Below are 288,358 nucleotides of genomic sequence, written 5' to 3' on the forward strand. Positions count from 1 at the left end.
AAATTGATTTAGCTGGTCATGAACTTTAAACTGAACCTACTTTCAAATGACATACAGCCATAATCTGTGGTTAATTACATTTGTAAGTTGTAGAAATATGGATAATGATGTCATATCTTCGTAAGTGAAGTGTTCTTGAGAGCAGGCTAATGGTCAAGTGGGAAAAATATAAACATAATTTACTAGAAGTTCAAAGTTATTCATGCCGATGGATGATAAGCAGGACCCAGTGCTGTAAACTTTCTTTAATTGCACTCTTATGTTGTTAAATTGTTTTTATTATATATTTATGTTCTACAGCACTTTGCCCCTGATTCAAATCTCACTATTGATTTATGTTGAAGGACTCTCTAAACAGCTCTGACCCTGGTGTAATGGTTTCTAATTCAGTGTTTTCTTAATAATTATTGTTGACCTAAGAAATCAAATGTCCAAACTTTAATTTATTTTATTCTTTTGTAATAACAGTTCAGTTTCACTACACTCTTATCCAAACTATGCATGGCAAATAAAAGAGAGACACTGATTCAATTGTGAATGTGTGTTTTATTCAAATAGTTTATAAAGAGTTTGAGATTCTACTTTGAGAACTTTCAAGAGCAGTGACTCACACAAGGAATTTTGCTCCCAAACAGTATTTTTAATTGGTGAAAGAAGAACACCGAGACACTCCGATATGCGTAGTTATTTTTTATTCTTTATTTCATCGCCAACGCGTTTCTACTTGCGTTGTCATCATCTTTCACCTTGTAAGTTTATTTACCCACTCGGGGTATCTGAAGAGCACCTGATTGTTACTTCACTTAGCAGTGATCTAGCGAGTGCCCCAACTATATATTCTCAATACTACTATTTTTAATTGATTTAAGTGTGACTGGGCCTGTATCAGTAGACTACAAAACCGGTTATAAACGGCAAAATGGACATAACCACTACAGTACACATTAAACCAGCATGGAATAATAATCAGCTGCAACAACCAGAACTTAGACTTTTTCAGTTCCCCCTGGTCATCTCCATAGAGATGCTACAGCTTTGGCTGGAGTCTCCCACTCAGTATGGCATTAAACTTATGTATAAGCTGTCGTAACCAGCAAGACGGAGGGACCAAAACTGCGCGACTCACGAAGGTTTAACAGAGTTTTATTCACAGAAATGTGCAAATAGAAATCAAAGTTCATTAATCCACAAGGCCGGGGAACGAGGATGCTTCACAGAATGGTGCAACAGGTTAGTCATAGTTCATAGATCCAGAGGTGCTGGGGAGCGTGGGTGGGGGTCCGTGACCAGGGAGATACACGAGTGCAAGACGAGGACAACATGGGATCATACCAGGGTAGATGTGCAGGTGCAGGCGCGGGGGCTCCGGAACGGGTTCTCAGGTGGAGGTCTGGGGAAGAGCAAAAATTCCAATGAGCCAAAAGGGTTACAAAAATACCAAGATACTAAGCCAAGCAGTTGTATTCACGTGTAACACGCGGACGTTCCGGCGCCGAGTGTCTGGTCCTGACTCCTTTTATCCACAGCAGGTGATGTTGATTGCGTAGATGGGCTGCAGGTGAGCGCAGGAGGAGCCAGGACTCCGCCCAGCTCCGGAGACAGGCAAGTGAGGGAGGAGGGAGCACAGCACAGGAGGACAACAAACAGGGATCATGACAACAGCATTTATTATTTATTTAGTTAATGTTTGTATTGGCAGAATAACAGTACCTGATATGTGTCTGATGTGTTACATGTGTCTCATTGGCCCTGTCTGTCCTCTCCCTCTCTGTCAAACCCAGTAATTATTGGCTCATGTTTAGGTAAATCTCATTCACAATTCACTTTGCATGGTCCTTTTATGGTGATTTGAAGGTGTGGAGAGGGTGTGACGTAACATGTGTTCACAAGTGCAGATTCCAGCTTTAAATGAGGTCTAATGCACAGATTTCATAAAAGAGTTTGCATGGCGCACGCTTCCCATGACCACTAGGAGTACGCGCTTGTTTAGGAAAATCCTTTATAAATGAAGCCCCTGGCCTGTAATTTAGCCTGGTGATGTTAACTTTGTCTTAATGAAGATACTTTTATGCCATATGGAAGATTTCAGATTAAGGAGTAACATGTCTATGGAGACAAACATGTGGGGGACCGTCCACTAGAAAATGTACATATACTGTGCCCTAGTCAAACAACCTGAAAGTGACAGTACTCGAGAACACTAGACATAGCAACATACCACCAGTCACACCTTTACCACAATTTAAGACCCATTTTCTGAAGCATTCCTTTGATTACTCAGGTTTATGATGCCGACTTGAAGCAAGGCCTTGAGTGAGTCATCATCCATTTCCAGTAAAGTTCTAATACATGAGAAGTAAAAGGCTTTCTGTGCTCCAAGGCTGCTCTAATCAAAGGCAAAGTGCTCCCTTCACACAGCTACAAGCACTCACCAATGTCGCATGCTTTAACTCTTATTCACAAGCCATTTAAATTAACCTTGATTTTTCAAAATGCAATGAAATTGTGGCTCCGGCGCTATGGCTGACATCTCACACCCTCCTTCCATTCTGTGTGCTAGCAGCGCCTTTGAGACAGGCCTACGCAGTTAGCCCTAGTCATCAGGGAAATCTTGTCTTCACCAATGTCCATAGAGAAATGTATGTCCAGACAGTATGTTGATGAAATGAGAAATCTGTCCACACAAGCAAATGAAACAAGGGTTTTGTTTGGCCTTAGCTGTACTGTCTTATTCATCTGCCTCCTTCCAAGCCTGTTCTATTATCTTTGCACCTGTCCGAGACATCTGACAATGTCAGGATGTGCTCCATTCTGCGTAAAAGTTACAAAAGTATACATAAGGCATAATCGCAGACCCGCTGGAGTGTTGCTTACTTCAGAGAAAAAGACCTCCTCCTGAGTCCAACACACAAATGTATGTTTTGTCTGTATCACAATGCTGTCTGTGTTTAGTCTACAGCTACTGTGGAAAAGTCAAATGGATGTGAGACTTTAACACATAATCCATCTAGATCCACAATATCAATCTGCAACTGTTAATTCTGTAGTTCGTCTGAGGCCATGCCATTTTACTACAAATTTAAAAGAAGAATTATATTTTGTACTCTAGTATTTTAAATGCACCTAACAATGAATGAATGTAATGTTTTAGTTGGAGCCCCTGAACTTAACTGAGACTGGTGGTTGATCTCCAACTGCTGTAAAATGGCCTATAGTCATCATATGTCAAACATATGAAGTTTAGAGCCAAATATTGTGACTACATGTCTCTATAAAACTAATAGTATGTGCTTTGTTTATTATATACATGTGCACAAATGTACTGTACACACAAACCAAGTGACATGATAAGAGGGGCTTAAAATATGGTATTATAAATTCTCATCTCAGCACTTCTTACATATTTGGCAGATATTTACATACAGTATAAGGTCAGCCAATTAGAACTTGGCTGCTGCTAGAGAGCTTAGAGTGATTAGCCATTCTCTGAGCAATGAGTGCTTCTATGTAATCTCTGCAACAAATTGCATAACAATCCAATGAGCCATATATGGCCCAAAGTTGCCTTAACAATGCAAACTGTATAAACAAAGTGAATAAAGAATTTGCATTTGTTCTGAGTTTTTACATTTGTTAAGTCATCCCACTGTCACCACAAAAGGAAACAGGCAGGAGGATTAGTGTACTTGCTTTTTTAAAATGCTTGTGTGCAGCAACAGATTATAAACCCCTGTAATGTTAAAGTCTTTCAACTTCAGAGGGACAAAAACATTGAACTTTCCTCCCTCTCCACCTCCATTAGTTTGTGACGTTTGATTGTTCTCTTGAAAATGTCCCTCTTGTCAAAGCTCTGACTGTTATGACTTTGTTCACACAGACACTTTACTTAGTCTGGGCTGCAGGCTATTAAAGACGGTTAAGGTGAAATTATTGTTACAAAAAAGGAATAGCTGCAAAAAGACCATGCCGTGGGCCATTTTACAAGTGTAGCAAGTTTACTTAAATGTCCTATATTACACAAAGTGGATTCTTGTCAGCCATGTCTTGTTACCTCCTCAAAAACCTGGAGTTGTGTTTTGTTTCATTCACACATGTTTGGAGATGTAGACAGACTAATAATATAGGATTACTCAAAATTCAGATTGTTCTGTTCTACCTTGTGATGTCAGGAAGCAGCAGTTTTTAAGTTCAACAGTTAACAAGTTGACTTTTACAGTTTTTTAGTAGAGAGAGGTAATTTCAGGGCTGAAATGATCCAAATAAGCACTTCTTGTATTAACACATGACATCACAAGGTGGAACCGAGTGTTGTCTGTTTGAGAGAAAACTCAGCCTAAATATGAAGAGTTTGTGTGTAAAACATGTGTGAATGAAACAAAACACAACTCCAGATATGTTTGTGATGAGGAAACAACATTATAACATAGATCATAAAATGGCGTAAGATGGGCCCTTTAAAGTTGCACTATGTAACTTTTCTGGTTGAGGGTTCGCCACTTTTTTATCTCCATGGAAATGTTATGTTTAGTTAAAATATTCTATAGTACAGTATTAAACTTATCTATTTTTGGATTTATTCAATATCTGATGGTTTTATTGTTCCATAATAGTCCAAAAAGATGTATCCTTTCTGTGAATGGGCTTGCCTCTCCACAAATCTAACCTGTAACTTTACTGTGAAACATTCCAAGCAACGCAATTGTATGTCAAGGAGATAAACAAGTGGCAAACCCTCCATCAGAGAAGTTACACAGTGTACCTTTAAAGTGTAGAAAGTTATCTCACTGAACTTCTGTAATTATTCAAAGTAGACCTGACTCATAAACAAGGACGTTTATGTGCTGTGTCTAATGCTCCTTGATCAAATATTAGGCAGTGAAAAGTTTTGGATAATGAGCAGATGGCCTTGCTTCTTTAAAAAGTTCAATCTTAATTCAAAAGAGGAACTGAATGTTGTGAATGAAACTTTGCAGAGCCCTCTTTTATTTTATGTTTTTATATTATCAAATCAAACAATGCAACATACAGGGCAAGTGAGTCACCGGTGAAACTTAAAAAAAAAAAAAAATCCTTTTCAAAACCACTTTGTAAGTTAACTTTATCATTTCTTTTGCCTAAACTTGAAGGATCATATGAAGTTTTATGCAAATACAGATTTTGGCCGATTGTGAAAGGGCGAGCAGTGGAGACAATAATAGATATGACCAGCAGCTGAATGAAAATCTTAAAATCACATTTATTCTTGACCATGGGCTGAAACTTTTTACACATTTTATTCCGCACACTTCCTCCGGAGATGAAATTAATCAGGAAACAATCAGAGCAACTGTCTGCTCTCACAACTCCCTCTGCACGCACGAGGCCGACTTGTCCTGAAGCTGCCTCCCAGTGCAGGGGTAATCAGGGACCACCAGTATGTAAGCAGTAAAGGTGTATAACAAGCAGTGTTGGGAATAATCTACAAGCCTCTGAGGACTTTCTAAAATGAACTTTTCATGTTTTTTGTGCAGGAAAAAAAAACTTTGCTCTGGACATTAGTCTCCATTGAGCCTATAGTGGCTTTAGTGGATTGAGCTCATCATGATTATTTACACTGTTGTCTTTGAACAGATTTCAGAGTTTTGTCAGATTTGTGGATTAAGGCACAGTTGTGGTACTGCTTGGCTTCAGAAAGGAGTAAGTGTTTTGAACATAGTTACTTTTTTTTTCTGCACACACCCATGGATCATTACGTTATAATTTGGACATTTTAAATGAAATATTGACCAAGAACAACTTAACCGAAGATACAAAATAGAACAATCTGTGGTGAGAAGAGTTTCTTTTAAATATTTTGCATTTATTCATATTTTCGTCATGTCATGTTTCGTCATCAGATCAAGGAAATCCGGTGCTGACCCTGGCTCACGTCCTTGTGCTGTCCGTTGGATATATTCTGGGACAGTCTCTCATAGAAACTGTCCTCCTCCTGGATGTCTGCAGACAGTTGGACCAACTTCTCTAAAGGGACACCACTGTGTCCACATCAACCCTGACTTTGTTCTCTCTGGCGATTTGGAACAGGCATTTTCTAAAGTAGGTCTTAGCGTAACACAGGGTTAGGAAAGACTGGATCCTGTGTAAAACTCCATATAAACAGGATTTTGGGAAAAGGCACCAGTAGGACTGGAGTGAGAGCCCTCAGCTCCATTAGAGCCCTGGGAGCCATGAGAGGATCCCCTCTCATCACAGATGATGGACAGAATGGATTTGGCAGCCTCTTCACTGTTGGCGCTCACACTGTCCAACAGCCTTCAGTGCTGCCTGCTCCAGGATCTCCTTCACCTGTTCAGCTGGAGATGTGGTGTTGGATGTGGGCAAGACCTGTCTCGCGTCCTGGTCTGAGACAGTGGATGTTGAGTCCTCCCCCTGATTCTCCTCTGCTTGCGCACTGTGGCGTGGGTAACACCAGCAGAGCCTGCGCAGAATGCTCTCTGAAGGTCTCTGCTCCATCTCAAATAGCTCTTTAGGCTGACGTTGGCAAAAAGGTGCACACCACTGAGCCAGTTTCTGCCTGACTACCTGAAACTTGGTCGTTGGGGCACTTGCCTGTTCCTGTGCAGATAGGGTAGAATTTGGGGCCCATGAGGCACAGCGCTGATCCTGGTTTTCAGAGCTCTTTTCAGCTGGTGCTGAGACCTCATCCTGTTCCTCCTCTATGGACATGATGGTCCCAGGTAGGACATTAAGGAAGGGTCTTATCCTAGCGGGTGCAGAGTTGGGCCTCACATTAGGCTGCAGGGGGGATACGATGGAATTTGGGGCCCATGAGGCACAGCACTGATCCTGGTTTTCAGATCTCTTTTCGGCTGGTGATAAGTCCTCGTCCTGTTCCTCCTGTATGGGCGTGAGGTTCTCAAATGGGACAATGCGGAAAGGTCTTCTCACCACCAGTCCATTCCGTCTTCGTTCTTTTCCAATTCTAAAATGCCCCTTCTTTACCACTGGTTTGTTGTCCTCGACACTGAAGCGGGATAAGTCAGAGTTGACTTCGTTGGTCACCTCACCGCTCAACATCTCTAGGACCATCTCGACGGCCTGAGGCTCTTCTGAGTTCCTGTGAAAGCGGGGGTCAGTGCAGCTATCACTGCTTCATGTGACACAAGGTTATCACTACAAAGTTGGTCAATGGAAATGCGGTCCACTAAAACCCTGACTATTTCCCTGGAGGCGACCATGATCATCTTCAACAGCAAATCCAACGTCTTGTCCTCCTTCTCCTGCTTCGACAGCTTTTGGCTCCGCACTATCTCCCAGAAGGAAGTGAACAGAGTTACGATTCTCGCCACTGAGACGATGGGTACAAAGTCATCCAGGGGGCAGCTGGTAGTGCCTTTTTCTTCTCCGGACTGGGGCGATAAGCATCTCATCTTGGGTGATATCCTATCAGGGAGCTGGAGTTGTCTGATCTCTTCACTCATCAGTTTCATCTCCTCCGGGGCAAATCCTTCAATGTCTATGTAATAAATGTGAGGTAATAGATCAAACCTGCTGAGCGCCTCTTAAATTCTCTGCTGTTGTACAGCTCTGCTAAATGTGTGTTGTCTGTTAAGCAACTTGTAAGTGATAAACTGAACGTGGTGTTGGACACTTACTACACAAAGAGTTTTGAATCAAACCTCTGGAGTTGCCATGGTAACAAGATTGTATGGATTTCTAAAGCAGTCAGATGTCACATGATCAACAGGTTGTGGTCATGTGACATCTGAACATTCTAGACTCTATAGTTTAAACTGAAACTGGAGAAAGGTCAGAATTGTATGGTAGAATTTGATGTGAAACTGTCTGATTCCAGATGTTTAGTCCTGGTTTATGGTTAATGTTTCTATAATTACTTATCCAAATAATCCAAATCCAAATAAAACAATTTAGTGATCGTTTTAATAATGCTTGGAGCATTGATGTTCGGTCTGTATCACAATATAATGTGATGTTATTGAAGTTATAGTGGTGGAAATACTTCATTTGCTGTAAAAGTTACTATCAATGATTAATTATGCCACATTTGGCCCTGTGCCCCAATTTGGAAACCTGCTCTAAACCTCACCTGTATAAATCTAATGGGGTGAATCATCGTCTCGTGTTTGCTGCTGTGGCAAATGGAAATGAAACCGTGCTGATAAGAGATATTAAAAACATTCTATTTCATATGTAAACTCATTACACTCATTACATTTAGGTTTTCATTGTTTTAATCCCATTAATTTAGAGGTTAAATCTAACAAAATGCATTAATGGAAATGTCAGGAAAGTAGTGTTCTGAGTTTTTAAGAGGGCGCCACAGAGACATGTTTCATCTGTTTTAGTCGTGCCTTTTTACTCCTTCTATTGGCAAACTTGACTTGGATTAGACGTTAAAGTATAGCATTAAAGGTGCAGGTGTGTACCTTTTCTGGTGGAGTGCTAGCCTGCATGGTGATGTTGAGCTATGCCTGGAATGTTCCACCATATGACAACTTATCCATATAGCATTTATTCTACAATAGCATTGAAAAACATGCTATCAGCGGGTGAGTGGGCTCACCTCTCAGATCAGGGGCCTCGTTTATAAGAGTGCGTCAAAATCTATTTGAAAGAGTCTATAAGGACAAAAATAAAAATATTGGAGTTTATTAAACCCATTATACCGCAATTTTCTCTCAAAGTTTGCGGTCTGCCGCAGAAACCTGCGCAGATGATCCCACCTCTGTAACGCCCCTTTCACGCCTCGATTTCACCATAAAGGACAATAAGTGAGATCTGAATGAGATTTACCAAAGCATGAGCCGAGAGTGAGCTGGTTTGTTGACCGATGGGGGCAAAGAGGAAGAAACTCACGGGGAGACTCTGCAGCGCAGGACACGTGGAACTTCAGTGAAAAGGGACCCGCTTCTCTGAAACAACATTCTCACACACTGACCAATCCCATTGTCTATACGTTTAGATATCTCGTGCACGCGGATGTTTTAGTACGTGAAGGACGTGCCCGTGGCCCCGCCCGCAAGTGCATGTGTGAAGGAACCACATGTTTCAGCTACGCTGTAGCCACACGCACGTGGAGGCGCGTGGGAAGAGGGACGAACACGAGCCACGGTGTGTGTGTGCGTGTGTGTGGGGGTGGGTGTGTGTGTGTGAGAGAGTGTGGGTGTGTGTGTCTGCAATGTGGTCTAGTGCTGTCACCGACCTGTCTCAGGTACGAGAACATAATTTAACCACCTTTTACAGACAGACATTTTGAGAGCGTGCAGGACAAATTCCAAAGTTTCATTCAGTAAAATATGTGCTATAGAACGTTTCAAAGAAATGCTGCAGTGGCCTATGGGAGTTGATGAAAAATTGCTTGTCATGTGAGGTGACAGAGAGAGAAACAGAGACAGAGAGAGAACCAGAGACAGAGAGTGAGAGAAAGAGAGACGGAGTGACAGAGAGAGGGAGAGACAGAGAGAGAGAGACGGAGTGACAGAGAGAGAGAGTCGGAGAGACACAGAGAAAGAGAGCGAGAGAGACAGAGAGAGAGAGACGGAGTGACAGAGAGAGAAACAGAGACAGAGAGACAGGAGAGAAACAGAGACAGAGAGAGAACTAGAGACAGAGAGAGAACCAGAGACAGAGAGAGAGAGAAAGAGAGACAGAGTGACAGAGAGACAGAGAGAAACAGAGAGAGAGGGAGACGGAGAGACAGAGAGAGAGAAAGAGATGGAGTGGCAGAGAGAGAGAGAGAGAGAAAGAGAGACGGAGTGAGAGAGAGAGATGGAGTGACAGAGAGAGAGAGAGACAGAGAGAGAGAGAGACAGAGAGAGAAATAGAGACGGAGAGACAGAGAGAGAAACAGAGAGATTGAGAGAAAGAGAGACGGAGTGACAGAGAGAGGGAGAGAGAGAGAGACGGAGAGACAGAGAGAGAGAGAAAGAGACGGAGTGACAGAGAGACAGAGGGAGAGAGACAGAGTGACAGAGAGGGAAACAGACAGAGAGAGTGAGAGAAAGAGAGACGGAGTGACAGAGAGAGGGAGAGAGAGAGAGACGGAGAGACAGAGAGAGAGAGAAAGAGACGGAGTGACAGAGAGACAGAGGGAGAGAGACAGAGTGACAGAGAGGGAAACAGACAGAGAGAGTGAGAGAAAGAGAGACGGAGTGACAGAGAGAGGGAGAGAGACAGAGAGAGAGATGGAGTGACAGAGAGAGAGAGAGACAGAGGGAGAGAGATGGAGTGACAGAGAGAGAGACGGAGAGAGAGAGAGACAGAGAGCAAGAGAGAGACACACACACACACAGAGAGAGTGCACCCTGGAGAGGTGGCACTACGCTGCTAAATGACTTGTTACCACTGCTGCAGAGGCTACAAAATACAGCTCGTCTGACAGGGAACCCTCTGCGGACAACTGATTTGATCTTTGCACTTTTGTAGAAACATGTCATGGGATTTTTTGTATAGTTCTTACCCAGCCTTTTTGTATGCATCTTTTGAATCAACTCCATCTGAAGGTTTACTGTTTGAATTGTTATTTTGGTCATTTTTGTGTGTCTTGGATTGAAAATGCATGGGGACAAGCTGTCTACCACTCTCACACAGTCCGTCTGGCATGGGTCACTTGATCTGGCTCTTGTCCAATCACAGCCTGGAGCTCGTAGTCAGTTAGTATTGACATGTTTTGCCTACTTCAACCACTCATCCGCAACTAGCAGCCCAACATACTCATGCTGCTGCCTATTGATTTCATCTTATATTGCTCTTGTTAGGTACTCTCAACCAAGGTCCTATAGCTGAAGAATGGAGATAGGTCCCTGAACACTGCATTGTAGTCACCCACAGACTCAAATGCAAAAGAAAAAGGTCCCTGTGTGTAAAATAAAGTGTGCAAATACAAAAAAAGAAAAGTATACCAGTTGGTGGCAGGGGCATTGGAGAGCCTATTGCAAACAAGCTAATTTTTACACTTAATCTTAAAGTAATGACATAAAAGCAGTACTGTATATTAAAAATGCACAAATGTGTCTTACGTGTTAAACAGCTTGCATTAATAACCTCAGCACATCTTCACTGCCACTGTCTAGGGTAAAATACTGGCATCAAAAGGCTCTGACCAATAACTGCAAAAAACACAATTTGCACAAACATTTTGTCAACAGTCTGAGAAATGATAGATAATTTATATTTATTTAGGCTTGGGATGAATGGTTGTACATAGCATATTCGTATTTATGCCTATAATGAAGAATTTTGTTCACCAATGCACACAAATAATGGTTAATCAGGCAGTAATACCTTTGGTACTTAGAGGAAATGGTTTGAATAAGTAGGCCGGTGACAGACAGACAGAGAGAGTCGTGGGGGGCGTATGAATGCAGTGTTAATATGTGCCTGTCTAAATCAGTGTGTGAATGTGCAAACATGAAAGGCTGCATGGGTATAATGTCACTGTGGCCCTGCAGCTCTTGGAGGACCACTTCACTGCCATCTTGCTTATAAAAATTCTATGACTTTTGAGTGGTTTTATCCATGCTTATTTGACTATGGTCTGGTTTGTCGAGGCCATTATACCTCTCTAAATGTCTTGCCCTTGTCTTTATCAGTCTCCAGCTAGGACACTATTTCCTAATATCTAACTTTGATGCTAGCAGCTACTGTTTTCAGTCAAGAGCACAGTATCCAAAGTATCAGTCCCAGACCTAGAGAAAATATACAGAAGTGTCAGACTCATTTTGACACAGGACCAAATGCTGCTTTGGGGCTGAAACAGTGACAGACTTAAAACACTGGATACTACATATTCCTGGGAAATAAATATTACAGATGATATGTATTTGTTATATATTTTTCTATTTGTTATATTTTTAAAGAATTCCAAAATGTGATGTTATGCTGTGTTCATGTCGTCCTTAGGAACTTGAGGTTCCAAGATGAAATGTTGGGATTCATTTGCTTTTATCTCAGAAAGTCTGGATTTTGATGTAACCAATAATAAAATCAGGTAGCCCACTCATTAACAGCGTTTAATAGAGCTAAACAGTAAGTAATTGTTTACTTTAGCTAGCTAACATCGGTCATCAACTGTAGTGTCTGTCTTGCACAAATCTGTTGCTCTTGTGATAAGGATAAATGACAGTAAACCTCTAAATGTAACGTCTAGTAAAAGAGTTCAAATGCTTAGTATAAACTGAGAAATCAGTTGATTTTGGTCTGTCTCCACACATCAGGTGACATCAGTTGGAGAAGTCGGGCTGAGTGTTGCAAGTGTTCGTGTGCATTTTTCAACTCGAAAAAACATTTTCCCGAGTTACCAAGCTTACAAAATTCTTTTACTATTCCATACACTTTTTTCCCCTTTCCTTTACTGTTCATGTTGAGTGGATTTAGTGGCTATTATTGTGATGCGTTCATGAATAAGTAATGACAAAAGTTCTTGAATACAAAACGTGAGCTGAAGCAGTGGCAGTTTGGCCAGGCTTTTATCATGGACACTTGAGGTCTTGTGAACATTTTCTTTTATCTCCACATTTATCGCACTGTCAACAAGAACAAGCTGAAAGGCAAGTTAAAATCGGCTCCAAAATTACAAGAATCCAACAATGACAGCAGTGAGAGGGTCAGATGAGGAGATGGAACTGACTTTATATAAGAGAAAAAAAACTTACCTCACCCATAGGGAATAAAAATTACTCAAATGGATTGAAAATCACATCATCAACTTTTTTTTTTTTTTCTGCCAAACAGAACATTCAATATCCCAGAAATTGCATGTTCTCCTGTATTCGATTTTCTCCAAGTGCTCTGTTTTCTTCTACGACTCAAAGCATGTGCAATAGGGTCCAGGACTCCAAATCTCAGCAGGACTGTCCTGGTTAAAGTGCATTGTGTCACTTTTCTGGAGGAGGGACCATCACCATGGTGATGCCACCAGGCCAAGTTAGAGATCAGATCTGTGGAGAGGCGACCACACTCACAGTAAAAAATACATCTTTTCAATGATTTTTTTAGCAACTAACATGAGTAACTAGGTACATTTTATTCTTTATTCTTTTATCAAGTAAACCTTTAAGAATGAAATAAAAAATAAAATAAATAACAATTTTATATACGGACACTACAAGATGCCTTTTGACTATGGAAAAGACAATTGTCAACTGTACCACACAACAAAAAATAATGGATTTTCACAATCTTGAATACACAAAAAAAAAGTTTCACTAGTTTGTTTTTGTCATGTCAATTCAATTCACTCTTTAATCTCTAAACAACAAAACAGACCAAGCACTGTTATGAAAGCACTTTATTGTAGTAAATGAACTATGACAGAGAGGAAGAAGGCTGTGACTAAAAGATTTTAGTGAGACATAATTACGTCTTCCTCGCTGAACGCAAATGCCTGATTGAGCTGCTTTAATTGAGCTAAAAATAAGTACTGTCCTGGCCAGTATCCTCAACATTACTCATCATGCCCCCCAGCAAGACATTGAAAAAATATGATACTATGAGGTCCAAATGGGGCCGATTTGAGTAACTTTGACTTCCCACATTTGACAAAAAATATTGCCTTTATATATGAACGCCCATGGATCTACCGCAGACGTTTTATTATGTTTGTCAAACTCTGGGGTGTAGGAGGGGTTGAAAGAGTTTTAATGTCACAAATCATTCAAATGTGAAGAACTAATTTGCTTGTTGTATGAAACCATTGTACAATTGGCCTATCCTATCAGACTTGTGATTGGTCTAAAAAATAAAGTAAAGTTCTATCTCTGTTGAAATTACTTATTTTGACCTCAAGAGCAGCTTCTACAATATATCAATTTTTGCTCAAATATGTAGGACCTTTAAGGAAATGTGAATGGAGCTTTTGAAATCGTCTTACAGTCTTTATAGATTTGCTCTCTGATTTTTTGGCCCAATGTCACATCTTTAGTTCTTGCTGTGCTCATGTTTGACCTGTCCATAAATAACTCCCTCTCCTGCGCCGCTGTTGTTGCCATGGTGAATGTTAACGAGTTAGAGTTAAAGTCCTTGCCTTCTTGTCCTTGTCTCATGTACCTATATGTATGATTCAGCTCTCTTCAAGATATTATATTCACATTGCCCCCCCACACACACACATACACACCCACAGTCTTCTCTCCTCCCCCCTGAGCTTTGAACCCCTGGTGCGAGATGTTCTTGTTACTGCATGTGCATTCACAATCACTGGCTTTTCTATATGTCAGCCATGACCGCCCACTCTGCAGGTATTCACTTTAAATGCACTGAGCTGTGCTAGTTAGGTCATTAAACTTTGCATTCAAGTAAGGTTCACACAGCATTTAAGCCACAACATGCTATTATTCTCTGGTCTTCAATTGTCATTCTAACTGTACTGCTATTAAAACTTGCATTATACTCTGTAACTTTGTAGATTGGCTCATAATGTGAATGAAGACTAAGATATTTATATTTCCATAAAAGTTTGCACTGAAAACTTGTCATTTTGTATTGAGTTAGTTTGCACACCAATTGGAGTTGTTGATCAAACCTTGCATGCTGTCACTTATGTAACTGTTTTTTGTTTGTTTTGTTTGTTTGTTTTTATTAGTTGGTGGATTAATTACTAAATCCCCTACTGTGTTCCAGATTCTGTTGAGCTTTATAGTATAGTGCCAAGACTTGGTATGGGGTTCATGTTTCTGGACACATTTTATGATAGAAGCAAATATTATTACACTATATGTTCACATTGCTGAAGTCCTCTGGAATGCTATTTGACATTTAATGCCATTGTGTGAAAATACCAACCATGCTAAAGCACTTATGGGTTGCAGTAAAATCAATAGTGTTCTGTGCAGCTCTCAGTGGGGCAGTGAGGACAGATGAGGCTGGCCTTGGTGAGACCTGCAAACATGTCCTTAATGTATATTTTCCCTTTCACAAACGAAGCTGGAAAGAGATGTAATTTAAATGGAAAAATGGACAACTACTATAGTACAATGTGAAAAAAACTCTAGCTATTTACCAGCACTGCATGGTGGCATTCAAATCATTCAAATGGATGTTATTCAGTAGGACATGCTTCCTTTTGCCCGCTGCCACCTGCTGCTATAGAGAACATGTTTGTCTCCTCCACTCATTATATTGTGCACTCAAATGAACTGATTTACAGATCTTTTATCATGAAAAGTGGATGTAGTACTGCTTGCTGCTGTATTTACCCGTGGCAAAAAGGCTAAAATTGAATAGTTACAATTTTACTGAGTAAGACAGTGCCAGTTTTGTTCCATACAGTCCTTATATGAACTTTTGCAAATGTTCAAAGTTTTTTATGCAAGATCCAGAAAATGAGATGAAGGGGATAGTATTACATGGTGAGTGGCATGGCTCTCAGTCATGGGGACAACCTGCTCAATGCTCTGTTCATTCATAATGCAGAGATGTCAGAGTGATGTCATGGGAATTGAGTTGTGGTTGGCAGGGAAAGTCACTATTTACACCACAGTACATACTACATATTTATTACACTTTCATAGTAAATTGACAAAGGTTCTGTGTTTTTTGGTGTCAGGTAATGTACATTTTGGTGTGAGTTTGTGTACATTTTTTAGGAGTGTATTCAAGCAATGTGCCCTGTACAGGTTATTAACTATATAATCCCCAAAACAAACCAATTTTGCTAAAAATAATAATGCCTTACACTTGTAATGCGCTTTACAGGCTTGTCAAAGCCTCTCAAAGCGCTACACTATAGTCATTATTCATTCATTTCCACACTTGGTGATGGTAAGCTACTATTGTAGCCACAGCTGCCCTGGGGAGACTGACGGAAGCGAGGCTGCCAATCTGCACCATCGGCCCCTCCGACCACCACCTATCATTCACGCACACACCACTTTCATACTAGGCAATGTGGGTGAAGTGTCTTGCCTAAGGACACAACGACAGAACTTGGTCCAAGCGGGACTCGATCATCCGGCCTTCGGGTTGGGGGACCAACACTCTAACCACTGAGCCACTGTCACCCCAAAAAATATACTTAAATGATTAAGTACATTTGTAGCAAATTAATCAATTAAATTATTTGCCTGGGATCCAGAATACACACTTCAATACTTTACAAAGATGTGAGTCTGGTCACTGATGAATTTCCCCATTTACAAAAGGCCATGATTGACAGGTGGATTAGCAGATCAGGGACAGGCATGGTCCATCCGTGTCGGAAAAAAATAAGGAAAAAAAATATCATTGTGGGCTGAAAAACGTTGCAGGTTTTTGCAGAATCAATGGGAAAAGCACTAAACTCTGGGGTGAGATAAATTTGATTTGATTTGCAAATCACAGATGACCAATGAGCTCCTTTGTTTCACATGTGACACCTGACAAAAAACTAATATTATTTGTGGTTTTCAGATGACATCACAACATTCTACAGGCCAATAATATTTAATACCAATGGGGACAGCTAAAATTAATATTGTTCAAATGCAGATTTTTGTTGTAATGTTGTAGCGAGTTCCTGAGTCTAGTCACTAATGGAAACGATCTGGTTAAATATTTATGCATTTACCTTTTGGATATTTCAACAGAAAGTACAAGTAGGGAAAATCTCTTGCCTCCTTTTGGTAGAATTACATCATCACAGTCTAGAAATTAAAAACCACCAACTGCACGATCACTTTTGACTGGTCTTGAGATGCAGCGGAGAACACGGGGACCAGACTAATATCAATTTGCATGAAAAATACAGAGAGCTATCATTCTGGATTTGCACAGGCAAGGACATTGTATATAGCTACAGCCCAACAAGTATAAGACTCAGTAATATAATGTGCTATGCTCATTGATAGTGTCATAGCTGCAGAATTTGTAATTACAATTATCTCTGCTCACTATAATTAGGTTTCCCTGATTTTATTACTGTGTGCAAACAATAGGATTTCCTTGATTGAAGCCATTCCATTAAGATATCACTTTGCACCACACAGATTATCCATTAATGAATTCACTGTATTTTTTTTTTTTTTTTTCTCAGTGCGCGATATGTTCCTAATCGTTTATTTTCTTTCATGGATTAGAGGTGAACAAGAAGCACAGTAAAGTCTACAGCAGATAACAGGATCCTGGATTAACACCGTCTAGGCAAATAAACACATGTGATGAGCATTAGATTGTCATTGGTAGAGTTTTCCAATTGTAGAAGAACACACATAATGATAAACAACTCATTTCAAAGCAGTATCTGGGCTTCAAACAGAAAATAACTGATGATGGCTGAATATATGCAAAAATTATAGCCCAAATAAGGAGAAACAGCTAACGTTGTGGCTCACTGATATGGAGTCTAAAGCATAAAGATACTCATTAAGATATTGACGTGTGCAGATTCATTCATATTTAATAGAAAGCCCATATAGTTCCTTTAATATACTCCCATGCTGCTTTTGATGAATAAACAATAGACTGGAGAGTAATGATCTTTTCCATTCATACTTAATACTTCATAACATTTCAACAACGCACATTTTGTATCCCAGTGTGCCATAGACAATACTTTCATAGGTCGTTAAGCAGCAGATTATAGTAACTCTCATACGGAGGCTTCATTATGGCTGTCACACAGTAGAATGCCGCCTCATAGATAATTGTGCTTGTACTAAAAGTAGTTGCGACTTCAAAGTGGGTGTATGTAGGACCATTAAACACCATTATAACAGCACATAGATACCCAGCTATTCTGGTCTCAGGCTGGTTAGAAACATGCCTTCATATTGCTTCACTGGTGACCGCTCTGTTATGTGTGAAAGTCGCACATTTGCTAGCATGTGATTAGTCATTAAACAGGCATCAAATGTGTGTGTGTGATTTTCATCTAAATCAAACCATCATTCCTGTTTGCCTTGAGTGTGGATGGATACGGCAGAAGTTAAATGAGGCATGTCCATGAGCGTGATAGAGCCATAGAATGAGGTCTCTCACGATAACACACGTTTGTTAATGCAATGCTATAATTAGCCATAGAAGTTACTTATTTAAACCTCTACAGCTCAAATCTTACACAAAGAAATAACAAAAATCTCCTCACTGTTGCAAAGAAAATGTATATTAAGTACCAAAATATATTGTTTCCACTATAAGTTATTGTCACTGGCAGCTTAGTCCTTGCTATCTCGGCCTATGTCATCAGAGTGACACGATCTCTGACACGATCTCTGTCTGTCCTGCCTTTTTTTTGGTCTTTTCCCCTTCCTTCTGTGTCTGAGCCTGGAGCTGAGGCGGAGATCTTGGCTCCTCCCGTGCACACCTGGGGCTAATCCGCAATCAGCTGCACCTGGGGAGGATAAGAGGAGCCAGGACCTGACAATCAGCGCCAGATCATCCGTGTATCTCTGTGGTACTCCCTGCTTGGCTCAGTTCATGTTTTTTTGCTTGTTGACTTTGCTAAACTGGATACTTTTGCTCCTCACCAGATCCCGCTCCCTGGACCTGCTCAGCTCTCCCGCCTCCGACCCTGCTCTTCTCTACAGGTACCGTTTGTCCAGTCTCCATCTCTGCTACTCACACTCTATCCCTGGACCACGACAAACACCCCACTCCTGACTCACCATTTGATCTACCATCATTTTTGCACTTTGTTAACACTGTCACACTGTTAAACCTTCCCTGAGTTGTGTCTTTTTGGTCCCTCCTGTCAGACGTTATGACACAGAGGTATAATACTCCCTACAGCAGAAGCATAGCCAGACAGTATTGGACTGGACTAGACTGGAATGGACAACACTATCACAATGTCGTGAGGGTTCATTTCTCGAGCTCTGGGTCCTGTACTGATGGTAAATGAATCTCTCCTCCATTAGAACTCCAGCCTTATACCTCTTCTCTTCAACAGTCAGGCTACTACAGTTTATTCTACAACACTCAGTATAGTACACAGTCTACTTCATTTCACATCATTAATTGATTTACAATCATTAATTAGCTCATTGTGTTACTTACTTGTCTTAACTAATGTGGTATTCCTGTAGGAAGTCCATCCATGTTAATTGCAAGTGAATTCAGATTCCTTGTGAGTAATGATGAAAATTACAATGAAATAATGCATTTATCGGTACTAATTATCCCCAAATGTTACCAGAACGGTGCATTTGGAGACACAGGAATCACTGTTGTTTTCATGGCTTGCAGTTTAAGGTCAATAAAACATGTGGTGAATGTTGTTATAATTGCTCTGCTCTTGCTCTACAGTTATTCCTAAAAAGTGTGAATAGCGTAAAGTGAATGGAATGGCATGGTATTTGAATGTCAGACTTAATTTCTGACCAATCTTTGCTAAATTAATGTAATTTTCTTTTGACCCTAACAATTTTAAAATTTTTCCAAAGTGAAACCTGAATGAAAGCAGCAATTATAAAATCTCTTTGGCATGTTAAATATATATTGCAGTGGTACTCAGTTGGCGCATTTTCTGAAGCACATTTTTATAATCATGCAGTATATTTACTTCGGTGACACAAATGAACAATAGTAATTCATTTGTAATTACTTCCAGAGGCAGGTTTACTGTTTAGTACAGATTAGTTGCATTGCGTTTTTGTGAATTTATTTTACAGGGACAGTACAAATGTGGTATGGATACAGACCCAGATGAAGAAGAATTTAAGTATCTGGGAGTTACTCTGGACCCACAACATGTCAAAAGAACATTGAATAAACTGACTACAACTTATCATATTTTCGTCATATGAAAAACAATCTAACCACAAACTCTGTAATTATGTATTTAAATTCAATGATTTTACCCCACCTAAATTATTTCATTACAAGTTGTACCCTAACAAGCAAAAGTACTACTGAAACTACTTAAACAAGGATTTGAGGTAACAGTCAAAAAGTTCACCTATAATAATTACTGCAGAAAACTTTACAAATGCAAATTTCTTACTTGGGACAACACATTCAAATATGACAATTTAATTTTTATATACAAATATTTTAACGATCTCGCTCCACCTCCACTAAAGGAGTTTGTGAAAAGAAACTCAAACCAGACAGCAAGAGCAGATCCTACACGTGACTGCTCTGTGCCGTCTGTGCCACAGTGCTTTTAGACCACTCTCCTTCGCTTATGGAGCGTGTCAAACATGGAACACATGGCTGCTCATATACGAGAGCTCTCAACGCTGCCAGGATTTTCTAAAGCTTTAAAACAGTGGTTGTTGGAGGATCAAATTTGTCACCATGTTTAACAAAATGATTTTAATATTGAGAGGTTGCTGGTTTAACTTCTAACTTCAAATGAACTCATCTTATAATTGTATGTATAGTGAGTGTGCTGGTGTGTTACATTTGCTTTTGTACAATTGTTGCTGTTCTTTTGTCTGTCCTGTAGAGTGTTTGACATCAACCTGCCGAGGGACTGAAGATGGAAATTAGCAGCCGTTGGCTATAATCTTTACATATTTACATTTTAATTGTTTATGGATATGTGCTGTCCCTTTAGAAATAAGAAAAACAAGAAACATTGCCACCAAATAGGTAATCGATGTATTTACATAAGGCTTATAATTTGCATTCCCTAGTAAGGATTTTTTAAAAGTGTTATTAAAAACACACCTCAGTTAGTAAAAGGCATAGCTAAGAATATACACATAAAAAGAATAGGTCAATCTACATCCCAGGGCAGTTTACTGTTCACACTGTTTTTCACTTGTGTGGAAAAGTCTTATGTCAAACTGTGACATTAGCTCCAGCGGCAAAGTGGCAAGTGTGAAACTTTCACATAGATTGACCCAGAGCTGTCCGGCACCTTTTGACTCTGCAGTTTCCACTTATTCCAACTCTTGTCCAAGCACCTTTGTTACTATATTTTTGTATCAATTTACGTATTACACCAGGAGTTAGAAGCAATGGATGAAATCATCAAAAGTCATGTTATATTTTTAAGTAATATTGATGTGATGCCACATCATTGTTTTTTTGTCTGTTCATGCAATAACACTCTATACACTACACTATGTTATTCTCGTAGTGTGTATAGGTGGCAGAAGGGTGTCACAACGGTTAGGACTCTACTATAAAGAGGTCCCAGGTTTGATACCTGAACCTGGTGGGGACTTTCTGTGTGGACCCCTCTAGGACCTCTAAAGTAAAGGTCCATCCTTGGTACAAAAGTACAACTGTGTGTGAGGTCAGGTACCACTCAGAGAATGAGCTAAATGAGAAAGGCTCATGTCTGTTGTTACTGTTGTGTCTATAGTATTATAATTGCATTATTGTGGTCCACCCAATTGAAAAATCCCATAAAAATAAGAATAACACGTACCTGGATATTGGAGGTTGGAAGCGTCTGTCCCTCTTCAGTCCTCTCAGTGTACTGGTGCTAAAATACTAAAAGTTGGGCTTTATTTAAGAATCCTATTTATTTCCCAGAACAAAATTTTTTCATATGTTCTTGCACGTAATTGTGAAATCATCTAAATTTAGTGAAAAGGTCAAAGAATTCACCATGGCAACAGGTAATAAAAAGGGAATTAAATGATTGATAATAACATCATGAAAGCATCTGCCACGGCTGAAGTTTAACACATGGAGGTGGATAAACAACAAATCACATCTTTTACCTTGTGTTCTATTGGTGTGTACTATTTTCACTACATGTAATGAATGAATACAAGAATGATCAAAATGTCCTGCATTGTGAAGCTCAGGCAGTAATTGTGTTCCTACAGGCTATGGTATGTTGAAAAGCCCTCCTCATGATATATGAAGATGAGTCATTGTAAAAACTGAAATCTGCATATAACAAGGGTGACTCACAGACGAATAAATATGCAATGAACACCATGAAATATAACATATCCAGTCATTAAAACTGAACTGAGCCAAAAGTGATACTATAATAATTACTGCCCCATAAAAAAATTAGGTCACTCAAATAAAACTAACCAATTGTCCTTTTCTTTTCTTTATCGTTCATTATCTTTATTTATACAGGGAGACACAATGAGACCACTTAAACTCTCTTTTTCATGGGTGCCCTGTTCAAAACACAATACAAAAAAAAAAAAAAAAAATTACTTTTCAGTCATGGTGCGGCTAGTCCTTAACCTTAAACTGTCTGACATGATAGTTCCAGTTAGTTTGACTATATGTTACAATTTTACAGAATTATATCAGGAAAAATATATAAATAAAAGATGATGGATTTATTGGAGCACATGTTTGTATGAGTCACACACTAAAACTGCCAAAGGTTTAAGATGAATTTCTGTATTTAAAAAAACATTTCCTTTCAAATAAAACCATAACTGTCTTTGCTGTCATCTCTGCAGGGTAACTGACAGTAGCCTCCTCCCAGTTTGGGCTGCCTTGTTACATCCACTTGACTGTGTAGAAGCTGACGAGAGCCCCCGCACTTGTAGTATTTATTTAGCACTGTCTTTGGCTGGCCTGCTGGGAGTAATCGTACTCTGGGGAAACATTTTAGAGGCACACAGAAATGGCTATAATCAATCTGAGCTCTGACAAACCGTCTCTTGGATTCACACTGACTCCATAGCAGCAGAGGGCACTTAAACGTAATCACACTTAAATGGCAAATGTGGAACTAGAGTCTACATTAGCTGCTCTGGTACTTAGTTGGTGTGATGAAGGACACGAACAGTAAGTGAATTTATTTATTTTTTATTAGATTTTTGAGGAAATTTAACAAACAACAAGAACAAGAGTGGGAATGTGGTCGTATGCTTTTAGATTAGAAACACGCTTTACAAGAATCAATACTGGATTGTGAGTCATACCAAATGCACCTCAGAAAATATGTACATTTTAAGTGTTATTTGTGATGTAATAAAATGAACAAGCATGGCATCATTCAGACTGGTCTCAATAAGACAAGTCAAGTGACACACTGGACATATGAAGGTTTGGGTTGGGCCAATATTTCAAAAGAAAAACAAAAGAACTATGATTTAATCCATTTGAATTTGTGATTCTGCGATACCACGCTTGTCTGTTTAGTGTAGATGTAATCTCAAACACTTTTCTATAGGGTTCACAGTGCAGTATGAACTCTCAAATGACACTGACTGTAATTATCTTCTGAAAGGCAATGTAAAGAGATGCATGAAACTTCATACATTCAAAATTGTCATTGTTCTAAGAAAATCTGTGGGCGGAGGGGCACAGGGATGTCAACTTGAGGCAGTCCAGAGAGAAACTGCTTTTGTGCTAGTGCTACTTTCTATTACCCTTACAATAATTATACTTTCATTAGCCTTAATTAATATTAACAAAGACATAAATCATAATGAACAAAAAGTTTAATAAGAATGATTCAGGCTTAGTACTTGATTAATGCATTAATTAGCACTTTACTGAATGAATAGGCCTATGGTTACATATCTGAATCCTTATCACAAGTGTAATTGATGTGAAAGTTCAAAATGATTACTCATTTACTACTACTCTACTTAATATAACAGATCTTCACTACTGGACCTGAATCAATAGGTAATATGCCAAATTAAGTTTTTGGGGTGTTAACCATGTTATAATGTTCCTTCATCAACATTATCTTGTGATCTCTCCGACGCACTATATGAACTCTCCTTGAGGTTAGCAGTACATTCCTGTCCAAAGCTCAAAAGCAAATTTTTTCATAAATATAGAAAAGCTGGACACAGAACAATTCAATGGATACAACTTCCCAAACTTAATGTGATGTGCAATAGTTTCATTAGTGGGATGCATGCTGTTTGTGTTTTGATATCGCTCTGAAGAGGGAGTGACTTGGGGGAGTGGGGAGCAAGAAGAGCGTCAAAAACAAAACTGAAACTAATTAAATGTTTTATGTTTTCAGTGAATCTAGCCCTTTCAAAACAGTAAAAGGTAACATGGTGCTCTAAATATGGTACGTGTTAACAATTAATAAATACCCCATAGAAGTGTAATATACCTCCTCTTTAATAAGCAATGCTATCTTTGTTCAAGCTTTATTAGGGATAATAATAATGGTGCAGTCTATTAAAAAGGGTTAGTGTTAGGGTAACAATAACAATTTCACTTCACATAAGGAAAGGCAAAGGAAAGACAGTTGAAGACCCACTCTTGTATCTCAAGGTGAGTGTGTCTCAAAGGCACTGTGCTATTTAACAGGTTGAGTGAACCAACATGTGTGCGGTGCTGGGCTTTGGGTTTAGACACACCTGCATCAGAGGCAGAGGAAGTCACTCGCTTACATAGGCTGGGCTAATAACAGAGGACAGGTACAGTATACACGATTTCTTATGGTCCATTAAATCATAGCACATCGTTCTTTCTATAATAAAGATTTACTGATAGAGTTATGTAGCAATAATGTTATTAAAACAGAACTTTATAGTCAATTATAAATGTGAATATTTGAAAAATATGCTTTTCTTTTCCAGGTATTTAAAATAAAACTAGACCATTATTCTACATTTTGTTAAAAGGTCATGTGGCATTTTTGAATCCAATATGTAGGCCTATGACCCGGAGTCAGAAGTTTTTGAATAATTGTAAGGAGGTAGGTGAAAATGGACATTTTTAGAGTACTCAAGCCTTCAATGCAGGATGATACAGGATCACATACTCAAAATACTACTTTGAGTATAAGTTTATTGTGAGGGAACAATGTTAACATGGTCAAAATCTTTTTTTTTCCTGTATCCAGAGAGACCACAAAAGAAGCTACAGATGCTGCACACTTTTTACACCAAATGTGTCAGGAGACCTCCCAGAGGAAACACCTTCAAGAGGAAATATTTCTTTGAGATCTGCAAGAGGAATTGCGAGTGAATGGCCCGTCTCATCACTGACTGAAACAACAGCTAATAGCTGGCTATGGAGCTTGCGTTGGACCTCTGAGATGCTACAGACTTTTTACACCAAATGTGGCAAAAGACCTTCCAAAGGAGATCCCAAACAAAACAATCAAGCGGAATCAAACAAGAATAAGACCAACGTTTGCGGCAGCCCCAACCAAGACGTTTTTTTAGTGCAACTCCTTGATTGTTTTCATGTCCATGGCCAAAGTTGGTCTAGAAAGTACAGGTACTAATGCGCAACAGTTTACTGCCCACAGCAGTAAGGCTGTTAAATCAAACTGTGATTGGATTCACTACATTATTCTTACTACATCTACTGTTGCACTAAATTGTAGTGGCTGTGTGAAACACAATTTGTTTTTTATGCAACATAAAAATGACAAATTAATCAATCTAATCTCATAAAAGTTGATTTAGCATAGTATGTCTCTTTTAAATTCCACAGGTGGGCCGTGTCCATAGCCCCACAGCGGGAGCTTCAGACTCTCAGTGGGAGGACTTATGAGTGGATGCACTGGATCAAACAGGCCCCAGTGTTTCAGAAAAGCGCAACGCCATCACTGCCATTGATCGGATTAAATTTGGGCAAATAGAGCAAAGATACAAAAGGGGCTGCAGTTTTCTCTAGGCTTGTCTAATGCAGTATGCTGGTTTGCTCTTTACCACATGTGCACTGCTATTTTCAAATGTTTGAATGGAACTGGTTTGGGCATTGTATTATTATTATTAATCATAATATTAACACTAATAATAATCATATTAATACATCAATAATAACCATGTTGCAGTATTGCTGTAGGGTGCTTTGATATATATATATATATATATATATATATATATATATATATATATATATATATATATATATATATATATATATATATATATATATATATATATATATATATATATATATATATATATATATATATATATATATATATATATATATATATATATATATATATATATATATATATATATATATATATATATATATACAGATCTGATTTAACACTTTGATGCTGCCTCTGTCTGCTTCACAAACACATATGCGCACACACACTTCCCACCTCCCTGTGGCAGTGTACGTTGTGAGGAGCGGTAGGGCAATCATATACAATGGCTCAATGTACAGCTGATGGAGGGGGGCACAGCTGTAGTCACATCCAGCTCTGCCCCATGTGTTACTCTTGCTGTGGTGTGGCACTGTCGCCATGACAGCCACCCCCTCCCATCTTTGTGTGTCATGGAAACTAGCATATTGCTTTGTTGACTTTTACACAAAAACATTTATTGTAAATGTATTGAAAATAAACTGAGATTTTTTGCTCAAACTGCAGTAGTTTGGGCTATAAAATTTACACCACAGGCCTTAAATTGGTACATTCTGTGTTTTGTTAAACATCATAAAGGAACTGCTTCCTCAACGCCCACTTGAACAGAAAGCAAAATAGCAAACAAGAACTCTTCGTGTTCTAGCTGTAACGAATTCGACTACACAGAGTCTCCTCAGACCAGGCTTTCATTTGCAAAGTATTTGACAAAGTTTCATTCTTCCACATTAAAACAAAGCACCAGTCTGCAGAAGATCATTTCCCTGCTGCTGTGGCTCACTGCAGTCTAGAGATCCAAGCTAAAGTAGGTTTGAATGAGTGGATGGTCCCAAAAGTAAACCACATGACAACATAATATGCCTCAAATAACATATCCTGTTTTATTTCCCTATCCATCAGTTTGTCACCACATGATTAAGTGTAAGCCATTATTATTATTATTATTATTATTATTATATGAGGGTGCTGTACACTATAGGGCGGGATGAACATGTTACCATGGTTGCTGCAGCAGTTTATAGTTAGTTACATGTCAAAGTACATACTGCGCTATACGTTTTGAAAGGGTTAAAGGTACTAAGTAACGATTGTGGTGGAAGGTCCAACTCCTGCTTGTCCCCATGATGAAGTATTTGCTGTGCCAGGAATATTGTACAATATTGCCTCAAACATATCTTTTATTTATTCAATTGCAGACATTGTTGTGCTCAAGAATCACCTCAAAACATATAATTAGCTACTCTTTTTGTCAGACAGGAATATTTGTTTATCTGCTTTACATGTTTCACCTACTTTCTATATCCTTCCGGAGATGCATCATAAGATGGTATAGCGACATGTCTTGTAGGCTACTTTACTTGGTTTTGCCAGACAGTACGCTTAGACTTCTCTAGGGCTGCTTCTCCAGGTCTGCAACACGTGTGGGATAAAGTGTACGCTCTCTTGTCACGATTTATGCTCCTTGGACCCTGTTTGCGGATCTTGATGGCCTCTCTGATCAAGCAGCAAAGCCATAACGCCTCCCTAGAGAAAAGCAGGTGGCAAATTCTTCACTTCATCAGTCACATACTATGGTGCACAGTGCAAACTCAGTTGGAATACAACATGGGCAAGTACCAAATGTTGGCACACTGAAACCTGGACATTTACATAAAATCATCTGTTAAGTAAAATGTCAGCATCTGTTGGCAGCAGAGGTCCTGATAGGCTGATTAAACATGCCTGAGTTTCATGTGGAAAAACAAGCTCACAAAAATATTTGGAAATCACAGCCACATCAAGTGACATTTAAGTGGAGGGCTCTTGTGCCAATGGCAGCATCTGTTTACACTGACAGCAGCAGAGACCAACACACCTCAGTATCATGAAAAGATGCTATGTGACAACAGGCAGGTTATCTGTTCCAGCACTGCAATGAAAAGCACTGGAGGGGCACTGAAGGATTCAGTCAATTAGTATTAGTTCTTCTAATGCCCAAGCAATTCACTTTACTCCAAAGACAAAACCTTAAAGGTGAAGAGTCTCCATAAAGATGTTATAATTTTGCCAACAATGTCAGTATGGCATTAATCAGTGATCTTGCTGTGGTGTTTAATTGCTCCAATATAAACTTGCATTCTAATTGTAACTGTGGTAACTGCTCGACAGATCTGACCTTTACCTTTACCTGCTTGTGTCCATGGAGATAGATAAGTTTAATGCCATACTGTGGGACATTTCAAGCAACAACAAGAAGGTGGCAAACTTTCCACCAGAAAAGTTACATAGTGTCCCTTTAAATAAAAAATAAATAAATAAATAATTGAATATGTATGTTTGAGGAATGAGAATGCATAAATGTAGCCAATATGAATTTAAATGTACATCTTTCTGACTGCCATTTCTTTTCTATATACCGTCTCTTATCATTTAAAATGGAATGCATTAAACCCAGGAGATGTGGGTTTTATTCAGTACTCTATCAAATATATTGAACGTCTAATCCACGCCTATAAAACAGCACATGCCTACAGGCCAGAGCTGTGTGTTTTGTCTTGATGTAAAAAGGCATAAAGAGGACATGTTTTGCCGGCTAAACCACAGCCTTATGTAGAGATAATAAATGAGATCTGCCTCTGTCTAAGTGTCCATGCATTTCTTAGATGTGTGACATATTGCTTTAGGGGAATTCAGGGTGAAATATTGACTATAATAAACACAGAGTTATACCTGCAGAGAGAAAACAAACCAACATGGCTAACCACATGTAACAGGCCTGGAAAGTAAATAGGGTGATTTGAGAAATAAAGGCCAGTAGTTACAGATGGACTTAGTGGACCTCAGAAACACACAAAAATGAGGGTAATCATTTATATTTGTGAATAATTTGACATGACAATTTGGGACATTCAGTGCAACATGATTCTACTGGTGGCAGTGTTTGGTAATATTAAAAAAAGAAGGGCAGGTAATGCTCAATAAGAGTCCATAGAGCTGGAGCCAATGAAACATGCCGTGGTGAAGATGACCAACATTTTTAAACCAGAAAACAGTGTTTTCTTGGTGTGTTTGGTGTGTACGTTGAAAAGAGTACTGCTATGTCATGTAGTAGTTTAACTGGTTATCAAAATTTTCCTAATCAAATAATAATTCAAGTAATTGGTAATTTTTTACCCAAAACAGATGCAGAATAAGTTATTTTGGTTTAAATGTGCAAGCAATTTTGAACTACTTTTGCCATAGATTTGTATGACTATAACACAAAGTCAAGGTAAGCGCGGTAAGGAAGGTAAGCACTTTGCACATTTGTGAACAGGGAAGATGTCTATACTTTTCTCTCAGCTGGATGTAACAAAAGTTTGATTTTTTCGGCTTGTTCCACTTTTATGACACTTTGACCAATCAGATGCAAATAATCATCATGACGTTCCACATTGTCTGATTGCTTTCAGTGGGAGCCATCCCAGAGTGCTACACATACCAATTCAGAGTGCTACACATACCAATCTGGTGTGAGCCAGGTTACCATCCAGTGCAGAGAAATAAATCAGATGAGCCGCTCCTGAACACGTCAGATTCCACACAGCCAAACATAATCAATTTTCCGCTTCCTCTTTCCATCTTTCTTATTACTGCCTCAACAACAATCTGAATATTTGACATAGAATCCAGGATGTGTCTGCTGTACCATTTGCACTGCCAATCAAAACAGAAGTCTCTGAAATTAAGGATTAAATTAAATACATTCAAGCAGAATGCTGAGAGCGTATACTTCTGAATTACAAGGGGTGAATACTAACGAATACTAACTAAAACATTATTTTCTGTACTGTTTAAAGGTGAATTGATGGCGTGCTTTTCTGGTGGCAGATCTATCACCTGCTTGTCTCCATGGAAAGGTTGTTGGCTGCTTATAATGTTCTACAGTATGGCATTAACTTTAACTATCTTGCATTAAATAATTTACAGGTGTTTTTATTGCCTGACAAACATGCAGTCTTACAGTGAACGGGGTCTCCTCTCCACAAATCTGACCTATCACTTGGCATGGGACCACTTGCTTGTCGCCATGGTAAGTAATTACATCTCCATGAAGACAAGCAGGTGGCAGACCCTCCACGTGCAAACTTATTTAGTTCACTGTTATCCAACTGAGTCCAACTGAGATTTTGAATCTTTTCTTCCACTTGAAGGGAAGGACATCCACCCAACGTGGTCCACAAATCCAATTAAAGGGCAAAACAAAGGTTCAGTTAACAAGTATTTGTGCTAAAGGTTTTTGAAACTTTAAACTTTCATTTTGGAAAAGCTCTGGCAAGAGTGTGAGAGAGAAAAAGAGAGAGAGGATGTTTTTTATAGCATGTCAGACTTTGCCATTAATAGCTTTGTGTGCCAAACAGATTAACTTGTTAATGAGGTGAATGTGGTCAGTGCTTCTCTGTTAGTATTTGTCATTTTGTCATCATCAATATTTTCACTAATTATTACTCCAATGTAGTTAACATGAAACTGATGCTATTGTACAATCACAAGTTCAAGTGGCTGCATGGATGCATGTCACCTCTCAGTTTTTGTTTTTTTTAAATTTCCAAATAAACCTCTTTTTTTTTTTACATGTGGCTCCTTGTATGGATCAAATCCAGTTGACAAATGTCTTGTTCGTGCCTGTTGGAAAGCACCATTGGTATTCCAAAACACCAGTTAATGCAACATTCAGTCTATATGTATATGTTTTTATACTGGAATAGAGTACGTGCACAGATAAACATGTAAAGTAGTGGTGTTTTTGTACGCTGTGGATTTGTAAATATGCAGGCACCATAACAACAGCATAAAAAGGCCTTCAGACAAAGCTCGTTGGAGCCCTCATGTGTTGTTGTTCCTCCCATGAGTGCGGTCATTACCATATTCAAACACTATTATGTCTCCTCAGCCCAACGCATGGAACATCTAGAGCTTCTATTTACGTGACAGTCGCCTGGACAAGCCTGGAGAAGGGTTCACATGGCAAACCTCATGCAATATTGTTCTTAGGCATAAATGGTCTGTGCATGTGGAGAACTGCTCTCAAATAAGGATTCTGGCCTCATTTTGGCCTCACTTAAGCACTTAAGTGAGGTCACAACCGACAAACTACTGTAAAAAAGCAGTGTTCATGGCAGGTAAATACAGTATTGTGAGATGCAGGCAGCAAAACTCTAACACTGTGCAGTTGTACAAAACCACTGTTCAATCATCGACGCCATGACATTACCAGTGTGACACCTGTTCAGTGGATAATTGTGATTATTAGTTTTTACTGATGAGTGGCCATCTGGGTTATGTAGCCTTTTGGTTACCTGCAAATCTTATTCCCTCTAGATATTTTGATTTGACTCCTCAACCATGGCACTTCTATGAAATGAGCTGTAGACACTGCATCATCTCGTCCATAACCAAGATCAGTAGATAACCCAGATGGCCTAATTTGACAGAAAATGGGTAGAACAGTATTGAGGCAAACTTGACAGCATGACTGAAGTTATCTTCCCATTACAATATTTAAGTGATGCTGTATGTTGTGTGAAACAGTCTTACTACTGCTAAATCATACTTTTTCAGTGTAGTCACTCTCTTTAAAACCACATTTATTTCCTCCAGACTGCAGACTTCTTGACATGTTTGCACACACACAGCTGGATGTCTCAGGATTATCTCTCCTTTTGAAAACTGTTCCAGACCTCTTTCTTTTCAGAAATGTGCTACATTCCTTTATATGTTTGACATGTGAGCCACTTTAAGGGTGAATAGATAATAGTTGCCCTGCAAGCAGCTAAAAACAGCATGCTATGCTAATTCCTCTAACTGTTTTACTAATTCTGTATATTCTTTACAGATAATTCCAATCTGGAAACTTTGCCCTCTCCTGCACCACAATGTTGAACATGCTGAACCTAACCCCTAGGCCATCTTGTTCAAAAGCTTTATCTCTACAATGTTTGTCTGTCTTCTCCCTCCCAAAGAAAACCATTGCCAAGTACAGACTACTGCCTCCAGATTTGTCTCCTGTTTTGTTCTATGACAAAGCTTGGCCAACTTTTATTGACTGTAAGTTGTGTAACTATATTTGACCAGTGTAGTTAAGTATAATGGACTGGGTCTGCATCACGCTGTATAATGAATCACAATTGTGAAGAATTACAGTTGTCCTTTATGGCTTGACTTGCACAGTATTATTGGCACATGGGTCGACCGATTCAAAGAACAAATAAACAGCTATTTTGTGGGGGGAGAACTGATGAAGGTGTATTTTTCTGTCATCTGTTGCCATTTTCTCTATTGTTACCCTTGCTTCAGTAAACACCCTTAAAAACTGCATTTAGATTACAGCTATTTGTATGAAGACATGCTGAAAGGTTTTAATCCAGATGCCCTTCCTGGAGCAGTTTTTCAGTGTATTATTTGTAATATCTGATCATCTCTACCCAAACATTTTTGCTGGCCATGCGGTTTCTAAACAGTGTTACACTTGCTGCAGTGTTGTCACAATTTATTTAAGATTCTTCACATGACTTTGAGAGCATGCTGCATGAAGTGATAGGATGTGACAACAATATTCTTGGCCTATACTTGTTTGAATGTAATAAAATTTGCCATATGAAATGTCATTATTGATGTGACCCAACCAAAGAGAGACACACTTGAGGGCCGACTCAGACACCTTCACTGTGCCAATGCCACTTACTTTCACTGACCCTCTCTTTACAGTCGTGTCTGTGCCATCTGCTAAATAAATGCTTATATTTCACACATCATATCTCACTGGTGAACTGACACCTTCACTCATGGGGTTAGTCAAGTCAAATTCTCCAGAGGCAATTGATTAACCACACCATGCAGAAAGAATACACTTTTTTGGGTTTGGATCGCCAAGAGAGTTACAGATATCTTGCTGTAAAATGTTAATAGATGCTTCCTCTAAGTCTGTTTCAGCACAATGTCAAGTTGTCAAAACAAATCCAAACAAAGCAGGGCCTATATTGTGTTTTCTGTCAGAGCCGAGTTGAGAGTCTAGGGGATAAATATGTAATTCCACAGCATACATCTCTATAAGACACCATGGTGGCATGGTGAGAACATTTTCAAAATGGTAAGAACATGATTTAGAAAAATAACACAAGATGTCAGATTCTGAGCTTGAAAATAAAGTTACAAGTTGGTTTTCTTATCTTGAACACTATTAACTTAACACAATAGAAAGAAAAACACCTGTAAAATGGCAAGTGCCAGTCTAACTGTAACTTAAATTTCTTAAAACACTGAATGAATCACATTTAGTCATCAAGAATAAGTCAGCAGTGGCTAGTTTTCACTGACTAACTCTAAGGTTGAAGGTTTGATTCTTGCTCCCAGTGGTAACATTTCACGCACCTTTCTTTTAATGTGGTGTGTGAGAATAAAATTTGTAACAGTCGGAGTCATAGACATATTCATCAGTCTGCCCTAGGACAGTTGTGGCTACAAAAGTAGCTTAGTGCCACCGAGTGTAGAGAGTGAATGAATAATGCACGACATGAAAAGCCACCTTCATCACCTGGAAGCGATGCATCCTGTAGTTAATAGACTAATGGAATTCTTCTTGGCAAAGCATGCTGTTATTCAAAAATAAGGCATTATCAGTGAAACATTTATTCATAAAATAACAATGTTAAATATACATATAAAGCTCACATATCTTTTTTTCAAAAGAGACACACAGTCATTGTAAACTCTAGTGATCACAAGTGAGAAGACTGGCAGCTCTCCAGGGCTAAACCATGACACACTCACACTTCCACAACACTACAGCAAGAACCATCCACATACACGACTAACTCACATACTATACAGCAAGTTTGTATTCAAGTTTGCACCAGCAAGCTCATGGTGAGTCATTGCTGGACTAATGAAAAATCATCGTGTTAGTCCACTGTAGCCGCCAGGGACAGCAAAACAAATGGGCTGTTTTCTGCCCAGTCTTTGTATTAAACCAAGGCAGGCAATGTTTTTTGAATGAATGACCGCAAGCATCCTACATACATGGAAATCATTTAGATTGTGTTAATAATGAGACAAGCAGCAGACAGAAACACCATCTCTTACTGCCACAGTAATCAAGATTTAAAATATTCACATAGCTTTGAAAAATACACATACTGAATATTCCATACAACAAAAAGTACTAAATATACTGCATACAACTTATTAACACTTGATACTATATTTAATCATTTTAAGTCATAATAATCATTTATATAAAGTAACTTCTGTCTGATCACATTTTATATTGAATTATTTGATTCACTCTGAAGTCTTCTCTGCATAACATAAAAAAACAACAACTGCAAATATAGAAAATTAGCTGTTAAAGCCTCTTTTTACAAACACAAAACCACATTCAATGATAAATCCATACACTTTATGTGTTGTTCTTGGGACGTTAGAGTTTAAAGGGTCAGCTGACTTACAGGACAGGGTCCTTACACCTGCACAATTCCTTCAAATTACTCAATATACACTAGTATGCACACAAAACAAAAACAAACAAACAAACAAACCAACAGCACTCCACTTGTACTAAAATATATATGTAATACTGTATGTTTTTCTACCCAAGATTCTCTCACTAGAGCACAGGTTAAAAGCACAGTTGTCAAGGTGCATGCATCAAGAAGAATCTGTGAACATGAAACTGCTAATTAGTATTTCACAGTAAAGATAGAACTCACTACGTACATGATGTACACTGTACACAGATCAATAAACAAAGTGAGTTATAACTGTGGCTCTACAGAGGATACTCCACAATTCCGGCCTCTGTGCCCCAGACTGTGGTCCATGTCCATGTGGACTGTCCCACAGGATCTACTGAAACAGTACACCTCTGCAGGACTTCATTGGGATTGGCCAAATATAATTTGTGACTTATAAAAGCTATAGTGCATGTGCTTTTCTAAAAGTAATTAATAAAGCTATTTACATAAAACCACCATCCTCCTCAAAGATGTTTCATATTTACAGAAGACATAGCCATCCTATAACTAAATTAATTATTTGTAAATTACATTTCAATCAATCCGTAACTATAACTGACCATAGAATTGTCTTCCTTTGTCCAAGTTAAACATCAGAGTATTGGCAGTGATTAGCATAGACGATGTGTTAATTATGGGTGGCAGTGACATGCCTATGAAAGACATCTAGTTATAGAATTCTTGAGATCATTGCTCGAACTTTAAGCTATATACCACAAAGCAACACTATGTCAGTTATGTTACTTACTTACACTGGGCAATGTAAAACAATGTGCAAGACCCTCTTTAAAACATGTTATGAATGCTTCATATTTTTGTCATTTTGTGCTGTTCACTTGTTATGACTGTGCTTGGAACTGTCACTGTGTTGTCCCCTGCCAAATGTGTCTTCTCCTCATTCACCACTGGGGGCAGAGTGTCAAATGTAAAAGCCATTGGGGGCCCATCATGTGCTTTTGTTCCATTAACTACAATCTGAGCGCGACCACTGCCATTGTGCTGTGGACTGATCTCCAGGTGCTTTTTGACTTTTTCTTTATCTCCATCTTTGGGTTGGGAACTTCGTGTGTCTCTAACTGTGCCACACCCGCTCTGTAACATTGACATGGTCCGGTGAGCGCCATCTGGCCTCTGGCAGCGGTACAGCCCCCGGAAAGCCGAGCGAAACTTCTGCGACATGGCGTTGTAGATGACTGGGTTGATGGCACTGTTGGCGTAGATGCAGGTTCGGCAGAAGAGCAGGAACCAGGCATCCAAATAAGGAGTGGACACAAAGGAGTTGATCAGAACTAAAGTCCGGTAGGGCATCCACAGCAGTGCAAACAGGATCACAACCACAGCGAGCATTTTAGTCACCTGGGAGATAAAAAAACAAAGGAAATGTTCAACTTTATTTTACAGATGTATTCACCTATGTAAATATTAGGCCTAAGAAAGTGGGCACTGAGCACACATGGTAACATTTGAAGCATATGTTTTTTCTGTTAGTCCAAAAAACAATGTTTGAATCAAAAAAGAACATCCACCATAAAAACCTACACCAAAATGAAAACTATGCAAAAATGTATACCCCAACAAATCAGTTGTTCTATAATTTGGCAGATTTTTTATCTAGGTCCCTTATCCTGCTACAATGAGTCACTGGAATTTATTTTACTTCACCGATTAAATTATAATGTTTTTTTCTGTTTTTATTTAACTTGATAAAAAAAAAAAAAAACTTAAGATTTTTAAACTGATCTATTTAAAATATACATATATACTTATATATGTATATTTTATTAATATATACTTATAGTCAAGGCAAGGCAAGTGTATTTGTATAGCACAATTCGTACACAGAGTAATTCAAAGAGCTTTACAGAATAAGAAAGAGATTAAAATCACACAAATCAAAACATAAATAATTACAAATAATCATCATAAAATTAACATTAAAACAAAAGAGTGCAGGATAAACACCTTTTTGTCGCATGCACAGCTAAACAGAACTGTTTTGAGCCTGGATTTAAACATTATGAAAGTAGAGGCCTGTCTCACATCTTCAGGAAGATTGTTCCAGGTTTTAGCTGCATAAAACTGAAACACTGATTCCCCATGTTTAGTCCTGACTCTGGGCACCAGCAGGAGGCAGGTCCCTGAAGTCCTCAGAGTGTGAGATGGTTCATCACTAACATGTCGGAGATGTACTTTGGTACTAGGCCACGGAGAGACTTGTTCACAAGCTGAGCTGCTTTAAAGCTTGTTCTTTGAGTAACACGAAGCTAATGCAGAGACCTGAGCACAGGACTTATGTGCTTGTATCTCCTGGTTCTGGTCAGGACCCGAGCAGCAGTGTTCTGGATGTACTGCAGGTGTCTTAATGCTTGTTTGGAGAGGCCAGTGAACAGGCCGTTACATTGGTCTAACCTACTGGAGACAACTGCATGGATAAGTCTCTCTAAGTCTGGTTTTGACAGTATACCTTTGATTTTTGCAATGTTTTTAGGTGGTAAAAAGCTGCAGATGTTATTGATTTGATGTGGCTGTTAAAGTTCAAGTCTGAGTCCATTATTACCTCTAGATTTCTAGCCTGATTTGAAGGTTTTAGAGAAAGAGACTGGAGGTGACTGCTGACACTTTCTCTTAGTTTCTGTGGGCCAAAGATGATGACTTCAGTCTCGTCTGAGTTTAGCTGGAGAAAGTTGTTTTGCATCCTCACACTGATCTGTTGGATGCAGCGGCAGAGTGAATCCACTGGTATATAATATAATAGCTTGACCAAAGTAATGAGTACATTTACATAACCAGAATATATCAACTAGAATAATCATATTACCCAATAATTAGATCTGATTATTGCTATGTTTACAGGGGAAATCTAATTATGACATAGTGGACATGGGTCAGTTCATTATAACTGACTGTACTTGTACATTAGTACTGTACTAGTACTCTTGTATTTTGAATACACAAGTGCAACGAAAAAAAAAAAAAAACTCTTTCCAAACTTTTACATTTTTTTCATTCATATTTAACTTTGCCACATTTTTTTGCATAATATTCCTTGTCAACACCTGCACAATCAGAAAGAAATGAGATTACTCAGATGGAACTGTTAACATGACATTTCAATAATCTGATAACTCAGATTAAAATCAGATAATGATCCAATTTTAGGTGTGCATGTAAACATAGCCAGTGATACAGGGAAGTTGATGAGGTGTATGGGATTACAAAATTAGAGCTTTTTGTAGGTTGCTTGTGTGTTTATCTAATGCTGAGGTGGCTGTCCCTGGCTTAGGCTCACCTCTTTATCTTAAACAGCATTTGGCAGTGCATTATACCTGCTATCTTCTCCTGGCCCAACACTTAGTTTATACCTGAGTCTTTCTGTTGTGGTATGGACTATGGCACAGGTATAGGAGCACACAAGATGTCACTAAGCTGGAGGAGCAGGGCTGGTGTGTGCTATTACTGGGACTGATAAGACTAATCACTCAAGTCTTATAGGTCCACAACCTCTATCGCTCAGCACCATGGCCACCAGCAGGGGATAAAAACACACATTTACAGAACTTCTTCACGTCAAATGGGCCAGTACAGGTCAGGTGGCCAACGTACAGTTTGGTTGTCCTTCCATTTTTTTCCCTATCCTGCATAGGCATAGGTAAAAAAATATATATATATATTAACAGTATCAAAATCACAACTGAACCTGGGTTGCCAGTGAAAGTTCAGAACCTCTAGAATTCACTCACTCAGCTGCAGAGGCTGCACTAGCACTGATTAATGATTGGCTGTAGGTGCTGGGGTTTAGGTAGTGAAGTTTCAGATCAGACAGAGTCATTTGGGTTTAAACTAAGTCCGGCACTAAGTCCTGAGGGGATCATTCTGTTTTATGATTGGATAATCATCTTCAGAATCAAAACACCAACAATTATAACATAGACAACTTGTCCATCAAGTCCAATGTTTCTGTAAGAATAAATTTGCATTATAATTGTTACCGGTAAGAACTATATTTACTCTGAACATGTCATATCTGGGGACACAGATAGGTCATGTTTGTGGAATTTAAAATCAAAATCTTACATACAGTTCTTTTATATTATAACCTGGAAGTAGTGGCAGACATTTGACAGATACTGTAAGAATGTCTCAAAGGTGTTTCCTGGTGTAAAAAAAAATGTTTTCAACCCTATACCTTTTCTTACCTCTCCTAAATTTAACACATTTTTCTACATTCTTTTAGCGTGTGAGTCATTTCTCTACACTTAACTTCATATTGAACAGTTGCTGCTATCAGACTGAGCAACCACCCCACTCATGCATAGCTCTCGACTATTTTTAGCGCATATACAAGGCTGCTGTAATCATCTGATGGAGATGTCCTGTCAAGTGAGAAGTGACAGGAGCCAAGTGAGAACATCTGTGACACTTTGAGTAGCACTAACTCATTATGCAAATCCCCTGCTCTTTGAGGAACCCAATGCGCACAACAGATTATAGGAGAGAATCTGACGGAGTGTGGACCAGAGGATGAGGGGAGGGTCAATGGTTTCACAAATAAACAGCTGATAGGAAATCCCCATTAAACATGGACAGTACACTTGTGACGTGAGAGGAAACATGTATATGGTTATTGTTGTTTTGTTTTTTGCTATTTAAATTAATATAATTTTATTGTGGTTATTACATGCTTAAGTTAGAATGTTGAAGTTCAGAGACAGGCTACAGAAAATGAATAAAAGAAAAACTGAACAAATCTTGAAATTATTGCATCTCCACAGATATGACCAGGTGGTGAAATCTTGTCTCCATGGATATAGAAAGTTTAATGCCAAGCTGTGGAAGATTCCAGGCAAACAGCTCCAAAGGCTCAAACAGGTGGCTGACACTCCACCAGAAAAGATATGCAATCTTCCTTTAAATTAGAAAGCATATTTTTGAGTTCTTGTCTAAGTTGGAACCAGTGTGTTGGCAAATATCTATGCTACAAATGCTTTTGTTCATAAAATGGGTTAAACAATTTAACCGGGTTAATCACATTTTAGATACATGAATATCTGGCAAAGATTCTTTATCTGTAACTGATGCCCCAGCTGACCCACCTGCTGCTTATACATAGAACGATTATTCACAGTGAAATGAAATTGTGAGCTGTGTTGAAATTCAAGGTGTGAATGTTCTGAATATGTCCTTATGATCACACATTTGAATGATATGTAAAATGGCTGATGATGACAAATACATTGGCATATTTTTCTCGATTTTTAACATTTATATAATTTACTACTTATTTGAGAAAACAGTTTAGACATTTTAATTACCTTTCAAGCCTTAGTGAAAAACATTACTTTAACAGTTGCAATAGATGGATGGTGACTAAACACATTGAAATTCCTTTGACTCCTCTCATCTTTTTTTACAATCAGAAGCTCTCTGGCCTGGCACTATTGCAGTGAATGGCAATCCATTAATCCTAATACAATCTGCCCTGAGGTCCATCCATCTTGACTACAGTGGCGTGTCTCTTGCCAGTTACTCAGAGGGGTAGAGAGCAACAAGCCCTGTAGCTCAGAGCAACATCACTTATACGCAAAATACTGGTGAACTTGAAGGTGATCTCAAAGCATTTCATTGGTTTAATGGCAAAACACTTACAGTCAGCTTCAATTATACAGATTTTGTTTGCGAATAAGACAAAAACCCTGGTTGGCCACTGGCAATGTTTTTTGTGTGACTTACCATAGCCTACTGGATTTGTAATGCGACAAAAACAAGGAGCAGGAGGTTAGTTTGTAAAATGATTTGATTTGGTGAAGACTTCGCAGGTGCATTCTTTGTAAACTAGCCAGACGGTGAAGACACACACTGGACACACACACATACTCCAACAAAATGGAACAATGCCAGTGAGTTAGTGTCAGCGCAAATTGATTCTTAAAGGGGGTGCTCCAAAGGTTTTCATTTAATAAAGTAAGATCAAGATAATTCTTGCCCCAGTTCATATATTATAATAGCTCTTAGCGTCGAAAAGAGACTGCTGTGTTCAATATAATTATAAAGTGATATATCATCCACGAACCAGGAAGTGACACTAGTGGGCTGTGCATGCTAGTTGTTGTTAGCAGTGGCATAAGTGCAAAATACCGCTCATAAATTCATCACAGTGCATTTTAGAATATAAGGATAAGTTTAGACTGCTGCAAACTAATTAAAATGGACAAGATTTAATAAATGTTCTATTTTTTCATCTGACTGAAACTTTTGTATACATTTAGACATTTGAGTTACTAAATTGACTTGATCAACCAAGTAAACTAAACTATAATTAATGTAAATAATACAGATTCATTGTTGGGGCACCCTTTAAGTTTATATACCTGTGCTAATTTTGGATAAAAACCTGTCCTAGCTGTAATGCAGAAAGATAATGTCGAAAAATGAAAAATGAACTATGGAGGTCACATAAAAACAACATCAACTATTACTGTGCTGTATATAGATCGATACTGGAGCTTTGGGTGGAATGGGCAGGAGTGTATTCCTTTCTTCTGCTCTCCTTCACATCACACCTTATTAGACGTCCACCGTGCTTTATGCTTTGGTGGTCACAGCTTGAGCTTGAGCTTCAGACAAAATCAAATGGTTGATTGGCACGTTTGATGGTCCAAGCAGAGAAGACCACCGCTGTGCTAACAGTCCTGCCTTTCCAATACAACTATGCTTTTTGTAATTCTCTCAAAGCCCTTTGTCATATGTGCTGGATCACGAAGTGGATGGGGGGAAGGGGGGGGGGGGGGGGGGGGGGGGGATTCTTTATGAGAATCTCTGTTGTATATGAAGGGAATACAAAACTTTATCAACCTGAGCAATATCACAGCAGTGAATAGTGCTAGAGGGCCATTATGTACCTCTAGTATCACTGCATTATCACCTGTATCTGCCTGGACTCCTATCTCTAAAACAAAGAGCACACAGATGTAATAAAATCTACAAGAGCATTTTTTCTGAAGTTTGTCATGAAGCCTTAACATCAACACTAACCCAGAGGTTTTTATAATCACTCAGTGCTATTGTATGTGAGCACTTATTGTTCAAAGTAATTGTGTCCCAAAGAAAGAGAAGAATAGATAACATTTGGAGATTTAGTCTGGTGTGTATTGTGCATGCAAAGTTTTTGTTTGACAGTGGTGCCTCTTGGCTGCAAGCATCAAGTATTGATATATTATATATAATACTTGATTATATATAATAATTATATTATATGTTGAACATGACACATGTATTTATAGGCGCATTGCACAGTACAGAGAAAGCATACAGTACGGATTATGGATTGTGTGTATTTCTCATAAGATTCTTAAACACATAGAGTATAAGAAGTGGCGAAGAGTTCAATAAAGTGGAGAGGCTGAATGCTCCATAAGTGGACCTCAAGTTAATCCTTGGTAGGAGTCATTAGTCTGATGATTCTACTACAGATGGATGCATGAGTCAGTTTCTCAGAATCAGAGACAGGAGAGTTCTGTATTTATGTCTATGTCTGAGAAAGCTAGACCTATCTAACTGTGCAGATTTTTTGCTAAAAGTTGTGTTGGTATGGAGTAGTTGATAAAGCATTTGGGGTTTGTTGTTATAAAAATAATTAACTTTTCGCTGTTGTGCACAGTAGGTTATTATCGTCATTGAAGTTCTGAAAAGGAAACAGCAAATGCATGGTTGGGCAACAGCAAAGGTGACTGTGGTTTCTGTTTTTCTTTTGGTTCATTTATCGTTTTCTGTCAATTACGCAGTTATCTTGTCCTTTGAAATGGTGTAATTTTGGGCCTTGATGCACACAAGTTGATTGATTTTTCAAAATTGAAGTCTAAATTGAAAAATACAGCAGCAAAATAAGAGACTGAAACTACTAGACTATTTTGTGAGCAGAAGTTTGTTTCCATCTTGGTTTCCTCCACAAAAAAAACAACCTTTCCTGATACAAAGCTTTCAAATGCACTCAAGAGTGGGGGCAGTATCTGACAACAAAATAATGAAAACATCAACTTCACTGAGGAACAGCTATTGCCATCTCGTGTCAGGTTTGAAATATAGTGATAACATATTTGAGCAGTTAAACGCTTATGAAAATAAACAAAGAGCAAAGTGCCCCGAGAGTGTATTGCAGACTCAAGAGTCTGGAGCAATCTCAACAGTGCTTTTCAAAAAAGGCCCTTTTTTACTCCGTTCAAAGAACCCATTACCAATCCAATTACCTCCAGGACTCGTAACGGGGGACGGACTGCCACCAAGAGGGCACTTTGCTGAGGCTTTGGATAGCAGGGCATCATCAGGGCTACACACATATATAACACCTGAGTCAAGAGTGCTGATGTGAGGTGGGTATTGGAGCGATAAGAGCAGGTTGGGTACACACAGGGTAAATGTGGCCAGGAACACTAACCTGTTTCCTGGAAGAGTGCCCAGAGCGAATGGGACGGCTTCCGCTGCTGTCGGGACCCTCTCTACAGCTGCGGCGTAGGGTGGTGGCACTGGCCTCAGGGTGGTTGGGCAGGGAGCTGGAACATAACGCAAATGTCACCTCTGTCTGAATATTATTAGCAACACCACAGTGTTCAACTCTCATCACTGCGACTTTTGGGGATTTAGGGGTTTAGCCAAATAACCTGAAGGGTAACCAAACATGACAAAGCTTCTTTTCTTGGCGCTTCAGTTAATTTAATCTCAGTTAAATAAACTTTGACTATATGAGGGAAGTCTTATCAGGATTACTGCTTGTGCTGTGAAGCATAAATGCACATGACAGAAGTATCAAACACCCACTGCGTAAATCCACTGTTAATTCTTCCATAACTCACTCACAATTGCACTCTTCATTAATATATGGACTTGTTTGATGAAATAATAATAATAATGATAATATTAATGCATTAGATTTATAGTGCCTTGAAGACACCCAAAATGCTTTACACTGTCTTATTCATCATTGATCGGGGAGAACAATCTCAATCATCGCTGCTGCTTCTTGTTGTTATCAACACCTCACTTGTGCACTGCCAATGTGCAATCCTGTTCTGTAGCACGTTTTTGGGACAAAAACCTGCTACAGAGCAGATCTGTTCTAGACAGTTGCTCTAGCCTTGTGCGGACGCAGTGGTGGGACGTTTTTCTTTTGGCCTAGTGTCAAGTATGACATTACTTGCTGGCTTGACGCACTGTGACAGCTATCTACTCTTGGAAGTTAGGATGAGAGAACTAAAGAATGGCATCTCCTTACTGACTCAACCCCAGAATCAGTCTCATGAGCAGCTCCTTGACTCGGTGGTGACAGTGGAAAAATGTAAGTCTATATCCATTGCCATGACGAATGAATTAGATGCAACCACAGCTGTTCCCAGTGTAAACTCTTTTACTGCTGACATAGGATGCAGTCAGCCAACCTCTACCTGTGTTCAGTATGATACATGGGATTGTCATGGTGCTGCTAAACCAAAGGGTCCAACTTCCTCTACCCCCTTGCACAAATGTTCCCTTGTTACAAATATTAAACCAAAGAGAAAATACTACAAAAAGTGGAAAAGAGGGCAAAAGGCCTTAATGTGATTAATCATCAATCAGCTTGGCGTCATTTGGTAAGGAAATGGCGTTCTTCACTAAATAAGACCTGCCACTAGTTTCTCATCAGTTTGTCTATGGTAGGTAGCCATCCCATGGGCTGAAACTGAGTGCTAACTTAGAGCTGAGGTATCAAACATAAACATGGTGCTCACAGACACACTGTTAAGTTGTGTGGACATATTCACTGTGATAGTGCCCATCAGCTCCAATGACATTAAACTACAAAGGACTGAGGTGTTGGAAAGTGACTTCAAATTGCTTATAGACACAGTGTAAAAGTCGGAAAAATAATATGGAATGCCAATTCTAGTCCCCAATTTCAGTGACACAAAGTTTAATTGGATCCACCAATTTCACTTTATAGCAGAATAGAGTTATAGCAGTTCTCTAGGAATTTTTTTGTGGATAATTTTTGGAGAAATAATCTATTTTACTATTTTACAATGTCATTCATTTAAAGAGGGTGAGGAAAAACTGTTGAGTGACAATATCAAATTAATGCTAGAGTCTGCACCTATCAGGCTTACTGAATGAATCCTTACGTATAAGATAAACAGCATGTCATGTTACTCTTTGACAAAATCAACACCAGCCATAGAAATTTAAATAAAGACACACTCATTTATGTAATCTTAACAAACAAACTCCATAATTATATGGCAAATAGCATTTTCCCAATGGATTTTAGTGACCCATAACTGGGTGTATTCAAAATAGAAAAGTTAAAAAACTAATCTGTGTCTAAAGGGTGTGTAAAGGTGAGTGTTAGGAAAAATAAGTGTTGTCCTAACGAGCCTTGGAGTTGCAAAGAGAGGCAGGAAACTCTGGATGTCTGAGGCAAGAGAAGTTTATTTACCATCAATTTGGGACCCGTGACTTAAATACTCAACACTGCACGTTAGTATTGGATGTTCAAGCCTGACTATGCTTCCACACAAGGACGTTTAAATAGGAGTGAAGAAGGACATTTACATTTAGTACATTTACATACATTTAATAAAACTGCAGACCAACATACACCTAAAAGAAAAATTTTAATGAAAAACTCTTAAAAGAAAGAAATGCTGCCTTGAAAACTGCGCACGCAACTAGAGGTTTGGATTGGGCATTTTTTAGAGAGTCACAGAAATCCAATGTTCTGGAAGACAGTAAGACCCCTCTCAGAACCTTGTATTTACACATTACTGTTACGTACTGGCATTCCATTATCTTGTGAGTATTTCCTATTTATGCTTGTTTTGGGGCGTGGTTGGTCACAGTATAAATAGGCGCATTCTTGCTCTTGCTTGCACTTACTGCGCACCACCTCACCCTGCACACCTGGGGGATTCTCGTGGTTAGTGTGCGCTCCACAGCTCTGACTGCTGCTCAGTGCAGGCCGCACCATACCTGTTAACTGCAGCTAGCTTTTTTGTGTTTGGCCTGGTGGGAACGGCTGTCTTGCTTTCGCCATTTGTTTGATGAGATTAGTTTGGGGATGTTTCCGGTTTTAGGTTAGTGATGTCGGCACCAGCTTCTACGGCCCTGTGCGGGGTTGGCCCAGTGCTGCATCCTTTTGTTCTGTTTGGCTGGCTCATCAGGTCCACCTTTCTGTTGTTACACGGGAGGTGGTTTTGGCCTTTTTAAAGTAAATTACAATTAACTTAAAATAAACTATTTAACTTTTCGTAACCAGTCTGACTCCTGCGTCCTCTTTAATATGTTTGATCCACCCAGGTTGTAACATATACTGTGGGCTCGTCTGGGATAGTGAATATCATAATATTCAACAATAATAATTAAATCTTTCTTTCTCCATTTGTCAATTTTGTAGATAGAGACATTATTCGGAGATTCCTGCAAATCAAATAATGCCATCTTTAGATGTCCAAATACAATCAAACTTACCCTGCACTTACCTATTAATTAATTTGGCCACTTATTAAGCCAGGAATGGATAGAGATATCGCTTGACTCCTGTGTCCTCTTTAATATGTTTGATCCACCTGGGTCGTAACAACTATCAACTGATATTTTATTAGATTCAACTTTATTATGTTGAATCTGAAGCTCTGGCAGATAACATTCAGATTTTCTCTTTAAGACTTTTCACTTAGCTCTTAAATGCTCTCCGCTCCATAGACCCACACAAGTCCACAGGAGCTCATGACCTTGATCCTATTATTAGCTGCACCATATTAATTCAATCTCTATTACATATTTTTAATTTATTCAATATTAATTCAAATGGCAGTTAAGAATTAAGAATCAGAATTATGGAAAACAACACGTTTTGCCTTTGCTCAATGTGAGACAACTAGAAATAATTTTCTGCCGATATCTAAATGACCTTGTGTTGCAAAAGGTTTTTAGACGAGTTGGTTGCAAATCAAGTTACAATTTATCTAAATAAATACTCAATTTTGAAGTCTTATCAATCGGGTTTCAGAAAAGAGCATAATACTGTCACTGCTTTTAAAAGACATTTTCACAGCCCTTGATAACATACAAGATTGTGTGACAGTTTATTGACTTAACTAAGGCTTTTGACTCAGTGGCTCAGTCCTCCTGAAGCACCTGAAGCACATTGGATTTGACAATGCTACATGTAATTGGTTCCAAAATTATCTTTCAAACTGAACCCAGGCAGTAGTAGCCGGCAGCTTTAAATCAAGTTTTTTATCTTCAAGCAGAGAAATGACCCAAGGCTCAGTTTTTGGCCAGTTACTTTTCACTATATTTATCAATTAGATTGATTGCCATTTAAGAGAAAGCCTCATACATTTATATGCAGATGATGCTGTGTTGTATCAAATGCTCTCTCTGCTAATCAGACGATTTTAAAACTGCAACAAGATTTTAATGAAATCCAGAATTCACTAAAAATTCTTAAATTATCATTGAATGGAACCAAAACACCTTTTTTTTTTTTTCTAAAAAACATTTAAGTGATGTGCAAAGTATAAATCTGTACTAAATGGTTTATTGATTGAAAGAGTCACCAACCATAAATAGGGTTTTGGCTTGACGAAAATGTATTGTTTAAAATACTTATCTCAGAATTATCTAACAGTTTAAAATAAAAATGACAATTTTATTATGGAAACAAACTTTGTATCCCACTGAATCACAGAAAAGACTACTAGAGTATGAAGATGTAATATACATGTAGACTTCACTCTCTACTTTGAAACCTTTAGATACACTCTGTAGCGACCATATGCCTGTGTCGCTTCGAGAGGAGTCCGGGTCCAGTACCTCGTTCTGACGCGCTGTTATTTGGAAGAATTGAATGACTCACGAAGTGCGTTTTATGGTGTTTTAATCAGTTGGTTCCACAATGTCTAAGCAGGTTACACATACAAAGATGGTAAGTTGTAGGCCTACAGAAACTGGTATGGTAACAAGCATAAAAATAAAGCGGTCAACGAAAAATACGGCTACCCGGCGTCTCCCCTCTCCACCTGTCAGACAGCAGGAAACCCGGTGCCTTTGTACCTCCCAGTACGTCACCCTTGCCCACGTGAACCCCGCCCCTTACGCATTGCCACAGCAACTAACACATCATATGGCTCCTACACACTCTTTCACTCAACCCTTCATTTCATAACAGGTGATCAATTTAAAAGCCATCACTGTACAATAGTAGGTTGGCCATCACTATCTGTCAAAAGAGAACAACATTATATAAAATATATTTATAAGGGATTACTTGTTAGACTGCCTGAATGTTTCACTTGCTTGTTGAACTTTGATACGGGAACTTTTATTTTAAGATTTCATGATTGTCTATGTCTAAAAACTGGCCTCACTAGAACTGAATTGGTTATTTTGCTTCCCAAAAATGGAATACATTTCAAGGGCATGCAAAACTGGATACATTGGTGCCACAAATGCAGTTTAATAATCTAGCGATAAACATTTATAATCACACCTGCACCTGTTTTTAATCTTTTAAATGGACTTTTGTAGTTATTTGGGGTTTTTTGGGGGGGGTTTTCTTGCATTGTTCTCTAAATAAAAAATAATAATCTGACAAGATCATGGTCACAAGTGTTATAAAATACCATTTTAACTTTAACACTATATTGCTCATGAGATGTAGAGCATGCACGCTGCCAAACGTCTGTGAAAGCTCTCCCAGAACATGACAAAGTATATGAGACTGGCCAGTAAGGATAAGGTAGAGTATTGTTTGAAAATGGGCAGCCACATATATTTACATACACATTTGTCACTGTTCTTATGTACATTATGGTTCATTCTTCTATTAGAAAAACAAACTATAAATAAAATAGTATAAAGTTCAGAAAAATCCAGCAGAAAAATTCAATTTCTTCAATTTGGCTTCTGAAATAAATTAAAGCTAGCTCATGTGAAAAGGTCCTGTGAGTCCTCTCTAGCATGTGCCAGTGTCCAGATGCACTTACCTGAGGTAGAGGATGTGTGCTATCAGACCGTAAAGCACAATGGCCAGGAGCAAAGGGATGACGTAGAAAATGGCAAAGTCAATGAGGTAGATGGGCAAATAGAGGTCACGCTTCACCCTGTAGCCACACTGCACCTGTCCGTCCTGCCCCACCTGCATGTCAAAACAGAAGCTTTGTTTGAAACCAGATTACCATAATTATATATTTGGCATTCTACTCTGCAACACTGACTTGAATGTCCACCAGGAAGAACCACAGCATGCAGTAGATACAGGTGAAAATCCAAACGCCCGCTATGATCCTCTTGGCCCGCGACACGGTGCACACTGTCTGAGCTTTTATGGGGTGGCATATGGCAATGTATCTGTTGGTGAGGAGTCAAATAACAAATCAATTCTAACTTCACTTCTAAAAATAAACATATTGGTGAATTACTTGATTTAGGTAGACATTTCAGAGACTTGCCCTATCTGTGTCCCTGGTACTAGATAAACCGTTGTTTATCTAGTAACTGTTTGTTATAATTTGGTGTTTTGGTTCTCAAGACAATTATTAAATTAAAAAACAGCCTTACATGAGTCTCTCATGTGTGTTTGTCTCAAACTACTACAAAGAGGAAATAATCATAAGATAAACCCTCGGAATAAGACAAAAATTAGAAATACTTAGAATACTACGAATAAGCTAAGACTGGAGTAAGTACATATATGAGTATAAAACTAATATCCTAATTGTTACAGTAATAATTCAAGTCACTTTATCTAATGTAGATAATCCTATGGCAGTGTTCATCCTACTTCATATATTGAAAGATGGCTCATGATAAAAGAATGTCTTTCATAAATTTTGTCATCAAGCTTTTCATGGCCACTCTATTATTTCAGTTTGAATAGAGTTTTGCTAATGCACCAAATAAGCACTTAAACTATCTGCTCAGGGACAAATAATGTCATAATCAGCCTCAACAAGGTAAAATATCACAACAATTGGTTCACAATACAAGTGGTCTAAAGGTCCCCTATTATTCTTTTAGTCATAGACGAAGGAGTAAATCCTATTGTTACTCTATGAAAATGCAAAATGTATTCACTGTTAAATGAAAACAATGTACTTTTAATAATAAACACTGCATTGGAAAGAACCAGCATAACTGTGATCCAACATATAGAACTCAAAAAAAAAAAAAAAAAGCAAAACAAAATATTGCATCTTTTGAATGGTGACAAATGTCAGGAAAATAACAGGAAACTGAAACCCATGTTCAACTATTTGAGATGGCAAATGCCCAGTTCTCCACCTGCATCACCTGCAGTCAATTCAGTACTATTTCTGTATTTGGGTTAATTTTGACTAATTCTGACCAATGGCAACAGTACCAGGAGGAGTTTTGAGGCTGTCCCCTATTCAGTTGTCTACCAAACAGAATTGAATTAATTTGAGACTTTCAAAATTGCAGCCTTATAACAATGCATTTCTGAAATAAAATGAAGCAAATCTGAGATAGCTCTGGTCTTACTGATATTTCTAAAACAGTGTTTTAAAAGAAAGGGCTGCAGTTTTGTCTGTCTGAAGCTCCTCTGGGCTGTGGAAAGCTCACATTAACTAAAGTGGTCACTGTTAACTGCAAAAGGTCAAAGTGCTAATTTAACTTGACTCTGGAGAATTCCATGTAATGACCGGGCTCAGAGCAACAAATTAGTAGCCTTGGAATATGGACAAAATGAACAGATAAATCTGCAATCACTTTAAGTATGTAGACCTAAAATTGTACAAATTAAAGATGCACTACTGTATAAGTAACTTTTCTGGTTGTCACCACATGTTTGTCTCCATGGAGAATGCATTGTTTTACCTGGAATGTTCAACATTATGGCATTAAATGTATTGCATTTATTCAATTAAGTTTATTGCTCAAAAAAACCTTGAAAAACATGTATTCTTACTGTGTGCAGGTCACGTCTTCACAGACCTGACCTGGCTAGGGAGCTTGTGTCCATGTAGATATAGGTTTAATACCATACCGTGGAACATTCCAGGCAAAGCAATAAGATTTTTATAGGGGCAAGCTGGTGGTGGATCCTCCCCCCGAAAAGTTACATAGTGCACCTTTAAAGCTCTTCAAGTCTTCTGATCATTTATTCTCGTTCATGTAAATGTTCAGCTGTTTTCATTACTCTGTCATATAGTCAGGACTGTTATTCCAATGAATGAACATGTACTTGTTTTATACATGAAATATCTTTACACTTGAAAGTTGATTGATGTGTAATTGGAATATATATATGTGTGCATGTGTGTGTGTAGCCTTTTAGCCTAATGTCCCTTTTAAATAGAAAATACACTCAATGAAACACAATGAAAATACACACACTGACACTAACCTCTCCACAGTGAATGCCGTGATGGAGCATGACGACACGTTGATGCCCAGATATTGCAGGTAAGTGATGCCCAGGCAGCCAGCCTGTCCGAACACCCACGTCCCCATCAGACTGTCCGCCACGTTGGGTAGTCCGGCCGCCACCAGCACAGTGAGGTCCGCTATGGCCAGACTCACCAGATAACAGTTTGTGGGGGTCCTCATGTGGCGAGTGGTGAAGACTACCATGACCACCATTATGTTTCCCACTATGCCCACACCACATACCAGAAGGACCAAAAACACAGACACAGTCTTGTACTCTAGAGATTCACTCACACTAGGGCTCAAGGAGATGTTGGTTGGGGTGTCCACGTTGTCAGTCATGTCTACAGGTTACATTATATAGAACCTTAGTAAGGAATTTCAATGGAGGGGAGCTTCAAAATACTAGAGAGTCAAACTGATATGTTTTGCCCTTGTTTATGTTAGTGAAGAACAATACAGTTTGTTCACAGTTTGTTGAGGTCGTGGAACTAATACTGTCCACTTCATCTGAGTTTTTTCATAATCAGATTTGGGGGCAATATCCCACTATATTGATCAATCTTCCTAATAAGCTATTCAACATCTTAAAATGGGCTAAGGGTAATTTACCAGGACTAATGAGTGTTTTGTTGCATTCAGAGTGTGTAATTTTATTCTTCTGTATCAGCAATACTGTCCTCCCTGTAGTTAATGTGCAGTAGAGACAGTAATAGGTCATTGAATGCAATTATGCTCCTCACACCATTTGCCCTTAAGTCGCTCCCACCGTGTCACCTGCAACGAAAAAATGAAGCCTGTTATTATGGTAAGAAATAGGGATGGACTTCACAGTAGACTTGGATTAGAAATGGACCTGACATTGGCGTGATATAGTACTGATTGCTTTTCTGAAGTGGTTGTAGTTATTTATAATGTAAATTATATGTGAACGTGTGATAATTTGTCACCGTCACCAAGTCACTCGTGCAGAAAGCTGAATGTAAAAGAGTACTGTCTATCACTGCTATCATGTGTTGCTTACATTTTCAAGAGGTGCAAACTACATACACTCTAGTCAGTTTAACAGTGTTTGTGAGTGTGTTTTAGGGGGTTTCATTTGGCTACTCAATCAGTGAAAAATGTTTAAGTCTTTCAGCTGTTTTAGTAAAAATCAATTTTAGTTTTCTTCAGTATTGTGAGCACAAAAATAAATATGTTACCCAGAAGCATGGCAGTCTATTATAAAAGAATGTATCTTGCGTTACTATGTTCTTTTTTCATATTTTGTTCATTGAATAAGAAAGTGTTTCATAATGTGATGCAGAATGATCAGAGACCCACAGGAAAGTACAGTTGCAAAGACTAGCACTAGGATGAATGGTCTTGTTTTCTTGAACACTGAAAGTCAAGGCTAAAATAGTTTTAAGTGAAGCCTTAATCCATTTTAGTGTGACATTAATAAGCAGTATTTTAATGAGTGTGTTTGGTAGTCCAGAGCACGTACTGTGACTATCAGCCATAATGACGCTCTCCTGGGCTCATTAGACACCAAACCAGCTTAAGTCTATATTAACATAATATTTTCAGAAAACAAAACACAGAAATGTGCCATCGGTTTATAGCTCCATTATACCATAACGATGCCTCCTAGAGAATTCACGCAAAGTTACAGTCACTGAATAACTAAATAAGTGAGTCCTGGGGTTGTTTGGTTCAATGTTTTTCAGATGACTGAAAGACCAATGATGCGCAAAATGCATTTATTAAAGGGTCTACATTGCCCTAGTGAGACGTTCAACACTCAAATGCAGTTTGTCACTCAGGTCAAAATTCTGTTCCCAGCCAATGAAGCATCTAAACTGTACAGAATTATTAAAAATTGCATTATACTGATTTCTACGACATGGAAGCAACCCCCCCCTGCACCAGTATATGTGTTTAGTTTAGGTATCATTGTCTTTTGTTGCACATTTTCCATTATAAACACAAACTGCCCCTCAGGGAAATAACAAAGTGGATATAAAATTTAACAAACTGTTGCTATTCCAATCATAAGTTTTGTTTTTCTGTTTGGAGGACTGTGAAACAACTAGAAACATACTTTTTCTCAACACGCCTACACTATAAAAATTCAGACAAACAATTCTAAGTACATCATTGTAAGTACTGTATCCACCTCTCTATGGATATTTTTAGTTGAAGGCAACACAGCAAAATGTGATTCAAAGTGACATCATTTGGGGTTCGCAATGACCTAATTGGGCATTTGTTTTTCAATGTAAAAAGTCACAGGTTGTTGGAAGTGCAGCAGAAGTCTAATTAACAGTGTATTTCACCAAAAGTGTTACTATTTGCTCATCCGCCCTGCCGCCTGGGACACACACTGGGCTTCCCTCAGGGGGCTGCCTCTAATAAATTGCAGTGGACACAAAATGAAAAATAATTTAGCTGCGTATTTCAGCCATCAATCAGAGCGCACTCATTTTGGTCTGCATTAGACAAGCAGCCCTGAGTCAAAGCATTTGTATCATTCTATTTGTGCTGCACTGGTGAATCACTTGAGGGTTAACTGCCCCACTGAAGGAGTGTCTATTGAACTACACTTTACAACCATACACACACGTACACACACATACACATACACACAACAGCTCAGGTTTGGAGATGGGGCTTTTGAGATTTGAAATGTCATGTTTCTACAAATGCCTCCCTCAATACTACAACATTTGCTAAGTACAAATTCCCCTTGCAAAATCCGATGATGCTCAAACCAATTACATTACTCACCACCACAAATATTAAAATCTAACTGTCATCCCATAATTTGTCCAACTCACCACGTAACATGCATCATTGAGGTATAAGGGTTGTAAAATGTCAAAGATTTTGATTAAAAAGAAAGAAAGAAAGAAATGGTTTTAAAATAATTTTGGAATTGTACAACACTTGAAAAATCACACACGTTTCACAATTTCAGTGGCATTAATCATTAGCAACAATTTTTTGAACACTATAACAGTTTGTCCTTTTAGTCATCCATTAAAAATTGTACCAAAATTAATCTCACTGAACACATATTACTACTAGACAACAAAGCCATCAGCAACAACCTCCAAAGTTTAACGAGATAAATGCAGACATTTGTGCAGTGAAATGAACTGAGTTACATAAGACCTGGACCCAGGTGAGGGGGTTCAGAATTCACTTCTGGTCTATTTGTCCCTCTTTGTGTCTGTCAACTACTGCACCCAGCAGACACATACTCAGTGCAAAACAGTATCATAGAAGCAACTTGTTTTATTCAAGTGTAAAAACTATGGAAAATGAATATTAATACATAACTGGATACATAAATAAAATGCACATATGAGTGTCATGTGTTAAGTCCCTGATCCACTCCAAACTTCTATAATGAAAATATAATTGCATTTACCTCCTGCTGTAATGTACTCGTGTGCTCTGGCCTGTGGGGCTGCAGGTGCCTGGTCCTTGATGCAGCGCGGCTCTGTCAGGTGAGTGAGGATGCCCACTGAGGTGTGTTACTCCACAATCCTTCGATCCACCTCGCACTTCTGTCAATAGTTACATTCTGCTCCACACAGAGGGAAGCTGTGCCTTCAAAATAAAAGCAGAAAACGATTCACTAATACTGTTATGATATATATATGCAGTAACATGATTTATTATCTATGGTGCCTACTGTATCTAAGTAAAAGTCAATATTGAGTTGAAAATAAAGAGGGCACTAATGTTACAATCTAATATCACAAATGCAACAAATGTACATCTTACATCTCGTAAATAAACTCAAACATGAATAAAACAAAAATACTTAAATATAATATAGGCTTCCTGCTGATCTTTCTCTCTCTCTCTTTTTAATATCTTAATACATACATTTTCTGAAACAAAAGGTTGGTTTTAATAACAATAGTTTGCAAAATCACTGATTTTCTTTGTCAGATAAAATCAAACAATGCCAGTTGTCACTGTATTTTGAAAATGAACAGAGGAAGCTGAATGGTCTCTTTAAAGTATTGTCAGTTCGTATCTGCAGACTGTGAAGCCCTTTAATACAACAGTTAATGAAGCTCATCGTATGTGCAGTATAGGACATATTTTGTGTTTTTTTTCTTTTGTCAACTTTAAGATTATGGCATCCACATACAGTATAACATGCCATCTCTAGACAAAACAGTCCTCTGTTATTTTGAGATAAACTGTGCAGCTGCATGTCTGTAGTGGGAATACCAGGTGACACCATGGAAAAGCAGTGGCTGTGGTACAAACTCCACCCACTTGCCCAGTATGCCTGTGGAGAGTAAGTGATTAGTGGTGGTTTAGGTGGTCACAGATTGGGAGCCTTACTTTCATCAATACCCCAAGGCAGCTGTGGCTATAGAAGTATCTTACCACCACTGAGTATGGAAAGAATAAATAATGCATGGAATTGTAAAGCTTTGAATATCAGGGAAAAAACAATATATAAGAATAATATTTAGAAACAATTATGTTCGTGGAGGTGCACTGGCATTTCTCTTCTTTATAGATCCTGAATTTTTACTTAATATGATCAGAAGAATGCTGTAAATTTGGCAAAGTATATATATTTAAAGGTTTACATACAGGGCATAAGTCAATATCCAATAGATTAACTTAGTATGGAAAAGAATATAGCAAATCAAGATGAGCCTTCTGGATAGTGGAATCTGTTGCAAGTCTGACCCCTAGTGGTGGATATGAAAATCACATAACATGCCAATTTATTATTTTGTTACTAATTGTTTGAGAAGGCAGGAAGGGGCATAGGTTTCCAAACATCCATGGTACTACACTTACTTTGGACTGGCCTCTTGCTCATGAGTCGGGTCAAGTGTCACTCACAACCCAAAAAATTTATCCACAAGACGAAGCTATTTGGGAATTAAAAACAACTCTGTAAGAAAAGAAACACAAAAACGTTTACATTATCTGCAACCTCTGAAGTAAACATCTCTGAAATATATGAAAAAAGGACTGCTGTGAAACTTTTTGAACTGAACTCAACGCGAAGCTTTAACTACACTCCAAACTGTATTTTATTATACAATTTATTTTATATTTTTATTCATTCTTTTCCGGATAATTGTTTTCCTCTTGTGCGTTGTTGATTTTTTGATGCATGCCATGGGAAAGTTACAAGATCTATTACAGACATACAGAACACGCAGAGGTTGTCTTTATTTGGCTAAAATGTGCTATTCTCTTTTGTTTCAGGGTAAAACAGCGCCAATTGCAATTCCCATTACGGCCACTCGGTGTCCGCACTGCCCCATCTGCCTCCTTCAGGTATTTCACTATGTCAAATCTGGCACGCATGCAGCATTTCAATCTGGGCAATGAAATTTATGTCTGGATGAATACACGACTTATTTCTTCAAAATAATAATGATTTATTACTTTTATCAGTAAGGAAGCTTAGGGCCAATATCATATACATTACACTAAACCTGCAATTTAGGCTGTTATTAAAGGCCACAGTCACAATAATCTGTTATGTTTATTTAATCTATTTTCTCTCTCTGTTGGCCAGTTGGGCTCTGGCACCCTCATGTAGGCTACACCCCACCTTGTTTCTTACGTTCTTGTTTTACTTTAAAAAAAAAAAAAAAAAAAAAAGTTTGACAATTAAGGTATTAACATAATCATGAGGTGTTTGAAAGTATTCCCTTCATGAATGACTCATCAAAACTTTGACAGTGGAATGCAGAATGCAGGCTTCACACCTGACTCATCCCGCACTGGACGTAGGTGACTTTGTAAGAGCCACCCTGTATTGTTAGATGAGGACCATAAAAAAAGGAAACAGTGAGTGAAGTAAACCTTGAGAGATATCCAAACCTGTTATTCAGCTTGCACACCTGTCACACCCAGACACATGAAAGAGCTCCCTGACTAGAGGCCAAAAATACCGGGCATTATAGGCATGCATAGGCTGCACAGTCTATCGTACCTTGCACAGAAATCCAGGCTTGTGACTCACACCACTAAATAAAGACAGCCTCACCAAGCTATTTGAGATGGACTTATCATAGTATAAACAGCTTTACCCACACTGGCCACAACATTGGCTACAGTGCTGGACAAAGGTTTTAGTGAGGCTGGAAGCAGGATGAAGGTGGACCAAAACAACTTTAGACTAATGTTGATAATGTTTAAAATTGAGCACTAATTGCCATATGGAAGTTATATTATTTTCCATTTTAAGGATAATGTCTCAATAAAAAATATACATATATATTACTGAACTATTAGATATTTGACTGGTCAGTTGTTTAAGCTTGTGCTGTATAGTTTATCTTACTGGGGGCATTTAAATAAGTGGGTCTACATCTAGAACACAGGCACATTTTCCACTGAAGCTGTAAACATTTTAATTAAATGGAAGAACATGACAAATCACCTGGAATGTTTTACATAACTGAGATTTTTGTTCATTGAGGCACATCCTCCTTGTGCTCTCCCATCATTCCTTTCATATCTTTCACACTATATGGTGTAGAGTGGGCGGGCATATGCTGTAGGCCGCTGGAGCCACAGGACTGCAAATTTGACATTTTGGATGGTCTTCTGACTAATCCCCTATACTATATCAATGTCCAATAGCTACAATACAAGTTCATGTTGTATTTTTTATTATTATTATTATTATTATTATTATTATTATTATTATTATTATTATTATTATTATTATTATTATTATTATTATTGTATCCATCAATAGACAAATCTGAAAATAGTCAAAATACTTCAGACTCAGAGTAAAGACTAAATTGTGATTAAAAGAGTTTGTAGACCTAATGGTGCTGTTAATATTTTTCAGTTTACAATCAATAACCTACTTAATAAGTACTTTTACAACTGTAAACATCCGGTAATTATGGGATCTTATTCTGAAATAACTTACTATTGCTCCTCCTGAGCTCCTGAGTACTTTCTTTGCATATGTTGTGTGAAAATATAAAAGTGTGAAGAAAGGTGACTGATAGAAAGCTGAAAAAACACAATTATAGAGTCAGCTAAAGGCCATTCTCAGTTTGATGTTTTTCTTCCAGTGGAATGTATTCTTATCTGGGAGGATTACATGTTTTTGGTAATGGGACCCTTTACATAAGCAGGGATCTCTCTCACACACAGTCCCGGGACGGGCTGGTACAGAACTGAAGAGAACAGGACGGCTTCGCCTGAGAGGCTGAGGGAGGATGGGCTGACTACTTCATATGCATTAGTATCACATTAGGTCATACTGTCAACCAAAGCTCAGGGGTCAAATGGCACTTTTAGCCTAACAGGCTATGGGATGCTTAGATTTAGCTTAACTTCTTATTTGTATAATATAGCTCTTAGGTGGTTATGGCCCAAAAATCAAGATGCGATGTGTATCAAAACACAAGGCAACACCCTCAGGTGCCCGGCCTAGTCCTAAACTATGCTACGTATGACTATACACATATACATTGGCTATTTAATTTTTGTATTTATTTTGTAAATAAAATGTTTCAACCAATGGATTTAGCCTGTACCCTTAAACTGTCTACACTGTCGTTTGGGTTTGCTTGTCTCTGGCTTTAAGAAATAGTCTAAAAATATGTTCTGAGGTTGCCTAACATGCTATTATAGCAACAAAGTCTTCGTCATGTTTTCTCCCGAACTGTAGGCGGTATAATTGACTAAATATAAAGTGCAGTATCGCACGACTGCTAATGACAACATCCACACGCTGCTGTGAGCGGCAGGACTGGATTTACCGGACTCCACCTGTCGCAGACGCTACGTGCGCGCGCATGTGCTGTAAGCGCAGTCCCGCTGACACCAGGATCAGAGCAAACACCTGGATGTTTCACCGAGGGATTCAGCACAGTAACACCGTGTCAGTCCCCGTCGCTCCCCGTGTGTGTTTGGGTTATTGTTCGTGTGCTGGTCCCACGGCTGGAGGAGGGGACTGCGGGCAGAGCGAGCTCTCTGCGGCGGCGGCGGCGGCTGGATTCTCCGCAGTGTCGGAGCCAAGCGGCCAAACGGAGCACCATGTCCAGACAGCAGCAGCAGCCGCACCGGCCTCCCATCCGAGTCCACGACAGCCTGGTGGAGGTCAAAAGCAAAGTGAGTGCGCTTCGTCTGTTCCACACTTGTCCTGTCGTAGCAGCCAGAGCTCCTGCTGCCTCTGTTATCCTGGAGAGACCTGAAGCATGCGCTAGCCTCCTGCTCCACGGGCGAGAGGACCGTAAACATCACTACACAGCGTTTGCTGCTATGGCAAGCTAACTCGGTATTGTTGTGTAGTGTTTATATTGGCCTGTGGTATAGCCTCTGTTGTAGCTTACGCATGGGGTTGAATCTTAGCTTTTCTGAAGGAAAAGTAGCCATGCAGTTCAAATGGTGCTGTGTGATAGTAAGACACTCACTGTACGCAGTGACAGGCTACAATACAATGTGTTCACATGAAGCACGCATTACTAAGGACTTATAAAGATGAAATACAATGAGAAATAAAATGCAAAAGCCAACAAGTTTTTCTTGTATCAAGAATTCCTAGGAATACAGCATGGGATGTGGGCTTAGTGTGCCCATTGTGATGTGAACGATCATATCTGATGCAGCTCACTGACTCTTGGTAGAATGTGCAATAGGCAATAGCATTTCCATCCCCCATACACTGTGCTTATTTTATAGTGGTTGTTCATTTTTACATCCAAAATAAAAACAGACTTTTAAGGATGCTGTTGCTGTATATATGCATTGTAGGACAACTGATGGACTAGCCTGATAGAAGGCAGGCTTATTCTAATCAGCATCTGTCACTGAAACTGAATGACAATGCATGTGCTAACAGGGAGAACTGCTACTTAGTTTCATGTTGTTTCAGTTCTTGTCCATCAAATTCTTATTCTTGTAGACAATGTAATGTTTGAATTCTGTTGAATATGATGTAAGAAATAAAACACAACATAAAATAAAATTTAATTGCACTTAAATTTAACTTATTTGATTGCCCAATATGCTTGCATGCAATGTGCAGCTGGTAACTCCACTCCTCATTTGGATAATAACAAACAACACCTATCAGTTAAAAAGTTATGGCTTCTATACACATGCTGGAAGAATTATTAAGGTGTTTTTTCAAATACCTCTACTATTTTTGTCCCTTGATTACAGATAAACATTGGCATCAAAGTATTTATTTTAAGGCTAAGTAATAACAAAAGTTGAGCATGTTTTTGTGTGATTATTTGTATAGTCATTATTATTGTGTTTTTGTTCCCTTGATAGTTTGACGCAGAATATCGGAGGTTTGCTCTTAAGAGGGATGGCCCCGGAGGCTTCCAGGAGTTCTACCGGCTGCTCCAAACTATCCACCGCATCCCAGGAGTGGATGTAATACTGGGCTATGCTGATGTGCATGGGGATCTCCTGCCAATCAACAATGATGACAACTTCCACAAGGCAGTCTCCTCAGCCAATCCACTGCTCCGAATCATCATCACTAAAAAAGGTAAGGACACAAACATACATATACCAGTTTCACAAGAACTATTTTGCATGTGTTACGTGGCATCTTCATCAAAAGCACTAACAGACTACTCCATGTGCAGTGAGCACATGACACAGGTTTATGTTTGTTTCAAGTCCCCTTTGTTCAATAAGGTGAATCGAGCATGCTTGATCTTGCATAATTCATGATGCAATGATGGTAATCTGCTCAGTGGGCTTCTATTGTTGTTTGGCATCAGGCACAGTTTAATCTGATCATCACAGTAGTGGAGGAGGTAAGGGAGCAGGCCAAAAAACAGCTGTGTAGTGTATCTGTATTAGTTATGAACAGTATTTTATATTACAATTTAAAAAGATCTCTTATTTTTTAAAACAATGGATAGACATGAAAGCATGAAATACTGGGAGAGAGAATAGTAACTTGACATGGAGTGTATGACAAAGCTGGGAGTCAAACCCTGCCAGCTCCAGTTGATGGTAACTACAAGTGAGCTGCATAATAAGTATGTATGTAATATCAGTGTTCATAGCTGCATGGCACACACACTGCTCATTGTCCCTTTTCAGTGAGGTTGTGGGGTCAGTCTTCAAAATTGTTGACTACAGTTTTTTGAGTCTACATGTCCTCCTTGCTGTATAATAGACATAGGACACACATGCATATGGTTGAATGTATGTTTAGTCTGTTGCTGCAAGCCTCCCACAGAGAAAAATGAACAGTCATTTTTTTACATGGATATTCTTACAAATGTATTAGTTGAAAAAAAAAATCCAGTTTGAGTGTGGCCAAAAACCCAAAGGCTGCTGGTTTTAAATAGCAGGTACCATCAGTACATATTGCTGTTGTGTCATTGGCAAGACACTGTTTGAATGTGTTGAATGTAGGGCTGTAGGCTTTTAGTTGTTTAGTCGATTGGTCTATGGTGTCTTAGTGAACCAAAGGATTATAAACATTTTTATGAGACAGCAGAAATTAGAAATTAGTGAGTGAATTAGCTTGAGACTTGGTATTTTTTGGTATTTATTTGCAAAAAGACAGATTAAACTCACAGTTCACAAGTTTAATTTGTCTTTATATAAATACATTGTTTCCTGTTATTGATTTCTACATAAATATTTGTTTTGTTTCTTGTGAGTGCAGTTCGACTCAGATACAGAGGTACATAATAGTTTTGCTATACCCCTTTTTAGTCGACTTGATTGATTAATTTGATTGGCAGAACATGTCTTTAATTGACCGAGAATTTCTTTAGTCGATTACAGCCCTATAGTTGAATAGGTGATTGATGGAAATCAGAATGGCAGCCATGTCTCCCCCTAGAGCTGCTGTGTGCAGACAATGCTTAACACCAGTTAAGAGTGTATTAACAAGAATAATGGCACTCATGTGGTGCTTTAGCTTGTCAGTTTTGCAAAGTGCAATTGAAACTCAAAGCATTTTTGTAGCTTGACTCAGAAATCTTTGTAGACGTCCTACACTATTAGTATTCTTGAAAGTAACAGCAAAAGCACAGGTAGTAAAAGGTTAGTCTTTTTGTCTATTTCTCATCTACTGTTGCTACCAAAAAATGAAAGTGTTCCATTTAGGCTGAAACACAATACAAGCTCTCAGTATTTATTTTCGGAGCAGTAGTTGTATCCTTACTAAACCTGTGTTGTGTCTCCTGCTGTGTGTTGTATGTTTTTGGTGTAAAACGGGGAGATCCACAGAGAGTGATCACTGCCCATCTGCTGCTGCCAGCCATTAACCCCTCCTAGGGATTAACTTACGCCAAAGACCTCATCATACCGCTGACTTTGTACTTGAATACCTCTGGATTGGTTACCTACAGAGAATGGGAAGGAAAAATCCGATACAAGCCAATAACAACATTAGCCTATTTTAGGCTGTTTGCAAGACTACATCAAAGCCAGTGTTGGACAATGACATGCTCTGTCACAGTGTCAACAGAAAGTATTTAAAAGTAGATACAATATTTATCATGTAAATAGAATATAATTTAAATAACAGAACAATGTTGGATATAACTGTACTTAGGCCATATTAACTTATAACTTGCTACATTATAGTAAATGGTGCACCTGTGATCTTCAGATGTTATGAGAAATCTCAGGAATGTTATGCAAGAACGAAAGATCCTGTTCGGAGTGTCTGTCCCAGAGCTACAGAAGAAAATCAAATATTTATACGCAAAAGGAGGAGTCGGCAACAAGAACAACTGCTGTCCACATCCCATATAAACTACTGCAATAAAAATATTTGTGGAGAGCTAGACAAGGCTGAAATCTAGCCAAATGAATTAAAATGGGCCTTTGACACATATACATAAATATTAGGGATGGGACGAGACACAATTCCCACAAGACAAAATAAACCATGAGATTAGGTCCACAAGAACGAGACAAGATGAGATTTTGAGATAATTTATAAAGAATAAATTCTGCAGTTGAGTTACCGGTAAGTTTTGCAGTAGCACTGCTTTTAGGAGAATTTCTCAAGAAGTGCAACTGGGCAACATTAGCCATTTTGGAGTAAAAATCTAATCTAAAATTGATCTCATCCTTTATAAATTAACTTCAAAAGATTGATATATTTTTTCTCATTAAGCCTTTACATAGTTTGCCCTGTGTGGTTGTCCCGTGATGGCTCTGATTTTCCTTATTGCTGTTTTTCATCTCACTGATGGAAGAGTCTGTTTGCCCGTCTCAAAGTGTGTTTTTAAAAGGCCCCTAGAGGCAAGTGTTGTCATACTGTGTATATACAATAAATTCAGTCTTTTGACTGTAGTCCTGTTTTTAGGTAGTCATACTGAATAACAAAAAGAAAACCTACAATTTTAAAGCCAAAATTAAATCTGGGGCTTTTCTCTATTTGTCAATAGTTAGTTCAGCCAATCCTCTGTCAGCAGAGTTTATATTTTGGTGGATGAAATGTGACTATTTTTTTGTTTTAAATGCTATTATTAAAAATCTTTGTAGTCTATGTTAAGGAAAGTAATACTGAAAGCCATTCTTACGGACTGCTGTTTTGAATAGAATTCAGTCAGTTTCTGTCTTGCCAGAACCAATCCTTTTCTTGCAAACATAACTTGTACTAGATTTTTTTTGTATTTCCTAGACACAAAGATATATTCATATTCTATTTTTGTCATGCCTTGGTAGGTGGGTTAATACCTCCTAGCTTGAGTGTGTCCTATATTTGGGTGTCCTCTGCATGTTTCAGCTCACAGTGGACCTGCACAGGACTGAGGCAGATGGCAGTCCCTCGGGCTCCAGATGGTGCCTGCTGTGAGGTCACTGTACTGTCTTTTTAAAAGCTTCGATCTCATGCACCAAAAACACCCAAGATAATGTGGTCATGTATGAGTTTGTATTCATTACTGACTTATGACCAGAATTAGGATTGATTTTTACCAGGGTAAATTTTGTTTGTTTTACTTTACTTACCGTGCTTACTTCATTTGCTTTTACTTCAAGATGTTAATACACTGTTTGGTCACTTTTGTATGTACTTAATTTTTTTTTAAGTATTTTTCTTGAACACTGTGCAAAAGCGTATTTGTCTCTATAATATCAAATCAAAGTCTTTGCCACGTGTCGTTGGTACATTGATTCCAGGTAGGGATCGGCGATATGGACAAATATGAACATCTTGCAATTTTAGAATAAGATGATTATGTCAATCCAACAGAAATGTGCTAATGTGTGTTTTTTCTTTTTTGAAAATTTGTTATTTTTGCAGCATTTTACGATATACTCTGACTTTTTTGAAAAACATTCACAATGGCATTATTATTTCAATTATCTGCCCAATCCTAATACCAGGTTAGGATGATATTTTGCTATGTCGATCTCACGTTAAATCAATAAATAATTACAAAATGCAAAATATGTAATTTGTAGTACAGTATATAGTTGTGAACTATTGAAGTGTGGTATTTGGGAGTTTGAATCTTATTACATGTTTGTGCCTGAGGTAAAACAAAAACTGCAGGTGGTTTTACAAGACTTTTAGACATTCTGGCCATATCTGCTTCCTTAGCTCTGTGTGCGATTAGCTTTCTGAGTTGCTGATAACACTCCTCTTAAATTCCCTACTGCCCGTGCATATACTGGGTGCATGTTAAGCAGGCCTTGATACTTGACTGCATTTATTCAATAGCTTTGGTCTTTAGAGTGAAAGCATCAGTGGGCAGCAGTGAGGTGCTTAGAAATGTCTGTGCCTTCAGGCCTCTGTCTAGTTCTGAGAGAGCACCACATATTTTCAATTACTTTTAGAGCAGCCACTATTCCAATACATTTCTATCTACTCCTATTCTAACCATTTGTGTTGTAGTTGTTTTGCACATGAGCTGCTTGGTGGAGTGGACTTGTTCATGTTGATAAGTGAGTGTCGCTGGAATGCAGTACAGGAATGTGGCTGGTCGGGTATGTGTCTCCAGCTCCGCTCTGCTCCACCTGTAGTTAAGTTTGTGAGTTTGGTACAAATATTATTGCACAGTGTTCCTCAAACAATGGCTGGTTTGTGGTGTCTTGGTGAATGAACAGTGAATTTTGTATATGTTCATAGCTAAGATACTGGACTGACATTTATCAGTCCAAAATGGATTCATCGAGACAAGTGTAATTTTATGGAAGAAAATGTGTTGGCCCAGAGGAGGAAAATAAAGAATTGATACTTTTGATAATGATCGGTGCAGTTGCTTTTAAACTAATATTGTAATCAAATTAAGTATATCAAGTATTAAGTAAAAACACTTATAACAGATGGCATGCTATTTATTTTATGCTAAATAAGTAATATGACAGTAATAATACAGTTAGAAGGACTATGAAGTGAGGAAGGGGTCAAAGAGAAGAGACTGCTGTGCAAAAATGTCATGTGTTTGGAGCAGAGCCACAGGGCACACTGTACCATGCATCCTGGAATGTTTTCTGTCTGAGACCAAATGCACAACAAATGTTTTCAAACTTGTTTGAAAACATTACTACTTAAAGAAGACACAGCAGCATTCTTCAGGTATTTATTATAACTATTTGAATAGCATACATAGATCATTATTTTACATGTTGTCCATTGTAAACTGTAATAACGACTATTGACTTATTGTTCAACTCTGCAGAACTGATAAGCCCTTCGCCGCTTCATGGTAGCATTTTACTGTACAGATATGTGGGCAATAATAGGGGATAGGCAAAAACAGAAATTTTCAGAGCACTCAAGCCTGCAGGACAATACAGGATTTCTCAATGCATATATTTATCAAAACTTTATCTTTGCTTATGCTTATGAAGAGGGGGAAACTATTATGGCATGATTAAAAGCTCGTAAAAGTTGATTTTACATTGTATGTCCCCTTTTAAAAAAGGTTCTGACAAAAGTCTAACTTTCTGGACACCTCACTTCCATCAGTATCCCAGGGCTGCTGTGGCTACATTAGTAGCTTACCATAAACGGTACAGAGTGAATGAATAATGCAATGTAAACCACTTTGGGTGTCTTGAAATGTGCTATATAAATCCAATGCAGCAGTATTATTATTATTATTATTGATGGTTGATAAGAATTTTTGGTTTTTTTTTCGTTTGCATTCACCATTGCCAATGCACAGGAAAGTAGATGGTAGATGTCAACATGTCAGAATACTTCTATGTCTTAGTCTTTTGCTTAATAATACAATTTTCAATCATCTACACAAAGACAAAATTAACTACATGGAATAATTGGTAAACTGTTGTAGATGAGTATTGTAATGCCATAATGATTGAGGATAATAGTGTAAAAATATTCCCAATGACACGCAGGTTACATATGCTACTATGTTATGCTTTCTACTTCCTCTTCCGTTGTCAACCAGTGTCTTTTTCAATACTAACACATCTCTATTCACACTATGCTGCCAGATAGATTACAACAGTGAAATATTATATTATGCAAATACTTCCTGTTGACAGGGCACCCACAGTGTATGGCTGTTTTAGCACAGGCCCAGTCAGTGATGTCACAGCAGGTGCTTTCTTTGGCCCTATACACACACAGTATACACACGCCTGCGCGTGCACACCCCCCCACACACACACCCCCACACCCACCCACACACACACACACCCACCCCCACACACACACACACACACACACACACACACACACACCCCCACACACACACACACGCAGACTATTCAAATCTCCTCTGCCATGCACACACACACTGAGGCTCCATTGCTGACTGACTAGTTTGTTTGGCACAGTATTCATAGCAACACGACTACAACACACCATGCATAGTGACCCGGGGGTTCACAATCACATGGCCTAAGAAGTAGCATTTTGGGGGAGGAAACTACATATGATGTCTCTACTTTGTATTTGTAGAATGTCTTGCCTATTCTAGATTTAATCCAATGGAGATGACCCACTTCCATTTGCATTATGAAATATAGATAAATAGATGTTTATGTGACACTGTGTCACTTATCTTAATATACTTTTATTCTGAGTATGGATTCTACTTGGCATAGTCCATTATTTATGAGAAATGTGAAGCTATATGTTTCATGTAGCTTATGTACTGGGCTTTAGAAGTCCTGTTATCTTAGCAACATCACAGATGAGAAACCTAAAATCTGTTAGAAAACTTTGAAGGAGACTGTATGATCATCATGGCATGAATTGACATTAAAAAATAAGCATGTGCTGCTAAATTACCAAATGCATCAATATAATGCTTGCCTTGAAAGTTATATTTCATGCCAAAAAGAATATTTTCGAAACCTATTGCATTATTGAGGATACAGTTCTCACTGTTCTCACAAAAACATTGCAGAGCTGTGAGTGACAGCTTCTGAAAGTCTGTGGACCTTCTCATGTTTCTCAAAGGCCAGCTCCCGCTCAGATGAAACAAGGGCCCTGTAGATGCGGCTGCAGCAGGATTATACGCTGGTGACCAAATCTTTGTGTCTTTAATCAGTCTTGACCCCACACATGGTTCATGGCTTGCTCCCGCACAGATCTCTACAAACAATCCCTCATATTAATCTTTAATCACTCCAGCCCAGAGCCTGAGACCCGCTTAGACTCAACCGGACTAAACAAAAGGACTTTTTCTGACCACAGCCATGAGGCAACAGCTGTAAGGCACTTCTGATTGGTCAGGAACTGTGTGGGCCCCACCAGAAAATCCAGAATAAACAGGAATGAATGGATTAAAATGCTTGACTATTTATAGCAAATTTTGCGATACACACATTTATTTATGTTTTTTTTTATTTTTTTTTAAGTTTATGTTTTTATATTTTGTATTTAAGTTTATGTTATGTGTGATTTTACTACTTGTAAGAACTTTTTTTTTTTTTAATTCAAGACTGTCAAACTTATTCTTGCAGGAACTATGAGCCATATACTTTTTGACTTTTATTTACTCAGTACTGTTTATGTTTGTAAATATATAATATCACTGTATTAATGAGTTTCTTTTTTGCTTATGCCTTGTCTGTCCAGAGGACGAGCCGGTGGTTTTTGGCACTAATTCTCTGCAGAGGCGTAAAAAGGGCCTGGGTCTGACGGGACTCAGGACCACAGGGTCAGGCTCCACTCACAGGAGCAAACAGGCGCTGCTCATCGGCATGCCCCAGAACTTCAGACAGATCTCCTCCATTATCGATGTGGACATCCTGCCCGAGACGCACCGGCGTGTCCGACTGCATAAGCATGGCTCTCACAAACCCCTGGGCTTCTACATCCGGGACGGGGTCAGCGTCAGGGTCACTCCGCAGGGAGTGGAGAAGGTCAGACATGTTGTCATTTAAATGACATTAGCTTTTTATAGTAATAATTACTGTTATGAGATGGTATAATGTTTAATGCATCTTTTACAGACAACAGTGTGCTATTTGGTTTACTGAATAAAGTTTCAAGGGGGTCATATTACAGTGCCTTTTGTGTCAGTACTACTCTTTATTTGGCATGGAAACCTACCCAAAAAAACACAATTTTGTTTTTTTGTTTTGTTTTGTACAGTACTGGTCTCTAGCCATGTTTGTTTTTTCATTGACAATTCTAGTTCTTTCGTGTTGTAGTGTTTTGAGCGCAGCCTGTACTTGTCTGTGGTTTACTTACAAGGGTCAAAGGGAAATGAAATGAAAAGCAGTGCTACTGATTGTGTTTTAATCCTATTAAGACAATAATGTGCTATTGTCCAACCATTTTACTGATCCATTTGCAAGTCACATTGACTACAGCCTTCACAAATCACAAACCTGGCCACTTGTACAGCCCTGGCCAATGAAACCAGAAATATTCTCTATTTCTCAAATTTGGCAGGTCCCGGGGGTTTTCATCTCCCGTTTGGTGAGAGGAGGACTGGCTGAGAGCACAGGACTCCTGGGAGTCAATGATGAAATCCTGGAGGTCAACGGTATCGATGTAGCAGGGAAATCACTGGACCAGGTAATAACTGCTTTGTATGCTGCTCCTATGTATTACAGTACTATCAGTAAGGTTGACACATAATATTGTGATCAGTGATGGACTTACACAGTATCTCAGAAATCACTGATCTTATTTTCAGGTCACAGACATGATGGTAGCTAACAGTCACAACCTCATAGTGACAGTGAAGCCGGCGAATCAGAGGAACAACGTGGTCCATCGTGGCAGCAAGAACTCAATGGGAAATTCGGGGTCTGTGGGCTCAGCTGGATCTGTGGGGTCTGCTCTGTCACATGACTCTCCAAGCCCCGCCTCCCAAAGCAACCCCATCACAGCAAGGTACAGTCTACTACAGTAGTCTCTAGGGAGTAGAGAGTGTAGTGACACATAATTAATTGTTAAAAATATAATGGTGTTCTTGTTATAATTCTGTTGGTTTACAATTAAACTTTGTAAATCCCTTTGGTTGTACAACTCAAAATGTGAGAAAACTGAATAATGGTTAATTTGCATATTTAGAAATGCAGATTTATTTTTTTTTTCCCTAAAATCCTATTTATGCAAACTCAGCTATCAAGCACTACAATCACTCCATGTTGAATCTTTCATAGGCAAGAGTTAAAAAGAAATGATAATTTTTTGTAATGAACTATTTCTTACTGAGTTTTCACTTGTCATTCAAAAATGAATAAAAGAAATCAACCTAGATTCATTTTTAAAATCAAAATTCAGAACAATTACATTTTTAATGTATGAGGACTTCAAAGAATCTGGTATACTAGTGACATTCCTTCCATTAGTCACACTACACTGGCTTTACTTGAATTTTGAACATAATGATGTCAAATCATATTAAAGTAATCTGTAACACATTTGTATATAGTATTTTCATGGTGCAAGTGTCTGATAGATTTTCTTGTCTGCAGCAACAGTATCGTGGAAGGTGACAGCGAGGAGGAGGATGATGAAGACAGAGACCTCATTTTGGAGAACGACATTTTGCCCTATCACCCCCAACACAGCAACAACCTGAACCTGAGCAGGGACTCTGCCAACGGCCGGCTCAACAATAACACAGGAGCCAGGGGCCTCCCTCAGAGCATCTCTTTACCCAGCGGCATCGGAGCATCACTCAGCAACAGTGCCACACTGTTGACTAACCATAACCAAAATCCTGCCCATGCCGCCAGCTCCAGTCAGGACATGAGAGAAGACGGCAACATCATCACTTTGTAGCTATTACTGAACTTACAGTGGCAATGGGAACACTATCCTAGTGTGGACCACTAAATGTAACATGGAGACTGGTTATAGATTTTTCAAAATCACAAGAGCCTTTCTGGTTAAGAATTGCCTTTCTTGTGATAAACAATTTTAGGAGATACAATTTAAAATTGTATGGCATTAACACTGAAATCTGTGGAAGAGTACGACATATCTTTGCCTGAAGACCACTGGGAGAACATGTCCCTGGTCTCACATTGACTTTGTGCAGCTGGGGTCTGTCATTTTGGTCTAAAACACAGAATATTATACAGTTTAAATACGTGTATTAATTTATAGGCCTACCTATTGAAAAGCTGTTGTCAAGTTACACTGCAAAATGCAGTGAGATTAATTAGAATTATTCATATTGTATTTCACACTGTATTTCAGTTGTTGCTTAAGTGCAAATACTGTATAATTTGCTTGCTATTGCATTAGGTTAGCCAAATTCATGTTGCGTTCATTAGCGTATGAATAGCATTCAACATTAGACTTGCGTATGTGTCAAATTGTTAAAATTTTACTTTAGATCTTTTTAACTTATTTTGTATTAATCAAAGACCAAAATGACCACAAAATCTTCTGTTCACTGCAAGTCAACTGAGATCTGCGGACATCGGGTGTGTGTGTGTCTCCAGCTGGACTCCTGCACAAGCCATACGATAATGTGATGTCATTACAGAGCCTGCACCATCTCCATCAGACATCATTAACCCCCTGGCACTCGGGGGAGCAACCAGGAGCCACCCGGGGCCGGACAAGTGCTCTCACATCAATATCATATGCCTTTATTGACGTTACAATGAAAGATAGACATACAAGGGGAGGCTATGTAACAGAAGGTTATAATTTGCAATAATCATACAGCAATATGCCATTAGTTTATTAAGTATCTATTTTATTTTCATATTTTAATCTGAAATAAAGGTTGGTTATCTTCTAAGAAAGACATTATGTTTAGACAGGAAAAGAATGTTTACAGAGGAAAATGTGATTATTATGGTTTTATCAAATTAATTTATAACCTTAAAATGTATCTTATGCTTTAATTATAGTGAATTATACTATTTAAAATGTTATCATAGGTTGGGGCAATATTACCTGAATTCATATCATTATTATTAATTGATTATTTAATCTTGATTTTAAAAGTCATTTAAATTTTTATTACTCTCATACTTCCAGAGGAGGTTTGTACTGTGAATATGCTCAACTATTAAAGCTGGAATATTTTTCTAATTACTGTATGTTTTTTTCCAGGTGGGTTGTAGATCAGTCAAAAATTGCAACTTAGGTATAGTTACAATTATTACAATAATAATACTCAAGTAGTAGTAAAAATCTAAAAAGTATTGAAGTAAAAGTATTTGAGGAGTACCGGTAGCTGTTTATACATTAAGTCTTTATGTTTTATTGTTTTTGTTTAGAATATCAAGAAGAGAGACTTAAAATAATGAACACATTCTGGTATTTCCAAAAAAAAGACAAGAATATAAGATGATAATAATTTACTATCTTGCAAATGTTACTGAACCACACAAGCAGATCACTCCAGTACAATAAGTACACTGGTTACTACTCCTACTACAAAATAGCTTGAGTCATTGACACAACATCCACACATCAGCGCACCTATTATATTAGGAAACCAAAAAAGGAAATTCCTGTCGTGTCTCATAGCCTGTGCAGATAGACACAGACTGTTCTTATCGGGGAGTCCTGGGTGTGTTTTGGGGCAGGGATCGTCTTTCATCCACAAAATGCTGATCGCTGGTACACTGCGCTCTTTCTTTCCTCGGGTCTCCCTGTGTCTCCTGTTGGCAGCCTGTCAAACGCTATTAGTATCACTACACTGTTTACAAAATACCATCGTTCAGATCAGCTTACATAAAGAAGTCTGCATCATAGATTAAATGGAGACACAATGGTGGAAATTTAGATGTATTTAGATATATATAGATGTATTGCACTATTATGGGTTCTGTGTACAGCTTTAGAGACATAGAAAATACCACATTTTAAAGCCACCCTATTCAAGATACTGCATTTTCAAATAGGAGCAATAATATGGTTTTTGGTGATAAAGTGAGAGTGCTCTTCTAAAGATCCATGATTTATAATAGGACTGCCATGACTTCATCCTGTAAAAGCTACGTGCACACAATTCCAATGAATAGTCTTGCTTTCAACGGAAGCTGGTAAAATAATTATAGCCTTTCCTACACAATAATAAAACAATATTTCAATTTATTTTATACACAACCACAATTTTATTTACCTTTTTAACCTACCATAATTCAAGTACATTTGGAATTGTATGGTGAGCTATGAATAAAGTTACCAGTTGCTTTTAAAACATGATCCTTGCTCTTAATCAAAATACTTTCAATTTTAGATTTACAAAGAATGAGAAATGATGCAGACTAGGATTGCCTTAGAGCTGAAATTATAAATTATTTCTTTCATAGTTTTTGTTTCAAGTAAAAGATTGAAGTGCCCTAAGACGATGTGGAAATATCAATATTTGGACAGTTTTCCACATGGCCTAAAACTGTTACCTTTGTAAATGCCCAAGTATGAGTGTAATGCCTGGAGTTATGGGGACAGGAAGGAGCTTAGGGTGATCCATGGGTCAAGTTAACACCCAACTCTATTCCAGCTCTCTCCTTCCCTCCCCCCTCTTTCTACCTCTCTCTCTCTCTCCTTCCCTCTTTCCCTCTCTGCTGATGGAGAAAGGATGAACTGTCTGTTGTGATTTTAGGAGCTGAGGGACTGAATGAACCTGGCTGAAACGTGAGCACTTTAAACACACTGAATATCCATTACAGGATTAACTAAACCAAGCAGAGCCACCGTTTGTGTTAGCAGCTTCGGTGAAAGTGTGTGTCTGTACAGGGTACAGTGCAATCAAGTTCATGACGCTTTTTAATTAAACTCCTGTAAGAATGAGCGGTAACAATTTCTTATGAAAGCACAGGTTCATAACCACCCACACAGTGGGTTAAAGCTTTCTAATCTAATAGGCTACACATTTTACACATTGCAGGTAAATAGCTCTATCTTTATTGTACATTAATCTTCAAACACTTGTTTGCCAAGAAAGATGCTGATGAAAAAATAAATAAATAAATAAATGGGACAGCATTCTGTCCAGCACTAAAATGGCACAAATGTAAAGTCAGGCACACCAGATATTTTTTTACACAACATACCTACATCTATAGACCTATTCATGGGTATCAGCTTCCTGTTATAAGTGATATTTTAAAGACCATTCACCACCATTCAAAACATATAATATTTTGTTTTAAATTGCTAATTGCTATGGCAACATTTGTAATTTTTCATCATTCTGAAGCCCATGGATAGATTGTGACATGTGAATGTTTAGGTAGTATGGTAGTAACTTTAAAAATGAATACAGTTTGGAACCTTGGTTTAGATCTTTGCATTGCATAACTCTTCAAAATATTTATGAACCTGCTTGAAAAACATAAAAAGGCAACACTACCCTCTTCTGTTAAAATGTATGTACTGCAGGCAGGTGCAAGACCGTACACCCAAATGAGTACACGGATGCATCCAGTGGCTTAATGTTAGCCCTCCTTAAAACAATTATACAAGTAAGCTATACAATTATTATACAGGTAATTATACAGATATGTAGCACCAATTGTGTATCAGCCGGTTACTTGTATCAGAAGTTGGGGCTGACTTTGGGTCCACAGGGTTTTGGCTGCACAGGTCAGTACTTCTCATCTCTCCTGGAGATACTGGATCAGGACTTTTTCAGAGCTCACAATGTGACGAGGTTTACTGAAGTCCACCGGCTGTGCAGCTGCACAATCAACAATACAGTACAGCAACAATAGGTACATAGTTGTAAATCATACAAATACATATTTGACTCTCATAACATAGAATGCATAGTACCACAACCATAGTGCACCAGAGTCTAGTAAATAACATGATAAATAAATAATATGAAACCAAGAGAACACACAGGCATCTTCTGGAACATATGTGTTTTTGGACTGCCATGTTCAACCACTCACACTACATTCACTCAGGCAGGTTGTTCATACCCTTCTCACTGTCTCCCCAAGTTACGTGCATGTTTTACAAGAGTCTTAATCAAATAAAGCGTAGTAGTAGTTAGTTAGTAGTTAAAATAGAGCACTGAAGTATTTTTTACCTTTGAGGAGTGTGTACCAGTCCTGCAGACTCTGCTTCAGGATCTGGCTATCCTCCTCCGACACAAACCGCCTGCCATCTGTAAACAGACATGTGCAAATACACTGTCATTTTGGCCAGCTCTTATAATTTTATATATTTTTTTAAATAATTAAAGAATATATATATTTAGTTTTAAATTTGCTCACGTTTGCCTTTGAGGTACAGCATAGACTGTGGACCCCAGTGGATCTTCATCTGAAAAGAAAATAGTTTGCTGTCCATGGTTGAAGAAAATAGTGCTTTAAACAAGAATTGACTTTTTTTTTTACCTTGTGAACACTGTGCACCTCCACAAACAATGAAATAATCACGATTAATGTCCACACAACTGCAGATGTCAGCCTCTGCAAGAAGAGTATAGACAAAGCCTTTTAGGTAACTACTCTGAGTCTAGTTTATTTAATAATACATTTTAAAGAATCCAAAATTTCGGCATGCTTCAAAAAGGACAGCCATATAAAGGTTGCCTGACCAGCCAGGCCCTTCTACAGTCTATTCTTTGTAAATTTTTGTCAAAGCGTGTGGTTTTGGCTGGCCAGGTAAATATAAAGGCTCTTACATCCTGACCTGAACATTTACAAACATATAGGACAGGGGTGTTCATTACGTCGATCGCGAAGGCATTTTGGGTAGATCACGTCCCGTCATCCATCCAGTCACATGACTAATCTACAGGACAACAGTCAGATTACACCTGACCCTAGGTCACATCATGGGCGCTGCACACGCATAAACAAGCGTGAGTTAGCTTAACCCTACAGCGTCGGATCCTATCGTCGCCGATAGAGCGGGTTGCGGACTTTCCAGCAGCGTAACTCCGCGCCCAGTCGTGCTCTCATGTAAATTCAAACGGCGTCTCAAAGCGAAGACATGGGGCTGTCTAAATATTTTACCATCATTACGGTAATCTGCCTCTGTTGTCCCTCGAAGGTGACGAATGACGAAGGTGTCTTTCAGACACGATCATTTTAAAAGTAGCTCACATACTGAAGAAGTCTGAGCACCCCTGATATAGGATCTGAAAAATGTTATAAAGCATTATAATTTAAACCTACCCCAAGCCCATTACACCCACAGGAGTCTGTCTTACCATTGTGACCGTGGGGTGCGCAGCCGGTGCCAGTGCAGTGTTATGTGCACAGCCCCTGTTCCAGCAGCTTTTATCAGCCACATCTGTAACATGTTCGATCCGCCCTCCCTGCCAGGCCTGGCGGGAATCCTGTTTACTGAAGCCTACAAAACAGCAAAAAAACAGTGCTGTCGTCACGGCCGTGACCCACAGAGGAGAACATCAATAGTATGGAGCCGCCAACCACACTGAAAGGTACTTCCTGTGTCCACTTTAGTTATCAGCCAATTAGGTTTGTGTGGCTCTACAAACATTGTGGGACTGTCCTCACAACTATGTATGTCCCACATATGTTGAAGGAAAACATGGAATAATAGCTTTCAGTGAAAGCTAAAAAATAAGAAAAAATAAATAACAAATTGGCCTACTTCAATGTATTTTGTTTCATATGCTTTTGTCAAAACAAGATCAGAAATTAAGCTGAAAATTGGGAAAGATGACAGACAAAGTATGACCCAAAACATGTAATAAGACTGTATATACAAAAAATGTATATATACAGGACATTTTTCAGAAAGTGAAAATTGCATTAAATTGTGTACTAAATAAGCATATGTATTCTTCTGAAATACAACTTCTAGCAGAGCAAAAATTCATTCAATCTGTTCAATCTGTTTTAGGTGTTTAATGACACTGTTACATATTGTTAGTGCAGCTTCACCAAAATAAATAAGCTCTATACATTAAACAATTAATTAAAAACAACAATTAATTAACAATTAATTAAAAATATAAATATTCATAGAACAATAAAATACTAAAGCTTAATAAGCTAAAACCATTCAACACAATGCTACCTTTTTTGTAAATCTTACTGTAACCTGCTAGTCCCATCTATCACTGAGTCACTTGAACATAGCTTTGACTATTTCTGTGAGACATAGTCCAAACTGGCTGAGGACTACATGCTGTCCCCAGGCCTCAGAGTGCTGGTCCCTCTCAGACTCTCCAGCACAGGCCAGTAAACGCCCAACCACAGCCTCCATCACTGCGGGGGTAATCACCGATGCGGATCCTCTGCTCCTGGACACATAGAGTACAAGGTTAGTTCTACAAAGCCTTATAATAACAGTCTTATAAAAGCTTCAGTGCAGGTAAATGAGTGGTGGTAGATTTATTTTGTCTAAATTGTCTAGATTTACAGAACCAACTTGTCATTTTCATTGTCTGCCAGGTCTGCCTCATAGTTTCTGCAGCCAACACACTTACAGCTGGGGGTGCACCTGATATTGGCCTGGAAGATTAAGAAAAATCACATAATAAACATGAAGTTAAAAAGCAGATGTGATGTATCTAAATGTGGTTGTAATCCACACCTCATAGCACTCGCAATAGTTCTTCAGACAAGCTGAGCGCTTACACTTGCATCCTTCCCCTATTTTAGGTCTGAAGGCATCAGGGTTACGGATAAGGCAGAACTGGGGAACAAACAAAATGCACAGATTTCACCACAGAATCTCGACAATGTAAGTGTAGAAGTTGTAACCATAGAGGGTTTAAGTTTGATCATACATCAATCCCATTAGCCACCGGGGGAGTGTCACCTGTGAGTAAACACAGACTCCCTACGCTGTACTGTTTATAGAGAACAGTGTTAGGACCTGATCAATGATGCCAGTGAGTAGTTCTATCACTGTCAATACGGTTTGAGCTGCTCCAGACCTCGATATCCACACACTGGTCACGCTCAGCACATACCACACTGTGTCCATGTCCACTACAGCCTACTGTGCTGAAACTAAGTCATGACGTGTTGTATTTGTTGTTAAATAGAGTCATTCTTTATAGTACATTTAGCCACGATATAACACAAAATAAAAAAAATACATACTTTGATGAAATAAAGAGAAAGGTTGATCTTTTCATGAGACAAAGGGTTTAAAGACACCTTTTTGTATGATTAATTCATAAAGATCTGTAATGCTGGTTTACTATTTTATTTTTTTACTTAAATAAATGCTTAAGGCCTGTTTTGAAGGCAAATCCAATTTAAATATTGTGCATGGGATAGTGAAGTATTTTAAAGGTCCTCAGAGTTCATGCAAAATTGACTAGAAACAAAAATTCTAACAAAATTGTTAGAATGTTGTTACTTCACCAAAACATATCTGGGTTGTGTTTTCTTTCATTCACATATATATTTGGGATGAAGACAGACTAATAATAATAAAGGGTTACTCAAATTGCTCTGTTCTGACTTGTGATGCCATGTAGTGGTAGTATTCATGTTAACAGCCATTGTATACCCTTTGTTTAGTAGAGATTCTCACTTTCAGGGTCTGAAATGATGCAAATGATTCTAGTGAAGGTTTATGGAGACTTATGGAGAGTGGAGCACTTCCTGTATTACCACATCATAAGTGTTTTCCATTTCAGAAGAACACAGCCTAAATCTGCAGGATTATTGTGTTAAACATTTGTGAATGAAACACAACTCAAAGTATGTTTTTAATGAGGAAACAACATTATAACATAGATCATAATATGGGCCTTTTAAATAAAACATTAAATGTTATGTTTTGAATTCACTTCTTAAATTGCATACCTTTATAGCCTTTCCTCGCTTAGCTTCATGTTCTGGGTTATTGTGGCAGTTGGTGCAGTTACAATTGTTACACATGACTCCAGCAGCAAAGCACTCACAGTATCTGTATGAGAGATTTGTGAGGGAAATATCATTTATGGCCCGCAGGGACATTTCAACTGCTAAAGAATCAAAGACAGTGTAGTCTTTCTTTCTTTCTTTCTTCTTTATTTGACAGGGACCATGTACAAATTCATTAATCTTACAAAGAAAAGATGATTTGCACCAGATTTAGCTACTGCTACTTTCCATTTGCAGTCCCTGAGCAGGTGAACACACATTAAAAAACACATATCAATTGACAATTACAATATACGACTACCGATTTGCCATACATATGTCCCCCCCAGTCCAAACTAATATAAAAATCATTATGTGCAGGTTTATACAGTGAGCACAGAGCAGCACCAACTAACTAGACTGATGTGGACACGTTTGATTATTTAAAATGAACTTTTTCAAATTTCTAGTAAAACTATTAAAATGCACAGACAATTTCAGACTGTCTGGAAGCTGATTCCACTGCCTAATGGTTTGATAAGAAAAAGCCGATTGAGCAAAGGCCGAGGATCTTTTTGGAACTATGCAATTTCGGTTTACGGACACACTCACAGTTTTAGGCATTTAGTCCTGGTGCAGTGGCATGGTTTATGAGACCTCAAAGCACGAGAGGTTCTGACGGTCCTATAGTGACGGAAAAAGGCAGATGTAAAAGCACCAAGCATACAAAAAATATAATGCAACTAATATTAAAACAATAGTAATGCTATAAGGCTGCATTACGAAAGTTAAGTAATGGATATCACCATATAATTTTCACAATATCAGAGCAAATTTGTTTGAAGTAGTTGATAAGTACTACAGTTATGGCTTTGTGTTCTTATTTTGTCCAGCAGAGGGAAGTATACTCCTGTAAATGTATGGATTTCTAATCTGCATCTTCACTGTATCTTTGTATCCAATGTTAATTCTCCTTTCTCTACATTGTACAGTATTATTGTTGTTTGCTAAATTTGCCTAAATTGTTCTGTTGGTAAGGAGTCCTTATTTTGAGGCGAGGAGTTCTGACTTACTGCGATACAGAAGCTTGACAGCATCTATTGGCTGATGTTTCACTAGAATCTGAGGGACATGCTACCTGATGACATAAAATGTCCATTCACTATACTTGTAAAATCTCTTGAATCATACAATTTGATCTACCTGATTGTAATCGCTCAAAACAAGCAAATCTGTAAAGGTAAAACAACAGTTAATTTAAAGACAAATGCTGGGTTATATCTAGACCACATTACTGACCGCTGTAGTTATCGCTTGCATTTTGTCCAGCATTCAGCAGTTCAGGATCAGGATCAGCACCACAGCCAAAGGGGAGAGAAGTAACCACTACCAACACAAAAGTTTTATTCACCAGGTTATGAAAAACTACTACAAAATCCTTCTTCATGTCTAACCTTCCTCCTGACAGTAGCTAATGTTTCCGTTCACTGGAGCATTTTCCAGGGTAGCATACACTGGTCCTGGGTTCATGAATAAAATTTGTCCATTTTGATTTCCATTGTACAACATCTGTGGACAAATCAAATTCAATTCTGGATCAAAACACAATTAATGAATGTGACATATGCTCTATAGCTACAGGATATGTGAGGCGGTTGCTGTCAAGAGAGCCTTTTTCCATGTGCGGATGCTCCATTGTAAAAGCCACAGAAATATTGGACTCTGAAGAGTGCATTTCCCCCTAAAAATACACAATTGCTCACAGTCACTGAACCCAATACATTTTAACCAAAAGAAGTCCCAGTGAGATACACCCATTACTGTGAAGAATGTGGCAAACTTACTGGCATCATGCTATACAGAATGGGGTTGGTAGTAAACCAGGAAGTTGTGCCTGACTGTCCGCTGTTCTCAGCACCAGTGATAGAACTGCAAGTAAACAAGATTGCTTATGTTTGTTGTTTATCCTCTGCTGTTTGTATTTGGTGCATAGATCATGTTTGGTGCATAGATCATGTTTGTATTTGGTGCATAAAGATCATTTATCATTATTTATTAAGAGACAAGTGCACTAGGCGTGTAATAAGACAACCCTATGCCCCATCACCTCATGTCTGCAGAGGCGACTTTACCTGTTGTGAAGGGAAAACTGCTGAGACTGTGGATACATGAGAACGTTTGTGCAGAGCAGCTGATCCTGGGGAGGCTGAGATGGACACTGATGCCTGTAGCAGATCGAAAGAGAATATAAATGAGATATTTGAATTGAACATTTTTGACATAGAGCTGAGCAGGATATAAACTACCCAAGTGGAACATGCTGCTGTCCACACGGGACTGTTACAGGATGGTCCTCTGCAGGCGGCGCTGTCCACACAACGGCCTCTGAAAACACAACATCCCTGACATTGTCTTCTGGCATTAGATATGTCGTTTTCTCCTCATATTTAAGATCTTCACTGCAACTGTCCATGTCAAAAACTGTATTTGTCCAAGCACCTGAATGTCAGACACAAATAAAAAAAAAACGTGTTATTTTGCTGAAACAAGTCGATTATAAAACAGTGTCTTAAAAGATCAACTGTTGTTAGCCGTTAGCACAGAGGGTTAGCTTATTTTAAACATCAATATCCAAAAAATACGATTTGAATTCACGAACCTACAAACCTACAACCTACCTCCAAATATGATCTCAATTACGACAAAATTAGTTAAAAGTTATTTCAAACGGACTAACAGAGCAGCTACTTGCACTTTTGAATGTGGTGTTGAGTTTTTGTTCAGTTGTGTTGTGGCTGCGCTGGAGCCGTTGGACTCATTGGTCGAATAAACCGTCGGTTGTTGCGGCCTCGTCTTCACAAAACAGATGGAACTCAGTGGAAATAAAACTTAATATTTGCTTTTTGATGAATAAAAACGTGATTATACTGACGATATTAATTCATAAAGGCGGTGTAGTTAGTGTATTAATGATCAACATTGATATAACAGAACTCCTGCGCCCACGTGACTAAATGTGCACGTGACTCCATTTTGTATGCGGTGAATTAGTGGTAATTAATGGATGCAATTAAGATTATATTTGATTACGTTTGAATTTATGTGCATAGGCCTATTAAGAACCTGAGAGCTATGCAACATCCCTTGACACACAGCTGTTCGTGATGTTCCTATTTGTCAAACAGTAAACCTTCTGGATCTGAACTGAGCCTCTGTCATCTTTACTGCAACACAGAGAACACAATACAGGGGTGGATCGTTTACACATGCTGACTGACTTAAAATAACATGATTTTAAGTCCAAGCGCAATTTGTTTATTTTTTCTATTCATGTGATAATATACTTACAACAGTCATAGTCTCTCATAATCAATAAAACATTTTCAAACATAGGCTATTAAGGTTTATTAACACAGGTCATCATGATAGGTGCACACAAAGTAACGCTTGGGTAACAGGAGTAGACATCTTCTCACTATGGATTGGCTATTTCTTCTGATGTCACTGAGGAAGGCAGGCTGTCCAAGGCTCCCATCTCTACAAGCACACAAGGGAGTTTATTCATATTTCATCATTGTAGTGTATGCATGTAATAATAATGACCATGATACAACATTATTATGCAAACCTTTGAGTTTAAGGTAGGAAAGGAATTCAACGATGGCATGGAGGATGTCTTCATCTGGTATCCTCATCGAACCTGCGCACAAAAACATGAATGCACTATAACCCTTTTACAGAGGAAAGGTAACTGGAACAAAAGTAATATACTTCGGAAACTTCTTTCATTGTAGTCGGTAAAAAGACAGACCTGTTCTGAAGTCTTCCTCCTGGCCCAAGTCTCTCTTTCCAGCAAGACCAGGTTTCTCTCCTAAAGTCCTGTGCCCATCTATGCCATCTGAACAACAAGTATTGGATGAATGAAAACTTTAAGAAGGCATTTTCTGCATCCTCACATATCAGCTGTTGGTTTGAAGAGGTAATGTACAGTTCTCAGCCCCTCCTTACTGCGTACTGCATTTTTGTAACGTTTGGTATTTATATCCAAACTTGAACAGACCACTACAGGGCTTGGCTCACGGAATTGCAGTAAAACAAAAAAAGGAAGCTGTGATGCATGCAAACATCAAATGAACTAATGAGACTGTAACAAAGTGAGCATGAGCTTGGCAAAAAAAAAGGAAGAACAAAAAAAGAACACTATTTTATGGCCCATTTGCAAAGTCAAGAGCTATTAACTAAAAATGAAAGTAGCAACCTAAACACGTCTTGGCTGTACATTGCCACTATGGAAACATCTATATTATATTTTATTGTTAGATGCAAACCATTTAACAATTATATTATGTAAACCCTTGTTTTATCTATTTCTGCATGAATGTATTTCCCATGTTACAGTTTAGTTTAGTCTTTATTTATAGGGACAATATACAGAGATATTAAGTTAATAAAAATGGAGATTGCAGCTAAATAGCTAGTTCACATCTGCAGTCCCTGATTTATGCTGATTTAGAGCCTTACACCATATGTTTTTGTCCGTTCTGTTCAAAGCATACAGAATTGTACATTTTCTTTTATATAAAATTATGCCATAAGTATTATCTAAAGACAGAAGTCATCCTATGTCAGACAAGTTCCATTATTCTTTTCATATCACCTCATGACTGGTCTTATGCCACGGTAAAGTTGGATGATCCTGGGTTCTCTTTAGAAAAAGTACTTCTCAATCTTGCCTCTCAACCCTTAGCTACAACATAACTGACACCATGCATTTTCACTATGGAAAGAACAATTACTTATATTACTTAACTGCAAAGCAGCAGCTTAAGTTAATGTAAAAAGAAAATTGTACAAATGGGAGAAGCCAGAGCCGCCTAGAACAACTGTGATTTGTTTTTACTTCTGTGTCCATTTTGTGGCAGGAATTTTAAATCAGATTGTACATCTTTGAAACAAACACAGAAAGTCAAATTCTTTCATTGTGTTTTTTTCTCTCAGTCGTATTCTGTCTGTAGGCTTCTGTTCTGCCATTGGATTAGCTCAAATGTGATCTGAACATGCACATTTATAACCTTTTACCCTGGATGTTTTATAAGAACTAAAATTTGGCTAGCATAGGCCTACTCTAACACTATTTCTGTTGTAATAGTATATTTATTCCATATTGTTTAAGTATTGAGTGAGTAGATTCCTCTGTCCCTGCCTGACACACAGATGCATGATTCTGGAGACATGTTTAGCGACAGAAGCAGCTAACTGAGGTGAGGACAGTGAGGCAGAACAATTCCTGGCCGGACCAAGGCCCTGCAGTGGCCGTCTGTTTCTATCTTACATTGAGTGACCAGCTCTTCTCTGCCTCTGGCACTGGGAGAATCCTTTATCTGAATTAGGTGATCAATACGACCTGAAACACAGGATGAGGCAGGAGCAACCTTTACCTGGGCTTTACACACACTCACACAAAGGGAACATTTCCTGACTCCATGTCCACGGCCTACTCACAGCTCTCCATTTGTAAGCTCTACGCTGTGGCAAAGAAGGCCATTGCTTAAATTACACTAAATTAGCCTACACACTGGATACAAAAAAAAACAACTGATTTCTAAAAGAGCAGGTCATCATCTCAGGACACATTGTCAGGTCACAAAAAAGCAACACACATAATGTGACTGCATGCTATTAGTATTCAGCTGCTACAGGTCATTAGGGCGCAATGAGAGAAAATTTGTTGTAGAGTTATCACAGCTTGTATTATTCAGAAGTCCCATTTCTCTGAAACATATAAATCCTTTTCAAACTGACCTAATTTGGTATAAAGGTTTTTAATTCTGCTTTATCAGCTTTTGCACACATTGTGGGCTTTCTAAGTCAGTATTGCTAAGTTGCTGAAGATGGAAGTTTAGATCTAGTTTTATTTTGATGTTTCTACTATTTTTGAATAATCAAGCAAAAGTCGCAAAAGAAGATCATGTAATTTTTCAATGCAAATGGATTGTCAGTCTGTAGGTGTTATAGTCTCTGGACCTCTCCAAAGAGGGATAAGGGCATAATGGCCGATGTCTAAAATATAACTCTTTATCTGACAGGAATCCGGTATTTTATAGGTTCACCATATCTTCAGAGCTGTAGCACAGTGTTTCATGTAAAGTGTGCAGTCAGTACTTACGGGGCCCCAACAGGTAACCAGCACTGTTCAGAGTCCAGCCACGCTTTTCTTTCGCCTATAGGACAGGCACGATTAATACATTAGGTTTGTTTAATGAGTGTGTCACAGACAAAAAGAGTGCGAAATACATTCTATTCTTAGTCTCGAAAAAGCAAACTATGACATAACATCTGGTAACAATCATTTTGATGTATATGTGTGTATGTGTTTGTGGCTATGTGTGTGTGTAATTGTGCAGGTCATATGCAAACACATCAAACTGCATCAATCAAATAAACCTTTACCAGTTTCTAAGAAAGTATAAAAGTTTTTAATAGGCTTGTAAGTTGGTCTTACCGCTATCACCAGGCCGATGGTCTCTGAGAGGGTAGCACAGAAGATGAGCGACACACAGAACAAGCCAAAGCACTTCTGCATCTGCAAAACAGCACAAAGAAGAGCTGAGTTACATAAAGCTACACGACATGTGCTGTATCTGATATGGCAAAATACACTCACCTTTGTGTGGACTAGGTCTTCACTGTGCTCTGGAGTTTGAAATGGCTTGTGCGGATGTGATTTCTTGATGTTGGAGAACCCAGTGTCTTTTATAGAGATGATGGGCATATCCAGAGCTGGCCGGCGTCAGCAGCCCCTCCCAGCTCACAGGAGGGGCAGGTCACGAACACTCAGCACAAAGACTCTCAACAACATCACTTCATGTCATCACTGCCATTTTTCTTTGTCCCCAGCGGCGCCACACTGTTGAGTATCAAAAGACTGTTCCTCTGCCCAAATGTGATCTGGGGACTCAAAATTGTTCATTTAATATATGCACACCAGGCCCACGGCTATGCTACATGGAAGAAGGTCTTTAAGCCAAGAACAAATTTCCCTAAGGACACAATAAAGTATACCTTAACCTTAATGGCTGTTTTTCTTTTTTGTTTGTTTTTATTAATTGTACCAAACTGATGCAACTGAGAAACTTTATATTATTTTCAAAATAATTTGATTCATCAATAATACTTTCACTAAAATATATCTCTAATCGTGAATTTCTCCTGCCAATTACTTGGTAGCTGCTTAAGGACATGAGGTCATCATCTCAGACGGGCCATTAGATCAGATTAGATTAAACTGAATTAGAATTTACCTTGGACAAATTTTGGAGATGGTTTTAATTGGCTGTGACTGAAAAATGTAATGAAACCACTGCAATTACAGAGCAAAGCATAAAATGAAACATCCAAAATTGCACCTGTAGGTACAACATGGCTTTCATATCACCTCAAATGAAAATACGCATGAGCTCCTCAATGTCAAAACAAGGAAGGCACATTTTTGAGTTGGGATTCATATTAATGCGTTGTTTCAGCAGTTTTAATTTGCTGTTTAAGAAACTGTAGTGTTTAGCAATAGCTTTGAATAGTGTGTCATAGCACCCTAAGGTAGGGCAAACACCTGGACAGTGGCAGGTGCTTGACAAAAACAGGGTGAACGAAGGGACATGCAGAGACCAGTGGCAGATGACTCACAGATCATTGACCTCTTCAGTGTAAACTATAGCAGTTACTTTGTTACTTAGTCCATTAGTCTTTTAGTTGCTTAATCTGTCAATGGTGTCTTAGTAAATCAAAATCAACAAATTTTATTTTTATTTTTTTTAATTTTATATAATGAGCTTTGAGTAATGACCGAAAGGACAAGATCACGGATACAAGTGGCCAAAATGGGTTTCGTTCGCAGGGTGGCTGGGCGCACCCTTAGAAATAGGGTGAGCAGCTCGGTCACTCGGGAGAAGCTCAAAGTAGAGCCGCTGCTCCTCCACATTGAGAGCAGCCAGCTGAGGTGGCCTGGGCATCAGTTCAGGATGCCTCCTGGACACCGACCTAGGGGGTGTTCCGGGCATGTCCCAGAGGCCATGGGGAAGACCCAGGACACACTGGAGGGACTGTGTCTCTCAACTGGCCTGGGAATGCTTTGGGATCCCACCGGAGGAGCTTGAGGACGTTTCTAGGGTGAGGAAAACCTGAGAGTTCTTGCTTAGACTGCTGCCCCCACAACCTGGGCCCGGATATGCAGAAGAAAATGGGTGGAATTTTACATAAATATAGGGACTTACATGGAACAACAGCAGAAAGCAGAAGTTAGTGAATAAGTGAGTTAGCTGAAAATGTTTGTATTTTTTGCAGATTAGTCATGATCCAAAAGTTGAATGTGGCTTGATATACATAAATAGTTATGTTATACAATAAAATATTTGTTTTTGCATGACCTCCTGTGCAGGTGTAGTCATGTGAGTGCAGTTTGGGTCAGATACGTAGAGAAACATAAGTTTCTCTACGTAAGAGCTTTTGCCATGGCATGAATTTAGTCAACCAAAAATGTCTTTAGTCGACTATGGCTCTATTATGTTGTTATGGTTCTGCAGATAATTCAAACTCAATTCAAACTGTGTACCATACCATGACGGTCATCTATGAGGTTTTGCAAATTCTATCATTCCATTAGAATATGAATTGTCCCTTTATCACATTCATTTGGCATCACAGCCTTGAGTAAAGTAATTTGGTTGAATATTTCTCTAATTTAGAAAATGGTTATTACAGTATTTAGAACGTGAAGTGTAACCTAAGGACAAATCTTTTCTGTAATAAAAAAGTGTGACAGAAGCAAATGTGTTCTGAGCTCTCCGCTTCATGGAGAGAGTACACACAGCACTCCTGTTCTGACCTGTATGAGGATTTCCTGGCAGTGGACCTGGTATGGACACAATTACCCAAACAGCCGTAATGGAGGCACCATCACAGCACAGGGCAACAGCTGGATGCCTGACAAAAATAAAATATAAATACATTCTTCAGTGTTTTAAATTTTTGTTTTTCTTTGGATGCAAATGAAAATACAAACAAAATGAAGCTTATAAGATTGCCTCTGCCACTTTTCAGTAAAAACTAAGTATTTCAGAACTATAGTCATCAGTTTGGTGTTAATGCTAATGAGGTTGTTCTTCACCAGAAAAAAAATAAAATAAAATTAATGATTCAAGTTCAGTGATATTTACACTACCAGTCAAAAGTTTGGACACACTTTGTCATTTATGTTTGTTCTTTATTTCTAAGATTATTTACACTGTAGATTCTCACTGAAATCATCAAAACAATGAATGAAGACATATGGAATGTAGTAAACAAAAAATAAACTCAAAATAACAAAATAAGTTTTTTTAGATTTTAGAATTTTAAAAATAGTCAAGGCTTGTCAAGATGGGGGCAGAGTGTGTGGGCCATTAACAGCTGAGTGTGTTGGAATGAAAACAAGAGCCTCTAAATCTGAGGCTTTTCAACCAAACTCCCTCTCTGAGTCCCTGCTTCAAGTGAAGGTGTTCAGGTATCTCAGGGACTTGTTCACGAGAGAAGAATGGAGCATGAGATTGATAGGAGGAACGGTGCAGCCTCTGCAGTGATCAGGAGCTGAGTTGAAAGGTATAGCTCTCGATTTACTGGTAAACTACATTTCTACTCTCACCTATGGTCATGAGCTTTACATAATGACAACGCAAAAGGACAACATCACGGATACAAGCAGTCACACTGAGTTTCCTCCACAGAGTGGCTAGGCGCTCCGTTGCACAGTCACAAGGGAGGATCTCAGAGTAGAGCTGCTGCTCCTCCATGTAGAGAGGAGCCAACTAAGGTGGCTCGACATCTGTTCCGGATGCTCATTGGATGCTTCCCTGGAGAGGTGTTCTGGGCACGTCCCACCAGGAGGAGACCCTAGAAACGACCCATGACACAGGGGAGAGACAATGTCTCTTGGCTGGCTTGGGAATGCCCTTCATTTTATATAATGATGGTACTTTGCCAACGTGTGTAAATCTTTTAATCTTGTAGTATTGCTGAGCAAGTGTGTTTTGTTGCTTTGTTGTTGGTGTTTTTTTGTTTGTTTTTTTGTCAACAAATATACATGAAAAAAGTCACCTGTGAAGTGTGTGGCACACCTGTGAAGTGAAAACCGTTTCAAGTGAATGCATCATGAAGTTCAATGAGAGAAGGTCAAGGGTTTGCAGCGCTGTCAACAAAGCAAAGGGTGGATACTGTGAGGGTTTGAATGAAAAAATTAAAATATATATTTTGTTGAGTTATTTCACTTTTTTCTACAACAAAATTCTATGTATCTTGCATGTTATATTTGGTGTCCCCTGTGTGTATATAAAATGTAGAAAGTAGTAAACTTGAAGAAAAAAAACACTGAAAAAGAATTTATGTCCAAGCTTTTGACTGGTAGTTATACATAAATTAGGTTTAGTAGCTTCGATCTGTATTGTATTATAACATTATAGCATTGCTTACTTAGGGCAGGACAATGTCGTTTAAATAGTTTGTTATTCTGGCATTATGTCCAAACACATTAATATTATTTTAAAAGTATGTGTATAGCATAGTTTGTTTGTTTTTTTAACATGAGACCACATTGGGATTGGGATTGATGGACCACAGGCCATTCTGGGACTGTTGGAAGCCATCTTCCTGCTCTGGTTTGCCTCATTGTCCTGTCAGTACAGACCACAGCATGGCTTTAAATCCAGTTACAGAGACAGATATAAATAGTTTGCAGCGCTATAAACTGCTTACAAGTAAATTTATTTCTCCTTGGCCTTACACTATGGGTGAGAAGTTTATCTTATTCAAGAGTAACTCAAGGCATGCTGGAAGGAGGCAATTAATCTTATCCTGGTCAGTGGCAGATGCCCAGTTACACTCACAAAATTAGGTACATTTTTGGTGGGTTTAATAGTAGCTTAATGTCCGTTGAATTGTGTAACCAGGGCTGTCTTAATTAAGAATGACTTTAAAGAGTCATCTTGTGTGTTAAACATGTGTGAATGAAACAAAACACAACTGTAGGTATGATTGTGTTGAGGAAGCAGCATTATAACATAGATCAGAAAATAGCATAATATGGGCGCTGTAAGTAACCTGCTAGTAGGCAATATTCAATTTTACTACGATGATTATTTTGAAAAAAATGACCAAGCAAAATTCAAATCTTTAGTTTTCTTTCATTCCAAGTGAGTACCATTCATTAAGTATGTGACCAGCTTTACCAAGTCAAACTTTCTCTGATTAATAAACTTAATGTGACAGTCACATAAAACAGATTAGAACTATGCATTTATGTTTACTACTTTGGACATAAGATTGTGCTGAATTTATTTATTTTCCCTTCTGAGATTACCTTGATTCGCATAAAAAAATTTAAAAATACAATTATATTGTGACTTAAATAACCTAAAAATCATCCCTATATGCTAGATATTATTTTGTAGTATCAGCAGCTGTCTTTTGTACAAATTTTCTGCCTGGCAACGTTACATGATTATCAATAGAAAATATTCTTGCAAAATATTTTTTCACAATGGGCGCATCACACTTATTATCAGCTCTTTACTTAGCAGAAAAAGTGTAGAGTTTCATGTGATGATGTGCCGTCCTCAGATTCAAAGGCTTCTCGGCAGGAGAACACTGATGATCTGAGCAGGAACAGGACTCATGCTGGGACAGGACAGATGGAGAAGACCACAGAGACATTACACTATGCTGATAGGCAGTGGAAAAAAAGGAAGTGAATCAGATGAATCACAAAACTAAGTCTCTTTTGCAGAGTAAAGAAGGTCTTATATAGGACTGGGCAATTAACTGAATTTTAATCGAGACTCAGTCAAGTCTAATAATCAGTGATATGGTTTGCTTTTTTAATGAGACGTGTATAGCCAGTCGTCCTAGGCAATATTGACCAAAAAATGACAATATTCACATGATATCAGCAATCCATCAGAAATGTACTAAAACGTGTCTGTAAGAGTTTTGGTTGACACTGAAGTAATGCAGAAATTGTGAATGTACTGCATAAATATTGTGCACTCCTGTTTGTAAGCTTACAGTTTCATTTTTAATCATTTCTTTTTACAGCTTATTTTAAATACATTTTTTTTACAGACAATATAGTCAATGTTCTTTTTTTCTTCAAAACATTGTATACTTTTTTCTATATACCTCCCACTTCAACATTAGCATTAATATTTGAAGACACTGAAGGTAAAATAATATATGGAAAACAAGTAAAAACAACTCCAGTGCAGAAAAAGTGTCAAAAAAGTGTTTCAGCAGTAAGATGTACTAATATACTTAAAAAGGGCAAAGCCATTGAAAATGCAAGTGTCGCCATCTCATGAGTGCTTTGTAGCAGTAGAGGTAGCAGAGATCCACTTTTCATTGAAGAGCCACTTGAACAAATAAGCTCTTGTCGTGCCTAAGTAATTGTACAAAATTAAGATGACATCAGGAAGTAGGTCTGCAGAATACGTACATTGGTATATTGAATTTTAACGGATTTTCTGTTCACTGTGATTGTTCTGTTGTTGTCCTGACTGACCCGTTTTCATTGATGTCACCATGTGCTGGGACTTCGTCAATGAAGATGAAATTATCGGTCAGTTGTCATAGAGACCACTACGTTTCATAAAACATATTTTTAAAATGAAAATGTATGTAACTATGGATACACGTGTAAAATTAAAATGCCTGCTGTTTCATTGTTGATACGTTTATAGAATAATGGAGGCATAGTAGTCTGTCCAATTATTTTCCCTGTGCTTCCTGTCACTCCATCACCAGGATTCAGCCACACACATTTGCATTTAGAAAGGCTGAGATCTTCGGTCCTGTTCTCATTTCAGACTCATGGCTGATCTGAAGACTCCTGCAGGCGCACACAAAGGCCCACACGAAGAGCCCAGCACAGGTTTCAGGTGAACGTCTTATTAGTGTTGAACGAACAAGGGACACATCAGGACAGAACTGAACAAGTTTTACCTCCTTAAATTTGTTGCTGCACTGTCTTTGTCCCAAGGTAGAGTTAAGGTAGGCTTTTGTAGGACAGTTAGTGAATTGACCCATCTGTCAGTCTAGCACTCTTACCTCAACAAGGTCAGAGGGGCATTTCTGTTTCCAGGTGAAAAATCACTCCGGTTATTCTATCAACCTAAGACATGCACAAAGATCAAGGGTCAATTGCAGAGGACACACTCCCCATTCCCACAGTGATAATACCTTACCACTTTGGGCACCCTGCTAGGAACACTTGACCCTCAATATTGAATTGCTCCTCTGGTCAGAAGTACATAGCTGGATGGTCTTACATACCTGTGTCTGACCTCCAGTCACCCACAAATCAGCAACAGGAACAAAGAATATGAATAAATCAACACAGTATTTGTACGTATAGATTTAAGTGTATATAAAAACAAAGAATCAGAACAAGATTGGCCTATCTTCACCTAAGACAAAATGCAGCATTACCAATCATTCTTAATGCTTAATCTAGACACAGATCAATAGAATCAGTTATCAGATAATCACAGAAACGTCACCTAATTGCGCAGTTTTGCCATGTTGATGTCATTCTCTACAGTAGCAGCTAATTATATGTCCTTTCCTATGGTGTTTTTAATAATATGTGCAAATTACACTTAATCATTGGCAATTTAGGTCATCTTCAAATGGAATTGTACGGCTGCTATCTGAACACATTACACAGTGATGACAATTATCTGTTATTTAGGAAGACGTACCATAATGGCTGGCTCTTTGTGGCAGCGTGGCCATGCTTCTTGTGATCTTTAGGAGCAGTGGGGGAGCTCTTCTCCTCAGACTTGTACTTGTTGTTGGACATCTTGAAAACCTGGTACAGAAAATGGGTGGTCACCTTCCCATAATATGGACACAATCCCCATAATTTGGTCATTTTAATTTATTTTTTTAAGTTCATTCAGTCACTGCTTAATCACAACCAGTATTTTTTTGCTATGTACAACAGTCATTATTCTCGATGACTCACAAACAATTCCAAGTACTCACAGTGTTACCTTAGATGTGTCATTACTGGTTTTGGATTCAATTTGATCTTTACCAACTTTATTCAACTATATACAATTAAATAGGTTTACATCATAGGCCTATCTAGTATCTGAGTAGGGATGAACAATAATTGCAATAAAATCAAAATAATAACTTTGCATCTTCTTTTCGATACATAATGTGGTACCTGTAGTTTGGAGTTGTACAAACATGTTCTGCAATGCATGGGATTCTTGTTTATCAGTTCACATTTCAGTCTGATTAATGCAGTGTAATTTTGTCTGTTATGTGTCTCAGTCAGTGCAATTGTTTTCCCCTCTGTAAATTACTGCGTGTGTGTGCAAAGCAGGTAATCATTGAGGTGCAACAGTTTGGATGATTAAAAAGGCCTTTCTCTGAAGAAGTGTGAGGGGATAGAAAACGAGAAATGAAAATCAGAACATAAAAAAGCAATTGCTTTTCTGTGGAATACACAATAATTACACTATTATGGTATTGTAATGGAGCCCACAAATAACAAAAAGAGAAATGTAAGCAGATTAAAAACTATAAAACATTTGAGCTGATAATAAATAAGTCAGTAACCAAGTTTGAATATGTAAGGGGAAAATCATCACAGCAGCAAGCAACATACTATCTTATTTCGGGCTAATGAACAAATATGAGAAATCAGCTAAATAATAAATGCACACATATTGCAATACTATGCTACGGTAAATAAATAAATAAATAAATAAATAAATAAATAAATAAATAAATAAATAAATAAATAAATAAATAAATAAATAAATAAATAAATAAATAAATAAATAAATAAATAAAGAAAGAAAGAAAGAAAGAAAGAAAGAAAGAAAGAAAGAAATAGGTGTGACTTTTTACCTGAATTTTTAATATCACCCAGCCACCCGCTAGAGGGCAGTAATGTGACACGAGGGAGCTTTCACAAAACAATCCAGAGAAGACTTCCGGTCCATGCCCCATCACAGAAGAATATCATCCCGCGGTACACATTTTTGAGCACCATCAAACTGTTAGCCATTAAACAGATATTAAAATAGATCTGTAAAAATATGAACTACTCCGACTACGACTCTGACGGGTACTCCTCCAACGAAGACGCAGACTACGTCCCTTCAGGTGCAATGTTTTCAGTAGCTACTAGCTAAACATACCAGTGTGTGTGTAGACTTTTTTTTTTTTGAATGGATTAATAGTACTTTATTACCATTTGTTGTATTACAATACCATTACAGAGTCCTAGCAAGGTATTATTATTCTGCATTTGTGTGTGTATCTGTTTGTTACCATTAGAGACCACGTACACAGTGGTGAAACTAATAATAGTGGGACTAAATTGCTGTTTTTGGATTGCACATTTCACCACTTTTTTCTTTGTGGTTGTCAGAATTCATGTATGTAATAAAGATAGAAGCTATACAGTACACTAACTGTTGCATGCAATCAAGAGTCACCAAAGACAGACCATCAGAAATCTTATATCTTCTTTTAACAGGACTAAAGAAGCGGCTTGGATGAGCAGCAAAATGTCTTCACTCCTACTACGTTTTGTCCAGTTGACAGATTTAACTTCAGCTTTTGTTATATATCTTGTTTTCTGAATTCCTTTTTAGATGGAAGCCTGAGTGAAGATGACATAAATGAATGTGAAAAAGAGGATCCCCTGCATGAGGATGAAGAGGTGCCACATCCTGGTAGTGTTCACAAGAGCAAAAAGAAAAAGAAGGACAAGAATCTGAGGTTAGTACGCTTGTCTTTGCATACCTATAGTATCATTAGTATCATAACAGTATGATACATACATATATGTGTGTGTGTGGGTGTTATTTGTGTGATTCAACTTCATGTACTACTGTTATGGCAATCATTGTTACTGCTTCTAAGTCATCCTCTATGGGTTTTGTGACCACATAGCCGAAAGAGGAAAAAGGGGATTTTTAAAGTGGAAAATGCAGACAAAGATCAAGTTGAAGAGACCAATCAGCCTCCAAATGAAGAGCCACCTGCTCAGCTGCAGCAAGAGGAAGATGAGGCCAAACAGAAGAAAAAGTCAGATGACCTATGGGCCAGTTTTCTGTTTGATGTTGGTTCTAGGCCAAAGCTGAGCACAGCGGCCACAGACTCTGATACCACATCCAAGGTATTAATTTCAAAGTCCAAAATTACACCGTACATTAATTATAATTATAATTATTACAGAGGAAAAATAAAATTAACAAGCAGGAATATAGTACTTATTTTTAACCACAGAAGGTTTATATCAGTTAAGAGTCTGCCAGACAAGAATACCTCAAAAATAGTAAATAGTAGTATTATAAAATGTGTCAATATATCAGCATTAATAATTGTGTTGTTCAAATCAATTTTATTCTGAGCTGAAGCTATTATTATCTCTAACTAATCTATTTCTCTTTTTTAAGCGGGACACACAGACTTCCACTGTCAAAGTAGCTTCTCCAAAGGCAGAGACAAAACCTTCTGAACCTGCAAAAGTGACTATTACAAAAGTGTTTGACTTTGCTGGGGAAGAAGTCAGGTAACACGTTTTACTTATTTACTTATTTACTACGTGTAACAATAACTACATTGCATCACTTCACTAGATCCAGTAGGTGGAGCTACAAACCAATAGCTTTCTTTGAATGATTGGATTGTGTCTGTTCATATATAAAATATATAACATTATTACTGTGGCATGCTGGCATCTAAAATCAGTTTTTGGAAGTAGCTGAATGCATGTACCAAGAATACATATTCAGAATACACATTTTGAGTAGATTTATCCCGGTACAGTTAATTCATTTTGTGGGATTTGGAATACAATTACTTTTCTAAAATCAAAGGAATACATAGCTGTACTTGATCACACAATTTAAACTTTAAACTGCACAATTTTGGTGAGAAAACTAGGAAACACAGCTCTTATAGCATGTGCATGTGTGTATTTTTCCTTCTCTAATTAGTGTTAGGAAATGCATAACAAATGGTGAAACAAACATGTAGCTGTTTTCAATCCTACATTGTGTCTTTACTTTATAATTTATGTGCAACTCTGTGTATTCAGAATATAGTACTATGATCGGACCATGTCTCAGAATACATTACAAAATACACTTTAATGCTTTCATAAATTTTGAAAGTAATCTTTCCATCACTGTCTAAAATGTAGAAAAAGATGTATAGATAGTGTAATAATTGTTTAATTATTTTGTTATCAAGAAAAAATACTATTCCTTTACATGGATCTTTGGCTCAGTTTTCACGGTAAAAACCATAGACTTCTCTTAGATGGCATGCTTATTTTGAAGATGTGCACTGAGAAATATTTAAATTGATCTGAATCTGTTTTTATATGCTCTACAAAAAGTGGTGTGTAGAAATAAAGGCAGATTCTTCTGTTGTTTATCTCTTAAGGCATAAGGAATGGAAACTATAGTCTAAACTTATTTTGAATAAATATTATTTATCCTAAAAACCTGAATCTGGATACATGGATGAGCGATATATTTGATGCTAGAAGAATGACTATTGCAGCGTTGCCTCATTGTCACTAATTCCTGTGCGAAACAGTGGTGTAAGTGGGGGTGCTGTAGTGATGAGTGAGTCTCTTGACATTGTTTGGAGCTGAATGTGTTGGATGTTTTCAAACCCACACATGGTTCTACACAGACATCTACATACATGTGGCTTCCTATGATCCTCAGTATTATGCCATTCACTATGGAAATGATAAACATTACATGATGTGACATGCAGTGACATGATATATGATGTGTGGCTTTTTAGGATTTTTAGGTCCACAAGCCAATCCTTCACTATGTCTGAATTTTCATTGGCTGCAGAAACAAAAAAACCCTTGCCGAAGATCCTATTTAACATCATCTGTAATATTCTTGGTTTGTGAGATATGCATCTTTGAAACCGCACTTGCTCTTTTAAAACACACTCACCATCTCATCATCCATGCAGTAATTATGGCTGAATATAATTAGCACAGATAACAGGGACAGCCTCTGAGTAGTACAGTGATGGATGCCACCAGTAAAGGGCTCTTTTGCCAAAGCATACAACTGTTATTTCTCAAAGCCACAGAGTCTACGTGACCACTACGCCAACAGTTTCTTACATCAATACAATTTTCTCTTATGATCAAGGCCACCTGTGATATTCTCTTTACTTCAGTTAGTATTTTTGTGCTAGTCCCTGGCATAGATAAGATTGGTTCTCAGTATTGCCAAATTCCTTTCCAAATCAATGTTAGAAAGCAGATGAATAGCTGTGGTACTCCGAGAAAGATATTATTGCTATATTATGGTTGTTTCTGCCAATAATAATATTTGTGAATGTGTTTATTCAAATACAAGACTAAGATATCTTGTGTGTTTTTTACAGGGTGAACGAAGAAGTAGCAGCAGACTCTCAAGAAGCCAGGAGATTCTTAAAGAGTCAGAGCTCTCCACAGGAGAACAAAGAAACAGAGGAAGAGTGCTCGTCACCAAGTCCATCTTCTGTCACTGTCTCAAGGTACACACATAAAACTACCTGAGAGCAAAAAAGATCAATGTTTCAAATTTTAATTATTAATTTATTAAAGTTATTTAATTTTACTTACCTTGTTTACCTAACCTACAATTCCTTTAATATGTCACTCTTCTTCCAAACAAAATGACAATATGGTGTAAACATGCCAGGAATTCCGACATGGTGAAGGAAGAAATGTGTGTTTGTGTGCTTTTCTCTACCTTGCGCGTGAATGTTCTATTCTTATGACAGCAAATAGTTCAGGAATGTGCATATCTGGCCTCAAAATCCCTGAACAGGATAAAGGAAGTCATCTTCCCTCAGACAGGAAGCACAGGACGTCCACAAGCCATTTCCTATTCATCACAATGGACAGAGTGAGAGGCTGAGAGGGAGTTGTCTTTGCAGGAGATAGCTCTGTGTACTAATCCTTCCCATCTCTAAATTGTAGTAACGAGGGAGCACAACAGCCGTATGAAGTACTAGCAAATGACCATTAAAAATGTCTTCTTCTGATGTGGGAGTTTGTTATGTAGTGAATGTGACACAAAGGAAGGCCCAGGGTTACTGAGCGACAAAGGTCAGCATACACAAATACAAGAATCTAAAAATAAACTGCATTTTTTAATAAATGTCATCATAGCATCAGGGATTTAACACCTCTGTGGGAATATCACTTCTCCAAAACCTACCTAAAAAAGCAGTCATTGTTTAGTCAAAAAGCAGTCAAGTTTAGTCATTGTGGGACTGTTAAACCTCAAAGATGGAGGACTATTTTAATAAAGGGAAGTGCTTGTTATATTGGGTCAATGCAACTGTGTTTTTTTTTTTACTGATAAACTGAATATTGTAGCTTATAATTCAATATCAGTATAATAAACATCATAGCACTACACTCCTGAACAGAAACCATTTACCAGTACATATTAAAAATTCTGTTTATTACAATAATTGGTATTGGTATTATTGGTAAAACTGGAGTGGAATAACCTTTTCCTGTAATAGTTACGTATGTGTTTTTTTTTTCAGTGGTGTGAAGAGGCCAGCGGGTTTATCTAAAATTCTTGGTCGTATTGGAGGGAAAAAGCAGAAAATGAGTACGCTAGAGAAGTCTAAGATGGATTGGGACGCATTCAAATCAGAGGAAGGCATCAGTGAAGAGCTGGCCATTCACAACAGAGGCCGAGAGGGGTAAGACACCAACCAGTGAAACATTTATTAGTACCGTCTGAAACTGATGACCCCTAAATATTCAGGGAGGAAAATGCATAATTCACATTCAGCTCTGTGAATATAAGGACTGTTGTGAAAAAGGCATGAGCAGATGGGAAAGGGGTTGCCCAGGGGAAATAACACCAGCCTGTTGGCTTCATTGTCATTCAGCGCTCCACATGCAATTTATACATGTTCATAGTCCATCACTCATAACATGCAGTTTGCCTTAACTTTAACATTTAACAGTTTAGTAATGATGAGGAAAACCACCATCATTATCTATTATTTAACAATTCAAAGGTATTTTTCAATTCACCATCATAAGACAAAGGACAAATGTCAAATAATTCAATTTCATGGTGGTTCTACTTGCCTGTGCAGATTTACAATCCTCCCATACTCATAAACAAAAATGAGTTTTCAGGGGGTCCTGATGGTGTAAATGGTATAGGATGAAAGAAAACTAAAGGGCATATCAGCATATGCTGTTTAAATTGGGGACTAGGAATACTATTGAAGTTTTGATTCTTTGCATTACTCCATACATGATATTATTATCTATACTTATATAGTAATCATAAGTGAATATAAAGCCCAGTTCCCTTGATGTGCCCCTTTGTAGTTTTTGGAGCATATATAATAATATAATGACTAAAATCTCTCTAATGCTGGCTCTGTGCTTGTGTCTGATGTAGATATGTGGAGCGGAAGAACTTCTTGGAGCGCGTTGACCACCGACAGTTCGAGATAGAAAAAACGGTGCGGCTGAGCAACATGAAGCGATGACATAGACTGACATTGGCACATCAGAGGAGGGGACACTTTCTCTCATTTTGCAACTACTGGATTTCTGCTGTCCCCTATGAGGCACTCAGCTGCTGCTCAAGTGTGGAGGATTTGAACATTTTTGTCACAGGTTTTAGCAGATTTCTGCAAAGTACTAAAATGTACTAAGGGCAAAACACACCAGATTTTTTGTTTATTTGGTTGACATTGTCAAAGTATAAGTTAACCTATTTCTTTGTGAAATGCACAGTGCCCTTTTGATGAAACCAGTTTTTCCATAAGCTTAAATGTTAAATATGTTGGTTCTTACTAGCGTTTGGTTATCGGCTAATCGTGTCATAAAGTTGGATTAAAACAGTTTGTATGGTCATCACATGCATGTTTTGTTGCAGTCTTTGAAGCCAGTCCGTTGGTAGTTTATTATCTGTTTTACATAGTATCCACTCTAAGGGATCTCTTAGAAAACTAGTAAAGAAAAATATTCAATAGTAGCTCAGTAATACATAGATACTAGATAATACATAGATTTGGACCGAGGTTTGTAGTCAAATAGAACTAAACGTAAGGTTATTAGTGGACAAAAAGATTAAGTATTTTGATTTGTGATTTACTTCAGTCTATTTATTTCAACACCACATTATTTTGGTAACTTTAAATCAATGCTTAGCTTAGTAATTTGCTTCATGATTATTCAGACTTTTTGTCTGTGTATTACTATCTCTAAACAGCGTAATTAAGGGTTTGCTTATATTTATAAGCCCAGATTGACTTGATCTCAGGCTGTGTATTTCCCTCAGCTTCCTGCTCTTCCACAATCTCTCAGCCTCATTACAAACGCTGCATTCTTATGTGAAGACTGGCTCTATGCGGTGTATTACACCTTTAAAACAAGACTTCAAGTGGCTCTGATTGAACTGTGTGCTGTCAACACACGGTCCATGGTCTGCATTAGGAATGCCGAGAGGGTCCCTTTAAGGGCGGGCTGATGCCTGGGGAGGACGGCGGTAGTCAGTCCAGTACCAAAACGGCTCATGTTGGTAAGATCTTTACTCAGACAGTGGGGCAATAACAGCCGAGACAGCGACGGGGTTTAGGGGCAAAACCAATCCCCCTTTAAATGCATTTGTTAGGGCTTTGATAAAAAGTCGAAGAACAATTTTCTGACGAAATCTAAAGGAGGAGCGACGGAGCGGAGGAGCAGACGAGGCGGAGGCGGGAGGACCAGCCACCGGCCTTTCCACACACTGCAGAGCCGGAGGAAAGCTCTCTTACTACCGCATGTCTGCCCACTCTTTTACAGCGTAAGCATGGCGTGGAGGACAACGGATTGACAACGGGAGCGCCGTGCAGAGGGGAGTCGATAATACATACGCCACTGTATCTGTCAAGGAAAAATCAGCGCTTGTTTGGCAGGAGCCGCGGGAAGGAGCTGCAAAATGTCTGTCCCCGTGAGTATTCCCACCCTGAGGCTAAACAAATAGTATGCCTGCTCAAGGGCCCTTTAGACGTATTGTGAATGTTAACTCTTTACGCATGCAGTCAGTACAGTATGGATAAGCCCGCGCGTAATACAGATCCCCTGTCTGCTACACACCCAGTCCTGACCCACACGCACTTGGCACAGGATGCCAACTTTCACAACTCCGTCTTGTTACCACAGAGCGCTTGGAGAGGATTTGGTAAAGACAAGGAGCAGCTGTGGGCAGCGCGTTATGGGTGTTGCCAGTGAGCCTATACGCTTCCTTTTGTCGTATCACTGGATGTACAGTAGGCTATGCCACATGCCAGCTTGCTCTTTAGTGGAGTGGCCACATACTGAGGCTGAGGTGCCATGCTATTCTGGTCGGGCCCGGCCTGTCAGCGCACGGAGACAGCTGTTTGCGCCCATACTTAGTGCCTCAGGTGGCGGAGTGCAGAGGGCTGGATGGAGCTTGTTGTGTTGCTCTACAGTACATTCCTGAGGATGTGTTTCATCACAGGCCTGTGCTGTGTGTCTACTTTTCTCTCTGGAAAAGGTTACTTGTTTTGGAGGTGCATCAATAAAGGTACTGATTATCTTAGATGAGGCTATTTCAATTGTGCAAATATATAATTCAGGTGTATTAATGTGTAATTAATTATTTCAATTATCTTAAAACTATGGATGTTACTAAATGCATGTGCAGCACAATGTGCCATAGTATTTCATACCAGTGGTCAATTTGTTGAATTGCATAGGCCTAGGTAATAATCAGAATGTAAAAAAAGTATTATATAGATTCTTGATATAGATTATCACAAATATGACGCTTGTGCTTTTGGGATAAGTTAACATCCCAACTTTGTATTGCAATAGTTATAGGCTAGAAGCTGTTTGCATCATAACACAAATAATATTATGGGCAAATATGTCCTGCACAGTCCTTGAAGATGATCTTTAGATAAAAGCTGGACTCTGTATTTGCTCCAGTCACTATGGTGGAGGGACAGGGCTGAGCCACCGTTTGACCTGTGCCCTGCTCATGATGGATCTTGTTGGGGCTGATTGAATGTGTGCTGGGAGCAGCAGGATGCACTGAGAGGTGCACAAGGAGAAGGTGAGGGTGGGGAAAGGGCATAGTAGGCTGGGTTTACCTCACTGAGTCTGGTTAGTCAAGTTACAAAATTATATGCTCACAAAACAAAGGGATTGCACCAGTGAAATCATGTATCACTTTGATTTCCTGAACAACACTACTTTCTTTTTTATGATCTATCCTTTATGATTTATCCTCTCCTTTTACCCGATCATTATCATAAACTATTGGTAAAAAGATGCCCTGTCTTTTTACTTGTGTTTTGTTTCGAGCAAACCAGGCTCCAATGAATGCTTTGCTAAAAAGCCTTGTGACAGCAGTAATGCATTTGTCCTGGCCAGCACAGAAACATATTGTGGGTCTTTTGAACTGGCTTTACAGAACCTAGGAGCTAGAAGTAATGCCACTTAAGAAGTTGGACAGCTCACCTATCCAATCTCTTCTATTCCTCTCATCTCATCATTCAGGCAGGGGCTTTTATCCTACACATATAGCATCTAATCCCCCTGTCTCCAAGTCTCTCACACATACACAGTGCAAAGTGCTCCGAAAAGCCTTTGTGGGGAGTAAATTGCTTGGCCTCTCAGTTCACAGCCAATTGACAGGATGGCAGCTGGACAGATTAAATGCGCAGCTTCCATATTGTGTGTGATGTGTTATTGCTCGTGATACTGCCACCCAAGCCGTCGTCACCTCTAAGTCTGTCTGAGATGACCGAGTGTGACAATACCCTTCAAATATGTCAGGAAACCCAATCTGAGAGATATAGCTTTGGGGAAAGGCAGTGTAATAATGTCAATGTGATGATAGACTTTCGACCTGTTTACTACATATTGATAAATGAGGTCTCTTGTTATTGGAATTGGTAAAAGAGGTGTCATATCACATGATTCTTCTTCAAAATGGCAAAAATGTTATCTACTTCTCTCTGCAGGCATATTAAAATTCCTCAATATTATGTATTACAATGTTCAACCACATCGGGCATGGATTTAATATTATGCATGAGCAGACTTTGTAAACTGCCTTCTTTCTTGTAATGTCAGGGGGGCATTTTCTAGTAGTAAGCATTGTATTGGCTAACTCTTGAAATTAAAGTCAATTAAAGCATAACATAATTGTGTTTGTTCAGTTAGTGTCATATAAGTATCTGCCTAAGCACCTTAGGAAAAGTAAATGACCATAGTGAAAGCTGTGATATAGGTTACATTACTCAAATGTGTGTGTAGGTGTGTCTGTGTGAATAAAATGTTTTATGTAGTGTTTACTATGTAGTAAGGTCTTTCTTTATGCAGTTTGCTGCTGTTTCCAAGTACTCCGGTTTCCCTGATCAACACAAAACATGCACCATAGGTAAAATACTCTAGCTGGTGTTGCACTGTAGCACCCATTGCTCCTGACAGGTTGCCCCAGGCAGAAGCATTGAAGGATGGGTGAAATGTAGAGGACCTTAACCTTAACCTCAGTATTTGAAGTGAAGTCAATGAAAAAATGCTTCAACACTACTCACTGCAAACCTCCAGCATTTTATTGTTAAGTCTCAGTGCCAGCTCACATCCCAAACAGGATGCCAAAAATAAGTTGGATGCACCTACTGGACCCAGTGTATGCACAGAAGTAGTGAAGGGTGCATTTGTGCCTGCGTGTTGAGTACTTAAAAAGCCAGACTGGGACACACTGCAGTTGGAGAGAGAGCAGAGCAGTGCAGACCTGATGATGAGGATACATGTGGAGTTTATGCTGAGATAGCTCTTACCGCGGGCTTTCTGCTGACGGCTCTGTAATACTCGGCACATCAGCCTCAGATGGTGGAGTCATTAGGGTCTCTGTGCAGTGAGCTAGTGCTATTGTGAACCGCAGCAGCACAATATGAGCCAGTCTGCATCTGTGTGACTGTGGGCTGGCTGGAGGAGAGTGATATCTGCCAACAAATGCTTCACTAGTCTGCAATGCAAATAGCACAGAAATGAAAAATAGTAATAACAAACATTGTAATTGTATATGGAAAAGAGGCCATGTTATGGGTTGTTTGTCTGACAGCAAAATGCCTTTAAGGGTCAGATTCAGAAAAGGTCATTATTAATTTGCCCGTGAATGAAATTATAACAGGAGTTATTTTTGTATAATAAACACACATACACACACACACACACATTGTGTTTCTATGCTTCCATGCCTTGACTTACATTCACTGATCCTTACTTTAACCAAAATGACTGCTTGTCTAACCTTAACCTAAACCCTAACTTTAACCTAAATGTACCTATGTCTTAACTTTAAATCATCCCATTGATCTATTATTGAAAGATTTATGTCATAGAGACCTGTTTTGTTTTATGTCCTCATACATTGATTCTATAAAGACTTTAGTCCCCCCATGGGATTTGAACAGTTGTGAGATGGAGTCAAAACTACAGCCGGTCAGTGGTATATTATTATGTATTTTATGAGCTTTGTATTTACCCCTGGACTTTCTCCCGCTCCTCCAGAAAGAAAGGTGGAAGAACTATTAGCCTTTCCTCGGAGGAGTTAGATAACATGCTCTGAAAGTTGGACATCTCAGCTTAGTTAAAAAAAAAACTTTTACTATTGCAGTTTTCATGTCAGTCAATTACACTTTAGGATTTACAAACCTTTTTGAATGTAGTTAATTATGTACCCCCTATAGTCTCCCTGCTTTATACAAAATCATTTTATGTTGTAGTAAATGTGCTTCAAATGTAAATCAGTTTTGTACTGCTGTAACGACACCATTACCATATATTACAGCATCCATATTCATAATAACACGCCGGTAAAAATAAAGCACTTCCATGCAGTTGCTACTAAAGCCTTTGCAGCCTTTCACCATAATTCGACCATAATAATCTGTGTGCTTTCCCTGAATCACTGGCTTTAACTCAGTCTGAATAGGCCACAGGGTGTGTGCTTGTGTAGCTATTTTAGATTGGGTTTGTATCACATTTGACATATTACGGCTAGGGTAGGGTTGTCAAAAAATGTATACCCAAATACTAATGGATGCTGTAGCTAATATAAAAACACTAGATACCTATTTGAAGTATTTATCAATACTGAAAAAAATCTCAGAAGTAGGACAGAAATGGATCTTTCCAGAAAAGTTTTAGGGTTTGTTGAATATTATATTATATTGCCTAAATATAATTAATTTATATTATGATTTTGGTAATAAAATGTTAATATGTTATGTTATCGAGCATTTTCCTTACTATCGAAATCAAGTTTGAAATTTTAGTATTATGACAACACTAATTATGGCATGTCTGAGGGCATTCAAGGGGCTCCATGTCAAACAGAGTTGGGCACTGGACACGTCGGTTAGCTTGGTGTAGTCACTGGCACATGAGCTACTACTCCAAATGTATTTGTCAAGCTCTTGGGATCCGTCCAAGGACCCGCTGGGGGTTGAATGAGCACTGATGGCGGCGCACTGGAGACTAGTATTCCCTCTGCCCACACAGAGAGGCAGCGGGAACCGGGCCAAAGTGCATCAGTCCAACACGTGTATGAGTATATCGGCAAAATGGGTCAGGAATATTGGAGATCGTATTGCATTGTGTTCTACCACACTTCCTCATCCTTCACTCATGTAACCTCATTTATGTGATGTGTCTTACTATCTGCGGGTGGAGACTAAGAGCTGGGCTATGTAAGATTCATACTTGATAAAACATTTAGTCAGATTTTAAACCAATAAAGTAGGTTGTATATTGTGGTAATTGAAGTTGTTTATGCCTCAGAAAACACGCTTATGACTTTAAATAGAATCACTTGGAGAGTAGAGATGTGGGTGGTGGCATTGGCCCTGTTTCGCATCAGTAAATAGACTAGAATTTGAACCAGATTTTCTGTCCCATAATATATATTGTATTGGATAGTAAGCAGCACATAAGAACAGGGAGTCAATCGGAAAATTGAGGGACTGGATGTATGTGAACCAATCCTTAAAGTGCAAGTGTAACCTTTCTGGTGGAGAGTTTGCCACCTGCCTATCCTATTGAAGATATTATTGCTTTGCCAGGAATGTTCCACAGTATGATATTACATCTTTAAACTAATAATTTACTAGAAATGCCACCAAACTCAACTTGTTCTGTTATTTTTCTTACAGCATACCTACAATAAACCAACCCACCTCTGCTGTGACCTTTCCTGTAGTGTTTACTTTGGATCACTAACCTTATAGCATCTCCAACATTCATGTGTCTCGTAATGTGAACTATGGCCCACAGGCATAAGGCAGAATATGCATGACGTTATACACATACAACACGCAAGACCACAAACTGAAAACAACACAACGTAACTCGAGAAGACAGCAAGGCGTATTTGTGCAAAATCCAGTTATTCAGAACGTTATACAGAGACATTTAGGGCTGCAACTACTAATCCTACAAATATGTACTGGAAATAATACATGCAATTCCTGTATTGGTTTAGCAGTTAATATTTTAGAATTCTCTCAAATGTCAGTGAGTGTGTGTGAGCTGAATTTTGATTGAAGCGCAAATTGCAAATCTAATCTCTGTAAACAGTTGTATTAAATATTTTGTCCAAAATTGTCTGTGTATGTTTGAGCTTGCAGTAATAAGTCAAATGTAATTCTTCTTTCAGCTAGTCTTCAATAGGGAAAAAGAATCCTGAGCATTAAATCAAATAAGTGAAGAAAGCCTTATGTGTATGGCTGTGTGTATGTCAGAAACACTGGTGAGTGCTTTCTGCTGATATGGGATGTGGTGATAGCGAGGCCCCTGTGATAGCTGTCTGAGGCGTGACCTGTCTGTTTTACTCTGAGCTCTGTTACATAGAAGTGTGCTATAATAAGACAGAATGCTCATTAGCCTACTCCACTTGTGATGGCCTATTAAAAGACAGTAGCCTCTGGAGGACTGGCAGTGCTGCATGTCTGAATGCCTTTGTTTTGAACACTGATGATAGATGGGCTGTGTTTGTGCTGAGCTGGCCACACATCAGATCCTCTATACTAGGCTATAATGTTATCTTACTGGTACATTTGATTGGCTGTATAATACATTATTATAACAATAAAAAGTAGCAAATCAAATACAAAAATGAATTTGTAATGTGGACCTCAAATCCAAAGATATTATCCATTTGGCCTTTTTAAATTTCTTGATGTATAGAGTAAAGCAGGTCTGAAAGGAGATCTCTGGATCTGTCCAGGACTTGCAGGTGTTCAGTCCCTGGGTTTATCTAAGATGGCTGTGTGTGCGTGTGTTATCAGTAGATCTAGATCAGTCCAGACACATTTGCTGGTCCTTCAGGCTCAGTTGCCATAGCAACCCCCTTTATAAGTGAATGTGGATGAGGGATGGAGACCAGATTGCAGATGATACTCTGTGATTGGAAGGTAACCTTTACTTTGCCACCTTCCAGGGATGGCAATGGATTATAGTTGCACAAATAAATGTGTAAAATGTATAATATTAATGAATGTAGCTTGAGTCTTACATCTGGTGTGTTTATATTTCTTTAGGTTTTCTGTAGAATGTTTGACTGCCTGCAGGGGGCGCCACAGGCGGAGGTAGGTCCCAGTGCATGGAATGATGACACTGACGTTGGCTAGCGTGCCATTTGCGCCCTCCTTCCACCAAGTGGTACTATTTTGTTTAGGACACTCTTTGCCAACCCTATATAGCAAATGTCACCAAGACATCTGCCAGGAAGAGACACAGAAAAGTAAACATACAGCACCGTGTATGGCATGATGGTGATAGGTTCAGTTTGCAGTGTCAGCACACTACAGCAGAGACTAATTGAGTGCAGTGCCAGTGAGTGTTTGAGTTCTTCATCAATGCTAATATGCATGTTTCTGTTCACATATTCTGGGTTGTCTTGGTTTAAGCACCGAGCTAACAGCTAATTATGATAATCTCAGAAAAGTCTGAACTTTCACTGAACCTACAAGAACAGCTGACAACCATTGTGAACATTTTAGAGCATTTATACAACTTTCTGTAATGTAGAGGTGAGTGAACACAGTTTTATCTTCCCTCTTTTGCAGTTATTAATTGATTAACAGACAGAGTCATATTAATTTGACATTTAATGAATAATTCAAAACCTACATGAGTGCGTTGCTCATGGGCCCACAGCAGTTGTGGGCTGTACTACACAGTCAACATGGAGGCGAACACACACATCCTGCAGCGTGTGAGTACGAGCTGTCACATCACGTCTCTGTCAAAGAGCTGATTGTGGAGCCCAGAAGAACAAAGCAGTGCCTTTGGCATGACTCACTCAGCCATGTTCAATGTGGAGGGACTCGGTGCTTTGGAGAACTCATAGACACCATTAAGGGTGTTCAGATCAAATGTTCAAATGTTTCATTTACAAAAGCACATTAAGAAAAGGATGTCTCATTTTGACTTATTCAGGACAGAGTGAATAGGTTTAAAAAGTTTAAGAATATAATGTAATTTACACAAAGGCACAATCATTTTAGTAAACACAAAGTTAAATTCTCATGTATATTTGCAAACTATTTAGTATAAAAATCTGAATTACAATATAGTGCGCTGATGATACATGTTCATAATTCTAACCACAGATAAACAGAAGTCCGCAGCACAAAGAGCCTTTCAGTGGATGAGAGGTTCTTCTTTGGAGAGGGGTCTGATATAATAGAACGGTCACATCATTCTCATGCATGACCTTTGACCCTTCGATGGTCTGACATCATACATAACCCTCTTCTGTGACATGTCCCTTCTGTGCTGGACAAAACCACTGACAGAACAGGCTAGTTCCCATTGACATTCATTTAAGGATTTTTTACATGTTAATTTGACTTTTGTCTCATATTCTATTTTACTGTTCTGGGAGCCATATAGAAGATTTTTGTTATCAACTTAAAATATTTCCCTTTTCAGTCAGTAAAACCTCATCAAACTGTGAACTAAAATGTGAGAAACTATATGAGTGTTTATATATATTTATTATAGACTATGATTTATTATTTGACCACAACAACAATACTTTAGCTTAAACCATTCATATAGTTATAAGCCTTCTCTAAAACGTTTAGCTTTAAGTCATATTTACTAATGTCAAAAAGTGCTGTGTCTTGGAGGCTGGTATTACAACCTTGTATTACGCAGGATTCTTGCTGTCCAACTAAATGCCAAGTGTAGACACAAACAAAGCACTCACAAAGTCTGCATTGACTATTTACCATATTCAGAAGCTCACTGACCTACATGTTGGTGTTTAGCAGGCAGGGTGGACAGTGGTGGTCCCTTCTTGAATTGACATGGAACTGGTCAAAAATACACAATGTACCCCCTGTTCTGTCTTTGGAGGTCTGACGCAACTGATCTAAATCTGACAGGATGTATGGTATTTACAAGCATCCCAGAAGAGAATCCATGTGAACTTTATTCATAGGGAAATGTCTGGATGTTATACACAAAATGACACTGCACTTGAGCGTTCCTCGGCATCTGCTTACACTCCATCAAACAGAGCACCTGACATGGAGGGACTTTGATTGACAGGTGTCTGTGGATACTTGCCTTAGGTTAAGCTTTTTGAATGACACAGCTCTGGCTCAGTATCTCCAGCCATTTTTGTAACATTTTTCACAGCTAACCTCTTGTACACTATGGTATATTTGAACACAACAGTGAATTTTTTGGGGGGGTATGAAAGTATTTACTGCCGCAAAAGCTAAAACAAAGCATAGTTATTGCAATCTTCAATTCTGTGCATTATTTGGTCCATTTTGTGCGAACTACTACATTGTTTTGTCTAATGAGGCAATTTGAGTCACTAAGTTCATTATTTTACTGTAGGAAGAAATATGTTAATTCTACTCAATTAGCAGCCAAAACTATACTACTCCTCATAGACCCTGGATTAGTGCTCTCAAAACCTTTTAATGGGCAATTAGAGCTTACATTAAAAGTGCATTCAGCTAATTATAGTCACTGGAGCGCTGTTAGTGCTGTAAACTGTAAACCCTAATAACAGAAATTACTTTTAAGAAAGATAGTATGAAATATATTGTTCATACATGTTATTAAATTTAATTACTCAGTAAAAAGATTTTGATGCAGATATACGTTAGGACTGGGCAATTAATTAAAATTGTATGCTTACTTTTTAATGAAGATGCCATTGTATGCTTACTTTTTAATTAAGAGCTCCTCAGTCAATCCTCTGTCATTAAAAACATGTGGTTTGGATCGGAGTTTGAAACTTGGAGGAAGAAATTGGGCAATTTTTTTTGTTTATGTTGAAAAAATATATAAGTATATACATTTTTATTGATATACTTTTTTATTTTGAAAAGAAAAAATAAAATTAAATCCATACTCAAAGGAATTTGTTAGAACTTGTTATCTTTTTCTCCAATTTTGTTTGTGTTATTTTTTTTTTTTTGTATTTGTATTTTTTTTCTCTCTTTTGTTAATTTATCACTGTGTTTAAACGTTTAAGAGTTAAGTGATAACAATACATTTGAGTGTAAAGTTGTCTCATCTCTCATCTCATCTACAGATCCACACTGCTTCCTTTGTCAGTATCAAACTATTGTATCCCATTTCCAGGAGTATGTGTGAGAGCAGCGTGCTTCAAGCAGGGGGCAGAGGAGGACAGAGTAACCCAGTGTAGAGGAGGGCTACTGTGGAAGGATTCAGGGGGAGGAGAGGAGCACGAAGCATTTGCATGAGAAACTTGTGCTTTAGGCCAATGACCACAGAGCACTGGGGGAATGTCAGAACCCAAGCAGGAAGTGACGTGTCGGGTTACACTCTCCTCCCCTCTCTCCCTCTCCTTGGATCACAGCAGTTGGAGCAGGAGACCAGGGGGGGAGCAGAAGTAAATGGGCCAAGCAACAGTCTCATACTTGGAGAGTTAGATCACAGAGCCGCTCAGAATGTGTCCCTCCAACAACAGTCTATGTATTTGAAGGAGACAGGGACAGAGGAGACAAAGCAAGACCACTTTTTAGGATCTATTTTGGAGTTGTTTTTCCAGATCGGACATAGCTGGGGAATTGTCTGGACAGGGCTTGAGCTAAAAGGCCCTGCCCAGAGCTGACTTCCACGGGACAAAATGAACTATCTGGTGAGAAAAATCACTACTTACCTCTATTTTCCATGCTTTGGTTCCTCTATCTTTCCTGGCCAGGGATGGGTTGACAAAGGGCTGAATGATTTGGGTGAAGAAGAGCTTTGACCACCAGGAAAGTTCAACATTTTTGTGTGGATTCCTGCCTTTTGTTGCTCTCAGTAGGGAGTTTGTTTGGGTAAAGAGTTGATTCCTTACAATGACATTGCTTTGATTGGGAAATTGGCAGGAGGTGAAGGGCTCTAAGGTTTGGGAATACGCATACCTTCAAACGGGAAGTTATTTGGAGGGATTTGGAACCACTGATGATAGCAAAACTGTTAACTTGTTTCATATTACATTATTATAACATATTATTATGGCACATACTATAATATTTTCATCTAGCTAGGTGCAATTATCTGCATTATACTGAAATCCACTGCCGTATTCAAGCTGTGGTCTTACTTCAGTGGTGGCATAGACATCAGTGTTTTGTGTCAACACATCCTCTCTGGCATTTTATTATGGGATATTTCTACATCATACAACATAAGTAGAGGTTGGATTGTCAGTGTGTATCTTTCTACCATATTTGTCTTTCTTTTATATTCTTTTCTAACCCCACCTTTATTTGCGTATTTGGTGTTTTAGCCTGGTAACTTATTGCCAGGCTGAATTTATAACAATAGTTAGCTTTGTTTTCTACTCTGGTGATTTTTATATCTACCAAAGTTTTTATTGTTGCCTTTAGCACTTATATTGAATAAAATTGCAGTCCTCATTATGATCCACACCAACTTATATCTTTCACACCAACTATACATGTATATATATCAAGTGGTCTTATCTTAAATTTAATCTTAAATGCTGCTTTTATGATAAAATATCATGTGGGTACATATCATATTTGTATTTTAAAGATGAGACAAAATGTTTTACCAAATAAAGCTTCACCCGGGCCAGTACATAGGCATAGTTAAGGAATGTGTACTACCCACTTGAGGATTTTAAACTCTTATACTCATTAGACACAGGCTATTTAAAACATTCCTGTGTGAACTGATCACTACACAGCGCACAGAGGAGGGGGTACAGGGTGAAAAAAGTGAACGGGGGAGAGCTGTACTGTTGTTTCTGCTGACTCAGAGGAAAGAGGGGAGAAATGAAGGTTTTATTAGCTGTGGAGGGACGTCCTGAGCGGAGCAGTGGCCCAGAGGAGAAGGTCTGGGGCAGGTACGAGGTCTCTAAAGAGTGGTCACTACAGCTCAGAGCCAAACAGTGTGTAAGCCTCATTCACAGTATAAAGATCTGCGTGACGTCACTGTGTGCATTGAGAAGAGAGAGGGTGTTTTATGACATGTTATAATTATGGAACCAGAAATGACCATATTTGGAAGAGGGTAGCAAATTCTCTGTTAGATCTGTTGTTAAAGACCAAATGACATATTTTGAAGACTGAAAACAATAGACTGACATCATGTAGCATCATTCATGAAATTGAGTAGTATTTTCGTTGGAATATAATTGTTCAATTCTTCCATGAAACTCAGCTGCTGCTGCTGCTGCTGCTGCTGCTCCTAACGTTCATAAAAACACTACAAAAATATGCTCAATAGTCAATTTTTTTGATAAATTTTGGAATTCAGATTTTAAAATGAAATCCACCACATATTTTGTAGACCAAGAAATTGAGGAGAAATTTATTTTACCTTCTATTTGACCTAATCTTAAAACTATATTAGCCTAGATTATAATGGCGTTCATTTCAAACATAGCTTACAATCGTTCAGTACTTTAATTATTGGCAGCAATGAAAATGTTTATATTTATATGATTTTAAAAAACACTCAAACTGACGTGAGATGCAATGTGCTAAAATATGTTTAAATGTTTAGTAAAAGAACAATTCAAATCTGTCAACTAGACGAAACGTTGTTGGAGAGAAAAATAACCAGAGTAGAAAAAAGCTGTAAACTGTTATTATAAATTGAGCCTAACTATAAGTTTCACTCCAATAACTTTTTGTTGAGTTGACAGATTTTAATTTTTCTTTTACTAGGGATCATACCTGAACTTCTAAGGGATCACACAGACGCCTTTAAATGTTGTTGTTGAGGTTCAAGTAGCACACAAAATGTGAACTGTAAAATTACTTTATACCCTTATTTTAGATATTACAGTGCAAGTTTTTACTTTTAATGTTTAATAATCTTGTTTTTGAGTCTTTTTCAATATATCTCCCACCTCTGTGTTTAACTGTATAAACATAACAATAGGCAGGATAACCGTCTATGAAGAATTGTATTACCAGATTTGTCAGCCCTTGTCAAGATGGAGGGCTTCATGCATCAATAACACGATAGGTTAACCTGCCATGTTTACGAGTCATCACAGCATGAAGCATAAGGGGTGTCATCACATGTAAGGCATCTTTGGAGCAGCTCTGTAATCTTGGCTCATTGCTCACTGTGAGAGGAGCAAGCAAAGCCTATAAGCTCAACACGCACATACATACTCATCATCAGGGTGTTTGTGTCACATGATCAAAATTATAGACAAGAGGAAAATGAAAGAAAACTCAAATTGAAAGAGCTGGGTGACCTTTGTGTGTCTTTATACAGTTAATGAGCAACTTTTATGGTTTTACTAACCGCCAAGTTTTTACTCTTGCCAAGAGGTTGGTTTTGGTCTACGTTGATTTATTAAGGTATCTATGTAGTAATAGACTCACATAAGGAATTATTGTGTATGATGTGTGATATAGTGTGATCACATGAGAAGTTACCAAAACCAGACATGTCCCTAATAAACCATTTGGACTTAAACTAAAAGTCAGTATACATGGTCTATAATAGAGTTTTTAATTCACAATGTTATCCCCTTTTTGTTTTTGCTTATATTTTAGTAATGGTTTGGCCCTTGTTTAGATTGGTTATTTTAGTTCAGTTAATTTAGTTTAGTTAGTTATTTTTTCTCTGGTGTAGTTGTGGTGGCACATTTTTAGAATCACTGGTGTAAATGGTTTTCTTCTTGATTATTATAAGCGATCCATCAAAAGATTTTAAATAACTTATTGCTAACTTCTCTTGTTAAACCTGCAATAGTATCAGTTTCTATTTTAAAGCCCTCATTGGTTGTCTCAGGTATATAGTCCTTGTTTATGAGCTCCTCTGTGGGCAGAACTGACTCATTTCTAACAGCACTGTGTGTCAACAGGTTAGGCAACACGCAACACCCCCTCCATGTATCCAGAGCTCAAGGCTGCGCAGTCTGTCTGCTATTGTTCATAACCCCAGGGCAGACATTTTGAACCAGCCAGAAAACAGCAGAGATTGGCTGCTCAAACATAGTAATTATTAATTGGGTTTAAGAAGTCAGTGAAATTCAGTTGATGGAGTAATACACTTACAGAACTGTTCTTTCATAATGAGTCATATACATTATTTAGTCTAAAAGTTATGGTCAGGGGATGAAGGGGCTTTCCCAGCTACTCAGGGTGTGTAATGGGGTATGGTACACCCTGCCACAGTGACAAATAATCTGACCAATAACAGTATTTTTTTTGCAACAGGGGTATAGGAACCAGACCCAACACAGTAAATGATGTAACTGAATCCAGAATCTGAGATACAGATTGATTATTTTGCTTGCTTGTAATGTGCGCATTGTGCCTTTGTTTCTTCTAACTTTGACCAGTTATACGTACTTTGAAGTACTTTGACTTGCTTACTGATTATTACTTGGGCAGTGTCCCGGGAATGTCCCCTGGCTGTATTGTTATTGCGTAGACACTCTGCTGTGGGACAGGAGTCTATGGTCCCAATTTACAGGGTGGGGATCCCTGGCTGAGTAATGTGAAGTGCACTCACTACTGTTGCAATGGAGCAGAGTAACGTGCCAGGACAGGGCTGAGGAGGAGGGGGCGGGAGAGGCGAGCTGGGGGAGGGACAGGGGAAAATAAGACCAAATCAAAAGCATTAAAAAGATGGTAAGCAGGAAGGAAAAGGCTTTTGGTCTGCAGCTCACGGCTTTGTCTGCTGCTGTCTGTGGCCACAGCACAGAGCACTATGTGACACCATCGGAATGTGAGCCGGAGCCCAGAGAGAGGAGAAGCTATGGAATGTCATATGTAGGTCTGTGTGTTTCGGGAAGGGGGTGCAGGCCTGGGCCTGTCCCACCAGAGCCCAGGTTCTATGGAATGTCTTCACTCAATGTTTTGTACCTGTATCCAAGCCAAGCCAAGAGAGTGACCAAAATGAGCTCCAGCCCCAGTGGTAGCTTGGGTTGTTGATAGGGATGGCTTGATTGTAAATCGTTTCATGTGTGTGAGGAGTTGGGACAAGTCTACTTATTTTTTAAACATTACCCCTGGCAAATGTCATGTGCATTCCTGCCAACTGTACTGTACTGTGCTGTTTTTAGAACAATGAAAAGGTATCGTCAGAACGTAACTTTCTACGTAATATTACTTCTGATTCCTTTTATTTTCATCAATACCCATTCATGAACTAATACTTTCCATTTTCTTCTTCTTTCATTGGAAATGTCTTTCTTGAAGTATTATTGCATCACTATAATGCACACGTTAGATAAAAACAAAGCAGCTTTAGCAGAGTACTTGCTACTTTTGTGAAAGTGGGCCAGATTTGTCCAGCTCCCCTCACAGCTCCAGAGCTCAGAGGGATGTGAGCAGTGACCTCATATGGCCTAATGTATCCCCTACAGGGGGCCACAGGAGGCTGGCTACTGCCTGAGTCACCACTGCATACACTGGACTGAGGAGACAATCAATGACAGCTGCTTACACACAAGCTATTCTAAACATGTTCTCAAACTTTACATTTTAGATGTGTCTTCTAGGTCCATTAACATGAAGAGAAGACTGGAACATGAACTGCTAAACTTTTACAAGCTCCATGCATTTCAAAACATGTGAGAAGAGGTCTAAACTACAGGGTTAGACAATAAAAAAAACACAGAGACAAGATATGTTGTTGTTTGTGGGGAACTTATATTACATAAATAATTAAATGCCATTGTGATTTGCTAATTGCCAAATTGGGATTTGTGGAATTAATCTTGCTGCCCTAATTCTGACTATCTATCTATAAATACACTTCCATATTCCATTTATCTTCCATATTGTCAGGCTTTGGTCATCCTTTTCTACTGTTGAATCTCCATAAGATCATATTGGTTAACATTGTCTGCTCTTTTTTCCTTCAGTAGCCAGGCAGACAGAGAGGGATACTGGTTGGAAAAAGTACCACAAATATGCTGGAACATTTGTGTAGTGGCAGCAGTGAGTGTGGTGGTGTGGGGCCGGTGGAGGGGCTGCACCTTGAGAACCAGGGCTCACGTTTAGGAGGAGGGAGGGGCTGTTTGTCCCAGGGGTCACGCAGGAGGCACAGGACAAAGAGCATTAAAGAGCACACACACATTTACAAAGCGCGCTCCACCAGCTGTTCTCATTACTTCCTCCTCAACAGGCCACTCTCGCCAATGGAAGTACTTTTTGTAGGGGGCAGTTTTCCTAATTCCTTTATACGTTATTTTCTCAGTCGGTTATTTCTGAAAACAAACCACAAAATATTAAAAGTTCTTCATTGACGTATTATTATTATTATTATTATTGAACGAATGAGAAGAACCAACTGTTGAAAACTGGTAACGATCAGCATGGGACTTTGTAATCCAGAAGTATAGGATAGCTAATCCTGTGTCAGCAAATGCATGTGGTTCAATTCTATCTGACTTGTTTATGATCAAATTAATATTGTTAACTAAAAGGTAAAGTCAAATAGAAATCTGTGAGTGGACAATGCATTGAAAAACTTGTAATAAATTTTATTCAGCCAGCCTTATAAATTCTAATGAGTCTATTACCTACATAGTGGCTGCTGATAGGTCATTTCTGTAATTTCTCTCCCATAGTGGTCGATCTATAATGCTACGTCTATATATTATCATTACCTCACTACCTCCAAAGGACTACTGTGTATATTAAAGCACTATTGTAATGGATAGACTTAATAATCCCACCACTTAAGGCTTGACATTAACAGATATATGACCCTTGAAAAAGCCGTCTCTTCTGCTCCTCTGTCTGCGCCCCCTGCTGTGGGTCGTTGTAGTCTGGTTGGATGGACACAGGTCGGCCTCTCCATAGTAACAGCACAGGGCCAGAGTCCTGACTTCTGCTGCCCAGAAACGTCATCAGACTTCTCACTTGGCTGCTCCAGTAACTTGGTCTGGACTTCTGTAAAAGTTGTCTGGCTAAGAGCAATTGTCTGCTTCCTGTAACAGTATAAATATTGCTAGTTTCGTATGGCATCACAGCATCCCCTAAAGGCTATAATGATTCATTGAGAGGTGGGAAGGCAACAGGGTACTAGTCCATTATGATAGTGGACATATGGACTAATATAAATTATGAGGTTCAACAGTTTGTGTTTTCCTTTAAAGGTGCACTATGTAACTTTTCTGGTGAAAGGTCTGTCATTTGTTTGTCTTTATTAAGATATTAATTTGCACATAGTATAACACAGTATTTAATATTTAATTTTTAATCTATCTCCATGGATACAAGCAGCTAATGCCACATGGCCAAGTCACAGGTCAGATCTAGTGCGAGTTTACTCCACTCTCAGTAAGAATACATGGTTTTTAGTCTTGAAAACACCTGTAATTGCAAGATACATAAGTTAAATGCTATAGTTTGGAACGTTCCAAGTAAAGCAATATTTGGAGATGAGCAGGTCACATGGCCTCTTTCAGAAAAGTTACACAGAGCACCTTTAAATGTAAATCTGTAACAGAAAGCTATAAAAAGTATTTTGCAAAAAGAATATGAATATCTACAACATACACAGAGCTCCTCACAGACTAATATAAGGAATTTAGTGAACAGCCATGAACGAGCTGAGCAAGAGGAGACATGCTCTGAACACTGCAGCTTTGTGATCACAGGCCTCTGTCCACGTGTGCTACCTTTGCTAATAAAAGGGTTGGCCAATTTGAGAACCACTAATTCTCACTACAGACAAGTGTGGTATTCAGCCTTTAATAACTGCACTACTATGAAAAGGAATAGTTTTACAAGACATTCTTTACAAACATGAATATTTAATGTTTTTTTTTTTTTTTTTTTTATCATATCCAATCTGTTATTTGATTTTAAATAAACATATTGTACTTACTTTCAAATTATTAACATTAGCAATCTTTCAGCATTCCTACCCCTACTTTTTTCATTTTACACACAGTAAATATAGTATGTGTTTAATTTAAATTCAAACTATAATGCTTGTAAACTGTATATGTGAAGTCACTAACTCTTTGTAATGAATTGTTTCTCAGAAGAACATTTCTGGCCCAAATTCCTGTCATACCAATGCTGTCCAAAATGCCCTCCAAAAGTTAAGTGCCTTTGATGGAAATTAGATTAGCATATTACAACTGAGGATGGATATTTTTACCCTCAATTTTGCATTCAAAGTTACACACACATTTGTATGGGCCGTGTGACAAGGGGGCAGAGTGACTCCTTAAATGTCGTTTTTTGGGGCCATGGTGACCGCTGTGGAGTGATGGGAATGAGCAGAATGTCAGTGCAGGTCACTGACTCACTGTCCAATGACATGGCAGTGTGATTCAGCCCCAACACACTTCCTGCTGCCCTGGAATGTGAACATCGCAGGAGCTCAGAGCTACAAGCACTCAAGTGAATATACTGTGGACTGCATGGGAAGTGATACTGACTGCACACAACATAAAATATAAACTCAGAAAAACAGTTTGTTTATTAGTGAACGGGGCTAGCACTTTTCAAATGTCAGTATTTTCACTCTAGAAAGTAGAATCCTGTAGAGTAGAATGCTTTTTGATTGTTTTTCATTACTGTCACAATTAGCAACTGGTTTATTTCTCATTTTCTTTCCTTGTTTCAACTTTTAAATATATTTCCCATAATATTTGGACCTGTATACAGTATTATTATTGAAAATATTAAAATCTTGGAGGTGTCAAAAGTAATAGTTTGCTTGATTTGGCACCATTCAAATGTGAACAAACACAAAGCACAAAACACAAAACAAATTCCTTGTTGCACCTCTCATGTCCGGCACACACTTTTGTTCTCTCCTGTTTACTGTATATGGTGAAAAGAAAGTATTTGAACAGCATTACCTGTGACTGCTGTAATGATTGACTGAATCTTGACCGGGCTGTGCTGGTCTGAACGTGCACAGGAGAACTCTGAGCAAACTGAATGACCACTCACTCCAGTGCATTTTGGTAAACCATGGGATTAGTCAGGCGTCTTACTTCAACACACGTCATGATAAAGAAGGAAATTCATTCATAAAGGTGGTTGAATTCAGGTTATGGAGTTTCAGAATACACCACCACTTTATCCCTATTCCCAGTATCAGGAAAATAGAAAGGTTTGTATCAGGAACTTCAAATACATTGCAATGGTTGAGAGGAAATTTGTCAGAAAATAGGTATGAATTTACTAATTGTTCAATTGAATTGTATGGATATACCTCAAAATAACTGAAGGGGGTACTAGACAAAAACATGACTTAAGTGGCCAAAACTAAAGACATTACGATCAAGATTTGGCTGAAAAGAAATGTTGTAAATTCTTACGGTCTTCTGAAATATGAAAACAAAACCTCAGAACTGTCTGCCGTCAACAGTTTGTAACACATCAAATCTATTTTAGACCAAAAAAAACACATAAATCTTAAACTATTATGTATATTATATATTTGTGAAGTTGTTTGGTCTCCAGATAATTTGGTATCTCTAATTACTGGATATGAACGGTTAAAGGAATGTAGTGGTTGTCCTCTGCTGACTTTTAAACCAGTAACATGTTCTCATTAAGCGGTGCAATGATTTGGCAGGGGGTTCATCGGTGAGCTGGCTCCAGGCCAGTACAGCTTGTACCTGTGTGAGAACTCACACAGAAACTGAGAGAATGACACAGAAAGATGTGGTGGATTGTACTTTAATTGGTTTAGTGAAGAGTTCCAGCGTGTTCGATCCAGAGGGGTTGCTGGGTTACGCGAATAGCCAGCGCTTTAACTATGAAAGATTTACATGTGAGCTAGTTATGTCTCAAGTATTCAGTTTGGTCTAGTAAAAAGACAATGTGATTGTATGGATTTATTTATTCATCTATTATTTTTTATTTATTTTGTTGCTATTTTGTAATTTTAAAGGTGCAATTTGTAGCTGTTCTGGTGGAAAATGGAAATGGTGAAGGTTATTGCTTTGCATGTTCCACAGTATGGCATTTATCTAACATGTATTATGTATTTACCAGGAGATGTTTTTATTGCTAATAAAGAAAATGGTGAAATTTTGAAAAACATGCATTAGCTATAACATCTATATGAAGACAAGCAGGAGGCAGATCCTCTACCACAAAAGTATTGAAGTTATAGAAGTTGATTACCGGTTCCAACAATTTGGCCACAGAAATATAAAAAAAATTGTTTACATCAAATTGGACCCAAGTTTTTTCTACTCTGTTCAATGTGATGCTTCTTACAAGTTGTTGCAAGAATGGTGCAAATGCTAAAATGGAATTGTTGAATTATTTTTTTCAGAAATATATATATATATTTTTTTTGTTGTTTTTTTTTTTGCAGAATGTGCTGGCTAAGGCACTGTACGACAATGTGGCCGAGTCTCCAGATGAGCTGTCTTTCCGGAAGGGGGACATTATGACGGTTTTGGAGCGGGACACTCAGGGGCTGGACGGGTGGTGGCTGTGCTCGCTCCATGGTCGACAAGGTATCGTCCCTGGCAACCGTCTGAAGATCTTGGTGGGCATGTACGACAAACAACAGGGATCTCCCTCCACCCCTGATCCAGCCACTGTCACCTCCCCATCACAGCGCCCTCTACTGCCCGCTCAAAACACCTACGCCAAACCCACACCCACACCAACTGTTATGGCCACAGCATCACCAGGCTTCCCAAGCAAGCCCGTTCCAGCTCCACAGTACACCTCTATGCACCCCGCTACAACTAACCCTGACTCAATCTACATGATGCCACCGTCCCATGAGCCCAAAGGCAGCGTATACCAGATCCCCTCCGGACCGGTTTGTTCAACTCCACAACCTCCAAGTAAGGCTCCACCCCTGGCCAAGAGGCAGTACCAGGCACCTTCTCAGGACATCTACCAGGTGCCCCCCACCCTTCAAGGGGCAGGCCCAGCTGGGGTGGCATCAGTGGGGCAGGATGTGTACCAGGTGCCCCCCTCTCTGGAGAAGAGGAACTGGGACAGCGGCAAACCACTTGGAAAGGTAAGGAATGGGGAAGGTTATTTATTGAAGTATTGTTAACTACATAATTCAAACTACACTTTTCAAAATAATTGTGTTTTTGAGTACTCACCATTTTTGATTACTAAAATGTATTTACTGGCTAAATGAATCTTAACCCATTCACTGAAATACACAGCCAGATTTTAGGCTCAAATTTAGTCCACCACCACCATCTGTTTTACATGGTTTTGAGCTTTTTAGTGATTGACAGTGTTCTGTAGAATCTTGCCAAATTGTCTTGGGAAGATAAAAATTTGTTTTGTCCAACAAGAAAAATATGTTACAAAAACAGATATGCATATTTAGTCAACAATTACAGATATGCAGAAGTGGTTTTACAGGCTTAATAAGACTATTTCTAGCTTTGAAAGGTCAGTGTTGTGGCATTGCGTGGCTAGAGAACAATATTTGAATGCTTATTTGTGTCTCTTTGCCTCTAGTTACCACCACAATCTGAAATAAAACTAGCAGATGCAATTAGGGTGTAGCCTTTAAACTAGATGCTAAATGACTTATACGCAGCTTTTAACATTTAGAAATAACCGCCATTGAAGGTCAAGCAGCACTTTAATAATAATTATTTTAACAACATCTATTTTTAGTATAAATAGTTTAAAAAAAGTTTTGACAGTGAATTGGTCTTCAACTGAACCTGTAAACCAGATACTTTGCTCTTTAAATGGTTGTAAATGGGCCTGAAATACACTTGTGAATTGCCAATAACAATGTTTTGTTGACGTTTTTCTTTGTTAGAGTAAATTAAGCTTATATTCAATACAGCGGGGTGTAGAGTGGTAATGAATAGCCATATTTAGCTTGTCCCGTTCTCACTCCTCCTGGTCAATAGCTGTCTGAGTGTGAAGTCCATGGACATCAACAGGTTTATCACGTTTTGTCCTTGAGCCCCGGTGCCAGGCCATTACTGCTGCCGCGGCTTATCTGGGCGCCTTCATTTCTTCCACTTTTCTCTCTTTACTGCAAACTGCTCCGTTAGGCTGAAAGAAAAAGACAGATCTGAAAACGGCAGATCCACTAGCCTAGCACACAGACTGGTACCCTCAGTTGGGGTCATAGCAAGTTCAGGTCTTGTGTCTTTTTTAGGCTTGGTCTGTTTGTTCTCCAGCTATATCCAGTGTGTGTCATACAGGGTTTTTGTATTGTATTTACCCATTCATTTTCCGTCACATTTACCAAGCTTGGCAAACAAGCAGCTCTGCCCTCTTTGAGCTAGTTGGACATTACAAGATAAGGTGTTCCTACTCGAAGGCTGTTGCTACACATCTGTGAATATGTATTAGAAATCACAGTCTCAGATCACATTATGCTGTACATCAAAATGATATTGTATTTTTAAAGGGGCACTATGTAACTTTTCTGGAGAAGTGTCCACCTGCTTGTCTCCTTGGAGATGTTATTACTTTGCCTGGGTTATTTCAAAGTATGGCATTAAACGCATCTATCTACCGGTACATAAAGACTAGAAGGCAATGCTTCCAGACATTACATGTCAGATTTGTGGAGAGGCAACCCTGCTCACACTAAGAATGTATCTTTTTCAAGGTATTTTTGAAACACCTGTAATTAAATAAGTGCAAGATAGAAAAGTGTAATGCCGTACTCGGGAAGAATGCAGGCAAAGCAATAACATAATCATGGTGGTGGTGGACCTGTTACCAGAAAAATTGCATAGTAAACTTTTAATAATACCCACTTTCAGGCATAATTATGCATCAAAGTGGTTTAGAAAAGTACAAAGGTTTACATAGACATATTTGTTTTAACTGTTAAAACCATTTTGCACAACAATAGCTCATTATAAACAGTCAGAATCTATATTTCCTTCTTCTCTTAGTGTCTGTTACATGCCAGTCCAAAGCACAAGTCAGTTAACTGTTTTGGAGGGGAAAAAGCACAGCTACAGCTCAGAGACATAGATAGTAAAAAACTGGATAAAAGGATGCCGATGTTAGAGCTGCCAGTCATGGCAGCTTAAAGAACAGCACCAATGAGGAGATTTATGGAGGTAGTGAAAGAGGAAAAGTTGGTTGGTGCAAAGGATGAGCTAAATTGTGGCAGATGTTTTAGTGCTGCCAACAGAAGGCATGGGTGAAAAAAACTTCTTAATTAGAAGAACAATAGTTTGAGAGTCATTAAAAAGTTACAATGGTCCAGTAATTATTTCAATTGATGATGCCCATGCCAGCTGCCAGGCTATTACCAAGCCCCGCACCACAATGAATTTTACAGATTCAGAAATAGCAGCGGGCTCCTTTGTGTGTCAGGAGTCTGCCAGCTTACACAGCTGTCATCTGACACATCAAAGAGTGAGGAGGGTGTGACAGCGGGACACGCGCCCAACAGCAGCTGAGCGTCTGTGTGTGTTGCTGCTAATGCCACTGTAATAAGCACTGTTGATGGAGGATTGGGACATTTATACCGTGGTAGTAGGCCAGTTGAAGAGAGAGTATAGGTAGAGCATGCAGAGCTGTCATTAGTTTGGTGTGTTGGGTGGTATCTTTCAGTATTGTGTTGTTCATAGAGTTTAGGATTATTTTGGAACCATGCCAAAAATTGGAATTAAACTGAAATAAATTTTCTCAAAAATATCTTGGTCTAGAGTCCCACAACCACGATCTAAACAATTGAAGTGATTACTATTATTTTCTAAAACATAATAAGATCACATTTTCCTATAATTGCTCAATGTGTCCTTCTCATTCTTATTGGCCTTTTACATCTTGCAGATGGCATCATAACATTCTATAGGCAATCATTTAATACAGATGGGGGAGGGGGGGGGGGGGGGGGGGGGGTCTGGCTCTTGTCCTGGGAGTCTGGGAGTATGACATCATCACATTTTAGAATTTGAAACCCACCAAGACCCAGAGCTTATTTTAATGTGACACTGCCATTCTAACAACACAAGACAAAAAATAACACCCTTTTTATGCCAAACCTTTAAAAAGTCACATCATAGTATTTCAGGTATGTTTTTAGCTCAAACGGACTCAAGTGTCCTTTGAAAACAGAGCTATAAATAAAACATTTGAGCAGCAGTGCGTCTTGAAACCTTGTCATATTTTTATGTGAAGAGATGCTGAGCAGCGGGTGTGGGGAGGGCTTATGGCGGCACATGCTCAGAGATTATCTGGAGACTAATGAATTTAACACAGCTGTCTGGCACACTGCACCACTCAACACTGCAAACACAGACATTCCAAGTAAAGCTGTAACTTGCACCATTACTAATTCTAAGTAATGCAATCTTATGTCAGATTTATTACAATTTTATTCATATATTCTCAACATAAAGTATGTTTCAAAGCAATACTGGTAGTTATCAAAATGGCAGACTATCCACAATTTTTAATACAACTTGAAAGGAAAAAGTTAATATATCAAAATGTGTTGTAAATTATGAAAAGCTTTGAGGAAGTAAATTGATCAATATGCATATGTAAGTGCATTTATTAGCTTACTGTATGTAGTCATTAGGGTTGTCAAAAGAATGAAAAATCAGATACTAATCGATTCCAAAACTAGTATTGAAACTAGATACTCATTTGTACAAGTAACATTATTAAAATCCACAGCTTGAATGATCTTGAGTTTTATCGGAGACCACAATGTAATTACTGTTAGAAATTACTATTATTTTGTGTTGAAAATTACATTCCTTTGTCTAAAAAAAGGGGCATTTGTTTTGTGGTATCGAAATTGAGTTTGTAATTGAAGTATTCAGTCAACAATAGTAGTATAGGCCTACTTTTGTTTGTTTTTACTATACCCTTGCACTTCACCACCATTACTCTCTTGACTGCAGCCCGCATGTGTGCTAATTACTTCATTGTTCAATTAGAATTTGTTTTCTTGTAATTAGCATGTTGCCAGAGTTGCCAGACAGTCATGTGCAAAGCAAACACAGTTGCCATGTGGAGTTCAGTGGGGGGTGGACTGTGTAATCTGCTAAGAGACCTCAGCAGCCCCCTCTCTGTCTAGCTTTGGCATTCCCACTGTTCCTATATACCCTGAGAAAGCTACGGGACGTTAGCCACTACCAGTTTAGACAAACCACCAAACCTCCTGTAATTATGGCCCTATTTTCACCACTCCATCTTTGAAGCTCACATCTGTATCATGAAGACATCCTCCAAACTGCAGCTGCCTCTGTTGGGGTTATTTTGGAGTTAGTGTGGTTTGGGTGGGCATTTTGAAGCTATGTGTTTGACGACATGTTGTAATCAGCCTGATGTGTGTGTGCCCATGGTTTTCCTTGAATAAAAAGAGGAGGAAAATGGGAAGGAGGGGTGGGGCTAAGAGCAGAGGTCATCTGTTGAATAGTGCATGGCATAATCATTCACAAGTCACAAAGAAGGATCTCCCAAGCTCCGTCTGGAGCTATGGCTTTGTGTGCATATTACATTAAGTGAAGGAAATGGAATTTTTTCAATGCGTGCGATGGCAGGGGTTTGTTGGTACCTCGGGAGTGGTGCAGTTATTCTGAGAGCACAACACAGTTTTCTGAAGTACTGTATTTAGGTCAGTGAATCTGAAAGTGCAGTACCGTCCTCAAGCCATTTCTTTCCTCTATAAAAGACTTGTAGATATGGTCCGGTCACTCTTTAAATAGAGAAATAGAGGAATGAACTTGTCCTTGATATTTAAATTATATTATATGTGTTTGTGCGACAGGTTTTTACATTTATTTTGCTTTCATGACAGTTCATTTAAAGCAATGATAGGAATAGGCTTTTTGGAGTGTACATTTCTGGTGTTGGACAATGAATAAAAAATTTCTTTGTAGCATTATTGCATTTTGCATTATTACCACAAAGATGTTTACTATAAACTGCTATTTAAAGGCATGGGTGCTAAATTAGCTGCTAATGTGAACATGTTATAATCAAAATGCTATAGTGACGCATTTAAATTATCTTTTTTTTTTGTTTAAGACAAACACTTAAACTCCTTTATGCAACACAGATGGCTGTCAATCATTTATTAGAAAAGAAAATCATAAACAAGTAGACAGTGACTATCGAAAAAGTGTTCAAATAAATTCATCCAGTAATAGATATTGACTTTGTTATTTGAGGAGTTTGAGAAGGAATCAATGTCACTTAGGATGCATTAAGGTGAACATCAATTCTGCATAGCCCTCCACATCTCAGCACCTTTGTTATGATTTAAATGGTAATTAATTGTACATACATTTTCATTTTATGTATTACTTATTATTGCTATGAATCCAGACCTAAAATTGTGTTGCAGGTGGAATAATTTTCATGGTAACCTATGCTGTTTAAATTTAAAATATGTGACAATAACCAAAGCACATACCATAAATTTGCAGCTAAATCATTAAGAAATTTACTGTCATAGAGAGACCACTTATAACTTTAGTATTGGACCCCAGTTGACAGTTAATTAGACATTGCTACACTAGCTTACAAAATGCCAACACTGTTTCTCTAATCCAGACAGTTATTTTTAAATCAGCTCCAGAATTAGCCTGTAAATGTATACTGTACAGATAGCCATTTATACCATAGAGGTCTTTGGGGGGTGGTTTCCTTTCAAATGCTGTCCCAGGTGTCCATCAGTGTAAGCACTAAGTAAAATTAACATAGGAAGCATAACTTTTAGTATATCAGTAATTAGTCAGACTGGATAATCCTTGCTGCGTCCTTGATGATTTGTTGTTCAGCCTGGGTCACAGTTGTTTGATGCTAAGTCAAACTAGAGAGATTAAATAATGCAGAGGCATCATCAGTAACACGCCCACTCCTCTGATGTGCTTAAGGTATTAAATGTGTCTCGCTGGGATGTGTCTATTCCCTGGAGACACACAGTAGATCAATAGAGTAGTATCAATCAGAGCATGGTCTAGGCAGGACTCATCTGGCACTTAGTCTAGTCCACTCATTACAGTTGAAAGCTTTCTGATGATGAACCAAGATGTGTTTATGTGTGAAATGAAAAATAGGAAACCAGAGCAACACCCCTTCCAACCTTGGCCAAGTGCATGCTGTTGATGTGTGCACGAGCAAGACACTTCCCCACTGCTACAGGGCATCCACTGTAAAAAAAAAAAAAAAAAAAAACTAAACAAAAACTGCCAAACTACCGCTTGTTGTGGTTATCCCCTGTCTAATTATATAATATTACTGGAATATTTTAATGAACAAATCTGATCTGGCATGTTCACCCCATTTTATACTTGTGCTTGGTTTAAAATATCTTCAAAACCGCACTTCTTCTTCTGTATTGACAAACAGATAAATTATAGGCTTCTGCAGCTTTGAGAGTAATATTCATTCATAGTGGTAATGACAGCAGTTACAAGGGTGCTCAAAATCATGACTATCATCGACTACCTCCGTGTTTGCATCAATACAGAAAATAGAAAAAAAACAAGTACAAAATGTTTACACCTTCATTCATTCCTCATTATAGTAGCTTAAATAGTACTAAATACATCTAAAATGTTTCACTTCAGCCTTGTAAAATTTGCTAACAAGATAACCCTATTCACACACTATCTTTCTTAAAATCTTTTGCACCCATACTATCACGTTATGATCTGTATTTATTGTTGTTGATTTGTTGAGGTAAACTGATCCATCGGTGAGTGCAGGGCAGGGCATGTTCGTCTTTGGTTTCATTTGTAAATGTTCAAAAATCAATGCGTAAAGGGGACACTGGGAAGGTAGATTGTCGGTAGGAGGGGTGTGTAGGTGTGGGGTGTATAGGGAGGGGCAGGCCACAGATGTTGTCATTTCCCAGACTGAGTGCTGCACTATACTCACATCTCATAATGCACAGTTTAAACAGGAGCACAATAGAGCCACCAGATTCCCACAGCAAATCAAACAGCCTGCTGCTCGAGCACTCTTCCTGCTGTGGGCTCGGGGGTTCATGTAGATTCAACAGTCTAGGGTGAGGGGGCAAAAGTCTGCAGCGGTTATTGGTTTTGAATGGACGTTTGGGGATAAAGTGTTTTGTTTATTGTTTTGGGGTACCCCTTACCATTTAACCTCCATATTTTCATCTCCTTCCTGTATTTCAGTTGTAAATAAAAACACTTTTTTTAATACCCTTTCTTATTAGTGGTAGACATTAGTATTATTATTAGTACGAGTTTATTTAGCTACCGCACTAGTAGTCATAGTAGTACTGGTAGTAGTAGTAGTAGTAGTAGTAGTAGTAGTAGTAGTAGTAGTAGTAGTAGTAGTAGTAGTAGAAGTAAAGTAAAGACATTAGTAGTTATGGTGGTATGTGTACACTTAAACTGAAGCTATTCAATAAGTAATGGGCATTGTTCCATGCTGTAGTTTAGTCTTGTCTGTATAATTCATACTAAACATTAATTCAGTAAGAATCTCCTGCAATGCAAATTGTAAATGTCTTGATTGAATTATTTGCATAATGGTTCTGTGGTTCAGTTTTGAATATGTATGAACACACTTCTCAATTTGAGCAACTGGTTTTCATCCAAAAGTTAGTCTATAAATAACTATGTTGTGAATTCAGATAGTAAAATAGCAGGATATTTTATAACATTGGCTAAAAAAACCAAAATAAAACTTACCCTAACTGTACTGTTTCTTTTTTGTGTCCAGGTGGTGGTCCCTACACGTGTGGGACAGGTCTATGTCTATGACACAGTGAAAGCAGACCAGGACGAGTATGACGTCCCGCCCAGGCATCAGACAGGGGCCCAGCAGGACATATACGATGTGCCCCCTGCCCGTCAACATTTTAATACCCAAGTAGGATAGAGTTTTAACACATATTAATATATTGCTGTTAAGTTGTTTCAAAATGTTTTTATGGTATTGTATGTATAATATAGAATTTTCTGTTGTGGTAGGTGTATGACACTCCTCCAATGGTGGTTAAGGGGCCATCTAGTGTTCAAGATGTGTACGACACTCCTGCAAGCAAAGACAAGCTTGCACAACAGCAGGTATGAATTTTGAACATTTTAACATGTAACTTAACTTCATGAACTCAATATTGTTTTTATTTTAAGCCAGATCATAATCAAACCAAGGTTCTGATATTAATTTAATTGTCTTACTAGGTCTATGACTTCCCTCCATCTGTGAGCAAAGACGTGCCTGACGGTCAACCAGTCAGAGAGGAGACCTACGATGTCCCACCTCATTTTGCAAAACTCAAAGGTCCTGTGCCAGTCCCGACTTCTCAGTACCTCCACAATAACCTGAATGATGACGATGATGAGCCCCCCATACCAGAGGATGTGTATGATGTCCCACCCCCCATCCTAACAGAGAAGCATTTCAACAGAGTCCAGCCCAGCCAGGACATCTATGACATCCCCACCAGCCTCAGAACGGGGTACCCCAGTCAGGACGTGTACGACTTCCCCCGTGAGAGGAACCCGGAGAGGACCGCAGAGAGAGGGGAGCAGTATGTGTATGATGTACCACCACAGGTATGTAGCAAGGAGATAATAGTAAAGAGTAATGAATAATATAGTGTAATTATACACAGCTTAATTTGTCTTTTGCAGGTTGTTCGTGACCCTCAAACCACAGATGACCTCAGCATGTCTTTCAAACGCCTGTCTGCCTCTAGTACCGGCAGCACACGCAGTAACCACTCAGCATCATCTTTAGATATGGTGCCTGTTCGGGACACATCGGCCCCTTCTCCTCTCCCTGGGAAACCTCTCATGTTGGACCTGGACCAGGCCATGGAGCGCCTGACCCGTCTACAGATGGCTGTGGAGTCCAATGTGTCGCTCATGATGTCTTTTATTACTGGGAACTGGAGGAGTCCGGAGCAGCTGGGGGGGAACCTGCCCGCCATCCACCAGGCTGCGGACCGCGTCAGGTCCTCGGTCAGGGACTTCCTGGAGTTTGCTCGAGGTGCTGTGGCCAACGCAGCTCAGGCCACAGATCGTCTGCTGCAAACTAAACTGGGGAGACAGGTGGGCAAAATGGAGGAAGTGTTCCATAGTTTAATTCAACACAGCCAGAGCTTAGACGCCATTGGCTGGTCAGCCGCCGCACTCGCAGTGTCACCTGCAGGCGGGGATGACCTGGACCGACTGGTCATCACCGCACGGGGTATCCCAGACGATACCAAACAACTTGCCTCTTTTCTACATGGAAATGCCACACTGCTCTTCAAACGGACCAACAGGCAGCAACAGCAGCTGCCTCTTCCTCCAATCCCAGGGGACGTTAGTGGGAACATGACAGGGTCAGGAAGTGGCACGTATCATGGAGGAGAGAAAGTGCACATTCAGTCTCGGCCTCTTCCCTCTCCCCCCAAGTTTACGTCTACAGAAGAGGGGCCAGTGGAGCGGCCGTACGAAAGCACTGAAGAAGGCTGGATGGAGGACTATGATTACGTGCATCTACAGGTATATGTTTGTTAACTACTGAAACTTTTGTTTCGGCAGCAAGTGAGTTCCAGTCTTAACATGAAGATATCTACCCACACTTAATAAAAAGCTGTGTAATTTGTAATATTTTGGGCTACTTAATATACATAAATCAAAGCTACTCTCTGGTTCTATTTGTTCTGTTTCTAAAACGTTGGTGTAATAGAAAGTTTTAAAATTAAGTTTATGTTTTTGTGTATGACCACCAGAGGACGCCAAAGATGAATAATTTTAAAGCATGTGTGTTTCTCAGGGAAAAGAGGAATTTGAAAAGAACCAAAGACAATTGTTGGAGAAAGGCAACATCACCAGACACAATGCACAACTGGAACAGACCCAGGTAAGACAAGTTATCTTAATAAATATCATTCATATTGTTTAAATACATTGTTTGAGTGATGACCTTAATGTTACTTTTTTATTTTAGATCAAACAGTTTGAGCGTCTGGAGCAGGAGGTCAGTCGACCAATCAACAACGACATGACAGGCTGGGTCCCGTCTTCACAACACCCCATGGCCCATCCCCACAACGGCTCCTCTGGACCACCCTCCAAACTGTGCCACAGCGACCGTCAGCTGCTGCTTTTCTACCAGGAGCAGTGTGAGCAGAACATCACAACAGTCACCAATGCCATCGATGCCTTTTTCACCGCCATCAACTCCAACCAACCCCCCAAAATCTTTGTAGCACACAGCAAGTTTGTGATCTTGAGTGCACACAAGCTAGTTTTCATAGGGGACACTCTTTCACGTCAAGCTAAGGCCCCTGAGGTGAGGGCAAGGGTGGCTCAAAGCAGCAACACGCTTTGTGAAAAACTGAAAGACATTGTGATCAGCACTAAAACAGCAGCACTGCAGTATCCGTCACCAGGGAACACAAGAGAGATGACGGAAAGGGTGAAAGAGCTGGCAGGATGTACACAGCAGTTTAGGATGGTCCTGGGACAGCTCTTGGTCATGTAAAACGAACTTACTCTACTCTTCTGGACCTTCCATGTCTTTTGTTTTTATAGACTATTCTATCTTCAGCGGGCTGGGCCGATTGTTGTAAAATAATCCATGTAAATACTTAAGTTACATAATATTTAGCCAGTAAAGAAAGATGAAAGTTGAATAATGATAAAAAAAATATATACAGTCCAGTTCATATGTAAGATGTTGTCATTATGCCTCAATGCAGCACTAAAAGGGTGGGAATAAAATGAGAAAATGTGATTAAACATAAAAGAATGTTGCACAATTTTACCAATAAAATAACTACAATACAGCAATTTTGAATAAATGAATAAAAACTTTTGTTTTTATTAATCTTTATATTGTAAGTAAGAATGTAATGATATCATAAACTGCACCCTTCCCAAGCTTGGGTGAATAAACAGGGTTAACCTCAGAAAGAAAAAGCAAAGAGACAATAAGGAGGTGTCTAGCCTAATATCTAATATGGTGCAACAAAGTTATTGTTGATCATGTTTTTCCACATCTCATTTGTTTTGTATCAAATCCATGATTTCTTCTCAATTGCCCTAAAACATAAATGAATTGTTTTAATAAGATGAGATAAAAGACACTTGTAGTTTTTAGGCAATATATTGGTATTATTATAGCACACCATACATACATAAATATGATCTTAGTTCTCGTCATTGCATCTTCATTGTTAAAAATTGTAAATCTATGATATGTATGACTGTGTTTTGTAAGTCACCGTCTGGGTTTGCCCTAAACTCACACTCAAAAGAAAGGCCACATGTTGTCATACAGCAGGCCATACTTCTGAATTATGTCTAAAATCTATACAACTCCAATGTCAAACAATGTTTTTGTAGAATAAATAAAAAATTGGTTTGTAAGAGGCATGTACTGAATGATGGAGTGTAATATATCTGCTAATGTAATTAAAGCTGCAGTTGATAGATTCGCTGACAGTGATGTGATGATTTTTTTTTTTTTTTTTTTTAAGTTTACATTATAACTTAAAAATTACTCAATAAACCTAACCAGTTGCGCCTACGATATGATCTGATGTCTTCATATGCACAATCATCCATGCATGTATGCTGTATGTTCACAATTATTTAATGGATCTGTCTCAGGGAGGAATTTGCATACAAGTATCTTTTGCAAAAACAAAAATGGATGTACCACCTTAAATACACGTAATGAAATAATGCCACATAGAAATACATAGCGTGGTACTCCATATAGCATATGTATAAAGCAATATAATGTTCAGACTTCATGTGAAGATTCCTCCGTTGTACCATAGCAAATGTGCAATGCAGACGCAGGTATTAACATTATTAACCATTAGGCTCTGACTTATTTCCTTTACAGCCAAATGGCCAATGCATTGGTTCTTCAATCTAAGGTCGCTCTCACACTGCCTCTAGTCAGGTCGATGTAAAAGAACATTCGCCCTGAAAGCAGAGCTTGGACTGCTGTGAACACGACGGTCGCATTCTGGACCGCAGTAAAGGGCCGCTGTGAGAGCTCTTGAAACAGGTGTCTCGGAGCGGCTCCACTTGCATTCTGCAGCGGGGCGGGTGTGGTGTGAAGGAGGATGACCTCTGGTCGACCTGCGCAGACTGTGGTGACAGTAAAACATTTTGGAACAGGATAAAAAGCGTTTGGACGCGTCTCCTCCTGCCTCTGTCTGCACAGGTTGACTAAGCCTTGGTCTGTGCGTCTCTGCCGTCACCAGCGCGCACTGTCCTCACGGTGCATTTATCCACAGGTGAAAGACAAAACAATGACATAAAGCACCAGGCATATGCGCGTGGGTATGCGCGGGGCAGCTCCACCTGCTCATGGTGTTTGGGTGAATGATGTGAACAAAACCGACCCATAAGTAAAGTTAACAGAAAAATGTTCTTGTAGGAGCAATGTTTTACCAGAAGATGGCGTACACACTTTTGATTTTACTTCTGTAGTACTGCTCATGAATATAGCCCCTTTACCCATTGCCAGTTAGAGCCGTGATGAATATGGCAAAATCTTTAAAATAAATCCTTTATTGTATAAATGTGTTTGATACAAAAATATCACAAGTAATTACAAAAAGCATTTTGCTGACATTACAAAGTTTACTAGGTGTTGGACAGACAGTGGTTTGGCCTTAGGTCTGTGCTGGACTGTCACAGACTGAAGGGGTGAACTCAAAGAGACACTTGTTTGTTAAGGCTTTGGATGTCAATCCAGATGTAACTGGAGACCGATAAACCAGAATATGGTTTAGAATTTGTGGCAGTGTAGTTAACACAAATACACACTTTTCATGATAGTAAAATATATCACACCTGCATTTCAGGATATTTTAGTTTATATCAGTTATTTTTCCATAATAACGGCAAATTAAGTATTTTTCAGACATACGCCTGAAGAAAATATCAACCTGCACTGTGTAAATGCAAAAGTAATGCTTTAAACCAGTAACATCCTGACCCTCAGTCTGACTGCAGGGATCATTTGCTTGATAAACACCCTTAATTGACTTTGGTCGTTTTCACACTGCCACTAGTTAGATCGACGTAAAAGAGCATCCGAGAGCGGCGCTTGGACCGGTGTGACCCAAAAGTCGCATTTTGATTGGCATTAAAAGTCCGCTCCGGGTGCGCTTGAAACAGAGGCCTCGGAGCGGCTCCACGCGCTCTCTGGACCGGGACAGGTGTGGCGTGAACACGGCCGACCTGGGCGGCCTCCGCAGTCCGTGAACAGTGACAGACAGTGAAAGTACTTGAAACTGGGCTCGGATCAGGTATTTTTGTATGAATAGGCGCTGCAGAGCTGCTTTTTGACTCGTCCGTCTGACGAGGACATTTGGATCAGTTTAATATGAGCCAGTCTTGCGTCTGTCTGCGCAGGTAAGTCTGGATCTGTCTGTGTCGTTCAAAAAGCTGTTTTCTCCTCCGTCACTAGCGCGTACATGCCTCACGGTGTATTTAGCCACAGGTGAAAAGTAAAGTACTAAACGTAGTGCGCACTGGGTCCACAAAGCGCAGCAACATGTGTGAAAACGACGTAAAAAGTTACAGACAGCATTTGTGTCACACACATATTTGTACACATACACAAAAATATTAATTGCACATTTAAGTGTCCAGGTTTTGGGGGAAATGCAGAATACAAATCGAAGTAAAGTATTAGCTGAGGTAGCCAACTCCTCTTTGTTTAAGTGCTCTTGGCAGTGCTCGCTGGATAATAGTCTTACATTGATCTTTTGAGTTCAGAGACAAGCCTACATGAAAACTGCTTAAAAAAAGTAATCCTAAACGTCTTGACGAATTATCCCAAAGAGGGCTTTGAGTGTTGAGAGATGTCTCATTGTCAGCCATATTATTGATACATTTTGAGAATAGCTCAAGATTGGTTGTGTAAAGTGTTGCATTACTAAGCACATTTCTAGAGGTCAGAGTGATTTGTTTATGACAAACACATATAGATCTACACATAAATATACAAACAAAACACAGTTTGTTATTCAATGGCTTCACAATCTATTCTTGTAAGTGGTACTTTGGGGCTTTCTGTATACACATTAATTCTTCACTAATATTCACAATAGCAGCAAACATACTTTTGGTGAATGGGACAGGGTCAGACTCACGAAGATTCACTTCTCACAACATTCAGCATATGACTTCTTTACACATATATATACAAACTATACACATTTGGCATGGTGGTTTTATACATTGAAAAGCTCAGCCGCACTAAATGGTGAGGATACCAAAAAAGGATTTACTTGGCCATAAGTCTTGTGTTTCATTCGTAATCGCAACATTCATTCAGTCATTCTTGGATTCAAATATTCGATTATCCACTCATTCGTCCACTGCTTTCTTTAACATGATGATGTCCTTTATATCTTATGTCTCATCTTGTGGCTCACACTGCTTACAGACAAATGCAACGGTGTGTGCTGTTTCTATGGGAACAAGGTCAGTTGGAATGGATATCCAGAAGGAACTGCACAAAGTGTGGTGATAATTGTTTTAACTGTTTCCCAAATCACTCACCGTTATTTTGAAGTCCAGTCTTTATCAATACATAGCAATTAATTTCATATAAGGTAGATTTACTTTGGACATGTCAGTTAGCACCACTTTCTTCTTGGTGAGTGATTTGGGACAATGATGTCGACTGGAATGGCAATTTGAACACCGTGTCCCAAGAGGAGCTTCACAGACGGGTACAGAGCAGCAGCTTATGTGAGTCTTCCATCAAGAGTTTGTCATGATGTGGGGTCATGAGGAGTCAGTACAGGGCGAGGGTGGAGGAGGGCATAGGTGAAAGTAGGACCTTTCTGTGGACGGGGAAGGGGGGCAGCTGTCCTCTGCAGACAGGTACTGGGAGCGGGGCGTGGGGGGAGGAGGGTAGGGGTCCGAGTCTGAGTTCAGGTCCATGTAGTACTTGTTGTGTTTGCCATGGTTGCCATACCCTGTCACCTTCCAGCGACCTGCGGAGGAGCCCAAGCCCACAGGGGGGTGTGGGTTGTAGTCGCTGTCACAGACGTCTGTGCTGCAGGGGGTAGTGGGGGGAGCAGCTCCTCGCACCGGGTAGTATGGTCTGTGGGGCAACATCATTTCATTTTTTCAGCATATGTGGACAGATATCATGGTTTAGAGCTTTTAATTCCCAAACAATCCAAATGTCAATGTCCCTACCTCACATAGTATAGTAAGTTATGATAGTATCCATTGTACAACCATGCACGATTGTTGAGAATACACACTATTATTTATCCTTTCCTCAGCCATATACATGCATGACAATACATTTTCTTGCATAATGATCTTACCGGTATGACCTAGTGGTAGATGGGCTGTTAGAGGAGTAGAAGACCTCTGTATTGTAGAGGGAGCGGTCCGTGGCAGGTGATGGAGGAGGATTAAGGATCTACAAAAACAATAAGACAATGTTGTTGCACCTGAAGACAGCTGACAGGACATATGTACGAAGGTATGTGTGTGTGTGTGGGGGTGTGTGTGTGGGGGTGTGTGTGTGTGGGTGTGTGTGTGTGGGGGGGGGGGGGGGGGTGCACGTGCGGGACCTGGGGGTAGAAGGCTCCTTTGGTGGAGGACGAGCTGGAGGAGGAAGCTCCGGTCACATGGTTCCTGTCATAGAGAGGGGCTCCGCTGCCGCTGCTGCCCATCAGACTCACTGAGCTCATCATGGACTTTCCACAAGCGATACCTGCGCAGAGAAGTTCCACATTCACATCACCATATCATGAACTTAAGAACATAATAACAATAATTGAAGACTGTATCATTTTTGTGGGGTGCAGAGAATTTTTACTACTAGATATAATTTAGTTTTTGCATATATCTGCTAGTAAAATTCTCTGCATCCTGCAAAAACAATACAGATAAATGATAAATATCTTATGTTTATAGTGTTTGTCAAGGATAAAATGTCTCTATATCCAGATGAAGAGTAAAGACAAAATATCCAATTAAGAAATTCCAATTGTATATGCCGGCAATGTCAAATTTGTTGCCAAAACGAATACAGCCATTTAATGCAAGTGTTATTAGCACTGTAATGTTTGATTATTACCTTGAAAAGTGCCATGCTGTGCATTGGTAGGAGCAATAAAGTTGAGTGGCACATGAGGTGTCCCACTGATGTACTCGTGAGGAAAGCTGCTGCTAGGGCCCTTGTAACGACGACAAACCACTCGCTGGCACACAAAATACGCCCCACTGATCACAAAGACCAATAGGATAATGGCTATAACCAGGCCAATGGTGCTGGAGCCTGTGGTTGGGATGCCACTGGAGGAGGGTGAGATGAAATCTACAAAACATCAAACAACAAATTGTATGTATAGACAAATAAGTAAAAGATAGTAAGGTTAAAAGGTGCACTATGTTACTTTTTTGCTAACTGCTTGTCTCTGTGGTAGTGTGCCTGGAATGTTCCAAAGAATATGTTGTAAAAGATTCATTCCTATAGTGAGTTAAGTCGTCTCACAACAAATCTGAGCTGCAACCTCGTCTTGTGGTGCCTCCTGCTGGTTTCCATGGGGATAGAGAAGTGTAATGCCATACTAAGAAACACTCTGTGCAAAGCTATATCATCTCCATGGAGACAAGCAGATGGTGAACTGCCCAGCATAAAAATTATATAGTGCACCTTTAAGATTCATTTGTATGTTACGAGTCAATGTCATTACCACATTCAAGTTCATCTGATCCGTCTGCACAGTCGGAGTAGTTGTCACACTGCTGCTTTTTAGTGATACACTGATTGTCACCACAGCGAAACTGGTTTGGAGCACAGATAACTGCAACACCAGAATAGTTGTCATTATGAGTGACTTGAGTATATATACAAGTTGCTGTACAATTAATGAACAGTAAACAGTTATAGACTGGTCAAAGCATAATAGTAGCTCAGAGATAACCTACGTTCACAGTCTTGCTCGTCTGAGTGGTCTGCACAGTCTGGCTCTCCGTTACAGCGTCTCTGGGCATCGATGCATCCACCTTTGTCACACTGAAACTGAAAGGCTGAGCATACAGGACAGTTTTCCTCATCGCTGCGGTCGTCACACTCAGGATAACCATCGCAGCGCCACGCCATGGGGATACAGTCAATCTCCCCAGTGGAACAGGTGAACTGCTCTGTGGAGCAGGTGGGAGGGTCTGAGGAGGGACAGTGAAGAGTGGTATCAGGAGAAATATGCAGTGGTTTAAAACATTATAGGACTGACTGAGTACCTCCACAGTTGAGCAGGTCTTGAAGTAAAACCAGATGCATGGGACAGGAGCAGCGAGGCGTGCCATCGCCTTTGGCAATGCAGATGTGAGAACAGCATCCGTTGTCATGAAAACAAGGGTGGGATGCTGTTGGCAAAATAAAAGAAGACAAAATAATGCTGCAGTAATGACAATATAGGAAAAACTGATAGACCACTGGCAAGCAATTTAATTTTCATTTTCTGTAATTATTTATTTTTCAGTGACCTAGTAACAGATGGATTAAATACATTCCTATAAGATACACAGGGTAGATACACAAAGGAGTCTTAGTAAAAACCCTAACAAAGTAATTAATTGCTGAGTAGGTACATCCTGCCATACCAAAATCTGGTGGGTTGGTATCCTCCACAGCGTAAATGGACGTCAGGTAGGAGATTCTCCCCTGTATCCGAGTGCGGCTATCCCCTGTTAGTTTGTCCACTCTCTCTATCATCTGCTGCTGTCGGTCAATCCAGTACAGGTGGTCTCCCAGGATTGTGAGATCCATTGGCTGGAGGATGTTAGAGTCCTGGAGAACGATACGATTTGCACCTACAAAAAAACAAGAAAAATAAATACATGTAACCACTCTGGGTAAAGTTACATTAATAGAAAAGCACCAATAACCACTTGCAGCTGCTACAACGTATTAGATAGCAAGTGAACATTTTGTTTAAAGTTGGCACATAGCAGGAAAAAAGGACAAACTGTGACGGCGAAATAACAGATTAAAGAATTTCCATGAAGGCAGCTTTTGTGATCAGAATGTGACAAGGAATTGTAGCATCATGAAAATACAACAAATATAATGGGTAAAGTGTGTAAAATCTTCACACCTGTCAAGTCACTGCTTTCAATGCGTTTGAGGTCTGCGTCAGCCCAAAACAGCTTTCCAAGTTTGTGATCCAGAGCTAGAGCAACAGGCCTGATGAGTCCAGTGGTGAACAATGACTCTCTCTCTGTCCCATCCAAACTGGCTCCTTCTATCTTGGCTGAGCGCTCCTGGACGGTGGTAAAATACATGTATCTAAAAGACAAAGAATACCAGTTATGAAGTTATCGAGTTTCGCACAAATAAAGAAAATTGGTGATATCAACATAGTCATACCCCCTTTCAGCATTGACCACAATCGCTCTGGGCTTGTCTGTCTCATCTTTGAGGACCACTCCAACATTGTGTCCATCCATTCTCTGGACATTGATGGTGTTGGTGGTTTCACAGGTCCAATAGATATGGCGACTGTATGGATCCAGGCTCAAGTCATGCAGCTGATTCTCTACTGATAAAGAGCTGCTGCTTCCAATCATGGTAGCCTAAAAAACAGCAGAATTTAAATTTCAGTTCACAGTATTAACAACTGAGCTACTTGCGTGGCCTACCATGGTGCCATCATCTTTGGCTCTCTTTATGTTCTGTCGTCCATCCAGCCAATAGATAAGACGCTCATAGGGGTCGTAGTTCACGGCTCGGACATTCCTCACGACGTGGATAGGTAAGACGATGTCTGGACTCTGCTCTCCCAAAACCATCCGGCTTATACTGACCTTCTGGGTGAAGAGCAGGAAACTAGAGGGAGCTGCAGAAGAAAAGAAAGAGACTTGTATTCAAATATACATAAGCACAATTCAAATTCATTTAAAATGAGGATGCACAAAAAGTATATTTATCTAATACAGTCATTGTACTCACAGCTACAGTTGTGTCCATCAGGGTTGAGTGTGTAGTGAGAGGCGCAGCGGCACTGAGCACCTGCCGGAGTGGCCAGGCACAGGTGGGCACAGTTGCCATTGTTGTGGGAGCATTCATTGGTTCCGTCCTGACGAGACGAGTGGAACACCAAGATATCTAACATCAACTCCAGCTGCCCCTAAAGCACAGGGTTGCAGTTATGAAAGATCAATATAATTTCTACATTGAAATGAAAAAAATTAACCTATCTGGTAAGAATATTTTTTAAAGTTTTTGAATAAAAATGTATATAAATTATTGTAAAATAACTTTTTTGCAGGTGAAGTGCTCTAACCTGCAGCACTACAGTGCGGTTCTGTCCACTGCGCTTATCGGCTCGCTCGATGCTTCTTAAATTAAAATCAGTCCAGTAAATGAAGTCTCGGTACTGAGTTAAACCAAAAGGATGAGGGAGGTCATCTATTATGATCTCTCTCTGCAGACCTGTGCAAACACACAATAGTAGTTATATATCTGGTATAGATATGGATGTGAATATCACTTTATAATATAACAGACTGTATTACCTTGCATGTTGGTGCTTTCTATCATGCATGTGTCCAGGTCGGTCCAGTACAATCGGTGATCCACATAGTCAATAGTGAGCCCATTAGCACGCCCCACTTTATCCACCAGGGTCACTATGGTGCTGCCATCCATGTAGGCTTTGGCAATCCGAGGCCTGCCTCCCCACTCAGTCCAGTACATGTAACTGAGGAGACAAAAAGTTCATTCACACAGAACAAAACATGACCTAACTTTATTATGTTCATTAGGCAATGAATGCCTGCAATTGTAAAATGACATCAGTGTGTTGCTCCATGCACAAAGAGTGTCAAACATGTTGGCACAGGTCAATGGCAAGCTATACACAGGGCACTGTGTGGGTGGATGAACTCACAAATAATGCTAACCCAGTTAGCAACAGCAACACACCTGGACTAGGTGAGAATTATGGGATTGAGTGAAACTCTGTCTGACTGACTTCACTCAAACTATTATGACAATGTCCTTTTATAAATGACAACAAGCAAAACCTAGACATGCATAAATATTGACACTTTGTTACATTCAACTGTGTTTATTTTTTTTTAGATAGATACTAAAAGTGTTAGGGTAAGACTTAAACTTTGATTTCAATTCCCATAGAATGTTACTACTGTAATCTTTAGTGAGGGCAAAAAGCCTTACCCTTCGGCTGGGTCCAGAGCCAATGACCGTGGGTTATCCAGATATCGTGGGGTGTCGATGTCTTTGCAGATCAGAACCTGGCGATAATGCCCGTCAAGCCGGGCCACCTCAATGCGATTCGTACCAGTATCAGCCCAGTAAATATTACGCCCCATCCAGTCTACAGCCATACCCTCTGGGTAATCAAGCCCAAACTCAATGACATGTTCAATAGAGCTGCCGTTCATATAGGCTCTGCTGATTGTCTGCAGGTAAGAAAATATGTTTTACTCATTCAGAAAAAAAATGTTCACATGTTACAAATTTGGTAGTAAAATAGTAAGAAGTAATCAAGACTTTACTATGAGACTGACCTTAGCCTGTATGTCTGTCCAGTACAACCTCTTTTCAGCCACATCAAAGTCAAGGGCAGACACCTCTTTGACTCCCGTCAGAGGAATGGCCACATCGTTACTGTTAGTGCCTAAAGAGATGCTCCTGATGTTATCCCTGTAAAAGAAAGGATAGATGTCAATGAAAAGAAAGTATTCTATTCATTTTTTTAATTTAATTTGAAATATAATTTATACATATGAATGTTAAAAACCTTATTTTAAAAGGTACCTGTTGGTGAAGAAGAGGAAGGCCTCAGGAACCACACAGGAGTGCATGTCTGAAAGCAGCTCCATGCCCATGGGACAGGCACAGCTGGCCGCCCGCTTCCTCCAAAAACAGAGGTGACTGCACCCACCATTATCCACAGCACAACCATTTGTACCTGTGCAGAAACAACACAAATTTATATTGTATTTGAATGTCTGAATATTTGTTAATATTTAGTAAACACCATCTTTACCAGTGGTCTCTGTGACTTTAGTTGCTTTGAGCCCCATTAAATCCGGGAGTTGGTCGATGATGATTTCGCGTACAGCGGTGGTCTTGTGAACTCGCTCAATACTGCGTCTTTGCCAGTCAGTCCAGTAAATGTAGTCTCCAAGCAGCGTGAAGCCAAAGATGTGAGGCAGCTTGTCCTCCAGGAGCACCTGCCTGTTACTACCATCCACATTAATCACCTGAAACATCAAAACAACACAAAGAAAACACATTTCAGCTTTCCTTTCATTTTAGCACAATACATGGTACTTATTTAAGATTTTTAACAAGTTAATTTTAGAACCTGATGTAAGAAATCAAAACTGTGTTTTCTATTTTAAAGAAATGTCTACTATCACAAAAAATGTCAAAAATTAAACTGATAAACAACAATTTTAACTTCATATAAATGTGTATATGGCAGTAATGTAACCTGGTGAGTAGAAATTTGTCATATTTTTATTAAGATTGTCAATTCATTGCATTATTTTTGAGACTTAGTCAAAACAAATGGATTCCATGCTGAAACTGTAACTAAATCAGATTTTACAATTGTTACAGCTGTGAGGAGCCATTTCTTCCCCTTTATCTCAACTTTAAAAGAGGGGTGCGAAGAGTATGTAAAAAGATAAACAAAACCATTCACGTTTCAATGAGCCTCTGATCCAAAGACATTCCTGACCCCAACACAAAAAAACTATTTATCACAGTGACACAATTAGACATGGTCATCGCGGTGAAAAGATGTCCGAGAGGCTCCCTTTGTAGGACCTCTGCTCCTCGCCTGCTCAGTCTTTCTCTGCAGCAGCTTTTCAGGGAGAATTATGGGCTGGGACTAGCGTTTTTTTTAACGATGAGGATCTTTTTCATCTTCTGGGTGTGAGAACATCTCTTTTCTTGATGGAGCGCAGAAAAAAAGATCCGGAAAAGAAAGAGAGCGGCCTAAAACTAACAAAGGGCTCATCAGACATGCAGGCAGTGGTAGGGCCATCACTGAAGCGTTTGCCTGCATCTACAAAGGAGCACTCGGTCAAAACAAAAGAGGTGTATAACCAAAGCTAAAGAAATTGAAAAAGTGGGAAATGTGTTGGATGCTCACCGTCTGGCTTTTAAGTGTTAATTTGAGATTTTGATGTTAGGGCCCTGTGTGGTGAAGCGGTGCAATCTACAGATCAGGGCATTTCAAACCAAAACAAAATCTTATCTGATCAAGTGAGTACGCTTACATGCAGTAGGCCTATTTCTACAGTACTATGAATTTGAAAATGTACAAATAAAATATAGCTATTCTAATGGTGCATTCCAACCTGTAGCTTTTTCCACTTCAGTCGTGAAACAATATCCTGGAACGCTGCTCAAACTAGTAATTCCTATTTGTGAATAAAGTTGAGATTATTGATAAAAATTATATATAGTGATACTGACTCAATGACCCCGCCACACTAAGCATAATATTGGTGTTTAGGCATTGGAGCATGCATTTTACTTTTAAAGATGCCCTTCCCAATACAATGTACTCTGAGCTTGTTGCATCGTATCATTACCTTTTTTTGATTAAACAAACATGTTTAAATAATTGATTGATATTTGCCTTGAGAGTAGTAACGATGACTACTAACACAGTAAAAAAAAATCCCTCTTTTTACTCACACCACAGTGCAATATCTGTTTTATTAATACCACAGCTCCAACTATAATCCAGGATTGAGTTTTCAAGCCTTTGAAACACCATATGAAAATCTCTATTTCTCTTTGTTCAAAGACAAACTATAATGAAAAACAGATATTAAAATGTTTACATATTCTGTTCATTTGTACCTTATTTGTTTCATCACCAATAGTGAGAAACACACAGCTGTCCGCCACAAACCCAAACTGTTACTGACCTCAACAGTGCTTCAATGCGACCACAATGTTCTCATTATAATATGCACATATGTGGACCAGAGACTGCGCGCTCCGTACATCTGCTAACACTGATGTCAAACTGCATTACGCTTCTCAGGAACAGGTGTTTTTCCTACTGGCTCAACATAAAAGTTTTACAAATTCAGCTACATTTGGTTTTCAAAGCCGAAGGATAGCTGCAGGAACTTTCTATGATCTTGAGGTGTCAGTCACCCCAATGAAATTCAGGTAAAAGAAATATACTTGGGGCTGGGCAATTAATACAATTTTAATCGAGATCGAGATTAAGCCATGTCTAATCGACTATGATCAGCTTGGGCGATTTTAATCAACAGGTCTACTACAGCTTGTCAGTAAAAGCATACTGAGAGCAATTTTATCTTTTTTCAGTATTGCCCTGCCCTAAATACACTTTTACTTTTTTATTATGGCAGATTGTTTTACTACATCTTATCAGTTTTTGAAGACAACTGGCTAAGACTAAAGTGGCTCTGTGCAGAGATCACAATGCCATTGTGCCTGTAGTATGGACAGCATAAAGATAAGATACACTACTGCAGTAATACATTATTAGAACGACTTTGATCATTTGCGAAAACAATGTCTTTGAAGTACAGAAAACTGAGTAGCTCTAATAATGTTTCAAAGGGAAGAGTTGGTTATCAATAATTGCCTAAGTTGTGTTATTGACTGGGTGTATAACAAAACGTAGGCATTTCCGTTGCAAAGATTGCTGCACCCTTAAAATAATCAAATTCTTTACAACAAAAACATGCAAATCTGTCCTTAACTGCACTGCAATGCTATGTGTTGAAATGCAGTTTAAGACCCCTACCACGGATAGGCCACGAGCCAAAATACATAGTGCTTTTTAAAAATTGCGTCTCAAAGGCTTTGGTGTTAAATGTGTTGTAAAGAGTGATTCTTGTAGGAACACAACGCAGGCATGAGGACGGCTTATTGAAACAAGGTGGAGGGCCTTAAGCAGGGGAAATTCCACCTCCGACACACAAACACACAACATAGCACATGCCTGGCTGTACTGGGATTAATGGCAATGTGCATTATTGCAACAGAGTCTGCATTTATCCCAACCTTAGGCCTTTTGTGTGAAACTCTCAGTGGTCAGCTTTCATTCTGTCCAGACACACACGGCAACAACTCTGGAGTATTTATAGAAAGGAAATGGTTCAGTGTGCAGACAGTCTGACAGGCCAAAACTATGCTTTTCCTGATGGTTTTCATCTATACATCACTTAAGGGGAATAAGACTTTGTATGGAGCATGTGAAACAAAGCTTGATAAGGTTCATTGTTGTGTAAGTTTTGCACATAAGCACATATTTGGGGAAACGAAGTACATGTCTAGAACAGAAACACAAACATTTTCAAGACTGCAGTGAATAAAAAGATAATACTAAAATTTGCAGCTGTGTTGGCCCTTAAGCCAGACACAAATGTCCAGTATTAACAAATATGCCTACTCACACTCAAGATAAAGATAAAAAGCCCACACAGTAGACAGTCTATCAATTGCTTGCATAGCTACCAGCCATAAACTGAAATCAGTGGTGTTTTTCTGCTTAAGACCAGCCTGACTTTCCTGAATCTTCCCATTGACACATCCTGGCACCAGTCTAGCATCTTAATCACTGAGAGCACGCCACAGTGAATTGGAATAAAGGTCAGGAGGTTAATGCCCGCCGCTGCTGATAACGTTAATTTTGTTGGATTACAGTGAAAAGACAACATATGTTAATGGTGAATTGGATATACCTCGATCTTGTCAGTTTTGGCATCTCCCCAGTACAGTTTTTCAGTGGCATAATCTAAAGCTAGTCCATTTGGCCACCCCAGAGACGTGTTGACCAGTAGCACCCGCTCTGTTCCATCCAGGTTGGCACGCTCAATCTTTGGGTTCTCTCCCCAGTCCGTCCAAAACATAAGACTAAAAAGGCACAGGCAAAATCATGGTTACATCAAGTCTACTGCCTAAAACTTTTACATAAAATAAAGTATTCATTACTCAACTTGCAAGTACCTACCCGTTCATCGGGTCCAGAACAATGGCTCTAGGTTCATATAAATTGTCAGAAATTAAAATTTTACGAGAGGTCCCATTCAATCTTGTGACCTAACACAAAAGGTAAAAAACATTACTATATCATAATAAAAGTGTTTGGTAATTAACACTTCAAGTTATCGTTGATTTTTTTAAAGGCCGTGTACCAGATCTCCCATTTTATGTAATGCCCCGGGGCAGATATATTGAATAAGAAGCTATTGATGTCAAAATATGTCCACTATGCGCTGTCTTCATCTAATTTTAAAGCATTTTACTTACTCTGACTGTTGTTTAAAGTGCTCATAAATTCATTGTGGTGATTAAGTAGGATGCTTTAATGCATAAGGTAAGTGAGGAATAAATGTGAACCACTGCAAACCATTTAAAATGAACCCTTTCTGTTTTCAAGTTTTTAAAGTAAATATATTTACAGGAAAAATCAGGTACAATGCCTTTAACTTAGCTCTAATTTAGCTTCTTAACTGTTCCCCATTATTGTACCTCTATGCGGTCAGTGCCAGTGTCTGTCCAGTACAAATTTCGGGCTACCCAGTCCACGGCGATGCCGTCAGGGTGTTTGATCTCAGTGGTAACCAGCGTTGTGGCGTTACTTCCATCCATGCGAGATCTTCTGATGGCTCGAACCTCATCATCTGTCCAATACACATAACCCTCCACTGGGTCGTAGTCTATGGCTATAGCATGCCGTATGTCCTCAAGCTATTGCAAATGAAAATCAATATTAATATTAAATGCAATATAAGACAATAAATAAACAACGATTTACAAACAGCTGGGATCTAATACCTGAAGTACAATGTCTGTGAAGTCAGGGAGGTCCAAAGAGATTCTTCTTAGGTCAGTCCGACGAGCCAAAAACAAAACTTGCTCCGCTCCTAAATACAGATTATTAGTTAGTAAATACATACATCACAACATAGTCGATTTTCACTAAACTAATCCAAACATTGCAGTTAATGTGTTTAAGTGTCTTGCTTTTCTAGAAAACAATGGAATGGTGCAGTGTGAAGGCAATATGATGCATTTGGTTGAGGAATATTAACTGTGTGCCAGGTTTCCAGGATCAACAGAAAATGGTGGGAGTAAAAACATACTCAAATATTGCCCTGTGCAGAGCTGGCTGGCTTTAGAAAACAAAACATCAGAAATATTGTTTTGGTTGAATAAAGACAGTTTGAGTGCATATTCAAGTCTAAACCAGAAAACATATTAGCAGATAATCATAATCCATATATTTTGATTATATTAAGATAATTAGCTGTCTTTAATTCATAGTGGCCATTAAATAATTATCAAGTACTACCTATCATTCTTGCACAAACTTCAGTTAGTAGTGCAGTAGTGTTATTATCAATAGTACGGTATTTGATATTTTGCTTGATTTGTTATACTCTCAAATCAATAAACTGAAACACTGGACTAGATCAACCCAAACATATATACTATCACGTGTGTAAATGTATGTAGCTAATATTAATTAATTTAAAGTGCCTACTAATCAGACTATTTACTTGAAGAACGCCGGGTTAGCTTCAGACTTAAACCCAAGAGAGTTTGAGGGGGACAATGAACTGAATTTGAAACCAGAGGCGTTTAAATGAAGTTATTACCATATTTGGCCAGTACAGTGATTTATTTTGTGCATAAACACACTGGACCATATAAGGCTAACGAAGCTGTCGAAGAACAACGCAAGTTACCGGTACATATCGGTTGGTGGATGAAGTTAAAGCAACACCGCATATCTACACTGCTTAACAATCACTTTTCCAACTCCAAAATGATCCACAAAATCAATTAGAGGATAAAAAGCAGGGGAAAGGGGCAGCAGCGATTTGAGTGATTTTGCTCTTTTCTTTGCTTGACTTCATTCTGGGACACTTCAAGACTCCTGACAAGCAGACAGACACACACTGCTGCCAGCGGAATAACAAACGATGTCAATGTAACCAGCCAAGCAAAACAAATTAGAAGCACGGACAAAGACACACACACAAACTCACCATCTCCAGCTTTCTGTGAAGGCACAATGCGTTCCCTGGCCCTTTCCTAAATTTACCCATTTCAATTGAATTCCTAATCCTGGCACAAAAACAAAGCCTATTAAAAAGTAAAAACTAATGTTGTGTTGAGGCTAAACGTCCTGCCCAAACAGCTGTGGGTAAAGTGCCCTCTAAGAACACACACATAGGTCTGTGGGAGGACACAATGGGGTATTGTTGTGTTTTATTGTCAACAGTGGTGATTGGTTGGCATACTTCGTTCAGATTTAATAAGTTCACAAAACATACAGCGGCAGTCAAACACAGCGTGATGTTTGTGGATGTTACCACAATAAGGGGCTATTGTTTAAACAACGTGGGAATCAGCGTGGCTCCTGCTCCGCTGGTGTCTCACAGAGGAGTGTTTATCCTTTTATAACCTGTCCTCCCAAGCTTCATGTGGATTTATTAGGGAAATCTACCTGTTGCACATACCGCGGACAGGGCGTAAACAAGATTTAGTGGAATAGATTTTCTCAGAAATTAAGAATAAGATGATTGATTAAAAAATACAGCTGTGAACAATATGTCTAAGCTCTGTTAATGTCGACTGCTTTAAGGTAGTTCACTAAAAGAGCTGCAAAATTCTGCATAGGCTGCATGTATATACACTACTGTACTATTGTCTTCTGCAAACAGTAAAATATGTCATATCCATTAAACCTAACTGTATAGACTTGACCTCTACAAAGATGTTCTGAATATATATATCAATTCATATTTAAATGCAACATATTCCTATTCAGCCATTCTTCACTTTTTAAGATAAGAATATTCAATATAGTGACATTTCCTTCAAATATTAAATAACAACAGTTAAACTCAATTTTGCCTCTTACAACAAAGCAAACAAAGTGAATAAAAAGATAATACTAAAATTTGCAGCTGTGTTGGCCCTTAAGCCAGTCACAAATGTCCAGTATTAACAAATATGCCTACTCACACTCTGATGCAAGATAAAAAAAAAAACCCACACAGTAGACAGTCTATCAATTGCTTGCATAGCAGTTAAACTAAATTTTGCCTCTTACAACAAAGCACCTCAAAATCAAGAGCCTCACTCAAACAGATAACACTATATCTTGATAAAATGTTCTCTAGATAAACAAAGGAGACATAGTATGTTCAAGCAATGCATTGTACTATATGGGTTATTAACATGTACATTGATGTTTTTTGAGACACCAACCTGGTTTGCATGTCTTTTTATCTGGATTAAGCTGGACCCCGGTTGGACAGGCACAACTATAGAAAGGAGGCACCGGGGAGAGGAGGCACAGATGACTACAGCCCCCATTATTGTCACTGCAGGGGGTCTGAACTGTGGCAGATTCAATACAGAAGAGAGTATTAATAATGATCCTGGAGCAGATGTTAAGAAGTGTATGACATATATGGAATCGTACTGTGGGGTTGTCTGTATGCCTCCAACACTTGGATGTCCATTGGGGAGTAGATTCCACTGAGGATCTCCCTGGTTTTGTCTCCGCTGTGTTTGTTGCAGGCGTGAATGGAGCGAGTCTGCCAGTCTGTCCAATACAGGGTCCCCTCAGACAAAGTGAGGGCAAAGGGGTGGGTCAAGGTACCCTCCACAACCGTTTCACTGTAAATAAAAGAGTTACATACAAACGATCACGCTCATTGAAAGACATGTACAAGGATAGCTATAGTCAGAAGAAGTGCCAGTGTCAGTACCGTGCAGTGCCATCCAGGTTAGCTCGGTGAATAAAGCTGAGTTTGGCGTCTGCCCAGTACAACTTGTGCTCCACCAGGTCAATTGTCAAACCATTGGGCCAATATATATCTGCGCCTACAATCACTTTTCTGTCAAATAAACACAAAATAGAATTTGGAGGTAACAAATATTGTATTGCACAATTGTTGATTTTACCTTAATAACTAAGTTATGTACATTACCTATTGGTGCCATCCATGCCAGCACGCTCTATCCTCGGCTCCTCTCCCCAGTCTGTCCAATACATGTACCTAGGGAAAAACATTACTTTAAGCTGCAACTTTATTGTTCCATAAGATAAATTATCTTTATTATTATTGAGAACACAGAGCTTTTCTTTTTGATATTTTTTAAGTTATTGTTTACTTTACAAATCAAGTTTGAATCCACCCTTTACCAAACCAAAGCAAGAATTATCTATTGTACAAAACGAATAAATAACATTGAAACAATTTATGAATATAATTGCATTTTGATTAAATCCGCTTATTCACTTATCATTAGCAAAGGGCCAGCATGCCTTATTATTCCCTTTGCATCAATAAACAATAATTGGCCAACAATATGTCACTGCAATTTCATGCCAGCACTGTGAATCCACACCAGAGTATCAACTCTGACAAAAATCAAATCCACATGATGGAAGTCCTTTATTAGATCAACAACATGATTTAAAGTTCTGATATGGAGTAGAATATTTTATGGGTAGGTCTTTGGTCAGGGTTGGGCAAGTAGTGACTATGGATAGGATTATTCAGACAGCCAAAAGGCATTGAAACTCAACGTGTGTGTGTGTCTGTGTGTGCCTCCACTCGGGTGTGTGAGTGTACATTTTAAACATACCCTTCTGAGGGGTTGAGTGCAATGGCTCTGGGCTGGTCCAGGTCCATCCAAAACAAGACCTTTCTGGAGGTTCCATTAAGATTTGCAACTTCAATTCTATTGGTTTCTGAATCAGTCCAGTAAAGCTTTCGTCCCAACCAATCACAGGCCAGTCCATCAGGGCTGTCCAACCCCGCCACCACCACACTCTGCCCTGTTCCCAGAGCCTCTTTTAAAGCTACAACAGATGAAAATATATGTTAACAAATATCTAAAACTTTTGCAGATTGCAACACTATCAGATTTATGAATCTAAATGCATCTTACAATTAGACGACTGGTTCCAGTGTGTCTGTTTAATGGCCTCTTCGCTAACATCAGTCCAGAATATGAGGCCTTGGTCGTACAGAAAGTCCACAGCTGCTGCGTCCTCCAGGTCACTCACAACGATGGCTGACTCGCCACGCACCCCGTCGGCATCCACCAATCGGATGTCCCGTCGGTTTGCAAACAGCAGCAGAGGTTTGGCTGTAAAGTGGAGATTTTGAATGTACATGTAAAGACAGTTGTTTGTGGTACCATTAGCTTTGCATTAATGTCATGTTTTCAGTACACATTTTTATATAGAATACTGTTTCTAATCTGTATGCAAGATGTTTACATTGTACTGAACAGTGGTCCTGGCTTACTGAAGGTAAGCCTGACAATTTTAGCAAACAATAGTGAAGTCTACAATCTCATAACATCTAAATAAGTTAATGGAAAATCTTACTCCCTACAGGGGCATCCACACCTCCAACATCTGCCAAGTCCAATAAATTGTTTCCTGATGCAAAGTAATGTTATAAAAAAGGTAGGGTATTATACAGAAACAATGTATTTTTCTTCATAGCTTCATTGATGCACAGATATGATTTGAGGGTGGCACTGGACATTATTATGTATGTAATGCTATTGTTTTATTAGCTTCTAAAGCATCAAATTAAACTGAAAAACTGCGATAAATTCTTTTTGAAATGCAAATCTAATTAAGCTATGGAAACAACCCACAGACACAGATGTTTTTGTAGAGGTAGAGACTTGTTGAGGGGTAACTGATTTTGGTTGTGCTATGCTTGATAAAATGTAATATTAATGTAGACAAATTTCCCACATTTATAATTAATCATGATCTGCCCAATGGTTATTCGTAAAGCTGCCAGTTAGGCTATATTTAGGTTATACTCATATTAATTAAGTGTAATAATAGGAACACGTACAGTAGCATGTCACGCAGATACTTTTGTTGAACTTTTTATTATGTTAAAACCAACCACAAATGTATTTGAGGTGACAACTGGGTTATATTAATGTCAATTGCAAAATGAACCATAGTGAAAAAAAAAAAAAAAAAGAATTTGGACTTGGAAAAGGCATTTTCACTTTTCCAGCCAAACAAATGAATATGAGTGAATAACAAAAACATGCATATTGAATAATAGGGTACTTGTGTTTCAATAGCAGACCTCATGTTGAAATTGAAAGGTTGTACTTTTGACTCATAATTATTTGGTTTGGAAACGTACCAATGTCAACTACTAAGATTTGCAACACATTCCAAAGGGCTGGCAGTGTTTGGTTAATAATATGGTATAGTAATTACATAATGATGCATGCTAATAACTTATGTGTAAGAGCAGAAAAGCTAAATAAACAGTGAAGAATCAACTATGGCATTGTAGTCAACATAATTAATCAAGGCATAGTTATGTAAACATTGTGGTTGCTAATACATTGGCTTGGATAATCACTTGACAAGAAAAACAGTACAGAAATGTTCAACCCTAGAGAAAAAAGTGTGACTCGGTTGTTGGAGCAGGAAACAGCCTATGGTCTGGGCAAATGCAGAGGTAGTTTTCATGAACCTACATCTCCTCTGGGTGCACTATAACATATAAGCTCCGCCTGGTGAGTTACAAACTGTGGATTGCATAGTTTAATCAGCAAAACAACGAATTAAAGTTACACGAGGTAACACCGGGAGCATGAAAGGAGAAATCTCATAATCTGTAAAGGCTTTGTGTGTTCTTAGAAACATCCGGTAGTCTTATTTACTATAAAGACAGACACCCGACACCGAGCAGGAATGGCTGGAGCTGCCGAGGCCCAAAACTACTGACATAGACTCCTTACAAACTTTTCCTACCTTACAACAGTGACCAATAGCGACGGATACATCAGATTAGCCCGTGCGTAAAACCAAATGGACACCGTACAGACGTTTGCGTAAAGAGTCGAATAAAGTTACGCTTCTTGAAGTTGATGTGAAATCCTAGACTTGGGGCTAGCTCACACTTTGGCCCAGTGTCGAGAGACTTTCCCCTGAAGTGGAGTAACACCTGAAGAGTAACTACAGCGCACGGAACAAACACTGCGCCGCGGTCCGAAAGAACCACGGCGAGAATAAAAAAGAAGTCTACGTACCGTCCACCGCCACCGACTGAAGCCAACAGTGCAGTGTAAAAATCAGCAGCAAGCCGCCCATTTCAATCTCCTTTAAATCCACAACTCCATGATCAGAGGTTGAGTCCCGGATTGCTCTCCCAAACGAGTCCTTGTCCGCGTAAACATGTAGTAGTTGTCCGTCACAAATACGTGCGCATGAGTGTCTCCATTCCTACTCACTGCACTTTTTTCTTTTCGTAAGCACTCGGCATCCACTCGCGCTTCTTTTATACTTTGGACTGTGGCGAGATCGAGCACGGAGAAGAAGGAGAAGGGACTCGCGAGCCTGTGACGTCAGCGCGGGTGCAGGGTGCATGGGTGGCGGGACTGGAGAGAGGGAGCAGTGATTTGTTTGGGACTCCTCTGGGACTTGTTGCTCGCTGCTATGTGTGTGTGTGTGTGTGTGTGTGTACGTGTATGTGTGGATAGGGGTAGTAGAGGGGGGTAGGACAAGCTTTCAAAGTGGGTAAAAAAAAGTGTGTTGTCGCTGCGTTGGACTGGCCACTGATTGAAACGAATACAGGACACCACCTAGAGGATGAAAACAGAGGAACAGTGGAAAAAATGGGGCCACTATGGGGTCCACATGAGTACTGAAGGGATACTGAAAGAATGTGGTGCTAAACCAAGATCAAAATGCTTATTTCCCGGCTGTATTATAGCCTAAAGGACTATAATGAGGTAGGGTAGCTGTTCTTTAAGTAGTCTATTTAAAATGCTAGAGGTATTTTTATTGTATTGTATCATGATGATGTTTTGACAAATTTTAATATTAAAGATACCTCGTGGAAACAATTTATTATTATTATTATTATTATTATTATTATTATTATTATTATTATTATTATTATTATTATTATTATTATTATTGTTGTTGTTGTTGTTATTGTTATTATTATTATTATTATTATTATTATTATTATTATTATTATTATTATTATTATTATTATTATTATTATTGTTATTATTACCTTGTCTACATTTTTGTATTTTATGTTTTTGTTTTGTTTTTTTGCTGTTGTTTTTTTTCAGATAGCCTAAGCTTATCTAAACCAGCCCAATATTCATTTTCTTTCTTCTGGACACATTTAATCTGAAGCGCCAACTGGCTCCTTCTTCAAAAGATCTGTTAACTCAAAGCGTCTGTACTGGACTGTTGCAATGAGATGAGCAGACATTTATCCTATTATTTTTCCAGAACTGAGCGCCATAAATATTCCAGTCTAAATCAAATATATTTAGCCTACTACCTATTATTTTAGTTTTTATTTTAGATTTGTAGGATTGCTTAAAATTGCTCTACTTACAGTCTCTGTGATTTAGCTCTCTCAACTCACAGAAAGACAGTCCCAGGTTTAATTCCCAGACCTGGTGGGGCCCATGCACCGTTTGTATTTTCACTGGGTATGGGTTGGTTTCTCTTGGTGCTCTGGTTTTCCTCAGTCTACAAACCATCATAATTTACAAACACAGTGTCAATAGAGTTCTGTCTCAATAACGGATAAGGCAATAGTGTGTCAAATAGTGTGGATGGATAGACCAGTGGTTCCCAACCTTTTACCCTTGAATACATTGCCAAACCTAACATTCTAGATCCTAAAATATATATTTATTTTTTTGGTTAATAAAGATGTGATACAGTTGTGCAAATACCCACTGGTCCAAAGCCATAACCACATTTATGATAAATGTAGGCTAGTTGAATATTTATCATTGATTCAAGGTTTACAGTAAAGTGTACATTATGAGTAAACTCAGACTACTTTGTGTGTTGACTCCACTGTAGCCAGACACAGGAATGTTGTAATGAAACATATTTTCCTCCACCCATCACCTGCATCCCTGCCGGCGCGCTTTGATTCACACTTGGGCCTATACAAACATTAAAAACATTCTCAGCATTGGTCTGCCTGCTGCCCATAAATACCGCACTTTAAGACCAATATGACTGATGTAACATACCTTTCTCTATTTCTGTGTGATAATTGAAAACAGGTGTGGGCAAAAGAAGAAGCAAGATATCTCTGTTGTAGACACATCTGTTCAGGTTGGTCTGTATAATAAATACAAAGACTCAGATCTGTAATGTTTCAAAAGTTGTCATAGAAAATAGGCCTATGTGGTGGGTAGTATAATTATTTCTAAATTATATTATTAACAGGTGACATATAAAAGTATAGAAAAGTGCAAAGTAGCCTGTCTGAGTCCTCTTAAGTGAAGCTAGACCTGTCTATGATATTGCTGAAATAGATGTTATCTCTAAGTGCTCTCTATTTCTTGATCTATGTTAAAATGTTGTTTACTTATCACAAATATACGTCTAATTACGTCCAAGGTCTAGTTAAATGAATGTAATTACTTTTGGCTTTGGGCCACATGCTTCCAAAAAGACAATATACAAGTATTAGACATTATTTGAAGAAGTGATTTAGATTATTTTGTTGCATTTTTGGTGTAAGAGTGGGCACAGGGATATGCTCTGCCAATCTGAAAGTCAGCATTTTGTTGTGGGAATGTGAGTGCTCCTCATGATTGATGCCAAAACACATCTTTTGCTCGTTCTTTTAAAATACCTCTATTTAGCTGAAACAAAAGGATTTCAAATGGAAAACAGGTGCAACAGTTTAGTGATTCAAAGTTGTTGCTCACATATTTGTTGTTGTAAACAGCTGCATGGGGAAACATTAGGTGCTAACATTAATTGGCCCACCCAAAGTCACTGCAAAGGGCTTTAAGTTTAGTAGGCAAAGATTAAAGACTTTTATTGTAAAATGATGTGAGACTGAAGGTTTCTTCTTAATACACATAAATTTTTCTATACTAAGTAAAAACAGCAGCAGACGAAAGAAACCTAACTTTTAGACACATCTGTTGACCCTGCTGCAGTAAAACACATAGGCAGCACTTCAGATCCTTGGTATGACTTTCTTATAGAATTCATCAAGATGATGAGTTATTGTACTGTAGCTGTGTTAAATTAATTCACCTGGACAAATACGTTTCATCTATAATCCAAGGGGCTTCTGTAGTTCTGAGGCTTTGATGTAAATATATTACATGCTACAACTTCTATCATTACATTCTGAACTTAAAAAACATCTCAAAGTATCATGTTGAGGTCTTCAATGAGAGAATATGAAAAACAGGGCTTCTCGATCATAGGGGGAAAAAAAAATCAGAATCACTTTTATATTTAATCTTGATTACGCCAAAAATGCTATATTTTCTGGACATAATGCAACACATGTTACATTAGATTATGTGTGTGTGCCAGAATGAGCTGATGATCATTAAGGACAAAATTTTTATTTTATTGTATTTATTACTCTTACTATTATTTATTCACTTTATTTATTTATATATATATATATATATATATATATATATATATATATATATATATATATATATATATATATATATATATATATGCACTAATTTGATTCTAGCGTTGCTGTTATGTCCTTGAGCAAGGCACTTCACCATGCCTGGCATGTCTATGAATGTAGTGTTTGTGGCGGAAACTGTAAAGCATTATTATTAATGATTATTTATATTTAAAAACACATCACATCAGCATTATTCTGTTCCTTTATTGTATCCAAGTTAAAAATCAAAGTGCACTGGTACAATGTAGAGTTGGCACAAGGCATTAAGTTCCATTGTGAATTAAATACATGCACCCACCTTCATATCTGACAACTAAACAGGAACCAAAATGGCTTTACAATTCCCTTGGCTTTACAATCATGTGCTTTTACATTTTTGGCATTTAAGAAAAAAAATGGAGACAAAATCTCCAACCAAAAGTAAAGAGTGGAAACAAAAACAGTATACACAACACTTACAGTTGAAACAAATGGACAACTTTTGGTCTTGTTTTAATAAGTCACATATTAGAAATGCAATGACACTACTCACTCTGTCAGTTGTGCAGAATGCTATCAGTTCAGTCTATGTGGGAACACCAATCCCGTCTTTATTGGAAGTGCAATAAAACAACACCTTAGGCAACACTGATTCAAAAGGAAAAGCTGGCACACACAGTTTGTTCTGGTGTGGTATTTCACAAGAATTATTGAGACTCAGATATTGCATGTTAGTTTTATCACACATTAGTGTAAAACAAGGTCCATTGAATTACAAAAAGCAAGTTCGGCTTTTGCTACATTACTAAACAAACTGGATGCGCCCCATATTGAAATCTATACATTGCTCAAAATCAATTTTCAAGGCAAATCTGTTCAAAGTGGCTTTTGAGGCCAGTATAAATCTTAGCATACTGGATATGCACCGCCTTTTAAGACTGTAGTGGTTGTATATTCAATTTGAAAATCTGATGGAGAATACTTTCAGACTGATCAACATTACAAAATCACCAGCATTCCAACAAAGATGCAATTTGCAAGAGGGGGGATCTGGGTTGTGGAATGAAGTAAAGACATGGGGTTTGGCTCTTAAAGAACACTGAAAAAAAATATCTGTACCACTCTTTGAGTCAAAAAATAAAAAAATATTATTGCAATACAGCAATGTCATTGAAGACACTGCAATGAGGTAAACTATATTGCTCAAATTAGCTGTTATTTTGGCTGTGCCATGTGCAGTAACCGGAAATAAACTGACATAATTACTCACTAAGAATACATATATTTCTGCTGTTAACAGGTGTAATTGTAGTAACTCACAGAAACTGCGGATTTTGGTATTTAAGACTTAATGTCTCTGTGGAATGAATAGAATGGGCATATAAAGCAAAGGTTTAGTATTTGACAGTCTGCATCTTGTCTCACAACCATATAGGACAAAATCTTCCCCTGTATAACAACACTAATCTCAGAATAAACTAGGACTTTTGGGAATATTGGTTGTGTCAGTTCAAACCCAAACTTTCAAGCCTCTGGTCATAGTACACTGACATTTACACGTGTTATCTGGTCAAAATAAACAATTGGTCAAACCCATTTGGCTTCATACTGACTTGACAAAGGAACTTTTAAAGCCCCACTCTCAGTTCTACTGGTCTGCGTTTCTATAGTCACACCCCAGAGTCTGTGTACATACCATTAATCAAATAGTCCACTTGAGTGTAGTCCTTCCTCCTGTAGCTCTCATAGGCCTGGGTCACAAACACCGACACTACCACAAAAAGGAAGGATATACCAAAAAGCAGGATGGCCAACAATGAGGCTTTATCTACCAACTGTCTGGTTGAATCAGGGCCTGCCACCTCCACCACTGGGCTTAGATGCTGGACAGTTGGAGCTGAGCTGGTAGAAACAAAATTTGTTGATTTAGCAGCAGCAATAGTAGCAGTAGCAGTAGCAGTAGTAGCAGCAGAGGTAATAGTAGCTGGTTCCTTGATGGTCGGTTTGGTTGTTGTGGGACTTTTTGAAAGTGGCGTTGTCGTTACAATGCTTGGAACAAGTGCGATGGTTTTTGATGCATGAGAAGGAGTCATCTTTGTTGAGGATGAATGGGTTGTAGTTGGAGAAGCTTTTTTTGGGGTTGAGGTCAGTAGCATAGTTGTACTAGTTGAAGTAGCAGCCTCAGTGGTATCCACTCTAGTATTGGAAGGAACACCAGCAGTTTTATTCACTTCAGTTTTATTACTGTTATGTGAAAGTGAACCATCTGTGACATTGGGTTCTGTAATAGGATCATTGCTTTTAGTTGGAGGTATAGGAGATATCAATAAGGGCTTTTGTGTGGTGGAAATGTTGAACTGTGAAGAGGAGGCATAGACTTTTTGGATGGTCTGATTGTTGTCATTTATAGTCTGATTTACATTTAGTTCATTTTGAGAGGTCACAGTCACAGTCTCTGATGTATTTTTACCCGTGCTGCCATTGCTACCTGTAAGCACAAAAATATACTTGAGTGAGTAATTCTTTCTTCAAATGAAGTAATAACTCCCAATAACATTTGGCACACACATTTAGATGGTGTTTGTTAAATTTGCATTTTTGTATTGTATTGTTTTCCTTGGGTTGCATGAAAAACTTTCAAATTTTCAAGCTCAAAATCTGACACAGAAAGGGAGTCCAATTGTTATGTACTTTCTCAAGGCATATTAACCATTTGCTTTATATATCAATGATCATCCCAATAAATCCCCAAGAGAAGAGCAAGTACACAGCAAAACATTAGATTTTAAGATCCAAAATGAATATGTTTTATCTACTACATCTTTATGCTTTGCACATAAAGAGGCATAATCAAAACATATTTTAGTTTTAAGGGCGGCGAAACATTTTTTTAGAGACATCTCACACCATGCAGGGCATCTGGTGAAACCGCCCAAACAACCATTATAAAACTAATTAATTTCCATACTATTGAAAAGATCAGTCTTCTTCAGCAGTTACATTTGCCATTTTATAGAAAGTTAAAGCATTTGTTAAAACACATAGTTACAATATAGAAATACATGTATAACATTTTCTAAGTAATATTATTGAATGAAATACTGCTGATTGATATGACTGTTAATACTACTTACAGTTACTACAGTCTGGGATAGCATTGTTGAGCTGGATCTCAGATGTAGGTTGCACCAGGGCCTTCTTGAAAGAGGTGGAAGAGGATAAAGCGAGCAGGCAACACAGGACATAGAAGCTCACAATTGGACCCGTCAGGGACATGATGGGCAGAGGGACCCCCTCACATGAAGACACTGTCCTGGGACAAACTAGGGGAGAGGTAGATGTCACAATCACAATTCCAATAAATATGGGCCAGAAAAGAGTTTTAGTCTATTAGTGCAAAGCAGGTGTCCGTTTTGCAACATTTTCCTTTTCAGGTTATCTCCACACAGCTGGATTTTTATTTAGGTTTATGGTCTTCAAATTTGTATTTAAAATAAGACTATTCTTTTGACAGCAACTAACTGGTAATGTTTTAAGCTATGTAGGTGCCATTCTTCTAACTTCAGATTTGGCCACGTCAAACCGAGCACAGAGAGAAGAATACATCTTCCTCTACACACATGGCATATGCAAGGCAAACACAGAAGGGACATGCCCAGTGGAACTAAAGACAACAGGTTTTTTTTAAACCAGGATCTTTATATAAGCACTGGACTTTATTCTTAATAAAAGATGCACTGCAGTTATCATGATAAACACGTGTTACAGAAAAAAAACATTTAGTTAGCCGATTCCCAGAGACACTAAATCATGCACAGCTGAAACCACAGAATCAACGTAAACAGCTCAAATTAAAAGTAAGTAGAACAAACTGCAGGCCTTAAGGTTGGTATTTAGCATTTGGATTAGTAATTAGTTTATTCCCCATTAATCCAAAGATAACGGTCCTTTTTATGTCTTACACTTGTAGCTGCGATGTTCCGTTGACTTACCAGTTGTCCTTTGATTATTTTATGGATCTTTGTGGAGAGAAATTGTTGTTTTTTTTCGTGAAAAGAAAAGACTGAACTTTGACTTCCTGGAGTTGATGTGCTTCCTCTTCTTCTAGCTTCTGTTGGACCGTTTACTACCGCGGGTGTAAAGATTGACAAAAGACTGCCATCTGCTGGTGAAATGTAGCAACTACGGATTCAATCAACAGTAAATGCTGCGCCTCAAGCTTTATGTTGGTTGAACTTCCTTCTTCCTCCTAGTTTTTTAGCTCACTGTTGGTGGCTGAGTGAGTCCACCATACTCATGTTTTGTTTGTTTTTTCTCTTTCTCTTTCTCTTTACTTTATTGATGTTCAAGGAGACCTTTTTCCTTTGGGTCTTACAGTAAAATATGAAACACAACACATAATTACAACTAATTATTAACATATTAAAAACAACAGACTAGGTGTAATCTTCTAGCATTTCAGACGTGAAATTATTTTATTTTAAATTTGGCATGAATCAGTAACTTTTTTTTTTTTTTTTTATCAGCCTTGGCCTGAACAGTGAGTTACAGTTGACTTGAGGTCATTTGGCTGCGGAAGCCCGCGCGTGTGACAGGTGCACTCTCTCTCTCTTTAACGTACACTGACCAGCCAGACGCACGGAAAGTAAACTCGTGCGCACCTTTCTCCACTGTTCCGCAAGATTTTTAGTTGGACCAGTACCAGCACCGGTGGCACTTATTCTGCTTTTTACCAGTCCTATAATTTATCAAGAAGACCCTCTTTACCAACAGCCATGCCCTTGCCCACCGTATCTGGGCTGTTCAGGCACGCTTTGAGGACGCAGGTGGTCCCTGTCGCCCGTGTGTCTGCCAAGCCCGCGCAGCACAACATCTCCGCAGGGGTAAGTTTTTTCAGCAGCACCCCGCAGATCCACAATGACTCCGCACTACCATCACTGCGCAGTCTGGGCGCACGTAGCCTCCAGTTACAGTTTGAACTCCTAATTTCAACTTTATGACTTGCGCAATGCTGTCTCGCCATTATCACACCTAATACCACCACGTAGCCTTCTAAATCTATCTATATATTTTTGGTATATAAAATAGTCCACCAACAAACTACGCAAAGACGACATGGAGATGTTGGCATGGAGTCATGCTGGATATTTTGATTATCATGTGATGTTTTTAAGGGGTGACCTTAGATTTGGAACAATTTCAAAGTCTGTGGCGCATGAGCCTAACCCTTTACTGCAATAAAAGACAGAGACTGAAACTTTATAATGATAAATAATACATTTATGCCAATAAAAGTCTCACTATAGCATAGCGGCCGATTTTGTACAAAAATAGTAAACATTAAAATGTTCAGTTCAGAGTTTAATTATAGCCTTATCTATCTAACTGATAAGAAATAAACAATATGAAAAACTTAATGTATTAAATAAAGCTAAATTTAAACATTTCATAAAAATAAAAATAAATTCAACATAGATCCTTACAGCTTCCAAGTAATGGGTTATATATAGCCTAGCGATCAGAGGGTCCTGTATGCTGTCTGTAACTGTTTCATACAAGTGGTCCGAGGAATCTGCAGTAGACCATTGACCATGCATGCAGCACTGGCAGAGATAACCTAACAGGCCCAAAGCGTCTCACTGCAGGAAGCTAAAGATATGATAACCCTTTTCATTTAATATGCTGAAGTGTTGTGGCGAGTGACACTTGAATGCAGGTGATTTTATCTTTACCATGACCTTGTACTTGACATGTTTTATCTTATTGCAAACAGTGTATGGCTCAGCCAAAAATAGTATAATAAAACAAATGTACAAGGGCAGATTAACAACAGGTTGTCAGAAACACTCTCTATTTTTAACTCTCCACTCAAACTGTGAGGCGTATTATGGAAGGGCTGTTAAATGATTTCAAAATAGTTTGTTAATGTTTATAAATTACATAACAATTTCATAAATCTGTTATATGAATCTGTAAATAAATAGTAATCAGATGTCTACATAGAGTTGCACATGGGCATAGTTGGCCAAAATAATTAGGCTACTTCCAAACAATATAAAAGGTATGCAGCAAAACTAGTACCTTGCCCAGTATTGTTACATATTGTATTCCTCATCTGATTTTTCAAAACTGCACTCATCTGTTTTTGCAATTGGACTGGATGTTTGTGTAATTTCAAAACTAGGCAAAGTCTTGCAATAAAACAACTTTTAACCAAATGTTCATTAAGTTTTAAAGTTTTAAATGCATCGCCAAATAACCCACATGTGTGTCTGTTATAGGAGCAGGCCTTTGCTCTCACAGTCATGTTTACGACAATCCTGGGCCCGAGTGGCTGGATCCTGGCTCACCTGGAGGACTACAAAAAGAAGGAGTAGACGGGTCGTGGCGAGCAGTACAATGAAAACATTCGGGGCCTTTTATATTATACATGTTAAAATCAACTGATAATAAATACAGTAAATATGTGATTGATCCATTTCATTTTCTACACCTGTGTCTACAAAAGTCTTAAAGAACTATCAAAAAATAGGTTTATTGAGACCTTTACTCTTAGTGCCTGTAACCAGTGTCTTTTCCTGCTCTGATGCTCAACAGAATACAGAATAGAGCGGTGCAGGTGGATATGTCTCTCTATTTCTTCCAACTGTTTGATTAGTCGTTTGTTTAATTTTATGCAAATGTAGGTAAAAAGAAAGTCAAAACTGAGCATGTAAAAATAATTTATGCAAATTACAACTTTACAGTATCAGGGGAAAATATCATTTGCATCCTCTTCAATAGATGCACAGTTAAATAATTTGTTTCATACAAACAAAGCAAATAAATTATTGTCATACATCATTGTATATACAATTAAGGTTTAGATATTGTCAAATGACAAGAACAGGCTCTAATGAAAGTTATTCCAAGACAGTTCTGTTATCCTACAACAAAAATAAGTTTTAAAAAAAAGGCCTCAAGACTCAAAAGTTATATTTAAAACTATCTGGATATTTTACTGTACATCTACAATATATTATAGACATATAGATGCCATCAGGGCCATTTTTACCCAAAAAAAAAACTTCTCAAAGCTCAGACAATAATGCAATAGTGTGTGAGGGGACAGAATTCATAAGTTTATATGTCAATGTTCACCTGTACTTAATCAGCATAATGCCAAGTGCAGCATTGTTACAACTACTTATTCAGCAATGCTCTTGCCTCCTCACTAAGATCATAGTTATGGATGTGTGTCTGCAACAAATCCAGGCTCTGAGCTTTTAACATTTGGGAAATATTTTAGTTGATATACAGTTGTGCTGTCTCACAGCATAGATGGAAAAGTGGGGAAATGTTTGTGTATCTCCAGCTTCGAAATTACATCTACAGTTTGGGCACTAAAATGCAATAAATTAACACAGAGCAGTCCATCGTTGAGTAGTTTTCTGTTCCTGATTTTGACAAACAGGTCTGGAATATTTTAGACAGGCACTTTGAGATCAGGGTTCAATTGTAGTAAAAAAATCCACTCTGTTAATTTCAGGTAATGACATCGTTTGGTCCGGACTTGTAACAGCCCCAAACAAAGGAGCATTTTACTTGTAATCACAGTGAGTTTGTTGTGGGGCCCCTGCTAAAGTGTGGCTAAAACCCTGAAGAAAGAGATTATGAGAACGCAAAATGACTGGCCCACACCAAACACTAGAGCTTCAAGAGAGATCATCCTCTTCCCTGCTGCCTTGTACACACCAGCAATGGCTGCACCTAAATAATGAGGAAAAAAACAGAAAATATGTGGTTCACTCATCGTAATGATTTACAACAACTTAAGACTTACAACTTACTAGTAAGAACACCTCCGAAGACTGGCCCAATGATGCCCATGAGAATGATGGCGATGGGCATGAAGCGGGCGATTTTGTGCTGGCGCAGAGTGGCCAATGACAGCAGTGCGGCAGGCAGGTGGAAGACCAGAGACGAGACAGCTGCCCACAGGAACACCCCATACCACATCTCTGTAGACGATAAAAGGCAATACATCAGAACTGGGAGTGCGAGAAGCAAGTGCGTGCATGGTGTTAGCATACTATTTAGCTGTTTGGCTAAGCAATTCACCGTTAATTTAATTTGGGCATACAAATTTAGCGTTATTTATGTTACACCAGCACATATACGTGGAATTTACACAACACCTTATTTAAATAAATGTTACATAATACAAAGTTGGTCGCATATAACTACAAGACGAGCATCTTAAAATGCTACAAACATTAGCATAACGTTAGCTCACCTGAGAAGTCACTCAAAGATGTGTCGTTTCCAAGTGTACCATTTTTCCTTGGTACCAAATTTAGACCCAGTATTTGTTGGACAAAGCCAATCTCACTATATCGGTCAACCATGATTCACATTAAAGTGTAATGAACCGAAGGGGAAAAATAGTTTCCCTAGAAAAATTCTGCTGCAAAGTGGCTTGCATCAGGCTAATCCTTCGCCTAACTTCTGATGTCATACATACGCGACTCATTTTTGGTCGACCACGGTCCTGGGAATTGTAGTTCCTGACCCCGATTTTTATAAACGCTTTTTAAGGTAACTAATGCCGAGTCACCTCGACTTTCCATGAAGCACTAATCATCACCAACACTGACTTATGTAAAGGTCAAGATACAGGCTAATTTGTCTTCTTTTCAGGTGCTTTCCTTTGAGGCGCAGGTGAATCTATCCGTTAGTAACCCTATTAGTTAAATGGCTGCAAATAAATCCAATAAATCGATCCAGTAAAGTTGCTCTTGCTGCCCTAGCAACTAATATTCCCTGACATTTATTGCATATCTACTACATACTCTTGACTACATTCCTACCAATATCAAGCACAGGCCTAAATGGTAATGTGATAAAATAAACTCCTAAATATATTTAAAAAAAAATTCTGTAGTCAACGCTGCAACATATTTCCAACGTCTGTGCGCACTTTTATTAATAAATGCTCAACAACGCCCCTTTTGCAACCCCCACAGTCAAGTGGTACCTGCTGCTTTTCTCTAATACGTACAAGTCATTAGGTTACAAGTGGTAGGCTGGTAGGTTTGTCCAGGCCCAGTCAAATTTAGTTTTCTATAAGATGCACATACAGATGTGTGACATTAATGCCTGGAAACATCCAAGTGCACCTTTAACAAAATTTGGAACAAAAAAGACGTCTGGTATCAAAAGTGGTAGAAAACTTCCTGGAGACACTTGCACTTGCTTAGGTGCAACCCACACATTAGCAGCTTCTTGCTCAAGCAGTGTTGTTGTGAGAAGAACACAAGATGGTATGAAAGCTCAAAAGGGGACACAATATGTTAGTATATCCCTTAAGGAACTATCGCAAAATAAATACAAAAAAAAAAAAAGACTTTTTAAATCAGTCTCATTGCTGAAGACCACAAGAAAAAATATTTACATAAAACATTAACAGCAAAAATAAAACTGAGAGCATTGGAGGGTGAAACTGTCAAATATATCGTGATTAACAAATTGAGTCACAAGTAAAACCAGTTTAGTTGTACTACGCCTTCACCAAGTTAATTCCTCATGTTTCTGTATACATTTGTCTTTTTGTAAAATATTTTATTCATACAATCATTTCTTTAGCTATTGCAACATGACTATTTAATTTTGAGTGGCAAGAGATCAGTTGCACATAACCCCTTAAGAACAACAGCTTATAAACAAATGCAGAAAAATCTTCTGTATTCATTTTGAGTGAGTGACACGTGTCTTCAGTCCTTCTCATGTCTGTACAACTGTCTGTGTGTCAGTGGTGGTGAGCTCGTGGGACTATTGCTGATCCTGGAGGGGCGTATGATTGGTACAGCTCTGATCGGAGGCCTCCACTGACTGACCGGGGAGGAGGAGCCCGGGGGCATCACAGGCTGGCCGCACATGTGCATTACATCACTCACACGGGGCCGTTTACAGCTGCCTCTGGGGAAGGGGAAGACACCTCCGTCCTGATGACAACAGATTAAAAAAAAAAAAAAAAGGTTGTTAATGCTTTGTGTATTGGAGTCAATAGTACAATTGAAATCACTTACTTGACCTCTTCAGTAGGGGACATCTCTTCAAGAGGACCATTAGATACTTTCTCACTGCTGTCAAGGAACAGATAATTTTTTACATAAATTTGCAGTTTTTTGCTTGTAAAAAAGTATTGAATAAAAAAAGCCATGGTAGGGATTCTGACCCTTTTTTTGGACAGCAGGCTGCAGCTGGACTACTGAGCTCAACTTTCTCAGGATCTCCACCGTCCCCAACCGAGTATTTCTCTGGTGAAGAACTCTTCTCTTCATCACTGAAACCAAATACAAAAATAATGCATTAATGCAATGTCTATGTTGTTCAACCACACAACACACAGTGTGAGGAAAAGTGATGCATGCTGAACTGACTGACACGGCACACAGCAAAAGAAAGGATGAAGTGTTGAATGGGGCACAGGGGATACAGTGAAGACATAAAATGTACAGCAAATGGAGAAAGTCAACTGAATTTTCTGTAAAAAAAAACACAACAGTATTTACTCTGTTGCTTCAATGCCAAGAAATAGCAGGCAGGCATATATTCAAACAGTTGAACCAGCCGTTGGTCTTGCCTTGTCTCAGAGAACCACCAATGCATGCGTATAATGAGCCCTCAAAGCAAAACTTCACCACATGCACAGTCTGCTATAACAGACTGAAGGTCTCCCAAGGATCATTAAGCACTCTGCGTTATCAAATTGCAACTTAATTATACTAAAACAAAAATGCACTTTTCAGCAATTGTAATGAACTGCCTTGAAACACTGTTCTGGGTAATTAAATATTATATTATATAGTAGTTTCTCAGTCTGGCTTTTTCAAAGCTAGACCCTCAGCAGACAGCATTGGGCTGTGTGTATTTGTACAATACTGTGTACAACTGTTTTAACTTTAAATAATATTCAATAGTTTATTCCACTAATCCTCCCCTTACAAAATATCAACAGTTCTTACATTTTTATGCACCACCAGGTGGTTATTGCATCAATCTCGGAACGCGCAGGTGAAATATTGCATGAAAAGCTTATTTATATGCCGATATGCTTAAAATAAAAGTTTGAAAGTACTTAAAAGAGAACTGTACTTTGAAGAAAGACATGCAGAATGGAAATATGAAATAAAGTAAGGAGCTAGAATCAAAGACAAGATCATAGCTGGGAAAGAAAAGTGGTTGTTGTGGTGGTTGACGTGACAACGAGACTACATCACGGCTGCAGGCTGATCTCTGATTGGCTGTACATACCGATAAGATTTCAACACTCTGAAGAAGCCCACACCAATAACGCACAGCAAGAAAGAAAGGAGGGGAAGCTCAGGTTGTAAGTGTCAGTCACTTCTCTGGACAGTTATTTACTCAGACACACAGACAACATAATGTAGCTCAACAAGTAAAGAGAGGGACAGGCAGCTCCTATGGGAACTATTAATACAACTATAAAACCCGCCTCAACTATTCTTCAAGAAACATGCTTGCATGTTTGCTCAGAGGGAACATACTACAACATTTTCATTTTCCCCTCGGATTCTCAAACATCTCACCACATGTTAATGTTATAAATAATGGGGTGAATAATGTTTAGATTAGAACTAAAGCCCTACTTAAATATATCATTTTAAAAATATCATTTGACATCATAAGGGCCATTGGACCTGGCGGTAAAGCAAGTTAGTTTGAGAGCTGAAGTGTGGGTCCAAACCTCTTGAAGACTGCGGTCTCCGTCTTGGCGTCCACAGTGAGGCTGACCGTCTCCTTCATAGAGCCATTGATGACTGTCTCAGTGATGCTGCGTTGCTCCGATGATTCCTCCGACTTAGATTCACTCGAGTCTTTTGGGGAGGAAGGAGGGACTTTACTGTTGTCTAACCAGCCATCACAATCTAGACAATTACAAAAAGATAGAAGTTAGAAAATAAATCCTTATGTTCAAAACACTGGCCTTTAGATAACATGATTTTTAATTGTGAATTTAGTTTATTCAAGACAACAAAAAGGTTTAAAAACATATATTAGGATTGCTGGAAGAGTTAAATATTTTATAGTTTTTACCTTCATGTTGCAGAGGTGCGTTTACCCCAAGTGGATCGGTCTCTATGCTGGTCTCCATAGCAACAGGAGAGTTGGACCTCAGAGGGTCTTTGGGACTACGATAAAACACATATAATGAGCCAACACGTCCATGCCTGTGGGGGACTGAGCTGGTGAAAAAGACTGTGGTACCTGACGGAGTTGAAGTTGCAGAAATTGGCCCAGCCCGTTTCAGAGTTGGACACGGATGAAGGAGGGGAGCTCCATGAGACCTCCGCAGGGCCATCTGTGGATGAGGACGTAGAAGAATTGTTGGGATTGGCAGCTGAGGCAGTAGAGGTACCAGTGTCCATCGGTATGTCGTCAAAGTTAGCTGTCCATACTGGCCCTACGTTGTGTAGGAATAAAGGCACTGATAAATGTGAGGAGAAAAAGACCATGAAATGGTTATTAGAATAAAACAGACCTGTGTCCACTTCCATCCTGTCATCAGTGCTGGGAGCAGCAGCTTCAAAAGGATCTCTCTTGACTTCCTCCTCTTCTGAGTCTGTGCTCTCCTCACTGTCTGTACTACCTGAACTTCTGTAAATGCATTACATTTTTGTTAGTTTAATCTGGTCATTAGTAATGATATGGCTATAAATAATGGATAAAAGATCCCACAGTACGCATTCTGTTCCCTTTTCCCCTTGTCAATCAAAATGACCGACTGCTATTCTAATTCTATTGTTTCAGTTTAAATAATTAATTTTAAAATACCTGGGGCGTCTTTGTGCCTCTGGTGCAAAGGTCACATCTTTTTCATCCCAAATATCTTCCTCATCTGAACCAGCATCTTCAAACTGCTGGATTTTCTCCTTACAGCGGGCCTCAAACAAGGCTATATTTGCCTAGAAAGACAACGATGACTTGCATTTATATTTAATTGGTAATTGTATGCATCTGTCCAAAAGTGACAATACTTACACTTTCATTTGTGTTCAGTGAAAAGTTGATGTCTGATATTCTATCGAAGGGAATACTGTAGCATCAAAAGGAAAGTTTGTGATAAATAAATGAGTCATATTCATTTTAAATTACACTTAGCGCCACATGAAAACAAATAACGCAACATGACAATAATATTAGTAATGTCAAATGCTGATGTAAAACTCTTGAAATAATGATTTAGAGTGACTTCAGAAATGATGCTGCAAAAATACTTACTCCACAACATCGTCCTGATCAGCAAACTCTTCATCATTGAAGCCGAACTGCTCAATAAAATTGGACGTCATTTGTTGCATCTGATAATCAGAAAAGGCCTGGCAAAGCCCAGGACCAATGATATTGATATAGACTTAGCTACACAGAATGCTGGCAATTACTTGAAATGTAATGAAAACCGCCTAAAAACTTCAAATTTAATAACTATGTACTTGTTAGTTACATTATAATTACTAAAAAACATTTTTTCATTAAATGTGTAGGTAAAATATTAAAATCATACTTGTTGCAGAGAGGAATCCTGGTGAAAACCGCTGTCTTTGAAGTCCACTTCATCATCACTCGATGAATGGATGTGGTGTGTGTTCACCTAAACATGGAGATGTAATAAATAATCATCCATCTGTTATCCATTAGAATTTTTACATTTAAGTAACTTTGACTTCTAAGAAACCATACTCACCAAATCAACAGTGTTTCTCTTGTTTGTGTCAGCCAAATGTCCTGAAATGAAAGCCTCCCATTTTTCCCGGTCTTCTGCTGGCAGCTCTGTGGTATAACACATAACCACTGAAATTATCTTTTTCAGTCCATATAATAAACTGGGTACAAGAGAGTTAATCATTACCCAGTGCACAGGTAACAAGGAAATGACAAAGACATTTTGGTAGGAAAAACTGTAAATGCACATAAGAGAATTATGACAGGCAGCTACTATACCTGAAATAAGCTGTTGTATCTGGGGTCCGTTGGGGCCTTTGTCGCAGTTGTGGACAATAGAATTTGCTATTCTTGTGAGATGACCCATGTATCCCCGTCGCCGACCACCCTCCGCCCTTAAATATAAACAGTATAATACATTAGCAGAATTCTTTGATGTTTCATTAAATAACTATAATAATTACATTTGGAAATGCTATAATCAAGCAACAAAACAAAAGCATTTAACTTTAAAACACACTTACTGTTCTTGTTCATTGGAGTTCCAAGCATCTACAATTCTCTGGATAAACTGGCACTTTTGAAACAGCTGTATATAAACAAGAACCAAACAAAACAGCCATTTAAACGTTAGTTAAGTTACTGCATAATGAATATATCTCTAAACATTAGTTGTAGCCCAAAGTGTCATATTTTAAGCATTATCAAAAATAATGTTTTTTGACAAACAAAATTGAGATATTTTGATCCATTTGATCTTACTTTTCATTTCAATGTATCTAGACAATTCCAAATTCATACGTGTTTGATGAGGATGCTTTCCCTCGGGCCGTCCTGGTCTTTGTCCTGCTGAATATCAGTGGGGGTTGAAGGCATTGCCAGGATCATGGCAGTGCAGATCTCCACTTGAATGTGGAGAAAGTTGTTCCAGATGTATTTGAAATACATGTCCTGTTAAAGCATATGCAATGTAAAAACTACTTTAAAACACACAACTATTGTATACATACTACGATTTAACTCACTAGAATAACTCCCAGTGTGTTGAGGTTGATAAGTTCCGTGTTAATGCTGTGTGTGTTGGTCTGTAACAGACTAGCGACCAGTCTGACTACATTTAACCTGGTGTTGCCAACAGGAGGGTCCAACACTCCCCATGTTGTCTTCATCACATTCTTCTGTTGGAACATAATAAAGAGCCATGTTATACAAGTAGAAGGAGGATATAAAGCATGTGTTATCAGACGTTTACCTTTGGAGGTTCTAAAAGCAGTTGATGAAAATCTTTCAGTCTTGGTCTCACCGCCTCCAGGATGCTCTGATTTACTGAGAATGAAGAGTGAGACATACCAGGGAGGCATTCCATATGCCCCTCAAACCTACAAAACAATTGAAAACATTACTTCACAAGATATGCAAAATATGGTAAAACTAAAAATAACATACGCTGGTCTCCTCATCTCAAACAATGTGAGAAGGATCTGTATGACACTGACAATTGCCGACTCATTTTTTTCACAGTCAAAAATATTGGACAGCAACTGCTCAACTGTTTCCTGCCTGTGGAAAGGAAAGTACAAGACATTAAAGTACACCACCATCCTATAGAACAATATGTGTATTGTGCTTTGCATACTTTTCTATTGTAGAAAGCAGTGGGTCAGGTTCTGTGCAGCCCTGGACTTGAAACATCTGGTCTCTACTTAGTCTGATGATCTCACAGAGGGATTGGGAGGCATTGGAGTGTCTCTGTTTATAGAAGAATGATTAAATAAAAAAAAAGCCTTAATAAAAATATGCAATTATAATATTTGAACGTTTCACTAAAAAGAATTATACTGAAACTCACATCCTCATCTTGAGATGGCTGTACCACATTTATCAGCCTCTGAATAATCTTTTCCTCATTAAGCCACTGGTAACATAAGACAAATTCATAGTTAAAAAAGATGGGATAAAATATAAACTTATATAAATATACAGACACACACAATAAGAGTAAGACATACTGAAAGATTGTGAGTGAAAGACACCATACAGCATGGATGACCACATGACATATGTACATATGTCTACTGGTGGGTGTGATACAAAAGGTGCTGGGCTTAAAGCTATTGCAATAATGCAATTTAGTTCCAAAGGTCACTTAGCTTTGGTTGCACAGTTATGTACACACAACTTTTAGTACTGTACAATCTAGAGTCCACTACTGGTCATACGAGCAAACAATGAAGCTTGTTTTACCAACACAGTTGCATAGACAATGTTCTAATGTACGTTTATCCATTCTTGACCAATTTACAGAAACCAGATACTGAATAGGGCTTCAAGATTAATTGTAATCAAATCTAAACCATAATTTGAACAGATAAAATCAGCAAATTACAAAGGCTGCATTTTTTTGTGTACCATTATTACCATAATATGACAATACCATGATATCCTGTCTTACTCTGCATAAAGAGTTTTGTTCTGTACAGACATGTTCTTGAATCAGTTTGTCAGTTCATATTTAATTTTTTGGAATTTTTTCTGGATTTGTTCGATATAATGCTTTCCCCAAATCTTTCATCTCCAATACTGAACATGATAATGGGCCACATACACTGAGCACATCCTGTCGCAGCTGTTGTGGTTCGATGCAGGTGAGCATTCTGAGCAGCAAGTCCATGATGGCGGACGTTCCAATATGCCGGATCATCAGGTCAACAAAATCCTCACGTTTTCTTAAAAAATCTACTATCTATAAGAGAACAAAAAAAAATAAACTTGGTTTGTACACAATATAATGGTCTTCAAATGACAGCCTAACCTGTTCCGGTTTGCGGCCTATAAGAATGGAAAGGACTTTGGAGAAGAAACTAGCCAGAAGTGGGTTCAGAGGTGGTTCGTTTTGAAGGAAGCCATACAGTTTCATCAGGAGCTTTTCATCTTCTCCAAGACGATCATTGATTTGACCAACATCTGATGTAAGCAGCTCACATGAAATATTGGGGTATCTAAAAAGAAAAAGGTTGCCGACATTTTACCTTCTATGTAAAAGTAATCAACTTGATAAACATTTACTTCTAATAAAAAGGTTATGCAAGGTCATCCATGCATGATACAAGACATGTTAATCCTAATGATAATAATAATTTTTTTTAAAAAGCAGTGTCATACTTGTATTTAACTTTCTCCTCAACATCAGTGTTTGGCTCTTGTGTGATGAATGTGACCAAGTCTTCCATACACTGAGGTCTCAACAAAAAGTCCACCAGTTTATGGTTCTGGGCTTTACACTCCTGCAGCACATCATCCTCATCCATTATCTCCGTCAATGTCACATCTTCTTTCTCCAAAAGGGTGTCGATGTGGGACGTGGTGTGGAGGTCAAATTTCCAAAACATGTTGACTAGAAAAGACAACAATACTTGTTAGTGTTGTTTTTTTCCCCTTTACATCGAAATTAAACAGTCATCAGAAGGCACATACCTGTAAGAGTTATACTCCAGATGCTGGAGCTTAAGTTAAAAACAAGTGTATTCTAGTCTCTGTAGGATTTGGCCCATTCCAGGCTTGCTGGATTTACAGACAAGCAGACAGAGTGGACCCCACACAATGGCACACCTGTTAAAAAAAAAAAAAGCAGTAAGTTCAATATTGGACTGCAGTTGCATTTATCTTTAAAACAGGTGATGAACAGCTCGATTAAAAAAAGGATTAGAAAGGGCTCTAGACATTTTTATTTCGAGTCAACATGTCAATGTGTGGACAAGGTATAGAAAAGATGCTGTCCAATGTCACGCAACAACGAATGTAAACAAAACCTTACCCCTCAGCCTATCCCCTCTCAAACAGGTAAATCCAAATCTATGTCAACAGTGACGTGAGGCGCTTCTCATTTGAACGAGGAGAATTAAAGTAGTATTAAAAGAAAATCCAATTTAAGGTTATCCATTATTATAGAGCGTGTGAAGCACTACGCACAACCCTATAAATGTCCCAATTAATCTATTATAGAGCCGGCCACTGCTACTCTGACCACGTAGTTTTACTTTAGCAAGATACTTACCATTCAACATTCCCAACCAAGAGATCAATGAAGAGAATAAACCAGCTCGAGGACAACAATGGTCATTTAGCACAACTACTAACGTCATCTTCTAGGTTAAAACTTTACTGTTTAAGTTTATGTGATCAATGTCCTATCCCTGTGATATTACCAGCTTGGGCCCACTCCAATGTACCGCCTCTGCTGATGGATAAGAAAACACCCCTTGCAAACTGGTATCATGGTTATGTTGCTGTAACATGAAAGTAAATAAAACTACTGGAAACAGCGATTAAACTGGCTTTGACGCCAAGTTGCGTCACGTTGACCGGTAGCCGTAAGCTTCGATGCTAACACTTAAGTTTTACTCGTATTATCTGTGGTTTAGTCCAGTTTCAGTCCAAATAAACGCCAGAAAAAACACAAATATGGATATTCAAACGTATATCGAGAGCCTGATGGCAGAGTGTCAACCCAGCCAACTGTATGCTTCTCGTTAGCAAACTGCTATTAGCCGGCTATCTGGCTAAAGACTGCTGGGTAATCGTTTCTACAGCACCAAGTCCATATGCTGACAAGTGTATCTTCTTACCGGCATACAAAGGCAAAAGGCAGGTATCCGGGGCCTATCCTATCTTGCCATTTGTCCCAAGACTTCACCAAGCATTGGGGATAACCGTACAACTTCCCCAGAAAAAAAATAAAGCATTAAAAACTGATTCTAACAGGCGCGAAAAAAGGTAGCTCGGCAGAGGGCACTTTTCAAGATGGCGGTTCCGTCAACTTAAGCGGCCCTTCCCCCACCACAGCTGCAGCGACTGTCCGTCAAACAGTCCCAGCATCGTGATTGGCCCCCAGTGCAATCAATCAAGCCAGCTCTTAGCCGTGATTGGTCAAGTAAGATCCTATTTCAAAGCTGTACACCGAGGATGTTATTATTCAGTGGCCCGGAAGAGCGGAGTTTACAGTCAAAGATGATCCCGTTTCTCTGCAATCGCCTCTAAATTATCTATATTTCATCTTTTCCATGTATCTATAAAGCAGATGTGTGTGAATTTTCTTGTTCACTTGAGATGCTCGTGTAACCACTGCTTGCACCTTCTGTCCCTGAAACAGAAACGCCCAATTTGCGGAAGCCGCTGAAGCTACAGCATTTGACAGCAGCACAGAGCTCTCTGCTACGTACTAGCGTGACAGTCTTCATGCAAAACTTAGCGCCTTTCCTATTTGAATTCACTGTTACATTTGAACAGACAGTATATTTTCATTTTGTTTCAATCTGTTTTCAAAACATATACATTTGCACATAGAATTCATTACTGCCTGGCTAGAGAGCTTCTAGCCAGGCAGTAATGAATTCAGTTATTATTAGTTGCTTATTGTCAATTAGTTGTTGATTACACGAGAAAAGAAGTATGCAGTCTTGTATAGGTTATATTTTATTTAAATACAAGTGGTGAAGTAGGCTACAGCCTGACATTTTATAGTCTATCTTTAGGCTATATGTGCCTGCATCCAAGATTTTACAAAGTAGAGCTCTTAACGTGTGACGTGTAAGCTAATTCTCGATTACAATTCAAAGTTGCTTTTCCTCAGTATGTGCCTTTAAATTCTTGTAAAACCATAAGCTTGAAGACTTTTTACAGTCATTAGACGAGTTATAGCATTTATCAGGCCTAAATCTGCAAAACCAACGTCTTGTTTTTATAAACCTGAATAATACTTTATGTCTCCATTATACATTTCCAATCGAATCAAAACATTAGCCATTATGTTGCGTTTCAGCAGCAAAGAATTTTAAAGTTTCCCATGTCACTTGAACACAGCGTTGGTTTTGCGTCTTCCTAATCCTTTGATAATCGCTCCTCGCCGGCTGCTGCTGAGGAGAGATCATATGATGTCACAGGTAAACAAGCCCAGAGAGTGGTTTTGCATCAAGTCAGCGTGCTAAACAAACTAGCTGTGATATTGCCTGGCCCGTAAGGAGATACGTACTATTTGGAAATCAAGATGGATCTAAAAGGCGCTATTGAACTGCTGGAGACAGGAGACCAAGATTGCGCTCTGACTGCTCTACAAAGCTTCAACTCACAGGTAAGCATCCTCTGCCAAGACAACGCTCAAGGCTCATAAGCATAACACTGCATGAATATAGGCTATAAGGCCATTAGCTGTTTTCCAAAAGGTTGATGCAGAGACTGATACCCTAATATTGTGGGGAAAAGTGGAACCTAAACTAGATAAATGAAAAATCAATCTGGAATATTTTAGGCACACACAAAATAGGTTATGTCTTAGGTTATAATATCAGTCTATGTTTTGAACCTTGCATCAGTCTACAAAAATAAATTATCATAGCAGCCCCAGGGTTGGTCTTTGGTCCTACAGTCTTAGACGAAATAGGATTAGATTCTGTGGTTCACAAATAGATGATCCTTTGGTCCACTCAAATACTGGTTACCAAGAGCTCCTGTAAAGAGACAATTTGCATGCTGTTATAGCTTACATAAGAAATTAAATGGTATAATTTCCTCATGACATCATATCAGAGAAGCTAACTTACAATGGTTTATGCCCTTTGCCATACCTCTTGTCATGCTAAATCAGTCCATCATGCAGTTCATTGTTTATTGCCTATACTGTATATTTAAATGCACACCTACTTGCATCCCATCCTTGCATCAATATTCCAGCAGGTGTATCATACTCTACATCTCACATCACATTCTCTTCTTGTTAGGATAAAAAAACAAATATTGTAAAAATATCAAGGTTTTATATTTTAAATTGTTTTTCTGTGTTTGACCTAGATGTCCCATTGCTTTACATTTGAAAATGAAGATGGACAGGAAAGAGAGGTATGGTATATGAGAAGTTATACCATGTTCTACTATGACCCCATTCAGATTAAACAGGAAGGGGTGTGAGGAGGACTTTTCTGTTTGTACTAATTAAGTTATGTTTCCAGCATCTAGGTGAGTTAGTTCTGGGCTTTTTGAATGGGGACCTGCAGCCTTCATGCCAGGTGGCCTGTCTGGAGACCATCCGAATCCTGTCACGGGACAAGAAGTGCCTTGGTCCTTTTATCACCTGCTCTGCCATGTCCACACTGGCCCGGTATGCAGGTATTGCTGTGGGTTGTACCAGCACTGAAGACCAGAGAGAGCAGGGAACAAAACAAGGTAATTTAATATACTTTAAGCTAAAAAAAAAACATATCCAGGGAAACTTACAATTCCAATATTTAAGGTGAGGAAACTTGTCCACTTTCTGAAAATCCTGACTTGGAGGTGATTGTGGAGGCACTGAAGACCATTTGTAACATTGTACTCTACAATGAGACAGCTCAGGTCAGAAACACAATAATTATGTAATGCTGCAGTCTATTTTGATATGGTAACATCTAACCAATATTTTGTTAGGTGGTGTCTGCCGAACTACAGTTGATCAAAGGTGTGGCTGAAAGGTTAAAACAGTGCCGTGATCCCATCTGGACATATGAGGTAACCAGACCTGTAAATAATTAGTTGAGTAGTTGTAAGCTGTTAAGTTGACAGTAGTTTTAAATTGAGCTCTGAATCAGTCATCACTCACTTACACTTAATTACAATGTACAGTATCTACATTTGTATTCTTTTGTTTTCCAGGTACGTTTCTTTGACTTGCGACTGACCTTCCAGCTAACGGCTCTGAGAGTGGATGTCCGAGCACAGCTGGCTAAGGAGCTGCATGGAGTCAGCCTGCTCGGGAACCAACTGGATGCTACTCTGGACCTTTGCTGGCCTGATTCACTGGAGACTGCCAGGAAGGGCTGTGAAGGTGTACCATCAGAGGACCTACCACCTCTGTCTCAGCAGCAGATCGAACTAAGCATGGAAATACTTAAAATCCTCTTCAATATTACTTTTGACACGCAAAGACATAAGGTGGATGAGGTAATGATGCTAGTCTAATGTTTTATGAGTTGTTATGAAATGCTCAGTGCTTAGTCAGATTGTGGTTTGTATATGTAAAGGAAGAAGCTGCTGAATATAGACATTTGGGGGCGATCCTGAGACACTGTCTAATGAGCCGCACTGAAAGTGAACAACTCACAGAGGAGTTCCACAGGTACAGTTGAGTCATAAAAAATATTGAAATACATAGTAATAAACCTAAGTAGAAGTATAGGATAAATACATTTTCAGATCACATCACTCTACTTAAAACTGCAAAGTGGTAATTTGGTTATAATTGAGATAAGATAAGATTAAAAAGTAATTGTTGTTACTATTTAACTGAGCCTTAACTTTTTTTCTTTTCTTTTCTTTTTTTTTTTTTACCATAGTCACACTATTAACCTTCTGGGTAATTTGCCATTGCCCTGCCTGGATGTACTGTTGATGCCAAAAGTACAGCCCAATTCCATTGAGTACATGGGAGTCAACATGGATGCAGTCCACATGCTGCTAGAGTTTATGGAGAGGAGGGTAGACCGGGTAAGATTTGTGTGCTATTTTGTGTCTTGTTGATTAACTAATCAACTAAATATACATATATATTCTTTTTTATTTCCATGATTATTTACATTGTAATATAAAACATATAAATATAGAATTAAAAAAAAGTTTTCTATGCTAATTCATTCTATATATCTTGCATCATATATTTGATGTTTTTCATGTGTATCTAAATTGTAGAAGAAACAAAACACTGACTGAGTAGGTGTGTCCAAACTAGTAGTGTATAATTTACTAGACAGTAGACAAGAATAATAGAGGGAAATCTTTGTGGTAGTAGCATTATTAATAAAAACAAATGTGTTTTTATTTTTATTTTTATTGTTGCAATGGTTTTCTCTTTTGTCTTGTAGGGACACAAGCTGAAAGAAACACTTATTCCTTCTCTAAATTTATTAACTGAAAGTTCCCGCATCCATAGAGAAACCAGAAAATTCTTACGTTCTAAGGTCAGAACTAGAACCAAATCGAACAATGAATAACAAGGCCTAAACTGTTCATGTAAGAGGTTTGTGGTGTGTGTGGGCCAGGTGCTGCCTCCACTGCGGGACGTGATGAACAAACCAGAGGTGGGCAACACTCTGAGGAATAAACTGGTCCGACTCATGACTCACATTGACACTGACGTCAAAGACTGTGCAGCTGAGTTCCTCTTTGTACTCTGCAAAGAAAATGGTAAGGGTTTTATCTAAACATTATTGTTATTGTTAATAATGTCAACACATTTCAAAATAGTAGTTGGAGGAAAATGGTTCAGCTTGTTTCAATTTCAGCTGTTTCTCCTGTTCTAATATTGCATGACAGAGAAACAACTTTTTAAGATACCAGTCTAATTTTACTTTTGATAAAAGCTGCTATTACAACACTTTGTAAGCTGCAAAAGATGTTTTCTATGGCATATAAATAATGAATATTTAATAAAAACAACGTAATTCAAACTAACCCTGCATTGTGACAGTGTGGTAAAACCTGGAAAGTAGTGACCTTTGCTGAAGTTATATCGCTGTTGAATATGTTCCTCCAGTCTCGAGGTTCATTAAGTACACTGGATATGGCAACGCAGCAGGACTACTGGCTGCCAGAGGACTGCTGAGGGGGGGCAGAGACTCTGGCATTTACTCTGAAGATGAAGACTCAGAGACAGAGGAGTACAAGGAGTTCAAGGCGCGGTAAATAATCTGCACTTCACCAGTCAAGAAAAACTACTATTCTCTCTCTGCTCCATGGCAACTGTTATCATGGTAACAAATTATGCAGGAAGTAAATATTTGTCTTCCAAGTTGAGCACTGGTAGGAAAAGTGGACAAGTGGCAGCATTTCAGTGAGTTTAACAACCAAATTTTCATTAACATCTGCTTTTTTGGGGAGTCCACAGAAAAAAAAACCAAAAACATAGCAGTGGCACTATTATAGAATTTTCAAATGTAGAATTGAAGTTTTGGGAATTGTTGATCAAATCATTTAGACCAGGGAAATATTTCTCAGTTCACTGATTCATCCTTTGCATCCTCTTTCCAGTATAAACCCAATCACAGGAGTGGTGGAAGAGGACAGGCCTGATCCAATGGAGGGAATGACAGAGGAGCAAAAGGAATATGAAGCTATGAAACTGGTCCAAATGTTTGACAAACTGTCAAGGTTGGTGATAACTAATGTGCATTTTTATAGTTTGTCATGGCACCTTTTCCAAATGTTACGAACAATTTGAAAAGTTATGCATTTCATTTGATTAAGCCTATATTGTTTGTAGGTCCAGTGTAATTCAGCCAATGCAGCTTGATATGGACGGGAATATGAAAGAACTGACCACAGACGATTTGCACAGACTGACCAACAACCCTGTGTTACAAGCAGAAAATCTAAACAATTCAGATGAAGATGAGGCATAGAACAAATGTCTAAAAACTGACAGGAATATCTAGGTTTTATGTTGCACTCACCCTATCAGTTTGTGTTATTCTTGTTTTAAAACACTAAACTTGTACTAATCATAAATGTAAAATGCTGAGATTATTGTCTACTGTCAGATGCTGCATCTGCTTACTGCATCCAAAACCTCAAAATCAAGATGGATGCAAATCAGGAAAAATGGTTTTACAGGGTTACAGGTTTGTTATTTGTTTGTCTTCTGCAAAATCTCCAAGAAATATATATTATTCTTTTACTACAAAGTGAAAGTTACATTTTGTTTCTAAGTTACTAGAAAAAATATTTTAAATAATCAAGTAACTTTATCACGTCTCTGTTATTGTAATCTTATAAATGTGTTACAATAATAAATGAATAATCTATGTATGTATGAAATTTCTTTTCTTCAAAATGAATAAAAATATGCAACAAAACCAACACTGAACTATGACAAGAAAATTTAATATTTGAAACATGTACAGTTATAGATTTGAACTCTGCTCATAACGTAGTGTTTGTCTGTACAGATTTTGTGCGTGCAAGGCAAGGATAAACATGACAACAGTAGAAAAAAAAAATCTCCTTCAAGATGACACGGAGGCTTAGCTCTCAAAATGGCTCAACAACTGAGGTCTTACAAAACCCATACATTTCACACAACCACCCTGAGAGTTTCATAGACTGAAGACATATTCACACTTTATCCTCTCATATAGTTTATGCCTCCGGTTAAAATAAATATTGTTCAGATTTGCTCTTATATTTGATTTGGAGTGCTACCGACTGAAGGTGCATGGATTTGAATGTGCTTTCACAGAAATTTTGCAGAAACATGCAGACATTTGAAGGCTTAATGAAACCATAAATTCAAGTAAAATACAATAAAATAACCAACTCAAATGAGATGTTAAAAAGAGTTTGCAAAATGTCTCTACACTTATAGTATCCAAAATATTATTAATAATTCCTCACTCGTCTGCTAAGGCAAACAAACTCTTCTGTTGTAAGTTATTACTGTTTGTGCTGTCTGGAACCATCAGCCACACATACACTCTGAAATTCAGAACCTCAGACTGATCTCTTGGTCCTGACCAAATCCTAAATATTTGATATTGTGCAGCCACCTTTGTGCCTATTCCACTCCTGGATGTGTAAAGAAGGTTGCACCATGAAGGGCATCTGGCATAAAACACAAGGCAAATGTATGTGGATCACTTCATGCTATAAGAGAGACTTCTTTTATGATGACCTCTGAATTAAGAAACTGAAAAGTTGGGTATTTTGGCACATTCACTCTAGTTATCAAAACACAAATGAGGCAATGAGGTAAGATGAACCGCTGAACTGATTATTGGAAAATAATGATCAATAAAAAATGTGGAAATTCAAACAAATATTCAACAAATATAAAATTGAGGTTTGAAATACAGTACTTAAAAATTGTAGGATCTAGTAGTTCTCACATTCCCAACATTGAAAACAAGCATCTAAATAGGGTGATGCCAAGCAGATATAAAATTCTCAACTGTATGTAAGCTTCACGTATAAATAGGATATTATATTGAATCAATACCAAAATAATGTTTGATATTAAGAGGTTGCATTAAAATGTGGCATTTATATTTTATTCTGTAAATATGAATGATCACCAATCAATAAGGCCAAATCACGTATTAAATAAGGCTAGGAGGAAACACTGCTAGCTGCTAATGGCACAGACAAAAAATGCACAGGATTAAATCAGAGAAATAATTCACACAAAACTCGCTAAGTGCATTATTGTTCAAGTCCTTTTTGCAATCAGTGATGCACACATACCCTAATATAAATAAGCTGTCTTAAAATATAGTGGTATTGTAACTCTCTGGTATTGACCAACCGGTATAGCTCTTCAACAAGAATGTGGAAGTCAGCTGATGACCTGACCATTGCTCCAAAGTCAGGCTTGTATATTTGAATAAGTAGTTTCTCACATTTGATATTACCTTCCAGACTACACTTATATTTTATCCTGAGACTTTCTGAAAGAACATTGCAACACCTATCCATTTCCAACCTGCATGATTTTAGTGCCGATTTAAGGACACTTTAGCAAGACACAGTGGCCAGGGAGGACTTACTGTAAGTTGGACCCTGTGACGCCTCCCTGTGGTCATGCATGGTACCACAGCGCATCTTGAGTCTTTTCTATTCTTCTCTTTTCCTCAAAGATCAGAAGCTGAATTTGATGTATGCTGTTTTGAAACATCCTCAGCTTGTCTTTCTTTTCCTCCTGTAGGCATGCTGGGACTCTTCTTTGCATCCGATTGCGGAGATACATGAGCACCTTTTGAGATTTCAGATGAAGCTAAGATTGAGAGTTTTTCTTGCGATTGTGGGTATTTTTGCAGTTTTTCAGCAGTCTTTGATAGTGCAGGGGTAGGACTCTTATCTTGTGGTGGAGGGCTAACCGGCGTGTGCGGCAGTTTGGATTTCTCTTTTTGGCCCTGAGTTGCAGAGGACACACAACTTGAATCTTCTCTTTCTTGGGATTTGGGCTTAGCTCCAACTCCAGTTTGTTCTCTTTCACATTCCTGCTTTTCTGAATCTGAAGTAAAAGGGAAATAACAAAAAACAAAAAGAAAAACAAACATTGGTTCATAATTAAATATTATGAGCATAGAAAACCAATGAACTGGCAAAATATATAAGCCAGTATATACCTGTCCCCAAATTTCGATAAATGAATAGGATTGCAATACATACAGATTTCCATTAAACAACTGTAACATTGTTGTTGGTTTTTGCAAACTATGTGACTGTAAAAAAAGAGAAAAAAAAAAAAAACAGAGGGTGTTCTTTTTTTACACTCTCTGTTTCCACCTACATTACACCAAGAGAGGTGGCAACACAGAAACTGCAAAACTACACACTTAAAAATGCAGTGCTGGTACTTTTATATTTTATACTTCCATCATAGTAAAATTTATTAGCCTTTACAGTGTTTTTAAAGGCGCAACACTAAAAATAAGAAAAAGTAATCATTAAAATGTTGTACCATCTTGTGGGCTTTGGGCTTCTTCTCCAGCTGTACTGTCTTCAATGCAGGTGGGGAGCTCTCCTTTGTTGCCACATAAACGAATTGGTGACCTCTGAAGCACTGCCTTAAGCTCTGGAAAAAAAATGTGTTCTCAAAACAATTAATTGTACAATAATCATACACGTTACATACGTATGAATGATACGTATACGTATTAATGTCTGTCCAGAATTTTTAAGTTGAAGAAAAGCTAAATTTGAGACAGCCGTGGACAGATAAAAGGGTCATAAATTGTATTGTTGTAATCATTTGTACTGATCAGTACAGGTATTACAATTCCAAAGTATGAGTATTTTCAGGGATGATCTAGATATGATCTAGAAATGCCCACATCAATACCTTGCGTCATGGCCAGTGTATCCTCATGGGCCGACACTGCTCTGCGTTGGATAGGTGGCTTTAAATGTGGCCTTGGCTTAGGCAGACTTTCTGCAAGAAAAAATGCAAACCATTCTTACCTTCTGTATCATGACAAAAAATGTACATTGGTTTAACTAAACCATTGCATAATTTGTCATACCATCAGTTACAGACTGTGCTTTTTCGGAGCGCTCTACTGCACTGGGAATCTTTCGTAAAGCTGGAGAAAAAAGCTCAGTCTTGGGAAGTGTGGCTGGAGGTGGCCCCCTGGTGCTCTCCTGGTTTTCACTCTAAAGAAGACATATCATTTAAACTAGAAAAGAAAATAACTGTAATAAAAACATAAAGATGTATTTAAAATTAAAGGCATAACACAAGAATTTTATTCATCAACATTGAGACAATCCTGTCTGTCTTCGTACAGAAATCCTTCTTGTGTCTGTCTGTGTGCTAAAATGCAATTATCAAGCAAATTATCTCATCACTGTTACCTGCGCTGGACTGTCTGCAGCTTTGCCATCTTCAGAGAGAGATCTGATTTTGACGGAACCTCCTGCAGCAGCAGCAGGGACTGGCAAAATGGGCTTTGCACTCACAGGAGGTTTAGGCAACACAGGGCGCTCTGGGACAGGCGGTTTGGGATGGAGCAAAGGTCTCACAGGGTCGGCAACTTTCTTAGGATCTCTCCGCTCAGCTGTGAATAGTTATAATCTTTTTTAGACTAAAATAAAACTTGGAGCGGTAATACTAGTTTATTTTTTACAACTATATTAAATGTATTCTTTCTCTCTATTACCTGCTGAGGTGGACATAGTTCTTGGCTTGACATAAGAAGGGCTATCAGGTTTGTCCAAAATTGCACCTGCAGAACAATGATATATGCAGTTATCTAAAATACAATACAAATCCGTACAAATTGCACGGTGGCAAGAAATGGTCAAAATTGTCAAATTAAATGTAATTAATACCTCTGATATTGTACACAACTATTTTACTTGTTGATTTAGGCCAAAATATACATGTTACCTTCAGAGTTAGCCTTTCTTAGCTCATCTTCTTTATTCTATAAATAGAAACAAACTGTTATAGTAACAACTGGACATTGCTTAATGTCTGGTTTAACGTAATGGCAAACAGGGAAGAGCTGAAAGTCACCTATGTTTGAAATAATGAACATGCTGCTTTGTATCAGTGACCTTTAGTTACAGTAGGTCTAATTCTGGGCCACTATATGACCTACATGGTCCATTTTAATTAAATAAAATAAGGTAATTAAGGTTTAGGTGTGACAGATGAATGCAGAAAAGAACTACTCCTATGACTGCCAGAGATACAGATACCACATACACATGTCCATCAGAAATAATGACAGAGATGGACATTACCATTGGCTCATCTAGACAACAACAAGCAAGCAAAATATCTGAGGCTATTAGAGGTGAGATCACTCTAAATTATACTGATTATGCTACTAATGCTGTTAATGCCCATGCAATCTTTGATTTAGTCTGTGACCCATGTCGCATGTACCTGGTTCATCTTAGTGTCTGGGGGTGGGCTTCTTCCAACACTTATTCTGTGTAGCATCACCTGAAGCCGCTGTTCAAAACTACTGGTGCTTTCCTGTGCATTTTTCTGCATAGACACATGAAAACTATTTTACAATCAATAAATAATTGTACACTGACCAAATGAGCAAAACATCATATAAAAAAAATCTTTGAATCTTTGAACGATTGTCCTACAAAGGCAGGTTCTGTGGGCTGCAACACTACATAAATAGCTGTGTATTTGGTGTCCACTGACCTTTTTGTGTGCTCTGTCCTCGTCCCCAGTCAGCAGGATCAGACTCTGGCTCTTGCCCTCTCGCAGAGACCGCTTGGTCCTTAATGCCCTCTCCACTGAGGTTTTGGTGTCCCCCTGGTCTGTGCCCTCAGGCCTGATCTCAGGGGGGTGATCAGGCTGACTGACTGTTGCGTCTGTGTGGTCCGTGTGTGTGAGAGCAGAGGGGACAGGGGTCGTGGGGTGGGTAGGGGCGCTCTCATTGGAAGGTGTTGTAATGGTCAATGTCTTGACAGGCATCAGCACATCCATCCCTTCGCCTGCTAGACGCATCCCCACGGCAGCACTTCCTTCTGTGATGGCGGCATCATTACAAACATTAACATCGTCCACTGATTTGGCCCCTCTCTCCTTATACCGTTCTCTCTCCCTGTCCTTGGCCTCACGCAGGGGCCGAATCAGGTCAGCAATGGAGGTCCTTTTGACCTTCACTGACTCCCCACCTCCCTCCCCCCCACCAGCTTTGGCAGCCTTGCCTGCACGGGCCCTCTTGAAGGCAAAAAAGTCACCAAACTTTTTCTTAATGTTTTTGGGAGCAGTGGATGTGTTGGTAGTGTTAGTGTTGGACAGGGGGAGAGAAGAGGGTGGGCTGGAGAGTGTGGGAGGGATGTCATCTGTGGGTGTGACAGACTGAGTGTCAGTGGACGGGTCAGGGGCAGAGGACACCGTGGTGCTCTCGGGGCAGGAGGGGACACTGTCTGAGGAGGGGGAAAGGGGTAATGGGGCTAAGGAGGTGGAGCTGGACTCTGAGGGAGTGGCTTGGGCAGGGTTTGACTCCTCCCACCGGCCTTTTCTGCAGCAGGGAGACAGCAGAAAGAGCAACAAAAACAAGAGACACTCAGTACCACAACTACTGCTACGTCACACACACATGCTTAATCCAGATGAAGTTCATGCAAACAGCACACAGAGACTTATGTGTTTACGGGGTAATCAGCTGAAGTTTATTATGATCTCAAATAATGCATAACTGACACTGAGGTGAAATCTCTGTGTGCTTATGAATAGAATGGAGTTGTGTCTAAAAACTGGTCTGAACAATGTTATTTACAGTTTTCAAAGCAATGACGTAGGTCTCACAGGACAGACTAAAAGGACATATTTCAAAGATAGAGCATTGTGTGACATCAATAGCCACGTTCAATATGATAATTTCAGTAAGGAGTCCGATTGTAGCCATGATTCATGAACCAGGAGACAGTAGGGAGAAACTGAGAGCCCAGAGCAGAGCTTTGAAACACTATGATTACATGCACAAAAGTGTCAAAAATATTGATCAGAAGAGTACTGGATAATTTTGATGAGATAACAACACATAATCAACTAACATGCATAAGTTAACAGCTAAAATCCTCAGATGAATGGAGAACACATTTTCTCTGAAATGCTTTTGTTTAGGATGTGGTAAAAATAAATAATGGGACATGTTTCAAAAGCCTAACTGATACTCCACTCAATACAATCACTTGCAAGTATTAAAGGGTTATAATGTAACAGTCACACACATATAAGACTGAGAACTAGAATAGCATTGTGCTAGATAGGCTATTTTAAATGTTAAATTAAAATGAACACACTCCACTTTAATCTGCATTACACTTGCATAGGCTCCTAATATGATAAATGTATGCGAGTGTTACTCACAGTGCATAGTCAGGAATTATTTTCTTGGTAAAGAACTCCTCAACTCCCTCATCCACTCTGCCCATGCCCTCACTGGCTTCATTTTCTGCCTCTGCCTTTACGTCCTGCAACAAAAATAACAGGTTTAATTACAAAATTCCAACTCAGCCAAGTAACAACGCATAGTTTCATAGTGTGTTAAGAACCTAAGTTAAGAGAGCTGGTGTTCTGTTGTTGCAAGCTCATTAAGCTAACACAAGGAAATTTATAAGCAAAGTGATGATTGGGCACCTTTACTATACAGTTTGGTGTGCTGGGATCGTCATATGCTCCCTGTTATAGTGGTACAATAGCTTGAATTTGACAAGAATGAGAATAGCAAACATTAGGTTAATGAAGCCAAACAGATGTCCTCCAAAGTACAATCAGATGCAAGGTCTAATTTTTGGACACCGAACATGGTATCAGTGCATTAGCTCTGGTACTTTGAAGTTAGAAAACCCAAGGCAAAAATGGGTTGCTAAGGTGGCACAGCTATAATAGTTTGGATTTTGAGGGTTAAACTAAGTGTTAATTTTATACATTAGGTGCATAAAAGATGTGAGACGATATTGGCAAAGTAATTCAAGTAACAAACATCAGGTCAATTTTTAGACATAATTTCATTTCCCTTTAACTGTAGACTATATCCTTATGGCTAAAACATGAATAATTGAGTTAATGAAAGTATTCCCAATACAGGGACATAAGGTGGGGGTTGCTGAGATCTGGGAACAACCTGGGGAACACCCCTCCCAAAATGAACATACAGCAATCTAGCTCACACATTACTACACAGCACATGACAGCACAAATATATGTGGCAAATAAAAAAAATGGCCCCTGCACTACATATACTCAGACCTTATCTCTCCACCATCACAGCATCACCACCCATCTCTCACCCATCACATCGTGTATCTGAATCCGAGCATCCTTACAGCTTACCCTGCAAATTGTGGTTAGCCATATTGTCCTGTATTGGTCTCTTTATGATTGTACACGCTCTACTTCCTGAGTTACAGATTTGAAAGCGTGAGTATCGACTGGCGTGTGTTTGTAGGTTAGCTCTGTTACCTGGGGCCTGGATGAGGGGGGCTGTGTGCGTGTGCGCCGTGGCCGCGGTCTGAGGGCGGTGTAGTGCCTCAGCGTCTGTCCCTGTGTGGGTAGAGGCTCCATGGGAGATGCGGAGGATCCAGAGCTGGGGGAGGGGCAGAGGCCAGTCCAGCCGCCCGGGAAACGGAGCCTCTAGATCGGGTAAACCTCAGCGGCCAACAGCCTCCTCCTCAGCAGCAGCTAGTCCGGAGATGGAGCAAAGGGGGTGATCCTCTCTGCAGCATCCACAGGCACCACCCCCATCCCTCCACTGCCTCCAGGGGATGGAGAGGGAGGGACCAATGGCCTTGACTGACAGAGGGGTTGCTATTGACAACAGGAGGCCACACCCTCACCCGCCAGTTCCTTTGCCTCTCTCAGGACCTTGGGCAGTAAACAGGAACATTTGCTGCACACAAGTGATAATTTGGGAACTCGGTTGCCCATAACATCCTATTCACAATAATGTAGTTCTGCAAAATACAACGTACGGCATTTATGAAATAAAAACACTACTGAAAAAAGACTTGTTGGAAGGATGAAAACAGTGCTTTAATGTATGTCTGCTTCTACCTTTAGCAACATTCAACAAGACAACCCTCAGACCAGATTTATTGATGTGTGGCAAAGAAAAAACAAAACAAACAAAACTTTTTTTTTCAAACTGCCAACAAACAAATCAACATAAAAAAAAAACCAAAGTAATTACAGGTGCATGTGAAGTACCAAAGCTTAGCAAGCAATATAATCTATAAACCCTTAAATCAAAACATTACTCAATAAAAAAGGAAAAAAAAAAGTGTACACATTATTGGTTATTGGTTTAATTAGGTGGAATGTTCAAATCATTACATTTTTATCACATGATCTATGTACGTTATAACTGTGCCCAAAAATGTTTAAAGACAGCATAAACAAATGTTTTGAAACTGAATTGAACATGCACACACTACACCTCGCCTCAGATTCAAATGAACAGAAGTAGACTAAAATAAGGTTTGCATTCAAAAAACAAAACAATATTATTGTGAACAAAACTTTTGTTGGTGGGATTCAAAAGGTGAGAGTTTCAACAAAATAAAAGGATACGAAGCACAACTACACACATTTTGTAGTACAGTAGAGCCCAATATGGCTGGTCAAATTATGCAAACATTTTAAGTCTTTTTCTTCACAGACTTTGGGAACAAACACATATGACCAGTGAGTCCCAAACCACTGTTTTTTTTTTTTTTTACAAGATTTTAGATTTTTAGATAAATAAACACAAATTATTTAATAAGATTTTAGATTTCCACCATGGACCATTGTATTTTTAAAGACAAACTTGTAAATTCAGTAATCTGCCATAATCAGCTGGAACTACAATTTTGTAGCTTGTAGCGTAAGGGAAAAATAAACATTATATGTAGCCTTGTACAAAAATAAGCTTTTTGAATCTCATTTATAAAGACAGTTGCAGGGTATTTTAAAACTATGTTGCAAATGTGATGCAAGGATATTTTGAGATTTTTGTTCATGCACCTTCTGGTTTTAACATCCAGTTTTAGCAACATTATTAGTAGCATTCTTCTCTTTTTTTATCTGTCAATTATCCAAAAACTGATAAAGAAAAGGAACTAAAACACAGTAAAAATACGTCTTTCTCCACTCCTGCATACAGATATACATTTGGGATAAAAACTGGGCCTCATAAGAAGGAAAAAGCAACAAAGTGTACATGACATGTCAGCAAGCATAAACTTCAGTCTTTTGCCTGCACTGATGTTTTCACCGGTCCATCATGCTGAGGATCATCTCTGGAGTCAGGTCGCCGTTGGCAGCAGTCGTGCCTTCGTTCAAACTCAGCTCAACCGTTTCTGTGGCGTCGGTGTCCAGCCCTACGGCCTCCACTGTCAAAGCCACACCCTGTTCGTTTGGGGTCACCTCTGAACCATCGCCCTCCTCCTTCTTCACTATGATGTTCTCCACAGCTCCAGTGCTTTCATCCTCCACCTGGATAATGGCTGCTGCTGCAAAATACAGTGAGTATAAAAAGTGAAGTATTAGTACATTTCATTGACAGATTGTTACAATACACAGTACTAATACACACACAGGATCACAACAAGGTCTCAGTTGTAGTGAATAGACAAATGTAGTAATACTTCTAGTATAAATAATGTATTATATTTGAAGGGCTAAGTCGCACACTAGACTCACAGATTATCAAGTAAAGTCTGTTGATCAGATGAGTTTTTACCCTTTGGTGTAGCATGGCTCTGTGTTGGGGTCTTAGGAGGATTCTTTGGGGGCCTTCCGCGTTTCCTTTTCACTGGTGGTTCCTCCGGAGCTGGCACTGGGACAATGGCTGGGGCCTGGTCTAGGTCTAATCCCTCAGCCTCATCCTCATCCTGGAGCAGCGTGGACTCCTCATCAGGGAGCTCGTCTTCATCCTCCTCTTCTTCATCCAGTTCCACTTGGTCTTCATCCTCTTTAGTGAAACAAACTCAGTGTCAAACACAGCACACACTCAAATGTCTTTGCATGAAAATATAAGACCTAACCCACCGCTGTCATCATCTTTCCTGCTCCTCATCTTTCTCTTTCTGCCTCTCCTTCCTCTTCTTGGGGTAGCAGCTCCATTTTCCCCCTCCTCTGCTTCACCATTGCAGTTTTCAGCATGACGAGACATGGTATTCTGTTAAAGTACAATTGCATTTTTTATTCAAACAGATTACAACATGAGCAATTGCAGTGAATGCCAATCTGTAAACATAAAGGTCCACTGTGTAATATCTGATCACCAACTACATATTAAAAACATTTGGTAATATAGGTATTTGTTCTAGACTTTATCAAACTAGAACATAGTGTGCATAGCTTTCAGAGATTTTTTATGCTGAAACATAAAGAAACATCATTACCCTGCGAGTAAATGTCTTGCTGCACTTGGGGCACACAAACGCGGTGGGGACAAAGTTGGGATCATGGTACCGCTTGAAGTGCATGTCCAGCAGCTGTTTCTGCCTGAAGGTCTTCTCACATTGGCTGCAGGCAAAGGGTTTTTCTCCTGTATGAGTACGACGATGCATCACCATATGACGCTCCTGACAACACAAATACGATTATATAAATACATGCACACCACACTATTCCCAAAACTTAAATGCAACAGGCGACAGGCCATTACCTGGCGACAGCAGTAGTCACACATGTCACATTTAAATCTCTTCTCATTTTTGTGTGACTTCTGATGCTGAATCAGAGCATAGCGCTCATGAAACACAGCCTCACAGTAGCGGCACTTTTTTCCTGTTTCAATGAATGAGTGCTGCTTACGAAGATGGACACCTTGGTGCATAAAAATGAAAGTTAAAACATAATGCACAGAATGGCTCAATCGTTATACTAATTATTGCTCATGGATTAAAAGAGGAGTACAAAATGTAGCATACCCAAGTCACTTTTCCTGGCGATAACAGTGTCGCAATGGGGACAGTGAAACTTGGCAACATTCTCTGTGTGCTTCTGGAGAATGTGCATCTTCATAGTTCCACTCTGGGTAAAGCGTGCATGGCAGATGTAGCACTCATATGGTTTCTCGCCTGAACAAAAAGACGTTCATATTATACAAGTGTCATTATGATAAGCTAATGTACAATAAAAGATAATTTACCTGAGTGTGTTCTCATATGCCTCTTTAGTTTATAGGTATCTCTGCTGGCATAACTGCAAAGGCTGCACTGGAATGGACGCTCTCCGGTGTGAGAGCGAATGTGGCGTTTCAACTTACTCACCTGTGCAGTCATTTCAAACCATTACATATTTGTAGCTTTCACACATTGCCAAAGTTGTATAGTATAATTTAGTTTTCATCATACCTCCACACTCGCATAGTCACACATGGAGCATTTGAAGGGCTTTTCGTGTGTGTGTTTATAGCGGCGATGGCGAACCAATTCTCCACTGGTCACAAAGGCCATATCACAGTCTGTGCATTTATGTGGGCGAGTTCCTACAGGCACAGGAGAACAGGGTTACTTTTACAGCCAAATCAGATGGTTACATCAATCGGTTTTACAAGCTCATTATAGTAGACAAATAAATGCCTTTTAACTTGAGGCAATCATTTATTGTAACTGGAGTTTGTATGTTGATATATTACAATGACACGGCTGTAAGTAATTTGTACAGTATTACTTTTCTATTAAAGGGTCCCCCATCTGTACTGACCAGTGTGTGTGTTGAGATGGTTCCTCAGGAGAGTCACTGTCCGAAAGGCTCTTCCACACAGATGACATTTGTGAGGCCTCTCATCAGTGTGGCTCTTCATGTGCCGATCCAAGTTGGAGCGACGTGGACAGGTGTAACTGCACAACTCACACTGAAACGTCTTTTTCACTCCTACAAAACAACAGGAATTAAATCGATGTGATGATGTGGGTATTTAAAACAACATACCATAATGATGCAGGTATTTAAAACAACATACCTTTCTTTTTGATTTTGGTAGGTTTGGGTGGCTTCATATTGCCTACAACTTTCTCTGCATTGACCTCTGACAAAAGCCCTTCCTGCTGCTCCTCTTCAAAGTCGTAAACACTGACATCCATGTCTTTGTCTCCTTCTGCATATCGCAAGCGGCTTTTCTTACCCTTTATCACAAATTTAATTAGGATAAATAACAGTTAACTCACAGATGTCATATAAATATATGTTTACAATATTGTACCTTTTTGACTTTCTTGACACTTCCAGTGGTGGGCTGGTAATCAGGATCCTTAGCCCACGCTTGATCTTCAGCTGAGGGCTCAACTGGTGCACCCATCATTTCTTCAAACTGATTCTCTTCACCTTCATCATCTGGCTGGCCCTCACCCTCCTCCTCATCTTGGTCCACGGTCTCCACTTCACCATTAGCACCAACTTTAACCACCTGTTTCAGCACACATGTAGTGATAGGGGTGCAAAGGTGTTATTTATAGGGCTGTAACAACTAATATGTGACTGATAACTGTAAATGCAAAATTAATTGTTTTAGAAAACAAACATTCAAAATGTGTTATCCTTTATGCCTATGTAAACTTGATAAACTTGCATACCTGAAAGCCTTCAGGCAGAGGCAAAGTGTGGCAAATGACTGGGTCCTTTTGGATGGCAGAGGCATCCACAAGGGTGCCTTGCTGCAGTGCCTCAACTGTAGTGGCTGAAACAGGCACCTGTACCAACTGGAGCTCCCCAAGACCCAGTGCAGCTTGTTCCTCCACATTCACAACCTGATTTTTTTGCAAATTGACACAATTTGTCAGTTTTCAGTACTGTTTTAAGATTGTTTGTGTGTTTACAAAAAAGGTGTTTTACCTGTAGTGTGATGATCTGAGTTTGGTCCACAGTTGTAACTGTTGCTTGGTGAGCAGCACCAGCTGAAGCTCCTCCAACTGCACCCTCCATTACCTGGAAGGTAAAAGACAATCAGAATAGACAAACCATGAATGTTACATTTCTCTCAGATTATTGCTCCTGTCCTGTCAACTTGATGATCACCCAACCTGTACAATACACCTGAAGAATAAGTGAGCATACCTCAGTCTTCATCTGCAGCAGTGCCGGATCTAGAGAGTCCATAACCATCATTTGAACACTACCTCCACCATCAACAGCAACTGTTGTGGTTTCAACCATTCCTTGACCTGAACGCAAAAACATTCATGTTTAGGTTCATGATGAACTGATCCATGAATGTAAAAATTTGTAAATTTTAACCTTGGTCCAGAACGACACCAGCCTGGCCATCAACAACTACACCTCCAGCTTCTGCTGCCTGTTGGAGGAGGTCAGCCACAATTGCATCCTGACTGTGGACTGCCTGAACAGAAGGATCAACTCCTGTTGCTTGGTCCATGTCGGCTGTGTACAGAATTGAGATGACAATTATTACAATGTTAGCATCTAACAAACTGAGCAACCCAGCAACTCCTATAGAGCACAGAACAAACAAATCCCACCTTGGAATTTAAAAGTAAAAATGTTTGGTCAATAGCAATCAACTGTTACAACTTTTTAAATACTTTCAGCATAGTTTGAGGCAGTTTGGGGACACTAATTTACTTTTGAACCCCGAATACAATAAACTAACTTTAAAAGATTGGCTTGAAATGTGACATTTGATGGAACTGTGATTCGTAAGTTTATTCTTATTGTTGTAGTACTTGTACATGTGGAAATTTGCATTGAAAAATAATAAGTATACTATGTAAAAGTGGTATGTATATGTTTAATTTCCTACACTGGTCTTTTGTCCCATTTCATTGTTTAGATTGTTAGGTCTGAAACTTCTACATCAGTCAACAAAAACACTGTACATGCAGAAAATAAATGCTGCTCAAGATGCGGCCGCTTGATGGCCGTGTGTTCGCGGTGTTATTGTAGCTCCATGAGCTGAGTCGTAGAGGGAGCTCTTTGCAGTGGCATATGTCTCCAGCTCTTCTCTGGTTCAACCACAATCCGAACTGAGGCGCTGGGAAATACATGGGAGAGAAGGACCTTCGCTGTCGAATTTGGGAAGAATCTGAACACGTTTTAGACGCTTTGATCGACGCGTCCATTTTGTTACAAACGCCTCGTCATCCTAACTGCGAATAAGCGGCCTACTCCACTGAGAATGCAATTTTGTGGCAAACGGTGATTTATATCCGATATGGACTTGGTCTTGGACATTTGAATCGATGTTTTAAACCATAGGACTTCGCTTAATATGCTATTTATGCTGTTGACACCTAATTCAGAGCAGAGTATTCAAACGGGACACTTGCCCAGCCGCGTGGAGGGGTGGGGGAAGGCCTGTGGCACTAGTTAGCCATTAGCTTCATCGAGTTGAATCTACAACCAACTAGCTTAGCTGTTGGTTAATACGCGAAGTATTGCCCGTATTGGCGTTAGGAATTTCACATTTAACGCAGCATATTTTAAAACTGCATATTTGGGCCGATCCAGTGCTAAAGTCTGCGTTATGGGTAAAGTTTCCATTTGCTACTAGCATTAGCCACAAGCCGCGCTGTTTTCGCAACGTCGCGGTTTAAAAAGGGGAAACAAAGGGACACAGACAGGACGCCGTGGCCTAAAGTCGCTACTCATATTCTTAAAGGAATCCGTAACATTTACTCTGTCGTTTTCTGCAATCTGTGTGCGAAAGTTTTGTATTTATGCATATACTTTTCAACTTCGGTGCATTTCTACATATTTCGGCCGCTTTTTCGAAAACGATAGAGGGAGACAAACACTCCTCGGCGGGCTCCCCGGACCTAGAGCCCCATCATGACACCTAGAGGCCGATTAAAGATCCTGCAAACTCCCCATTGCTTCCACCAAAGTAGTGACACTTTACCTCTTGTCGGTGGTTGTTGTTCCGACCGCCCGTAGATGAAAGTGTGGCTACAGTACCAAAAAGTTTGGGTGTCCGGAACAGATGCGAGGCTCTCCGCAGTTAGTTTTAATCCTTCTCCCGCTTTAGGAGAGTATTCTGTGCACAAAATGGCAGTGAAGCTCAGTGCGCCTGTGCGGCCGCTGGGGGGTGGTGTCGAAACTACTGCACTCTCCTGATTGGCCAGGAGGGGGCTCCGCTGGAGTACACTCAAGCCATTTATCACCTCCACAGTCTAACCAGCCCAGCCCACAGCAGAATAAAACCAGATTACACTTGATTATATTCATTGCTTTGGCACACTATTTCATCATTAAAGGCAAAGTAGCTCACGAAACCAAACTATACCAAACTTATTATTTTTGTTTTCAAAAAGATTTGCATTCAGTGTTTGAGACTGAAAACTTAACTAAAGAGAATTGTTACAAATGATTTGGTTAATCAGAGTCTGTGACTGAATATTTTAATCAAATTTTAAGGTGAAAATGAATATGAAATGAAAATCTCATTTAGGCATACACTTTGTTTTAAATAAAATGTCCTTGATTGTTTATACAATCAAGGACATTATACAAAAATGTATATATGAGAAGAAAATCTTGGAAATATTACACAAATTGATATTTGGGAGCTGTGCAATGAGTGTAATGTGTAATTTTTATTTTGGCCCTTTTGTGACCCCAGCCCTTGGGACAACGGATGGAAATTAGCCTTTGGCTATAATCTGCTGTTTTTACATTCATGTTGACTCATGTCTGTTCATTAACATGCATTGTTCCAATCAAATAAAAAAAATAAATACATTTTCAAACTCTTGTTGGTCCGAAGTCAGAACACAAGCTTGTTCACGTTTGTAACTCCTGAATTCAATATTTGGTTTTAAGATGCTACAGATTAAATTCGTTTAAGTGTGGTATACAGCCATGATGAGCCTTTATATTGCCTTTATATTGGATGTTTGAGTGTGCTTTCATGCTTGTTCGGTGTGGTTGACTCCATTATATAGAGTTTTGTGCATCTCTGTTGGACCAGGGGGATGTGGTGTCACTCACATTCACCCATGACCCAAAAGTTGGCAGTTCAACCCAACTGGTAGTGTTTTTACTAAGTACCAATGCTGCACACAGTGGCCAAGATATCAAAGTTAGCACATAAAATTAGTGTGGCTACCATTAACCTGACCTGTATTTGATTTAAGTTGTGCCAACATGATATAAAAGGTTTAGACTGATTATTCCAGCACACTGCAGCAGGACATGGATGATCACCATTAGATGGCAGCAATGCATTTTTTGACGCTTTGTGATTTCTTATTTTTCCCCATCAGAAAGACCTAATTTGACTAATAAAGGAGTCGGGGTTTTTTTTAGTTTTTTTTTTATTTTTTAGATCTGTACCATTTAGGCGGGTTTACAAATATGTGGCCTGTTTGTAAGTTGAAATTTGCCAAAACATTAGGCAAGCATGGAGAAAAGGACAAAATGCTGGGCTAAACATTGAGGAAGATTTAATTTCATTAGCCGGTCCAAAATAAAGTGGAAGCCTCCCCATGGTGCTCAAGCCTCCAAATAAAAGTGTGGAGTTCAAAAACGTTCACCTGAGTGACTCGTGTGGACGGGACAGCCTACTTACTCACCAGCTGCTCCTGCTCACTGCTGCGGAGGCAACATTCATGAGGAGCCCCAACGCCGCAGAAAACTATGTGAGTTCACTTTTACGCCACTTTATGCAAACACGGTTACATTGGTAGATGTCTGTTTCTTGCAGTTGTGAGCATCTTGTGTGGAGATAAAGCTTGTGAAGTTCGCTTGCGTAGAGCAGCAGCAGTCTGTCGCACTTGTTTGAAGCTTCAGTGCACGTACTGAAGTAGTCATGAAAATAGACAAATACAACAGTGTATTTACAGTACAGAGGCTCAAAGTGCCTTTTTAAGGCTACAGCGTGTCCTGCATTCACCTCTGACCTCATGAAGCACTAGACAAAAGCTGCAGCTTTAGCTCGGTTTGTAAAATATGTCCAACAAATTAATATTCTACGTAAACATAGGTGCCTATGTGGTTTATTAAGGCCACCAGGCTTTTTATTATTGAAAACATTATTTGTCATGCACAGTTGGCACTAACCTTTTGAAATAGCCAGTGTAGGACACATTTGAATGGCAATGTGGAAGCACATCACAATCACTCCTATGCAAATGTTTTTTTCAGCAACCACATCTGACCCACACCCATGGCTTGCACAAAACAAAGTTCATGGGAAAACTGTCTTATGTTTCGAGTAAATTTATGTTGGAGTGATGTGACAAAGAAAAGATGGGCATTGTTTCATCCTTATCCCCACTCTAGCCTGATAAACCAGAGTTCTAGGAGACTGCTCAGTCTGGCTGTGTCAGATTAACTCAAAAGTAGAAGAATCTTAAAGTTTTCTTTGGGTATTTTAGGTATTTAACACTACATGAACTTTGGGCACATAAGTTCTTCGGGTATTTTGGAAAAGTGCAAATTTTTGCTTTTGGTAAAATCTGGAAAGCATTCAGTTAAACTCTTGATTATTCTGTGCTTAAATTCATAGTGTGTATGATGTGGGCTGTAGACCTATTACTGTTTGTATGCTTTTTGTTTATTTATGTAAGCACATATGACTTAACAGCTAATTGTAGTTGTGGCTTAAGATGACTTTAGTTGCTATTTAGGAAGTGGTGGCATCAGTAAAGACAGAAATAAGCCTACACAAACTTGACTATGTAGTCAATACATGCTTCAACTTTACCAAACCTTACAGGAGAGTGCTACAGTATAGACCATGTCCCTCTGAAGCATATTAGCTGGGCTGACTAGTGGTCATTAGCCTGGCGCACTCCAATGACAGTTAAGCTGCTTATTGGCCAGCTGGAGATTAACAGGAAAGTCCCAACTTCACAGGGGTCCATACACGCCAATTCATGTCCTTAGAAAGACTGTGCACTCTTCTCAAATGAATGACTTTTTTGCAGTGCTCCACAGTATATTGGGAAAACAGTTTGCGTTTGTGGGGGCTCCTATAAAAAATATATTAACTAGAACTGGATTTAGCAACAAGCTTTAATAAAATGGCAAAGGAAAATATTTGAATTGGTCATATTCATTTATTCAGATTCAATCAAAATACTTGATCACTGCATTTGTCTTGTCCTGAAAAAGCCAGGTGCGATCAGTACACAGCCAGAATACAGATATATCAGGCTGATATTTGCCCTTTTTAGTGTATGTATATTTAGGCAGCTGCTTGGCCCAAACAAAATATGCAGAATGTGAATAAACATGTATTTGAAGTGGACTGAAAAATGTGACTGCACAGCTCTGTTATCCACTTTGTTTTAAAACAGGGATAAGTTTATAATTTTTTTTTTTTTTTTTTCCACTTTTCAATGGCCCATGTTCTGTACTCCACTATGGACATTTCCAGTCAGGTGTCAATTGACGAGGTGAAAGCCTCACAGAGGTACTGTAACCACGTAAACCAGATTTTAGCACAAATTAGTTTTTTTGTTTTGTTAAAGCTATGGTCCTAAGATTTTAACCTCTACCTAATATGTTTATTTCTTACTGAGTAGGAAAAATATTGCATCATTTTCACAACTGTAATACAGTGTGTCTTGTTATTTACCTATTTAAGAAAAATGTTATATCCTATAGACCATATCCTTCTTGGCCACTTGAACCTCAAAAATAAAACCTTTTTTGCCTGTGTGTGTTAGGCTATGGACAATATGTCGATGTAACAGGAAGAAGGAGGGGCAGGAAAACCCATGGAAGATCAGGGGGGTGGCTTTCCCGTTTCCTTCAGCCCACTGTAAGTTACTTATCTGTGCGTGGTAGCAGTGGGTTAAGGGACCGCACAGACCAACCTGCTGCTGTAGAAGAAATGATTGAAAAGCCAGATTAGAGCTATTCCTTTAAATGTAAATCTATCATGTTTCATCTGGAATTGGTCAAAAATAGGTAGGGTAAGGTAAGCCATAAAAAATTGGACTGGAGGACTAAGATAAGGATTTTTGTTCGTGAATCATTGGCTGTTATTACCATCACAGCCATGTACAGTGGAAGCAAAGGTATGTTGTTATTATATTTTTTTAAACTGACCTAATTTACACAAAAAAAAATCTCCTGACCCTAGTTAAGTTTTAAGTAGTTGGGATGTATTTGCTGTTGTATTGCCTCTAGCAGATAAGAACAGCAGTGGGCCTGGGAAGTTGAGCAATGCGCACCTTCAGCAACCAGGAGAAGAATGTGAATGTGGAAAATGCTCAGACATACAGGGTGGGGTTATTGGTGATTGGAGTTATGCATTATCTATCATTTATTTGTTTAAAGGGGATATAAGAACCCAATGCTGTACATTTCTTGATGAGGTGAGGTTGATGAGGTCAGGGTTGTGGTTTAAATCCTGTCTGGTTGGCTGCTTATGATCTGAGTGGAGTCTGTGTGTTCCATGCTGGTAACCTCCCACTACTAAAATACTTATGCTGGGTGATGTGGTGACTAGGGATGGAACAATAAACAATAATATTGTTTATCGTGATTAAAAAGGTAGACTATAATTGCTCATTGGACATTTTATATAACTGTGATAATCGCCAACAAACATAATTACCATTATATCACCAGAATGTGCAGGGGGAAAAAAAAAAAAAAAAACATGTTTAACATTCAAACCCTACATATTTAGGCTGTGTTCACCCTGTTCTCCCTTGTGAGGTCATTTGGTAAAACAGGAAGTGCTCCACTGTGATGTTAAACTCCATACACCTCCAATAGAATCATTTTGATAATGTCAGCCCTGGAATTGCCCATCTCTGCTGAACTAAAGGTTAAAGGTCGCTGTTAACTTAAACTTTCACTTCATGACATCACAAGGTGGAACGGAGCATTTTGAGCTTTGGAGATGTAGACAGCCTGACATGTGTGACTGATATATGTGTGACTTGTCCAGGATCCCATCTCTTCGAGATCATTGTTTTCACTGATTAAATAATTTTATAATATCTGTAACATGTTTAAACTGTCCGCAGCTTTCATAATTATCGTTATATAATTGTTAATTGCCTTTATTTTGACCAGGATCCTGACACCAAATTTCAATATTGTTCCATGCCTCGTGACGCATATGACACATTTGACACTAACAAATTTGTGAATGTGAGTAGCTTTTTTGTGAGTAAATGATTTTTTATTGTTCAAGGTTCTCCACTAAAAAACATTGGTTGAACAAATGTATTTTTTTACTGTTGGATCTCCAAGGCATATCTGAGCATTAAGTGAATAACACAGGTTCATCAGACTATAGCAGCAGCAGACCATGTTGCGTTTTGTATGTCTAGGATAATGGTTTTTTTTGGAGACTGATTTCATATGCACATTTTCCAATTGTCCCTTTGATTCAGCTTTGTTAAACATTTTCCTGGCTGTGGTATTTTGTCAGGAAGTCACTCCCTCCTGGCTTTTCTCTGTTAAGGACAGCTCTGAAGACTCAAAATTGGATAGTATTGATCCTCATTAATATCAACATGTTCAGTCGATTTTTGTATTGTTTTAGTGTGATATAGATTTTTTGCCACAATACTATCTTATCAGCACTGGTGACTTTAAAATGAGACTGCAAAAGTACACACCTAAATACCAAGATAATAGTTCATGTTCATGTACTTTAAAATGATTCAAACTATTCTGAAGTATGGTATGTCAGGGGCTGTAACTGTGTGGCATGGTCCCACTGTCTGAAGGTTCTCAATGGCAGGTGTGGGCCTCTTATACCCTGAGCAACACATGACTTGAAAGTAGAATGTGTCCTTAACTTTCCATTGTAATCATGATGTGGTACTGATGGTAATACAGGAAGGAGGACTATTTGTCTCGTCTTTTTAAAGATAAGATGTTCAGCAGTAATCCATAGAAAGATATAGATGTGTTTTCAAGACCATGATTCTTTTTAAATTCACTAACATAAATATTCACTTGGATGATTAGGATTTCTGACATTTCATTTACCTTTATTTCTGAACTAGTTACAGATTTTTTTCAAATGTTTGATCTTCAGAAACTCTCTTCTATCCATTAAACATACAATGGATTTTACATAAGACTGAAGACAAAGATTGGTTAAAGACTCCACCTCACACTAAGGAGATTGTGGCTTCAATCCCTTGGTCAGATTCTCCCTTGATACTCCGTCTTCCTCCACCTGTCCAAAAACACATCACGTTAATTTTTACTCACAATAAATAACACTGAATATGTCAGACGGATGCTGGGGCCTACCTACAGCAGGAATATAATATGTTTCAAATATGTTTCCAAACATGGATGCATGGCCTACTGACTGTATTGTGAGTGGGGCCTCACATATTTGCATGAGCTGTGCTTTGTTGGGAATTTGACCTCTTTTAGCCAACCCTCTTCCACTCCTTTGATGTAACTCCTATTTGTAAACTAAAGATGACCTGTTGTGGCTACTGTTTCACTTTTGTATGTTTTTGGTTGTAATAGTATAATGTAGCTATTAATATGCTACTCCATGGTTTATTTTCATTCACCTACAAGTCATTTGGTTGTTTGGGTTGAGAGCATTTTCCAGAATGGTCTGTGAACTAACAGACTCAACAATGAGTGAAGTCACATGATCAGATACAGTAGAGCTGCAGTGTGCCTCTTTGTATGACAGCACCAATGACAGAGTAAAGTGATGGTGTCATGGGGCTTGTCTGTACCCTGCTCTGCTCAGAGAGGACAGCACTGATCAGGGAGATGTGCCGTCTGCCTCTGCCCTTTTTCTACAAACTTACATTTTCCTATAAAGGTTAGTGCTTGAGTCTAAAAACAAAACATGATTGTCGTTATTTTTTCCCAGGAAATTTAAAACATTAATTTTCAAAGTCATTAGTTCAGTATGTTAGAGTGTGTTTTCAGTCAACTCAGGTCTGCCTTCAGTTCTTGGTGAGTTCAGCTAAACTCATTGGACAAGAATAAACAAAAGACTGGGTAAAATATTGCAATTTTGAGTACATATTGTATACTATAATGGTACAGATTTACTTGATGACTGATAAGGAAAGTATTGTTAGCACATTGTTCCAAGTGTATTCAGTGCACATTTATATGAAATACAGTGCGGCTAAACTTTAACAGAAGTGACCCGCCGGTGCCAGATGACTGCTGCCCCAGGACTATCTCTTTTGTTCAATTTCCTGTCCAAAGACTGGGTTGCATCTAACTTCCTGTAGAGTTGTTTCCTCTCTTGTGCAATGGGTGTTGGTGTTTCTGCAGCCAGCTGTTTAGAGGAAAAGGATACAGGAAACTGGATAGTCCCGACTCTGAGTCAAAAGTTCTGAATTATCGAAAGTTCAGCATGAAAGTTTTTATCTCAAATATTGTTCCATGACTCACTCATCCGTGCATCTTCTATTTCTTACACTGATGAAAAGGATGCAGATAAAGACATGTTGGCTCCACCTGAGTAATAATGTGCTGGTCATTTCCCTTTGTGTTTCAATACAAATGCTGTATTAAGTACCACTTCAGATTTTTAAATGGTGTGGTATAAGTCATTTTGAAGGTACTGGAGACTGTTGATTAGCAGTTGGATAGAGTGTGGAATTAATTGTAATCTTTGCGTGGGCCTTAGTAGAAACTCACGTTGTGCAGTGCTTGCAGTATCAGTCTGTAGAAAAATGCTGACAACTTGGCAGAAGGTGGATGTGATCCGTTACTGTCCATGTTATTGTTTTAGTTGTGTGTAGGAAATTGAGTTTTTCTAGTGGAGTGGGCATTTTTCTCTGCCAGAGAAGTTTTAGTGATTTTTCTGGTCATCCTTGTGTTCTGTATGTGCAGGCGGACCCTCCAGAACGCTGTCCACCATGTCATTGTCTGTGCGTCCAGTTAGAGCCCTCAAGGCTATCTCTAGGAGCCAAAGCTTCACTGGGGTCAACACATATGACAAATCCAGGTATGCTCACACTGTTATTGCTGTATTACAGTATTTTCTGCTTGGTATTATTAACAAGTCACATTCTGTTTTAGGCCCTTGTCGGTGTACACCACTCCTGGTCTTAGGCGAAAGCCAAGCAAAGCTAGTAGGATGTTTACTATGTCTTCCAACCCCCCGCCCAGAGTCCCTCAGCCGGAACGGACTGATGAGGTCTACGAGGCGCTCAAAAAAGGCTTACAGTGAGTGCAAAGTCTCACTCACAGTAACTATATAACTACGGTATACTGAGCAAACATGTTTTGTGGATAATAATTTTCTCAACTGCCTTTCTGTAAGAAATAGGCTATAAATGGCAAAATCTGAATTTGGCCCACGTGTGTAATATATATAAATATATATATAACAAGTTTGACAAAAACAAGATTAATTTTTAGTGTCTTTTGAAATGACAGGGTATTTCTTTTTGTAGGTCATATCTTCAGGTTCATCAGATGGATTTAGACAGCCTCAGCAGAGAGATGAGGACATCTAAAAGAAATTCCCGACTGGTACTGTCTTCACATCATACAAATTATTTTATAGATGACCAAACGCACTCACTAAGTGATGCAGACATTTTGTAACAAGAACTCTGGGTTAAAGTATTTTCAATGTGTGTTTAACCCTCTGAAAGGGACATTTTAGAGTGTGGTGTGAAGCAGGTTGTAGGTAAACTCTCACACTCACATTCCGGTGAAAGGTATCCTTATCACTGTTGGACCTCCCTTTGGTTAATGTTAAAACTCAAGCTCTGTTTTGGAGTGGGTCACGGGGGGTGAAGACAAGTTGACATGTGAGGGATTCAAGATATTGTGTAGCTAATATGCATTCATTTAAAGTTGCATACAAAGATTATTTGTCAGGTTCTTCAGTTTCTGAACAGAAATGCTAGTGGTTTTATTTAACTAATATACTAATATACAGCTAGAAGACAAAAAGAGTAAATTATTTCATGTTTTGTTCTTTCTTCAGGGCTTTCTCTATGAGCTAGACAAGGTAAGTTGTATAGCAATAGCTGGTATCCTTGCAATTCTAATTTAAGAGATGCTTTTTTAACTGTAGATCTACTCTGGCCCATTACAGTTAATATCTGTCTTTAGTGTTTAGTTGTACTTAAATTTAAACTTAAAGGTGCACTATACAGTATTTCTGGTGGGTGGTCCATCACTTTCTTGTCTCCATCGATATGTTCTTGCTTTGCATGGAATTTGGCGTTTTTTGCATTCTTGAGCGGGGTTATCTCCATAGAGATGGATACATTTAATGCCATATTGTGGAATATTCCAGACAAAGCAATAACATCTACATGGAGACTAGCAGGTGGCAGACCCTTCATCAGAAAAGTTACATAGTGCATTTTTAAACATAAATATTTTTTTCCACAGCAAGTGAAAGTTACAGAGCGATTAATTCGGCGCTTGGAGTTTCACCTCAGTAAAGTAAGAATTACAATGTTCATATCAAAGACTTACAAAAGTACAAATTAAAAACAAATACTCAAAGTATTACATCAACTGCACTGTCTTTTTTCTTTTGCCCAGGTTGAAGAGTTGTATGAAGCTTACTGTTTGCAACGGAGACTGCGGGATGGTGCCAATAAAATGGTGAAGGCATTCTTGGCTTCACCTGGCAGTAAGGAAGCAAGGGAGAGCCTAGCAGAGGCCAATAAGAGTTATAGAGAGTACACAGAGGTAAATGGAACATCACAAAGCATACAAGTCAAAATTTCATGCAGGATACTCTCAGCTGTTTTGGTCTTATGCCTATAGAACATGTGTGTGCTGGAGAGTGACTTAGAAAACCATCTGGGAGAATTTCATATAAAAATGAAAGGTGAGAAGCAAAATTGAAATCCAAAATGAAATCTTCATTGCTACCACCAAAAACATGAACTGTTACAGTATTAGATTATAGGATTGTAACATCTTGAAGTATTCTACTCTTTCTTCATCTTCTTAATCTCTAGCTTGTTTACACTTTTAAGTGCAAATGTTTGTGATTTGTCTAGGGTTGGCTGGATTTGCGAGACTGTGTGCTGGTGACCAATATGAGGTAAAACGTTTTAAGGTGTCAGATGGCTATACTATGTTTAACTGTTGTATGTTTTTGCAGATTTTTATGCGGTATGGTCGACAGAGGTGGAAACTACGAGGCAAAATTGAAGTGAACTCGGGGCAGGTGTGGGACAGTGATGAAATGGTGTTCCAGCCACTCATCAATGAATTCCTCTCTGTTAAGGTCAGCAGATGTTTTACGGTACAGTAAAATTGAGAATGTGATTTTACATTTGTAAATATTCTTGTAAAACGTGATATGTTTAAATATTTTTGATTGCATGTTCAGGTGACCGAGCTGAAGAGTTTGGCCAATCATGTAGTTGTAGGCAGTGTTTCCTGTGAGACCAAAGACCTCTTCGCTGCTTTACCTCAAAGTGTAGCTGTGGACATTAACGACCTTGGGACTATTAAATTAAACCTAGAAGTTACGTGGAAGTAAGTGCTCTTTACACTACCACTGCTGTCCAATACATAAGATGATACAGAAAAAAAAACGTAACTTGTTTTGTTTTTTCAGCCCATTTGATAAAGATGAACAGGTGTCATTATCGACCAGTGTAAACAAGGCTCCATCCGTCACAAAGAGGTTCTCCACCATTTTCAACCAGAGCCCTCCTGATACTCCTTCTTTACGGGAACAGGCTTTTTATGTAAGTCCAGACATGCTTTTATTCAGTCTGCATATTCACATATTCTTATTTCAACAGTGTACAACAAACATGATTTAAAAAATATTCTTTGTTTGGAGCATTAGACAATAGAATCATATATTCAACACGAATAATAGTAGTTTCTTTAATATTACCCTACAGTCTTTTACTAGGTATAATAGAGATCAAGCTTATTTTAACTATAAAACTTTGTCCTGTTCATGTATTTTTCAGTACTGATACTTCAATTTGTATCTTGTTTTGATACTAGTTCTAGTATAGATTACTATCGGGGTTTGAATACTATTGATAAGTGTGAAAGTTTCACCAGCTGCTTGAACATATTGCACTTTGGCTTTATTTTTGAATCTAGCATACATTTCAACAGGACACACACCAAACAAACTTTTTTTATATATATATATTTAAAGCACTTGTGTAGCACAGCTTCCTCTGACTTTCCTGTTGCCTTTTGTTCTGTCCGTGGCCACTGCTCTGCTTCAGTCTCTGCCTCGGAGTCTGACCAGTCGGCAGCACTGGCCGCTATTCGACATTTTCAGAGACACACTTACTCACAGCTGCTCCTGTAGTGACAGCTTACCAGCAAGACAGCCCATGGCCGTAAGTTTGGTAGAATAGAAGTGTGCAATGCTGTTAGATGCCAATCTTAAGGCAAAAATAAGTTTAAAACAAGGCATTGAGCATAGCATGTCTCCGTCCTAAGACATTTCTGAATATGGATCAAAATGTCAAACTATGTGATGATGCCATATTTTAAACATTTTTTGTTTGTGACAACCAACATGACTTGTCACAGATGCTGAATTGTAGTAACCTTTTTTCTGGCCCAGTTTAGAGCCCTTTTTTGTATTTGCCAACTGTAGTACATTTAAAAAGAAAGCTCCTACATCTTTCGACAATTTTAGCAGTCTATTTTCCATATTTTGACGCCTTCTATTTATTTTATTTTGTCAGAACATGTTGCGGCGTCATGAAGAAATGGAGAATGGAAGAGCCTGGTCAAACTCCTCTGAGTCCTCTGATGACTCATCCAGTCCTCAACTTCCTGCTAGCATGAAACTCTCAGTACCCCATAAGGTAGCCAGTATGGCAGTCAAAGATTATATTAAATTCTTAACATTTGTAGTAAACAGAGAATAACTCTTTTCCCGTCTAATTATTACTTCATTCATTAACCACTCACTCACTACAAAAACGTTATTTCTGAGAACATATCAAAATCTTACTCTGACTATATTTTTCTTCAGGCACTGCATGAAGACACTACTCTAAAAGTTACAAAAACTCCAGAGCTTCAGACAGTTAGGAGACGGAAATCGTCACTACAGTCGAACCTGTCATTGTGCACTGAGGACTCTGCACCTGTCACCTCCAGCTCCTCACACAACATCAGCATCATCAGTGAAGACCCAGGCTCCAAGTTACCAGCAGAGGGCAGCAGGTAACAGTTTTTGAACTTTGAAATGATCTGATTGACATTTTAGAACAAACCCCAGGTGTGTATATTTTATATTTTACCATCCACCTATTTTATTTTCTGTTTTTAAACGTTCTAGAAATTTTGCAAGTAAAAGCTTATTTTGACTTGTTTTTGTGTTATGCTTTGACTCATTTCACATGTCTTACTCGACAGGCCAGAGGATAGCAGAGCACTGACAGTGAGTTCAAAGTCTGATGCTGAAGGAGATCAAGAAAAGTGCGCTCCCATAGCTACTCCAGATGCATCACTGACCAACCGAAACTTCTCCAGGTCTCTCAGTCACATCAGTGAAGGCAGCGCTGATGGTGTGGTGCTGTTGGACAAGCCCTTCTGTGAAGTAATTGAGGAAATATCTACAACATCTGGGATTTCTAGCACTGAAGTGGAGATGTCTAACACTCCTTCTGAACTGCCTGAGAACAAACCAAACAATGAAATTACAAATGAAACAAGTGTCACTCCAGAGTTGAGTGAATGTTCTCTCCCTCCTGCCTCCACCACTTCAAATGACCCATCAGAAATGTCCAGTGAAAGTGCCCCAGGCGGGGCAGATGTCACCTATCGAGCTCATTGGGTATCCGTGGAGGAAGACACAGCAGAGACAGTGGCTGCAGATGTTTTGTCAAATGAAGAAGAAGATGAGGCTGTGGACAGTGAGCTGGCCTTGGCTTTAGGAGAGGCTCTGGGGGCTGTGGTGTCTTCCATTGATGACTACAGAGGGCAGTTCCCTGAGTTACAGCTGTTAGAACAAGAGCTGAAGTTACTGCAGACTACACTGGAGGTGAAAAAAAAATTGTACAACATGTGGCCATGTATTTCTTTTTTTAATTTCTTTTTTAGTTGAATCAAGTAAATCTTTATGGTGTTTTATAATGTTGAGTGAATATCTTTTTTTGGCTTTCTTTTACCATAATACATGTGAACAGCAGGGGTCCCTCTTATGCCTTGTCAAAGCAGTAACACATAAGGCCATAGATAATTGATGATGTTTAAAAGTTTTACATCTCTTGTGTGTGTTTGTGTAGGGCGACAGACACAGCCGCACCCCCAGTCTGGTCAGCCTCAGTGTGGAAACTGTTTTGGGCAGCTTTGATTTCCTGAACATGTCTGACTGCGAGGAAGAGGAGGGGCAGAGGAAGAGTAATAATGAAAGGTACACAGTGATGCATCTCAGATAGAACAAACAAGTGTGCTTAGATTCCAGAAATACTTGCAAACCTTGATTTTAGCCATAATGTTTTCCTTTTATTCTGCATATTATTTATATAGGCTTTTGCAGAAGAAAGGATGGGATAGCCCCTCCTCTCTCTCTGCCCCGCTGACTACAGGCTGCAAGAGTCTGGACCAATGCCTAGAGGCTCATCTGAAGTATTGCAGTGCACAGCTGCTGGTAAATGATGACATACCATTCTGTTTATACAAACTCTTTGATATAAACTCTGCTCCAGAGGAAATTAATTATGTTGTGACGGCACTGTAAAGTGCAAAAAGCAAAAAAAAAAAAAAGATTCAAAAGGCTTTATTGTCTGAAAATGGTCTGTTTCATGCACATGCATTGTAAATATGTAAATTATGTAAACTGTCAGTATTAGTATTATATATTCATATTTAAAGTGAAATGTTTACAATATGATTTTCTACTTTTGGTCTGCACAGTGTCTTGGTATATTTGGTCCTCTGCGCTGCAGGGAGATGTATGCCTTAGACAGACTCCTGCGTGAAGCTCAGGTTTTCAAAATGATCAGACGTGTTGTCAAAAAGAATCCAAAGTGCTTCAAACAGCCAAATGAAGGTGACGTAATGTTTAAGAACTATATTTACTGCCTCAAGATAGATATATAATTTATTTATTTATTTTTTGTTTAATGCTTTGAAAAAGAATAACAGGCTGAATTTTGTTGACTGTAATAACACAACATTCTACTTATTATTTTTACTAATTAGTCTTTTATATGTTTTTCTATCCTAAAATCCAGTTATCCCTCAGCTGGGGCCTATTCAGGGTGCAGTGTTCCTGTGGCAACAGTGTGTCCAACAGGGCTGTGTTTATATTGTCTGTGTGGAGGCTTTTCAGAGGACATTGTCTGCTGTATACTCTAGTGTCCTACCAGAGAGAATGTCCAACATGGCTGACACAGGTACAAAACTATCAGTGATTTAGACAATAGTTAGACGAAGTTTTCTTTTTTTACCTCTCATCATCTTTCTGTTTGTCCAGTGTTTCGGTCTCTGGCTGAACAGGTTCTTGATCAGAAACTGCCTCAAAGAGACTCCAGTAAAGATGCAGTGATTTTGACGTTGTTTCAGTGGTGGAACTACCTGGAGGCCAGTGGTGTAACTGACATGGAGACCTACATTTCTGAGCTGGCTGAGGAAGGTACAGTCACTTTAAAATGTGAACATCACATACTAGTTTTACAACTTCATTATGCTGGACCTCAAGTTGCTATTTATTGTTAATCAGAAGTTTATACATGGTTTAAAATGGCAAACTTTGTATCAAAATCACATTACAGGACACCTTACTTTTTTTACACTTTAACGCGGGAAGTCTTGGCCGCAGCTGACAGATTACCAAGATATTTATCTAATACTAATGTAATAATCAAATTCATTTATAGTAACAAACCAGCTTATGTTCAATGGATGCACACAATGTGGTACCTAAATATGAATAAATAATTACATTATTTTATCTTTCTCTAGTGTGGCTGGTGCAAAACTTGGCGTCTCTTGATCAAGATGTAATTGTAAAAGTGCTGAGGAATCCAGTCAAATGCAGCCTAAAGAAACAGGGCATTCATGCTGTGGCCAAGCTGTTAAAAGACCCACGAGGCAGAGTATCAGCCTCTGCCAGCTCTGTGCTCAGGGGTCTGGCCAGTCAACCCAGGCCCAGAGAACAGGTGAGAGGGGGAGGAGGGGGAGAGGACCAGTCAGGAAGTTTTTATATGTGTCATTTTATATTATTATTTTATTTATATATACATACATACATACATACACAAAATTCAGGAACAAAACAAAATATCTAGTTACTTTTCAGCAGTGCTTTTGTGTATTATGGTAAAATTACTTTTTGGCCAGCTGTGAAATAAAATCAATAAACGGGATGATTGTCAGTGTTTGGGCTGGGGGATCTGCCAGTGCACAGCTGGAAGCATAAATGATCAATACTGTCATTAATCTGGTGTTAGGCCCTGGTCAACTGTTTGGAGCTGCTAGAGGATGAGAATGCTGCAACAAGAATCTGTGGATGCAAAGCACTGGCCTGTTTAAAGGTAAATACATCACAAAATATTTCATTTAATCATAATCTATTTTGACAATTAAGTCTAATATTGTGTTTTCCAGGCCAAAGAAAGCATTGAGCAGCTGGTGTATCTTTGTCAGACGGATAAGGATGATGTCAGAGAAGCTGCCAAACAATGTTTACTTGTATTAGGTAAACTAACATGAAAAATAAATATGTTGTGAGATTACACTATTAAAATTGATGTTATATATATATATATATTCATATATTCAGGTGAAGAAGGGAAGATGGCCATCAGACACATTGAGACATCGCAGGACAGCATACCAAGACTCTTTGCACCTGGAAGCATGACAAGCACTGCCTTTTAAAAACAAATTTAAATACACATGAACAAGGCAATACAAAAGTAGAGCTGCTTAAATTTAAACTATTTGTTTCCTGGTCTGTTTTTGTTGTCAGCACTTTAGAGCCAGTGCTGTAACTACCAGTAAATGTTTTTTGTACTTTTCTTTTAATACTACCTATTTAATTATGTATAATATATTATTTATCCATTTGCACATCTAAAACACAAGTGCCAATTCAACACCCTTGCTACAACACTGGCCTAATGAATTTAAAAGACATTAAGTGCCAAAATGTTTATAAATGGTTATATATATATATAAATTCAACATTTTCACTGTGATAAGATGATTTGATTGTACAACAACTGACTGTCTGCTCCAATGCCAGGATTTTTGGCAGATCTAAGCAGGGGTCTAATATTGGACTGTGGTGTTTTTAATATAAAATGTATTATTTTTTATAGTTTTGCTTATATTTGGAGTAATGCTCTAATAAAAAATCTGTTCCTTAAAAATCTGTGCTCCATTTGTTCAGGAGATACAAATTGTTTTTTTGCAGCTGTACTACATGTTTTGTACTGGGTAAAAAGTAAGCTTCTACTTCATAGACCCATGCGCTTATTGCTTAAGTATGAAGCACAGTGCCAGCTTGTGGCTGAATATACAAACGGCAACAAAGCTGCTCATCACACCAGGTTCACAGTCCAGACATGAGATACAGTATTCATGTGATGTTTTCATGCTCAAAACCATTTCTTTACAGGGCTGGACTGCTACTGGTGATAACTTCTACCATTATCATTACTCTGACCGCCAAAGTGACATGAATTGAACCCATGAGTTCCAGATTGACTCCAGCTTTTGAAGTAAAACAATTTGTGATGAAATCCATCAAAAGCCATAAGGCCTCTCTCGTGCTGATGAAAAGTCTATAGATTTTTTGAACCAATTACTCCAAACCTCAAGTAATGAAAGTGAAGCAATGGTCGGCAACACAACCTGTGTGGAGGACCAGTTTAAAAGGGGAAAACGTTTATGGATGGATTCCCTGTATCTAGCCACAAAGTGTCTCTTTATGCCAGTCCTAACTCTGGATAAATGGTGAGAGTTGCAAGAGTATCCGGTTGAAAAAATAACTTTGGGGCAGATATTTTGCAGTTGTGACCTCTGTAAACACAACAAAAACATACCTTGTTTTAGATCATTTACTTTTGTGCAGCTCCATCATTGTAGAATAGTCATAAAAATGTATTCAAATTTGGCAGTCTGAGGCGTATTATTTGTTGAGGTCTTTACCTGTAATTTCTGCTCATCATTTTGACTGTTCATTGTTGGCTCGACAGTGACCTGATTACAGCCTTCTCTCTTTGCGCTTCACTGCCTCCTAATACCTTTTCTCCTTCTAAGGACAGCCCACTTTGCCACTGAATCAACACGTTTATTGACATCATAATCACTCTATGCTCTCCGGGCACAAAGACTTTACCCACAATCCCCCAGGAGCATGTACAGGGTCAAACCATGGCCCAACAGAGGCAGAGTTTATGATTGGATGTTTACAAAGATAGATGCCACCTCAAATTGACTTTAGAGTTCACGAACTTTGACAAAATGTTGCTGTTGTTTTTCTGACTGCAGTTATGTTCAATACACTTAAAATAAGACAAATTTCACAGGTAAAGAAAAGCAGAATTTTGCTTTTGTTACATTGCTCTTACTTTTATAAGCCTGGAATGCTTGCTTTTAACCCACTGTAAATGTATATTACAATAATAGTAAAAATTATATTATGGCAAAAAACAACTGTCCAGAAAAAGACAGACTTATTGCCTCTGCTACAGTTCATATACTCTGATGATGTTGTGACGTGTCTATATATTTTGACATGTTCCCTGAGTATGGTGTGTAATTTTAGGTAAATAATAGCTGTTGTACAGAGATCGCAGCTGAAGACATGTGACAGAATGATGATGAAGACAGCTCCAGATGATGATTGGGCAGAGAATTAGTTTTCGATTAGCTCCAGTGTCAGGTCATAATGTCACCTCTCTGTCTGAGCGGCTGGTCGATACAACATCACACAGACTGGAACCCACACCTCTGCTGTCACAAGCACAATTACGCAGTACTAGTGGTCTTCAAATCTTTGGCACAATCAGAATAAACTTTGTAGCTATTGTCACACAGTATTTGCCAAATGTGATGCCAATATGAAACATACAATCAATCAAATCAAAATCATCAAATCACCTTAAACTAAAATTAATGTCACATAATTACACTGCAATCAATTGAGAGAACTATTAGAGCATTTGACTTTTTTTACAATTACATGTAATGTCCTCAGCATCTGTGGATCTGTATTTGTCTTTTGTCTTTTTAATTTATTATTAGTATTATTTTTAATCCCAATACAGTGTTTAGGGTACTGTTCTCGTCTTTATTTTATCCATTCATCTTTATGGGTCATTAGCAAACCCTTGTCCAAAATACAGTCACACTTTTTATCTGGTAGGTTCTATAACATGTCTTTTGTGCCAGTCTCCACACACACTCTAAGTTAATGAAGTGTAAATTATATTCTCACCAGCACACAGACACCAAAATGAAATTTGCACTTTAAGAAACTGTGGCTGGGGTACAGTACATGTGACACACACTTGTGAAAGACTTTAAGGTGTTGTGTGTCTGCTTCAATAACCACGAGGAATATTCTCTGACAGTTTGCAGAGCACTTTTGTTCAACGTGTTGCTTGAAACTTAAAACCTTTAACTCATTGCACATACAAGGGTTACATGCATGGGACAAATTTTGTTATAATAAAGCCTACCTTAACTTGGTAACTATAACCTCTTAACCTTCTATCTATCAAGGTTCTATCTATCTATTATCTGTCCATGCATTTTGTTATGGGTTAGTACTGCGACTCCCTATACTGTCCTAACTGTAAAGGTTCTGGCTGCCCAAAACCCTATCCAAAAGATTGTGTGAAGAATGAAACATTTTAATTATAATGTAGAGGAAGGATAATCTATAAATGTTCTTAATCTTGATATGGTTCACTTCAGGAAGTAACTGACTGTTTGGCATAACATATTTTTATCAGTATCAATAACTTAATTTGTGTATTTCATGACCACTTGAAAGTTTACTCACAATGGGATTCTGCTTTCATTTTTAGCCCTGTTTTTGAAAAGGGTCCAGTCTTTGTTTTTAGGCCTATATGTGAGTGAGGAGAGAGAGAGTGAAAGACAGAAAGAGGAAGAGAGAGAGAGAGTGGAGAGGAGAGGGGGGTGTAAACTGGCAACAGATGCTCTCATTTTCACCTCAGCTTTGTGTGAGCCTTTTACAAGTATGACGGTTTGTCTTTCTTTGCTAATAAAAGGCCAAAAGGGTCCAGCGACAGCACATCAATCAAACCTTCCCAAAAACAATGATAGATGTGAGATTCAAAAAACAACATAAGTATTATTAGTAGTACAATGAATTTCAGCAAATGTGATTTTGTCAACAACCTTCTTGATGTCCCTGTAAACAAAGTCTTCCATGCTCAGTTGACTATTTGAGACTGTCATTGGTATCTCTACCTATTTGATTACAATACAATTTTGCTTACTAATGGAATATACAGTGCATGCCTCTAGTGAATCAAAAGGCTTTGGGTGAGTGATGAAAAGTGATTCAATAGACTATTAGATACAAATTGACATTCAACACAGTTCTTCTACAGGTCACTCATGACCACAAAGTCACATCAGACAAGTAATTACAAACTTGGACTCAAACTTTATTTACAACCATTCTTAACAGTGACAGATTTGTAACAAGGCAGTCACCTCAGTCAATACAATTATGAAACAAGTGAGCAGAAAATTACCACTCACATCAGGCAGAAACAACAGTTTTTTGTTTTAATAATCGGAGGGCTGTCCAAAACAATTTACCTGGCTGCATGCATTTCTTTAATTGCTTTGTTTTTAATAATAGATTTTTATTCATAGATTAGTAGAACAGAAATTATCATGTAAGTGGTATTCTATTAAGTAGACCCCAGCTTGGGTGTGACAGCACTGGCAAATTTAGTTGTAGTTTGTCCCGTCTTTCTATTGTTGTCTTAAGTTGTTCCTGTTGAGTTGGTATGAATTTCCCGTCCACTTGATTTACCTCACACGTACAATTAAAGGAGTGTATGGATCAGTACACAGACACATACAATTACATCAGCACATGCAAGAATGGGTCTGCTGCAATTCTAACATTCACATCACAGAGGCTCGTGTGTCGCCCTCCTGACAGTGTGGGAGCGCAAACACTGCATAAAGATTCATTAGCAGATCCTCAAAAAACACTGGCGCCGAGTTCAAACTTGGAGGGAATTTTTAGATACTAACTACTCTGTAGAATACACTTTACTTTATCACAGCTTTAATTGAATTGTTTAGTTTGTGTAAACAAATGATGTGACTATTGAAGTTGAACAAAATGTAATTAGCTGTAAAACTTCAGGCATGCATTTTCACAAGGAAAGGCATGCTAATACATATTTCAGATCAATATAAGCCACTACTTTACCAATGCCACCTAAAAGGAAGTCCACTCTTACCTATGATCATGACTGATAGGACATGATTATGTATACACACTATCAAAAGGAGTTTCCTATGCAGGCCCCTTAAAAGTCACCTGAGCTTGGAGTAGAGCTACTGCTCCACCTCCTGAGAGGAGCCTGTTGAGAAGATTCAGCTATCTGTTTTAGATGTCTTAGCTATGTACTTGTATATATAGTATATATAGAAATTATAAAACATTTGGAAATAATTGATTTGGAATAAGTTTTTTAGCCCAGTGACCTTCTCGCTAAAATTACTGTGAGGCATAAGTGAGTTAACTTAAATGTAATTGTTTTTAATGGAGGATGCTGTTATTGTACTAACACCTCTCTAATGAACAGCTGTTGTGTTTGTCTTGTTTGTGTGTTAGTGGATGTGCGTGTGAGTTGATGTGTGAATCATAAACTGGCTCAGGTCAATGATTTTCTCTCAGAGAAGAGGTGATGGTACCCGGCTTATTAATTAATTTTAATCATCTTTTGTAATTAACTAAAGATGTGTCTAATGAGTGTGTGCAGGAGCCTACACTTCATACACGTTTTATCCACACTATTTATGTCCTTACTAACTGAAAAATGTGCTTCCCAAACTAATCATAAAAATTTGGTATGTTTTCTATAGAAAATGCTATGATTCATGAAAACTCAGAATGCAGATCTGAATGGCCAAATGCCTTAATGTATGTGTGGGTATATATCACATAGTAGGGGCTGAACTCTGTCACATCATGGGGAGCATTTGCTTTGTAGAGGGGAGGTAAATATTGGACCAAATACATGGTTTAAAGCGAACATATGGGTTAATTTAGCGTAAGGGTCAGGCAAGTAAATTATAGTATTTCTGAGTATTTGCACTTTGTGAATTGCACTAATACTCTCTTGCAATATAACAACGCTTATTGCTTAATGCTCTACTAAATGTAATTTCGTTGTTACATGTGACAATGACAATAAATCCTTGAATCTTTAATCTAGACAAGTAACAGGCTAGCCTAATTATGGTTAGAATCAGTCTCCAGGGAATAAATGTAAAATAAAAAGGCTAAATGCATTTTTTACTGGAGCACAGGCAGCTTTAGGCTATAGAGTGGCATGTGCTCAGTAGGCCTGCACTGAAGCTCAAAGGCCATAATCAAAAGAGACTATAGGCCTACTACAAAGAAACAGTTCAAATACCCACACACTATAGCCCCTGTGTGGTTTCTTCACAAAGATGGGTGACAGACACAGGAAGTCGGGTCAGAGAGGTGTCAGTGTGTCACCTCATGTAAAGATCCCATTTCAATTAACAGATCAAGCCTTACGTGGTGTCAGACCAGCATGTGGTTGCAACTGCGCTTTTTGGAAAGTCGTGGACTATTCAATTAGGCTATTATTTCCACTATTTGGCACAGAATACGTACCTCTAGATCGTGGTATCTGCTGAAAGAGATCAACGGTTGGAAATGTAAAATCAAATGGTAAATCCATTGACTGCAGTCTATTGGTAAATCTCAAAGCTGCCTTCATTCTCCAGTCCAGTAGGGGTCAGTACTGCGCTGTCACGGACCCGCCGCACAGTCGCAGGTTTCACGCGTGCTTCGTGTTTACATGGGTCTGGAGAGGAGCTGTCCGATCTCTTGGTACAAATTAAGTTACAGATTAAGTTGATTTTTCAGAAGACCCCAAATGTCAGATAAAGAAATATTATTCCAATATTTCTTTATCTGTTTTACACGTGCCATGATGACAAAGAATAACAACTAGATAAACAGACCTAAGCTAGGTTAGCATAGGGTATGATGTCATTGGCAGCTCATGCAGAGTGAGTTGGTATTTGCTATGAAAGTATCACTTTATCAGTAGACATAAAATGTGTCATCTTTACTCAGGACTATGTTTTTTTCTCCACTGATTTTGTGCAGTGTTTCTGGTGCTAACATTTCATTTACATTAAACCATGTAATGTTTTTGTTGTGTGATTATCTTTATGTTATAGTGAGCATCCAGTGTTTATGCTATTATAGATTTTTGACTAGTTCTTCTAACACCTGGATGTGGTTTGTCTTTTACAGAGATGTGTGCATCATCTTCAGAAAAGGATCTTTATGGAGTGTTAGGAGCCAGTCCATCAGAGTCCACAGAGGAGTTAAGACGTAGATATCAACATTTGGTCCTGAAGGTACTGTAGATGTCTTGAATATTTTTAAGTTTGCACATTAGGGCTGTAAGATTAAGCTCAATCAAATCTAAATATTAATGGTAGACTTTAAGACTGCAGAGATCTAAATATCTCGTCATGCAGGGATCTTATTATGAATACAACCTGTTTTACCTGCAGTTTAGTCCCCTACAGAAACCATGAGATTCTTAAGCAATTTATCCTTTTGTACATTCAGTGCCATCCCGATCGTCTCAGCGGACATGAGACCGAGGTGGGGTTGAAGAGGTTTCTTGAAGTTGATGCTGCCTGGAAAATTTTGAGTGATAAAAACAAAAGAAGAGATTATGATCTGCAAAGGAGAGGTACTATTTTCCTAAAACAAAGTAAATATTTAATTATCTTTACCTTGATTTCACAGTTCCACCAAACAGTCTATGAATTCTACCAGATTATATTTAACTGAACGGTGCATGTCGAGGGGTCCACCAGAGGGCGCCCTAGATCCATGTAGCCAAGACAGTCGTGTTGAGTTTTCTCTGGGTCAGTGGATGAGAGGGTGTTGAGTGGTTGGTGGGAAATTATAGATTAATACCTACTGACTTATGGGACATTACACTTATATTTATGTTACACTATTTGAGAAAATGGGGATCTTCGGGCACCTACCTATTACATACAACATTACCTGTCACAAAGAATGTATGTGTACCTTTGTGGTGCTTGTAACTACAGTCTTTAAACACTGAGATGAAGGCTTTGAATGATGTAAATATTGTTAACAATGCACCAGTGCTATTAAATTTCTCCTAAATATTGTTGCATGTTTATATTAAATCTTCACATTACATTTTTTATAGCATTTTACACCTCAGAGTAAATACAGAATAACTAGTGTGTGGAAGCATAAATCCTCAGCCTAAAAAAAAGACTGTACTTTTCAATTAACATGTTCGTCTTTTCAGCGCGTGACTTAAAACAGGACTGGCCTGTGGATTCAACCGTTTTTCTGGAGGACATGGCATGGAATAATGGTATGTGCAATTTAATTCACAAATTAAATGCATTTGTGCTCCTCTGTATTTTTTATTTTATCTCCTAATATTATCTCATTTATATTACCAAATTGATAAAAACCTCTACTATATATCAGATAACATCAGAATATTTTGGTAAATACAACTTTAAGGCCTAACCCGGGACAAATCCAGCTAATCCTTTTCTTGACTCAAAATTAGTAGATGACAATAAGATTCATACAAATTCATTTAGTATAATAATATTTTATTTTTAACAATTAATTCAATGTAAGAGTTGATAATGTCAGTGGATAAAACTTGATATATCCTTTAAGCATAATCTTTCATATGTTTTCAGATGAGCGCTTGTACACACATTGCTGTCGCTGTGGAGGGGCGTTCATCATCGACGAGGAGGAGGTTCAGGAGGAAACTCTGAGATCATCATCACAAGAAGAAGCGGAGACGGCGGGAGGACAGAGCAGAGGAGTGATCGTGTGCTGTGATACATGCTCTTTAAGTGTCTATGTCACATGGACAAACCCACCTCAGAGCTGACAGGAGCTTTTTTCACTTAGTGTCCTACAATTATGGTTTATAATTTATATTTTTAACAGTATTCTAAAAGTTTACATTATTTACATTATACATAGAAGGGAGTAAAGCACAACCTGTGTAAACATTTACTGCCTATGACAGAAAAACACAATCATTTTCTTCTATAATAATAAATGGAGCTTCATCCAAAATTGTGTACTGGTATATATTTTCATGGATAATATAAAACATGTTTATGAGTGAAAACAGTTCACATCCTTTTTTCCAAAAATGCATTTGTCAGAATAATGGGATGACAAAATTAAAAACCCAATTTCACATTAGTGTTCAATGTATTGATCGGTCCTACATTTTTAAACAAATGTTTTGTAGTTTTCTGCATTTAAATTGCTCTCGCCTTTTTCCATTTGACCTCAGCTTTTGCCTTGTTTTGTCTCTCAAGCTGACATCAAATAATCTGTAAACTATTATTGTTCAAAAATGTAGTCTAAGAAATATAATACATATAATGCCATTCTGTTTTATTTACATTTTCATTATTGTTTCTGTAAAGACAGTTGCAGGGGCAGTAATGAACGTGAGCTGTCAAGAGCGGGGTTTAAATCACCATAGAGATTCCTCTGAGGAGCAGTGAGGCTTGGATCAGGGCCTTCAGAAAACTCTGGGGTTTTGCTGCATGTTCAAACCTGCCTCTTAGCTTCTGTGTGGCTTAGCTGCTCTGATAAGTGAACTGCAGCTTCCCCTTCTGCAATTCAGACAAGGGTATAGGGCCATTAACAGGTGTCCAGTGTGATCTTGAATGTAGTGACACACAGATTAGACTAGTGAAATAATAATAATGATAAAAAACAAACAAACAAAAAAAAAAACCCCTACTCATTCACCTTCTTGTTATATGCAACACTTTGAGGACTTTTTACCTTTCATTCTTTTTTTTTTTATTTATTTTTTATTAGTTACCTGTAATTGCTATGGGAATAGTCTTGCTTTTGTATTTAGAAGATAAAATGCAAAACAAAAACACTACTCAATTTTTGTATATCGTATTCCAAAAAAATATCCCTTTTGTAGCTGTACGTAAAACAAGTGTGTGATCTAAGTAAATGAATGTTCAAAAATGACAATAAATCACATACATAACAAATTAACATTTTTTGATTTAAACTTTTAACTCTAGAATACTGTAAAATAATCTTCCGTGAAGATCAAACTTAAGAATCACCGATGACAACATTGCAGCTCATTTGTATAGTAAAAAGAAACACATTGTGCGACCCTGTAAAATTATCTGGTGACCCACTGGGGGTCCCAACCCTTAGCTTCAGACGCAGTGTTGTAAATGACAGAGCTATTGTCCTCTCCATGGGGATGTGACAAGACACACAAAGGGATAAAGACTGGTAATGACTCTGCTTTCTGTGGTCACTCAGCCTTCAAAGGTCACAGCTGACAGAGGCACAGAGAGAAGGCCGTCTCCATCTATTCACCCCACGCCGGTCCATCTTCACATCTTCACCTGAGCCGTGGTGAAAAGTTGGGAGTTTGACAGTTAAGATGAGGTATGACTCACTTGTGTCTTGTGCTAATGACTTTACCTCCACAGTGATTTTGGGCAGCCTGATTTGATGGAAAGAGTGAGAGGGGGAGGCAGAGGGGGGTTGCATAGTGGGGAGTGACAGCTGATGCTCAAATAAGTGGTTGCTCGAATATTGAAGGCACAGACAAGAGACATGCTGGGACACAAAATCTCTCACCAGCACACTACCTGTAATTAGAGCCCTTTAGATCCCTTTCTCCCAGCCCGCCCCAGCCCCACCTGTCCCTCCAACATGCGTTTAAAACCTCCTCATCAACAGTTATTACACAAAATGGAGCCTTTATGATTCAGCTATTGATTCAAACATTTTTATTTGTAGTGCATTATATTATTAGGGCAAAACTGAGTGGTTATTTTGGTCCATTTGGATCACAGTACTGTACATATAGTTTTCTCTGTGTTCTTTTATTAATTTATTTAATTAAGTACTCTTAATTTGATAATCCTAAGCACTAACTTTTCCAGTGGAGGGTCTTTTCCAGTGGAGGGTCTGTCATTATACTTTACCTGGAATGTAAACTTTTCTGTTTGTTCACAGTTAAAGTGTGTTTCTCAAGGTATTGTTTTAGCAATAAAAAACACCTGTAATTGGGCAAATGCAAGATGGTTAACATTAATGCTATATGATGGAACTTTTGAGGCAGAGCAATAACATCTCCATGAAGACAAGCAATTGGCGTGCCATCCACCACAAAAGTCCCAAAGTGCACCTTTAAGGTAACATTTTCTTTTGTGTGAAGAGACTGATAGTAGAGCAATATAGGGAGAAGCATGTGCAGATGTGTTCTGTAATGTATAGGTTGCTGTAATGTAATGTATTAGTTTAGCAGTTCTCTGTGTTGTCTCAGTTTAAAAAGTACATTAGAAACCAAATCTTGATTTGAAAACATCAAATGCAAAAACTCTAATTATAGTAGATTTTTTGTTTTTTTAAGTGTTAAACTAGACTGGCTTCCAACAGCGTATACTGGCTGAATTGATTTATGACCATTATTTCAGTAAAACATTGTGCCTCTTGTTGATGTAGCCTATCATCAGATGCTGGGCTGTTGACACCTCTCCTCCGGTGACCACCTTGTTAAAAGAGAAGTCAGGTCCTTAGAGTGTTTCCTAATTGCATGTAACTGCCCCAGAGATCTGCAGGCCTTATTATCTCATTAGCGAGTGGTTAGCTTGTTATATTTTAAAGCATTTTTGGATCTTTCACCCAACCCCTGGCCTAGAAATTATTTTTTTGTGACCGTTGAGTGTCAATTGCACTCACAATTTTCTTGACCTGTACCCAACGGTAGTGCTTTTATTATAGAATATTATATATTAAAATAAACATACATGCGATCGTCATTAGATAATTTTACATTGACTGGCTAGCCTAGTCAATGTAAGTTTTAGATTTAAGTTTTGAAAACTGTACCTCCAACTCTTATGTCTGTAGCCTAATAACATAAGATTACTGATCAGCACATAATAAATAGACTACTTGTGATTATATGACAACAAGATGAAAATTCCTCTTAGTTAATTTTCCCAGGTCTGTTTGCCCCCCAGAAGCTTCTACCCCATTGCGACCCCCTACTCTGTGACCCACCATGACCCATGCGCCTCCCCCACTCCCATTGGTGCTGGTGTTAAAGAGGCACCTATACTTTATCTTTAACAAAGACAAATAAAGTCATCATCATAGAACTAGATATGCGGTGGAAAATTGTTTGTTTGGCACTTGAAGCAATGACCAAACATAACTCTTAAATCCTGCTTCATTCTCATGATGCCTCAGTCCGTTGCCTGATTACCAGCTCTCTGACCACTACCATTCATTTTCTTTTAATTTAACTTAGCTGACCAAGTCATTGTCGACTAAGTCAAATTATGCATTTTTACCATACCTGCTCCTCTCACCAAACTGTCCTCTCACCAAACTTCAATTAATATAAATATCCAAATTGCACAATTATTACGGATTTGTGGAATTTTAATCTTCGTTTCTGCCTCGTTTGTAAATCCCCCACCATTCGGTTGATAATGTTTCCATCACACTAATGAAGTGAGGAGTAATTGGTGAATGAACACTCTGCTTACACAGTTTTTCTGTCATTGGATGCTATAAAAATAAGAGGTGAAAAAGGGGTGAAACATTCCTCAAAAAACTCTTAATTTCCATTTATTTGCTGCATCTTTGCTCTGGAGGTTCACTCAAAGCAGGGGGCTTGTATAGTAATAGGTGGGATCCAATGATGTATTGTATGGGTATGGCATGTCAATTAAAAGTTTTCACTGAATATCACTAAAACATGGCTAAACACAGAATCTTTGTTTAGCCATTTTGTAGTGACACCATACTAATTTAATGGTGTTGTTTATCCATTAAATTAGTATTGTTTGTTCAATATCAGTTCTTCCTTGGTCATATTATACCTAAATGATTGGTAGATATTTGAACAACCAGATATTTCCACTCTAAAGCTTTATCTGAAGATGCTTAGCTCATCAGACAGCTGTTACTTGACCCCTTTATCTGTGGCTAAATGTTGATCCAAGGGAGTCTCCTTTATTTGTGAATGAATATACTTTATTTAGCCAGTGCTGACATGTATTGAGCTTGTTCAATCAGCCTGAAGCATGCCTGTTATGAGTCAAGCTGAACTCTTGACTGAGCATCCCCACTGGAATCCCCTCCATTCTGTCACTCATTCATCTACAGCTCCTGTGTCCTGGACCCACCAGGCCGGGGGTCCAGGTAGTCCGTATGAGCTTACGGGCCTGCCCCGAGTCTGCATTTAGACCTGTTTCAGCTGCATTGAGAAGTACTGAGCCGTACTGAAATGTAGGGACGGCATATTGAAGGTGCATTCAAAGCCAGTGAGCTTGAATTGAGATGTTTTGAGCCATATTTAAATTTTGCTGGAGCCTGGCTGAAGCTGTATTGAGATGTATCAGAGCACAGCTAATTTAAGCTGAGCAGCAGAGAATGTTGTGCTTTGTAGCTGGACAGGATTGTCCATGCTGCAGCACCACTGCTTTGTGGCTTAAAGGAATCCACCACGCTATTGTGGCCTAAGAAGATTGTCCCTGAGAAGACGTAAGAAAACGAAGCATGGTGATGAGCGGGAGCACTCTGGCTGCCAGAGGTGAGAGCTGATTGGCTGTATGTGTCTGTGTGTTAGGCTCAGATTAAATGTGTCTAGTGTGTGGCCCAGTCCAGCCTCCTCGTCTGATGTGTGCCCCTGTTTGGCCTCTCCATTTGATTCTTGAATCAGTTTGACCTGTACATTTGATGTGCAGAGTAGCCTGACCCCTGCATTGTCCTGAAGAAAAGCTGGGACTACAGAGAGTAAAGGACTTTACAAGGCTGTACTCTGGGGTTAGTGTGACAGCCTGATGTTCTCCCTCAATAGCCATTTGGTTATCACCTCTTTGTGTTGTCAAATTAGTGAAGTTGTCTATATTAGAAACTTCTTTAATTGCTGCGACACAGACAACATTTTTATCATAATGTAAACTGTTATATCCATACACTGTTGCCTGTAACCATTTATTTAAGAATTTGGCATGGTTAATTAATCTTTACAAAACAAAAAGCTCACAATAATTATTTTATTTTTAAAATAGTCCTCGAGCTGCACACCTTCACTCTGTATGTACATCAGAACAGATCACATACATCTTTGTGGATGTGAAGGAGCACAGTTACCCTCAGAATGTGGACGCAGACTCAGTTCCACGCTCCACCTCAAAGTATTGATACTTAAAGATCTGTTTGAATTTTACATTTTATTTCACAGTGTCTATCTGTTTAACTATGACCATGCTCTGAAAAGGGAGCTATGGCCTTTTGATAGATTAGCTATGGAATTGTAGAGTAGAGCTAATCACCAATCCTTATCCTTATTTTTTTTGTAAAAATAGAATCTGGCATTAATAAAAAAAAACAACTTTTGAAGCAACATGTGGTTCAGATACCTTTATTGTCAGATTATATTTACAAAAAATAACAAATTTATAAACAGAATATTTACATTAAAACAACTTCAAGTGTCTTTTAATGAAAGTTATGTTTCATTTGCTTTCTTCTGTACAGTCAACATGAGAAACATGCATTTGGACTTTGAAGAGGTGGAGCACAGAAGCTTTCACTGTCATTATTGTAGACGGGGCCAGTACTGTGACATGTCGCCTTCACTTCCTGGGACCTGGACTGGCACGGAGATCCCTGGCGAAATCAGGCCTATGAAAAACACATGACACACGTGGCCATAATGTTTCTATTAATTGGAGTTCATTCACAGTTTACTGATTTCATTATGTAGATAAAAAGATCAGATGCCCCGGTACCTGTTGAGGATGTTGCAGAGGATGACATTGACTGGCTGTTGATGTGTGACTGCATATGACCTGCACTGTATGTTTCATAACTTCGGCTATTTAATGTGGTACCACTTGGCAGCATGCATGAATAAGAGGTCTGGTTTGATGGCTGAAAATTGAAAAAAAGTAATTTTAGTATCAGCAGAATTTACTTTTAACACAGACATGTCAGAAATTGCTCTTACTTGCATAGGCAGACTGGTGGCCATGCTGAAGCTGTAGCTATTTGACAAGATAGGTTCTGACCTCGACAGCATGGATCCTGATGAAAAAGGCACTGTGTAACACAACATACAATAATGAGACTAATTAGACCTTAAAGTAAGGCCAAATATTAGTATATGTACAGCGATACATACTTGTGCTAAAGCTGCTGCTGATAGGAATATGATTGGATGTGTTTGATGCTTGCCTACGTTGGTTCCTTAGCTTTTCCTCTCTTCTCCATTTTGCTCGTCTGTTAGAAAACCAAACCTGTGATGGAATAATCACATCCAGGCATTATTATTTATTTAAATTAACACACTATTGCTTAATATGGAGTGTTATGTTTCATAAAAGTTTATAATGTAAGTGGCCTACCTGTATTCTTGCTTCTGGGAGGTCAATCTTGTTGGCTAGACGTTCTCTGGCAAATACATCCGGATAGTGAGTCCTTTCAAACTCTGAATACAGACGTGGAATATAGTTAACATAAAATAGTCATCATCATATTCATACTGTTAGGACTTACTTACCTTTCTCTAGTGCATCTATCTGCTCCTGTGTGAAGGAAGTCCGGTTTCTCTGTAATTTCCTCTTTAGCTGCAGTCTCATCTGAGTCTCTTCTGAGTCGTCACTATTTGCACCTATGGTGTTCTCTGTCCCTTCTGACTCTAGACAATCTGCACACATCAACCATAGACCATTAACCATTATTCTTAAATTTTTACAACCACGTGAACCTCTATTAGTAAATATGACTCTGTACTTTCAAATTTGTGACTTAGTATAGTGTCTCTTGTGACCTCTTGAAGCTGGATTTTTTGAAACAATTCAACTAAAATATATTTTAATTAAAAGTAAATTATTAAAATAAGTTTTGTTGAGAAAGGGGCTTCAGTTTTGAGCTTCTGGAGAAATCTAGAAGTGTGTGTGCCTGCTGTGGAGATGCAGAAGCAGCTTGACTTGTGCTCCCGGAGGAATGCATGTTTTTTCTGGTGCAAGCCTAATTATTCATTATTCCCATCAGACAGAGGCTGCAAAACAGAATGAAGCCATTGCTCAGTGTCACAGGCAGTCAGGCAGAAAGAGATACAAATGAGAGCAGACGCTGGCTCTGCCCTCCCATTGATACAACACACACTGAAGGTCTATCAGCTGTGGGCCCATAGGGATCCTGAACAGGTCCCAAAGCAAAGAACCAATCAATATGAAAAAGTGTATGAATATTTTTGCGGTAGCTACATATTAAAAACATAGATAACTATTAATATGTATTATTATAACACTGTCATAGCACATTTATTATTATTACTACATCACAATCAGATGCCTTCATGTATAAGTGGAATAATTAACAATTACCTCTTGATTATGTGTGTAATTATTGTGTAATTTACATATGCTTTTTAATTATGGCGCAACTTAATGGTACTCATAAATGTCAATTCCATCAATGTTTAAATTAGTTTCAATTAAGATGTGATGTATATATGGTGCTCTTATAGTGTAACACATTTGTTTTTCTAACCATTAGCAGTGAGAGTGGTTCCAGAGAACCAGCCGGAGCGCCCTCCCCAGGCAGTCTGTCCGTTGAGCATCTTGAGTTTGTCGAACATCCCCTCAGTTCCTGCTGGGCCCATTTGTTGCTTGTCACTGGCTAAGTTTCTGAGCACGCGGTTTATTGATGATACCTATCAATCAACACAGCATGTAAGTGAATATAGTGTATCATATCAACATATTTTAGAAGTAACATTTTACCTATGAATGAATATTTTAAATAATAATTTTCTTTGATGTTCGGTAATACAGTAATAATAATTAATTGCACAAGTCACTTTATTGAACATATAAAGACTTACACTGGGTATGTTGTCATTAGTGCAGATGCCCTCCGCCAGCAGCCGGTCTCGGATCTCCCAGGCGAATATGGACGGACACTCTCGTTTGTACTGGGAGATCCTGCCCACCACTTCAGGAGTTGCCACCCGGGGTTTACTTCCCCCGATCGCCCTGGGACGGATGGAACCGGTCTCGTAATACCGGCCCAGAATCTTACTCACACAACCGTTTGAAACCTGGATCAGAAAAGTTTGTTTAAAGACAGATTGTGTTTTAGTGTTAAGAATTAATTATTGTGTGATTTTTGATAATTATTTTAAGTAAGTAGTTCATCTATGCTGTGTCGATAATTATCGAGATCTTCAAATCTACAATCCTGAGTTAAAAATTCATAATATAATCAAAGTTTTCTTTCAGCAGTAGAAGCCAAACCCATAATTTATTATGCTGTGCAGTCAAAACACAACACATTCATCTGAATGAAATTACAAAACATATAATGACTTTAATTCCTTATTAAGCCTTGTGTATTGTTGTAATGTAAATGCTCCTCTCTGCAGGCTTACACACACCTGCAGTATTCGGGAGATGTCACATGGCCTGGCACCGCTATGAGCCAGCTCCACAATCTTCTGCCTGGTCGAGTCAGGTAACGGCCTCCCATTCACAAACACTCCTCCGAGCTGGTTCACCCCGCTGTGACCTACATGTGCACAATCACAGCACAGGGACATTACAGCAGCTGACACTGTGCACAAGCCAGTTTAATACTGCAGTATATTTAAGAGTGTATTCTAGAAATAAAGCCACATGCAGGAAAGGGAGCTGCAGCAAGCACATGGCAGGGTAAACACAGGCCTGGAGGAGGGACTATAGCTGGATTTTGCCAAAATAGTATTATATATTTATTTAAATTCCCACCTATATATATAACCACATTATCTTCATTTTATCAACTCACTATCCAGATTTTTATTTATATATATATATATATATATATATATATATATATATATATATATATATATATATATATATATATATATATATATATATATATATATATATATATATTTGTCTCAATTTGCAAATTCATCTGACATTGCCATATTAACAAAAAAAGTTTTTAATAATTTTGACTTCTCCCTGTTGTCACAGTGAAATAGTTCCACAGAAGCCTTAGTGGGACGCTGTGGTGGAGAAAGTGATTAACATATTGCAGGTCTGACTTGTTTGTACTCAGCAGGGGCAGGTTAAGCGGGGATTTAATCCCAATCCATTGAGTATTTTCCATTAATGGCTCAGTTGAGGAAAGGCATATTGAGGATTTATCAAACATTAATAAATGATGTGAGATGTGGGCGCTTCATCACCAGGTAGAAAAATACTGAAAATAAATGTACAGTACAGAGGCCGAAATACTACAACCAAATTTGTGTCAATTTGATATGTGCTATGTGGTTCAACAAAATATCCATTGATTTACAATACTGTCTTTTACACTGGATTTCCTGTTTGCACTGTGGACTATTAGGGACAAAGTAATATGTTAATCAGAAACTGGTCCCAGAGGAAACTCTGAGCTGTGCTCGACTGAAGCACAATTAATTGACAGACATATGGAGTCAGTTTGGCTGTGACTGTGGCACATGTGTGGTCCCTGGAGACAGTACCGACTGCCCCACTATCATTTTGTCATGTTTGAATGAATTGTACACCTAGATTTTTGTGTCAGACAAACAACAGACTAGTGAGTTGCATTAAAATGCAGTAGTTGTGTTGAACTTTTCAAACAACCTGCACCGCCTCCTGACCGCTGCTCCCCCAAAGTGAAACCTACAAATTCAAAGTTTGTGTTGTCACAAATCTCTTACAGAATCTCTTTTAAAGTCTTGTCTTTGGAAAATAGATGTATTAAGGATTAATTAACTTGTAGAAAATGAGCAAGCGTGATGGGAAAGAGAGGCAGAGCAGGACTGAGGAGAGGTGCAGGGCAGAGCAAAGAGAAAAGATGCACACACCTTCACTGTAGGCAGCACGGACCTCTTGTGCCGCAGTAAGAGAAGACCAGCATGAGTTACTGACCAAACACTGCTGTCTCAATATGTTTATTAGAGGCTTTGCTGCACTGAGACAGTAGGACACATTTATGCAGCCATTTTAATACTTAACTAACGTCAAAATATAAATTCAATTATCACCTATTCTGTCCATACACATCTCTATTAAGTTACAACATGAAACAATTTCCACTTTTCATGTACATGACATTGCATTTACTCACTGGTTTGCATCATACTGGCCACTCCACTCTCCCAGCTTGTATGGCCTCTGTAGTCTAGACAAGAGAGACATTAAATATTTTATTTTATTTCATTTTTATTTTATTTTAGACTTACACAATCTATTAGAATATTACTATGGAAGCCCAAGGTTATTATTTTAGTTTATAATAAAAGAAAATTGTAAGTCTTTGATGTACTCATCAGGGGAAAATCATGGATTATTCTTGGATGGATTATTAGACATACAACTATTGTGCAACTTTAAACACCCGCGCGCGTGTATAGTACCCACACTGAAGCCAAGGAGCTCCCCCCGGACTGTCCTGTGTAACCAGGGCTAAAGTTTGTATTTTATCGTCGATGCTGAAGCAGTCGTTCCAATCCAATGGGACAAATCGACCAAAGAAATGCTCTGAAATTTCCCCACTGTGGGGCAGATGAAGGTTCTCTGATCTTACGTGTATGTATCTCTTGTCTTATGTGGAGCGCATCACAATACATCTAGGCCTGTTGTAAAGATATTTAATACGTCTTACGTTTTTTATCCCTCACCCCTCGGGGTGAGGGAAGTCTGGGAGTCCCTGCTTAGACTGCTGCCCCCGCGACCCGGCCCCGGATAAGCGGAAGAAAATGGATGGATGGATGGACGTTTTTTATCAGACTATTAGCTTCTCGGCCCTACAGCTCGCTGTCAGGGGCCATGGCTCAGGTGCGCTCTATGCGTGCGCCAAACATATGGGACGTGGGCTAGAGCCGTCACACCCGCGCGCACAGCAGCCTTCACAAGTTCACGTGTTGGATCAGTCCACTGCGCCAGAATAAATCAAGCGCTTAATTGGCTTATTTAATGAACGGGAAAAGCATTTCATCTGGAAACTGGAGACTGCATTCCGTCAAGGTGTCGTTTCAAGACTAGGCCTCCCTCTGTAAAAGGAGCACGGATACTTTTTGATCGTGCTGAGGAATGCGCTTTATCTTTTATATATTCTGAACAATCGACATAGGCCTATATTTGTTTAGACATTTGAAATGTTTGCTCTAGCCAGAAGGTTACAAGGTTAAAATTGGCTATTATTTACAGTCTTGACTCTTGAGCAGCTTGTAATAAAAAATACTATGGTATTTCGAAGTAGGCCTACAAGCAGAAATAGGCTCGTGTGCACTATCGGCCTTTAGGACGATATAGAATAAAGGACGCTTTCTGCAAACTGTTGCGCATGAACAAAAGTTATCTTACATTTTATGTTACAGACACAAATTAAAGGTTTAATGGCATAATATAACCCTCCCAAAACAAAATTATTTGTTGATATAACTCACACTTCAACACTTCAGTTGAGTTAGTCAATACTGCAACATTAAAAAACAAACAAAAAAAACCCCCAAAAAACAAACAAACAAAAAAAAACAACAACAATTGCGTAAAACAGGCTTAAACTAAAAGAATAGAAATATACAGTCAGGAACTAAACAAATAAATAAATGAGTAGAGACGAGTCATTTTGAATAAAAAAATCTACCCTATCAAATTACTTGGAACTAAGACACAAATCACATCCACTGGAATCCAATTAAACGTATCCTAAAATCGTAATTACGCATTACGCGCGAAGAAAATGACATTTGTTTTACTCTAAAAGTTTTAAATGAGGCTTTAGTGTTCAACTACTTACATCCATCCGTGGACTGAACGCATTCCATAGACACGTGTTAACATTGTAGCCCGCATCGGTCCCTCTCTGTCCCCAGGTAAAGTCACAGACACGCGTCACTCAGTGCGAATGAGAGGCTTACCTTTCTGTGGCATCGTCAAAAGCTAGAGTTTGTTTGGTTTGCAAAGCAGCTCCGCTCTTCTATTCTTTCTTCCAATTAGTTTCTCCTTGACTGAAGAGACAAGTGCAGAGAGTGACAGAAGTGATCTCTGAGGAGAGAGGAGGGACGAGTGGGAGGGCGGAGAGACGATCGAGCCGCACGTTCGGAGCCGGACCGCAGTTCATCAGCGGAGAGAGAGCTGCTAAAATGTCCAACTCGGTCAATTAGAAGCTTGTTGAAAATCATTGGGTCTGTAGTTTTTGTGGCGTTACCATTAAATAGGCTACCCGATTCCAATAGAAACGTCAGGCTATTATCCTATCAATATGTATTGTACGTTGCAGTTTGATTTATTGGCGTTAGATCCAGCTTTGCTCGGAGAACTGTAGCCAGTTAATTTTACTTATACATATAGACCCACAAACAGTGCCATAGCATCTAAAATAGAGTTTCAGGTTACCGGTTGAAACAAAACCCAAACTATTTGTTGTATCTTTTTTACTTGGAAAAAAATACTTCATTTAACTGAATATATGGTTAATGCATTTTAATTAATAGAAAAATGCTCATTAAATGCTTCATAATACCTCCCCCAGTGCCCCCAGTTTTTCTGAAGCACCAGACTATCCAGTCCAAGCAAGACAGTTGAAACATATATTGTGGAAACCCAGAGACCGCTGATCCAGGTCAGATCAACATAAATATTGGTTTATTGTAGTGATGTTTCCATTATGCAGTTAATTATTTGTAAATACTTTACATGAACTCCCACCGTCTGCAAACTTTATAGGTCTAAACCTGAACCGTCAATTTAATAAATCACACTTAACTGCAAGTAGAACAGGTTTACAGAGTCTAAATTAAAAGTTAAATGCAGTAGTTAGAAAAATAATGTTTTTGCTCATGCAAGAAGTGAAGTTATGAGATATGGTCTCCAGCTCCATCTATTGGCAAAAAAACATGATTGCACTTTTCTTCTACTCTTGTGTTTTCTTTTTTGTATTATAAAACCATTTAACCAGAAACTACCATTCACCGCATACGTTAACCCTTTGTCAGGACACATTTTTTACATTTTAACATGGTTGTGAGTGAAACTTATTTTTTTAATCAAATGCTTGGTTTGTATGCTCTGATATTTTTGTTTTATAGACAGCAATACAAAACCCATATGCGTTCATTTCACCTTGGGTTGTACATTTACCTATTACCATGAGGTATAAACAATTAGGCCTATGCAACACTAGTTATTTACCAAATACTTACAAATATACATTTCTTCAATACTAAGAAAATCTAAATCAGTTATAAAGCAGATAATATATTACTTTCCACAAGTTGCATTTGAGTAAATCCCATTGAATCCCATTAATGCATTAAAAACAGCATCACTGTCATCAAAGTGCAGATCTGCAGACCTTAAATTATAGCACTGTCAGAGGTCCTCCTCATCTGTGCAAATGAAGAGGGCATTAATACTGAGTGATGGACAGCAACTGAAAGAAGACACAGCCACAGCTCGACCCTTGATGACAGAAACCCGTGTCAACAGTGCCCCCGTCCTCTCCTCCCACACCTCCTCAAACTCCCACGGCAATCTTCAACCAATCAGCATCAACTCTGCCACTACACCTTAGCTCATCCTACTTTGTGCACGGTCCTCATGCATCTTAACTCCACGCACCTCTGCCCCTTGCAACTTCTCCATTTCTATACTCCTCCACCTCCACTTTCCTCCTGTCTCACACCTTATGACTCCCAAGCTGGGTGTCTGTCTAATGCTGACAGCTAACAAGTAATTACAGGTAATCATCTAAATGGACAGTAATTATTGAGAATGGGGAGGGGCCTGGATTCGCCTTTACAATATTGTGAGTGGGAGCCAGACCTTGACTTCCTATTGTCCTCGAGGAGAAGCATATTCAAGACATTACGAATTATTATCTTAACACAAGACTGCTATTTTTATATATACCCTCTGCTTATCCGCATGTTTTACACCTCCAGTAAATTTGTACGTTATTACTCACTTATGACAGTTCACTGAAATTTTATTAACCATCACCTCATGTTTTCTCAGGGCTTTAACCAACTAGAACCTGCTTGAATGGAGGACATGCACACTCAGAGAGACTGTAATCATTCTGCCTGGATCAAACGTGATGACCTAGGCTGAGAGGTAGGATTGCTAACCATTCTGCTACTGTGCACTCCATGAATCAGCAAAAGCAGAGGCTGAAACAGACTCTCTTTCTTTCTCCTCTCACCTCTCTGGTTCAGTGGAGGTCCAGATGTTGTTTGGGTACTGATTTAACATTGTGCATATACTGTATCTATGGCCCCATGTGTTTTTGGGTGTGTTTCTGTTGACTAGGATTTTCAGTTTTCTTACCTTCAGCATTTTCTTTCACTGGTTAGGTTAATGGCATACAACCAAGACACATTTAGGCATACTGGAACATAAAGAATCTTTAAAGTCACACTCCTGAGCCTATTCAAATACAGTAGTAAAAAAGTCTTATATAATGATTGATCAAATTAAAATTTCTAAGGTGCCGTTCCTTTAAATAGAAAAGAATGGGGCCTATTTGAGCCAATATACAGACCAGTTGACACCCACATTTATATCTTATTACATGGTGTGTGATGGATAAAAGAAAGAAAAACAAACAAATATAACTTTGATTACAATTTCATTAAGTGTTGCGCTTTTACAGTGGCAATGGTTATTTGTACATACTGTATAAACTATTTTTCAATTTGATGTATGAGCAAAATTAAAAATAAATGCATCTTCTTCTTCTGCATCTTCAGATCACAAGTTTTCATTAGCTTGCAGACATTTTGCAATAATCCAATTTTCTATTTAATCATTTAATCACTATTAATGTGCAATGTAAAATATTCAATTTTCTGACCAATCTCGATGATTACTGTTCTGTAATCTGATCACCCCGTGTCTGCCTCTAAAATACCACTTCATTAACTTCATGCATTTAGTCCAAAAGTGAGTGTTTAATTTGGAAATGGATGAGTTGTGTGCACAGAGGCAAGCACATGTGTCCAGTGAAAAAAGAAGGCCTTTAATTGCATTGTTCTGCGTTTATTAGCGGGTGAGACTTACATTAACCTTTTCATTGGGCCTGACATTTCTTTTCCCACTAAATGGAGAATTAAAGACCATTGGAAAGCCATTAGTGTAATTTACTGCTTCTGTTGACTGGTCAGCTATTAGAGAGGGCTGCACGACCACTGCACTTCACATCAGCGGCCACATCTCAAGTTTACTTTTGATTTGAAACACTTAACACAAACACAGATCTACTGTCTGTAGATGAAATCCTTAACCAAGCACAGCAAGGTGGAATCATTCCTTTGAAGGACACACATTGGCAAAATAAGTTTGAGTTTGTTCATGCTGGGGTGCTCCAACCCCTCTGCAACATTTAAAAGAAAGTTTGAGAGAATTTAATAACACATGAATGAAGCACAAAGCACATCTTTTAAACAAAACAATAAAACAAAATACATTTTAAAAAAAGCAAAATAAATAAATATAAATATGCTTTATACACCTCCAGAAATATATAAACAAATAAAATGTTTTAATGGCTATATTCAAGCATTTCTGTTCTGAACAGTAAAATGGTCATATTATATGTTGTCCCTGATCCTGATACAGGGTCCAAGCCTCTGAGAGACTGTCTGAGGCTGCCACCTAGTGGGAGTAAAAGTAATGACATACATTTTCACAAGAATAAAGGTTACATTCGTGCATTAGCTTATTTTAGAGAACCGACCAGTGGTGGAAGGTAACGTAGTAAAAGTAGTAAAGTACTGTACTTACGCAAACATTCTTGGGATCTGCACTTGGCTTGAGTACATTTTTAAGTGGTACTTTTTACTTTTACTTCACTACATTTGAGAGCAGGTATCTGTACTTTCTACACCACTTCATTTTTGAACAGGACTGAAAAGTAAGAGTATTTTTATTATTGTTTGAGACCTGCTGAAAAGGCTGAGGGGTTTATTTTTATTTTTATCAAGTTCATAATGTGAGCAAACAAAAATTTACAAATTAAAACAACTAGAAAAAAGTTATCGATTCAGTTGTTATCCTTAATAAAACCAATACAATTGAAGCTTTATTAGATTTTTTAGTCTTTATGTAGATTTATGAGTACTTTAATACTTTTACTTAAGTACAATTTTTTATGTGATACTTTTGTTTTTAGTTTATTTATTTATTTGCTCTGTACTCTGTACTTTTATTCAAGTAATTTCTAAATTTCTTCCACAATTGGAACCAACTCAATGCAGAGGTGAAAGCATAGACAGTATTAAAGAGTATGTTTTTGTGAGGTTTTCGTGCTGTTAGTTTGTTGTCATCTAGTAACAGTGGTAGCTGTGGCTGAGAGAGTGCTTTTAATTACAAACTTATCTATGATTGCTGGTTTAGGCTATGGCTCATGGACATAATCGATCTTTAATAAGCTGCTATTTGGGGCTTAAATTCCAAATAAATCACCAAAGTTGTTGTGGAGGAAGCAGTAACTAAATATAAAACTAAACTAAGTTGCATAGTTTTCCTGATTATTCTTGATTAATAATATTCAAAGTCCCTTTATTGAGTGCATTTTTTACAAATTGTATGTTTTCTACACATACCTACAATTCAATTTAATCTATTTATGTTGAAACATCTGTTGTACTTCTCATTTCTGTGCTGAAGGCCTTCTTGTATCTAAATGTGATATACATCTAACTTATCCGCTTGCACCATTCGGGAGACTTCTTTGTTGCCCAACTTCTTCCTCGAGGTCATGTAGGTACACAGAGCACCAGCTCCAAAGTTCTAATTCTGTTATTAGAATAAAATCATTTGAGAGATTGACGTGCCCCTAATTATAGACAAACCAAAATGCAGATGTGGTAAATATTTCAGATGTTTTTGTTGCCTCAGAGTTCCTTTTGAATGGAATCATGATTAGACTTTCAGACCATGTGAGTAGCCTAACTGGTAAAATGAGTCGAGCATTCTTAGCATTATAGCCACACATAGCTGCACTGGCTGCTCAGGTTGCAATATACATCACATAAGCAGAGCAACAGCTGAAAAGGAAAACGTGGAATTGAGCTTGGAAATGCTGATTGGCAGCAGTACAGGACAAAAAATGGAAAATACTAATTAAAATACTAACAGAAATACTAACAGAACTTTCTTATTTATATATGTCTTTTATATATGTCTTTTAAATCACAGATAAGTGAAGCATGAATTTGTACTGGCACTCTTGTATCAATTTACAAAATAATTTAAGTTTAAGTCAGAAAAAGTACATGTCATGGCATTTTCTGCTCTGTAGGCTGTGGTGACATGCTTCCACGTGATATCATTTGCGGTACAACATTTGTAGTTATCTCAAGTTGCCATTTAGCACATAGTTAGGGCCAGTGTGTACTTCCCATATTTCCCTGACACCTGTTAGTCTGTGTATTTAATTTGTTTATTTCATGGTGGACAAGTGTCATCCATCAATATCATGATAGTCCTAGACAGTCTTCTAACTATATGGTGCAAAGTTTGAAAGTGTATAATTAGTAGGTATTCTCTGGTACCACGGGACTGAAATTGTGGATCAAAAAAGCTCCATTCTTATGTAACACACTGTGTACTTTGAATGCTAGTCTTACGTAGTCCACCATCAGAGCTAATGTTGTACCTGAGAGCCGACAAATGATGTAATATCGTGGCTATGTGGGATATAGTCATTGCCAAGTGGCCAAGTTGGCAGTGACAAAAAATACATACTATGCAAGGCAGCGAGATGGGATTAAGTTAGGATTAGTTCATTGGATTCAACAAAGCACTACATTCACATATTTATTAGGGTGATGATGGAAAGAATATACAGAGTTTAAGCTTGAAGTGCCTTGGTCTTAAACTATTTGTTTCATGGTTAAGTCTAGTGACATACACACACACACACACACACACACACACACACACACACCTACACGTTTTTCATGACATATGGGGACCTCATGCAGTACTGTGATATATGGGGACCCTACCTTTCTGAGGGACTTGGAGTCACCAAAACCACACTCAAATTTTTTAATATTTTTTCTTGGCCCAGGAAAAAAAAGTGAACCAAAATGTCCACTGTTTTCTAGTTTGAGATTTTTCTGGTTTTTGGTGACTTCTGGGGTCGCACCAATTATGCAGTACTGGGTACAACCACCAGATGGCAATATTATTTATTTTTATTTTTTCCCCTTTTTGGCTATATTTTTCCATAAATATTGACTTATGACATTTGCATCATTCAAAATTGCAACAGTGCCAGTGTTCCCTCTAATTTTTCATGAGTCTGAGCAAACACACAAACTCCCTGAGCGTGCCAGTGTGAGCGACATCAGACGTGTGCACTGTGGTCATCAGACGTGCACACTGTGGTCATGCTGCATCGCATCCATCCAAGTTAAATGGTTTATTAAAAGAATCAAATTACCGCTTTTACATTTGTGTTATAAGACTTTTAATTAAGTGTTTTAGCAACTTATACAATGAAAATGACAAAAATCTTGCTCATGACCTGTGTAGTATGTTAATGCTATTGGAAGTATAAATATTTAATTTTAACTATGGCAAAACATGAACTTCAACCAAACCAAGTCAACTAAACTCCAATGTTGAAAACACACTTAACATTTTTATGATAAAGCTCTGACTTGTATTATGAGTATAAGTCATTGTGTGAAGCTTTTGCTTGATTTTTACAACTCAAACTAGTGACAGTCAATGACCAACACACACAGAGAGGAATCTGTATCTGCACAGCTGCTCTATTACTGTACATTTATATATCAAAACACAATATAAAATGTGTATTTGTATATAAAATATAGTCAAAACGAGTGGTATGGGTCAAAATAAATATATATTTACAAACCACACACTGCAAACTAAAAATACACTGTACATGTGACAGTGAGACAGTCATTCTGTGACAGAGGTTGAAGGATCGAGTCCCGTTTTGCCTTTACGCACAGGACGCAGAGCGCACTGGACAAACTTAGTTTTGCTTCTTTCACTAAATTCATCTCTAAAAATCATTCAAATGCTTTATGCAGTCATTTTATTTGTAGGGGAAACATTCATATACACATATAATTATTTTTTTTTAAAACAAAATGCCAAAAAATGTTTTCTTTAGGTCTACTGAACACCATTAGTGATATAAAAATGAAATATATAACTTTTACATGACAGAAATGCAAATGGCACTATGTGTGCCAAATGGTGCCAAAATGGACACCTCGCCTGACATACCTGTACTAAAATCTCTCTTTTTTTGATCTGCTTCACCTAATCAGTTTCAACCTTTGCAGAGATAATGTTCACATGTTTGGTTTCTATTTTATGAAGTAAAAAGGCTATGTTAGCAACATTCCAAAGAGTTATTCATCATAAAACATGTTTTTTTTAAGGCAAGGCTAAAAAAATCTAAATTTTTGCTGTGTTTCATCCTAATTTTCTCTTTATCAGTAACACATACATGGATAAATGACATATCAAATTATTCTGCCCAACAATCCCTTTACAATGGCTTAAAAATAATTCAAATACACCTTGGGGTTGCTGAAATAGACCAGTTTATAAATTAATATACATTTTTCGAATGTTTTTCTTCAAAATGGGTTTAGGTAGGAACAAGGCAAGACACTTCACCCAAGTGGTGTGTGCGTGAATGATTGGTGGTCGTGGGGGGGGGCTCTAATGCTAATGATTACACATAATACACATTTGACCCACAATTAAGTCAATAGCAGAATAAACCACACTTACCGATCAGGAACAGCATCCAGTCCATCAGCACATCAGGTCCTTTGCTCCTGAGTCCATCATGATCTTCACTCGGTTCCATGAGCCGCTCCAGGTCCAGATGTCTCTAGTTTAACTTGTACAAACATCCACAGTGTCCTCGGTCGCGTACTTCCTTTGTTTTGTCCGTTTCGTCCTGTTTAAAACGCAAAACTGCTGCAAAACAGTGCGTAAAATTACGCAATTACGCGCGCGTAATTTTACGCGCGGATCTTTGCCCGAGGGCGGGCTGTCGGAACGTTCAGGGGTTAAACGCTTAGAATAATTAGAGAGTTTTCACGCCACGACGTCCACACCGGCTAAAACACTGATAGCGGCGCATTAGGACGCCTGTCAATGACGTGGATAAACTGCGCAAACACGGAATTGCGCATGCGCGCAGCTTGGAGGGAACAGTGGACATAGCAATACATAACTAATGTTGATAGATAAACTTTGGTTTTAGAAAATAGCTCATGTTTAAATTATAGGTTATATTTTATATCATGACACACATTTCTGCATTAAATGCATCACTGTCTTTGAAGGAAAAATAGAACAAAAATAAATCTAATGTTATTATATATTTATATATATAATGAAATTGATCTATTCATAAATTTGAAATATATTATATGATGTTAGTCATCACTTATTTAGACTTGATCATAGTGAGGATCTAAAATGTCAGAAACTGTGCTTCAGAATAAGACCATGTGCCATATTGTTTGTTCTGCTTAGACATTAGTTCATTTAGAGGTTTAGAGACAGTGGTGTAGCGTAGTTGTAGAAGGCCCCGGTGCAAGTTTGGCATTGGGCCCCTCCCTCCAACCCACGCCATCTTAACCCATCCCTGTGTGACAAACATATATCCACTTCCTACCTCTACAGCCCAAGACCCCAAAACAGAAAAGGGACACACAATCACTATTATAACCCAGTCTGTACTGGGCAGGGGGGCCAATCCTAGCCCGCAATGGGCCCTCAAAGTGCTGTGGACCCCAGTGGACACAAATATTCAGACTTTATGAGGACAAATATTCAGGTTTGTGTGTATGACGACTCGGACGGCCATGTTGTAATGTTGGTGAACGTCGTAAGGATAGACTTTATGAGGACAAATATTCAGGTTTGTGTGTATGACGACTCAGGCGGCCATGTTGTAGGGTCATGAATGTTGTAAGGATAGACTATATGAGGACAAATATTCAGGTTTGTGTGTATGACGACTCGGACGGCCATGTTGTAATGTTGGTGAACGTCGTAAGGATAGACTTTATGAGGACAAATATTCAGGTTTGTGTGTACAGTCCATCAATTAAAACAATAAACCTGATTTTTAATATTAAATTTGTGTTTATTTACATGTTTAGTTCTGGGTAATTATTATTATACGTGACAAAGTGGGCCTTTGTCCCTTTTTAATAGTACTATAATTTGGTTTGTGCACATGTCTGTTCATTTTCAATAACTCAATACTAAACTAAATAGAACTATCCCGGGTTTGTTTTGTTTAGTTTTTCAATCAGTTAAATCCCCACACACTAGTGAGTTTAAACATTTTATGTAGTTAAATGTGTCAGTTCAGTTCAATACAGCAAGCCACTTACCTGCATCTCCACATGGTCCAAACAAAGAGGGGGCGTGGCCTATGTCAGCCATTTTATAGACTTGAGAGGGGTCGTGGACCGGACCATGTGGAGGGGAAAACTGGTTTAAGTTTGTTTATTTCTTTGTGTTAATGTTTTAGGTATTTTTGTTCAATGATATAAGTGTTTATAGTTTCTTTTGTTAAACACTTTAGTTAAGGGACTTGGGCCTGAGAGATGGTTTTATATTGAAGAAACTGCTAATGTTACACCCACAGCACCTGGAGAAAAGATGGAGTAAACCGGGGGAGGAGCTTCCAGTGCAGGGGAGTATTTGAGCAGGGCTAATTAGACAGATGAGAGACATCAGTGTAGCCAGGGCACACATGGCTTTTTTTTCTTATTTTCCATTATTTTTTGTAAATATGTATTATTTTTTGTGTTCACGGGGGATCACCATGCTGACAATACATTTTGTGTAACGGGACTTCTTTTGAGTTTGCCTCCTATTTGATCACTTCGGGCCAGCTTCCCCACATTATATATAAAAAATGTAAAAATGGTTTAAAAGTCTTGATTTACTTCAAAGAAAATCATAACTAAACAAATCTCCAGCACTGGAAGAGGTAAAATAATTAAAAAAGCAAAGTAAGGAGGAAGCAGCAGGAGCAAGCAAGGTTTGCGTCTGCACTCTTCAGAAGCAGGAAGCTAAACTGTGGAGAACATAGACCCTTCTAGGAGTTGTACGTTTAGAACATCTATAGCCTGGGAATTGGAAGAAATATCAATTTGATTATAGCATCAAATAAAAAAATGTTTTGTGTGTGTGCTAACAGTGCAGACAAATTGTTGTATATTGGTTGATCTTGATGAGTAATAACATGTATGCTAATGGCTAATGCTAACAATCTACACCAGAGATCTTCAACCTGTAGCTTACCAGTACCTTCAGTGTAGCTCCCCAAAAGAATCTGAAATCCAATATTAGGTTCCAACATACATTTATCCATCCATCCATTTTCTTCCGCTTATCCGGGGCCGGGTCGCGGGGGCAGCAGTCTAAGCAGGGACTCCCAGACTTCCCTCACCCCGTACACATCCTCCAGCTCCTCCGGTGGGACCCCAAGGCGTTCCCAGGCCAGAGAGACATAGTCCCTCCAGCGTGTCCTGGGTCTTCCCCGGGGCCTCCTCCCGGTGGGACATGCCCAGAACACCTCCCTAGGGAGGCGTCCAGGAGGCATCCTGAGCAGATGCCCGAGCCACCTCAGCTGGTTCCTCTCCACGTATAGGAGCAGCGGCTCTACTCTGAGCTCTTCCCGTGTGACCGAGCTCCTCATCCTATCCCTAAGGGTGCGCCCGGCCACTCTGCGCAGGAAGCCCATTTCAGTCGTTTGTATCCGCGACCTTGTCCTTTCGGTCATTACCCAGAGCTCATGACCATAGGTGAGGGCAGGAACTTAGATTGACCGATAAATCGAGAGCTTCGCCTTTGGGCTCAGCTCCTTCTTCACCACAACGGACCGATACAGCGACCGCATCACTGCAGACGCTGCACCGATCCGCCTGTCAATCTCCCACTCCATCCTTCCCTCACTCGTGAACAAGACCTCGAGATACTTGAACTCCTCCACTTGGGGCAGAGACTCACCACCCACCCGGAGAGGGCGCCACCTTTTTCCGGTCGAGAACCATGGCCTCGGATTTGGAGGAGCTGATTCTCATCCCAGCCGCTTCACACTCGGCTGCATACCGCCCCAGTGCCTGTTGCAGGTCCTGACTCGAAGAAGCATCAGGACAACATCATCTGCAAACAGCAGAGATGAAATCCTGTGGTTCCCGAAGCAGACCCCCTCCGGCCCCTGACTGCACCTAGAAATTCTGTCCATAAATATAATGAACAGACCCTGTGACAAAGGGCAGCCCTGGCGGAGACCAACATGCACCGGGAACAGGTCTGACTTACTGCCGGCAATGCGAACACAACTCCTGCTCCGGTCATACAGGGACCGGACAGCCCTTAGCAAAGAGCCCCGGACCCCATACTCCCAGAGCACCCCCCAAAGGACACCACGAGGGACACGGTCGAATGACTTCTCCAGATCCACAAAACACATGTGGACTGGTTGGGCATACTCCCATGAGCCCTCGAGGACCCGATGGAGAGTATAGAGCTGGTCCAGTGTTCCACGACCAGAACGAAAACCACACTGCTCCTCCTGAATCCGAGGTTCGACTATCGGTCGGATTCTCCTCTCCAGTACCCTGGAATAGACCTTACCAGGAAGGCTGAGGAGTGTGATTCCCCTGTAATTGGAACACACCCTCCGGTCCCCCTTCTTATACAGAGGGACCACCACCCCGGTCTGCCATTCCACAGGTACTGTCCCCGACCGCCATGCGATGTTGAAGAGACGTGTCAGCCAAGACAGCCCCACAACATCCAGAGACTTGATGTACTCAGGACGGATCTCGTCCACCCCCGGAGCCTTGCCACCGAGGAGCTTGCCAACCACCTCAGTGACTTCAGCCAGGGTGATGGATAAGTCCGCCTCTGGGTCCCCAGTTTCTGCTTCCTCCTCGTGACAGTGGGATTGAGGAGATCCTCAAAGTATTCCTTCCACCGCCCGACAACATCCCCAGTCGAGGTCAGCAGCGCTCCAACCGCACTGTAAACAGTGTTGGTGAAGCACTGCTTCCCCCTCCTGAGGCGACGGATGGTTTGCCAGAATCTCTTTGAGGCCGTCCGATAGTCCTCCTCCATGGCCTCCCCGAACTCCTCCCAACCCCGGGTTTTTGCCTCTGCGACTGGCCGAGCCGCGGCACGCTTGGCCCGCCGGTACTCATCAGCTGCCTCTGGAGTCCCACGAGCCAACAAGGCTCGATAAGACTCCTTCTTCAGCTTGACGTCATCCCTTACTTCCGGTGTCCACCACCGGGTTCGGGGATTGCCACCGCGACAAGCACCACAGACCTTACGACCACAGTTACGAGCAGCCGCATCGACAGTAGAGGTGGAGAACATGGCCCACTCGGAGTCCATGTCTCCAACCTCCCCCGGGATCAGGGAGAAGCTCTCCCGGAGGTGTGAGTTGAAGACCCGCCAGACGTTCCCAACAGACCCTTATAATGCGCTCGGGCCTGCCAGGTCTGTCCGGCTTCCTCCTCCGCCAGCGGATCCAACTCACCACCAGGTGGTGATCAGTTGACAGCTCAGCCCCTCTCTTCACCCGAGTGTCCAAGACACGCGGTCGGAGGTCAGATGACACGACAACAAAGTCGATCATCGACCTCCGACCTAGAGTGTCCTGGTGCCACGTGCACCGATGGACACCCTTGTGCTCGAACATGGTGTTTGTTATGGACAAACTGTGACTAGCACAGAAGTCCAATAACAAAACACCGTTCGGGTTCAGATCGGGGAGGCCGTTCCTCCCAATCACGCCCCTCCAAGTGTCACTGTCGTTACCCACATGGGCGTTGAAGTCCCCCAGGAGAACAACGGAGTCCCCGGTTGGTGCACTGTCTAGTACCCCTCCCAGGGACTCCAAGAAGGCCGGGTACTCTGCACTGCTGTTTGGCCCGTAGGCCGACACAACAGTGAGAGACCTGTCCCGACCCGAAGGCGCAGGGACGCGACCCTCTCGTTCACCGGAGTGAACCCCAACACGCAGCGGCTGAGCTGTGGGGCAATGAGCAAGCCCACACCAGCTCGCCGCCGCTCCCTGCGGGCAACGCCACAGAAATGGAGAGTCCAACCCCTCTCAAGAAGTTGGGTTCCAGAGCCCAAGCTGTGCATGGAGGTGAGGCCGACTATATCTAGCCGGTAACACATTTATCCATACCAATGAAAATATACTGTACCATTAAATGTCCATTTTTTTGCAATAATAAATGTAAAGTGTTCTTAAGACACACCAGAGAATTTAAAATCTTCTGGGATTTTTAATATGTAAAAAAAAAACAGTGCAGCTACAGACATAAGGAGAGTTTGTGCTGATTATTAGTCTTAGTCACATGAAGGACAGAGACACCACACATTTGTGTCTCAGATTTGTCCAGCAGAGGAGCAAGTTTCACATGTGAAATGAAGAGTCAGAATGAAAACAAACACAAGAGAATATACACACTTTAGAAATCTAATCTCTGCTCAAACAGTGAGATACAGGACTACATTCATACTATAATACTCCCTACAACTGTACAACAGCTCACCTTTATGTAACAGATAATACTCCCTACAACTGTACAACAACTCAATCTTAAGTAATGGAACCTGCCCTGTCAGTCAGCATAGTATTTGCACTGTCATTCTTGTCTCTTGTTTATAGCTGTGATTTTATAGTTTATTACTTATTTTTCTATTTTATTTTGACTTGTACATATACATTTATTTTTATAATTATGTCTCATTTGACACCTGTCTCTTGCTCTTTTTGCTACATCATCTATTTTTGTTACTCTCTGTTATTATATTATATTGTGATGAGTGAGCGACTGTATCCAAATCATTTCCCTTTTGGATCAATAAAGTTTGTCTAAGTCTAACTCTATCCCGAGTCACAAGTGTGTGGTGTCTCTGTCCTTCATGTGACTGAGACAAATATAATTAGGATGGCCCATATTTTAACATGTTTTACAATTACAAAATTTTTAAATCCGCTCGTGTGTTCCGACCTTTAGGCTACTGTAAATTTCACTGGCTTAATTAGTTTTCGTCACTAAAAGTAGAAGCTCACTATCATTTACTTTGCAAAAGTACCTCTCCAGGACAAAAGGTTAGAGACCCATGATCTACACCAAACACTTCTACACATGGTAATGTTTTCTAGCTAGGCTCTGGTGTTTTTCACATATACTCCAGTGGTTTGGTCTGTTGATCTCAAGACCCCCTCTGCTGCACAGTATGTGCTTGTTGAGCACCACCTTTACCTGGTGGGTTATGCATTCAAAGCCGTCTCATCTCATCTCATGAGTCATGCTCCTTACAAAGTCCCAGTTATAGTTAAAAATGAGTCTGAGCAAAACATGCTGATTCTCCCTCAAACAGTGATTGGCCATATCGGGGAGCCTGCCAGCATTCTATCCCAGCAAGTAGACACTCATTCTGCTGCCCCCAAAGAATCCTCCATCAAATTCACCTTTGGAAATTCTCCCTTGCCAGTAGAATGGAGAGAGTGCATCACATCCAAACTGAACTGTATGCCTGAGGTATTCTCACAGCACAATTTAGACTTTGGCTGCACCGACAAAGTCCAGCACCACATCAAATTGCATGATGAAACCCCCTTCAAACACCGAGCTCGACCCATCCACCCACAGGACATTGAAGCAGTTCGCCAGCACCTCCGTAACCTTCTTGGAACTGGTGTGATCCGAGAATCTCAGTCGCCTTTCTCTTCTCCAATCCTTGTTGTTCGAAAGAAAAATGGAGATGTCCGTCTGTGCGTAGATTACAGGAAGCTCAATCTGCAGACAGTGAAGGACGCCTATGCTCTCCCTAATCTGGAAGAATCCTTCTCAGCCTTGATGGGTTCTAAATGGTTCACTGTTTTGGACTTGAAATCCGGATATTATCAAATAGCCATGAGAGAAGAGGACAAGGAAAAAACTGCATCCGTCACCCCATTAGGGTTTTAGGAATTCAAGGGTGTACACCTGAAGGAGGCACTTGTTTTTCTGGATGATATAATCATTTTCTCTGATACATTGGAGGCGCATGAAAAGAGATTGCTGCATGTTCTTGGTCACTTGAAGGAGTACGGACTGAAACTCTTGCCGGAGAAATGTCAGTTTTGCCAGACATCAGTGAAGTATCTTGGCCATGTGGTGTCAGAGCACGGGGTGGAGACAGACCAAGAGAAAATTGAGGCATTAAAATCCTGGCCAGTTCCGACAAATCTCAAGGAGTTGAGATCTTTTCTAGGTTTCTCTGGCTACTATCGACGCTTCATAAAAGACTATTCGTCTCTCACCAAACCACTAAACGATCTCACTAGAGGGTACCCACCAGCTCACAAATCGGCCAAAGTAAAGAAGACGCAAGTACAATACTTTGATACTAACCAGTCTTTTGGCAACAGATGGACGCCAGAATGTCAAAGGGCATTTGAACAGTTGATCGACAAATTAACAACATCCCTTTTTCTTGGATTTGCCAACCCCAAGCAGCCATACATTCTGCACACTGATGCCAGCACCACGGGTCACGGAGCCTTGTATGAAGAACAGGAGGGACGATTACGTGTCATTGCCTATGCCAGCCGAGGATTGTCCACCAGTGAGTCACGGTATCCGGCCCATAAACTAGAGTTCTTGGCGTTGAAGTGGAGTGTGACTGACGAGTTTCATGATTACTTATATGGAGCCAACTTTACTGTAGTAACTGACAGTAACCCACTGACATACATACTCACCTCGGCAAAGTTAGATGCCACTAGCCAGAGGTGGCTAGCCACTCTCTCAACCTACTCCTTTAAGCTCCAATATCGTGCCGGTCGACAGAACTACGACGCTGATGCCCTAACCAGATGCCCACATTTGTCACGTCCAGAAGATGAGCTCTCTGCCAAAGAACATGGTCTCATCCAGCAGTTCTTGAAAGAGCGTGTGGCGGATGATGCAGAGGAGCTCTCGGGCGACATTGTCAATGCCATCTGTGAGAACTCCCTGGCTAAAAGTTCTGCCCCAGTCTCCATCACTCTTGCTGAATCTCTCTCCATCCATGTCAATGGCCTTCCAGAAAGCTATTGCTCCGAAGACAAGCATGGACTCCCAGTCCTTCCAGCACTCTCTCTATTTGATCTGAGAGAGCAGCAATTTGCAGACCCTGTTATCCGTGAAGTAGTCCATCAGCTGGTGATAGGCAAGAAAGTGGTCCCTGCCATCAGACATGAGCTTCCAGAACTCCGTCTACTCTTGAGAGAACTGAACAAACTGGAGTTAAGAGATGGAATCCTCTACAGAAGACGACAAGAAGACAGACACACTTTTCAGCTCGTCTTGCCTTCTGAGTTGTGGCCTTTGATACTCACTAGTCTTCACGACGATATGGGCCACATGGGGATAGAGAGAACTCTGGACTTGGTACGCCAGCGGTTCTTCTGGCCAAGGATGTCCTCTGACGTGGAAAAGAAGATCCACACCTGTGATCGGTGTGTGAGGCGAAAGGCCATGCCAGAGCGTGCTGCCCCTTTGGTCAACATCAAAACATCTCGACCCCTGGAGCTACTGTGCATGGACTTCCTTTCGCTAGAACCTGACAGCAGCAACACAAAAGACATTCTGGCACTCACAGACCATTTTACGAAGTTTGCGTTCGCTATCCTTACTCCAAACCAAAAGGCGAAGACTGTGGCCACATCCTTGATGAATGATTTCATTTTCAACTTCGGTATCCCTGAGCGCCTACACACAGATCAAGGACCAAACTTCAAGTCCAAGTTGATCAAAGCGTTCTGCATGGTGACTGGGATGAAGATAAACTCATACTACTGCTTATCATCCACGAGGTAACCCAGTGGAGCAATTTAACCGGACCTTGTTAAACATGTTGGGCACCCTTGAGCACAAGCAGAAAAGTAAATGGCGAGAATATGTGAAACCCCTTGTACATGCGTACAATTGTACACGCAATGAGGTCACAGGATTCCCACTCTATGAACTTCTCTTGGGAAGATCAACCCGTCTACCTGTAGATCTGGCATTTGGTCTGCCTGTCCGGGAGAAGACCTCAACCACACACACCCAGTACCTCAAAGATCCGCGGTTTCGTCTCGAGGAATGTTACCAACTATCAAAAAATACCTTCAAGTCTGTAGCGTGACATGGATTTTTACAGCGGACTATGGTTGAACTGCGGACTCTTTTAAGCCAAAAATGTCAACTTAAACAGTGCACTTTGTAAATATTGTAAATATTGGGGTTTCATACTTTTGTCACAATATATGGTATATTGGCACCACATCCTGCTGCAGTTTTCCTCATCATTGAGTACTGTCTCCTTTTCCTCTGAGCTGAACCCGATCTTCTAAGCCCAAAGTTCATTTTTTGCTAACACACGTATTACAAGTCACTAAAACAAACCTGCAGATTAACACTAACTCAAAAACTTACTGTTTTAATAATTACATATTTTCTGTTTGTCTTGGTTGTCTTTTTTGACGCATACGTTCTACAGTATAATAATGTCCTTTTGGAATTTCTCCACTGTGGGACTAATAAAGGCATATCTTATCTTAATTTAATTTAATTTTGATTTTTAGATTAGGTTAGTACTAGCTCTGCAATACCAATGCTTACTTTTACACATATGTTTGTGCACTTACACCACACATAAAGGTCTTAACCTGCTGTCTCTATAATAGCTGCACAGTCTGCATCATTTTGCGTCATTCAGCTTCTGAGTGAATGGAGCTCATTATACCCCACCCTCTTATATACAATAAGTTACTATGATGGATTCAGTGCAACAATCAACATAGTTAGAATAAATAACAATAAAGTGGCCGTATAAAGTACGTATATTTATTGTATGCAATAATAATATGGCTAAGTTATGAACAGTGCAGCAAATGAACAGAATAAATAATGGTAAAGTTACTTCAGTATATTCATGTCGAAGTTTAAAGTCAATTAAATGAAAAATGTTTAAATTTGTAGATGCAGGTCTAATGTTTGTGGTGACACAAGTGTTCAAGTTGCAAAGTACTTTCTTGCATTTGCATTTACAATAAAATATCATATATAAATATAAATAATAAATGAAAAATATATTTTTAAATGTTTTGAATTGTTTATCATTTATAAATCTATTTATTGGAAAAACTAAGAAAAAAAAGAATATAAATACAATATAAATAGAATGCAACTGTAGTACCAACAGCATCCATTAGGAGTCGCTGCCGAGTGGGGACTTGGGGATACACACAACCAGAACAGGGTGCCTTATGGGGGCTGCAGTACCTGAGTGTGTCCACTAGTTTCGCATGCACTCACACTAAATCAGGTTTTGGGCCCTCTGGGGTCTTCTGAGAAAAACAGTTCCTGATCATCTTCAGGCTGTTTCCAGCCTATTAAATGCATTGTGCCTGTGGGGACCTCAACTGAGGTCCCCATAGGGTTTTGGGTCCCCACATGTCTGTGTGCAAACAGGCGCATGTCCCCATATGTGTCAAAAAACAAGTACACACACACACACACACACACACACACACACACACACACACACAAGCTCCAAAGACAGCAGCAATTGGGATTTATTCCTACAATTTCTACAATAATTGCTAACTTTTCTGTATAAAAAGAAGTAATAATGCAATAATCATCTTTGGACTGTTGGGTATTTTGTACACTGCTCATGTTTTTTTTAATGCTGTAATAAAACACCAGCTTGTGTGTATTTCCTGTTAATATACTTTTTGACCTTTCTGGTTTGTTTTGTTTTGACAGAACTTTGAAGCTTTGACCCAAAATCATGAAGCAGAGCAGAGAGGCATATACTTTATATCAGTGTCTGTACTCAAACCCACAAGGTGAGTTGCTGTACCTCTGGACGAGACACCTCACCCTCATCCCCTCCTCTTTAGAGCTTTGGTCCTAAAAAACTACAAAGAACACAGGTTGTATAGTGACAAGTACTTACAGGTCCTCAAAGAACTGTTTTTGTTCACATCTTTAAACTTGACACGTTGTATTTCTGCTGTTTTGTCCATTTTTTGATTCAACGCCAAGTTTAAAAAGCACATGATGTTTGGAGCATAAAGTCAGAGGATGGTGATATCCCATGTGAGATTAATGGCTTGTACTTCCTTCCGTCTTCATTGAAAAGACACATTTTTTGACCCTAAAATGTCTAAAAATAGCCTTCAGTGCGGATGTTACTGCTTTCTTATGTAAGCTGTGGCCCAATGTGTCCGGGGTGAGAAGCTGTACAGAGAGTCTAGTAAAATAAACTTTGCAATTCTTCTTCTTTGAAATTCAGAATTACAGAGCAAATTGTGTAAGCAAACAGGATTACATGATTTACAGTTAATAAATCTGTAAATATAATCTCGTTTGGGCTTTTAATTCGGGGTTACCAGATTCAATTAATTAACTTCATGCTTGCATAAGCTTCAGGATGATCCAGGCTGGTGATCCTTTATTATGAAACTTTCTATATTTTCTAGGCTGCACACTGGCATAATGATTCCTGTGATTTGTTGGTGATTTTTGTGTTACTATAGCTTTTTTTCTGGTGATGAGTTGACTGAGTGTACATGTAAGTCCACTTTTCAAATCCTCTTTTTAGCCTATGCCAATATAACTTTAAACATGCCACATCTGCAACTGAAATCAGACATTTACTGCATGGGCTCACTATGCAGAAATACATAATAAAAACGACCTTTTATAGCTTCTTTACTGCTTTACCTATATATCACTTCACCAATAAATCTAAAACTGGTTTGAAATGTCCCCTGCTTTTAAATGATCTCTTTAGCAATCTCCAGCTAATCACTTAAAACCACTCAACTCAGTGCTAATCTTAATGAACACGGGCACTAATTTATGAGTGGTAATGGTTGAGAGAGGGGTCCCGGGACATGTCGCAGGGCTTTGATCTCACAACCCTCTCAATGGAGCTGGGGGAGCAGGGAAAGTGTGGGAGGGCATTTCTTGTTCATCAGTTTTATCGTCGCCTATGTTTAGATCTTGGATCACAGATGTCTCGGTCTCAAGTATCAGAGCCCTCAGTACAGCGACTGGGACAAACAGCGAGTCCCTGCCCTGAGCTTCAGCAGGACACTCTTAAAGACACGCAACGTCAACCCCAAGAGACACGAGAGAGGCCGTTTTTGTCAGTGTTAGATGAAACAGAGGAAGAAATAGGACAGCAGGGATATAGTGGGTTTCGATGTGTTCTACCTGAAAAGGCTGCACCATGACCCAACAAGGGGAAGACGAGGACAAACTTGCGCCTGTCACTGAAACTAAACAGTCCTCGGTGCATTTCCTACGAGATGTGGTTTTTCATGGCAAGTTTGAGGTGAGTAGATCTTTGACAGGCCAAATTTTCCGGTTAATGTTTCATATCTGCATGCATTACATACTAAAATGAAATGGCTCTCTACACTGCTATAGATTAACCATGTGTTGTAGTTTTAAAACAAAAAAGGTGGCAGTTAAAATATCCAAAATGTTGATGTCTGTGGCTTCCAACAACATACTCATTTCATTCACAGTTTCAGTGGTCAATTAAACGAAACTTGTGAATTGATCCAGAATAATAAATACCAAAGGGTTGGCCAAACAAGGAATCTTCTCAGAACTTTGTAAAAAATTATCAAAGTCAAGGTTGAAAAAAATACTGGGATTAAGATTTGGCCAGTGAACAGCAATAAAATCAACCTGTGTAGTAGATCTATAGAGACACCAACAGTAAGACATTCTGGGCTCTAAATAATTGCACAGGACATCTCTTGAGGAAACACACTTACAGACTTTACACAGCTTATAACAAACCTTCCTTTTTACAATGTTGGTATGTAAATGTTCAGTCAATGTTTTTAATTGACTGTCTAATATGGAGCTTGATATGAGAAAATAGCATTGAAATGAATAGTTTGAATATTGCGACAGCTGTATCTCATTTCCCAGTAGTTTGGGGAAGCCCTTCTCTGCCCTTTATTTTTAATGCAAAGGACCACCCACTATGTTCATGGGAATATCCAATGTATCCATGTAATAGAATAAGTGTGACAAGTTGCAGCCTGCAAACTATTTTAACATTACAGTGTCTACATTCAAACATGTTTTTATCCTGACTAACACTACCAGCCTAGACTGTTGGTAATGGGAGTGGTGGTAGTCGTAGTAGTTACCTTAAATGACGGGGGAAAACCAGGCCAATAGTTAAATTCAACAAAGTACTTCAGATAGTTGAAGTAGAGCTGTGGATAGTTTACTCATGTAAGACAGCTTTGAGAACAGCATTTGTAAAAGGTGGTAGAGCCTGCTAAGAGGGTTTTCCTAAAATTTGTAATGTCTTTATTGACAAGAGTTGTTATCATTTGTTTAATTGTTGGGGTCTGTGCATGTAAATTAACATATTTACATGTTTTATAGTGATTGTAGCCATATAATTTCCACGGACTGTCCCGCATTCATGCTCACAAAAACACTTTCAGTCATAGATCAGCTTTCATGGACACTGGAAGCGACGTGGAAGCAAAGTGTCCTGCCCAAGGATACAACAACAGTATGAACTAGAGCCATTGACTGCTTACAAAGTCACTGATTGGACATTGTCCAGGTGGTATCACGTTTATTCTCCAGTTAGTTTATTTTACATTTTAGATTGCATCCCAGTAAATCAAAATCCCATAATGAGTTGCTTCAGCATTTAGTGTTATAAACTGCAACTGTTTATATAAGAAGCAGTTTCCTATCCATATCTGTTGCCATAGTTAAACTGTGCATACATTTTATTAGCATATCTTTTCTTTCTATCTATATTTTTGCTGCAGCTCCTCAAATCGGTGACCCCAGAGGAGAGCACCTGTTACCAGAAGGGTCTGTACTTCGAGGATGGTCAGAGGAGAGTGGATTATGTACTCACCTACAATCTGAAGAAAACATGTGGCAGCCGCATGAGCAGATATGTGCCACACATGCACACTGACAATGCCCTCACCCACAGCTCCAAGAACAAAGACAGAAACACTGCTCGGCCAGGGCAGAAAACTTCCATCGCTGGGTTTGGATGGGAGCTGGGGTCACCGGGAGAAGACGATAAGATCCTTCAGAGAGAGGACTTTGAATCTAAGCTCAGAGACATGGGGCTGGAGCTAGAGAAAGAAGAGAATGTGAGTTTATTGATTTATTTATTTTTATTTCCCCCCCTTGGCAAGTACCATGATCACACAAAGTCTAAAACAAGCATAGTTATATGTACATTTACTCTCGGATGCTGCATATTTTTAATGCTTTGTTCTTTTTATTCTATGTAAAACTTTCTATATCCTCTTTTACTATGTTCAGTACAGTTGTACAAATAATACATAAACTTTGTATGAATCACAATTAGGGTAAGGTCCCAGGATTGGGTTTTGTAAAAATTCATGCTCCCTGGCATGTTCTGTGTCGAGAGGCAGAGTTCATGAAGCTAAAGATGCCTACCAAAAAGGTTAGACTCACATTGCCATAACAGCCTGTGAATACAGATGTGTGACCAGTGGAGTTAAATAAAAGTTGATGTATGTTTTTTATCAGTGCTACGAAGTGAAGCGGTCCAGTGGTTTTGTGGAGAAGCTCATGTCTTTGGCCAGTAAAGTGGTGGAGCCTCTGCACCCCCATGTGGAGGAACACCAACCCAAGAACGTCAAGTACCTGTCACACACTTTCTCCAGAGAGAAATCACATCTGTGAGTTTAGTCTGGGCACGTGCCCTATTAGTGTATCTATATTCACTACTGTACTGATACCCATTATTGTTTGCAGGTTTGATCTTTCAGACAAAGACTGCTTCTTTGACAGCAAAACAAGAAGTTCAATTGTAAGTTGGTCACGTATTATCTATTACAAGTTACAACAATCACAAGGTGTATAATACATGTAAATGTTGACATTGAGTTTCTGATAAATGTATAATCACCAAAGTCAAATTATGTATCTTAGTTTATATGATTCTGTTTCAGGTTTATGAAATTCTAAAAAGAACTAAATGCAAGGCAAAGTACAGTATAGGTAAGTGAATCATTGTCTTTTATTTTATGGAGTCAAGTAGACCTCAGTGTTTTCTTCATCTTCTCTTTTTCACATCCCAGGTATAACAAGTCTGTTAGGTAGAGGTGTGTATACAGCAGCTTACCCTCTGCATGATGTGAGTACAGTTTGGACTGTCCTCATCTAATAATGTCCTATGTGCAAAAATAAATATAGCATATGTAATATTGTATTTCAATTTTCTTCTTTTATCACATTTACAGGGTGACACAGAGGAGTATGCAGAGCCAAATGACAGAAAAGTATGAGTCTCATCTCAATCTCATTCCATAAAAAAAAAAAAAAAAAAAAAAAAAAAAATATATATATATATATATATATATATATATATATATATATATATACATATATATACATACATACATACATACATACATACATACATACATACATACATACATACATACATACATACATACATACACACACACACACACACACACAAATTTACATACAAATTTACATTTTTATTTACATTTATTCCTTAGCTTCTGTACGAGGAGTGGGCAAACTACAGTGTATTCTACAAGTATCAGCCCATTGGACTGGTGCGGTAAGCATGAGCTAAACCAACATTTTACGAAGAAAATTATTTTCTCTGTATTACTATTTCGCACTTTGTCCATTGGATTTCTTTCATCAGAAAATATTTTGGAGAGAAGATTGGCCTTTACTTTGCCTGGTTAGGGCTGTACACACAGATGCTGATCCCAGCATCTATTGTGGGAGTTATTGTTTTTCTCTATGGCTGTGCGACAGTCAATGACAACATACCAAGGTGGAATAGACACTTTCATTACTTGATTTACATGAAGATTAAAAGACTTGTATTATATGAATATGTATTTGTGATTTCCAGTATGGAGATCTGCCACCCAAAGAACAACATCACCATGTGTCCGCTGTGTGACCAGGTGTGCAGCTACTGGAAGCTGAGCTCAGCTTGTGGCACGGCCCGAGCCAGCCACTTATTTGACAACCCTGCGACCGTCTTCTTCTCTGTGTTCATGGCTTTGTGGGGTGAGTGCACAAATATACTAGAGACCCCATATAGTACAGGTTTGGAGAGTGTATTATTTAAAAACTGTTTTCTGCAGCCGCTATGTTCATGGAGCACTGGAAAAGGAGGCAGATGAGACTGAATTATGAATGGGATTTAACTGGGTTTGAGGATGAGGAGGTTGGTCTGACTCTTTGTGCTTGTTTTGAGCTCAGCTGTGTTTTTAAAATTTATCAATGATACTTTTAAACAGCTATATTATTTTTTCTTGTTTCTCCATTTTCTGTTTGGGCGTTTATTTTGTGCAGGAGGCTCTAAAGGTTTGCTAAACATATGTTCTAATTATAAATGATTTACTTTACTCTATCTTTCCTTGTCTGTTCCTGTAATACATAATATAGATATGCATTTAGGATTCTCTTTTCTGTCTTCTTAAGCAGAAAAGCATTAATCTAGGCTTTTCAACTCTGATGCCAATGTTTTGATGTACAGATACTGGATATTAACCAGTGTAGAGAATGAAAGTATAAAAAATACAAATGGAACAGTAATGTATAAACAAAGGTTAAGATATTAATTGCTATTACATTGATTGATTGGCCTAAGTCTGTGTATGAGTACAGGGTTAGGCCAAACAATGAATTAACTCTATAACTGATATTTGATTTTCTGGATTAAATTCCATTCCTTATAAAAGTGTCATTATAAGTGCATCGCTAATATTCACATGCTTGCTTTTTCGATTCACAATGATTCTCTCATTTTTTTCACTATTTCTAGTCACTTTCTTTTCATTTTCTTTTATATAGTTTTTAAATTTCAACCTTTTTTCTCAACTTTTTTTCTCCTTCACCATTGAATCAAGTGCTTTTTATGCCACAGGATCATCCTCGAGCTGAATATGAGTTTAAGGTAATGCAGAAATCAATGAGGAAAGAAGAGAAAACTCCACACAAGGTAAAAAATGTCACCCAATTAATTCTTCTTTGGGAAATTAATATATATATTATAATTAATATGATATATAATAAGTTACTTTTTCTTTTTTTGATTTTTAACAGCTCACCTGCCAAGATCGCTTCCCTGCCTATATGACCAATGTTGTCATGATGTTGTTAATGGTAAGAAGAATTTTGTGTACTTTTTTATTACATTAAAACTTTTACATTTGCGTTTTCTTTCACAGATTGGTGTCACCATTGCCATTGTGTTTGGTGTGATCATCTACAGAATTTCCACCAAAGCTGCACTTTATATGAGCTCCATCCCCATGTCTCGAAACCACATCCAGGTGACGGTGAAGACCACAGCGGCCATTATAAACCTGGTGGTCATCCTCGTCCTGGATGAGGTCTATGGAGCGGTGGCCCGATGGCTCACTGTGCTGGGTAGGTAATGTATATTCAAAGGCCCTATTATTATGTAATTCTATTATTATACAGGGTGTTTAGTTTGTTTGTCAGGTAAATAAAGTGACACGTAATGGTATAATGATGTTAAGGTTAAGCAGAGGTGGGTGGAATATCCAAAAAAGTAAGAGTAGCGTAACATCAAAATAAAAATGACAACACTCAAGTAGAAGTAGTGGTCCAATAAATGGCTCAATCAAGAGTAAAAAAGTATATGGTGAAAGTACTACCCAAAAGTAATTGTAAGAGTAACTGTCAGGATCTAACATCTGATTCATAATTTGTGTAGGTAATGTAAGTGGAAAGACAAAAGATTAAACAATGCACACATTTTTTTTATTTTAAATGGACAGAACACAAAAGCGAGAACAGGAATCATCTGAAAGAATGGTGCAAAAAAAACAACAACAAAAAACCAAACCAAAACAACAACAAAAAAACAACAAATGTTCAAATCATTTCATCTTGTTAACATAAAGCCTTTGTAGACTATGCTCATAGTTGGAGAGTTGACCAGAATAAGAGTAAGAGTACTATTATTTCACAAAAAAATATTCAAATAGGACTAAGTCTTAATAAACCAAAAGAAGTAAAAGTTTGGTTATAGTTAACTGTTATACTGACATTGTTTTACAGTGAGAGATGAAGCCAGTGCTTTAACATTGGCCGTTCCAAATGTGACATCATATTTTTGGTGTCTTAAAACTTGAGCTGTCAGCTTTAGAAAGCTTGTACTTTAAGAATAGAAATGAAGTCTGGGTCAAGGGGAAGCAGCTACTTGACTCACACTGCCAAAGATTAAGATTGATTGAAATTTAAGAGAACTTAATTTTAAAGTTGCCATTCTATCCCTCTGTAATGCACAAGCGGCACTATCTTTAAATGTCAAATGTAATGTAGAAATAATACTGAAAACAAACTAAAGCAATTAACTTGATACAATCTTTTGTCAACGTCACTCCTACTAAGGAATGCAGAAATTGGAAACAGGTTTTTAAGATCACCATCAAATTACTGCCTTTCATCTGCGGAGATGTAGTGAAATATATCTATGAAAACATTGTACAATTCTTTTCTAATTGTTTCTTACAGAGGTGCCAAAGACTGACAAGAGTTTTGAGGAACGACTCATATTTAAGACCTTCGTTCTCAAATTCTTTAATGCTTTCACTCCCATTATCTACATCGCTTTCTTCAGGGGGAGGTGAGTCTAATTATGTCATTACTCAAACCTAATAAAGAGACACATTCAAATTAACCACATGCTGTTATTGTTGCTGTAGGCTGGTTGGCAGACCGGGAAGTTACTTGTATGTGTTTGAATCATACAGAATGGAGGAGGTAAGAGTGTTAAGATGTTCTTTGAATGTTTTTCATTTAAATAAACAAAAAAAAAAAAAATGCAAATGTTTCTTTTATTGGTAGAGATGGTTAATTGAAAAAAAAAAAAATCAAGCACTGACCAAACTTCAGTATAATGAGCTGTTTGGCCGAGCACTTATTAAATCCTGACTAAAACTAGATAACATTTATATTTATATCCAGACTTTAACTCAAAATGTCAACTCAAATGCTTTACATATAATATTGTAATGTATTTTTTTTTTTACCTAATGGATATTCACAGTGTGCTCATGGAGGCTGTCTGATGGAGTTATGCATCCAGCTCAGTATCACCATGTTGGGAAAACAGCTCATTCAGAACAATCTGTTTGAAATCGGCATACCGTAAATACATGCGCACAAATACACACAACACATGCACACAGTGGAGACACTGAACCACACATAAACATATTCTCTTTCTCAGTAAATTAAAGAAGCTGATCCGGTACATTCAGTCAAAGCAAGAATCGTATCAAGAGCAGGACAAACAGAAAAAGCTACAGAGATATGAAACAGACCATTTTCTGGAACCGTTTGCAGGATTGACACCAGAGTATATGGAGATGAGTAAGTATTAATTGCATGCATACTGGTGAACATCATACACACAGGTGAACATCATACATATTAGGTAACATTATAAATACTGGTGAACATCATACATACTGGTGGATATCATACAAACTGTGTTTATATAGTTTATATTTCTGTTTCAGTCATCCAGTTTGGTTTTGTTACACTATTTGTGGCTTCTTTCCCTCTGGCTCCATTATTTGCTCTCCTCAACAATATCATTGAAATACGGCTTGATGCAAAGAAATTTGTGACAGAGTTGAGAAGACCCGTTGCAGCAAGAGCCAAAGATATTGGTAAGATAGATTATTAATTGATGAAATGCATGTATTTTGTCATATATGACGTAATATGTTTATTGTTACAGGTATATGGTACAACATACTTCGAGGTGTTGCAAAAGTGGCTGTAATCATAAATGTACGTTAAAAGGGTCATTGCATTTGATGGTCCATTGCCTTGTTTGTTGTCATAAGTATTTGTTTTGGCTATACACTAATTGTTCTCTAATTCCTAGGCTTTTGTGATCTCCTTCACCTCGGACTTCATACCTCGGATGGTGTATCAGTACATGTACAGCCCTGATGGCTCAATGCACGGCTTTGTCAACCATACTCTCTCCTATTTTAATGTTAGCCACTTTCAAGAAGGAAAAGAGCCCATGGATCCTATGCGCCTTGGGTATCCAGTGGACATTTGCAGGTGGGTGGATACAATTAATACATAATATCAATAACTGTACAAGACTTAATATATTTGTTTCTTTAAGGTATAAGGACTACAGAGAACCACCCTGGTCAAGTACTCCATATGATATCACTAAAGAATTCTGGGCTGTGCTGGCGGTGCGACTGGCCTTCGTCATAGTTTTTCAGGTACATATATTACTACATGCTGAATTACCATTTTGTACAAAAATAAAATATAAAATGTTGGGCTTTTATTTCCAGAATGTTGTGTTGATAATGAATGACATTGTGGACTGGTTAATACCTGACATACCTAAAGACATCAGTCTCCAGATACACAAGGAAAAGATTTTGCTGGTGGAACTGTTTATGAAAGAAGAACAAGTGAAAAAGTTCACTGAAGAGGAGAGACTGAGGCAACTCCATAAAAGAGGAAATTAAATATAATGTGAAAACTCAAGCTGTGGGTTTGAGCAATGACAACTGTACAGAGCTTTGCATAAGAGATAAGTATGTAACATTATGTCCAATTGTCAAACATTCCAACATGTGTTTTTTTAAATGTATGTTTTTGACACAGCAGCAGCCTTAATCGACCAAAATGCTTTTCTTTTTAAAGGCCATGAGTCTTAATTGTTTCAAAGAGAATGTCTTTAATGTGTATCTATCATGACAAATGATCTACACATTTTAAACTCATGAACCCATACTGCTCTCTTGAACAGGTGAAATTGCAATACTGTATGTTTCTCCACAAACATGAAGTGGGGATTTGTTACATATGCCATTTATGTCTTTTTTTTTTTTTTTTTTTTTATGTTTTCTTGCTTCTGTAGAAATAGGCCTGTGTTATAATTATCTTTGCAATCATTGCTTGTAATTTTAATTTTACTTAAAAGCAGAAATACGAACGTATACAATGTGTAATAAATGTGTAATACTGAGAATCAGTCTTCGATCATAACCGACATATTGCTAATTTAATTTCATTCAGCTGGGCCCCACTAGATGGCACTATATGACATGTTACTGTATAAAAGGCTGCCTTTTCACATGAAGACAGAACTCATGCTCACACCAAATCCCAATGCAATAAAGATGTCTGAAATCATCCAGTAGTTATACATATATTGAATCACTTTTTTATTCTTCACTAGAGATAAGCAAAATCTAGCAAAACTGTGGTCTGTTACAAAGTGCTCCTACTACAACTAGACCTACAAGATTAAACTAACCAGCTGTTTAGAAAAAGTATACAGTTTCCTTTTACCAGAATCTTACTTTCCTCCACATTTGAGTGGGTGTAAAACTCCCCATAGTTTGATAAGTGCCTGCATATTGACATCTATCACACATATCTGCATGCAGACACCACACCTGTGATAAGGCATATCTGCAGAAGATTGGCATATTTTAAGTTGGATGACTGACAATTTTACCACAAGAGAAACTTTATTTTCCTGTAACACATCATTTTGTCTGATTAGTACTTCCTGACTGACAGTTTGTCTGACAGAATCATATAAACCAGCTGAGTTTTCCCATGTCCCCGGGAGGCAGACATTGCTTCACCCTATCCTTCTCCATATATTTGTCTAATTTTAATCTCATTTTCAAACATCACAATGGCATGTTTTTGCTAATAATTTGTATTGGTTTGAATGTCATAACATCCTGTTACTTTGCTAACCAAGAACTGTGCACCAGTTAAAAGCTTTTCATAGAACAACAATGACAACATAAACTGGAGTCAGGAAGGAACAGTGTGTCCCTTCTCTCTCATGTTAGTGCCATCTGACATAAAGACACATAATAACAGTCATTGGCCAAAACCACCAAAGCTCAGCAAAGTGTATGGCTTTTACAGTCCAGGGTGAAAATGAAAGCCTTGTCCTCATCAGTGCCTTTCAATAGTTTGTGTAATTATTTTCATTTCAATCAAAGAGAGCCTTTGTAGAATAAGAGCCAGGAAAATAAAGGGATGAGAACTGAATAATCATTTAATTAGTGTGACTGTGTAACATTTCTGGGCTGGCTCAACCATGCTTCTAAAAAAAAATAAAATAAAAAAATTGATTAATTTTTCATCTGTTAAAAATCAGTTATTTAGTATGGATGGCTCAGCTGTGGTTGACAAATGAGATTTCCTGTGTTTATTATATTACACAAATAATCCTATAGCCTATTTCAGTTAGAATAGATTTAAAAGGCACATGTGTCGGTCAGTTTATTTCATGACTAAACATTGTTTGGTCTAGGAAAGCATATCTCCCTGTGTATTTGATAGCACTGGTCAACACTAAATTTATTGTCTAAGATTTTTTAGCTGATTTAGGATAATTTTGATGTGCTGAATCCAAAAATCACATTGGTTTTGCTCAATCAGGTCAACGTTCTGAACTAAGCTACATATTTGTTTTTGGACGATTTTGTTTACATGTATGAGTATTTTCACGTCATATGATGCCAAATTCTATTATATTTCTCGCTATAAACAAATTCTGAAGATTTTGCATGTGCCAACTTATGACTAATTGTTTTTTTTTATATTACAAGTGAATGAAATGGCTTCGACCAGAAGATCTTGCAAAAATAAGCCTGACATATTCTGCTACATCTGCGGTGAATACACCAATGTTCCTAACAGGAATCAAGTCTCAGTTTCATAAAAGCGTGCTTACCATGCTTATTTTGGTATTAAACTTGGTGACCAAGATGAAGCTTGGGCGCCACACATGGTATGCAAGTCATGCACCGAGTATCTGTGTCAGTGGACTAAAGGCAAGAAGAGTTGTCTGAAGTTTGAAATTCCCATGGTTTGGAGAGAGCCGACATCAATAGCTACTTCTGGGCTATTGATGTGACTGGGATCAACAGAAAGAACCGAAGCAGCCTCAAGTATCCTGACCGTGAATCAGCACGTCGTCCTGTAGCTCACTGTGATGAAATTCCAGTACCTGTCTTTGTAGAAGTTCCTGACATCAGTGACAAAGATTCCTCCAGTGTGGTTTTAATGATGATGCTCCACATCCTTTTTCCCAAAAGGAGCTAAATGTTCAGGTTTCCTGAGAATCTGGGATCACTGAGTGATGAGCAGGTGGAGAGATTCCATCAGGACATAAAAGAGATGAAGACGAGGTATCAGGGACGCTGGGATGCAGTCATGATGGCTGATTACTGTTGGACTCTGAAGAGAGACATCCCTGCTGCTGAGCATTCAAGGGGTTCATAAAAACAGAAGTTCATGTCCTGAATTTTCCACAATGATAACGTAACATTCCAATTTACATGTACTTACCTTTATCAATTAACATAACGTAATATTTAATTAATACATTCTGTTAGAAAACTATATAACTGTAATCAATTTAGTCAGAAGATCGGATTTTTCAAAATCAAATTAGCATAAAAACCTGACCTGTCCTGGATATCATTTTTGGATTTAACGGTGCAAAATGGTCCTAATTCAGTTGAAAAAACACAGTCAACTTTCAAAAATGTTTTTTTTGTAACCCAGTGTAGTGTTGGTGATCACAGGAAAGAAGATGGAGAGGTTGAGGTGGCTCACGACTCAGCTGTTGCTATGGAAATGGGTTTGACATCTAACAACAAGATGGAGGAGTGCATAAATCAAGATAGGTGAGACGTCTATAGGCTCATGGTGGGCAATAGTTGTGGTTGCATTCAAGGGTGTGCTTCAAAGTGATCACAGACAAAATGCAGGTAACAAGTTTAAAAATAGACCACACCGCCTCATGAATAACTCATTTAATTGTCACATCTAATCTGTGACCTTTTCAATATGTGACTTAATAGAACTGGCACTTGAGATGAGACCTTTCTCCCTCATTTATCACTTTGTCGTTCGTTTCTCAATTTTTAACCTGATAATAATTCACAGCCTTGACAGAAAGGCAGTGTGAGGGACAATTGGGGAGCCAGTCTTAGCAGAGTTAGAGGAGACATTTGTGCATAGGAGGGATAGTTTGTTCAGCCATATTTAAAGGTCCTATACTACACAAAATTAACACTTGTGAGTTTTAAGCCATGTTAGATGTTGTTACCTCCCCAAAAACATACCTTGTTTTTTTTGTTTCATTCACACATGTTTAAGTAACACTTTATTATTAGTCTGTCTGTATCTCCAAAGCTCAAAACACTCATGAGGCAGTAGTTTTCAAGTTAACAGCTACATTTTACCTTTTGTTCAGTAGAGATTGGCAACTCCAGAACTGAAATCATCCAAATGATTCTAGTGAAGATGTGTGGACCTTAAAAACACAGTGGACATGTGTGAACGAAACAAAACACAACTGCAGGTATGTCTGTGATGAGGAAATAACATTTTAACAGAGATGAGAAAATAGTGTAATATGGGACCTTGAAAGGCTAATTTGCATCCGGTCAGAACTAACCTTCTGTATTTTATTATTGAAGCTGCAAAGTTATCACAGCACTTTAATGATTCATTAAAAAGGCAAGGCAAGTTTATTTGTATAGCGCAATGGGTACACAAAGTAATTCAAAGTGCTTTACAGAATAAGAAAGAGATTAAAATCACAATACAAATCAGAACATAAATCACAATCATAAAATTAACATTAAGAGAGAAGAGTGCAGAATAAAAAAAACATCCAGTCACCTTAAATGTATTTTATAGTGAATACTTAATCAGAAGTAGTTGTACTTACTCAAGTAATGAAATGCAGTACTGTACTATGACCATTTCCGGCTGTATTGTTCAAAATACATTACAGAATACATTTGTTTGATCAATTTCTGAAGTCAGGAAGCTAAATTATATACCCAAGTTACATCCAATGCTTCATCAATAGAGGAGAGTATAGATTTATGTGTGTTAGAATAACACAAAGAAAAGCACAAATGTTGCTGAAGATTCCTCATATTCTAGCCTTGTGTCTTTGTGTCCTTGCTCTAAAGAGAAAAGTGATCTATAGTTTCACACACCACATGAGGGGCGTTGACGCATTTGTGAATGGTCCGGGGTCTGCAGAATTGTACAAGCAATACCAGTGCAGCCGACCCTGGGTGCATACAGTAATGACTTCAATCAGACAGAGCTAGATTAGAAAAGTGAAACAATTTCTAACCCAATGAGTGTTTATTAAATGACATTTAATTTAGTACTTTATCTCAGGCTGTAATAATGTACACTGTGAATAGAAGTAACTTGGAATTTAGCTGCGGGGCTTGTGAAAACCAATAAAACAAACGCATCCTCAACAATACAGCCAGTTGTGATCTTAGTTTTATTATTTGAGTAAAAGTACAGATACACCTGGTCAAATACACCCAAATACAAGTAAATATATGTCAGTCAAATTATCAGGCATACTTGCATTTGATGTAAAATTCATCCATCCATTCATTCATTTTCTTCCTCCAATCTGGGGCCGAGTCATGGAGGCAGCAGTCCAATACTTAGCGCATTTAAAGAACAAAAATAATCGTGTCTCATCCTGTCCAGCCCACTCTGTAAAACCAGTATAAATGTTATTAAAGACTGGATTAGAAAGACAAGAGACATATTCTCTGGAGTGTCTTTCAGAGTTGGAGTAATATAGAAAAAGTGGATGGGGTGATTTGACAGCCCTGGGGCAGTTCTGATATGTTACCCATTTCCTATGGGAGCTGCACTACTTCTCTATGAACTGTATTGTATGCAGTCAGCAATAAGCCAAGCCAAACAAAGCTTATACCTGCAGGGCCCCATTCTCACACTGCCTAAAAACAGGCAGTTTCTGCTCACAATATTGAAAAGATTAAATGATCAGTAATCAGTAGTTGGAATGATAGAAGTTATCCTATTGCTGGGTTCCAAATGACAACACAACATGCTAGAAGCCAATAATATTTAATACAAATGGGAGCAACTAAAGTTATTATTGTGAAAATGCAGATTTTTGGTGAAAAACAGTGAGTTCTAGGGTTCATTCACAAGTTCACAGTTTACTTTTTGGATATTTCATGGCAAAGTACAATGTAATCAATGGGGCAAACAGGATTTTGCCCCACATCTGGGATTACAACATTACGACACTTTGGCAAAGTAACAATAAGGCAAATAATTATAACTATACACAAAATAATAACAGTGATTAATGTCTGTGTAATCCCTCTGTTGTCCAGGTCTGATACATAGTAAAAGCCGAAGTTGAATCTATCCATTGGACAAAGTTTGGATGAGCAGTGAAACGTCTTCACTCCTACAACGTTTTGTTTAGTTGACAAATTCAACTTTGGCTTTTACAACAGTCATTCATAAAATAACTTTAAGCAAATGTAGGAATCCAAAATGATGTGTATTGTAATTAAAACATTTAATTTAATGAAAATGTGCAATGCAAAATGTACATGAAATGAAACAAAAATACTGACAATATGGTGTGATGGCAGAGGTATCCACCGAACTAATGAACTAATGTATCCAGGTTTTACTGAGTGAAAAAGCAAGACTGTGACTTGATGGATTTAATGCTATTATTTCTTATCAGTTTCTTTCAGATTTTTTTTTTTCGTGTTAATATGTTTTGAAATGCTGAACGTTTCGCAGCACTAATGTGATGAATGTGGGATTTCTGTACCATTTCATTTCACAAGTTAGCTCTGAGTTGCCAATGGAGATGTCAAGCAGTGATCAGTGTACATTGTAGCCTCCAATATGTTAGCCCATGATAACGCACTCCCAGCATGCTCCTGTTATCTGAATCACTGCTGATCGAACCCTGAAAAAAAAGAAATGCTGCGAGAGAATGATCAATCTGGCCAAATAACAGATAAGATAGAGATCTGTGGGCTGATGCATGCAAAGGACGCACACACAATCAATACAGTATGCTTTTATATTAACTAGACACATATTGTTTTAGTGATGTTATTAGAAGTGGAGCTTACTGTCAAGAAAGTTAGGGTGTTATCTTCAACGCAACTTTAGCAATATAAAGTTAGCCACCACTTAAGTACACAAACCATTTATATCAGTTATTTGTGCAGCACATAACGGCAAACTCACACTAACAGTGAAAGTATATAAAAGTGTATGTATTTACTCATTATTATTTTAATTAGCCTTTAGCTTTAGAAGCCCATAGTGCTATTACCATTATTTACTTAGATGAATATATTCACAATACAATTCCACACTGAAAAAACAGGGTTAAAACAAACACTGATGGTATTGTAGTAACTACATGTGTTGTATATTTTTTTGCAGGTGTGCCCTCCTTCCAGAATGTCAGTGCAAACCCTCAGTCGTCCAGGTCTGATCCATAGCAAAAGCCGAAGTTAAATCTGTCAACTGGACAAATCATTGTTGGAGCGAAGCTGCTTCTTCAGTTCTGGTCAGATTGCTGGTGGACCCTGGGTTATATCTATCTGAAGGGAGGAGCTAACTACACTGAAACTGTAAACAGCAATTGTCTCCAGTTTCAGCCTTAATGGCCCTGTTCAACCTTTAATGGCCCTACTATTGTCCTCTTTTGTTTCCTTTGTTTGCTTTGGGTCTGAGGATGGGGCTCCCATTCCTGTTTGAGGAAGGATTGTCTTTCGTAACAAAAACTGCTTCTTTAACTCCCCTCTCAAACCATTTCTTCCAGATGCACGGCGGAATGGGGTCCAGAGGAGCTCTCGCAATGGCGATGGAACAATCTCTTATGAAGTGGTTGTTCAGTTTTTCCAACGTAATAGTCACTGCTCCTTACAGAATGCTACATATTACACCTTTTAGTACAAGATGATGGACTGTTGTGACTGTTAGATAAAAAGGATGTTTATCTTACTGTTTATTTATTTATTTTAATTTAAGTGGCTTCATTCTTTTACCAAAAAAAACAATTGATGCGTGCCCTCTGACCTCGGGTATTGCTCAGATTATCATCCATTGATCATGTGTTTCAGTCCCAATAGAGCTTCGCTAGAACACGAATAACTCAATTTGGATTTTAAGAAGTTTCACTTCCAAAAACTTGTTATTGTGACTGCTTGCCCAGAGGTGGTAGAGCAGAGAAAATTGTAAGAAATACTGCATTTGCCAAATTTGTTCATCTACATTAATTATTAGCTACACTGGCAAGAAAAGCGAGTTTGAGATTCCACTTTCCAAAATTTCAGTTCTTTCTTAATTAAATATCTGAAATCAAATATTAATTTTCTCTCTTAGCTTATGAGTTTTTGAATGGTGTGAATAAAGTATTTAGTAGAAAATAAAGAAAATAAAAACAACAACTTGTTGATTTGATGCACGTGCCAATATTCAGTTGGCTTTGTACTACGGTTTGTTATATTACACTCATATGAACTTAAAAACACACATATATCTGAATTACATTTGTTTATCAAATCAATGAAGACAACCACAGCGTTTTAATATAAAAGAATTACTAGTCTCCACAGCACACAGTGTACTTTAGTGGCTTGCAAAAATGTTCTCGAGGCTTAAACTAGGAGATGGATGGCTTGGAAAATAAAATTAAAGTATCATACGCCTCCATAGCTGACAACATGGTGATTCATTTGTTTGCAGAGACTGTCCTCGCTGTTAGCACAAAACTGGTGCGTGCATGATGGTTAATAAATTCTACTGGTATTACCTCAGATGGCAACTCGAAAAAACCTATCATACTTTTTCTACCTCTTCACCTCTCCATCACTCTCTACGACGTTCTTGAGTTAAGACTTTATGCACCATGATTCACACATCTGCGCCCCAGTGCCGACTGTTGGACTTATTCCAATGGACCCCAAAAGTTATGTACCAGTGACAGTGACGGAGGTTTTCACTCCACTGGGTAATACCGCACAGTGACTTGTACTAAAGTGGGCTGCTCATTCACATAAAACCTAATTTTCCCTCCAAGTTTTACTACTTTCAGCTGACAATTTTTACTTGAGAGAGAAAATGAACTAAGATAAGTTGGAAATAGATTAGGCTTTATCTGTGAATTTGTAAAAATAAATGTCTAAGCTAACAGAGCAATAAAAAACAGGAAACCATGAACTTTTCTTTTTGTTAGTTGTTATAAACTATAACTAAAGGGCAAAGGTCAGATTGTGATTGCATTTCCACAGGCTATTAAAAGTCCTATATTGCACAAAATAGATTCTTGCTTTAAGCCATGTTATAATGTTCTTACCTCATAACAAACATATCTGGAGTTGTGTTTTGTTTCATTCATGTTGGAGTAACCCTTTATTATAAGTCTGTCTATATATACAAAGTTCAAAATGCTCTTTTCCACCTTGTGATGTCATGAAGTAGTAATTTTCAACTTAACAGCTACCCCTCCCTGAACCGCCACCTTAACGTGGTGGAGGGGTTTGAGTGCCCGAATGATCCTGGGAGCTATGTTGTCGGGGGCTTCATGCCCCTGGTAGGGTCACCCATGGCAAACAGGTCCAGGGGGACGGGTCAGACGAAGAGTTCAGAAGCCCCTTATGACAAGTGTAAAAACAAGGCCGTTTACGTAGCCCGGACCGGCGTTACCGGGGCCCCACCCTGGAGCCAGGCCTGGGGTGGGTGCTCGACAGCGAGCGCCTGGTGGCCTGGCCTTTCCCCACGGGGCCCGGCTGGGCTCAGCCCGAAGGAGTGACGTGGGGCCGTCCTCATGTGGACCCACCACCCGCAAGAGGATCCGTAAGGGGCCGGTGCTTGAAGATCTGGGCGGCAGTTGAAGGCGGGGGCCTCGACGACCGGATCTCTGGATATGGAGACTGGCTCTGGGGACATGGAATGTCACCTCGCTGGGGGGGAAGGAGCCAGAGCTTGTGTGGGAGGTTGAGCGTTACCAACTAGATATAGTCGGCCTCGCCTCCACGCACAGTTTGGGCTCTGGAACCCAACTTCTTGAGAGGGGCTGGACTCTCCATTTCTCTGGCGTTGCCCGCGGGGAGCGGCGGGGAGCTGGTGTGGGCTTGCTCATTGCCCCACAGCTCAGCCGCTTCGTGTTGGGGTTCACTCCGGTGAACGAGAGGGTCGCGTCCCTGCGCATTCGGGTCGGGGACAGGTCTCTCACTGTTGTGTCGGCCTACGGGCCAAACAGCAGTGCGGAGTACCCAGCCTTCTTGGAGTCCCTGGGAGGGGTACTAGACAGTGCATCAACCGGGGACTCCGTTGTTCTCCTGGGGGACTTCAACGCCCATGTGGGTAATGACAGTGACACCTGGAGGGGCGTGATTTGGAAGAACGGCCTCCCTGATCTGAACCCGAGTGGTGTTTTGTGTTTTGACTTTTGTGCTAATCACAGTTTGTCCATAACAAACACCATGTTCGAGCACAAGGGTGTCCATCGGTGCACGTGGCACCAGGACACTATAGATCAGAGGTCGATGATCGACTTTGTTGTCGTGTCATCTGACCTCCGACCGCGTGTCTTGGACACTTGGGTGAAGAGAGGGGCTGAGCTGTCAACCGATCACCACCTGGTGGTGAGTTGCATCCGCTGGCGGAGGAGGAAGCCGGACAGACCTGGCAGACCCAAGCGTATTGTAAGGGTCTGTTGGGAATGCCTGGCAGAGCCTTCTGTCAGAGGGGTCTTCAACTCACACCTCCGGGAGAACTTCTCCCTGATCCTGGGGGAGGCTGGAGACATGGACTCCGAGTGGGCCATGTTCTCCACCTCTATTGTCAATGCGGCTGCTCGTAGCTGTGGTCGTAAGGTCTGTGGTGCTTGTCGCGGCGGCAATCCCCGAACCCAGTGGTGGACACCGAAAGTAAGGGATGCCGTCAAGCTGAAAAAGGAGTCCTATCGAGCCTTGTTGGCTCGTGGGACTCCTGAGGCAGCCGATGAGTACCGGCGGGCCAAGTGTGCCGCGGCTCGTGCGGTCACAGAGGCAAAAACTCGGGGTTGGGAGGAGTTCGGGGAGGCCATGGAGAAGGACTATCGGACGGCCTCAAAGAAATTCTGGCAAACCGTCAGACGCCTCAGGAGGGGGAAGCAGTGCTTCACCAACACTGTTTACAGTGCGGGTGGAAAGCTGCTGACCTCGACTGGGGATGTTGTCGGGCGGTGGAAGGAATACTTTGAGGATCTCCTCAATCCCCCCGTCATGTCTTCTGAGGAGGAAGCAGAGACTGGGGACCCGGAGGCGGACTCGTCTGAAGTCACCGAGGTGGTTAGCATGCTCCTCGGTGGCAAGACTCCGGGGGTGGACAAGATCCGTCTCGAGTACCTCAAGTCTCTGGATGTTGTGGGACTGTCCTGGCTGATACGTCTCTGCAACATCGCGTGGCATTCGGGGACAGTACCACTGGAGTGGCAGCCAGGGTGGTGGTCCCTCTGTATAAGAAGGGGGATCGAAGGGTGTGTTCCAGTTACAGGGGATTCACACTCCTCAGCCTTCCCGGTAAGGTCTACTCCAGGGTACTGTAGAGGAGAATCCGACCGATAGTCGAACCTCGGATTCAGGAGGAGCAGTGTGGTTTTCGTCCCGGTCGTGGAACACTGGACCAGCTTTATACTCTCCATCGGGTCCTCGAGGGTTCATGGGAGTTTGCCCAACCAGTCCACATGTGTTTTGTGGATTTGGAGAAGGCATTCGACCGTATCCCTCACGGTGTCCTTTGGGGGGTGCTCCAGGAGTATGGGGTCCGGGGCCCTTTGCTAAGGGCTGTCCGGTCCCTGTATGACCGGAGCAGGAGCTGTGTTCGCATTGCCGGCAGTAAGTCAGACCTGTTCCCGGTGCATGTTGGACTCCACCAGGGCTGCCCTTTGTCACCGGTTCTGTTCATTATATTTATGGACAGAATTTCTAGGCGCAGCCAGGGGCCGAAGGGGGTCTGGTTTGGGAACCACAGGATTTCATCTCTGCTGTTTGCGGATGATGTTGTCCTGATGGCTTCATCGAGCCAGAACCTGCAGAAGGCACTGGGGCGGTTTGCAGCCGAGTGTGAAGTGGCTGGGATGAGAATCAGCTCCTCTAAATCCGAGGCCATGGTTCTCGACCGGAAAAGGGTGGTTTGCCCTCTCAGGGTGGGTGGTGAGTCTCTGCCCCAAGTGGAGGAGTTCAAGTATCTCGGGGTCTTGTTCAGGAGTGAGGGAAGGATGGAGCGGGAGATTGACAGGCGGATCGGTGCGGCGTCTGCAGTGATGCGGTCGCTGTATCGGTCCGTTGTGGTGATTTACCGGTTGATTTACCGGTCAATCTACGTTCCTACCCTCGCCTATGGTCATGAGCTCTGGGTAATGACCGAAAGGACAAGATCGTGGATACAAGCGGCCGAAATGGGTTTCCTCCGCAGAGTGGCTGGGCGCACCCTTAGGGATAGGGTGAGGAGCTCAGTCACACGGGAGGAGCTCAGAGTAGAGCCGCTGCTCCTACACGTTGAGAGGAGCCAGCTGAGGTGGCTCGGGCATCTGCTCAGGATGCCTCCTGGATGCCTCCCTAGGGAGGTGTTCTGGGCATGTCCCACCGGGAGGAGGCCCTGGGGAAGACCCAGGACACGCTGGAGGGACTATGTCTCTCGGCTGGCCTGGGAACACCTTGGGATCCCACCGGAGGAGCTGGAGGACGTGTCTGGGTTTTGTTCAGTAGGAATTGGCATGATTCTACTGAGAGTGTATGGAATTTAAAAACACAATTAGTACTTTCTGTATTACCACATGACATCACAAGGTGGAACAGAGTGTTTTTTGTAAATATTCAGAATTTATGTGTTAAAAATGTGTGAATAAAATATAACACAACTCCAGGTATTTTTTTATGAGGAAACAACATTATAACAGAGATCAGAAAACAGTGTAATATGGGCTCTTTAAGCACCAAATGAGTCATAATTATTTTTACTGGGGCAGATCCTGTACATGAAAGCCCATTACAAGATGAGGTCATGAGAACACAACCACTGTGTTGCATTAACAAAAATACATCACAATTAAGTTCACACTGAGCTGCTGATCATGTCACAAACAATTATTTCATTGCAGAGTTAATCGAGGCATATGAAATAAACACAAATGTATCAATAAATGGATAATAATTGTTCTAAACTCAGCAGTGGTTTTGAAATTAAAGTTGCCTGTGATCAGAGAGGTCAAGCCACCCCTGTGGCTTTCTCACATACCACCACTAGATGCTATCTATGTTAGTGCAGAATGATGTGTGCCGGCTTTAGCCTGACAGAAGAAGACCTGAGACCACAGTTGAACAAAGGCACGGGAGGGGGAACTGGTTTCACATCTGCCGTCTAATGGTTAACAAAAATCAAATGCATTTACTTCAGTCATTTGAAATTACTCTATTTAGCCGTAATAGAGGAACTGCACTTTGATTCTGTGCCAAGGACACTGTTATCTTGGCCTACGGCATTAGAGGTATAATGCTCCCTACAACAAAAGCATAGGCAGATTTGAATGGACAGTACTATCACAATGTCTTGAGGGCTCATGTCTCTGGACCCTGTATGATGGTAAATAATCTTCTCTTATAACAACTCTTGGCTTAATTCAGCTTATTCTACAACAAGCTCAAGTCTGTTCTTGTCAAGTACCATCATTGTCACTTGCTGCTAAATCATATGTCTCATTGCACAATCAACATACAGTCAATTTACTCACACATCGTATATGAAACTTATACTTTAAACTTTATTTCTTATGTGTATTGTGCCACAGATGCTAAAACAGCTGCACTGGGCCATCCTTCCACCTGTACCAACTTGCATCTTGTGAGACTGAAAAGGTGTGCAAAAAACAAGTCCATACATGCTCTGTCCAACTCTGTCCAAATCTGCCTGTTTCAGTCCAGGTGTGTCATTATTCTCTGACCTGGTTCACTTCTCAGTCTGTGCCAGGGGCTTCCGTTGGGTGGTTGGCAGAGGTACATGGAAACCAGCCCTGGCCAGTGATACACACAACTACACACACGTTTATGCCATGACAAGTCAAATGTGTGTCGGCAGGCAGAGGCCGGTGTGATGTGAAACCAATTAATTCCATCTGGATGCTTGTGCATTGTAATTCCCCAGCTGGCATGTCATACAAGCTGCCGGGCATCATGGGGCTTGGCAAGAGAAAGGAAAAAAACAAAGAGGCCATAGCTGTGGATGGGGAAGTATATGAGGCTGAGGATGATACGTTTGAGTGACTGGAACTAGAAAATAGTCAAAGGACACTTGTAAGTTAAAGTGTATTCTCTTAGTTAAAGTGCAACTTGAGGAAAACATATTTTAAATAAAACAGTTTTTAACCAAATGAATTGTCACTCACTTAGCATAACGTTTGAATCTTGTAAATACTTGACAGTGGCACAACAACAAACAGGTTTTCATTTGTCTTCTACTCTGCTTTTGGCTTTGTGCTTTTCACAGACTATTGTGATTAGCAACCATTTATAAGTGTATTCATTGTAATGAGATTGGAAAAGGTACTGTCACATCTGACCAATTTCAACCCATTAAACCATTGAAGCAAAGAGTGAATGGGGAAAACTGCCGACTTACAGACTTCCATTGACCAAAGTCATGCTTCTCTATAGGGTACAATATCTTTAGCAGGTTGTTTCCCAGAGCATAACATATGCTATTCTTGTCTCCTTTTTCTGCAGGCTGCACCAGACAGATAAGATTAACAATTATGAAGTTTGGAAGGTAAACAAGATGTGTGAGAAGCACCAGAGGTTTTATCTGCTAGAGTTTGGAGACATCAGAGGGATGTTATCTGGCCCTGGCCTTCTCTGAGAGGCCTCCTCCTGACACAGGGTCGCTGTTAAGGTCACACAGAGGTAAAAGAGATTTGAATGAGCCCGTAATATTTCACATCTTTGTGCTTTACCAACAATGAGGAATTATACTTCAGATCTGCAGAAAAGACGAGAGCTTTTTCTTCTTCTTCTTTGTTTCATTTCATTGATGTAGAGATGTCTGTGCTTCATTTAGGTTAATTTGGATCAGACCACAGGGGAACACTGAAAACTGTTAGATTGAATGGTATAATTATTCATAAGACAATAGGAAAAAACATCACCAGCCTTCCTCCAATGAGTTAATAAGATAATTCATTGGTATGATTTGTCTGTGACGCCTCTGCTAGTTTGCCCCAAGGCAGCTGCAGCTACAGAGAATAATGTTTCTATTTCATTCCTTCTGACTGCCAGAGGGCAGTGCTTTGCACCTGGATATGTACATGTGTGCACAGCACGTAAGTTGAGAATAATGGCTAAGCACAGAACAGGTGACCCTTTTTCGAGACCTCTTTTCATCCATCGAGAGGAAGAGCCCAGAGAAAAGACCACCTAGACCGTCCCCCAGGTCGCAGGGAGGCCACAACAGTCGAGTCTGACTCTTGACATCTGACCCCCAGCTGTTTTTCCCCATCTGGGGAAAAACAGCAGATCCATGGGTGATCTCAGCGTTGTTCAAGGGTTACAACATTCAGTTCAAACGTTGAGCGCTGGGGTGAAAATAACTGTTGTTTCTGACTCAGTGAAGTCGATGGACCTCAGGCAAGAGATTCAGGAACTTCTGCGGGAAGGTGGCGTAGTTATTCAGAGTTCAGAGCAGTTAAAGGGGTTCTATTCAAATTATTTTGAATTTGTTCCAAAAAGACAGTGTTTTTGTCCTATTCTCAATCTCATTTTTATGTTAAGAAGCTATGTTTTCACATGCTTCATTACACAGATGTTCTTCAGTCTGTCATGAAAGGGGACTGGTTCACAAGTGTCAACTTGAAGGACGGTTACTTCCACTTAGGCATGGCACCACACCACAGACAGACAATTCCTTCTCTTTGCCAAAGGATGAACATTCCAGTTCAAGGTGCGTAGTAGATTCGTAGTCTTTGGTGTCCCTTGATCCTTGGACATTCACCAGATATGTGGCCCAGTAGCCCCATGGTCACATATCTGGTGAATGTCCAAAGAGCAAGACCAAAGACTTCACTTCTGCAATACTATGATAACTGAGTTGCGTGTACCTGTGAGTAGAGATCAAGCACTCAGGGACACTTCCATTCTACTGGACCATGTATCATAATTTGAACTTGCTGTGGATTTTGCAAAGAGCTTGTTGATTCCCTGCCAATAGGTGATCTTCATCTTCATTCATTGCTATCAATTCTTCAATGAAAGCCACTCTGTGTCCCCAGAGGGTAACAGATTTGTTCAATCTGGTTTCTCATGTTCAGAGAAATCAGAGACTGTAGTTTGGTGTGTAATGGACAAACTCACCTTATTGTCAACACTAACTCTGGGGCTTCTGTACTTGTGCCCATTACCGATTTGGCTCAGCGGTCTGGGCCTGCATTCACAGCTGCACCAGCACATGTCTGTGTAGCTCTCCCATCATTGCCCGCAGCATCTCTCTCCATGGGAGAACACAGGATTCATATGCAATGGTGTTCCTCTGGGCTCTCTTCCTCGATCTCAAGAAGTAGTAGTCACAGATGCGTCATTTTAGGCTGGGGAGCTGTTTAGTACCACAGGTACAGTAGCCCTCAGGAGAGGCTTAAACACATAAACGTGCTGGAGCTGTTCGTCTAGTGTCATAGACTGCATATATAAATGGACATAACTAACCTGCTATCAACATATAACAGACATATCAGGCACCTTCTTTCCCTGAGGTCGATCTTGCTAGTGTTAGCAACAGGTTTGATTGACAGCATTGCTAAGCGCCAGCTCTCTGCTAAACCAGTGGTATGGGAAGGAAGGAGCGTTACCTTCAACAAACAAGCTCTGGATTGGCTATTTGGTTGTTATGATACTCGTGGTCAGAATTCCAAATATAGAACTTGGCTCCAAATTCACCCCTATAACTCCTCGCTTCGCAGGGCTTCATTTGTCGGGAGCCCTTATGGGTGACGTCACACTCACGTAGTGCACTTCTTTGTAAAGTCTATGGCTAGCACCCCAGTTCTTCCTTCCTGTCCTTCAGGGGAGGCAGGTTCTTGTTTGATCGGACAACACAAGAGAGACATTGCAGGACAGATGCCCTGTTTGTATGTTATGAGGGTCACAGAAAAGACTGCTCTGTCTCTAAACGGTGGTTCTTATATTGGGCTGTGGGCGCTACTCTACAGGCATATGAATTCAGGGGTCTTCATCCTCTCAAAGTTATTTGCCACTCCACCAGGGGTCCTCTTCTACAGAGCAAATGTGACTGAATCCCATTCAGTGGCTCCAGTTGTCTTGTCTGTTTCTACCATCTGCAGTTGATCTTGGTAAGAGCAGACTCCTTGTGACTTTGCTGGTATTCAGATAGCAGATAACCGCCAGATTTTCCTGTTACTCAGAATTATTGCAAGTGTATTTCGAAAGAAAATTGTAAGGGGTGCATCAGGTAGATATGGGCTTTCTGACACCCACGTCCATAACATTGTTGGGATTTATTCTTGACCTATGTGCTGCTCACATATGTAGATATCCAGGTGCAAAGCACCACACAGATGGTGGTCATCTAGAATACATAGAACCTTAGTTCCAACTGTAACGGGTCACTTATTTGTAATGCTGTTTTATTACAATCTTTATTATTATTATTTGTACTTGGCTCAGCTGGTTAGGTAGTGGTCATGGTGTAATTATACATTATACTATTTTCATTGTGAGCTCTTGTACATATCTCTAACTCTCTCTAACGTCACTGAGAGCAAACTTCTCTGATGTGATAACATTGCTGCCATTAGCACCGTGTTGTCTTCAGCTCCAGCATTAGTACGTGCCTTGAAGGTTGGATCAAGTCCCAGCTCAATCAGTTTTTAATTTCCTTCAAATCGAATTACATAGAGACCAATATGCTGAACCCTGGGCTTCAGACAGGCCAGTGAAAAATGCATATGTACCCAGTATTTGTGAGGGTGGAGGGTGGGCGTGGCTCTCCTCATGAACGCTCAAGTGTTTATCATTTGGAGTGAAGAGACTGTAGATGATGGTGCAGACTAGATCAAGTGTGGAGAATGTGCCAAGTGCTTCCTGTAAACTGCTCTCACGACTGTGCCCAATTAATTAGCCCATTAAAACCAAACTATTCCAAAGCCCTGCTCTATAATTCGTATTGATCTGCTACAATGAGCTTATGTGAGCGCCATGCAAAATCGCTTATTCCACTTTCCAAACAAAGTGGGCAAAGACAAAGGTATACTGTGAATTATGTCTTTTGATATTGAATCTACTGCACTTTTTAAATGAAGTTATTTTGGTGTTTATGCTATAATGAAAGGCACGGTCATGGCATTTGATAAGGTGAGATTAAATATGTTGCAATACCAAAGCAAAGTACATTATGGGAAAAGGTCAGTTATTAAATGCAACCGAAAAGCAAAGACAGTCCATATTCAAAACAAATAAAAAGACACGTTTGTTGTTTTATGAAAATAACAAAGCAATGTCTTTATGTAAAAAGCTCTCATATGCTGTGTCCATTGCCATTAAAACATACTGCAAATACCAATAACAACAGTTCACTGGGTTATTTTATTTGCAGGCATTATGCAGAAACAGAAATGTCTATAGACTGCTAGCATTATTGCTTTTAAAAACAATAGTGCATGAAATATTTAGGATTCAAGCTGTGCGCTGAAAGGGACTGGTCCAAATTGGGATTGTTCTCATCTGGGCTCATGGACCACAATTACTATGATCAGTTATCACCATGCGTACTGTGGCTATTACATTATTCATTCTGCTTTCATTTTATGCTTCAGTTAAAACCTAATGAAGGCATGTTGTTTTCTTTTACAAACAAAAATTTTAAAAAGTGAACAACTAATTCCTATTTTTGAGTTCAAAAGGCATTTTCAAGTTAAAATCCATCTCAAAGGAGACATATTGCGTAAAATCGACTTTTCAGAGCTTTTAATGTAATTGTTTTCCCATCTGCCACTCAAAGTTGTATTTCTGCATGTTTCAGAATATTTGTTTCTTCTCTTTTAGATCAATAGTGTGATTTAAAATATCCAAAATACAACATAATGATCCACGGATGTCATCAATTATAACTGTATAGTAGACAAAAGCACAGCCTGTCTTCTTTAATGAACTGGGTTGTATGGTGAGTGTTAAATGTCTAAGAAAATCTTGGACAGGCTTTGCAGTGTCGTAGTTGTGAATGGGGCAGTGACCATCCATCTTGGCTGACTTCCCTGTCAAAAGCCTCACACAGTTCTGGAGGTTGTAGAAGGTTAGTCTATCTTTCTGACAGACACCTTTCATAATTTAGAGAGGTGCCGAGGGTGCTCCGTTTAAAAAATGGACAAGTGGAATAAAGTGAACAAACAGAAAATGTCCAGGTCAGCGTGTCCACTTGAGCTGTGGGAGAAACGACTAGCCAAACTCCAGAAGGCCAGATTTCAAATAACAAATGGGGATAAGAAACATCTCAACTATTCTGACATGTTGAAACTATTGCAGTTGCTACTCTCACTCATAAAAAATGACTAAGCAGAAAATATAAACCTTAGCAGCTGTTATATCGATTTGAATCAGCTTCCATCCAAAGAAAAAAATGTTTTCTTAACTATTTGCAGCTGGCTGTGTCTCATTTTACAAATATGTGCAAAGTTATGATCAATCTTATTGTTATTGCTGTGTTGTTAACAAGAAGAGTTAGAAGTGTTTTTTGTTTCCCAATATAAACACTGCACTGATAAAATATAACCATGTGACTGGTCTGAGCGATTGGGGAATTTTCAGAAACTGATCTGTCAGAAATGCCTTTTAATTCATTTGAAAACTCATATGCCACAACAATCTTACAGCAGATCTTATGCCGTGTCTTATGTTTCCATATGTCTTAGATTTATAAGCTACGACTATATATTATGGAATGGCATTGAGATATTTCCATACCTCTCATGATTCTTGGAAATGAAGCATAGAGGCTGTCAACACATCACCTGCTCAGCCGAGGTGGGAATGACAACCCACTGCGATGGAGGCATGGCACAGGCCTCATTTGTCCCTTGTCTGGAGAGTTTTACTGCGGAGGTGTACACGTCAGCTCTCAGCAGAACAACTCCAGGCTGAAACAACATGATAACGAGACAACACAGAAGAGCAGGGATTGTGGACAAGAGCCTGTTAACAAGCAACTTCCTCTGTTTATGCAAAGTATGGCTCAAATGTCTCTTAAAGCTGCAATTTTCACCTCTCAATAAAAAAAAACATGATTTCATTGGTACAACAGAATTTACAGATTTATTTTTCTCAAGTGTAAACAAAAGTCCAGCTTGAGTCAACTCCAAATCAATGCCCACATTGAGGCATTATAACTTTTCTGGTGGTTGTTAGGGACATTCTCAGTCCTTGTTATCTTGGCATACGTCATTAGAGGTATGATATTCCCTACAAAGGAAGCGTAGCCAGACTGGATTAAACAAGGCTGCGTTAGAACTCCAGCCTCATACCTCTTCCCTTCAATTCTCTACTACTACTCTACTACTACTACTCTCTACTACAATTTATTCTACAGCAGTGGTGGATTCATCATGTTCAACATATTGATTTTAACTTCATGGAGACAAGCAGGTGAGGCCACCAGGTCAAGTTACAGATCAGATCTGTGGAGAGGCCTGGCTCACAGTAAGAAGGTTTTTTCAAGTATTTAATTTTTAATTTTTTTATTTTTTCTCAGCAATATTCAGTACATGCAAGATCTTTTTAATGCCAAACTTTGGAACATTTCAGGCAAAGCAGTTGCATCTCCATGGGGACAAGCAGATGATAGACTCTCCACCAGAAAAGCTACATAGTGCGTCTTTAATTAAAGACATGTCATTAATTACACATTAAGTTGATATAAATCTTATATAAAGTCTTTTGAGGTGAATACTTTATTATGGTGGGAAGGGTCTTTTTTTTTACCATTTTTGATGCCCTCATAGACTTAGTGCGCCCCGTATTCTCTGCATCCCAGAAAATGTTTAGCTATACAAATAAATGAGTAATTGTAGGGTGTAAACCACAATTACAAGCCTTACTCTAGTCTATGAAGCCTGGTGTACATCTGCCTCCCCATACAGAAGCCGCTCACATCATCCATCCTGCTCTGACGTCTCTGTCGACACAACCTGCTCCACTCAAACTCTCTTGTCTCTGATGTATTGTTAGCGGCTGCACATGGTGAAGGAGGCACCTCAGAGCTTTACTCCACTCCTCTGATCATTCACATGCTCAATACTTTTACTGTGTCAGCGCTAACACTATAAAATCATTCTGAACCGAGAGACGCACGGGGGAAAGTCATTCATAATGCATAATGAACCCACCCATTTATCTCCCTTTTGCTGCCCACTGCCTGGTCCTCTTCACGGCAGTTCCCATAATGGATAAAATGTGGTTTGGTGACTATTTCAAGTGTTATTCTTGTTTTATTAAGCAGAAATGCGTATGAATAGTGCATGCTCAGCGGTGATCCGGACCGGTGCATAACAGGATAAAGCAGGAGGAGCTCATTATGTGAATGGAGTGGGACACATCCGAGACAAAGTGAGGGAAACTGGTTTGGAACAGCTAACTGTGCATGCAAATGTCATTTCCTCTGATAAACTACACCACAAAGTTTTCAGAGTTTCTTTTTCATTTTCATTGTTTTTGTCAATTGCACCACAGACACCTGGAAGTATGCACAAAGGTGGATATTTTTAGCATGTTTCTCAACTGCACTGATGATGCAGCAGTTTTGTCAAAATGTTCTTTTTATAATGCTAGGCTAATTTAATACATCCAGTTGAGCATGATTGTTTTAGCTACAAAGTAACATGGCAGCCACATAAGTTAAGGACTGCGACCACAGCAAATAGTGAAAAATGACATTTGTTTGATGCGTGACACCAACAAAAGTAGGTGGAAAAACTCAAAGAAAGCTGTTTTGGGACTTCTGAGGAGGAGCTTGGAGATTACATCAAAGTCATAACAGAAAAGACATAAGAAAAAAACCCCAAACATTTTAAAAGGGGAGGGGTTAAAAAACAATGCATTGAAGTGGGACCATGGTAAATATGGTCTTTCTTCAAACAAAATCTAAAATGAATGCACTTGCAAGTGTTTTATTTAACATAACAACATAATACAGTAAAATAATGAAACAGATGTATTCACAAAATGTAATGTTATGTATCTCATGAGGAGATATGGAAATCACTGTGAATGGCAGGGGTTCAGACCCTATCTCCTGAGCGTCCATAGCACTGCAAACAAGCCTTTTGTAAAATTGAGACACGGTTGGAATTTCAGAGATGTGTTTTCCTTTCAAGGCAACAATATTAAACCATATCCTTTTGCTTACTTCATGGACAAAACCAATTTCAGTTGACTAAAGCCATGTGTTCTTTTCAATGGGGCTTTGGGACATGTTTCATTCCTCAAGGACTTTTTCTATAAAGGAGAACATTATTTTTAAACAAGATTCTTCCTCTACATTTTCAAATGAATAAAAACAATCTGATGATGCTCCTCAGGCCACTGTATGATCGACTTTGTCTCTGATGATGTGCGTTCTACAGAATCATTCTCTCCATTCATTGTGAATGTAAACACACAAACATCATTTGCATTTATAAAGAAAAATATCCCGTTTTAACCCTTGGGAGATTGTGACTGCTTTAATTAAGTTTATACCGTACTCACGCGTACAGTATAAAGTTGTTTACTACCCTCAGTGTTTAGGCAAATCAAAACTCAACACAACAGTCATAAATTATGTAGTCTGTTAAAATATTAGGGAACTCCACAAGGAACCATCATAGCTCTATTATTGTTCACCTCAGTATACAAACACTGCACAAAACAACTATAGATTGGGAAATATTGAACGAATCCTAATAAGTTGTTGAAAACTTAATAAAGATGAATATACATATAAATAGGGGAAAACAGTTTGGATGGAAATGGTATTTGCATATAAAGATTGATGCTCTACACATTGTTTACGGTGCCTTCCATGCAGAGTTATAGATGGATGGCTGAGTTTCATTTTTCACAGCACTGATTCCATATTTTATAACTGGATCCAAATTTCAGACCTAAACTTTTTTCTGATATTTTTTCCACTGCATGTGTTATATTTATTTCTTTGTACTTTCACAGATAAAGGACATATTTTCAAATTCCATGTTACCACTTACAGGAGCTTCGTCCCCCCTTGTAAGTCCCCCTGACCTGACATACAGCATCTTGTCTGGAGGTTGGTTGCAGGATGTTCCCAGCTCTATAATTTTCCATTTTCCTCATCGTAAGCACAAGTAAGTGTTGTGATGTGCAGCTGAAATGACTGTGATCACACCAGGACCAATGAAAGACAGCGGGACAAAGGAAGGTTCTGTCGGCAGGTGCTCTGCTCTACTTTCTGTAAGACTCACAGTATAATCAGTCTGAGCAGAAAAACACTATATACAGATACAGAATGTAAACAACTATACTAGAAATACTTCAAAATACGTTTCCTTTTGAACTTAAATGTTAAAATTTACACTCTGCAACCATAGTGAAGACCTATAGATGGTGTAAAGAAGTGGACTAAGGGATTGTGACGTTACCAATAACTTTCGGCTCCAGTCAAGTGAAGCTCGTCGACGTTAGTGGTTACAGGGTTGAATTTGGAGACACTTTCCATATGAGGAATTCCGACTGCAAGTATCATAGTAACCAAAGAGCCAATCTGGAGCAAAGCTGTTGGAGGTAACGCCCATTCCCATCCATCTTCTGGCTTAGCAACACTGTCAATCAAACCTGACGCTAGCCGGAGCAACCTCGGGGAAAAAAGGCAGCTGATTTGCCTCTTATTAATGTTCATAACTTGAGTTGCGGACACAATAGCAACATAAAGATACCAGGATCATGTAGAGCAGGTCAATCTGAACATTTTAAAACCAAAATGACAAACCTGACAGCAGCAGTTACGGAGAGAAGTATGACCGTTTTCTAATCTTTGTAATTTTTTTTCTAGTCTTTCTTTGCCCTTTACTCGGTTGATTAATGCATCACCATAATAAAATATACAGTAATAAGACAAATATATAAAATGTTAGTTAATAATGGATTGGCTAGGATACAGTATCTTGATAAAAGGTTTTTATCAATGTCCCTAAACCTAGAGAAGCATGGTACCGGAAACTAAAAAAGCAAAAACAAAACAAAAAAATACTCCAATCTAGACTGAGCTATTGAAAATGCTGTGGTGTGCTGGATGCAAGGCAATCACTAGAGTCTTTTCCTAACATAATTACACTGGATTAACAAGGCGGTCCAAATTGCCCACAGCTTGTATATTGTGTTTTTGCAGTGTCCTAAAAAGCATTGTTTAAGGATAGCAAAAATAACACAAAGAAGGGGACACTGAGTAATTTGTCTCATTATTGCTCTGTCAGGCTCTGAATGAGAGTCAAGATGTGCTTTGTATGTGCTGCATGATGCAAGTGTACTTTTGTTGTACAAGTGGGAACTTCAAGGACCCTTAAGCCCCAAGAAAACTTTAGTAATAAAGCAATATAATGTTCCCAGCAAACGTAATCAGAGCTGGATGTTACATTTGCCTTTTAATTGACAGGTTTTTCAATCTAATTTATGGTTTACCTTTGCAATTAACCAACTCCACATGAAACAAAACCTGACACAAAGTTCAATGCTTCTATCATTCAGCGCACATAAACTAAGGTAAATTATTTTTTCATGTTTCAAAAAGTGATTAAAGCCAGTATTATAATTATCAGTTGAGTAAACTTGAACCCATAATAGGCAAGACAAGGCAAGTTTATTTGTATAGCACAATTTATACACAGAGTAATTCAAGGTGCTCTACAGATTAAGAAAGACATTGAAATCACAATACAAGCAAATAAAAACATAAATACTCATCATAAAATTAACATTAAAGGAGAAGAGTGCAGAATAAAAACCTTTCAGTCAAATGCACAGCTGAACAGAACCATTTTGTGCCTGGTTTTAAACATTGTCAGAGGAGAGGACTGTTTCACATCTTGCTGGAAGACTGTTCTAGATTTTAGCAGCAAAAATGGAAACGCTGATTCCCCATGTTTAGTTCTGACTCTGGGCACCAGCAGGAGGCTGGTCCCTGAAGTCCTGAGTGTGAGATGGTTCATATGGCACTAACTATGTCAGAGATGTACTTTGGTGCTAGGCCATGGAGAGACTTGTTCACAAGCAGAGCTGCTTTAAAGTCTATTCTCTGAGCCACAGGAGCCAGAGCAGAGACCTGAGCACAGGAATTATGCACTCGTACTTCCTGGTTCTAGTCAGGACCTGAGCAGCCACATAGAGCTGTCTTAGCACCTGTTTGGAGAATAGGCCATTACACTAGTCTATCCTACTGGAGACAAACACATATAGTGCCAGTATGCAAAAAACTATACTCAACATGGCTCAGCATTTGTGAAATTTCTATTATTTCTTTCAAAAACAGTAAATCGGAAAGTTATATTGGACCTTCCTTTTTCTAATATGTGAACACAACCCTGAGAACGGTGACAGCAGTCATAAGTAGAAGCATTAGTAATGGTTAGTTTGCTAAAACAAACTGCACATTATTAGCACCTTGTCAGTGTGGAACTCAGGAGCTTTGACACATTTGATCAAAACAGTGGGTTACGTTTATCTTGAATCAACAATGTTTTAAAGTTTTCAAACTGGGAAAAAGCTCTGTGACAGAAAAACACCTCTTCAACAACATGCTGAGTGTGGCGTTCAGCTTTTTAATCAGTGATAAACAGCAGCTGTGGAGCCGGATATGAAGCAATGTACAAAGACAAGAGATGTGTGAATGGGATTTTGAAGTGAATAACAATCTCCTTAATGGGCAAGCTGCTCATAAACAATTACTTCATCAAGCCAGTATAATTTCCAGTGTTTCCCTATGTCTCTTTAGTGTGCCTGCCTGTGGTTGGTATGTTTTATCAACTGTGGAGCCTGATTAAAACAAATTAAATGATATAATAGTTGAGCTGCACCTGTAAAAAAAAAGGTGAAATACTTATAGTAGTAGTACTGATAGTAATTGTTGAATTGAAAGATGCTGTACTTTTCTTTCAGCAAGCATTTCTTAAAAAGTTTGAAAATGGCCTGTACTACTGTTTTAAAGAAATAATTACACAAACCCACAGGAATACCTTCAGCTACGCAATATTCTCTCCACACTTAGGTCACAAAACATTCACATTTTTGTCAATTCTGTCAACAATCTGCAAAGTTGGAAGATATTACATAAAAAAATGTCTCATTTAAGTAGCGGCCCTTCAGATTTTCTCTTAAAGTCCCCTTGCAGTTGTGCTGAGAAAGTGATTCATTAACATACATATGAGAAGTGGTGCTTTTGAGAAAGTCATACACTAAAGTTTCAAGTTGGTGCGAGCGTATGCAGTTGTGTGTTTGCCTTGGACACTGCACTGATAAGAGCTTCTTTTGTCCTTTACGCTTTATTTTTTGCAGAAATGGTCAATTAGTTATGAAAGTGCATGAGGTAGGTTTAGAAATATGGTAATACATGCAGAAAAAGGATGAGTTTGCTTTGGGATCACACCAGGCAATTTAGGGCTGTGAACCAACTTGAACCGTCCACAAGTTTCCAGCAAAAGAGCTATATGTGCAGGCAGCAAATTGCAAAAGAAAAATGTTTTAAAAGCTCAGTGGATGTGCATAATGTATGGCTTGTTCCAGTCTAATGATAGATGTGAGAGCGAATGAACCAAACTAAAAAGGCTTTGGACACAATCATCAAGCAATTAAAGCTTCAGTGCATATAATCACAACACTTGAATGTGCTCAGAATTACTTGCTTTACTGGTACATGCAGCATTTGTTTAAAAAAAATAGGCCATACCACCTTACCAATTCCCAACCCCGTCTGATCTCTGAAGTTAAGCAGTGTTGGGCCTGGTTAGTACTTGCTCTGAGTTGCCGATGGCCCAGATTGGCAGGCTCGTTTCTGTCTGTCTCTCCCAGGGCAGCTGTGGCTACAATAGTGAATGAAAAATGCAAGAAACTGTAAAGCATCTGGAAAAGTGATCTATACGACCAATGCGTTATGATTAATAATTCTATCATGCCAAACAATCACAAATAAAAGAAGATTGAAATAAGACAAGTAAAATGTAGCAATAGACACAGAAAAATGCACAGATGTTGCATGCAGTACAACGGTAATGGTATTTTTGTATGGTTGTATTTGATGTTGAAACTTCTTCTTTCTTCTTTATCTTTATTTATACAGGGGAACCCAATGAGAGCACTTGGACTCTCTTTTTCAGTCCATATAAAACATTAAAAACAGTTGCAGTTGTGCGTATAAAAGTGTGTTATCAGATTATTAAATTGCGATTGTGTCACTAACATACCCAGTTTTACTTTTCCTTGCAGTGTATTTAATTTTTGTAAAGTAAAACAGCTAAATGCACTCTTTCCCGGCTCAGTTTTGATGTGGCTTTTCTTTAGCCTTATACAGTCATGTGATCTGGTATTAAATGTTCCGGTATCAATCATTAAAAAGCATTAACAAAAAACTTCACCTTGGTCTTCATAAAGATCCATATAGATGTTCAAAGACTGTGCAGCTGATTGACTTAGGCAGCAACTCAGTACACAGATATGATCACTTTGGAATAGAAGTTTATGAACTGCTAAGTATAGGGAATAAACACGGCAGAATGTGTTTTGCAGATGTGCAGATTTTGGGCGTGACTTTTTAAAATGGTGTTGCTCACAGAAGAGGAGCTAAATAATTCAGTGTTGGAGAAACCCAGGGCTTTGGTGCTGGGTGTACGTAGATGTTCACGCTGAGAATTTTATAGTAAGAGAGTAAACAAATGACGCTACATCCAATAATTATTCATAAGTCACAAATTAGGTCTACATAAAACCTCCACTGCCCATTGAATATTTTATCAGGGTGCTGTTTGCTCTGGAGAAATGAAGTGTCCAGGTTGGAGGTCGTGCTCTCATTAAAACTTAGGTCAGATAGAAAAACTTGTAGATTTTAGACTTTCCTTTTTCATGACCACACCTTCTAGTTTGTTCTTCTAGTTGAAGACACAACAACAACAACAACAACAACCAAAAAACAAAAGATTTCCCAAGCAGGCAGCTTCTTGTATCCATGGGAAGGCAGAGAAGTTTCTTAGCCTTGTCATGGTGACCAAACTTCAGCCAGACTTGCTGATCTTTTCTAACTCTGAAAAAGTCATGAACTGCCTGTGCTGACTGACTGTGGGAGAAGTTGGAGCTAGCTGCTGATATTATGACAAATTTTCAAAGTAGCCTACACTATGTAACTATGTATGTGTGTAACTGAAGGTCTGCCAGCTGTTTACATGATGACAGTATTTATATATTTTACATTTATTTAGTTAGATGATTTGATACTTAAAAACCCTGCATTCTTACTGTGAGCAGGGTCCCATAGTCTCTAAAGATCTGACCTCTAACTTTGCTTTGTCGTGTGCTTGTCTCCCCAGAGAAAATTAATTTTAATGCCATACCGAGGAACATTCCAAGCATAGCAATAACTCCAAGGAATCTCTATGGAAACATGGA

At 39.0% G+C, this 288,358-nt stretch overlaps 17 protein-coding genes across 25 annotated transcripts; 8 read left to right on the forward strand and 9 right to left on the reverse strand.

Annotated features, from left to right (window-relative positions):
* Positions 1–33,392: 33,392 nt before the first annotated feature.
* On the reverse strand, positions 33,393–54,111 carry trhr2 (thyrotropin releasing hormone receptor 2). Its single transcript, XM_033967551.2, has 6 exons — positions 54,023–54,111; positions 50,585–51,384; positions 48,435–48,567; positions 48,204–48,355; positions 42,620–42,734; positions 33,393–35,544 (listed from the first exon to the last, which is right to left on the reverse strand). The coding sequence occupies exons 2-6, from the start codon at positions 50,947–50,949 to the stop codon at positions 34,996–34,998; spliced, it is 1,314 nt and encodes a 437-aa protein (XP_033823442.2). The 5' UTR covers positions 50,950–51,384; positions 54,023–54,111; the 3' UTR covers positions 33,393–34,995.
* A 786-nt stretch (positions 54,112–54,897) lies between these two features.
* Positions 54,898–71,050, forward strand: pard6a (par-6 family cell polarity regulator alpha). The gene is made up of 7 exons (XM_033968512.2): positions 54,898–54,910; positions 58,445–58,728; positions 59,896–60,118; positions 67,616–67,902; positions 68,438–68,563; positions 68,685–68,884; positions 69,472–71,050. The coding sequence occupies exons 1-7, from the start codon at positions 54,898–54,900 to the stop codon at positions 69,779–69,781; spliced, it is 1,443 nt and encodes a 480-aa protein (XP_033824403.2). The 3' UTR covers positions 69,782–71,050.
* A 9,992-nt stretch (positions 71,051–81,042) lies between these two features.
* On the reverse strand, positions 81,043–84,492 carry gal (galanin/GMAP prepropeptide). 2 transcript variants are annotated; one of them, XM_033968224.2, is made up of 7 exons: positions 84,425–84,492; positions 84,263–84,343; positions 83,927–83,981; positions 83,093–83,164; positions 81,572–81,658; positions 81,389–81,460; positions 81,043–81,297 (listed from the first exon to the last, which is right to left on the reverse strand). In XM_033968224.2, exons 2-7 carry the CDS (start codon positions 84,341–84,343, stop codon positions 81,236–81,238), a joined length of 429 nt encoding a protein of 142 aa, XP_033824115.1. In that variant the 5' UTR covers positions 84,425–84,492; the 3' UTR covers positions 81,043–81,235. The 2 variants fall into 2 exon arrangements, with proteins under 2 accessions (XP_033824115.1, XP_033824116.1); XM_033968225.2 differs by lacking the exon at positions 83,093–83,164 and having other exon boundaries at positions 81,046–81,297.
* An 8,292-nt stretch (positions 84,493–92,784) lies between these two features.
* cfdp1 (craniofacial development protein 1) lies at positions 92,785–98,739 on the forward strand. Its single transcript, XM_033967908.2, has 7 exons — positions 92,785–92,964; positions 93,459–93,585; positions 93,760–93,985; positions 94,266–94,381; positions 96,238–96,369; positions 97,396–97,557; positions 98,277–98,739. Exons 1-7 carry the CDS (start codon positions 92,898–92,900, stop codon positions 98,365–98,367), a joined length of 921 nt encoding a protein of 306 aa, XP_033823799.1. The 5' UTR covers positions 92,785–92,897; the 3' UTR covers positions 98,368–98,739.
* Positions 98,740–99,312: 573 nt separating this feature from the next.
* bcar1 (BCAR1 scaffold protein, Cas family member) lies at positions 99,313–131,793 on the forward strand. 2 transcript variants are annotated; one of them, XM_033967689.2, is made up of 8 exons: positions 99,313–99,815; positions 119,681–120,343; positions 127,987–128,136; positions 128,238–128,333; positions 128,451–128,825; positions 128,904–129,761; positions 130,036–130,122; positions 130,210–131,793. In XM_033967689.2, exons 1-8 carry the CDS (start codon positions 99,804–99,806, stop codon positions 130,744–130,746), a joined length of 2,778 nt encoding a protein of 925 aa, XP_033823580.1. In that variant the 5' UTR covers positions 99,313–99,803; the 3' UTR covers positions 130,747–131,793. The 2 variants fall into 2 exon arrangements, with proteins under 2 accessions (XP_033823580.1, XP_033823579.1); XM_033967688.2 differs by lacking the exon at positions 99,313–99,815 and adding an exon at positions 109,748–110,033.
* A 983-nt stretch (positions 131,794–132,776) lies between these two features.
* Positions 132,777–152,642, reverse strand: lrp5 (low density lipoprotein receptor-related protein 5). Its single transcript, XM_033967429.2, has 29 exons — positions 152,356–152,642; positions 150,220–150,420; positions 149,914–150,130; positions 149,253–149,321; positions 149,031–149,159; positions 148,742–148,938; positions 148,525–148,656; positions 146,080–146,168; positions 145,774–145,992; positions 145,253–145,341; positions 144,984–145,155; positions 141,284–141,500; positions 141,052–141,205; positions 140,802–140,937; positions 140,449–140,693; positions 139,785–139,969; positions 139,553–139,701; positions 139,219–139,396; positions 138,909–139,105; positions 138,637–138,842; positions 138,365–138,555; positions 137,871–138,080; positions 137,508–137,633; positions 137,196–137,432; positions 136,961–137,071; positions 136,342–136,581; positions 135,833–135,975; positions 135,581–135,678; positions 132,777–135,348 (listed from the first exon to the last, which is right to left on the reverse strand). The coding sequence occupies exons 1-29, from the start codon at positions 152,414–152,416 to the stop codon at positions 135,027–135,029; spliced, it is 4,920 nt and encodes a 1,639-aa protein (XP_033823320.1). The 5' UTR covers positions 152,417–152,642; the 3' UTR covers positions 132,777–135,026.
* Positions 152,643–155,955: 3,313 nt separating this feature from the next.
* Positions 155,956–159,872, reverse strand: wu:fa25f02 (uncharacterized protein C11orf24 homolog). Its single transcript, XM_033968488.2, has 3 exons — positions 159,737–159,872; positions 158,879–159,067; positions 155,956–158,232 (listed from the first exon to the last, which is right to left on the reverse strand). Exons 2-3 carry the CDS (start codon positions 159,018–159,020, stop codon positions 157,415–157,417), a joined length of 960 nt encoding a protein of 319 aa, XP_033824379.1. The 5' UTR covers positions 159,021–159,067; positions 159,737–159,872; the 3' UTR covers positions 155,956–157,414.
* Positions 159,873–160,309: 437 nt separating this feature from the next.
* LOC117372659 (cytochrome c oxidase subunit 8B, mitochondrial) lies at positions 160,310–162,212 on the forward strand. Its single transcript, XM_033968489.2, has 2 exons — positions 160,310–160,627; positions 162,026–162,212. The coding sequence occupies exons 1-2, from the start codon at positions 160,520–160,522 to the stop codon at positions 162,119–162,121; spliced, it is 204 nt and encodes a 67-aa protein (XP_033824380.1). The 5' UTR covers positions 160,310–160,519; the 3' UTR covers positions 162,122–162,212.
* Positions 162,213–162,450: 238 nt separating this feature from the next.
* Positions 162,451–164,254, reverse strand: tmem170a (transmembrane protein 170A). The gene is made up of 3 exons (XM_033967998.2): positions 164,020–164,254; positions 163,574–163,744; positions 162,451–163,493 (listed from the first exon to the last, which is right to left on the reverse strand). The coding sequence occupies exons 1-3, from the start codon at positions 164,129–164,131 to the stop codon at positions 163,363–163,365; spliced, it is 414 nt and encodes a 137-aa protein (XP_033823889.1). The 5' UTR covers positions 164,132–164,254; the 3' UTR covers positions 162,451–163,362.
* A 427-nt stretch (positions 164,255–164,681) lies between these two features.
* On the reverse strand, positions 164,682–174,292 carry ppp6r3 (protein phosphatase 6, regulatory subunit 3). Of its 4 annotated transcripts, none has more exons than XM_033967433.2 (25): positions 174,095–174,292; positions 172,944–173,078; positions 172,632–172,863; positions 172,282–172,468; positions 172,075–172,212; positions 171,319–171,384; positions 171,106–171,218; positions 170,916–171,029; positions 170,722–170,848; positions 170,495–170,647; positions 170,271–170,420; positions 169,994–170,058; positions 169,749–169,864; positions 169,492–169,577; positions 169,312–169,398; positions 169,029–169,075; positions 168,789–168,843; positions 168,582–168,712; positions 168,289–168,404; positions 168,015–168,210; positions 167,844–167,938; positions 167,494–167,674; positions 165,961–166,068; positions 165,812–165,868; positions 164,682–165,727 (listed from the first exon to the last, which is right to left on the reverse strand). In XM_033967433.2, the coding sequence occupies exons 3-25, from the start codon at positions 172,856–172,858 to the stop codon at positions 165,676–165,678; spliced, it is 2,667 nt and encodes an 888-aa protein (XP_033823324.1). In that variant the 5' UTR covers positions 172,859–172,863; positions 172,944–173,078; positions 174,095–174,292; the 3' UTR covers positions 164,682–165,675. The 4 variants fall into 4 exon arrangements, with proteins under 4 accessions (XP_033823324.1, XP_033823323.1, XP_033823322.1 ...); XM_033967432.2 differs by having other exon boundaries at positions 169,029–169,108; positions 174,095–174,286; XM_033967431.2 differs by having other exon boundaries at positions 165,812–165,865; positions 169,029–169,126; positions 174,095–174,286.
* Positions 174,293–175,373: 1,081 nt separating this feature from the next.
* ric8a (RIC8 guanine nucleotide exchange factor A) lies at positions 175,374–180,351 on the forward strand. 2 transcript variants are annotated; one of them, XM_033968767.2, is made up of 13 exons: positions 175,374–175,596; positions 176,313–176,360; positions 176,471–176,684; positions 176,752–176,852; positions 176,925–177,005; positions 177,150–177,437; positions 177,518–177,612; positions 177,830–177,980; positions 178,355–178,450; positions 178,532–178,676; positions 179,026–179,170; positions 179,520–179,639; positions 179,752–180,351. In XM_033968767.2, the coding sequence occupies exons 1-13, from the start codon at positions 175,513–175,515 to the stop codon at positions 179,888–179,890; spliced, it is 1,707 nt and encodes a 568-aa protein (XP_033824658.1). In that variant the 5' UTR covers positions 175,374–175,512; the 3' UTR covers positions 179,891–180,351. The 2 variants fall into 2 exon arrangements, with proteins under 2 accessions (XP_033824658.1, XP_055078509.1); XM_055222534.1 differs by having other exon boundaries at positions 175,403–175,596; positions 177,150–177,428; positions 179,752–180,047.
* carmil2 (capping protein regulator and myosin 1 linker 2) lies at positions 180,351–188,164 on the reverse strand. The gene is made up of 11 exons (XM_033968796.2): positions 187,930–188,164; positions 186,835–186,938; positions 185,155–185,983; positions 184,879–184,983; positions 184,375–184,411; positions 184,145–184,210; positions 183,840–184,042; positions 183,509–183,638; positions 183,328–183,417; positions 182,947–183,060; positions 180,351–182,496 (listed from the first exon to the last, which is right to left on the reverse strand). The coding sequence occupies exons 1-11, from the start codon at positions 188,029–188,031 to the stop codon at positions 182,114–182,116; spliced, it is 2,163 nt and encodes a 720-aa protein (XP_033824687.1). The 5' UTR covers positions 188,032–188,164; the 3' UTR covers positions 180,351–182,113.
* A 314-nt stretch (positions 188,165–188,478) lies between these two features.
* On the reverse strand, positions 188,479–195,539 carry ctcf (CCCTC-binding factor (zinc finger protein)). The gene is made up of 16 exons (XM_033968699.2): positions 195,314–195,539; positions 193,693–193,836; positions 193,513–193,619; positions 193,291–193,383; positions 193,032–193,205; positions 192,662–192,865; positions 192,422–192,584; positions 192,163–192,333; positions 191,811–191,944; positions 191,606–191,726; positions 191,385–191,534; positions 191,120–191,280; positions 190,854–191,036; positions 190,498–190,627; positions 190,190–190,420; positions 188,479–189,959 (listed from the first exon to the last, which is right to left on the reverse strand). Exons 2-16 carry the CDS (start codon positions 193,829–193,831, stop codon positions 189,718–189,720), a joined length of 2,403 nt encoding a protein of 800 aa, XP_033824590.1. The 5' UTR covers positions 193,832–193,836; positions 195,314–195,539; the 3' UTR covers positions 188,479–189,717.
* A 1,415-nt stretch (positions 195,540–196,954) lies between these two features.
* Positions 196,955–211,671, forward strand: ripor1 (RHO family interacting cell polarization regulator 1). 2 transcript variants are annotated; one of them, XM_055222493.1, is made up of 24 exons: positions 196,955–197,051; positions 203,215–203,329; positions 203,404–203,550; positions 203,781–203,859; positions 204,323–204,346; positions 204,736–204,789; positions 204,892–205,041; positions 205,120–205,183; positions 205,359–205,402; positions 205,463–205,588; positions 205,694–205,842; positions 205,925–206,057; positions 207,033–207,155; positions 207,326–207,519; positions 207,712–208,339; positions 208,584–208,711; positions 208,828–208,948; positions 209,215–209,350; positions 209,535–209,696; positions 209,777–209,935; positions 210,265–210,461; positions 210,753–210,836; positions 210,910–211,000; positions 211,085–211,671. In XM_055222493.1, exons 2-24 carry the CDS (start codon positions 203,241–203,243, stop codon positions 211,180–211,182), a joined length of 3,180 nt encoding a protein of 1,059 aa, XP_055078468.1. In that variant the 5' UTR covers positions 196,955–197,051; positions 203,215–203,240; the 3' UTR covers positions 211,183–211,671. The 2 variants fall into 2 exon arrangements, with proteins under 2 accessions (XP_055078468.1, XP_033824589.1); XM_033968698.2 differs by lacking the exon at positions 196,955–197,051 and adding an exon at positions 199,188–199,439.
* A 5,671-nt stretch (positions 211,672–217,342) lies between these two features.
* dnajc24 (DnaJ (Hsp40) homolog, subfamily C, member 24) lies at positions 217,343–219,686 on the forward strand. The gene is made up of 5 exons (XM_033968701.2): positions 217,343–217,393; positions 217,826–217,932; positions 218,150–218,276; positions 218,877–218,945; positions 219,289–219,686. The coding sequence occupies exons 2-5, from the start codon at positions 217,828–217,830 to the stop codon at positions 219,486–219,488; spliced, it is 501 nt and encodes a 166-aa protein (XP_033824592.1). The 5' UTR covers positions 217,343–217,393; positions 217,826–217,827; the 3' UTR covers positions 219,489–219,686.
* A 5,538-nt stretch (positions 219,687–225,224) lies between these two features.
* Positions 225,225–231,588, reverse strand: pax6a (paired box 6a). The gene is made up of 11 exons (XM_033968020.2): positions 231,576–231,588; positions 229,781–229,834; positions 228,069–228,199; positions 227,517–227,732; positions 227,183–227,345; positions 226,188–226,334; positions 226,033–226,115; positions 225,798–225,924; positions 225,636–225,727; positions 225,418–225,559; positions 225,225–225,310 (listed from the first exon to the last, which is right to left on the reverse strand). The coding sequence occupies exons 1-11, from the start codon at positions 231,586–231,588 to the stop codon at positions 225,225–225,227; spliced, it is 1,254 nt and encodes a 417-aa protein (XP_033823911.1).
* A 20,162-nt stretch (positions 231,589–251,750) lies between these two features.
* Positions 251,751–260,945, forward strand: LOC117372634 (anoctamin-1-like). Of its 2 annotated transcripts, none has more exons than XM_055222480.1 (24): positions 251,751–252,075; positions 253,556–253,894; positions 254,116–254,214; positions 254,301–254,452; positions 254,529–254,583; positions 254,726–254,774; positions 254,855–254,910; positions 255,017–255,055; positions 255,302–255,366; positions 255,457–255,591; positions 255,673–255,833; positions 255,911–256,003; positions 256,694–256,770; positions 256,875–256,934; positions 257,000–257,201; positions 258,315–258,426; positions 258,506–258,563; positions 258,850–258,950; positions 259,033–259,175; positions 259,325–259,477; positions 259,549–259,601; positions 259,699–259,883; positions 259,951–260,056; positions 260,132–260,945. In XM_055222480.1, exons 1-24 carry the CDS (start codon positions 251,971–251,973, stop codon positions 260,309–260,311), a joined length of 2,778 nt encoding a protein of 925 aa, XP_055078455.1. In that variant the 5' UTR covers positions 251,751–251,970; the 3' UTR covers positions 260,312–260,945. The 2 variants fall into 2 exon arrangements, with proteins under 2 accessions (XP_055078455.1, XP_055078456.1); XM_055222481.1 differs by having other exon boundaries at positions 255,911–255,993; positions 256,696–256,770; positions 260,132–260,939.
* The last annotated feature ends 27,413 nt before the right edge of the window (positions 260,946–288,358 follow it).

This window comes from Periophthalmus magnuspinnatus, chromosome 6 (assembly GCF_009829125.3).
Source record: "Periophthalmus magnuspinnatus isolate fPerMag1 chromosome 6, fPerMag1.2.pri, whole genome shotgun sequence".
NCBI lineage: Eukaryota > Metazoa > Chordata > Actinopteri > Gobiiformes > Gobiidae > Periophthalmus > Periophthalmus magnuspinnatus.

Excerpts from the sequence above, each read along its gene's own strand:
- trhr2 (XM_033967551.2), bottom strand. The coding sequence starts at position 50,949 with ATGACTGACAACGTGGACACCCCAACCAACATCTCCTTGAGCCCTAGT. Across the intron at positions 42,735-48,203 it reads GCACACATCCTCTACCTCAG|CTCCCTGCCCAACCACCCTG; the intron begins GTAAGTGCATCT and ends GTTATGTTCCAG. Across the intron at positions 35,545-42,619 it reads GGCACTCTTCCAGGAAACAG|GTGACTAAAATGCTCGCTGT; the intron begins GTTAGTGTTCCT and ends TTTATCTCCCAG.
- pard6a (XM_033968512.2), top strand. Across the intron at positions 60,119-67,615 it reads AATCATCATCACTAAAAAAG|AGGACGAGCCGGTGGTTTTT; the intron begins GTAAGGACACAA and ends TTGTCTGTCCAG. Across the intron at positions 68,885-69,471 it reads AGCAACCCCATCACAGCAAG|CAACAGTATCGTGGAAGGTG; the intron begins GTACAGTCTACT and ends TCTTGTCTGCAG.
- gal (XM_033968224.2), bottom strand. The coding sequence starts at position 84,343 with ATGCAGAAGTGCTTTGGCTTGTTCTGTGTGTCGCTCATCTTCTGTGCT. Across the intron at positions 83,982-84,262 it reads CCATCGGCCTGGTGATAGCG|GCGAAAGAAAAGCGTGGCTG; the intron begins GTAAGACCAACT and ends CCTGTCCTATAG. Across the intron at positions 81,659-83,092 it reads AGAAGAGCTGGTCACTCAAT|ATGGCATAGATGGGCACAGG; the intron begins GTAAGATAGAAA and ends CTTGTTGTTCAG.
- cfdp1 (XM_033967908.2), top strand. The coding sequence starts at position 92,898 with ATGAACTACTCCGACTACGACTCTGACGGGTACTCCTCCAACGAAGAC. Across the intron at positions 93,586-93,759 it reads AAGAAGGACAAGAATCTGAG|CCGAAAGAGGAAAAAGGGGA; the intron begins GTTAGTACGCTT and ends GTGACCACATAG. Across the intron at positions 97,558-98,276 it reads CACAACAGAGGCCGAGAGGG|ATATGTGGAGCGGAAGAACT; the intron begins GTAAGACACCAA and ends TGTCTGATGTAG.
- bcar1 (XM_033967689.2), top strand. Across the intron at positions 120,344-127,986 it reads GCGGCAAACCACTTGGAAAG|GTGGTGGTCCCTACACGTGT; the intron begins GTAAGGAATGGG and ends TTTTGTGTCCAG. Across the intron at positions 128,137-128,237 it reads GTCAACATTTTAATACCCAA|GTGTATGACACTCCTCCAAT; the intron begins GTAGGATAGAGT and ends CTGTTGTGGTAG.
- lrp5 (XM_033967429.2), bottom strand. The coding sequence starts at position 152,416 with ATGGGCGGCTTGCTGCTGATTTTTACACTGCACTGTTGGCTTCAGTCG. Across the intron at positions 139,702-139,784 it reads AGAAAGCACCAACATGCAAG|GTCTGCAGAGAGAGATCATA; the intron begins GTAATACAGTCT and ends GTGTTTGCACAG. Across the intron at positions 135,349-135,580 it reads TCTACCACTAGGTCATACCG|ACCATACTACCCGGTGCGAG; the intron begins GTAAGATCATTA and ends GTTGCCCCACAG.
- wu:fa25f02 (XM_033968488.2), bottom strand. The coding sequence starts at position 159,020 with ATGTCCCTGACGGGTCCAATTGTGAGCTTCTATGTCCTGTGTTGCCTG. Across the intron at positions 158,233-158,878 it reads TATCCCAGACTGTAGTAACT|GTAGCAATGGCAGCACGGGT; the intron begins GTAAGTAGTATT and ends TTGTGCTTACAG.
- LOC117372659 (XM_033968489.2), top strand. The coding sequence starts at position 160,520 with ATGCCCTTGCCCACCGTATCTGGGCTGTTCAGGCACGCTTTGAGGACG. Across the intron at positions 160,628-162,025 it reads AGCACAACATCTCCGCAGGG|GAGCAGGCCTTTGCTCTCAC; the intron begins GTAAGTTTTTTC and ends TGTCTGTTATAG.
- tmem170a (XM_033967998.2), bottom strand. The coding sequence starts at position 164,131 with ATGGTTGACCGATATAGTGAGATTGGCTTTGTCCAACAAATACTGGGT. Across the intron at positions 163,745-164,019 it reads ATCTTTGAGTGACTTCTCAG|AGATGTGGTATGGGGTGTTC; the intron begins GTGAGCTAACGT and ends TATCGTCTACAG. Across the intron at positions 163,494-163,573 it reads CTTCGGAGGTGTTCTTACTA|GTGCAGCCATTGCTGGTGTG; the intron begins GTAAGTTGTAAG and ends CTCATTATTTAG.
- ppp6r3 (XM_033967430.2), bottom strand. The coding sequence starts at position 172,858 with ATGTTTTGGAAATTTGACCTCCACACCACGTCCCACATCGACACCCTT. Across the intron at positions 170,849-170,915 it reads TTTGAGATGAGGAGACCAGC|GTTTGAGGGGCATATGGAAT; the intron begins GTATGTTATTTT and ends ATTGTTTTGTAG. Across the intron at positions 165,728-165,811 it reads TCCCCTACTGAAGAGGTCAA|GACGGAGGTGTCTTCCCCTT; the intron begins GTAAGTGATTTC and ends TGTTGTCATCAG.
- ric8a (XM_033968767.2), top strand. The coding sequence starts at position 175,513 with ATGGATCTAAAAGGCGCTATTGAACTGCTGGAGACAGGAGACCAAGAT. Across the intron at positions 176,361-176,470 it reads AAGATGGACAGGAAAGAGAG|CATCTAGGTGAGTTAGTTCT; the intron begins GTATGGTATATG and ends TTATGTTTCCAG. Across the intron at positions 177,006-177,149 it reads ATCCCATCTGGACATATGAG|GTACGTTTCTTTGACTTGCG; the intron begins GTAACCAGACCT and ends TTTGTTTTCCAG.
- carmil2 (XM_033968796.2), bottom strand. The coding sequence starts at position 188,031 with ATGGAGCCTCTACCCACACAGGGACAGACGCTGAGGCACTACACCGCC. Across the intron at positions 186,939-187,929 it reads CCCCCTCATCCAGGCCCCAG|GACGTAAAGGCAGAGGCAGA; the intron begins GTAACAGAGCTA and ends TTTTTGTTGCAG. Across the intron at positions 184,412-184,878 it reads CAGACACTAAGATGAACCAG|AATAAAGAAGATGAGCTAAG; the intron begins GTACATGCGACA and ends TTCTATTTATAG.
- ctcf (XM_033968699.2), bottom strand. The coding sequence starts at position 193,831 with ATGGACCAAGCAACAGGAGTTGATCCTTCTGTTCAGGCAGTCCACAGT. Across the intron at positions 193,620-193,692 it reads TGGTGTCGTTCTGGACCAAG|GTCAAGGAATGGTTGAAACC; the intron begins GTTAAAATTTAC and ends TTTTGCGTTCAG. Across the intron at positions 192,866-193,031 it reads CTCTGCCTGAAGGCTTTCAG|GTGGTTAAAGTTGGTGCTAA; the intron begins GTATGCAAGTTT and ends GTGCTGAAACAG.
- ripor1 (XM_033968698.2), top strand. Across the intron at positions 209,351-209,534 it reads CTTCAAACAGCCAAATGAAG|TTATCCCTCAGCTGGGGCCT; the intron begins GTGACGTAATGT and ends CCTAAAATCCAG. Across the intron at positions 210,837-210,909 it reads AAGCACTGGCCTGTTTAAAG|GCCAAAGAAAGCATTGAGCA; the intron begins GTAAATACATCA and ends TGTGTTTTCCAG.
- dnajc24 (XM_033968701.2), top strand. The coding sequence starts at position 217,828 with ATGTGTGCATCATCTTCAGAAAAGGATCTTTATGGAGTGTTAGGAGCC. Across the intron at positions 217,933-218,149 it reads ATCAACATTTGGTCCTGAAG|TGCCATCCCGATCGTCTCAG; the intron begins GTACTGTAGATG and ends TTGTACATTCAG. Across the intron at positions 218,946-219,288 it reads GGACATGGCATGGAATAATG|ATGAGCGCTTGTACACACAT; the intron begins GTATGTGCAATT and ends ATATGTTTTCAG.
- pax6a (XM_033968020.2), bottom strand. Across the intron at positions 226,116-226,187 it reads GATAGATGCACTAGAGAAAG|AGTTTGAAAGGACTCACTAT; the intron begins GTAAGTAAGTCC and ends GTCTGTATTCAG. Across the intron at positions 225,311-225,417 it reads CTCTGCAACATCCTCAACAG|GCCTGATTTCGCCAGGGATC; the intron begins GTACCGGGGCAT and ends TGTTTTTCATAG.
- LOC117372634 (XM_055222480.1), top strand. The coding sequence starts at position 251,971 with ATGACCCAACAAGGGGAAGACGAGGACAAACTTGCGCCTGTCACTGAA. Across the intron at positions 258,951-259,032 it reads CTGTTTGAAATCGGCATACC|TAAATTAAAGAAGCTGATCC; the intron begins GTAAATACATGC and ends TCTCTTTCTCAG. Across the intron at positions 259,478-259,548 it reads AGCAAGAGCCAAAGATATTG|GTATATGGTACAACATACTT; the intron begins GTAAGATAGATT and ends TTATTGTTACAG.